At 42.4% G+C, this 288358-nt stretch overlaps 5 protein-coding genes, 4 long non-coding RNA genes and 2 other non-coding genes across 19 annotated transcripts; 7 read left to right on the plus strand and 4 right to left on the minus strand.

Annotated features, from left to right (window-relative positions):
• Nucleotides 1-9301: 9301 nt before the first annotated feature.
• B3GLCT (beta 3-glucosyltransferase) lies at nt 9302-72723 on the minus strand. Of its 2 annotated transcripts, XM_048055305.2 has the most exons (15): nt 72237-72723; nt 63456-63517; nt 62033-62072; nt 53934-54043; nt 42013-42089; nt 38447-38558; nt 34371-34507; nt 32976-33039; nt 26426-26557; nt 25398-25467; nt 20952-21065; nt 18626-18725; nt 17514-17633; nt 15101-15245; nt 9302-12014 (listed from the first exon to the last, which is right to left on the minus strand). In XM_048055305.2, exons 1-15 carry the CDS (start codon nt 72706-72708, stop codon nt 11847-11849), a joined length of 1923 nt encoding a protein of 640 aa, XP_047911262.2. In that variant the 5' UTR covers nt 72709-72723; the 3' UTR covers nt 9302-11846. The 2 variants fall into 2 exon arrangements, with proteins under 2 accessions (XP_047911262.2, XP_066845820.1); XM_066989719.1 differs by lacking the exons at nt 32976-33039; nt 34371-34507.
• Nucleotides 72724-82678: 9955 nt separating this feature from the next.
• LOC106041167 (uncharacterized) lies at nt 82679-90507 on the minus strand. Of its 2 annotated transcripts, none has more exons than XR_010828301.1 (3): nt 88633-90507; nt 84836-87866; nt 82679-84409 (listed from the first exon to the last, which is right to left on the minus strand). It is a non-coding gene; the product is annotated as an uncharacterized lncRNA (long non-coding RNA). The 2 variants fall into 2 exon arrangements; XR_010828302.1 differs by lacking the exon at nt 88633-90507 and having other exon boundaries at nt 84836-85001; nt 85295-88251.
• Nucleotides 90508-92044: 1537 nt separating this feature from the next.
• HSPH1 (heat shock protein family H (Hsp110) member 1) lies at nt 92045-114327 on the plus strand. 2 transcript variants are annotated; one of them, XM_066989717.1, is made up of 18 exons: nt 92047-92261; nt 92527-92584; nt 95715-95855; nt 97597-97719; nt 98795-98894; nt 102133-102266; nt 102716-102960; nt 103868-104096; nt 105034-105140; nt 106479-106612; nt 108273-108478; nt 109243-109374; nt 110120-110257; nt 110674-110799; nt 111306-111413; nt 111515-111634; nt 112757-112918; nt 113463-114327. In XM_066989717.1, the coding sequence occupies exons 1-18, from the start codon at nt 92155-92157 to the stop codon at nt 113661-113663; spliced, it is 2571 nt and encodes an 856-aa protein (XP_066845818.1). In that variant the 5' UTR covers nt 92047-92154; the 3' UTR covers nt 113664-114327. The 2 variants fall into 2 exon arrangements, with proteins under 2 accessions (XP_066845819.1, XP_066845818.1); XM_066989718.1 differs by lacking the exon at nt 109243-109374 and having other exon boundaries at nt 92045-92261.
• Nucleotides 114328-119108: 4781 nt separating this feature from the next.
• Nucleotides 119109-124079, plus strand: LOC125181187 (uncharacterized). The gene is made up of 3 exons (XR_007160247.2): nt 119109-119864; nt 122075-122582; nt 123144-124079. It is a non-coding gene; the product is annotated as an uncharacterized lncRNA (long non-coding RNA).
• A 21332-nt stretch (nt 124080-145411) lies between these two features.
• Nucleotides 145412-154512, plus strand: LOC136789599 (uncharacterized). Its single transcript, XR_010828303.1, has 2 exons — nt 145412-149931; nt 151298-154512. It is a non-coding gene; the product is annotated as an uncharacterized lncRNA (long non-coding RNA).
• A 38135-nt stretch (nt 154513-192647) lies between these two features.
• Nucleotides 192648-205188, minus strand: ALOX5AP (arachidonate 5-lipoxygenase activating protein). 2 transcript variants are annotated; one of them, XM_048072828.2, is made up of 6 exons: nt 205062-205188; nt 201379-201500; nt 196163-196262; nt 194970-195040; nt 194257-194338; nt 192648-193504 (listed from the first exon to the last, which is right to left on the minus strand). In XM_048072828.2, the coding sequence occupies exons 2-6, from the start codon at nt 201446-201448 to the stop codon at nt 193342-193344; spliced, it is 486 nt and encodes a 161-aa protein (XP_047928785.1). In that variant the 5' UTR covers nt 201449-201500; nt 205062-205188; the 3' UTR covers nt 192648-193341. The 2 variants fall into 2 exon arrangements, with proteins under 2 accessions (XP_047928785.1, XP_047928783.1); XM_048072826.2 differs by lacking the exon at nt 205062-205188 and adding an exon at nt 204827-204956.
• Nucleotides 204954-205027, plus strand: TRNAN-GUU (transfer RNA asparagine (anticodon GUU)). Its single transcript has one exon. It is a non-coding gene; the product is annotated as a tRNA-Asn (tRNA).
• A 56-nt stretch (nt 205189-205244) lies between the features above and the next one.
• On the plus strand, nt 205245-205317 carry TRNAV-AAC (transfer RNA valine (anticodon AAC)). The gene has a single exon. It is a non-coding gene; the product is annotated as a tRNA-Val (tRNA).
• A 2211-nt stretch (nt 205318-207528) lies between these two features.
• Nucleotides 207529-222971, minus strand: USPL1 (ubiquitin specific peptidase like 1). Of its 3 annotated transcripts, XM_048072818.2 has the most exons (9): nt 222830-222965; nt 218713-218880; nt 218017-218145; nt 216815-217466; nt 214494-214580; nt 213952-214081; nt 212583-212708; nt 212170-212330; nt 207529-210978 (listed from the first exon to the last, which is right to left on the minus strand). In XM_048072818.2, exons 2-9 carry the CDS (start codon nt 218806-218808, stop codon nt 209096-209098), a joined length of 3264 nt encoding a protein of 1087 aa, XP_047928775.2. In that variant the 5' UTR covers nt 218809-218880; nt 222830-222965; the 3' UTR covers nt 207529-209095. The 3 variants fall into 3 exon arrangements, with proteins under 3 accessions (XP_047928775.2, XP_047928776.2, XP_013044872.3); XM_048072819.2 differs by having other exon boundaries at nt 218784-222971; XM_013189418.3 differs by having other exon boundaries at nt 218713-222971.
• A 115-nt stretch (nt 222972-223086) lies between these two features.
• On the plus strand, nt 223087-261817 carry LOC136789600 (uncharacterized). Of its 3 annotated transcripts, none has more exons than XR_010828306.1 (9): nt 223087-226829; nt 229133-233808; nt 234437-234611; nt 236540-236635; nt 236941-237011; nt 242466-242633; nt 243606-243749; nt 256986-257162; nt 261057-261817. It is a non-coding gene; the product is annotated as an uncharacterized lncRNA (long non-coding RNA). The 3 variants fall into 3 exon arrangements; XR_010828305.1 differs by lacking the exon at nt 261057-261817 and adding an exon at nt 259099-260162; XR_010828304.1 differs by lacking the exon at nt 261057-261817 and having other exon boundaries at nt 256986-258650.
• A 7854-nt stretch (nt 261818-269671) lies between these two features.
• HMGB1 (high mobility group box 1) lies at nt 269672-278140 on the plus strand. The gene is made up of 5 exons (XM_048072825.2): nt 269672-269862; nt 272513-272675; nt 272937-273082; nt 274039-274213; nt 276176-278140. The coding sequence occupies exons 2-5, from the start codon at nt 272526-272528 to the stop codon at nt 276350-276352; spliced, it is 648 nt and encodes a 215-aa protein (XP_047928782.1). The 5' UTR covers nt 269672-269862; nt 272513-272525; the 3' UTR covers nt 276353-278140.
• Nucleotides 278141-288358: the final 10218 nt, after the last annotated feature.

A 288358-nucleotide genomic window follows, 5' to 3' on the forward strand; every position in this document is an offset into this window, starting at 1 on the left:
ACACCCCCAAACAAACAATGAGAGAAACAAAAAATATATACTCTACCCTGTGAGTAAATCTTTTCTTTATTATTATTATTATTTTATTTTATTTCCCATATTCATAAATAAAATGACCCAAGACACTTACACAGCAAAGATTATAACGTTTGTTGTTCAATAGCTTGCAGTTTAAAAGTCCTGCTTCCCACTGCTAGGGGCGCAGGACAGCAGTGAGGACAGACAGCCCAGTGCTGCCAAGGAAGGATGCTGTCACTCAGGAGCAGAGGCTGCAGGGAGAGGTTGGAAGCACGAAACTTGCTCGGGAAAGGGTGGTGAGGCAGGGCAAGCCAGGGAATCCACACATCCCGCTGTAACCATCGGTGATCTCCAATCTCTTTGAACCTATCTTGAAAATACTTGGAAGTTTATAAAGGTATTTCAAGCTATTTGTCACACCCTTCATAGATTTTTAAACATTTTTGATAGTTTATCAAGGAAAAGAGCTCTTATGCCACATGGATGTGTATTTCTTGAATAATTAATATTATCCTCCAGGGGATGACTCAGTCAACTCAAATGTGATTTGTATGTGTAATGTGGACTATTTCTGCTTGTGCAGTTCCGTGAGATGTATGAGATGTAAGAGTGCATTTTAAGATACATTCAAGGAAGACAGAATTAAGATAGTCCTGCAACATTACTCCCTGTGCCTGAGATGTAGAAGCCCAATATCCACTCACAGTTATCACACTTTCTTTATTTTGGTCTTGCAGTTACTCTGAGGGGATGCGAATGACTCTGTGCTGCAGAGATGCTCTGTGTCCACAACAATCTGGCTGTAACTTTGCTGAACACTGCTCAGTAGAAAGCTGGGTAAGCTCAGCCTTGCCATCTGTGTGGCACCTCATACCTTTCTTTCTGCCAGCAGATCTGGCAGCCGCTCAGCCAGTGGAGAGGAAGACCTGGGATTTACACACTGCTCCTCCGGGTGTACTCTGTGCAAAGCGGAACACCTTCAGCAGCAGCCCGTCCACCACTGCTGCTCCGTGGAGTCCAGTGGCTCCAGGTAGTACAGGGGGGTCCTGCTTAAAGCCTAGAGATGGGCGTTCAGGTTCCATTTCAGATGACATCCCACCTTGTAGGTGATGCTCTCACCACCGTCTGCTTGGGTAGTGAAAGGCCTTGTGCTCTGGGTGGGGTTCATAAACACAGCCTATCACCAGCAGTAGATGCAGAAATGTCTCGTCTGTAAATCCCAGTGAAGGCTCAACATCAGTGCACGCTCACAACTGAGGACAATCTGCCTGTTCTCACTAATAGGTACTCGGGTGTCTGAACAGCTTAGACAGAAATGGTTGCAGCTGTGAAGTCTAAGCCTTAAATGCTTGGATACCTTTGGGGAACTTCAGCCTGTGGAATGCAGGCACGTCAGGAAGGGTTTTAGCCAACAAAGGCATTATCCTAATCCAAAACATAGCACCCTACCAGCTACTATGAGGAAAATTAACTCTGTCCTAACTGGAACCAGGACACACACCTGAAAAAAAATAATGCACAGGACAGGATAAATCATTAGCTGTATGCTCATGGATATTGTACCATTTCCCAGTTCAGATGTAAATAAAGGTACTTATTGGTGGCCACTAGGTAAAATGAGTTCCCCAAAGCTGTTGAACACTGTGGTTTAACAGAAACAGGTGTCTTTGAAATGGGTCTTATACATGTACAAATGTGTTAAAGAAACACTTCTATATATTGTCTTTGAGCACCTGCTCCATTGAGATTGTCACTGAAATGCGGGGTTTTCTTTATTTGCAGATGGGAGAGGAGAATATGGCTTGGACATCTGGAAATCTGCAATTAATTACTACATTTTTCTCTATTCAGGGGGACTTAATGGAGAATAGGACAATTTTTCTGAGGGTTAGAGTCATTACAGAAAACCGTATTCATATCTTAAAAGATGAAACAGCTTTAAAATTGTCTTCTCTAAGCTACGACCCACAGGTCATGTACCTGAGAGCTGTCTAAAAGACAGGCATAATTACATTATATTTTTAAGTGATTTGAGTGAGAAACTTTGTTCTTCACAGCCCAGCCTGCAAATGCCTGTCCCTTCAACCAGCAATCAGTAATTCCTCTGAAGGCTGACACGGGGCTGCAGAAAGCCAACACCAGAGAGCAGCTCCTTGGAAGAGAGCAGTAATTCGGAGCTCCCTTGCCAGTCCTGGTGTGCCCTGCACTTAGCAGTGGGGCTGCCAATTAGGTAGCTGGCTGCTCTTGACGTGCTTTGAAGATACAAATTGGTTCTTCGGTTCCATCAGGGCAACGAATGAAGCACTGCAATTTTTTTTTTTTCACAGTGGAAGCAATTGCATGTGAATATTAAAGGAGATATCTGCCTGCACCAGTCTGTATTCTGATTCCCCTTAGGTGCTTTGATGCTCAGCCTCAGCAGCGAGCACTTCTCTTCTTGCACCCATGCAGAAGCCGTGGTAGGGAGAAACCTCAATCCAACCAGCGAATAACCAAAGTGTGCACTCTTAAAAGCAGCCCACCTGTGAGCTGGTGTGAGCAAGGTACGTCCACGCAGGATGCGACGGCAGCCACAGACCCAGCGGGGAGCTGGAGCAGGTCACCAAGCCTCCCCAGCCCCTCCGTGTCACAGCTCCACCTTCCAGGCAGCACAGTCCCTAGGAACCCTCATGCCAGATACTGGTAATGAGCCCTGTAAGGGGGCAGAGTTGTAATTGAAAACAGCCTCTCCTTCATGAGCAGAAGATTTAAAACCTGCACATCACTGCGGTAATTGGCCAATCAATTTCCCACAGGATGAAAGCAGTGGGAGGACCACAGGCAAAAGGGAGAGGGAAAAAAAAGGGAGGCAAAATCAAGGTAACAGGAGAGACGAGCTGAGCTGTGACTTGAAGTAAGTGATACAGACAGGCTGAGCTGCTTCCTATGGGGCCACAAGCTGCAGATAACCCCTCCTGTGGAAAGCTCCTGGGGCACCACTGGCCAAGCAGGGGGAAGGAATGGGCACTTGAGTGGGGGGCTTGCCCTGAACAGATGTGTAGGGTGCATGGATCCAGGGTCGGGGCCCTGCAGAGGTCCTGTGCTGCTACCGAAAAAAAAGTGGGAGTATTTTTGTATAAATGTTACGTTTGAATCTCTCTGACATTTTCCCCTCAGTGCTAATTATTCCCAGCAGCTTCCCATCATGCAGCAAATGCCTGGCACTGTGACAATAGCTAAAAATGTGTAAATAGACTCTAGAGGAAAGTGCCCGGAGTCACCTTGCAAAGTTAAAGAGAACCTGTCAACTGAGTAAAAATAAGTCAGATCTCAATCCATATTCAGCAGCTTCAAAGACCTCTCAGAGGCAGAGGCTCAGGGAGGATCTTATCAATGTGTGTAAGTATCTGGTGGGAAAGTATAGATTAGGTGGAGCCAAAGTCTTCTCAGTGCTGCCCAGTGCCAGGACAGGAGGCCATGGGCACAGCCGGGCACCCAGGAGGCTCCCTCTGAGCACCAGGCAGCACTTCTGTGCTGGGCGGGTGACGGAGCCCTGGCACAGGCTGCCCAGGGAGGCTGTGGGGTCTCCTCCTTGGGGATCTCCAAAAGCCGCCTGGACGTGGTCCTGGGCAGCCTGCTCTGGGTGTCCCTGCTTGGGGCAGGGGTGGCACCAGGGGCCTCCAGGGGTGCCTGGACTACTCTGTGATTCTGAGTTTGTGTAAACGCTGTTCTCAGGGAAGTAGATGTGACAGGTACTCTTAGAGGTAACTAAAACATGGAGGGTCTGCTCACCCAGAAGCAGCTAGTACAGCATTGCCTCCAGTCCTGTCAGCAGTGTGATTAATACTGACTGGAGTCAATGAAATACCAGGAGCTGAGCTCCGTCTTCTTCACCTTCTCACACCAGGATAAATGGCCTGGCTCTGTTCACAGCTCCAGCATTAAAAAGACTTTGCAGGATTTAAAAAGCTAGAGTTCCTGTCATGTACAAGTGGAAATTACAGACAAAGCCAAGCAACTTCACTGCTTGGAGCTTCAGCTTTCAGGAAGCAAGTGCCTCAGAGCAGGGTCTGGACAATGGTGGCACTGTACAGGCCCAAGGCTGTATCTCCACCCAGCTCCCTCCCTCATCTCTCTGCCAGTTTCCTGTGGTTTTAGCAATAAATTACCATCTTTAGAGACAAATTGTGGCAGGAACTGCAGTGTGTCAGAGGATACCACAAGCCCTGGGGAGAAGATCTCACTCCTGAATTACCAGAGTTTTCTGAATGCTAGTTCTCATGTAAATTCAGGCCTGATGGGCCTGTGGGCTGTGCAGACCCGGAGCCAGTGGCAGTACTGCTCCATGGCTTGTCATGGTTCCCCTCATGCCTGTTTGTCAGAGCTGTGCCAAAGGAGCTGCTTGCACAGAGGTGTTCAAGAACATTTGGTCTCAGCTGGACACGTAGTCAAAAGTGTGCCTTGTGTCCATTCCTTTCAACCTGTGAAGCCAGAAAGTCAGGGTGTGGCAAAGCACACGAGAGTGGGATGTATCTTCAGATGGCCATCCAAACTACTCCAAATGAGGCCAGGCAGCGCCTACCAGAGTGTCAGCAACCTAAAAGGAGGCTTTGCAGTCCTTTTGGTGAAGTTCAGGACAGTTTTGCCAAGCCAAACCCCATTCCTGGATACTAGTGGACTTGAGGGAGCAGCAGTTCCAAGGACATCTGGAAGGAAGCTGTGGCCTCACAGGGCTGTCAAAGTGAATGCTGGAGCGTGTCCAAGAAGTTTGGTCCAAGATCCATCAGAATGGACAGAGCTTTCTTAGGATCTGGGGCATGCAGCACCTATGGTGTGATGTCAAGGGAAACAAAACAGGTCAGCTGAACACCTAGTTTGAAGGAAACCGTCATAAGCATAGGAAAAGCTTCAGATATCTGAAGGTGCATCCTACTGATGAAGAAGATTTCTAGGGATAATCTGTCATTGTTTTTAATAACTTTTAACATATGTCCAGCAGAAACAGTGGCTATCAGATCACCTTCATGAATAGCTGTGACAGTTAGTAGGATGTCCAGAAACCTAAAGGAAGCTGCTGTGACAGATGTCAGGCCTGCAGAGGTGGGGCATCCTTCATGAAAAACATTAACTGGGCCCCACCAAAATATAAGAACTGTGAGATGTGGAAACCTTTAAAGAGTTTTTATTGGAGGGTGATCAGTGGAAATGACCCACAAAGAACTGAGTCCCTCAGCCCCAGCAGGCAGCACAAAAAAATGGAAATGTAAGTCCCTTAAAGGAGACCTGGAGTTTCTTAGCACTCGGAAGAGAAGGCAGGGTCTGCTAGGTAGCCATGGGTGGCCACCAGGCCAAAAGATTTCACCCAACATCTTAGCTGTGAGGGATGCATAGCAGCTCCCCCAGGCACTGTGTGAGCAAATGTGGCAGGAAGGGGAAGGGGCCTTGGGTTTCTCTTTGCCACATTAGGAAAGCTGGTGAAGAGAATTTTTTCACGCAGGAGGAATTTTATCGAGTTATGATGCCTTGTCTGGTGAAACTGGAAGTCAGCCAAATGAAGGAGAGACATAAATTATTCCTACGAAACACGGGATTTAGAAAGAACACAGGTTCAGCCCTGCCTTGCAGCAGACTGTCATTTCTAGTTAGACTTTGGTGCAGATTGACCTCAAAGCACTTTGTATTCAAATATAGTCCCTAGGAGATCAAACCGTAACTAGCCCATGTGATAAAAAGACTACCGACAGATGGGTCTGATGCTGTTGACGTATCAGCTCCAAAGCTTGTTCACTTCCTGGCATGAAAAGTTGCTCAGTTTCTCTGGGATCCTAAAACCACATTCAGCAAGGAGAGCTTGGCTGACTGCCCTGCAGAGCCTGGGCTTTGGGATCCTTGTCTTCAGCATGTTCCTTAAGTTATGGTGAATCATCACTTAAGTTTGAATGTAAGGTCCATCATGGTCCATCATCCAAGCCTCGGCAAGAGTTTTCTTGTCTGGGCTCCTCAGGCACTGACAGAGCAGAGGAAAGCAGGGATTTGACAGATGCTCCGTTTTGACTCTTCAGCTCAGAGGTGGCTCCGGTCTTACACAACCACAGGATGCTCTGATGCTCTGTGTACACAGGGACTGAAGCACTACCCATAACCACCATCAGAAGAAACCAAAAACCCAAAGTCTCGACTTTGAACTAAACTGTATGCATACAAGTATTACATGGAAAGAGTCACAGTGAGGACAAAGGTCTATTAGCCTGGTGTATCTGCCCGGTTTTAAGTATTGGTAGTTTAGAGCCTTAGCTTGAAGTTGTTTTTTGTTTGTTTTTTTTTTTGAAACCATTGTGTTTATAAGTTATTTATGGACCTTTGTTCTGTGATTTTTTACAAGTCCTTTTCAAGTCCTTTTGCAGTTTTCAGCCTCTGCCACAGCCTGTGCTGTCAGGTCCTGCAGTTTAGTTTTATGCTGTGGGAAGAGTCCTTGCCTGTCTTGAAACTACTCCGACAAGTTCACTATCAGAGTGTGACGAATCATTCCCTACTCACCCTTGCTGTATCACTCATAATTAAGGGGACCTCTGCTCCACTCGTGCCTTTTCAAATGGATAATTCTTGGCTGTTTAGTCTTCCCCTGTACAACTTCCCCGTGTTCTTACAGATCCCTATCACCCTTTGCATTGTTTCTCGCTGTCTTTAAAAACAAAAATGAGCAATGGAATACGTTACTTTTTAATCCAAAAGTATGTTTCCTACTTAAGTGAGTGTTGACAAGTAAACAGCTCAAGGGGCCATAAGAATCTGACTCATCTCGTTGCATTTAAAGTTTCTGTTCAGTCTCTCTTCACATCTCATACAGGCAATGACAATTCAACAAGCCTGGCCACAACGTCACTTATTGGGATCTATTCAGTCCCTCAGCTGGATGGTTCTGCAGTACAATCTTGTGTTTTTCAGTGCATCCAGTAGAGTGCTGTGGTGCTTGAATAATGCTTGCCAAGACGAACAGCGTTGTTGTTACATTTGCCGATAGAGCTGTAAGCTGCATTAGCTGTGGTGTTTAAAATTGGCTGTAACTTCTGCTATTTTGGGACCTTGCCCGTGGGCAGGTGGATGTAAAGGCAGGAGTTAACCCACCTCCACTTGGAGCCAACCCACCTCCACTTGGAGCCTGAGCGCTGCAGAGGCTGGGGAATGGTGCTAGATTTACACACAAGGAACCAAAGCAATGGAGTGCAGCAGGAAGCTAACCATAATGAAGGTAAATCCACAATCCTTCAAGCTGGCAGTGACACAAGTGATAAAACTCCTCACAAAGGCTTGGTAAGACCAACCGTAACATGACCTAAAACCTACGAGCATACACGTGCATGCACCAATGTGAAGACATAAAAGCTGCACAGACTGTGGGACTGTGGTATGTTCTTACAGCTTCACCTCAGTGTATCTTTACTTTCTGCATTTCTACAACCTCTACCCCGTTCGTTGCAACCCATCTGACATTCCAGGACACTCTTGCGAGAAACCAGAAATATCTTAAGAATGCAGTGGCTGAATTGCTAGCAAAGGTCACGAGAGCACTCATAGGCAGCGGCTATGAGGATGCTGGAAGAGCAGCAGATGTTTTATCAGATTTTGAAAGACTGTCAGGACAATTACAGGCTTCTAAGAGGAGCATTTGTTGAAGCGTTAATTATACCACTTAGATGAACAAGTGGCAAGACTTGATGGAGGCGAGCCAGCTCTTGTAAAACAAAATCATGTCTTATTCTGATACGACTTTTAATCTTTTTTCAGACATTCAAACTGCACTTGACAGAGTTCTTCACAAGGAGATAATAACTTGGTAATTATGGGATGATTGTCCACATTTTATTGAGTTAAAAATGTATTTCAGTGTTTATTAAGCATCAAGTAATTCCACAGCTAGTATTTGTAAGATCAGAAGCATTTTAGTTCTTATAATCCATTAACAGGAAAGTTCCAGTATAAACAAACCATAATGGCAAGAGAAAGAAAAAATGATTAACTTGGTTTGTCAGGACAAAAGTCCCACCAAGAACTTCTCAGCAGAGCTACATGAATGGGCAGAAGGAGGCCACAGGGCTGCTGTGCTGGCTGAACCGAAGCTCATGACCTGCTCCATGTGAGAAGGTCCCTCAAGGAAGTATCCCTGATAACCACAGCCACACTTGTTTCCAAACACAAGTTGTGTTTTCCAAACACAAAGGAGGGTTTGGTGGGGAAAGGGAAGGTCAAAGGTGCAGCCTTGGCTGCAGTGACCGTGAAATAGTGGAGTTCAGGATCCTGAGGGCAGCAAGGAGGGTGCACAGCAAGCTCACGACATGAGACATCGGGAGAGCAGACTTTGGCTTCTTCAGGGATCTGCTTGGTAGAGTACCATGGGACAAGGCCCCGTGGGGAGGATGGGCCCAAGAAGACCGGTTAATATTCAAGAGTCAGCTCCTCCAAGTTCAAGAGCCATCCAAGCCAACGAAGAGGAAGTCAGGCAACAATGCTAGGAGGCCTGCATGGAGGAGCAAGGAGCTCCTGGCCAAACTCAACTTCTCCTCCAGTCAACATTAGTAAAGCTGCACTTGGAATACTGCATCCAGTTCTGGGCCTCCCAGTACAAAAAAGACAAAGACATACTGGAAAAAGCCCATCAAAGGGTCAACCAAGATGATCAGGAGCCTGGAGAACCTCTTCTGTGAGGAAAGGCTGGGAGAGCTGGGGCTGCTCAGCCTGGAGAAGAGGAGGCTCAGGGGGATCTCATCCATGTCCCTAAATCCCTGAAGGGAGGGTGCAGAGAGGACAGAGCCAGGATGTACTCAGTGATGCCCAGTGCCAGGACAGGAGGCCATGGGCACAGCCGGGCACCCAGGAGGCTCCCTCTGAGCACCAGGCAGCACTTCTGTGCTGGGCGGGTGACGGAGCCCTGGCACAGGCTGCCCAGAGAGGCTGTGGGGTCTCCTCCTTGGGGATCTCCAAAAGCCGCCTGGACGTGGTCCTGGGCAGCCTGCTCTGGGTGTCCCTGCTTGGGCAGGGGTTGGCACCAGGGGCCAAGCAGACTCAGCCCTTCTGTGATTATGTGAAACATTGGATTCATAGCCCTCATTCTCACATTCAATCAAGTGTGAGACTCAAACATTTCATCACTCACCACTTATGTGTCCTGCTACATTAAAGACATCAGTATTTCAAGATTGTTTTTGTCTCCTAAATGCAAAGAGAATTCCATGAAAGAAACAGCTTAATACATGTGAATAAACATGTTATAAACACATTAAAAGGAATCAGTCAATAAGGATCCCCATGTGGTTTTTTTGTTTATTTCACAATACAGTTCTGGAACTTCTCAGAAAAGGGAACTTCATACAACTTTACAATCCCATTCTAATTTGCTTGCTACAGAAGTGATTTGTGAATTTCCTTCTCTTGCTTTGCTTTAACATTACACCATTTATAATCCCCTTGTTTTTCTTCAAAAATCCTTGCACTGCTCAAGCTTATTACAGACCAATTTTGTCCAGATTTCAGATAGTAACTGCCTTGCTGAGTCTTCTAAAACTAACTATAGAAGGCTTCAAATTTTGAGAGTTTTTTTCAGAAACTTTGTTTGAAAAAAAAAATCTTGCATTTTTCAGTTCATGGAGTAAAACATCACTTTTGCCATGCTGCTGCTACGGATGCATATCATTAATTATGTCTAAAAATTTAGAATGACTTTTTGGGACAGGATACTTGAGTAAATTACTCCTTCATTGTTTTCAAAACTATGAGGACTGGAATCAGAAGTCTTATACTTACTAATACCTCCAGAATTCTTGCAGTAAAGCCCAGAGGAAACGGCAAGAGAAAAGGTGGACTTTAAAAGCTACTACTACCTTAGTCACATCCGAAGAAAATGTTTAAGTAAGTAACCAAGCAATGAGTGAGTTGATGTCTTCCAGTTAAGACAGAAGCACAGAAGTGCAACACAGTATGGATCCAAAGCTTATCAGCTTTGCCTGACCTATTCTGCCTCCACGAGGCCCAAGGAGATGTGAAATGTCACCAGTTTGAAGTTGGAAGTGAATGGACTATGTGATTAGACCTTTGAAGAATGTGATAATGATAGCATCATTATAGATGGAATTTTGTGATAGCATCAAGACTGCCAATCACATGAAGAGTCCACTGCAAAAGCATTTTTCATTTGTACAAAAATAGAGGCTTGAAAATTAACCTCATCTGGGGAAGTATGTAAGAACAGAATATGACATCAAACAAAAATCTTTAAACACTCTTTTAGTACAACTGACCATCAAATATTATTCAGCTGATAAAATTACGATGCAGTTGCTTAAAGAATCCTGTATTCTCTCTGCAAAAAGGAAGAAGGCACAAAAGGTTAAACAAGAATGCTTTTATTCAGCTCTCACAGTTCTAAACAGTAAACATAATTAACGATACATCCATGGTACCAGACAGCATACTCCTGGTATCAGTAAAATGTCTACTGTTTAAGGCACTGATAGTGGGAAGGAAAAAAATACGTAACATGGATTGCTCCTATTTAATCAGTACTTGAATCTATTATGAATATGTGCTTGCTATTCAAATGCTTCTAATTCCACAAGCTACATTCACAAACAAGTGTTTATACAACTTCAGTAATTACTGAAACAGGAATCAGTGGCTCCCCTGTTTAGGCGTAAGAACAAGTATTGCATTACTCTGAATGGAATCAATTTCTAACCTACCAAAAAATAAAATAAATCCAGAAACAACCCCACAAATGACTTCAGCAGTATGGCTTTAAGACCCTGTATTTGGTTACAATATAGCAAGCAAAGTTAAATAACAGCATACAAGTGCCATAGTCTGTTCTTGAGAAGTAACAGTTTTACAGTATAAAAATTAGTTCAAAACATACTAATGCCGGTTTTTGTACAAACATTTTTACAAAACTGAATTGCTCGAAGAAAAAAAAATCAAGAACATTTAAATATGAATCACTTTTTACATGTTTTAAGCATAAAATTACTTATCTTGGTGATATAAATTAGAAATCCTACAAACTTTTTAAAGCTGGCATTCACATACTACTGAAATGCACACGTCAGAAATACTGAAGCGTTAGTTCGTCAAAAATCCTTAAGAGTCACATTTATACTTGCCAAATAGATACACAGCAATTTAGATTTCTAAAGGAGCCACAGTGACCTCCCGTGGCCACTTAAGAAATCCCAGTCCTTAACCTTTTCGTCTATTTTGAACATGACATTCCTCAGAAATGCTAATCAACTTTAAGGTAAAATAGTAGTTCACACTTGGTCCGCCTACCTAAGGGAACTGCAATATTTCTGTTTGAAACGAGTATCAAGGAACACGACCTTCACAGAATCCAGCTCCTGGCCACAGAAACAAAGTCATGTCTCCCCTCTATCAGGAACCTGTTCCAGAACGGTTTAGAGAACTGTTTTCTGCAGGTCAAGCAGACACGAAGTTCAATAGATGTTTAACACATGTTCAGTATTAGGCTCCCAAATAAAGAACTTCAGTTTTTGCAAGAACAAAGGAAGGAAATGTGAACTGATGCTGACTCAAAGTCCAAAACAGAACACAGATGAAGTTGTAGGAGACATTTTAAATGTGTGGCAAGTTCATTGGTATGTAAAGCCCTAGAAGAGAAACCAAACTAACAGAAGAATCCAAATGTCAACTACATGCCTTCTTCCATTGCTCTGAAGGAATGTAGCAACCAGGAACAAAACAACAACATCTATATTACAAACAGATGATCAATGTAAGAAAAGCACAAAAATCACAGTAGTGTCAGCCTCTCATCTGCAGTACATTCATCAACAACCTGCTGCTTATAAATCCTCCCTGTTGTAACCAACTTTCTTTCCATTGAGTACCTCTTCTGCGTTTGGTGCCAGCCATGTAAAATATACCTTCACTGGATCAATATTCCAATGCTTGTGAAATGATACTGGAATCTGGTGAGAAAGGTAGTCCTTTGGGTAGTCCATTGGCCGTGCCTAAGAAGGAAGAACAAAGCAAAAGCACCAGTAATCAGTTACGAAGGATAATTTTAGAATCAGAAAGTATCACCACTCAGTGGCCTCCGTTTCATAACAAAGCAATGTGGCATTGACAAACTACATAGGATGACAACAAAGGTTATTTGACATCATCCTGTTAAATTACAGGCAATATTTTAGATCTTAAACTCATGCTGCAGTCATCATGCTATGAAGTACACTGACAATAACTCTGCCCTGTTTCTTGAAATTAAATGGCTGCTATCTGTGAATGCAAGCAGCATTGTTTGTGTCACATCTGTTTAAACATTCAGTTTGGATTCAATAACGAGAAAATGATTTTACCTAACGTTCTCTCTGTTTCTCCTCTTACTGAGAGATGTCAGCACTGCCAGTGTGATTGTAGGATCCTAAATATAGCAACTGAAATGTATGAAGTTTTATGATGGCAAAAGATCACCAAACGCAGGTGATACTGTGGTGCCAGGAAACCGCATCATTTTTCTTGATCACATCACAGAAGAAGAGACAGAATTACAACAAATGCACATAATGCAGCTGACTTCCTAATGTGCCAAGCATGTTTTATTTTCTCTGACAATTTGATGGCAGGTAAATGCATCATTATATAAACAAGCCTAATCTGTAGTGGTCTCTGTAAACTATTTTTTTTTTCCTAAATAAAAATGTTGTATAGAGAAACGCAAGAAAGGCATGCAAAAACTTACTCAGAGGGAACTCTGTTTCAACATTTTAAAAATGATTTATTAAAATGCATTAATTTTTTTAGAAGTAAAAGAAAATTGAATCAATGAGTTGATGCTGAAGCTCGTAACTGATTTAGTTCTGTACATTTCACCCACTTATGGTCGCATTAATGAATTCTACATGCTGCATTCTTCATGCTCTTTCATGTACACCCACTCATAAAACCAGACAAGGGAATTTGACATTACAAAATCTGAGCTGTTTTTTTTTTTTTTTCCCCTTTTATGCTTAGACCATGGACTACTTATTTAAAGAATTAAAATAAAATAATTCAGTGCAATCAAGAGGGAGCCCCAAAATAACTTTTATGGTTTACAGAAAATCCAATTTTCGTTTCTTGATTTTAAAAATATTTGTTTAGTAATAGTGAAATTCAGAGAATAAGCACACTCCATTTTTATTCAGTAGTCTTCCCCCTCAGGCTTAGCTTTTGTTTAAGGTATGCTAAATTAGAATTTGTTATAAGTGACAGTAAAGGTGTATTACAATTCAACTGTAATTTTCTACATGGAAAATCAAACTGCTAGGATTTAGCTTTCAAACTGATTCTGTATCAAATGTATGCTATTAAGGATTACAAAGAAGTGCTTTGTTTTGTTGTGTAAGTGCCACTCCTACAAATCTGTAAAATGAGTTCTATTCTTTCCAGCACTCATTTAAAAAACAAAAACAACAAAACCACCACCCCCAGCTTCTACAAGCAAATTATTCAATAATTCTGTTGATGAAGATGCATTACTTGCTTTCTTTCATGCTTATACTGAAAGAAGCGATAATAAACCAGGAAAGAAAAATCAATACGATTTTTTTTTATATGCACAAAGAATTAAAATTCTGAATGGTGTGTTCTCAGTCATCCCATCCCTAATAGTAAAAGTAATCAGAAAGAAAAGCTGATAATTTAATTAGCAAACTTCTTCCTCCCTCCCTGACAGCTGCTTTGAATTACTTAATTTTTCAAGCAGCCTATTATCTTAATTTCAGTTTATATTCAGCCACAGATCTTCCCATTTTTTTAAACTAGATTAACATCTGAAAAACATCCAACATTTTACTGATTTAAATGCTGATTTTTTTAAAAAAGTTTTGCCCTGTTTGGAAAAATCACAAGTGCTTCTTCTCTTTACTACCATGGGAGGAAGGCAAAGTGTTTATTTGGTTCACGATGCAACAAATCTCTCCGGGACTCAGTGCATCATGTTTTCCACTATGATATCACAGATTATGAAAAATTCTGGAAAACAGAAAAAAAAGATTCAAATCTATTCCAATCCTCTTCTCCCAGACTGGAGAATATGCTCACAAGAAAATTATGTTTTGTGACCTTCTTCTCTTGTGCTAGCACAGGCCAATTTATTGAAAGATATTTCTATGATTCTTCAGAACCCACCATCAAAACAACAGTTACAGAACACTTTAACATTATATTCATATACACTCAGTAATAAGATGTTTCAGAATACTAAATTCTGAATCACTAGAAAAATTGGCTAAGTAGATGTACCGGGTTTACATAGCAAGGGTTTGGTGGCAGGGGGCTGCAGGGGTGAGGAACTGCCCCATGTTAAGTAAGAGCCAGCTCCAGCTGATGGCCAGAGCCAATTCAGGGAGCAACACTGGTTGTGCCTCTGGGAGAACAGATTGAAGGAAGCTAAGATCTTCTGCACAACAGCAGCTGAGAGAGAGATGAGTGAGAAATGAGAGACAATCAGCCCTGTAGCCCCCCCAAGGTCAGTGCAGCAGGAGTGCAGGAGGTGCTCCAGGCAGGCAGCAGCAGTTCCCCTGCGGCCCGTGGAGAGGCCCCTGGTGGAGCAGGCTGTCCCCCTGCAGCCCACGGGTCCCACACGGAGCAGATCTCCACGCTGCAGCCCGTGGAGGAGCCCCCGGTGGAGCAGGTGGATGTGGCCTGGAGGAGGCTGCGGCCCATGGAGAGCCCCCGCAGGAGCAGGCCCCGGGCCGGAGCTGCAGCCCGTGGAGAGGAGCCCACGCAGGAGCAGGGGGTCTGGGGGGAGCTGCCGCCCGTGGGGGACCCGTGCTGGAGCAGTTTGCTCCTGGGGGATGGACCCTGTGGTACAGAGCCGTGTGGGAGCAGTTCTTGAAGAGCTGCTGCCTGTGGGAAGCCCACGTAGGATCAGTTTGGGAAGGATGGCATCCCGTGGGAGGAGATGTTCTGGAGAGAAGTAAGCTACAGCAATAGCATCTTGGTTATAGTTATTACACATCGGTCTGCTTTGTAATATTTATGAGTCACATTTTATGTGTATACTTAAAAGAACAAAATGTATTATAAATGCTAGTAAAAATAACTCTCTGACCTGATGGAAGAGTGGACTATGTGTTATAGGGATTCCTAAGCCACTGAAACACATCCCAAGAACCATATCATCAGGCGCATCCATGCTGTAACACCGGCATTTACTAGCAAGTAGTTTCTGAACAGCTGTTCTGCTGAAAACCATCCTGAGTTTAAAAGAAAAAAAAAGAGTATTATACAATAAGTACTAGAGAAGCCAAACGACTGTAAATGATTAAATATTAATTATAAATATTATTCATACATATTATAAAATTGAAAGACAACAAGTAGCCCTCTGGTGCAGCTTATCAGAAATTTCAGAATGTGAGAAGTCAGTACTGACAAGTAATGCAAGAGGCATTGTCTGAAAGATAATTACTTCACATAAAGAAAATGAATTATGCTGTTATTCCAACAGTTACTTATCAGCAGTAAAAACAGTGGCTAGCTAATTACTCTTGAATTTCGCCAGAACTTTCTCTTCTATCTTACTCAAATATATTGTCTAGTTACTTCTCATGTAACCATTAAAAGGAAAAGAACTCAATCTGAATTGTCATTCCTTGAATCCTCTGCTGTACAGAATTCTCCTTATAAGTGAGAAATGTTCCTTGAAGCTATTTAAAAGGCTTTTCTGCTCTCCCTCTCTTGCTCATCTAAATACGAAGAAGAGCCCCACAGCTGTTAGATTGTTATCACTAAAATAAGCCTCCAGTAGACCAGAAACATGACAATGTCTTAAATTCAACAGCTGAGGGAAGATACTCTTGTCTAGTATTCCATAGCTGTCTTTTCTGAAGTTACATCATCCACACAGTTCAATACATGGTACTCCAGCTACTAGAAATTACACTAATTAGATTCACACTCCAAAATTACTACACAGCTTCATGAGTTCGTTCACAACATGACAATCCTTTGGTTGATACAGGGAAATGGCAAAACTTGTAGAAATACTGAGGCTAAGGCAAAAAGCCTGGCATGAGAATATTGTCAGACTGGAGTTGTAGAGTATTTCACATTAGCATTGCAACTTTGAAGACAGGTCAACTGCTTGTATCATGAAAAGACAAAAAATGGCGAGCACAATAGGAAGTTGTATTTCAGTATTCAGATCAGAGAAAGAAAAGTCAGCTAAAGCCTCGAAAAAAAGAATCAGGACTTGTGACCAGCACGTGTTGCTATGCAGAAGGTGTGGTGTACATTGCCCACATCTGGGGAAGATACTTGCTAGTTGATTATCTGGATCATGTCCCTTCATTTATATAGAATTCTTCACTTTAGACAAACCTCAAAATTAGAGTATGGAGCAAGACGCGTGATCTGTGCCTTCATCTGCTCAAATCCAAGAATAAAAATAATCCCCAAAATTATATATCTAGATGACAGAACAGAAACACTAAAGATGCAGAGGTATAGGACTGGTAACTAACGAACAGCAAGATCTTTCTCAACTCTAGCATAAACCCTACTTGAGCAAGATCTTCTGCAACTATGCAAAACAATGAGAACGTGAGTCAGCAGATCTTTATTTACTCATGGATGGATAAGGAAACTGGTAAGTTATTATAGTCATTACTTTTCACACAGAACAACGCTAAGGCTATTTGGATGTCCACACTACTTGCTTTAGACACAGATGGACAGATCAGAATCTTAAGATGGTTCTCATTGTAATAGGAGCCAAACCAAAAGATCACGCACACATTAATTTAAACCAAATTCTATATACAATCACAGCAGCCCATCTCTCTCATGCATGAGACCAATCCACAATGTTCTCTTTCTGTGAGAAACTGTTTTCCAAGACATAAATATCAAGCTCCTTGCCCAGCTACCTCTCCATAAATCATTGCATAAAGTTCAGAAACAGAAACTGAATCATCATTTTTATCCATGCTTGGACACAGAAAAAAAAAAAGGAAACGGGAAGGAATGTTTTCATTGCAGCAATTTGTATCACTAAGTGTGCTTCTTTAGGTTCTCCTGTGAACTCCACCACAGTTCAGTTCAGGAGTGTATTTTTTTAGGCAAGTATCCCAATTGTCTCTGCTCACAACACTTTGAATCACATTGTGAGGTGGTCTGAGTGTGCAGAAAGAATTCTATCAAATGAAACCGAGCTGTATGATCTGCTTCAAGAGAACATGTGGTGCTGATAACTGGTAACTGTTCACAGGAACGCTCAAGCTAAAATGAACTCCCTTAAACACATGGTGCTCAGCACCAACTGCTTTGCTCTACAAACCTGTTCCTACTGGGCTGCACAGCTTCTTGCTAGTTGCGATATTTAGGTCTTTGAGCATCACTACGTTTTAGTTGTACTGAGCAACATCACAGTTCCTGTTGCAACTGATTTGTATTATAATTCAAAACATTTGCATTCAAACTAGGAACTGATGTAGTTCTCAACAGGAATTTAAATACATTACCCTCCTCCTCCAGTGATGTAACTATATCCTCCTGTTCCCAAGCCGTAACCGTAACGCTCTCCAAGAAATACTGGTTCATTTGGGTCATAGCAGCTGAGCAATTTTCGGAGCCTGAATATACTGTAAGAGGAAAATCCATTGAAAAGAGAAAATAAACCATATAGATACTTATTTTGGAAAAGACATTGCTAGCCTAGGTGGCATTCTAGTAAATAGCACAAAACTGACGAGAGAAATCCAGAAGTTCTACAGAAAGCAGAGATACCAACATTTTAACAGAAATTTATGATGGACTATTTACTGAGATATGATTGTTTGATTTGCTCAAATGATGAATCAATTAGCTTAGAAATATTTTTTCTGAAGAAGGAGGCCACATTTCTCAGCAGAACAGTCTGATATCAGAGAAAATAGAAAATTATTTTTTCCAAACAACGGTAAGAACTTTGCAAATGATCACTGGCTCAGGAATTGAAAGACAAAAAGCTAGCTTTAATTATATGAATACTGCTTTATCTACATTTACAGCTTCTTCCAAATTCTTCTGGCATAATTTGATGTAAAGTATTATCTTGAACCACATATTCTCATGTTTATGACTATGTGACCTGATGGCTGATTACTGTGCCTTATTTTTCTTATACTGCAGTGTCGGTTTTCATGCAAATGGGATCTGATTTTCTACAAAGGCAAGTCCCTAAATATAGTTCTAGGTGGCTCTGACAATTGACTACATAATCTTTCTTGCGTATCATTTATGCAAGCAACGCAAGTTAAAAACCACATTATCAGCATTATTAGCATTAGCAAATTACTAAAACCAATCAGCTTGTACATGCCTACACTAAAGAATCACGCTGTGCAACCTCCAAATTTTGAGACTATAGGATTACGTAGTAATACTATGCACATAGGTTTTTTTTTCAAGTTAGAAGACTACATTGTTTTTAATATCAGTGAAGGAAAAGGGACAATTTTCTTCCTTGAAGGAATACGAAGGTACATAACTAAAAATACAGTTGTATATCTTAAATACAGAAGAAGAGATGAATACTGCTAAAAACTGCAACCAACACGAACATTGGTGATTTCTGAAATATTGCAACATATACCTTATCAGTGTGTCATCATCCACTATGACTAACCAAGGAGTTCTGGGAGAGCTATGATTCAAAAACCTTTCCAAAATGGCAAAAGTTTTCCCACAGTGACCTAAAGGAAAAGGAATAACAGAAAATATGATTTAAATATGATGAGATTTTGTAATAAACAATTATTCATGAATTAAAAGAATATTTTACAGCACTATGCAAAACATTTTGGAAATGACAGGCAAAATATTCAAGATGCAAGTTTAATTTATATCCTTCGTTATGCTGAATGGTATTTGTACAAATAGTTCCAACACAGTCATTGCTTTCTACACAGGAACATACTTATGAAGGATGCTAAAGTATAAAAGTTCTTTGATTATAAAAAACTAGAAAATAAACTATATTTGAGCTATCCTATTGAACTGTTGGACAGTTTGGGGCAAACTACTACTCTTAATTTCTGAGAAAATAAAATGAGGAGATTATGACAGAAATATCTTCTGCAAAGTACTCCAAGATATTTTCGTAGTATTTCATGATGCATCTGGTCCATTGCTTGTACATAAATATTTCACAGAATCATAGAATCGTAGAATGGTTTGGGTTGGTAGGGACCATAAAGACCATTAAGTTCCACGCCCCCTGCCATGGGCAGGAACACCTCCCACTAGACCAGGCTGCCCAAAGGTTTGCAGAGGCCCACCTCTTGAGCCCATCAGGGTCCCTCTGGATGGCATCCCTTCCCTGCAGCATGCTGACTGCACCACACAGCTCGGTGCCATCAGCAAACTCCCTGAGGTTGCACTTGATCCCACTGCCCATGTCTCTGACAGTTAAACAGTGCTGGTCCTGGTACTCAGTTCCCTGAGGAACACCGCTCATTACTCATCTCCACCTGGACATTGAGCCGACAACTCTTTGAATGCGACCATCCAGCCAATTCCTTACCCACAGAGCAGTCCATCCATCAAATCCATGTCTCTCAGATTTGGAGACAAGGTTGTCATGGGGACAGTGTCAAATGCTTTGCACAAGTCCAGGTAGATGATGTCAGTTGCTCTTCCCCTATCCACCAATGCTGTAAACCCATCACAGAAGGCCACCAGATTTGTCAGGCATGATCTGTCCTTAGCAAAGCCATGTTCACTTAGGTCTACATTTATCTACTGTACTTATAACCAGCAACTCAGGTCCCCGTAAACTCCTCCAAGGAGAGGTCTTAACATTTAAGATCAGACTACAGTGAAACCGAGAGGTAAAACACCCTTTACTAGGAGTTGAAAGGTGAGACATCCTGCTTTAGAACGAGCAGGACAATAAAAACATGAATCTCCAGACTTCTACAGAATCCTTCTTAGATCTTGGAAAAGTCTAACTGCAAACAGCCTTTATTTATCTAGACTACAAATGACAGTGTAAAGCAATCATTGCTATCAATATTACAATTACTAAACAAGAATTAAAAAATAAGGATGGAATGCTGTATTCGAAGTTACACCCAGTTAGAGTATTTTGAACAAATGCACTAACTCTCTGCTTAGGAAATAAAATAAGCCTTAGCTCTGCTGATTTTGTGAAACCACAAACATACTTTATTTTAATTACTATTCTCTGTCTGCCTCTGATAAGCTGTATGGAAAAAAGGACAGCTGGAAATAATCCAGAGATCAGAACAACTGAATTAGTGGGTCAGATAAAGCTAACGGGCCACAGCTTGGACACTTCTAATTGAGAAGGTAATAGCCTGTAGCAGAGACCGTAAGCCTAACAACAATAGAACATTAAACCCTAAAATGAACAAATTCATTGAAGCCATCATATCCACAGCTTTTTTTCCTATTCAAAGCAAATGAGCACTTTAAAAATCACATCATTTATCATAAAAAAAACCTTCCAATATCAACATTTAGCTTTTGAATCTAAATTGAGGCATACTAGACACAAGCATACAATACTTGAATAGCATATGGGAAGTAAGTTATGTTCAGAAAGCAGTTGGCACTGTCTGAGGCCTTTGGTCATAAATCCAAAGTGAGCCCAGGTTAATTACACCATTTTTTGTTTCTTCGAGTATGTCAGCACACCCTCCTTTCAAACTCACAGTAGGTTTCTACTCAAAAAAAAATACAATATTCTATCTAGATGGGTGAACTTTACTCTCCATCCATTTTCTGTGTGACAAAAGCATTCTTTTAGTTTTAGCTGCAGGAATGTGCTATGGAAACACACAATTTCTAGATGTCATCTTATGCATATCATCCTATGAAATATGCATATCATCCTGAAACATGCCATCTTTACACAGTCAGTCGTGCAAAAGTGAGAACAACAGCCACTGGCTCACCTCTTTCAGTATTAGGTACGCCTAAATCTATAGTAGGAATGGAGATGTCTGCGTAATCACTGTAGTATTCAATAAGTGCAGCTTCTCTTTCCCAAGTCTGCTTTACAACTGGTACTGCAAAACAATTGTTGACATTGAAATGTAAGTAACTGCTAGATTAAAATGTTGACATCCTTGTTAACTGTCATATTCCTTCACACTGTAAATAATATTTCCAATACAACAATTTCCAGAAAATAGTATTTCCAGTAGAGCATCAAGGTTGTAAACATTCATTCTTTTTTCCTTCCTACAATATTTAGGGAAACATTTTTACATTTTTATGTCATCTAGCCAGGACAGTTTTATTTACACCATAATGAATTTCCTCTAAGAATACAACTATAGTTTCATTCATATTACACTGAAAATGGTGATGTTTACATTTGTGCAAGCCCAACTATGGAATTCATTACTTTTACACTTGCTGTGTTAGACTTTATAGCATATATAAGCAAGAACACTATTAGAGACCAATCATTCTTCCAGTATTGAAATTGTCACATCATAAAACACAGCATATCCAACTGTACAGCATATAAAATACTCTGAAGCATAAGCAGACCAAATGCATCTTTTGAAACACTATGTATCTTTTGAAACACTATATACCTAATATTTGACAGCAACACCATGTTAATTTCAGAAGCACCTATCTCTGGAGACACACTCGCAAAAGAACATTTATAAATAGACAACCAATTTTTATCCCCTGCAGATTCTACTCAAAGGACTGTTTAACGCTCATCTACAAGAACAACTCTTTCCTTATTAGTTTGCCATTTGACTTAAACATTTAAAATTCATCACACCAAATTCTAGTAATGATGCTACAAGTGTTTAAATTATTGTCAGCCCCAAAGCAGTCTGACAGTGGGACTTGATGATCTTTGTACCTCCCTTCCAGATGGAACTATTCTGTTCTATATCCTCAAGTGAATGAATTATGATTAACACACACAAAACAAAAACAACACAGAATGGTAGCAAAACCTCTAGGACGTTTGGAGGAGAGTGATCAGCTTAACATCAATGATCTTGCTTATATTTTAAAAATTAAGAGGTCAGGACTTAGATGAGCAACTACTCTGAAACATCGTGCTTCTGCTCTCATTGTTTGCCTGCTCTACGTTCCGTTAAGTCTTATTAGGAGTTGCTAGTTATTTAATTGGTCACCAAAGCCCTAAATCCCAAGCATTTTACCTGTGTATAATTTCAGTAATTTTCTACGCTAGAAAAACTACTTTCCTACTAGGAGGAAATATTTATGTAAATTCCCTTTGCCACTATTTAACTGTGATGCTTGTGAGTAACTGATTTCAGCCCCTTGCTGGAACCATCCTTCACTTAAATGTTTGCTGGCTACTTACATGCTTGCTTCCCTCTATTCATAAGGATTAATTGTAGGATTAATTATTGATTGACCAACAGTCAGTTTGATAAGATTAAAATGAATTAGAAGGGGACTGTTAGGATAGAGTAGTAAGAACTCAATCCACTAACAGAAAAGGCAGTAGTATATGCAAAAAAATGCAATTCCACTTCTGTAGCAATGTGCAATAGAAAATATTGCTTTAAAAAGTTTTAGACACTTAAAACTGCCCACAATTTTTGCATTAAAACCTAAAAGGAATTGTGTACAAAAAAATAAGTTCATACAACATTATGGTGAAGTTCTGAAATGCAAAGTCAGAAATTTCACAATACATTAACTTTACCTCCTAAATAGTAGTGCTAAATAATATTACTATATAGTAATATTATTATATATATAATAAATATAGTATGTATATAGCATATAGATCATATAACTGCATAACCATGCACTAATTGGCAGAGAATACCATGTAAAACTTATTTCATCCAGAATAAAAAAGAACAAGTAGAGAGGAAATGATTTTCTTATTTCGTCAAAGCATTCCACTTCAAAGAAATTTCTCAGAAGAACAAAACCAGAAAGCTTTCAGAAACTAAGGCCCGAAAATAGAAATGTCTCAGATATACAAAACTCTTCTAACCTTCACGTGGTAGCAGAGGCACACCTCTAAAGGTTTTTTTTTCCACTCTTCTCCAAGTAAGGACCTAAACCTCAGTACAGTGCTTTAACATATAGAACTATTTGCTGTTACGGACTAAGCCCCTCAGTTTCTTTGGTGAAGTCCCCTTTGTACAAACAAACAAACAAAAAAGTTCACTGAAGTGGGGACCTGCATGTCACCTTAGTTAAATGTTCTAATAAGGGAGCTACTAGCTAAAGCATCTCTTTTCCTTGCTTGTTTTGATGGAAGTGTCACCATCCAGACTAATGACTATTGTAAATTAAATTCCACAAAAATTTCCAATTTTTAACAACATGTTTTCCAGAGAAAAAAAAGCTATTTGAAAATTTCTGACCAACCACTGCTTCAAATATTTATCAATATGTATTAGTACTAGTGATCACAAGGAACTTTAATACCACACCGCAGAGATACTTACAGAAGGTCAGCTCTAAGCAATTAATTTCATTTTTGTTGTGCAATCTCTAGAACCCTGATATATGTTTGCAGTCTTGAAATCTTCTTATATTACCTTATACAGTATGTGTATGGAGAGTTATATTTGAATTAAATACTTAAATTTAGCTACTTTTGTACATCAAGCTCCAAGCCTTACTGTTGTATTTATGTAGATTTTGGTATACAATAAAAAAATGACTTACCAGGTAAAAGGAGCTCTCTGAAGCTGGCATCCATTAATCATTCAAAATCTTGAGTAAGATTATCCTCTATTGCATAACACTGGAAACTGTGAGGAAAGTTCAAGAATTTTCCTCAGTCTTCAACAGGTGTTTCTTGAAGGATATTTATTTATGCTACCTTTTTGAAGTCATATGTTTCTTTTTGACTTTCTAGAAGGTGTTTGTTTTTTTTTTTTTAATTTTGATTCAAGAAATTAAACATGGATCCAGAAAGGAGAACTCTTCAGTGAACTCCAGTTACAGGACAGTCAATTTTGTTTTGTCAAAAGCTATTTGCTAAAAATATCCAAATGACTATCACAAAACAGTGGAAAGAGGCATTCATCAAGTGTGGTAACAACATCAACAAAATTATTAAAATATTTTCAAAGAAAAAAAAAGCACCCGGTAAATAATCTAAATTTAAAAGTGACAGAACCTACAGTTTTAGATGCATCAGTATATGGGGACTTAGTTAAGAAAAGAGCTTTTATCTTCATCTTGTCCTCTGACAATAGGTGTGGCAAACACCCCACAAAATACTAGCCCTTACTTCATTTTTTTCCCCAACAATAATCACTTTAAGCTTATGAACAAAGTATGCTGACACTACTACATACCTGGAGTATTCAAGGGCATACAAAATTCAAATAAATCCATAAATAAATAATAAATAATAAAACCCGAATTTCTTTATTAACAGAATGTCTAAAAAGTAAAATAGAATGTGGCATCAAGTAGGTAGAATGTCTACTGTTAATTTGGAATTTTTCCTTCCAAATTTTGTATACGCTGTATCTACCTCAACTTAGCTAAGCCTTACTGTTTATTAGCTGAAGCTGACTGTCTCTGTGTCTTTATTTTCCTGGTGTCTGAGACAGAAGTTAATACCCACTGTACATATTTGTTTGGGCTGTGCTACATTTTTTTTTTAAACCATGGAAATCATGGTCATATTTTCATGGTGACTATCATTACTTGTAGAACACCACAATTTCCAGATGAAATACTACAGTGTTGTACACTTGAGAGATTCTTGATCTGGACCATGGCTTCAACAAAGTCCTACAGCTGACAGATTTCTACAAGAGATAGAATTTCCCATTTCAAGCATTATAAAACACCTGCGCACAACCAATTGCTTAGGGTGACAACAGGTAGAAGCGGTATGACAGCGTAAGCCACTCAATCTCCTTTTTATCCTGCTCTCCAGTCCAATAAAAGAACAAGCGGAGAGAGCTTTCATCTTACTCAAATTCCTGAAGCAGTCACCATTGAGTTGCACAAGTGTCATTGCTAGCACAAAGAACCAGAACTGCATCAACTAGCAGGGGAACACACTGAAGGATATAAAAAGTAGCAGTATTAATATCACAATAGCACCAAGTTACATCAATATAATTATGCATATCTGTAATACAGGTATTCAATTTTAATATTGTCAACCAATATCTAGCTATGAAATACCAAACTACTGTAACTTTGTCTTAAACATTTTGCAGCCTTCCTGAAGAACTCTGAATAGAAAAACAAAAAACTACCTAAAGAATAATCCAGGAAGACTTCTGAAGCTTTCATGCTTCCCAATGAATTTTGCAACACGGACAGCATGTATCAGCTTGTTTTTATATATTAATTTCATAAACTATATTGTACAGACCTACTACCTTGACTAACCAACAACTTACTTCTGTCTCCATGAAATTTCCGACATGTTTTTACGGCAACAAAGACATCTTCCTTTTTCACTGGCTCTTTCTATTTGGACAGAACAAAAATGCATTTTGTAATTGCAGGCTCTGCCTTTAACATTTTATAGGATATGTATGTCCATACATATAGTAAAACAGAAGATACCTTTTCATTGTACAGCGTATCAAGTCAAATAGTGTATTAGTAATAAAGTAGTACTGAAATTTTTGTCTCTTGAAAAAGGATCGTTAACAGTTTAAAATTCCTAGAATAACATTATTGAAATACTTTTTCTGTTGATGTAGTATTCTAACATGAACTAAAATATCTATCATTAAGAAAAGAAAATGAGTGGTGAAACTTGTTGCACTAAGAATGATTTGTCTGAAAAAAAGTTTTTTGTTTTTTTTTTTTAACTTCTTTGTGAACTATATGATGATCCTAAAAAGAAGCTTAAACACTACACACGAGAAATGTGAATTTCCTCAACTCTACAAAAGACAAAAAAAATCATTTAACCACCTTTATTTTCCTTTTTGGCACCTAGAATTTTGCTCTCCTGGAATCATGGAACACTTTTATACCTCTAGCAACAGCTAATGCATAACATCATAAATGTATTCTCCCAGAGGTAGAAGAGATGGATTGTACATTAATGTACCAAATACTGTGTTACATTTTATCTTTAGCCTAAACAAGTTTTAGATTTCCATCTGTGGGGAAAAAAAAAAAAAAAATATCTGTACTTTAGTATCTCACAGAAACACACAGAATTACTTTAAAGATCATAGGCTGCTAAAGCATTGTGGTAAAAAGACCCATTAAAGCATATGTGATAATTGTTTGCCAGGAAATATCCTGTGCCACGGAAGGCTGAAAACAAAGACAAATGCCACAACAAACTTTTTTTTTTTAATTGAAAAATATTTTCTTAAGCTTTGAAATTTTTTAAAGTAAAATATTAAGCATTTTAGTAAGAGTTTTACCTTAACTAAGCAAGTGGTATTTAAAGTTTGGGACTTACACAAAGTGGCAGAAAATTACTGAATGTTGTAGCACACTGATCAACCTTATACGAGTTCACGTCATCTGTGCAGAACTCAGGCACTGGTGTAAGATGGGGTCCATCCCCTTTCTGCCAAATATACAGGGCAATCTATCGAAACAGAAAGCATTTACATCAGTAAGAAAAACTCGATAAACATATTCAGGGCTTACAAAAAAAAACACATTACAAGTTAAGCTTAACAAAGGAAATGGAAAATATGAGATGCCAGAGAGGATCTGCCTTTATTGATTTACAGCCCGTTCCAATGCTTAATAACCCTTTCGGTAAAGAAGTACTTCCTAACATCCAACCTAAAACTCCCCTGTCGCAACTTTAGCCCATTCCCCCTCGTCCTGTCACTAGGCACGTGGGAGAATAGACCAACCCCCACCTCTCTACAGCCTCCTTTCAGGTAACTGTAGAGAGCGATGAGGTCGCCCCTGAGCCTCCTCTTCTCCAGGCTGAACAAGCCCAGCTCCCTCAGCCGCTCCTCGTAAGACTTGTTCTCCAGACCCCTCACCAGCTTGGTCGCCCTTCTCTGGACTCGCTCGAGCACGTCCATGTCCTTTCTGTAGCGAGGGGCCCAAAACTGAACACAGTACTCGAGGTGCGGCCTCACCAGAGCCGAGTACAGGGGCACAATCACTTCCCTCGACCTGCTGGCCACACTGCTTCTTATACAGGCCAGGATGCCGTTGGCCTTCTTGGCCACCTGAGCACACTGCTGGCTCATATTCAGCCGACTATCCACCAATACTCCCAGGTCCTTCTCGGCCAGGCAGCTTTCCAGCCACTCATCTCCCAGCCTGTAGCTCTGCTTGGGGTTGTTGCAGCCCAGGTGCAGGACCCGGCACTTGGCCTTGTTGAACTTCATGCAGTTGACCTCAGCCCATCGCTCCAGCCTATCCAGATCCTCCTGCAGAGCCTTCCTGCCCTCGAGCAGATCGACACACGCACTTAGCTTGGTGTCATCTGCAAACTTACTGAGGGTGCACTGGACGCCCTCATCCAGATCATCGATAAAGATATTAAAGAGGACCGGCCCCAGTACCGAGCCCTGGGGGACTCCACTAGTGACCGGCCTCCAACCAGATTTGACTCCATTCACCACAACTCTCTGGGCCCGGCCATCCAGCCAGTTTCTAACCCAGCGAAGCGTACGCCAGTCCAAGCCACGAGCAGCCAGTTTCTTGAGGAGAATGTTGTGGGGAACGGTGTCAAAAGCCTTACTGAGGTCAAGGTAGACCACGTCCACTAGCTGGATACCTCTTGCTCACACTTACCTCTTGCTTACATTACTAGAGCCAACATCTATTTTTTTTGCTATAACAAATTATATACATACTCAAGCTTTAAAGGACTAAATTAGTTTAATATATTCAAGCACATCAAAACAACTGATCTCTAACTTTTGTAAGAAGAGGTGGAATGAATATTTGCACCGTCCTTTAAATTAAACACAAGTTCTTATTTTGTTGCTTTTTGGAAATTATTTTGATAATTTGGAATAGGTAGGGCTACTTCTTCCTATGTAGAAGTTTTCAGCTTTTCAAAAGAGATACATTCTCTAGTGACAATTTGAAATTAAATTTAAAATTTAAAATCAGCGATGACATTGAGAAGTTGTAAAATGCACTGAACGAAAATGTAGTAAATATTCTAAACTATAGTAGATCCTTGTCTATTTTAAACGGAACAACAACCAAGAAAGGCAGCAAAAATTTACAGAAAAAAGAGGAAGAGGCAAACCAGTGATGCCTGAAGCTGACAAAGAAAATACCCTTTGAGTTTATGTTACTAATTTTATTACAAAGTAAATGATTACTTCAATCTGTATTTTCTTAAACATCAAGAACACCCAGACTTGCCCAAAATTTGTATTGCAAACCTTTTACACTGCTTATAATGCCAGACTAAATATTCATGCAGAAGAATTCTATGCTGGGTGCCTTCCTCAGACCAGTTAAAAGATTAACTCTAGTTCATCTAAAATTGTTCAAAAATTTGCTAGAACAAAGTGAAGTTTCTCAAAATCTAGAAGGCAGAAAAGAGCATCTCATTAAGTACGTGAATTCAGAGCTTCCCAGCTGCACTGACATACATTTTGAATGCTTAAACTCTCTCAAGGACAGCTCAAAGATGTGAAAGCATCTTCCACTTTGTACAAGAGCTCTTTGAGCATAGACTGAAGATGTAGGAATCCCCGGGTTGCTTCCGCCTAACTGTCAGAAATTACAGTTTCTACTTTTGAAGAGGTTGCTATGCCAACAAACCATGGACATTCTGGGAAAAGACTCTCCATGCTACCTCATGAAACAGAGTCAGTGTGCAAAAATTAAGAGTCAAGGAACCAACACAGTGTAGCAAAGAGGAGTCTGACTCTACCATACAGGGTGAGTGGGACTCCTCCATGCAAAGAAAATCAGTCTTGGGTTTTCAAATGTTCCCAGCAACCACTGCATGAAGAATAAGCGTGTGTTTCACTGGAATATGGGACTAGACCCAGCACATACCAAAGGCAATGAAATTGAGTCTCCTTCTCTCTGTTTCATGCCTGCTTGGGAAGTAGGAACCATTAGTTTAAAATTCCCTCAGGTTATGCAGGGTCAGAATACAAATCCTCTTTTAGGGGTAATTCACCATTAATCTATTATTAAGAGAGCAAAATATTTTCTCCTCACCAGTGTTTGAGAAGAACTCAGTGCAAACCAAGAGCATTAAGTATGGTCTGGACATACCCAGGTCATCACAAATTAGAGACTTCTAATATCAGCCCTATCAACAGACTGAGTCACAGAATCACAGAGGGGTGAGGCTGGCAGGGAGCTCTGGTGGTCATTTTGTCCCGCCCCCTGCCCCAAGCAGGGACACCCAGAGCAGGCTGCCCAGGACCACGTCCAGGCAGCTTCTGGAGATCCCCAAGGAGGAGACCCCACAGCCTCTCTGGGCAGCCTGTGCCAGGGCTCCGTCACCCACCCAGCACAGAAGTGCTGCCTGGTGCTCAGAGGGAGCCTCCTGGGTGCCCGGCTGTGCCCATGGCCTCCTGTCCTGGCACTGGGCACCGCTGAGCAGAGCCTGGCTCCGTCCTCTCTGCACCCTCCCTTCAGGGATTTAGGGACACGGATGGGATCCCCCTGAGCCTCCTCTTCTCCAGGCTGAGCAGTCCCAGCCCTCTCAGACTCTCCTCATAGAAAAGGTGCTCCAGTCCCTGCATCATCTTTGTGGCCCTATGTTGGTCCATTTCCAGTATGTCCATTTACCTCTTGCACAGGGGAGATCCCAAACTGGACACCACGTGGACCTTCATCAATGCTGAGTAGAGTGGAAGAAGGACTATTTCTCTTTAGCTGCTGGCAGTATTTTGCCTAATGCAGTCAAAAACACTGCTAGCTTTCTTAGTGGCAAGGACACATTGCTGACTTGTTGAAGAATTTCAGCATCCTCAGAAAAATCCAGTAACCTATGCACAGCCAATTCTGGAACTCAGGGGGAATAAAAGAGAAGGACTGCTAGGACTGGAGGCAGGCTTGAGAACAGAACTGCATTCTTGAAACTTAAGCTTAGAGATTTGAAAGTTTTTAAACAGCAAACAACTAGTGTGCAGTCACATACTAAAACAATTAACTGACAAGATTTTAAAATGTTGCTGGTTATAAGTGCGCTGTCATAACTACACATGCACTCAGACCACTTCAATTGCACAGTACTCTTCAGTTTAATCGCACTGAAAAGAGTTTAAATTACTGCATTTTAATTTGTACCTGATGGGATACAGACAACAGCTGTGAGTGCAGACACAGTTGCCACCAATGCTCAGATGGCAGTGACTAGTTAAGGCACTGTAATTAAGTTGCAGGTTCTTCATACACAAGGAGAAGTTCTGTAGTTTGTAAATTCTGATTTCTTAAAGCCTCACCATTGTTAAGTGGTCTGTTTCTTTGCTGTTTTAGCAATATTTTGGAAACACACATGATCTTAGCATTAAAAGTGAGTTCAACAAGGTACTAAAGAGAAGGGCCTCTCTGTATTGAAGAAAATGGAGAAGCATGAGTAGCAGTTCAGCTTAATACCATTAATAGTGGTTGGAATAGAGGAAGAATATGGAGAAGACATGGAACATATACACGCTTCTGGTAAGGAGCAGGCAATGAACACATCCGTCTCCAAAGTTCTCTCTTTGCCTTGCTACTATAATCATGTTACAGAATATAAGTGGTTTCTGAACCTGTCTTGTAGCTGGGAGAGTACGTAACTTCATAGCCTCCAGTACATTTTAAGATTGTATTAGTTCAAAATTCAGCTATTCAGAATGAACATTTACCACGTGAACCAAAAAAAAAAAAAAAAAGCAATGTTTGTGCTGCACAAATAACATTTAAGAACTGTAAATTAACATTAATTATTTATGAAGGTTTGTGATGCGCTATGATTTCCCACTAAATAATGAATCTTGAATAAAAACCCTTAGACTAGTGTCAAACTCTTCAATTTCAGGGGCAAGGATAGACTGCCCTTTTGGTTATAGAACAGGATGACACTGTCCTTAAAATAACGGAAATAGATTTACAATACAAGATGAAAGATAGCCTTAATCCTAGTTTAAATCTAATATTAGATATATTATATATACTATATACTAATATATAAACTATATATATATATATATACTGTTCACTTCCAGTACAGAATAGCAGGACTTATGCTGTATCAAGCAATTACAAAAAGTCTAAAAAACCATCTAAAAATGAACAACAGCATGACCGTATTTAAAGATAGGCATTCCAGATGGGAAGGGAGATAAATGTTATGGATGTAAGTAAGAACTTGGGGAAAAAAGAAGGTTAAAAAAAGCTGATACAGAGCACAGTAAAACACCAAGGACTAGAGGAGCACGTTATTAGGACTCTGTCAAACTAAAACATTTCTTAAAACATTTATCATCTTTCATAAACTTAAACATTACGTGCAATCATTAAAGATCACAGATTATATCCTTTCATGTGTTGTCAATCTTGATTCACACACGAAGGCTGTAGGAAGACAGAAATGATTTAAGAAGACAGTGATTTATAAAATAAATGAGGAGGAATGGATCTGTCTCCAGGGAGCTGTGAGACTGTGCAGAAAGAATAACCACAGAGCTGAAGCAGGTTATCAATGGCAATAAATTTGAAATGAAACATATGCAAAGAATTGCTAACAGAATAAGGAGATGGAAATAATTTTTCCAGACAAGTGATCAATTGCTTTTCATTTATCAGCATGTGGCACACAGAAGAAAAATCTGCTAATGATTTATTCTGATGACACTGTGTTTAGAGGCTTTGTCAGTGCTGAGGTAGACTAGAATATTGTGAATATCCAAATGACTTTGAGGTAAGTTACAAACACAAGATTAACACTGTGAAGCACAAGGTCTTGAATTCAGGAAAATTAACAAGTGGAAAGAAACAGCTTGTTGGCATGTTTCATGTAGGAAAATGGAGGCTGAGGGGGTCTAATTGCTTTGGAGAAATACATCAGTCAAGGAGGGAAAACCATGTGAAAGAACAGCACTGGCACAAAATCAAACTCAATTAAATATGCTACCAATGCATACTCTATAAATACACTATAGATTTATGTTGGAAATGAGGAGCTTTCTAACCATTACGGCAAAAAGATCTGGAACCGCAGCAATAGCTTTAAGATATTTTTTTTGTGTTTTTTTTTTCTTTTTTTTTCTCTCGTTTCCATCTGGGCCAGAACCACAATTTATGGCTGACTTTTAGGAGAGTTTTTGGTTTTTTAAATTCAACATCACTCATTATTTCAGGCCCAAATCAGCAAGCTTACTCCATATTCATCTCCCCATTGCCCCACCATTCAGTTCACCTTTGGCGACAATACAAAATCCCGGGCTGTATAAACATTTCGAAGGAAAAAAAAATACAAAAACATCAGAAAAAGGCAGTGATCTTCTTTCAGATCCCCACTCCTTTCTTCTCATGCTCCTTTCAGTCAACTCACCTATTCTCTGAAGACCTAGTAGCTAGGCTTTAAAACTGTTGGCAGCCAGAGGCAAAGAAATTTCCAAACTGCCCCACTGCAAGTTGATCACACTGACACAAGTTTCCATTCCTCAAGCTATTTCATCTGAAGTTCAACATATCTAGCTGTGAGAGTCCAATTTAGAAAGTAAATGAGGCTTGCCAGTGTCTGAGACGCTATTTGCGCCAGCGTACGTTTCATTAATTAGAAGACTCCCTCTCTATAGAGCAAGCCTCAGAAGATACCTCACTGTACACAATCATGCATATTAATATGAATGCAATTTTATTTATGAATTCTTCCGTGCTTGAAATGCAGTTTTAAAGTGTTACGTTATAATATTCTAAAGCAAGGGAAAGAAATTAAACATGCTATCGCATTCAGAATTTTTAGCAACCTCAGAAAATACATCATTGCCATTGTAAGTTTATCAATATTCAAACATGAGACTTTTTTTTTTTTTTAACTTAATTCACAGGTATAGCACACTGCTTACCTCATGTTTTAGATCTATAGTAAAGTCTGACTTGAGTGGTTCACTTTTCAACTTGATTGCAAGCCTATACAAATAAAGATGAAGTTTACTCACTTTAGAAAGCATATTAGAAAAATAAACATTCACTATTGTACGCAGTAAAGTGGCTGGTGTTTTAGACCATCTTATAAAAAAATCCCACTTCCATATTTATTGCCACCCAAATCAACTTGTATTTCTTTTTTGTATCTTTTTTTTTTTTTTGTCTGCACGCAGTGTGATGATGTTAATACTGGTTTTCAGCACACACATTTTGACATTTTCTTCCTGCCCAGGAAGAAAGCTCTCATCTGGAGAAGACAGGAACAGTCTGGCATAACATTTTCAATAGATTTAAAGCAGCAGTGTCTTTGAAGCTCCATACTGATCAGCATCTCAAACTTCAGACACTATTCTCTTTTTTTGTGTTTTACAAATTACAATATTTAGGCACCTTCAATTTACGGAAAGATCTTGCTACGGCATGATGCATTCAACTTCTGAAATCTATGAACTTTTAAGTATCTAAGCTGAGCTAACCATCCAGGCTCTCTCTACAGCATGAGAAAAACATTTCTAGAGGGCAGTGCAGTCACTGGAAGATCCAGGAATAAAACTACTGTCTGGAGGTGCCTACATTTTTAAAATGACAGAGATGGTACTGAAAACTAGCTGACGTGATGTTCACTTTTAGATAGGCAGGATTCAGCAGAACAGATCACACGCACAGGCACAACAATGATACTGTACATATGTTTCAATGTTATTTCTGTACATATGTCTATTTAAAAATTCTTAAGTGTTCATCTATAATAGCTACGCATGAATGTACAGAATAAGGAAGAAATGGAATTTTGTCAAAGGAGTATTTTCAGGGTACGTTTATAGTAGGAGTACAAATCTGTGCATGCATACCCTGAGCTAGTTGTACATTACCATGACTAGCTGGGTATCCTTCTTTGTACCTTAGATCCTCAAACCAAAGTAGACTTGCAGGTGTTAGCATGGATGCTGATAATAAAAGTAACAACAGCAAGAGCCCAATGTAGGCTAGAAAACCAATGCATGACGTCCAATAAACAGCTATGTCATCAGCCTGCAGTGACAGAGTATATCCCAAGCTGTCTGCCCTAGCTAAGCTGCAATCAGTATTCAAAGACAGCTCAGAATGAAAATTTGACTTTGGATATTTACATGATCTGTAGATGCTCAAGTATACTGCAGGCACGTGTTCAACTTTTATAGAAAATATTAATCCATATGAAATCATAACTTGTTAAAATAATATTGATTAGCAGCTAGAAAAAAAAAGTAGAAATTTAAAACTTAATTGCTATCAATAAACAATTAAGAAGTGATTAAAAATCCAATTCTTACTTGTTAACAAGTGGAATACTAAGTGCCCATCCAGCAGCAAAATCTGGAAATTTAAAGACTGTCGGATTTTCAGCAAAGGCATAGTGGTGAATTATTGTAGATTCTTCATCATATAATGCTTTACCTAAAAACCACTCCTGTAAAGGAATATAGGAAACAATTTTGTTCATCTACAGCATCCTTTTAGTGAAGATGATGACTGCATTCATGCTGAATAAAGCAAACCTGAAAACAAAAACAAGGGAAGCATATTGTTCACAATAATTCAGACAAAAATTGTCTGTACAAATGATGAAACAGAATTCCCAACTACCCTAATGGTTATATTAAATCACTCAGGTGTGGAGTTGTCAGCAAAATGACAGAAACTCAGACTGTCCTTTTTCTTTTTCCTGACAATTTACTAGTTCATCACTAAAATGGATTCAAATTAGGGCAATTTTTTTTCACTAAAGATACTCCTTCTCCATACTCCCTACCATATTTCATTTTTCTCCTCCTTTAAAGGGGCAGCTGTCAGCAAAAATGAAAAATACCATGCATTAGAATAGTTCACACACTTAAGGTAAATAAATAATTTACACAAAATTTGAGAGAAAAGGAAAAATATTCAAGTAAAAGTACTGTTAAAGCATCCACCTCCAAAAAATGTCTGACCCCAAGAGCATCCTCCTCAGTAGCCACCTTCCTACCTCCAAGCACATGTAGCTATATAGTTTGTGCTAAATTTTATACCTGCCTCGAGTAAACGAGGAAGAATGTGTGAGATTTGGCCAAAGCAGGGAAAGTCAGCAAATAGGAGAAGTGAGCTCTGCGTGCACAGGACACACCTCCAGCCAAAACCGACTGGCTGAGCCTGGCAGGAGCATGAAAACATGACTGCCCCATAGGACATTCAGCCTGGCAAGCACCCAGCTGCCCAGAAGGCAATAAAAGGACACCAGGAGCTGCTGGTGATATGTGTTTTCCCACACACACTTGAGTCAAAGCTATGGGATGCTGCCTGCTTCGAGGGCCTCACCTCTGTAAGGATCCCTTTGGTGTGGCCAGCTCATGGCTAGGACCCATATATAAGCAACTCAAGTTGAAGCAAATGGATGCCACCCACTCCTGCCCAGAATCCTGATGCTACAAGGGACTGATGCAGGTGTAACCTGCCTTGCATACGAACGCGTGTGTGAGGTGTTGAGTGCTTTAACCCTGAATTCTGATTTTTCTCCTCGCTTTGATCAGCTACTATCAATAAAACTAAATTGAATGAAGCTTGTATTTGACTAGTTACTTCTTCAGGTAACAAAGGCTGAAAAGTTGTTTGCTCCGAAAATCCCCACGTGCCTCCTGAGGCTGAGTGCTGTTCAGGAATCTGTTGAGGAAACAGCCAAAGTTAAACTGACACTATCCATTACGTGAAAAATATAAGGATGAGGAATTTATTCACCATTTTTTTTTAAAATCAATTTCACAGGAGTTGCTACCAGGTACCTACTTACTCAGCCCTCAATTTACATCTTCAACCTTAACAGACCCTGTTTTCTCCTTCCTTTATTGGAACAATTCAAGAGTGTTCAGTTAAACAAAATATTGGGAGGTGAAAGAAAATGGACAAACATACTAATTTTTAAGTACAGAGGTGACTGCGTTGAAAAAAATCCAAGTAATTCTTTAGGACCATTTCCGCAAAATGTTTTTTAACACTTGTAAGGCCTCCAAGATTTCAGAGTGTTCAAAACACAAGTACTCTATTCAGTTTCAGAAACAGATAATAAATACTAACATTTTCATCTGACAGCAATATTATTATCCTAGTTACCTTAATTCTGGATGCTAACTTTTACATCAAAACAATCTATTAACTACAAAACTTTTTTTTTTTAATTTCTCTATAAAATACATAAAATTAAATCCATCCATACACCCTTCTCTGGCTTTCACAGAGTATTGTCTCTGGCATTATTAAGCCACAAATCAACACAGTGAAGGCATTCCAGTTTACAGCTGATACTCTGCAAGCTGGTTTGTTCGTAACATCGCTTATTTACTACACTGATATGTAGGATGAGTTGTTTTGTGCAGGCTGGTTTTACAAGATGAAATCAGTTATGTACTAAGGAACTTACAAAGTACTTTGCATATAGGTATTAACAGCTATTAAGTCATTACTGCCCACCAGCTTGGTTTGCTCATTCTGCATGTCTCTGGAGCTACAGTCTGTCATCCTATTAGGATGATAGGAAGAGGAGTGGCACATACAATTTGGTTTAACCTTGCTGTCTCTCATTATGAAAGCACAGGTTGAATCAATTGGCTGTTAAATCATAGTATCACAGAGGGGTTGAGGGACACCCAGAGCAGGCTGCTCAGGACCACGTCCAGGTGGCTTTTGAAGATCCCCAAGGAGGGAGACTCCACAGCCTCTCTGGGCAGCCTGTGCCAGGGCTTGGTCATCCTCACACTAAAAAAAAAAACTGTGTTTCCTTATGTTTGGACACAACTCATCATCTGAGTGCTGGCCTTGTCATCTTTATGTAAATCAGATATTCCTCACTGTTTATTAGTTTTACTGCAGTCAGTAATATCCTTGGTTAACAACACAGGTCATTCTCTTAACATTCCTCTATGGTCTCTTATGGTGCTTCAACACATCTGTTTTCACTCATATTGCATTCGCATCACTCTCTATAGCTCTGTTACTAACCTCTACATATTGAGATTGAAAAGCTGCAGATTCATCAGCTATTCACATGCCCCTTGTAGACCTTTTATTATGATTAATGTATACCAGCTTTTTATTATGCAGACTGCTGACATGATAGAATGAATTATGAATGAGCTCATTCTGGTCTAGCTCATCTTAAATTATGTAAATGATGGACTACTACTTTATATAAGGAATCGGTTATGGACTGTTACACTAAGATGACTATCACTCTATAAAAGCAAAATATTTTATTTTCCTTTTAAAGCAGGTCAGAACATAATTTGTCGCCGTAATAGGATTTACACACCTGCAAAGGAGAGATTTAAAACTGGCATGCAAGCAGCATCTACAAGAAATGTTATGTTTCTGTTCAGGAAACATCAAGTAGAAGGAGGTGTTTCTGAAACAGAAATAATTGGATATCCCAAAGGCTTGGAAATATTCAATAGGCCGTTTTGAAGACAGTGTGTTTAAAAAATGTACAATGTCTAAATAATTATTGTTATCATTTTAGAAAAGAATTGTGTGAAAATGCAACAAGGCCATGTGCCTGCAACAGAAGTAAATACACTACAATGAGATCTGAAGCAGAGTTCAATATTCAGTCAAGGTAACAATAACGAGGCAAAGCATATTTCTCACAGGAGATTCTGGCTTCTTTTACTGCAGGCCAAAGAAGGACATCAAGCTGAGGCATTTTTTTCTGAACACTGAGAACTCTAAATATTAGCAGATTTCTTATTAGTTGCACTGCCAAATTCAACTGTGTTCCTTGGTGACTGCTTTTTTCTTTAGTTCTGCAAGTCTTTTGGTGTTCTTTCTTTTCCAGCAGGTGAAGATTTTACTTCTGTCTTATCACCAAGACAGTTCAGAAAGAGAATGCAAATAAAACACCCTAACATATTAGATCAGAAACAGTTTGCCTAGTATTAGTCATTCTGTCTGATAATAATCAGAATAGAGAACAGACAAGAAAAAGGGGAGGGGAAGACACAGCAGATTACGTCCATCTTTTTACTGCTGATACATCATTTTTGGGATATCCACAGAAGGACTTCTTTTCTGCTCAATTTTAACAGTTATTCAACAGCTAGACGTGTTCTCATGGTAGTTAAATACCTTGCTCACTCTCAGCATCAAAAATCTATTCCTCTATTTTAAGCTGTTTGAAGATATCATTTCCAATGCTTAAACTATAAGCCATACAAACAGTGATATAAAATTGAATTCTTGACAATAGAAACACTTCTATAACATGAAATCCTAAAATTCTGTGTTTACACTTCTGTACTTAAAAACAAAATGATTCCCCCATTTAATCTAAAAACCTATTCAAGCACATTCAAAATAAAATGAAATATCTAAATTTTTACTTCACCTTAGAAGCATCAAATCTTCCAAGAGTTTCTAGCAGCTTTACAACTTGTATTCTTGTATCTTCTTCACAGAAGAAAATCCATGAGGAATTCCTACCATAGGCAACAGAGAAGCTAACAAAAGAAATTATCGTTTTACTACTAAACTGGCTTACAAACAGAAGGATAGATTCAACATCCCACTCCCCAAATATGAGTACTTGGCAATTAATTATTAATTTACACAAACTTTTACTATTAACGTAGTATTACATAATCAGAGCATAACAGTGAATGGATAGCAGCCTCTGCTGCTATCTACTTATATAGCACTAATTAGCCCAGAAAGAAAGGAACAGACAAACATAAAGAATGTCCACTCAAAAATGTCTATGTCCTACAGGTGTAGTCATCGATCAATTCAAAGTTTATAGGCGGCAGTTTAAGTTACCATCCTCTCTGTACCTCAACTTTCTTCCAACTAGCCTCATTATTGGGCACCTAACACTGCAATTATCCTGGAACTGCCTGAAGAGATGTTTCATGACGGCTGTTTGACACTGATCACATCGTTGTCCCCAACTTAAAAACTTCATTAGCTCTTTCAATACGGTTAAACTATGTAGACTGAAGAGACTCCCCACCTTCCTCAAAGATAACACTAATCCTGATGCAGATTTCCTGACTCCTTCATGAAACTGTCATCTTTAATTTCTCCACTCTTCCCAAATGATTTTTCCACAACTTAACAAAGAAAAAAAAAAGCCTTAAAAATTCATGACATTGTAATGCTAGGAAAAAAAAATCTTTAATTGTCCTTCTCATAGCTTTTATGCTGGTTTAATTAAAGAAATCATCTGAGGAGAGGGATAAGAAATTAGATTCTGTAGACATCACAGCCTTCTTCCTCTGCAGCACTGTTTACTGATAAAATCAGCAGTGAAAATAAACAACAGAAATGTAAGTCAGCAAAAATAAGTAAAATAGGGTGATAGGATTATTTATGTTCTAGGGAACTATATTTTCTTTTAAAAACTACACAAAAAAAACAACCAAACAAAAAACAGAACAACACATAACATTGTCTGAAGGATATTTCTGCTAGACCATGAGACATCTGCATCTACAGGTCTTCAAATAATGTGCTAGAAGCACCAGATGGTTGCCTGGTACTAAACTAGTTTATTTTTTTTATTCTGGCATAAGTCGCATATTCCTGTAAAGCTACCTTTTCTCTGTGTCTTGCAATGGTATTTGATCACTCACTGCTTTCTGCTTTTGATATTTGATTTGCTGAACTATAATAGCTGGAAGAACTCACACTTCATTCATCCTTTCAGTTTGTAAAAACATGTACTTGTCTTCTCAACACTGAAACCTAGTCACTTCTGTCATTCGGGCAACAAACAAAATGCAGTCAGCTAGGAAAAACCTATTTGACATAACACTTCCTAGCTGTTCCTTCTAAAACCTGCCAAATAAGTACCTGAATTGGTATCAGATAACTTCATGTTTTTAAGTATGTACAGTATTCAGTGCCCTAAGTAGGCTGAAGGCTTTTCTCTCATGTTTTAGTGAACAGCTAGAACTTTAGGAGAGAAACATCTGGATTTATGTGAAAGCAGGTGGGTGAAGGACAAGGAGAAAACTATAATAATACACAAAACAATAATTAATGTATCTTGTGAATATAGCACATAAAATTTCACTAAAGGAATGACCTGTTCATCTAGCTGCTGATGGACAAATAATGATTTTCAGGGCTATGGACTTACACAGAGTTCATACCATACAAATTTGGAATTCAGAGTGCAAGGAACTATTGGAGAAACTCAGGGAAGACGCAGTTTTAGGGTAAGGGTGCTGTATGTCAGTAGATGTCTTATGACTGCATCTTCAGAAAGCAAACCTTTTTCCAAGTTAAACCCTGCCCAAGAACTAAAAATTAAGAATTTTTGTAACTGTTTAGAGGCCTCCTTAAAATTGCTGTCAACTATGAAATTGAGGGAAGCCATTCTCGTGAAAGCAGTTTTCAGGTAGGAATGCATCTGACATCACAATTCCTACCATTGTCAGCTCCTGCAGAATGGGACAATCCCTTGAATCTTTCTCTCTTCCTCCTCTTCTTTACATTGAAAAAAACTAAATAGTACAAGCCCCACAGCATGAACTTATTTCTAAATTACTCTAAGTGTTTATTCTGCCAAAATGATAAAAGAAACAGGCACAAGGAACTTGATATTCCAGAATTCACTTCAAGATGGAAATCCAGAAAGCGATTTTTCTTTATTGATTCCTGAAAAAAATCTTCTACTTTATCACACAAATGAATATCTGTATTTTTTCATCTACGTTTTGCTACCTTGTAGGAGCTGTATCTGTAAGCCTTGTCATTGAGACATAAATAATTCAGAAGAGAAGCCATGAGGTTACTGAAAGGGGAGCTAAGAAGAAAAAACAAAGATGACATAGCTGGAACATCATCTTCCAGTTTTTCATTTTATTTCAATTCTCCTTGTGCATCTTTTTCACATGCATCTTAAAAGATAACCACCATATAAGCACCATTTTCATGTTTCTGCTCATACAGAAAGCAATGGAAAGCAGAAGAGAGAATAGTAAGAAAATCCTGTCCTGTAATCAGTCTGATGCAAAACTCCCAAACCAAGCCAAAAAATATCTTGAGTACCTCTATGCATCTTGAGCACCTCTGATGCAAAACCCCCAAACCAAACCAAAAAATATTTTGAGTACCTCTAGTAATATCATTGTTCTTCTGATGTGCCATTAGCTAAACTAAACCTCAAGAGGCTGCACAGCGTCTGGCATCAATTTCAAAGGCAAGTTTGAGGTGAAAGACAGCCATTGGTACCCTGGAGCTTTAGGTCTTTCTCAAACAGGAATTGTTACTTCCTAACAGTTTGTAACATACTACCAAGTAAATGCTGCAAGACTTCCTCAGAGCAATCTGCATAAGTTAAAATGAAAAGGTATTTGAAATTCCCTGTGTCCTCTGACCATGGTAAGATAAAAATTGGCCATAAAAACTTCTAAAAAGATGCCAAAACCTCCACCTTTCCTCTGTGGAGGAGTATTACCTCCTAGGAACACTGTGAGCAATGGAAGATGGAAACCCAATACAGGTATTATTTACTACTTTTCTTTTTTTTTTTTTTTATGACTTATCCTCTTCAGACGAGTAATCTGACAAGTCAAAGATTCTGAAATACCTCACTCTTTACCCTGTGAGCAAATGGAGAATATACCTTTAAAAATGGTATTTCTTTTGACTAGTTTACTTTCCTAATAATTTTAAGACCCATAACTTTTTGAGGCAGGCAGTTGTTCGTTTATATTATCACTTCCGTAATTGTTCTTAAATTTAGAATATCCTTCTCTGATTTAATTAAATTTAACAGAAAACTGCTTTAGAAAGATTAAAAAAAAAAGAGCAAGAATGTAAAAAGATAAGGTAACAACTCTGATCCAAAAGTTGTTGCTTCTGTGAAAAAAAAGTCTGAGCAATCCATATTTATATCCTTTGTTAAAAATAAATAATCTGAAAATAATTAGCATTTATTACACTTACTCTCTCATTAATGGTAATATGGTCCATGCACCTTCATGCCTGTCCATCTGATGAATAAGCAGGACTATAGGTAATTCCTTTAAGAAAAATAAATACACTCTTATTAAACATAAACAATATACACTTTTTTCCCCCTAAACACCAACTAATCTTAAAAAAAAAAAAATTTTACTCTGGAATGACTACTTGGTTCTTCATTGCTCTTACTGGTATGTAGCCCTGCAGAATAGATGACTTAAAATGTTACAAAATAAGGTGACCTACAGTTTAGAGAAAGTGCTTCTTACAGCTCATGATTCCTTCTTCTGTATTAGATATAAAGCTAATATACTTTGAGATAAATATTTTGCATAAATCCTATGTAATCAATGAAGCAATATATCATACTCACTTCTTTATCTTACCGTAAAAATCTCATACTGCACAGAAAGACAAATAATGTGGGGTATTTTACAAAGGCTTCCATTGACAGTGTTATTACAGAGTTTACAAGATTTTTTTATACTCTTAACTTTGCTAAATTCAGCTTTAAACGATCACAGTAACATCCTGACAGAAACTCACAGGTTTAAACAAAAATCAAGACGAAGGGTTAACATTTTTTTGTACTGAAAAATTGAAAAAACACCCTACAAACCAAAATCTTCCTATAATTTTTTTTTTTGCTCTTTTGCTACTTGAAATCTCTTTAGTTTGGCATTTCAAGACATTTAGCAAAAAAAGCCTGGAGGAAGTTCCAAAGAAAACACCCTTTAAAGATCGCCCATTGATAAACCAAACAGGGTAATTTACTCAGTTGTTCATACATGTAAAAAGTGGGAAATATATAATGCATGATATATAGGCAGCTTCTTACTCCATTGATTTACTCCCTGTTCATTCACAAGTACAGTTCTCTATTGCAGCACCATTAGGGTTACAACAGCCTCACAAATGACCAAAACCTTTGTGCTAAGCGACTGCAGTAGTAGTAAAGCAAAAATCTTCCTACCAGACATGCCTAACCTCCCAAACAGTTCATCTAAACTTTGCCACCAGCCAAGTATATTCCATTGCAAAAACTAACCTAACAAAGAGCTGGTGGTGTTAACGCATTTCAACACAAGTGACTTACTACCTGCAGGCACATGATCCCAGCTTTCCATTACGCAAACTGTTAGGTAATGTGATTAAAGACTCGTCTCCATAAACACAAAGAAACACAGAGCAATAGTGACAAGGGAGGAACCCTACAAACCTTACCAGAGAAAAGTGAGCACCCTGCTGCAGCTCTGCCCAGGGCTGTCAGAGGGGAGCCGCCAGGCACACTGCCCAGGTACGGCACCCACCAGGTCACTGCAGGGAAAGGCTCCCACTCGCCTTACAGCCTGATGGGGGTCACTGCCTACAGGGGTATAGGGGGGACGTTACAGGATTCAGGGGGGGAGCATTATAGGATGGTACAAAACTTACTATGAGATGCTTAGAGGAAGAATCAAAGGTTGTGAAAAAGATGGACGGAGTAGTCTGAGGAGGAATGAATGTGGGTTAACACAGGGAAGAAGGGAAAAAAGGGGTTGGTTGATTGAAACAGGTTGCTTGTCAGGATGCTTATCAGGCCATGCCCTGTACTGATCACCACAGCTTGTCCTGGCTTCTCATTACACTCCATTTCTAGCTATCTCCTTGGGCACAGGGTATCTGTGTGCATGGGCGTGCTTGGAGGCGAGACCCCAAGTCACAGGGGTCCACGCGTCCGTGTAGGAACTGGGCAGAGTGGGGTGCACATCAGTGCCACGACCATCAAGCTGGGCTAGGAGGAGAGAAGAGAAAGAGGAGGTGGAGAGGCTTGGGAGCCAAGTACTAGAGCAGCCGTGAACAGGGGCAGACACTGAGGAGACCAAGGAGCCTGAGAGCTGGTTACTGGAGGGACCGGGAGGTCCCAGCTACTGGAGAGCCTCTTGGGTGCAGGGGTCAGCTACTGGTAGGGCTGCCAGTCTGCACCAGCTCCTGGAAAGACCCACGTGCAAGTACATGGCTGGGAGGCTGGGGAGGGAAGGGGTCGACTACTGGATAGCCCGAGCATCCAAAGCTTCTGGGAGGATCCACAGAGGATCCCCAGCATGTGTGTGCAAGCAGTGCTGTGGTTTGTGTCCGTGCTGATCCATGACTGAGCACGTACTGCACGGAGGTGTGCACATACCTTTTGGGAACGCATGCTTGGCCTTGCTACTGGCTGCTCCTGGAGACACGGGGCTGCAGCAGCATCGCCTTGGCCAGGCTAGCAAAGTCTGCAGCTCCCACCACGAGGTGCCTTCACCTCCCAATGGTTTAATTCCTTTCCACTTACACCACGCACATGCCAGTCATTTTTGGCTTGATTAATGCTTCTCATGAATGTAAGCTGATGCCATTGGCATAAAATTCACATTTAAGCACAAAAATATTTTATTCTCTAAGTAACGCTGTAAGATAAAGTTTACGCTTGTTGCTATGTCAGGTTTACATTAAAACCTTTTTAAGGGCAGTTAAACCATAGCAACTAGGCGTACATAAAACCTCCTAGTTTCATACACTAAAGAAGACATCTCTATCACTCTAGAGAATAACTGTGTCTTTCAAGATTGCATTAACCATCAAAAAATAACTACCTACTTCTTTTTTATTATTATTATGTTATCGTGAATGACACAAATTGAAAATGAATTTAAATGAACTATGCCAAAACCTTAATTTGGACCAGGATATTTAGCTGCATCTAGAACATGAGCTGTTCTGATTTATGGTTCTAGTTCAAGCCAATCTATCAAATTGCTTCTGGCTACAGTTTCGATTTATTGCAAAACCACAAAGTCCAGAGCTTTTTCGTGGATGTGGCAAATCTTAGTATGATCAACATCTGGTGTTTCATCACAACAATCTAAATACACTTTATGGAGAAACAATAAAAATGTTCTCTTTTGGGATTGCAGATAAGAAGGTAAAAGGACAAACCTCTGTCTTTACATGAACGGCTGTTTTTACATGCATACAAACCCTACAGTTGTGCTAGGATTTGTATATGGCCACGGATCTTATTTCATGTGCAATAGGACAGACAAGAGATACAGACAGTTAATATCAACATATTCAGTGTCTATACTACATTAAAGGCTGAAGTTGTATTCTTTTAAGTTAAATTTCCCATGCAAAAGGTATGAAATTATGTGATTTAGAGAAGCTCTATCACTTACTCAACTATCTCCACTTTAACAGAAAAACTCTTTCCTTTATGCAGATCAAAGGTGTAATGATACAGAAAAGGTACTCTTTCTTGAGCTGATCTGATACTTTTAAAAGCTATCTCTTCTCTCTGACATTTTCATAAGCCTGCTCTCTTTCTGTCCCTACCCAACTCCCTCTAAAACATGAAAATACATCTCTGGCATATATCACTCTTTCAACTCATCTCTAACAATGCATCAATTCTGATTTAGTAAGTGAGATGTTTAAAAGAACTGTACAGATAGAATAGCCTCCTCCTCTCCCCCCTCAATAAAAAAATTAAAAAAAAACTACTAACCAGGATGACCTTCGTCGCTTTTCCTTTCTTATTTTATGCATTTTCACTCTGAACCTGTTCATTTTACTTATTCTCCTTTGGTACAAATATAGAAAAAAGGCAAAAAGTAAGTGATAGCAGCTTTGGGAAGCAAAAGGGCATATACAGATTGGCTTACAGAGGATGGCTAGATAGTCAAAGTAGTGATAAGCTTACAGTAAGCTAGATACGGTTTCTGCGCATCTCAAAAACTCTCCTCCAAATGCTCAAGTCCTTACAACATCTATACCCTGTACTGTATTCATTAGTTTTCTTCACCTTGAAATTATTATGCTTCCCCAATTACAGAGCCCATATGCCTACAGGGATTAACACTTTAAATTTTACTTACACCATGTGTAATCTAAATAAGATAATGTAATCACTTTTAATGACCAAGAAACCATCCTCTCCACTTCCACAATCAAGCTGGCTTTAAAAAGGCAAAAACCAGAAAATGGAATCTCTTGTGGCCTGAAATAAAGCGTAAAACACTTTAGCTCCAAATGTCACCTGCTGTATCAGCACGCTGAGTGCAGCAATACCTGCCACACGCTACAGCTGTAAATTCTGCACACAAAATAAGCCCTAAGCAATGTGTGACTAAAGGAGTCATATCCACATCTTTAAACCAATTCAGAAACACTGACACAGCCTCTTATCTTTAAAATTCTGTATGACATAGAAATGTAAATAAGTGGAAAATGTATCTTTAAAATCAGTTAGTATTACTTTTACCAGTTGAAGTACAAGGATGCTAGTGACATGCTCAGTTTCACAGTAAATCAGCAGCAGAACTGAATTGTAAACTCTGGCTCTTGAATCCAAATATTAAAAGTCATCCCCAACTCTGTTCTACTCTCAGATGCCTAGTTATCATTTTGAAAATGTACCAAGTTTCCTGAAAATATTATATGCAGTTTCAAAGGGTTCAGGGAAAGGCCACAGCAGTACACTGCCTCCATAAATCAAGAGAAAGGTGCCGTGTATACATCTGGCTTCAGCTGATCTTACATTAAAAGAAAGATGGAAGCATTTACCCAATCACACTGAGGCAATAACTGCAACTTAAGAAAGTGATTTCGAGTGTTCCTGACTATAACTTGAGGTAAGAGGCAAAAAGAAGGAATAGATGTAACGGAGCAGAAGAATTTTAATTCATTTTCCTACTGTACATTATATTGAGATCCTCAGCACACAACTTCGCAAAGTACACGTGAATGCATACCCAAAGCACTGACTGCTGAGTGCCCACACGCTAGATCCAACAATTCAACGCCTGGCAAAATAGCTGCAATAAGTATTTCTATTTGAAAGCACATTTTAGGCAGTTAGTTTATTGCATAAGGATTGATTTTACAACTATTTCATCATGAAAATAAAGCTTTCTGCAACAATATATTCCATCTCAAAACCCAACAATTATCATTGCTCTATCTTTTTCATGTCGGTAAGATGCTGGTAGCCATTGATTTTTTGATTTTACCAGGCTGCTCCTCAGCAATAGCTGGAGTAAATTTCAGCATGCTTATTACAACGCTGTCAATTGCTAACGCGCTGCCTAGAGTTCCCACAATTAGAAAATCAGTAAAAAAAAAATATCCGGTAAGGTTTTTGTTATCCAGAAAGGATTATTTGTTTCAGTAGTCATCAGTGTTCATTTGGTTTGCATTATGTTCATGGCTCCACAGGATTTTCCTCAAATACTGGTACAATCAGGTCTCCTGCAGCAAACTGAGAAATAGTCATTCACCTAGGAATTTTTAAGTGTGTCTGTTTTCCACTACCAGGAGCAGAAAATGTGTTGACATCAACACACTTGCCTCCAATCTTGTAGATGAAAATGTGAACACATCATCATTCAGGTGACAAGGACATGAGAAGACTCAAGAAACCACTAAAATGAAATATATATATATATTCAAAATATATGTTCATCAACAGATTAATTACACACACACACACCAAAAGGTCTAAAAATATAAAATAGTTCTAATTCAATCTATTTTTAATCTAGACTGGCTACATGTTTCAAAGACCAAAATGAATCTGGAGTCTTCAATTAGTACTTCCTAACGGAGTTGTCAACTCCTGACTTTTTGAACTGAACGACATAAAAAGCTGATTAATTTAATTCTTATAATTACTGAGATGTGAACAGCATTCAGAAGTCTTGCCCCACTTCTAAATGATTATCATAATTGTTAATACTTACCAAAAAAAGATATATTTACTAACTGAAGTTCAAACCTAATGAGAAGATTGAGACCTAGACCAAAACCAACCCCTACTGTTTGCTAACACTGCTCTGTATATTCAGACTAGGCTAGTCCAGCATGCATTTTCGTGCATTTTTTTTTCTACTCACTGCATCTTCTTGCATCATAGAGTGCACAAATTATATTCCTTTGGGATGAAACTAAACCAAAAGATGTGCTCCATCTGCAAACAGATGTCCAGTTCACAGAAACAAGTCATAGCTAGTCCAGAGTAAAACCCCTGGAAACATGGTGTAACATGGGTGCTAGCTCCTCAGCAACGACTGCACTGGGCTGTGCATTTGTCCCTGTTACAACACACTAGTTATTAATGTAGAAATAGCCTAAATAAACTAGTGGGGGACATTTACTATAGTTTCAGTTAACTGGGATTTAATAATAAAATTATATGAATTTTAAGTCAGTCTAACTTGAGCAGCAGTCAGAATTCTAAGAACTAAGACAAGCATGTGAACTTGCTAATTATAAAGTGTAGCTTTGGATGAAGACACTTAATAAAGATAAAAACAGATCTCACCAGTTTATTCTGCACCTTATTTTCCTTTTCCTTCCCTAGAATTATCCAACATCTTCCCTGTTCTGTTCTTCTGAGAGATAATTATCATCAACATCCCAAAGTAAGTTTTATTTTGTAACAAGACAAAAAAGATGTGGAAAAATACAGAAGAGATTCAAATGTTTATTACAATAAATGCTACCAGACATGTATGTAATGTGACAGTAGCCTAGAATGACAATAAATTGCACTGAAGCACCATTTGCTTGCTCATCACTTGTCTGGATAAAAACCAGTCTCAAATAGTGTCTGCACAGCTCACAGTTTGCAAGAATCCCATATAAAATTGATCATATAGAAGACAGACACACGACATATAGTACGCAGCTCTTATTCATGAAAGCAAGTATCAATGATGAACCGTAATAATTATATTGCTAACTGATCTGAATAAAATTCTCAATTTACAAAGTCTGTTGATGATAGATTTTGCTTTCAAGCAAAAACCCTAATATTATCAGCCACAATATTAAAATCCTTTCTCATCCAAAACTAATGCATAAAGACGTTGCAAACATTGAAATTTGGCTATTTATAGGGTTTTGTTGCTCTTTTTTTTATTAGAAAAATTGACCTTTCAAAACCTATGAAGTCTATTCTAATGTCGGCCGTTTTGCAAAATCCACATGTACATAGAAATGGAGGGCAGTTTACTTCTGCTCTTTGCCTTTAATTAAGTCTTTAAATCACTCTTATTCACTCTTCACTAAGAAAGACATACCTTGGCAAAATTGTTTCAGTCAAATTTCATGATTTATGTAGAGATTATTGTAGAAGAGCCTGAGAGGCATCAGTGCTTAAATCACTTAAACTGGGCAATTTCATGGATACATTTTGTCCTGACATGATTTAGTCACCTCTGAGGAGACGTGGAGATTCGAGGAAGCCACTGATAAAAGGCTGTAACTTCTTCCTTCCTCCCTTCTGCTGCAATATCATTCCTCCAATTTTTATTTTTTTATTTTTTTTAAAAGTTCATGAGGGACCCCTTTGAGGGACTTCAATTCTGGAGGAAGTATGAGTGTCAATTGCTCCACGTACCCATCAGCATCTCTGCCCTCAGCACAGAAGCTCAGGCCTTGTCGTCTCAGTGAGATACCTTCACACAATCTATTGCCAGGCATGTGTCACATTCATCATTTTCCTGTGGAAAGGGTCCCACTGATCAGCCAAAAATCAAACAAGAATCAGGCCAACCAGAGTGGAATGCAAGATCCTGTCATGACATCTACGATACTAATCTTCACAATGAATTTCAGTACAGACTGCCGTCTGAGCTTTGTTTTACCTAGAGGGGAAAGCAAAGGAAAGCTAATGCAGAAGGTGTGCTGAAGAACCTTGTTTTTCATAAATGAAGTCAATAAAAACTGTCCACCACCAGGCAAGATAAACTGACATCTTAAGGGATAAACACTTAAAGAACTAAAGGTGACAGAAGCAATTTGTGAGACTGCAGAATTTATTTGGCCTGAATAAATCCTTGCAGCTGAAAAGAAAGTTGCTTGGAGGAAGGAAGCAGACCTGTACACTAACATGGTAACAAAAAATGATATTTGATCTAATAACACTGGGAAATAAAACAGTGATGTGTAAAACAGCTCTGTTCTAACAAAAAAAAAAAGCGGGGGGGGTCATAAAGATGAATTATTCTACACATGGAGATGGATGGGCAGGACTGAATGCAGCCCAACACTTTACTTAAATAATTCATTAAACTTTGTTAAAACTGCAAGATGCAGAAGTGAAGCATCTGACCAGTATCAGATGGAATCGGCTTCCATGGTGTGGGAAGCTGTTCTAGAATCTAGAATTTGAGGAAGAAATCTGTGATTTGAAGCCTCAGATACATTATGGATTGCGCTGCACTGATGGTACTAATTTTAAAAGGCTTCCAGAAAATTAAGTCTATGAATAGCTCTTCTAAATATACAGATTAAACAAATCAGTCACAGCGAATAAGTTCTTCCACTAAATTTTATACGCAAAGCTTTATTAACATGCATGTAAGCTTTACAGCCACAGTAAAACACGGATCAGTTCAGACCTAGTTCAATACTCAAAATCATCGGAAAAATCTAGCTACAGAGTTTGTTGGAAAAGTATGCCTGTTCCTTTGTGGAATACGTCTAATAAGGAACAAAATACAGAAACTACTACTACAGCCCACGGAAAATATAGATGAATTTTTCAGAGTTATTTCCACCACAGCCTGATACAGCATTTTGAAATTTCTTTCAGGTGAGATATGGACACCAGAACTCACAGTGGGAACCATGGACGTCAGAACTCAGAGGGGGAATAGTATCAAACAAGAACAAAACTATTTAATGAAGCTTTTGGACAACAGAACTTCACCTAGAACCCTCCAAAGAATCTGAGAACAGACATGGAAGTTGAGCTGGGAAAAACTTTAGAAAACATTAATTCACCCAGAAAAGGAATGCATGTCCCACTGGCAAATTAAGAAACAAAGAAAATATACTCTAGAAATCCCCCAAAAGCAGTCTTTCACAGATGGTCAAAACATGAGCAGGAACAATTTGGAGATCATTTCAGACAGGAATATGGTGAATATATACATTAAAATTCAAGCAAGTTCTTTAGACTTTTTTTCCTCTCAACGCTTTAACAAGGAAATCTGACACTTCGTTGAAACAGTGCAATGCTGCTGCCAGTACAGCCTAGGTAATTAAAAGTAGCAGATTTTTAAAGCACATAATGCCATACTCAACAGCAACTGGCACATGAACAATAGATATCGAGGCCATGACTCTAATGGCATAATAAAACAAAGCTGAGACAGGCACCAAGAGGCTTTTCCAGGTTACAGAGGACACGAAGCAGCAAGGACACTGAGTTATGGTCACTGGGTGTTGGAGGCAAAAAAACGACAGCCTTCCGTAAGCACGAACCTGCCAGACAAGAGGCCGAACTTCTGAGGCACAGACCAACAGCCAGCTGGATTTCTGATCGTATTTGTTCCCGCTTCACTTCAGGACACGTGGATTTTGCAAAATTTTTTAAATAAACAAACAACAGCACAACTACAGGATGCACCTAACATTTGTCACCTAATTTTAAAATATATATAGGATACCATTCGATCTCTAGCCTTTTCAGAAAAAAATAAAAGGTTTGTGAATATGATAAATTGTTTGAGAGTGTTCAACATAAGAACCTTCAAGAAAAGGAAATAAAAAGTAATCTACTATACCTGTTTTCATAAAGAAATACACAGTCCTTTGTCTTCAAAACAGTATCATGACCCCAGGCAATTAAATAGCATTAACTGCATCAAGAACAGTATTTCAGACAAAATCCATCATTTTTAATAACAGTATTTACCTGTGTTTTAGTCTTAAATGTAATAATCAAAAGAAGTAATATTGTTGCTAAATTTTTAAAGAAGATGGAAGGACAGTCCCAAATATTAGAATTTCATAAACTAGCAGCTTGTTTCTTCTTATGCTTTTTTTTCTTAGGAAGGTCTGGTTTACAGAACTTCTTAGAACAGAAATCTCAGAAAATTAAGAAAATTGGTGAAAATCTTCACAAATTTTCATCATTATGTCCTAGACCTTGTTTAATATATTTCAGAGTTTTGGTTAATATCTAATAAATAGTGATTAATTATGTTATAAGGAATGAAAACAATACTGACATCTACTGGTGACCAAAATTATAGATTAAATTTACTTTTTTTAAACGCACAATGAAAGAAATGGACAAATTACTTGTAAAGATGTAAAGTAAATATGAATGTGAGTGATACAATCCATTTTAAAGCAATGCAGATATGCTAGTGCCATTAAAAAAAATAATAAAAAATAAATAAATAAAGCAACTTGTTTCTACTTCTCGTTTTAAAATAGTGAAAATAACTAATGAATTCTTAGGGACTAAGTATCTACTGTTTGGTACTGTGAAACAGGTAAGTGAACCTGATATAGATGATCTCTTTTGTTTTTATACTGCCATTGTTCTTCAAATACAAGGATTTAGCTCCAAGTAACAATTTCATATATACTCTTATTAATGAAAAACGCAAACTTGAAATGCTGATGGGAAGGGTTCTGGTGACCTTCTGTCTCTTCTCCATAATTAGTATTATTAGGTTATGCCTCTCCATGGCCTACAGTGGAATTGAGAGTTTACAAAAAACAGGCAACACACCCCAAGTACATGCCGGCTATACTCATTTTTTCCTGTATATTAATGGCTTTCCCCTTTTCCCAGATTTCAGGTATGAAATTTTTGCTGGGATATAATTCCATCGCTGCTTCTCTAAAATTCCATAAATGCTGTTTAACAGGTAGCGCTTACCGTTGGAAAAGCATTACTATTTCAGCATCCCCACAAAGGAATCTCCTTAACAACAAAATAAACTTTCCTAAAACCAATTCAGTTTGCTAAAGGCTGAGGGACTCACAGGTATAACTCTTGATTACAAAGAAAATTTTACCTCTCTCACATAAAACATGCTTATGCTCCTGCCTCACAGAAACTATTTACATTTCCACTTATTGACCTTTTAATCATTCATATTCTGCGCTATCAATTAAGAGAATTCACCTGAAATCCTTGTTTTTAACAACTAGACTCATAATCCTCTCCGCACACTTACCCCAACCCCAAGGAGGACTCTGCAGAGCAAAGGCTGTTTGCATGACTGATTTCATTAAGAGATTAAAAAGTACATTTAGAATTAATTTAATTGCAATAGTTTTGATAAGCTTGGATAAACAAAGCCTAAAGCAACCAGGAACATAACTTAGGCGCTCCAGCTCAGGGCCAAGATATACCAGACACAACCTAAATCAAACTTATTTTTCCTTTACGCCAAAGATCCTGGAGCTGAAAAGTAGGTCCAATAACCTCACAGCAGGCTGTATCAGGGTATGTAACCCCCTCCTACTTTTTTAAAAATTTTTATTAAAGAAAAAAAAATAAAGCATTGTTTATGTACATCTTAACTTTCAATGCAAGGCTCTTAAAAAAAACTCTTCTCTCCAGGCTAAAGCTTTACAAGTAAAATTTCATATCAGAGTATGTCAAAATCAGACCTGAACAGCATGCTACAGTTGTGCAATGAAATTCTGACAAAATCTATATCACAGCATTTTCATCGACACTAATAAAACAATGTACTGACCTAAAAATTATTCTAAGTATTACTAGAGAGATTATGTTGTTTACCTCATAAAGAAAGCACCTTTTTTTTTTTTTAATAAAAAAACCACTTTACAGTAGCATGGGAAAACTACTCTTCACAGTTTTTGCTTTTATCACTTCTATATCAAATGCCATCCAGAGAGTTCAAATTAAAATCATTTGGTGATAAATTATGGTGAACAATCAGTGAATAACCACTGAAACAGTTTTCTTATACACACACAGAAGACAATTAACAAAGGCAATACAATGGAACAGAAAAAGGGCGTAATAGAAAACTATTTTTATTTTTTTTTTAGTAAAATGCAGACATAAAAGACATACATAAAGTACAATCTGTATTATTTAAACATACCTTTCCAAGATCTGCAGCCTGTTTCAAAATATCTCTTTTTAGATCTTCTGCTCTCTTGGAATGAAATGAATTACTTTGACTCTGGATGACAAATACAATTTCTTTTAATTCTGTGAACCAAAAAAATAAACAGATTTAAAAGACAAAAGAATTATTTTCAGTTTTGTTCCCAAGCTGCTGAGAACCCAGACATGGGTGTTAATTATTACATAACAAGCTATTTCTTTAGTTGTACAAACATCTCCAGAAAATAGTAAAAAGGCGTAATTTAACACAAAAATAAATCCAAGACAATCCTTTTAAGGATTAACATATAAAAACCGTGTCTTGAGGATGAGATCTGCAGCAACAAAGAGAATTATGCATATAGAAATAGTAGCCACGTTCATGAAATTGCCTTTTCTCCAATAGCCCTGCACTCCCAGTTACCACTGAGTTAAACATTACAGCCAGAGACCAGCATCCACCTCACTAGTCGGTAGATGAACATAAATTGGAAAAGATGCTTCCTCAATAAAGAACTGAAAACCTTAGCTGGAAACAAACATTAGATGGAGGGAGACACACATGAGAACACTGAGGTATTACTCTTTTATATGATAGGGCAGTATCAATACCTCACGCGTTTCTTCACAGTGTTCAGAGCCATCACAACTAAGAACTTCCAATGGGAAAGGAGACCGAGAAATTTGAAAGAAAGTAATTAAGTGGCTTTGCCACTTAACGGCACTTATGGACAGAAAAAAAAAAGTGCTTATTGAAAAGTACAAGTAGATGATTAAGATGATACCATGGGGAAACTGTAGATAGTCAAAGTTTTGTTGATGATAGTAGATAACTTTGGAACTGTGAAGGGATTATTTTGAGAAAAACTGACAAATTTTACCCAGATCAGGAGCAGAAGACAGCAGAGGATAAGAAGGTAAAAGGAAGAGAATAGGTACCCTTTCCAAAATTCTTAGCTAGTTTGGCCTGTATCCACTCAAGATCCTAACCAAATAGCAATCAAGATATGAGATGAAGAAACATAGTGCTGTATCTGGTTGGTTGGCCAGATAAGGTGGAACTTTGCAGATACCATGCAGAAAGTGTGCAGATGAGAGAAGGCGGAGTATAAAAGCTTAGAGGTCCAAGTCAACAGCCGACCAATGACTGGATAAGGAAAAAAATAAAAGGACAGTAACAATCTTTTTCAGAGCTCAAGTAGATAAATAGAGGACTAGTGAGGAGGGGAAGGATTGAAAACTGCATTTAAATTCTGTCAAGATGACAGTCATATCAAGCATGAGAGAGAAGAGATTCTAGTTAACTCAAGGAAAAGACAGCACAGAAACGGGAGCTGAATTGATGCTTACAGGTGACTTCAGTCCAAGATGAGACAGAAGGAAAGAAATCAATGATGAAGTCTAATGGAAATTGTGCAGAATGTTAAAGAAACAAAGAGCACACCTATATATATATATATTTATTTTTTGTAACATACATATATATATATATATGTACGTATATATGTTACAAAAAAGATGTAGGAGTCAAACTCCACAAAAGCAAAACTTCAAGACCACTCTCGTTAGGAACATTATGAAATCTGGCAGGAAAAAAAAATAAGATAAACCCCGTAGGAGAGTTTTTAAGATCAGTTACTGGCATTCCATTGAAACAAAGCTTTTACTGGGATATAGGAGATACCGAGTTGAAGATAGTCCAGAAGTGAAAGTTCAGTAGAAAAAATCCATAGTCGTAGTTGCCTGAAAACAGCCAGATTTGACTACAGGCAATGTCTGTGTGAAGACAAATCTCCCAAGGGCAGAGCACTCAGAGGAGGCAGATGAAGCTTCTTGTCAGGCAGCAGAGCACTTCAGCACTTTTAATCTGCAGCGCCACTGCAGCAGAAATTCAAATTTTACATCATGCAATATTTATTTTCAAAGCGTGTACTTCTGCATTGTAGATCGAGTCAATCTAAAAAGTCCTAGTGTCACACTGAGATTTTGACCTCTAAGATAAAAATGTTACCTTGGCAAATAGAGTAGAAGGAATGAACAGTGGAACAACAAAGACGGAGAGAATAAATGCTCAAAGAAAGAAAGAAATAGTCTCAAAGAAATGTGAAACTGAGCACATGAAGAAGGATCACAAAAAACAGTGACGATAAAAAGAATACTAACCCCAAATAATCGTCACTAAGTTTACAAGAACATTGCAGCGTCCAACATCTGACCATTGGTTACACTCCTTTGTCCTTCTACAATTACTTGCTTGTTAATTTAGACCTATGACAGCTCAGAGCTGCCAGCTAAATGTTTTTCTGCCTTTCCTGATATCCTTTTCCCTCAGTTTATTAGCTTATTCACCAAGACAAACCCTGAAAATGTCGAATTGTGCAAGGTTTCTGGTGATAAAGCTGGGGATATGGCCTAAGTATTGACATAGATCTAAGCTCCGATTTCACATTTTTCCCAAACAACACCCCTGCCTGTTCTACCCCAACCCTACGAACTGCTTAAAAACACCCTGAGCAATAAAATTTTATGAATAGTAACTATTTGCTATCTAGCACAGAATTTGCTAATTTTCCTGTGCAGAAATGAAAATTGGTGCAAAATTTAAAACTACACTTCACTGATGCTAGCAGGAGTCAAAAGGCTAAATCTATATGCACAATGCTGAAAATATCCCCAGAGATAAGAAGTAAAAACTAGACTGCCTTATCTAATTGCTGTTTTACTATCAGTAATCTACAAACATCTGAATTACAGCCAGTTTCACTTACGGTACATTTAACAACAGCTGTGATATCCCCCAACGAAATACTTTCGAGGAGTAATCTAACAGCCAGTTTGGTGTTACTGCTTTAATCCAGTGGAAATCGTTTCCTCCAGCACAGGCACTTCAAAATAGTTCATAAAAGGAAATATTCTCAGTATTGAAATGCCAACAGAAAGCACGTAGAATTTTCACCTTTTTATTGCACACCTGAACTGTTTCTCAAGTTGAGAAATAGCCAACCAAGCAAGACAAAGAAGAGAGTCTTTTGGAAGATTAATAAGCAGAAGAGCTACTAATACACTGATTTTCTTTCTCATTTTGTCTTCTTTTCTCTTTTATTTCCCAAAGGCATTTCTATATCTGGAAAATATCCTCAACAATCCCAAATGCTCACTGATTGGAAAGGTGCTCCAAGTTCACAATGATAAAACAAGAACTGGGAAACAGGAAGACTGAAATTTCCTGAGTGTTAACATAACTCTGTTTCATTGCTAAGCAGAATGGAGAGGTAATGAACTTTTAACGAGCCATTACCAGCAGTGTGTGTTTTAGAGAGTATACAGAGACTATGCAAAATACATCTCTTTTGGAATTATCACTAAATTAACTGAGAGGTGAAAGTGGGGAAATACTGCAATTTGGAAGACTAGCATTGAAGTATGAGGACCAGCACAAGAAAATGACCTGCATGATATCATGATATTTTTTTTTTTTTGGCAAAGTTTCACCATAAAAGGTTGTTTGAGACGATTCAGAACTACTGAAAACATTAAAACAGACATTTCAGGGGAAAAAAAATAATAATAAATAAAACAGAAAAAGAGGACAAAAGCTCCAAATACTGGAAGAACGTATGACGATGCTATTGCTTGCTAGCCTTTTTCTTCTAGCCAGAGGATAAAGCATTTAGTCAGGATGCAAGAAACCCAAATTCTCATCTGTGAGGCAGTTTGGGCTTGAATCTCTGCCTTGAATGTCTTGGGTTTCTGGTGTTCCAAGTCAGACCCTTAATTACCAGGCTGCAGGTGGGTCTCACCATTCCCTCCTATTGGTCTAGAAATGGAGAAGAATGAAAACAACTCTTGAGCTTCCTAATTTCATAACTCTCCTTAAACAGTGGGAATCTCAAACCATTTCTCAAACTTACTGAATGTTAAAACACATCATTAGAAAGGTAGAATAGGCATCAACAGAAAAGAGAGCATTACATTATGATTTATATACTTCCCTGGAGAATGGGTGACATGGTCCAAATCATTTCTGGCAAAGAAGCCAATGATACCTACATCTTTAAAACAGCTATCATGCCCTCTAAGCACTGGTCTATTAGGTAAATGAATGCTGCTGACATCTTTGCAGCTCAGTCAATGGTGCTTAAATCTAGCTCTTCTTTTCTTTGTTTTTTTCTTTCCAAAAAAACGATGGAAATAAAACCAACTTGTTTAAGTCTAAATGGAATATCTGCACAATGAAAAACGAGTTTTTATTCCAGTGAGAAAGGACAAAACGTCTCTTAATTTTCGTCTGACTAAATAATAAACTGCAGAAGCACTGTGGTGCTTTAACTCACAAACTGGAGACTCTAGTATGTGTACCAAAAAACGGCGCTTCCAATGTCAGTATCTTAATTAGGCCACTTGCATATTCTGTAGGCTTCCGTGGTATGGCAACTCTAAAAGCAACTTGAAACTCCAGATCAGGATCTTGTACTTCAAGAATCTTATTGCAGCATAGTATAAAGTTAAATCCACAGTTAAACTCAAAGATAAATCTTTTCTCACACTAAGAACGATAATTTGCAAATGTGTTTAGAGGAAATTATTCGGATCTCTCTGGATTAAAAGCAGTGTATCTTTATATATAGATAAACGTGTACATACATACATAAACACGCAATCTCAAACGTATGTGCTTATTTATTTATAATCTATTCAATACGCATTGTAATGACTGGTGGTCTGTTTATGGCCTGCAGCATGAGAACTGAAAGTCATCCTAACTTCAAACACCAACTCTCAACAGTTTGAATATTTGTGGTACTTCTGCTTTCTGATTTTACTAAACCATTTGCCTTATTAGCATCTAAAAAAAAAAACAACTTTAAAATCAGTTCCAATCAGCCATATTTTTGAGAACACTTCTTAAAATTGGAAATATAATAGTACCCAGTTGTTCTTCAACAAACTGCATACCCTTTTACAGTTTTGTGATACATGAAGTATGTTGCTTACCACTTCAGAACTCATGATTTGTGCTAACACTTACTTAGAAAGAAAAGTCCATCACCTATGCATTTGCTCTGATACTAAAGAAATCCTTATTGATGAATAGCAGTTCCCTACCTTACGCCTTTGCAGGCAGAGTGATTTTCAAGATGATTTTTCCATGTGTCTCATGCTCATAATATCATATACTTAACCAGCAGGATTTAAACCTTGCAAGTTGTTCCCACCTTTCCACCCAGGCTTCCCATACTAATTCTCAGAGAGCCTGGGTAACAGGCAACGCTCAGCCAGGCAGGATATTAAAAGGACATTACTGAGAAAAACCCCTTTGATCCTTTCCCAGTACTGCGGGTGTTTGCAGATCAGAGGGGTATAATATCACCACATTCGCAAGAATCAAATCCAAGAAAAGAAGCCTGCACCCTTTTCACTTAACGCATAAGAAAACAAAAAATAAACAAAGATTTCACCTCCAAAACAAATAGCCCCAACCCCAGAGCCAAAAGCTGGTAGCCATCCTTGTGGTGAAAGGAATAGCTCCGGAGAGGAAGACTCAACCTACCTCGGATCTCAATCACCCTCAGGAAGTTGCCCTCTCATTCCACACAAGGAATCTAACATAAGCGCTTCCTTGAGTTTCCAAAGAAGGTGGAATCACTGTACCTTAGCTCCAGTCAACACAGTGCTCAACCAGTGACCCTCTGCAACCTCTGTCTTTAGGTTTCCTAGCACACTGAATTAAGCAGATGCGAAAGGATAAGCTTAATCATCACTGGCAAGAGAACAGCCAATACTACAGACAGGATCGATGCCAATTAGTTCTTCAACACCTGTGCTGAGGCTGGACTGCTGCCTGCAAAGTTTGTAAACTGCAACCTTTGGAAGCTGCCAAATCCTGCCTAGAGCTTCAAGCTATAAATAACTCCACAGATCTTCAATGCCAATGTCATCTACTTCATTGAAGCAATGATAAATATTCAATAAACTTTCTCAATTATCTACTCTGTCTAAACTCACCCACAAAGATTTATCCTACGTTCTCAGAAATCACAACATACACTAAACTCACGCAAAGTTTTCAGCAGAAGTGTTACTCCCGGAGCCCAACCTTCACACGTTTAAACATATGGAAGATGAGTAATTGCTACACTTATCTGAAACAGCCAGTGCCTCACTTCAAGAAGAGATCGGCTTTTGTTATTCAAAAATGCTAAAAGCTGAAAATACTGTTGGTCAGCAATAGCCTACCTTCTGGGGACAAATGCACCTACCATTAAAGTACCTACATGCCCATCTGAAGGGCAAGGCTTTTTGGCACGGTGTGTCAATGATGGCCCAACATCAGCACTGGTCTTGTGTCTGGACTGTAACATCCACGCAAGAAAATCCAGAAAGCCACACCACATTCTGGGTGGACAAAGGGATAAAAGTTTGATAAAGATGATTGAAAAAAATCACAAGAACTAAGAACCATCAAGAATTTCACTCTGTTTCATGTCCTTTGATTCTACCCTCCTAAAAGAAATGCTTGAAAACATGCATATTAGAAAAACTTTTTTTTTTTTTAATTTGTTTCTTAGGGAGAGGTAGGGTCTCCATTAAAAAAGATAGAGAACACAAGAAATGATGTATTGGATCCACCTAGTCCAGTTTATAGTCTTTAATAACAGCAACAAGAAACGCTATGTAGGGACACCACACTTCACTTTATCCAGTACTCCTCACACTCTACCAGCATCTGCAACTAATGGATTAGGAAATGCTAGAGAATAAATCACTGCTTATTTCTCTTCCCATACATTTATGGACTTGATCCTCTTGAAAAATGCCAGTACTGTCGGCTTCCTGCAGTAATAAGTTCCTAAATTTTGCTACCTACTGTATAAAATACTTTCATTTGTCTGCTTTTAAGGGAAAAAATTGCAGATGGTAGCTACATCAGTAATGTACCATCGTAATATTCCTATAAATAGCTTTCTTAAGTAATGAGATTTTATAGAAAGTTGTGAAAACAGAGCATTGGCAAAAGCCAAAAGAAGTCTGTCGATGCCTCTCTGGATGGTTTATGAAGTGAGACACAACAGGTCTGCAGAGAGTGATAAAAGCAGCAACCAGAACCTGACTGCGCTAAGAGATTCAACAGAAAGAGATGAAAGAACACAGACAAAGAGGAAAATGACTTCGTTTGACACCACATAAGGAAAGGTGATCAAGAAAGGAGAGTAATAAAACTTCTATAAAAAGGTCCTGACCTTTCAGTGGTAAAATGGGAGGTAAGTGGGACAACGGGAGAATAGTTATCTGTACTAGGGACAGAGCTTACAACTAGGTTCAAAAAAGTCCAACAACACAAAAAAAAACAACAGATCTTCTCAGAACCATTAAGAGTTCTGTTAGCAACTCCAGTAAAAGCATGATAACGTTCCTGGCATTCAGCTTTGAAGTCAGAATGAACTCTCAACTTCTGAGAAATATGGTCAACATGTCTCTTTTTAGAAGCGGATCTAGGTGCTCAGGGTTTAGAAGAATGAGAAATACCATAACAGTCCAAATTTGTTTTACCACTTAGTATACCATTAATGTTTAAGAAAGGTGTCAGATACTTGTTCCTAGTTATTACAAAGTTATTACCAGTAATTTATAGTAATTCCAGTTATTACAATTATAATCAGAGCCTGGCAGACTGGTAGCGTTCAGTTTCATGTTACATTTTTACAGGAACTGCTACTAAGTATCATGAAATTTGATTTAAAATTCTGTGTATGACAAAAAGCAATGCGTCAATTTCATAGTGCAAGTGCACATTTTCAGAAAAAAGCTTAACTACAAGGATTGCAAATAAAAATGAAGATCAAGAGGCTTATGTCTGATGAGACTACATGAGCGAGAAAAAAAAGTATTTGGGAATCAGCAATTAATTAGCAATGCTGTTGAGCATTTAGACGCTGTTCAGAGACTCGCTTTTCGAAGCATAACCATGTTATATTTATACAAAAAAGACAGCCACAATTAAAAAACAAACTAGCTGGACTCAAAACAAACTTGGAATGCAGAATCTTCAATACAAGATTAGTAGAAGTTTGCACAAAACAATTCTGTACTTACCTCTGCTTCTTTTACTCACTGTTCCGCTTTTTTCAGACTTCTGGAAGGGGAAAAAGGAAAATTAGGATGCAGGCAAAAACTCAAGTATTTCTACAGAGTGGTAAACAAGATGATGAAAAAACATTTTACAATTACCTTTATTAAAGAGCAAAACAAATTGTTTACATTTTTTTCCTGTTATACTCCTGCTCTAAAAGAATAATCCTGAAGAGTTCTAGGAGTCACCTCAGACTTCATGTGAGAAACGGTTTTGAAGCTAAAACAGCGCAAAAACTTTCATAAATTATATCCTATGTAAAAATGATAAAACTTAACATTTATGCTGGATTGAGGTGGTTCTGGCATTTCACAAAGAGTAACGAAACCATGATGACGCTATCTTGTCTGCCATATACATGACAGCATATCAGCAGTTTGCAATTAATTTACTACAGATTCAGCAATCATCATCAAGAGCAAAAGCTATTTAGAAACACACATCTCTGACCATTCTTTTATTGCATCTGATGTGAGATCACTAGATTTAAATGGCTTGTTATAGATTCTAACTCCTGATTAGTTCCAGGATTTTTATTTGATTTTTCTCCATTAAATCTTCTATGTAAACACACACTTCTGTTACAAATGTATACACGTGCACGTATGTGTACATATATATATAAATTTGCATGTAGAGGTCTATTAAAAGACATGCATGCACACACACATTACGCTCTTTAATTGAACGGCAGGGCTAGCTCTGACCATTTGTTCTTCTAATCTGTTAATTTGAAATTTCATAAGCGAGCATTACCTGAGATGTGATCTGGGTAGCAATAAAGCTAATCTGACAGGAAGGCAGCCATTTCCCTCTCAATGTATAGTACAGTTAACAAAATGGAGAAGAAAGGATGACACATCTCTAACCAGTAAGAGAGATGCTCAAAAACTATTCTGGACAGCATGTAATAACACTATCAACCTGTAGAAGCTAAGCCAAACAGCAGGGGTTTTTATTATAAGTTTCTAATGTACTCCTCAGGTTCTCTTGGAAAAAGAAAATAAATCTTCTCAATTATAATTTTGTTCCACATTAAAACTTTTAAAAACTAATTCTCTTAATAAAAATATCAACAATTAGAAAATCCAATGTAAGAAAGAATCAAAGGTGGCAAGTATAAGTTTATTCCAGTCATTCTAAGAATCCAGGGGATAAGTTAAGATGCTAACAATACCAGAAGAGTAGTATTGTAGTAGTATTACATGTACAGTGTGTCCCGGGAAAGACATCTTACTTGCTTGACAGACCAGGACAACAAGTGACAATGAGCACCACTGAAGTCCTAACAATGTCACAGATGTTAAGACTTTTTCCTCTGGTCTCTTCTAGATGATTTTATAACGGCTGTAAAATGTTTCTGCTCTGGCAATTAAAATTTATTACCTGCAGCACTGGTAGTTCAGTCTTATCTTCTGCATCTTCAAGAACTACACTTACGGCAAAAGCTGAAAGAAAGAGCAGATGTTTTTAAATATTATAGGAGCTCATTTTCACACTTGACAAAGCTCCACAGAAAAAGAAAAAAAAATGTGCAATTTTTCACATTATATGATACTATATTGATAATCTTACAGGAACTAAGGCAGTCCTTTCTGACAAAATCTATACTTTTCATGCCTGACAATTCTATTCCTGCACATTTTTAAAAAAACCAAAATCACTCTGATGTGAAGCCAATTTACCTTGGCTTCAAGGCAAGAAAATCCCATTAAAAAAATACACACACATCTGTTCGGTACAGTAGTTCACCTGACAAGAGCATAATGTGCTATCACATGGGGACCTGTATTCCACTCTGCCTTTAGGTGAAGGCTTGGATTATCAAAGCTTCAGTCAGAACCACAGGAATGACATCACTGATGTAAATCTGAGTCCAACTTGAAGACGGTTAATATAAATCTTGAATGCAGTCTTTGGACAACAGTCTAAATTGCTGATGTTTTAGAGACCCAAATAAGTGTTTTAAAAAAGAAGAGACCCAGCAGAGCAGATTTGCACAAACTTAGTATCCTAAGTCTTTTACACTGACACCTCCCTAAGCATATCCTTTGGTTTGCATTAGGGAAAAAAAAAAAAAAACTAAGAAAGGGTTCTATAATTTTTTTGATTGCCTTCCTGTTGATGTACTCTAATCGATTTGTCTCAGTTTGCTCATTTGTAAAACTGTAATCCTATTAACATAAGAAAGCTTTGCTAAGGTTCTTCATAACGACTCTTTTTCTTGAATGTACTGAAGATACGCAAATTAAAGCTAATTGCTATGACTTGGAAGGAACTAAAGGTACAACTCGTCACAGTCAAGTAGATGATTTTCTTAAAAACTGAGAAAAAACAACAGATTCAAGTGGAGTGTCTCACTGCAATTTTAAATTATTTACCATCTGAAACTGATTTCAAAGTGAATTACCAGCAACTCTCAGTTCCTTAGGCTGGAAATCTGGAATGTAGGAGAAGGAGAAGACAAGATTGTGCAAAGCCTGTGATGCTCCACCTCTGATTGCCTCTAATCCTATGCTGTTTCAACTGGAGACCAAATTTGACGAAATATCCAGGAGCTGTGTTTCACACTGACCCCTTAGGTCATCTCAAACCACACCACTAGATGTAGACATCCCCAAACTTATTTTACCACGGTAGACTCATGTTGGCCATAGCCACATTTCAATAAGACATCAAGCCACGAAGAAGAACGCAGGGTACAAATAGGGGTCACCCCCCCCCCCCCTTCCACCCCAAAAGTCAGGCTGAGGAAACGTTTCGCACTTCTCTTTCAAAAGGGCACAGCAAGTATCTCGATCTGACTATTAAATCCCTTTCTCACTGCGTGTTCTGATCATTTTCATCCTCTTCTTCCAGCCTAACACTCCCTAGGACACCAGATAAGGGATATCTTCCCTTACCCAAACCAGACCCACACATTCTACTAGACACGATCCAAATTACAAGATAAACACCAACACCCTTATTCTGAGAAACGTCTTCATTGCACAGCATTAACAAGAAGAATCACCACGTACATTTGGCTTACTTGCAAAAGTGAACGCGAGCCGAAATTTCATGGGTTTATGGGTTTGTTTTCATTCTGCACAGGAGGAATGGCATACAGAGACCTGAAACAGCTGTGACTGACAGGCGGCGCTGCCTGTCTCACCGTAACATTGAATAACTCGTGTCACACAGCTCCTAGGATTTATAAAATTTTAGTGTGTGTGACGCTTGAAACAAAACAAACAAGACTCGGATAAACTGGAAAAAAAAGACCTGCTCCATACTGTGTTTTCTGAGAACACATGTAAAGCTCCTCAAGGAATTATTTTAACAGCCTATTTCATCTGTGTATCACAGAACCACACAACACTTAAGGTTGCAAAGGACTTCTGCAGACCATTTACTACAACCACACCAATCAAGGCATCTTCTTTACTCCCCCGCCTGCCCTGTACAGGTGTTTACTCACGTTAGAAAGACATTCCCTGAGCCTTCTCCTCTGCAGGCTGAGCAGCCCCAGTTCTCTCAGCCTTTCCTCGTATGTCAGGCCCATTAACAACCTTCGCGGTCCTTTGCTGGCCTCACTCCAGTACATTCATGTCTCTCTTATACTGGGAAGCCCAAGACTGGACACTGCACTCAAGGTGAGCCTCACCAGCACTGAGCAGATGGGAAGAATCACCTCCCTTGGCCTGCTAACCACCCTTGTCATAGTCACAGAATCATTAGGGTTGGACAAGACCTCCAAGATCATCTGGTCCAACCATCCCCCTACCACCAATGTCACCCACTAAACCATGTCCCCAGGCACCACGTCCAACCTTTCCTTGAACACCCCCAGGGACGGTGACTCCACCACCTCCCTGGGCAACCCGTCCCAATGCCTGACTGCTCTTTCTGAGAAGAAATGTCTCCTCATTTCCAACCTAAACCTCCCCTAGAGCAACTTGAGGCCATTCCCTCTAGTCCTATCACTAGTTATCTGTGAGAAGAGGCTGACCCCCAGCTCCCCACACCTTCCTTTCAGGTAGTTGCAGAGAGCGATGAGGTCTCCCCTGAGCCTCCTCTTCTCCAGACACAACAACCCCAGTGCCCTCAGCCGCTCCTCACAGGACTTGTGTTCCAGGCCCTTCACCAGCTTTGTAGCCCTTCTCTGGACACCTTCCAGGGCCTCGATGTCCTTCTTGTACTGAGGGGCCCAAAACTGAACACAGTACATGGCACAGTGCAGGTTCCTGGTCAGCTTTGTCCACCAGGAGCCCCGGCTCCTTGCTGCAGAGCTGCTGGCCAGACAGCAAGCTCCCCGTGTGCACTGGTGGGGGGGGCAGTTCCTCCCCAGGGGAAGGACATGACATCCCCTTTGAACTGAAGTTAATGGGATTCCTGTCATCCCACTTCTCCAGCCTGTTGAGGTCCCTCTGAATGGCAGCACAGGCAGCCGGTACCTCCTCTTCATTCGCAACATATGCAGACCTGCTGGGGGTGCGCTCTGCACCGCTGTCCAGGCAGGAGGACATTACGGCAGGCGGTGCTGAACTCCTGGCTAAAGCTGAGATAAACAGCACCTACTGCTTTCCCCACATCCACCACTGCAGTCATTTCATTGCAGAAGTCCGTGGGGTTGCTCAAGCATCATTTCCCCTTCATAAAAACATGCTGACATTTCCTGATCAACTTCTTGTCCTTCACATGTCTGGAAAGGGCTTCCAGGCCTATTTGCTCCACCACCTTCACAGGGATTGAAGCGACACGGCACTGTGCTTTAAGCTGGCAGGCAGCTGATCATCAGAGTCCACCGTGGGATGGGGCAGAGAATCAGAAAAAAGGCAGACCTCTTGGGTTGAGATAAAGACAGTACAGCAGGGCAGAAAAGCAAGGGAAAATAATGATAGAATACATGAACCAAGTGACGCACAATGGAATTGCTCACCACCCGCTGACCGATGCCCAGCCAGACCCCAAGCAATGGTCACCCCCTGGCCAACTTCCCCCCAGTTTTACTGCTCGGCATGGTGCCATGTGGCATGGAATACGTTAGGGTCCTGGCTGCATCCTCTCTCAGCTCCTCGTGCACCCCCAGGTACCTCACTGCCAGGGCAGCGCGAGGAGCTGAACAGTCCTTGGCTCTGTGTGTGCGCTGCTCTGCAGCAACTAAAACATCCCTGTGTTATCAACACGGTTTTCATCAAAAGTCCAAAGGACAGCACCACTTGAGCCTCTACAAAGGAAATTAGCTCTATCCCAGCCCAAACCAGGACACAAGGATTCTCCTTCTTGCCCTTCTTGAAGACAAGTGTGATATTTGCTCTCATAGTCAAGAGTGGCCTTGCAACGACGCTGCCAAGCTCCATCAGCGCTCCCATGGGCTTCTGGATGTCCTGTTTGTTTAAGTGTTCCCTAAACTGGCCCTACTCCAGTAAGGCTGAGTCTTCTTGGTTCGGGCTTTCTGATGCGTCTTATGGCCCTGGGATTGCTGAAGTAGTACTGGCCTTACCAGTAGAGATGAGGAACTCAAAACCTTCTTTGCCTTGGTCTTCTACATCCTGTCTTGCTGGTTCACTTCCCCCATTCAGCAGCAAGCCCACATTTTTCCCAGCCTCCCTTTTGCTGCCAGTGCAGCTGTAGAAGCCCTTCTTGCCTTCCACGTCCCTCACCAGATTCAACTGCGGGTGGGCTTTTGCTTTCCTAACCCCACACTCAGCATCTCTGTGTTACTCCCAGGGTGACCTGACCTTGCCTCTACATTTTGTGTCTGAGTTTTATCAGGAACTTTTTCATACATGTGGGCTTCTTGCCATCTTCGCTTGCCTTCCTGCACGTGGGGATGGACCGTTCTTAACCTTCCAAGAGGTGAACTTTCAAAATCAGCCAGCTGTCCTGGACCATCTCCCACACCAATCGTTCTGTACTGTTGAGGAGGGCGGTCAACTGAATATGCCTGGCTGAAAATGATTTTTGTTGCAGCTGACCTTAATAAAGCACAAGTTCAACACCGACACGTACCATTTATTAAACAAACTGAACTCTGACAGTGATGAATGTTAAGTCTCTCTCTATACTTTTACCATTACAGAGATTTCAAACATGCTGCCTCCCCATCTTTTCCAAGAATTAAACTTATTTAAATGATTCTGTATCTTTTACTTTAAATATTATAGGAAGATTTTTTTTTCCAGCTAATTCATTTTAAGGATGAGATAAGCACTGTTCTGATTATTTTTAAACTACTGAAGCTCAACTGACCCCCAAAGACACTCCAAAGAAGCCTCAAGAGTCTCCACCCAACAGCATCTGAGCTTTTCGCTCAGGCAGAGCATATGAGTTTATTTTAGTGATGATTATGCCACGGTCCCTGTACAACATTGTAAGCAAATCCATTATGATCACACAATGTAATTTGGTATGAGTAAAGCAGCTTCAGGATTACACAGGTATGTACTTGTGGGGTAACAAGTCTTACTAACATACGGCCAAGACGAACTGCTCTGGCTAAGCAACCTGATCTCTCAGCCTGGACACAAATATCCTCTTTTAGGGATTTATCAGGAAAAGGGTGGAGTGAGGAGAACGTGCTAAGTCCAGCTGGTGTAACACTCACCAACAAAGGGGTCACAGGGTTGAAGGGAAATACAGTGCCTGAAAGCCAGTGGTCATCTCTAAGGCGAATTCATCCACCCACAATTAATTCCCCATAAGTTTCTGAAAAGGGTATGCCCAGAAGCAGAGAAAAATTCTAAGAAAAGAAAAAACAGACAGAAAAACTCTAACTACAGACACAGGTCATGAGCACTCAGTTGCACAACACAGGTAGAAACTATAAGCTCTGTGGAAAGAATATCTTTTTGTTGTGTGTATGGTACACAAACTGAGAGGGATGACCAATGTCTGGGAACTTACAGATGCTACTGTTAAAAAAAAAAAGTAACTTTTCATGCCCAAATACCATTACTAATTCAGAAAACTGCAGCAGATTTATTTCAGTAGAGAATTCCCTAGGAAAGGCACCAATCTCTGCGAGTTAAAGGTACCTCTGCCAAAGCCAGGATTTGCCCCTCTCCCTTTGATTCTGTTGAGGAAATACAAACCTCAAGTGGGCCACTGACTTATCGAGGGGCACAGAGAAAATATATTAACACAAAGAAACTAATTACCTGGTAATAGTTCAAACTCTCTAGGCACCACCATGATCAAAAAGGTTAGGATGATAAACCGTACAATTTCTCACAAACAAAGCTATCTAAAGCAGAAAAACATAAAACAAACAAACAAAAACCCACCAGCACCGTGTTAAATGCAAGCTGTAATTTTGTTTTGTCACTTCATTACTTAATGCATTGTGTTCACTGACATTTGTTAGCACAGGCAGCTATTTACTAGCTCTGGCACATGCAGCCAGAAGCTGAACATGTCAATTGCTAGTCCTCACCTCCTTCTGCTAGCTGCTCGAGGACTGAGGCTAAGAAAGGAAAGCAAAGAAACTTCAGACAGATTTTAAAGCTCTTTCTCTTCATCAAGCTTATCTTTATTTCCTTTGAAAGTAGGACCAAAATCAACTGAAATGCCAGACAACATTTCTGAATCAATTTCCACAAAAATTGGAAATTTAATCAGAGAATGGAATACAAGCAGTTTCAATTGCTAATTAGTTTTCTCAATCATTCCATTATTTCAACCAAAATTTTGGTGAGCAAGGAGATTTGCTTATGGCACTATAAAATAAAATAAATTAAAAATCCACAACCATTTATTTTCATTATTCAGCAGCTGAACTGCATGAATATGTACCAACAAACTGCTAGGGAAGTGGAAATAAATACTGCAGCATTAAAGTACAACATACTGTATAATGTAATAAAACCATGTTATAAAACTAGAAACAATTCTCTTTTTTAGAATTACCCTTTCAAGTATAAACAATGATTATGTGTCCTTTAAGTGCAAAAGATGTTGTTAACTGAAGAGTTACTTCTTTTGCCTTCGTAGACAAAACCATTCCAGGCAACGCTTCCGGTGCTCTTCTCTCCGATGGTCTGATTCAAGGCTGCCTGAACCACTTCACCAAGCCGTGGGTTGACTTAAATGAGCTACAGAAAAGTTGTGATTCTATGGCTTACGTACTGCAAAACCACAATCAATAATCACTTCAAATAACAAAAGCTGTGCACAACAGACAAAACATTTAAAACAATTTCCTTATACTTCTAAATATAACTTAATGAAAGGCCTATTTTTGCTTTGGTTGGAGGCTGCTTGTTTTTCTTCCCCCCATATTTTCAAAGAACATAAGAGTCTACAGATTGACGTGATTCCAGAGAAAATCTGCACTGCCACTGTCAGTCAAAGGGATAGGATCTTCCATAATGAGACAGCGTGAGAGCACTAGCAGGCAAAATAAATTAGTTTTTTTATGTATTTACATCCATGTTTTTATGACATTTCTTTATTGTTGCTACCCTATAAGCATCAAAGACCCTGATCTAGCCAGGTAAGGCTGAAGACTGGGGAGAAAGCAGGGGGAAGGGGGAATGCAAGCAAATTTCCAACATCTGAAGCTTTTTGTAAAATAAAAGCAACTCTTTTTTTTTTTTTTTTTACTATATTTCTCTAAGCTGATAGCACATATACAAAGAAGTCAGCTAAAATCACCACTTGTAAAGCACTGAAATGTCTGTGCGAGCGTTGTATACACCAGTATCTTTATAAAAGGTGACCAAAGGAAAACCATGGAAGAAAAAGCATCATCACTATTCCTTCTGATCGTCTGAAAGCTAGACCAAACAAAATCACCTGAATACATCTTCCCATTCTGCAAGTTGTCACCTGCAAGCTGGAATTTATAAAATAACTACTAACAGACATGCTGTTTCCTCCTCTGAAATGAAATCCAAATGATTTCCAATTTGCAAACTTGTTATCCTTGCCATCTCAAAAGTCTACAATACTTACAAAAGAAAGGATTTTAAAATAAAAGGATATTTAAAAAATGGAAGAAAGCCCTGATACTGCAAAAAGCTTCAGGTAAGCAAATTTTATAGCAATATCTACCAAGCAAGAGATAACTGCGCAAGCAAGAACACAAGCTTTTCCACTTCTATCTACAAAATATATTTATATACACTTATACACACAGGGAAATTGAAGCTGCTATCCTCAGAGCGTTATCACACTCCTCTTAGAAGTTATGAGTGCAATAGCATCTTGCTGAACCACTGGAGGAAAAATTACTTATTCTTAGAGGCATGGAATACAGCTTCAGGAAAAGCAGTAGGGTATCACGACTGCAAAGCCCAAGCTGTATGGGTAAAAGGAAAAATGTTTTATGAGGCAAAAATCTAAATATCACCCTTTTGCTTTGCTAAAAACTAGATTTATTTGCATGAGGTTTCTCCGGCAGGATTTTGATCCACGAGCCAACCTACAGCAGAAGGCAATCACACCCAAAGATCCAGAATAAAGTGATGAGCCTATGCTGACAGAGCCTGGATGCATTTGGGAACACAAATAACGAGAAACAGAGCAGCTGTAAACATTTATTTCTGCTTTCCGCACTTCAGGCAACAGCTCCTAACTCCAAGAGCCCGTGGCGAGCTGACTGCTGACATACCCTCCTCTTGCAATCTTCCCCCACCTGCCTAGACAGATTAAAAAGGTCTCTAGAAATCAAGCCACATCAAGAAATGAGATTTTATTTTTCCCTTCGCGCTGACATTTTAACCGGGCGGCGTTCCCCCCCCCCTCAGAAACACCCGCTCTCGGTCCGGTGCTCTTCCACATAGGGCTCCGGGGGGAGTTTCCACACGCTGTTGAGGGAAGGGTTGTTGAAAGAAGGGTTGATGAGGGCAGGGGTTGTTGAGGGAAGGGTTGTTGAGGGAAGGGGTTCTCTGAGGGCCGCCCAGGGCTGCCCCCTGCCCGCTCCTCGCCGCGGAGCCGCGGCCGCCTCCCCTCAGGCGGCCCCGGGGCGGGAAGCGGCGCCGGCACCGGCCCTCAGAGGCACCACAGCGCCGGGGCCGCTGAGGGGAGCCCGAGCGGCCGGGCCCCGCTGCCCGCCCTCCAACAAAGTTGAGGGGAAGGGTTAAGGGACGGGGTGTCCCCCCCTTCCCGTCCCAGCCCCAGGGGCTCCGTCCCGTGCCCTCCTCCCTTCACTTCGCCATGGCGTCCCGGCCCCCGGTCACTCACCGCGGGTACGGGGCGGCGGGAGGAGGACGAAGACGTGGGCGCAAGCGGCGATGAGGAGCCAGCGCTCGCAGCCGGGCTGCCGAGGCATCGCGGCGGGGGAAGGAGAGGAGCGGGGGGCACGGCGCTGCCCGCCTCTGCCGAGCGGCCTCCGGCTGGTGGCGGTGCCGCCGCCTGCCCGCCCTCCTCCCCTCCCTCCCCCGCCAGGGCCCGGCAGGACCGGGCGCCAGCGCCGGGAGGAGGAGGAGGAGGACGAGGAGGAGGAGGAGGAAGGGAGGGAGGGAGGGAGGCGGCGTGGGGCCGCGGCGCCCTCTGGCGGGCGGCAGCGGCCGCTCCTCCCCGCCGGCTCCGGCCTCTCGCTGCCGGGGCCCGCAGGAGGCCCCGCGCCCCTCTGGTTGGTGCCTGCCTGAGGGGCGGCTCCGGCCGAAGGGTACGGCTTAATTTTAAAACCGTTAGTTATGACACATACCCCCATTTATCGTTATGGACTGTATGGTTACGGACTGTAAAGTTACGGACCATATAGTTACGGATTAAGTTCGCAATATTAGAACACCAAATCATCCTGATAAGCACAGCTCTCCATAACCAGTATCAAACATCAAGCAGCCATTACCAAAACCAATTAAGATGTCTTTAATTCTCAATGCTCAATTACAAACTCCACAGGAGGTCCTCCAACAAGGTTTCTACATTGTTCAATTTAAAGAAGTTTTTTTTTATTCTTCATTTCTCATGAGCAAACTTAAATATTGTCAAACAAATGATATCCAGCACTCTTACAGGAACAGGGTCCAAATTAACAAGTGGCCTAGTACATCTCTAAATGCCTCACAAAGCGTTGCCCCAGAGTATGCTAAGCCTCCAGGCAGCCATCTCATAACTCCGTGTAACCACATAGCCCTTGTACTGCCATGAGCAGGCCGTCAGTTTTGTAGTGAATTTGCAAGGCCTCGGGGCTGCAGCCAGTCTGAACTTTCTTGACCTGCCCGCACCTTTATTTCACTTTGTTAAGCTGTGACAGCTTGCTCTCTAATCGACCAGGTGTCCAAGACTACATGTACAATTGTCTGTCTTTCTTCAGCTGCAAATCATTGAAGAAAGATCACTAATACGAAAGCTTGTTCACAAACAAAAAGTGACCCCACATGTATTCTGGAGTGAGGATGAAGCAGCCACCAACACGAACATCATATTCTTCCCAGTGAAAGACTCCTCAGGCTGACAACTTGCTGTGATGTCCCCAGCACCAGAATGAAACTGCCAGCCTTCAGACCCAGAGGAGCAGCAGAACAGTGAGCATAACACCAGGAAAAGGAATAGAAACCAGGCGGTGTATGTACAATGTTAACTAAACTGTCATTTTTTCACCATTCACTATCATTCTTTTCATTTGTACCAACTAGGTCTGCATTAATAATGATGAGATCCTTTACCTTTTATTTAACAAAAAATTCTTGGTTTTACTTACACGTAAGGTGTGTTTCCTCTGTGCCCTTAAACACAATTTAGAGTGTGACACCTGGCATGCCGAGGTAACAATTGCTTACACACTGGGTACTCATAGCCATGAATTCCACCCAACTCTGTATGTACACGTTTTTTCACATTAAATACAAATTTCCATCACAGACACTCCCCTCCTACCAACCCAATCACTCAGTACCCACTGATCTCACTGGACACATCTGGTTCAACCTCCAGGTAAACCATAAACTTCCTATGTTTTTAATTCAGTAAGGCCAACAGCATGGTACCCGACCTAGACCCTTCATAAATACTCTGCAGCTTTTAGATATACTGCCTTCTTTTCCTGACAGATCAAGCATTCAGTAGGGTACCTTAAGTATGCCAGAGAGGTGATTTTGAAGATGAATGGAAAACTTTTCATAGTGATAAATGTTCACTCTCACTGCAAGTTCAGGCAAGCACATCTATATCACCGTAACTTGGTAGCAGACTTCACACTTCCCTTTAAAACTACCTCAATAGAAATATATTAGCCAGACTTCCCTAGGGAATAAGACTTGCTAAATCTATTTGCATAGATCCATCTTATATTACTGGTGGTTGAAGAGAAAGGGAAAATTGGACATGAGAGTGAGCAACCAGTTTGTTATTTCCCTTACAGAACAATCTCTTGTAGCTGACATTCTGATTCACTAAATACGTTACTGGCCTCGAGAACAATTCTTATACAAAAGAAGTAGAAACTTTCATACTATGTTTCTCTAATTCTAATTTTCGAAATTCTGATTTAGAGAATTCTCTAAATTCTCTAATTCTCTAAAAGTTATGAATCCTTCTGCATATCTGCATATGTATATCTGCATTTGATTGTTTTTCCCTGTAGGTTTCAGGCACGTTTCCTGCCTTTTCTCCTATTTCTCTGTTCTGTGCTGGTTTCTGTAAGTGTGCATGTCACAAAGATCGTGCCCTCAACATTTGGGATAAACACGATACTTCTCACTTTCAAGATGGTTAAGAAACACCCATATTCGAATGTTTCCCTGCTCAGCAATCAATAAGAAAAAAAGAAAAAGAAAGAAGGAAAGAAAGGAAAGGAAAGGAAAGGAAAGGAAAGGGAAGGGAAGGGGAAGGGAAGGGAAGGGAAGGGAAGGGAAGGGAAGGGAAGGGAAGGGAAGGGAAGGGAAGGGAAGGGAAGGGAAGGGAAGGGAAGGGAAGGGAAGGGAAGGGAAGGGAAGGGAAGGGAAGGGAAGGGAAGGGAAGGGAAGGGAAGGGAAGGGAAGGGAAGGGAAGGGAAGGGAAGGGAAGGGAAGGGAAGGGAAGGGAAGGGAAGGGAAGGGAAGGGAAGGGAAGGGAAGGGAAGGGAAGGGAAGGGAAGGGAAGGGAAGGGAAGGGAAGGGAAGGGAAGGGAAGGGAAGGGAAGGGAAGGGAAGGGAAGGGAAGGGAAGGGAAGGGAAGGGAAGGGAAGGGAAGGGAAGGGAAGGGAAGGGAAGGGAAGGGAAGGAAGGAAGGAAGGAAGGAAGGAAGGAAGGAAGGAAGGAAGGAAGGAAGGAAGGAAGGAAGGAAGGAAGGAAGGAAGGAAGGAAGGAAGGAAGGAAGGAAGGAAGGAAGGAAGGAAGGAAGGAAGGAAGGAAGGAAGGAAGGAAGGAAGAGAAAAAAGATGGGACGTAGCCAATGTTTTGGTTTCTTTCAAGTATAACAGAAATTTCACTGTAACAACCTTACCCAAAATATGGAACTCTTACATGAATCATAATGTTCTCCAACTGTTAAGAAAAATACCACTTAAATGTTTTATATTCAAGGCTGGGAAGGGGAAGAAATAAATCCTTTTCTTCGATTCTACTGTACGTACAAACTCAGATTATGGATGTCTGTTGTTCTAACTACTCCACTGGGAGTTTCCATTTCAGGAAGGATGAAAATAAGGAACTTTCTGGTAAGGAATACAGAAGTTCAGAGCAACACTAAACATCCTTTCCTGATAATATTACATTATATTATAATCATACATTAATAACTAATTCAAATGTAGCACTGATGCTGTCCCATGTTTTAGATTAATTAGGGGGACTACAAATCCCAAAGAAATACTGTCAAATATATATGCGTAGAGTTATGCACATCGAATTTACTTTGTCCTTATAGGATGTCTTTTCCAGATATTAAATACAAATTAAGCATTTCAGATAAATTATTCTTCACAATGACATTTTTAGAAGAAAACAAAGCAAAAAAAAGGCATGTTTTCCAGAACTAAAAGTAAATTAGGACTTTCTGGAAAAAGAGTAATGAAAAAAGTAAATGACTGTGTCTTCTGAAAATTTGCAATAGCATGTGTGTTACAGAAATTTTACATCCAATTTACTATATTTTAGTCAATAAAATTTAGTATTGTAGTGTAAACTGTGTGATTACGAGGCCTGTAGAATTTCTGAGATTTTTTACTTACCACTTTGTGGAAGATTTGCTGCTTTACTTCAGCTTGACAGTTTGATCCAAAAGACAGAGCAATATTTCACCAATTAAAAATTGTCCATGATTTGAATGGGGACAACTTTTCACCTGTTATTTCGGTCCTAAAACCACTTTATGGGCCTAAACAGTTAGAGATCAACAGGACCCTGCACATGGTAAATTTCAGTCTTTACACCTTTTAATAGATTCAGTGTTACTATTTTAATCTTTTTCATGTATCAAGTGGCTGCAAGAAGATAGAGAATCCAGAGTCCCAATGGAGAAAGAAGCTTGTAGTAGTTATAGCAAGTGTTTATTATTATACAAAGCATAAGGATAAGCTTTCACAATATAAACTTGTATTCCAACTGTGCCATTTAGGCTAATGTTTTATTCAGTCCTTCCTTTACATAAACCAAAGAACAGATAATGTTTCTAGCCCAGAACAAAATGCTCAGATAGTCGTGTTAGAAAAAATGCAACAGTGGGAGAAGTTCCAAGGTAGAAGATGACAACCAAGTCCACTTGAGACCAGCTGGGCTGGCATGCGGTGCAAGGGTGGTTTGACTTTGAGCACAGGCAGCCCAACAGCGATTCAGGATACTCAAATGGCTTCGTCATCTATTCCTGCAGGGCTATAATATGGAAAAAGCAAAGGGAAATAATGAACCAGAAACAAGAACAATTACTGAGGTGGAGAACTTGACTGAAACTAATTTGTTATATCATCCATTTGAAATATGTTGAACTAATCCAGGAATGACAGTGCACTTGCGTGGTTTCTTGCAATGGATGGGGCAGGAAGGCCTTTTCAGCAGTGGGACATGCCTGTTAGTCACACAAGTTGCGCTCCGTTCCAGCTCTTCCTCAGGCTGCTGCAGTTTCACCCCTTTGTCCAGCTCAGCAAGTGATATAAGCAGGGTCCAAACCTGAGGCTGTGAATAATCCTGTAGGAATCAGCAAAAACAACCAAATGAGTCCAAAACTGCACAATTAATTTGAATCACAAGATGCATCTAGAAACTGAATTTCTCAGTTTTCAGCTAGTGGAGACCAAAATTCATTGATAGTTTTCTATTAACGTCATGATATCCAGCTGAACCCTTAGGAGTACATCTACATTTGTTAAATGCTAGGCAGTGAGCTTGATCATGGGTGCTCTGATAGTCTACGCTGCTCAGCCCTTAACTTCACTCCCTCATCCCATTTGGATCACTCAAAATAGCTCTCCCCAGGAGAAGTCTGCAGTAGTGTGGAAAGCCCTGTGTGGTGTGGATGTGGCTCGGGTCAGTGTGTCTTGGGCTGGGCTTTGCCCCATCTTGTTCAGAAGGATTGGTCTAATTGCAGTATTGGAGCACGTGTGTGCTGCAAGCCTGACAAGCAAAATGCTGAGGGAGATCAGCACTACAGTCAACCCTGGGGCAGCCCGCAGTGCAGTCTGAATTCCTTAGTCTCTCTCCTTCTGGGGTTAATTTGGGAAGCACCTGCTCTTTATTAAAAACTGAGGACTCCACCTTGAGGTAAGCCTTAGGGTATTCAATCCAACCTTTATGGAGAATGACCTGGGACTTGGGATGGAAGAAGGGAACATGACAATACAGGTATTTCAGCATCTTTGAATCATAAAGACTAAGCCATGGGTGAGAATCAGGAGTTCTGTCAATTCATGACACAGATCCCCAGCATCTTGAGAAAGCTGCTTTAGGCATCAGTGCTTCAATCTACCTTTTTAGTCCCCACCTTGAAATTTCTGATCGGATCATTCTTGCAAGCATCGCTGAACATCTTTTGCCTCTGGACTGCCAGATTCCAGATGTGAGTTACCTTCTGAAATGCATAATCTCAGAGAAACAAATGATCATGCTTATTATTCAGGTAGCGTAAAGAATATAACCTTGTAGCTGCAGTTTGTCAAGTTTAACGTTTCCTAAATTTGTGGTTTAAAATGTGCAATAGCAGTAAAACAACAGGTCTGTGTAGGAGAGATGCAACCTTGGATACTGCAATACTTTGGAAGGTGAAGCTAGAAACTAAATTTCCTCCCTTTCCCCAGGCCCCCAAAGCCTTCATTCCCTCGTTCCCACAGGATCATAGCTTAGTTGCAGAATCTGATCCTTTATTGTTCTTGCCATATTGTTTCGGCCCTTAAATTTCACTGACTGTAATTTAGAACATCCACAGATGTGCAAAGTCCGAATGTTGACTTTAGTCATTCTGCACCCCTGAATTTCTACCTCCTCTTTGGCTTTGTTCTAACTACTACAGTATTTCTAATCTATCCAAAAAAAAATCTACCAAAAAAAAATATATCAAACTGTCAGTGTCCTGTGGACAGCACATAAAGCACATTATCCCTAAGATAGTGTTAACATTTTGTAACATTCAACAATGTACAATTATCTTTTTTTTTTTTTTTTTTTGCTTTTCTACTATTCGAAACTCAGTGTTTTGTCCAGTTTTATTTGATAATACCTTTAAAAGCAAATAATTTGATTAGAAATGTATCTAGGTTCAGAACTGTTTTAAGTGATTTAATCCCATGTGATATTGATAGGATGGTTCAGTTATAAATTATTTTAGTCCTAGATTTTTGGAAAACTCTTTCAAAATTGGTATCTGCAGACAAATAGCTGTCAGGCTAAAATTATGGGGGGAAAAGCATTATTTTAATTTCTTGAGACTCTTGGGTGATGAGAAGATGATTTTTGCATCTGTCTTTGTATCGCACACAGTCAAGGAGAAACAAGGGTAATGCTTCTAGAGGCAAATGTAGAGGAACGAAGCTTTTCAGCCTTGATTATAAACCATGGGCATATTGCCGACTCCGTTGGTCAAATGAACAGCCTGCCTAAAAGAACTGTCAGACTTGATACTCTTTCCTGTTTTGTCTCCTGCTGCTTCCATCTGACACAAAATTGCCTCTACCAAGCGTATCTGAGCTCTTTGTATTTTCCGTGCTGAGTGCAGCTATCTGAAAATAACGAACATCAGTCCTAAAGTACTTGATAGTCTCTTTTTATCAATATATGAAAATACCACCTTTTCAACGGAGAGAGTCACAGTATAGTTGAACAGCAAGGGCTTTAAGTGAGCAAAATGACATAGGAACCAAATGTTTCCATATATTATAAAGAGCTTAGTGGACATACTGACTACTTTCCTCTTCTTCTGTTCCTACAGGAAAAGAAAGAGTGGTATAGAGAATTGCCTTCCCTTCTCCGCTGTGTGCTAAGTCATAGTGGCAGGGAGAAGAACAGGTGAACTGCTCAAGGAACACTGCAGTGGATAGGCAAATAGTGTTCTCTGATTTTGTCTCAGCAATTTTTCTGCTGTTTTGATGCTGTTTGAGATGTGTCTCTCAAGGGTTCCATCAGCTGCTGAGTTTACTGCCTCAACATTACAATTCTCACAAGTGGCTTCCACATATTTTATAGTTTTATTACATCTGCACTGTAAACTATGACGGTTTGGGAACCAAGTCAAGAGTTGTTATGCCATCCCAACATGGCAGAAGAAAAAAAAATCCCTGAGAGTAGGACAGACAAGTAGGCATTCAGAGATGTCCAAAGAGTGTGCAACATCCGAAGTAGGTTTCAAACCAAGGAAAAATCCATCCTGCAAGATGGCAATACCAAAGACTTTGAGGTATGTCTGTCTTACAACTTTTAATGCCAATAATCCCAAGAAATTCAGGGGGTTATACTCTCATCAGAACACTGTAAGCAATGGCTGGAATATAAGAGCTAGATTCTTTAGCTGAAGTAGTTCTCCTGTGATCCAGCTTGGGTGTGCACAATAATCACGCCGTGGAACAAGTAAGGTTGGAAAATCCTCACTAGCTGGTAAGTCTCCACATTTTATTTTGATGTAACTAGATTAGGTGTAGTTTTCTTATTTAGTCATGTGTTTCCATAGCTTTGTAGCTACATCGTTTCATAAATACTCTGCTCTTATCTTAATGACACTTGAGAGAAATCTCATCTCTAGTTGAGTAGCTAATGCCAACGCTATTTCTATAGGAGTGGGCTTCAAACCAGGAAACATGGATACTCTCACAGCATCCTGGCACATAGGGTTTTAAAAAGCTAGTGAGTTGCATGGACTGATACAGAGGACCAGCATGTAGAAGAGCCCTCTTTTCATAGAATCATGATCATTATCAGTCAGGAACGTTTTCTGGTGTAGAGCAAAATAACAGGAGGGAGTCCAAACCTCAGATCCAAATAAAGCTTTGACAATGACATCAGTGCTAGGTTGTGTCCTGATATCTGAAGACGTTTAGCACAGAGTGATAAACCACAGCAGCTGCTTTCACGCTGACAGCTCTGGGTTATACAGGCAGCTGGTGGCCTTATTTGATCACTGTCCTAAACAGTTCCTGAGGGGATGCACCTTCAGCATGCTTGCAGATGGCTCCAAGCCGGGGGATCAGTCAAAATCCTGGAGGGCAAGGCTGCCATTCAAAAGGCCTCAGAGGGGAAGCTAGAGATTTTTCTCAAAAAGAGCACAAGAAGAGTAAGTGGTCACAGGTTAGAGTGAGGGAAATTCTAAGGGGATGTAATGAAAAAAGTCACAGTGAGACAGGTTTGCCCAAAGAGGCTGAAAAGTCTCCATCCTTGGAGACATTCAGAACTTACTGGACAGGAGGCTGGGCAACCTCATCTAGGTACAGAGGTAGCCCTGCTCTGAGCGAGGGGTTGGACCAGATGACCTCCTGAGGTCCTTCCCAACTTAAATTATTATTCTATGATAGTAGGGAAAAGAACAGAAAATGACACAACACCTTTAAGGCACATACCTGCAGACATAATCAACCTATAATTCTGGGGTTTTAAACCATCTCATAGCACCGAAGTTGGTATTTTCTGCCTGAGGCCCCCACTTTGGCAAAACAGTGGTTTAAAATGATTATTTGGCAGAAGCATCAGTCATTATTAAAGGTAAACTGGTTCAACTCTGAGCTTGCCAGCCATTCTTGCCCATGAGTAGTCACTTAACAACTATCCCTTGACATGAACAAAATCATCCTCTTTGCTACAAAAATAGTTTTAATTATGACTGCATCTTGATCTTCTTTGCTTAAAGGTGGGCATCTGCATCATCCTGCTGAGTGGGGTTAGGGGAAACAAGGGCTGGGATAGTTAATCAGGTGAGGACATTCTTGAGCAAAACTGACAGAGGCAACCAGAGCACTCCTCGTTCCAGAAATCTTCAGTTATGAAATGGGCCTTAGGAGCCACTACAGTCTGGTGTCACTTCAGAGCACCTGCACTTACTGCAGCCTGTATTAGCCTCAAGATGTTTTAGATTATGTCCGCCAGCAACTGCTCCCTTAGGACTACTTCTGCTTTTGATACAGAAATTCAACTGGAACTGGATCACAAAAAACAAAGAATGTCACATGTGGTGCAGAGCCACTCACATACAACAACATCAAATGAACATGATGCATGAAAAAAGTCAAAGATGTTTAGGACATTAATGTCAAAGCCATAAAGAAAAAAAAATACTGAAGCAAAATATACAGTTCTAAATCAAAAATGCTGTTAAGACTCTTTGGAAAAAAATGCTTTTCAGACATGCCCAGTATGCTGTACTGCTTAACAGCAGTAACAAAACTGTATGTAGCTCTACAAAAACACCACTAACCCTGAGAAAATGCCTAAGAGATGCACAGTAAGCCCCAGAAACTGGAGCCTTGTGTAAACAGCGTGGAAAACAACCGAAGTGTTGAATTTTGCCTCAAAAGCTGTACAGACTTGGTGTGCTGGGTCTGGCCAGGATGGAGTTAACTTTCTTCACAACAGCCCTTGTGCAGCTATCCTTCCACCCCATCCCATCCACTGAGCAAGAAGCTGGGAGGGGAATAAGCTGGAAACCCTGACCTGAACTGGCCAAAGGGATGCTTCACACCATGTAACCCCATGCTCAGCAAGAAAAACTGGGTTAGAGGAAGAAGGGGGGTTGAACTCCAGTACGGCTGTTGCTTGGAGACTGGCTAACACTGCACTGCTTGTGAGAGGTGATGACTTACTGCCTTTGTGTCACTTCATGTTTTTTCTTCCTTATCCTCTTTCCTTTATTTATTAAACTGTCTTTTTTCTCAACCCACACGTTTTCTCCCTTTTGCTCTTCCTTTCTCCCCTGTTCTGCTGGGCAAAGGTGAGAGCGAGTGAGCAGCTGTGGGTGTTCACCTGCTGGCCAGGGTCAACCTACGACACTCAGCAATGATGTTCTCTAAATCAGTAACAATTTTGTCTTTTCATCACCATTATTTGGCAGAGAATGTACTTGGAAGGACCTTGATCTGATAAGTAGGTTTGAAAGACAAATTATTGTTTCCAACAGATTCTACTACAGAATGTACAATATTAAAATTATGTGGTGGGGAGGGATGGGACAGAACTTATGAGTTAGATGACCTCTTGAGGTTTCTTCTGTGTACTCACAGCTACAGGACACATGCTGCCTGTCAAAGCATGGAGACACCACAAATCAAAACCATTTTCCAGTTATGCAAGAGTCCCATGCCCTGGCTGACACCAAGCACCAAATTCAGGGATCCAAATGAACCCCCATGAAAGGAAAAATACAATCCAGGACATCACTTCTTCAGCCACAGTCCCTAGTCCTCCTCTGCCCCTTTTCCAGTTCTAGTCAGAAGGCACAAGGAACTGGGTCTAAACCCTTTTGACAGTTTGAAACACCCATCAACAGAAGCTGCTGTGCAAAAATAAGCCAGTGATCTACCTCAGTATTTGCCTCTACTCTTGTTTAGAATAATTTTTTTTTTATTTATCTTTCCCTCTGATGTCAGACTTAAATCTTACCTATTTCAGTTTTAGGACTTTACATCTTGTTTTATCATTTATGGGCCTAGGAAAAAAAAAATCCTTACCTAGTTTTTCAGTAATATTACCAGAATTCAGGCATAGTATCAAGCTTCTTCTCAATTTCTTTTTCCACTAAGGAATAGAGGAGTGGGATTCTTCTTATGTTGAGCCACTGATCCTCACTGGTTCTCTCACTGTGTATTTAAAGCTTCTGTCCACTTTTCAGGTCTGAAAGTGGATTGTCTGTTACTCCAAGTTTACTTGTGAGCCTTTAAGTATTTGGAGAAGGAAAGATCTTGAACTTGCAAAACTGCACTGTGATCAGTTTTGGAGCAGTATAAACAGGTATAGGTGGTCAGATAATGCATTACAAATAGAAAATCCAGTAAATTTATTTTAATAATCTGTTTGTGAGTTTTGTATTTGGGTCAGATTCTACCGAACACATTTCTTACAAGGCTTGAACTAACACTGCAAACTTCTATAGGTTCACAAACAGTTTATAGCAGATACTATGGATATTTGATTTGTTATTGTTTCTGATATCTCATTTGATGGCAACATTTTCAAAAAAATAAGCAATATTTTTATGCTGATTTCTATTTAGCCCAAAATTTAGGATCAACAGCCAACAATCATTCAGTTAGCCTTTAGCCAAAAGCTGTTGTATATCCAAATACTGTATTCCTTTTTACTTGTCTGTCCTGCAGTAGTAAGCACTGTATAACTGGTCAGTCAATTTTCAAAATGAAGCCTCTGTCAATTGACTTAATCTAATGGTAAAATGTTTTTAGTTATCTACTATTTCAATATTTTTGTTCTGTACAATAAATTTAATTAACCTCAGAAAAAAAATAAACACAAACATATATATATATATAAATACACACACACACACCAGCAGCTAAAAGAACTATTTGTCATATGCTTTATACCACTAATACATTAATTTTGAAAGTGGCATACATATAAGCGTTTCCTGATCTAAAACAAACTTTGTACCTGCCAGCAAGAAGATTAAGATCCAATTAAAAAGACCTACATACATTGTAAAAGTAAGCTGCTTAGAGGAGATGTGGCATTTGCAGAAGCATATAACAATATCCAGTATGTCAGCTATGTCACCAATGCAAAGCAGCTTTTAATTCAGAAATCATTTTAAACTGAAGGAGATGAGAATAAACCACCCAAGAGCGATTCCTGCTTTTTGCATTACAGCACAGCTTCACTGTAGGTTGGCTGGGGCACACGCGCACGAAAGCAGATGGGATGAAAAGCACATCTTCCTGTTTTCAGCAAAAAGCTTCACAGATGATCTGCAGATCAGCACTTGAAACAAGAGTTCCTTAAATTAAGCAACATCAGTTCTTAGTCAGAAATCCTTTACCATTTAGAGCAAGATGATTACTTAAAAGCAAGCTAAAAAAAAAATAAAATAGGCAGTTATTAGTTCTGCTTTTTGACTTGCCTAATATAGTTATGCTAGAAGAAAAAAAGAAGCTGAGCCAACATAGTACAACCTAAGATAGGAGGTTTACGTGAGGCTATAGTGCCCCCCAATGTCCACGTTATAGATAAGCTTGTTTTTCTTTACTGAGCAAACAAGCAAAACAAAAAAAACCAACAACTATGAAATGCTTATTAATAATCATTCCCATATGCCAAAGCTTGGCTTAGAAATAAGATTAAAGAGTGTGATAAGTTTCAAAACATGTAAATATTTCTTATTTCATTTGCTTTGGCTTGAATTCCCTGTAAAACGGATATTAGCACAGGTAAATTCAGAAAAGCTGTCAAAGTTCCTGAGTTCCTTGTTATTTTAGTTTCCCCACCTTTTGGGCCCACCTGGTTAGAGTCTCTCATAGGGCTTAGTCTTCGGCATGTTCCAAATAGTGCTGTGACACCATGAAAATCAAATCTCTTGCATGACAATCGAGTTCCATCCATCGAGCCTTGAATCTAGCCCATGTTCAAAGGTCAAACTTTTTTTTAGAAAGACAGCCATCCATAACTGTAAAGAATTCAAATGACTTTACCATATTGGAAAAGTCTACCAGGAGTTCATTAATGACAGTCACTGGTAAATGTGTACATCTCTTTTTTATTTTGAATTTTGCTCTCATCCTTATAAGAGAGGAACATTAGATGACTATGTCTAAACTTAAAAAAAAAAAAAAAGTCCTCCACTAAGAATACTTTTGTGCTGCAAGTAAATTGAAGTCTCTAAGTAAATCTAAGTAATGGATTACTTATACCACTTTACAGAGTATGCTATTCGTACTACACACAATAAATCATACTTACACAAGTGTCCAGATCACATGAAGTAGTCTTGTGCTAAGAGCTATATCTCTGTAGTGGAATGCTCTGATGAAGTTTTTCTGATAGCGCTTCCTTCATGCTTACTAGTCCTTTCTACAGCCAAGGATTTATGTTACCTTATTTTCACCACAAATTCATAACTGAATCTTATGTCCACCTAACAAATAAACAAGCACCCTTCATAGTCCCTCAATTTCCAGAATACACTTTATATTGCTTAGTCACGCATATCACATTTTTTTTCTTTTAAAGATTCATTTTTATAAGCCTTGGATGTACCACCTTTCAGACATTTCTGATGGAGAAGAAAGCAATCAGACCTTTTAGAGCACTTAGCCTGCTGATTTTTAACTTTCAATATCTGATATTGTATTCAATGTTTGTAGCTTTCATATGAAGACAATCTGAAGTTTTAAATTCTCAAAATATATTTTATTAAGTGTTCTGTGACAGCATGCTTAAGATGGTTGTGTATTTATAATAGCTAATTTATTCTAAGTATAGCCATGCACATGCTATAAATGCTAAAAGAAAACCCTCTTGCAGTACTCCATTTGTTTGTGGCAATTGTTTACCTTGTGACTATGCAAGCAGGCAAATAACAAACCTAGCAGCCTATTCTTAGGAAATAATATATTAAAATGTTGGACTTCTTGTAAGCACAGACACACACCATACCATGCACAGACGCTTTAAAAGATTATTACAAAAAGATTAACTACAGATGTAATAAAGGCTGGCTCTTTCAAAGCATGCTTTCAGTAAAGTGCAATGTAGCTATATCTAGTTCTCTACCTTTTCATGCGGTTCAGGCCTAACTGCTTAGTCAGTATAAGTTCAGCAAGCTGCTGAAAAAGAAAAATTAATTTCTTAGTACAGAGGATACTGATATTTGACTGTTGATTGGCTTTTTTTAGTTCACATAAAAATCAAAGTTTGGATGGTCTTTGAAGTGCTTGGGGTATTTTCTAATGAAAAAAAAAAAGTTTGGATTGCTGTCAGAAATTCATAGCAAGTACATGTCATACTAATATTGCAAGTGTTATTTTTAAAACATTCTACCAATGTTGAAAGCACAAGAAGTCTGCATAATCCCTGCACATCTCATTAGCACTGAGTCATACGAAGGATACATAATGATTTGGCAGCATATTGCCAGATGGTTTGCTATCAGATCAAGGAGTAATAACTCAGCTTCTTCTCCATTACACCCTCCCCCCAGTTTTTTCATTTATATCCATTTTCATTTTCTCTATTTAAAAATAAGTTCCAGTTTCTTTGATTTGATATACGCAAACCAGTCAACAGCACATTTTTTTTAATCCACACTGCCTCTTTACAGTCTTTTTACATTTACAAATGTATTTATTTTATTAATTGCACTTAGGCACCAGACAGTTTATGCAATCAAATTCTGTATTTATTTAAAAACTGTTCAACTCTTCTCTTCTTCCAATTAGTGATGTGCAGCTGGTCACCTACATGAAATTTGTTTTGCACCATAATCAGATTGTCTTTTCTCTTGCTCAAAACACTTCTTGTGTCCAAGCAACAGGAAAAAAAAAAAGTTATGAGGGAATTGCAAACAGATAATCACTCATGTTAAAGTATTTGAGATTCATGAATACTTAAGGCTTAGTATTATTTAGTGCTCCTGAACACCTTGTAACATTAATTTTGTAATTTAAGTCGTTCATGGTACACGTACCATACTGTAGCAAGTTTATTAAGTACAAAACAAATAGTTTTAGTGTTCCTTTTCCTAGTCTTCACATTTTCCAGTAGCACAATCCAGCTGATTAAGTGAAGGCATTAAAACATCTGTATACGTAAGTGATTAAGACTGCAATGTTTACAGTAACCTCAGCACTATAATTTTTAATTTACCTTCTCCAGCATTGCATTCTTTAGTTTCATTGTTTGTTTTGAAATCCAAAGAACGCTTAACCAACATGAGACAGTAATGGTAGTTTCCCAGCAATCAAAGCAAACATTTATAATACTTAATTTTTGAGTAATTCTTGCTAACCTCAAAAGCAACACCTGCTCCATTTTAATCCATGTTCTATAAGCACACTGCTTAGATCTGTTATTCAGTGTGAAAATTAAGTGTGGAAAAAAAAAAAAAGAGATCACAGTAAAAAGGACACCCTTGTACGCAGATTAAAAAGCCATTCTTGTGTTAAGAATCTTATTCAGAGTGTCAGGAAGATAAAGTGTCACCCCCTCAGTTACAATGGGCTTTGGATCCATGCTATGCTGGGTGTTAAAATATTCTGATACATGGACAGAGCCATGAAGACTCACGTTAGAGTTTGCAGACTGCTGAGACTTACCAAGAGGCATGCAAAATCTACGAAGTGAATGCTTACCTTACTCAAGAGGCTGCACTTTTTTTTTTTTTTCAGTGGATTTTCCCCACACTAGGATGCTCTTAACAACGCAGCTCAGATGTCAGCCTTGGGAAAGTAGTGCCCACTGGTTGCTGTGCTTCAAACTGCTTACACTACCACCTTGGCACATATCCCCTTCATTCCTTCTTTCCTTCTCCAGGCTAAGTATGTGGATCAAAGTATTAACAAGGATAATGCTATAAACCCTCATCATTAATGCTTTCTATACAGAAAAGACAAAAGGCCAAATGAAAACACTTAGTTATTTACAAGCATAATGTGACTTATTGCTTCATATAGTTGAACAAACATTTGGCATTTCATATTATATATGGATGTAGAAATGTATATGCCTGCAAATCCCCATGGCATTTTACTTATTACTGTCATCTGTTTCACTCAAGTTGCGAAGTGTTTATGTGTATTAAAATAAATATCATACGGTGTTAACACAGTGACGTGAAAATCTGTGTCAAAAAAAAATAACTGTAGTGCAGCATTGTATAGCAAGGAACTACTGGAGCTATGCTGCAAATTTATTCATAGTTCTCGAGAACCATGACTTGATAGGAACATCAGTCTGTCCTTGGGATAAGCAATGATCTTAGATGCCCTTTATCCTTTGAAACTTAGTGTCCTACACAAGATCAAAAGAACCCTAATCTCCTCAGGTTTGCATTAAAGGCCTTCTCAAATGAGGAGAGGCAGAAATGATGCGGAACCTCAGACTGACCAGCATGTCCATTGGTACTATCATAGGAGCCAACTGCTTACAGTTACGGAACGCCAGCTGCAGTAAAGCTGGGACAGGCAGCCTCCAAATAGATCAGAATGATACAGCATGGGCTGGAATGCAAGCTCAGTCCACAAATGGAAAGTGAGTACACACATGAAACCCCCAAATAAATGATACAGAGGTCTATTTACTTTTAATGCAATGTATAGATGTTGCCTGCCTGTGCTGGGGTGGGCCTTCCTGTTTTCTGTTTTGAATAAAACATGAAGATTATGTACAGGAGGTCTGCTGGAACAGTAGAGGCAGCATTCTTTGTACTTCTCAATATCTGGGCCCCTGAAACACAGCAGAAATCCTCAGAACTCAGTAGATTCTTATGTTGTGTTCTGTGACACTTTGGCCTTCCACCAGGTCATTAGCTAGTCTCCTTTAGTTCACCTGGGTCATGTTTTACAATGGTAATATTCACTGTGTATACACTAATGTCATTATGACTCTACCCCACAAGACAGTTTACAAACATTAGGTTTGGTGTAAGAGATGAGATCACCCTTGTCCTAGTTTCAAATTCAGTTTCTCAACACACATTAATGCCTCTAGTTCTGGTAGAGGCCACAACATAGAACATCCAGTACCAAATAAAAATAATTCCTTAAAGGCCTGATCAACTACTATTTTAAAGCATTGCTTGGGCTGATGAAGACCAGATTGCACTTTTTTCCAAGTCAGAGTGTCGACATAATTAAAGAAGCCTTTAACTGCCACAGACAGCAGGAGAACCTACATAGCTCCACATGCTGAGGAACAAAGGAAAATTCACAATATATACCACGGCCACCGAACCATCTCCTTATTTACCATAAGCTAAGCACCTACGTAGATACGATGAGTGTAGCTCAGTTTACCCAAATATTCTAACTGTGCAAGCCAGCTTTAAAAAGCTGAAAAACATTGGTCAACCATTATATATTCTGGTAATGAGCTGCAGTGGGACAAATGAAGGGAAGGGCAGCACACCAGTTATTCTCTAAACTCACAAGCATTGCAACAAAACTAATCCCCACAGGAAGTTAGTTAGTGTTCTCCCCCAAGCCAAGACATTTAAGCTGTCCTTATGTGACCCATAGTATCTCTAGTTCAGAAAGGAGAGACACACACAATCTCCACATCATCAGAAGAAATTTTCAGCACTTTTGACTTTTTATTTATTTATTTATTTTTTCCTCCTAGATTTTATAAAAGGTGTATTACCTTGTCTCTAAAACCTTTGGTAACTCACAGTTGTAATGATTCCAGTCCTGCTGGCTATATACAGAGCATCACAGTCTAGCCAGACAGACACAAATCTCACCATCAGGCCTAACCAGTGTGTCAACCTTAGCCAATCAACGTCGTACCATTTCTTGATAGCTCTTTGATCTGATTATTTGTTGGCTTCCGCCAGCAATGAAAACCACAGGTTTGTTATGCATGATACAACAGTCAAATGACTCCTTCAACAGAGCTCTCTCCTGGCGGTACATGGGCTGCATTCATCACCACAGCTCTGCAGGCTGCGGCGTGCAGACCCTGCAGGGCAGCCCGGGCTGCTGCCCTCTCCGATTGACCCTCACCACTGCCTTGGCTACCCAGGCCCAGCCTTAGGGAACATCCTGAGCAGGCACCTTAGCACTAGTGCTTTCCTCCCCTCCACACCGCTCCGTAGCGGCGATTCGCCTCACAGACAGCAAGTCACCGTCAGTACGGGCTTCAGCTCCAGGCCAAGAAAAACTCTGCTCCTCTGCTGGGTTCCCAGGTCAGTGAAGCTGCAGCCTAGCGACTGCACTGCACAACACCGTACTAAACCATCGGATAGATGATGCCAGCAGAGTAACTTCCAAATTCACTGTTTGAGCTTAACATTTTTCTCCCTTTAGAGACCAGCTGCAAATCTGGGCAAACAGTCAAGTTTTCCGTATTTCTATTCAAGGATAAACAATTTACAGCAAAGAATGAAAAAGCAAGGGGAATGTTTGGTATCTACTTTAATCATCTATGGTGACGCTTAAACTAGCAGTTACGCAGTATGTTTATCACATACACAACAGGATTTTCTAAACAACCACTGAAAATACAAGGCACTGAGCTTCTTGTTAGATAGGGCTAAGGCTGATGTACAGATGAGCTGGTAATAAAGAGACTGGGTTTTCACCTGCACACTCTATACAAGTACTATCCAGGATTCAAGGATGGTTCTGATTCAAGGAATTAATACATTTGTACAGAAGATGGAAGCATTTTGAGCATATCCGCATCACCCAAGAAAAATTGGGATATTTAAGCACCTTAAATAATTTGAAGAAATCGACCTCCTCATTGAAAATTGGAAGTGCAGTATCAGGAACATTTCCTGTGTCAAGCAGGGATGGAAAACCTCATCAACAGGCACACAGGCCTTAATGTTTGGCTATTTAAGTTATAAATTACATCCTCAGCTACAGCCACAGAACAGTCTCAGTGGATTTTCAGCTATCTGCCTCCTCTAAAATAAGCAAGCATTATTTTAGGGTGCCAATTCCTTCCCATATATACTCAAGGGTGAAGATCTGACAGAGAACTGAATGTTAATCTGTTGTGAAGTGAAGCTTTAGAGGTAGGTTTGTACAGCATAGTGTCTAGAAAAGGAGTAGGGGCAAAATACTGGTGTTTTTACAACTACTTGAAAGGAAGTTGTGGGGAGCTGGGGGTTGACCTCTTCTCATAGATAACTAGTGATAGGATTAGAGGGAATGGCCTCAAGTTGTGCCAGGGGAGGTTCAGGTTGGAAATGAGGAGACATTTCTTCTCAGAAAGAGCAGTCAGGCACTGGGACGGGTTGCCCAGGGAGGTGGTGGAGTCACCGTCCCTGGGGGTGTTCAAGGAAAGGTTGGACGTGGTGCTTGGGGACATGGTTTAGTGGGTGACATTGGTGGTAGGGGGATGGTTGGACCAGATGATCTTGGAGGTCTTGTCCAACCCTAATGATTCTATGATTCCACACAGAGACACACAGGGCCATGAAATGCAACCCTCTCTCCCTGCCCTTCGGATCAGGCAGGACCAGAAGGCAGCAGATGAGGGATGTACCCCTGACAACAGAAACGAAATCCCTGTGCCCAGCGTGCTTCCGCATGGAACACTGTCGGCTGGGACCTGCTTCTGGCAGGGGATGGGGTCCTGAACGCGCATACGTGGGACATTTACACAGCAGTGGGTTGTAGCACTGGACACACAGTGAGGCAAAGTCCTCTTAAAAGAGAGCCAGCGGTCTCTAGCCCTACTTTATTTAACCCTGCCGGTTAACGCAGCCCCTTCTGAGAGGGAGAGGGCAGAGCTGCTCACCCCTCCCCCCTCGGGCCGGCCGTTAACGGCCCGCCCCGCGCGCGCTTCCCGCCCCGCATCCTCTCCCCCCCAAACCCCTCCCCTTCCCGCCTGACCCCGCCCCCTCCCCTCAGAGCCGGCGGCGTCCGCGGTCTCCATGGCAACACGTGACGTCACGGCTCCCCCGGCGGCGCTGATTGGCGGGCATCGTTCGAGAAGGCGGCCGAAGGCGGAAGCGGAAGCCGCACGTGGAGCCGGCGAGCGGCCGCCGCAGCTTCTGGAAACTTCGCCCCGTTGTCGTATTTAAAGCGGCGCCGCCGCCCGCCCGCCCCCCTCCCTCCGCGCCCGCGCAGCGCCGGCACCGCGGCTCGGCCATGGCCGTGGTGGGCTTCGACCTGGGCTTCCAGAGCTGCTACATCGCCGTGGCGCGGGCCGGCGGCATCGAGACGGTGGCCAACGAGTTCAGCGACCGCTGCACGCCGTGAGTACGGGGGGGGGAGGGGGGTGGGAGCGGGAGGGGGCGCAGCGCGGGGCCCCCCTCACGGCTGGAAGGGTCCCCCTCACGGCTGGAAGGTGCTGGAAGCTTCCCGGGGGTGCCCCCGGGCGGGCTGCGCTGCGAGCGGGGCAGATTCCCTCGCCTTCTCTCCCCTGGTTTCATAAATCCTCACCGAAAGCCTGGTAGTTTAAGTTGAAAGCTATCCCAGCGGGTCCGGGTGCCGAGTTAAGCAGCCTCTTGTCCTTTGCAGCTCCGTGGTTTCCTTCGGGTCCAAAAACAGAGCTATCGGCGTCTCGGCTAAAAACCAGGTAGGTCCTTTCCAGGCACTTGTAACTATAAAACAGCCGCGGCAAGCTGCTCAAGTACTGCTGGGTGTAAGAAGAGTCCCTGCCCTGTAGTTCAGATCAAGTAACTTAATTTCCATTGTCAAATCCTGTGCTATGTGCCGTGCTTCCTTCAGAGAAATGCAGGGTGGCTTTGCTAGAACTTCCCTGTCTTCTCTTTCATTACTAGTAATATTTGCCAACTGAACGCGCTATTTTTCTGACAGCTTAGGCATCATGTTTTTGTTCTAAATGCCTGTATGTACCCTTTTCCTTGCATTTAAAGTAAAACCTTTGAATTGCTGCGTAGAGCTGCTTAAAATTATATGGAACAAGAAAGTGTTGCCTAAGATTCCTAAAGTAATTAAGGTTCCTTACTACCTTTCCTTTCACTAGAAGGTAAATGCCTGTGTGGTTTTTTGAAAGTATAAATCATTAGGTTTAATTGGTTAAGCTGCTCTGAATAGGATTTGAAGAAATACCAAACGTTTTCTTCATTAAAATAATATTTTCATGTTAAAGGGAGAGGCGAATTCTCTCACAACTCCTAATAACTAAATGTAGTGGTTAAATAAATTCTCAGGTATTCTCAAGCCCCGTATTGGAGGCTTGTTGCGTAACTACTGCTGGTAGAGACCAAGCTTGCAGCCTCTGCTGGCCTGTGCAGATCTCTGCTGTAGTAGAAGGACTGCAGTGGGTTTCCATGGAGAGAGAACAAAAGGAGACTTTTTTTCCCCTGTAATAACTTCTTTATTTTGAATGGCCACTGAAATGTGAATGGCTTACATGTTCACATGTATGTATGCCCTTTTAGTTACAGGTTAATGTTTGGAGTAATACAGTGAATATATAAGTATGTGTTTTTTCTTCAGAGAAACTTGATTTTAGCATTGCTTTTGCTTATTTGACTGTGATTCCACTGATTCAGATCAGGAGCTAACAATCTGCGTGCAAAAATGAGTTGTTATTCAAAACAGCAAGTGATATATATCTTATGTAGATGCTCTTGAGAGTGTTTCAGTGTTCTGTTAAGTGCAGCTGAAGACTTGAAGTAAGCTGAAAGCGAAGTAGATTCTGTCTCTAAAACTGCATTTAAAGGAATGCACTCCCAGTGATGAATGCCTGTGAGTTCAGTTGACTTCAGACTAACCTTTAGTGTATATTAATGTGTTGTCTATGTGCTTGGTGAGCATCTGTTTTTCTTGCTGTAAGTGTTCAGTCTGTCAGGTATATTGTTTCTTTTGTAAATGTGGGAGTTTTCTTCACATGAGCAACTGAGTTACATTTTCTATGTCTTAGAGTATATTACCTTCTTAAATTGAGGAGTAAGATGGTCCCTTTCATTTTGTTGTTTCGTGTTTTAAAAATGAAAAAAGTTCTTGACTAATGACTTCAACAATGTGACTATATGAGAGCTTATAATGCTCAGAGGTGATCGCTTTAACACTTCAGGAGCTGCTGTTGGAATGTATTTTCTGAGAACTGGTTTCCTCTTAAATAAGTCAGATAGCACTGCAGATGAGAGCAGTATCTTAGTTAACAGGCCATAATTCTCTTTCTTAATTGTGACTAAGCAGGGAGATATTGAAACATGCTACAGATCTAATGGCATACAATTACTCTAAAAATATCTTAAGATTGTTCTCTTGGAAAAGGCTGTGAGCGTAATTCTAAATTAGGCTGTAAAAGCCATCAGAGTGTTTGTGCTGCTCTGCCCACTACATAAAAATTATTTTTGCTTCCATGTTCTTCAACAATACAGCTATGGATTACGTAGCATTCAAGTACGCTGGAGTTATGGCTATACAAATAAATGAAGCCATGCCAGGAAATGGTCTTGGACACAGGAACTTAAATAATTCTATTGCATTACAGTGTTGGAATAGTTCCTGGCATGATTTCAGCCTGTACTAACTAGTGTTCTTCCTAATAACTGTTGAGTACTGTTGGGTGACTAGAATAAGCCAGGGACGACAACTTGCAGTAGGAAATTTGGGTGTGACATCTTTCACCCCACCCACAGCTTTTTGAAGGTTTGTCTTTAATAATACAGATACAGCTGGATTCTGTGTCAGAGCTGTTCTGTTGGAGAACTGTCATAGTTTTATAGCTTTCTAATGTAAGATGTAGCTTGAGTTCTTTAATTCCATGATGGATATTTTTTATGCAATAGGAAAATAATACTTCTCTTTGAGGGTAGTGAAAGCTAGAAGTCTTCCTCAGAATGTTCGTCATTTGACTCACGCAGTCTGTTGGTGCCTGCCTAAGGCTATTCTAGAGAAGAACACGCTTTTAGTTTCTCTCCAAAAGAACAGGATTCATTCCACTTTGAGATACGTGCTGTATCTCTTTTAGGACAGTCTAGCTGTATACTTTCAGTTCTGCACTGTATTCCTGATAAAGAATGCTTCTCTTGGTCAGTTGGTTCTGTGGGCAGCTCACGCTGTAGTTCAGTGTGTACTTTAAACTGACATTGGTACCAAAATAGTGTCTCATGCTTCTCACTGTGTCTATGAACTGTGTCCTTTTATGGTCTGGTGCAAGAATTTAAGGAACTGCTAGGTGAATGTGAACAGGGAGCTCACCTGGTTTAAGAACAGCTGAAGGAAAAAAAAGTATCAAAATGAATGAGGAGATCGGCTTGAAGCTAATAATGGAACAAACAGTTGTGTGCTTAATGTAGTGGCGATTCGACTGAATAGCTGGAGGTGAGGTGGCTGGCATTGGAGTACCAGTTGACAGACATGGCAAATACTTGGGAAACTGGCTCCTCTCTTCATTTGCTTTAACTGCTTCTAAAGTAGATGACTAAAGAATAGGCGCTATAAAAACTGTGCTATTGCTCACCTGATTGCTTTGAGGTCTTAGGGATACTTCTATAATACTTATAGTATATAATATATGATGGTCTTTAACTGTGTAGCCCTCTGAGTCATTTTTTTGTAGTAATGAGCTAGTATGAAGTACCAGATAGTAATTACAGGTGCTATAGAAACTGATGTGGTAAGCAAAAGTTTTCTTAAAACATGGCTGATGCTGGGGGGTACATAGAGCAGCACTGAATGTTGCAGGTTGATGAAGAATAGATTTCTAAATGTCCTGTGTTTCCTTGCAGCAAATCACTCATGCCCACAACACGGTATCTAACTTCAAGAGGTTCCATGGCCGTGCATTTAATGATCCTTTTGTTCAAAAGGAAAAAGAAAAGTTGAGTTATGATTTAGTTCCTATGAAGAATGGTGGAGTCGGAGTAAAGGTATGCTTGCGGTATAGCTCTTCTTGGTTTTATATCTACATGGAAAAGTTTACATTTCAACACCTAGTCAGCAAAACACAAGCTTCCTTTCATTACCCTAAAGGTTTTCTTTAACCTTTCTCTTGAAGAGGAGCTCTTGTATGAATAGCCAGTTTCATCTTTAAGTAGTGCATGTTAAGTATCAAATTAAGGTTCATTTGCAAGTAATTGCTGAAATACAAGCTTCCCTGTCGGCAAATCGTACATCCAGCTCAAACATTACAGCGGAGGAACTGCTAAGATAATTACGAGGTTGCATGGCTTTACTTTGAAGTATTAACCTTTCTGTCACTCCTGTGTGAATGCACTGTTAGTCTAATTACATGGTTACATATGCCTTATAAAGTAGTGTGAAACTTGATTTAGAATTGTTATGAGTGATTGCCTTTAGAGGACTATCTGGTATCCTGTAAGTTACATGAATTGTAACTGACCAGCTTGTACAACTCAGTCTGGGTCTGAGCCTTGCTTATGCTACAAGGAGTTCACTGCTAGTATGTCAGCTTTTCCTAGGATAGGTGCCATCAACACTGGATTCATTTACAGAAGTGTACAAAAATACTGATAAAGTCTTGTAACTTCACGTGTAATGCTGCTTCACTAATGAAGACCAGAGCTTATTTAAGGCTGTGCATTTTATTTGCTCTTTTTCTCCATACCTTGAACTAATGCCTCAAAACTTCAGCACAGATCCAGCCTTGGTAATGAACAGATTGCATAAGAGATTATGCTTTTAAAAAAAAAAAAACTGTCTGGAAGGATAGTTGAGCTTTTCAAAAAGAGGAGGTACCTTTTCTTATACTGATTGTGACTTGTGATGTTAACATGCATTGCAGACAGAAATTAATGTTTTCCTTTAATTAAAGTGCATGTAGGAGTCTTTTATGTAAGTGAAGGCATAGTGTAGTAAAAGAACAGTGCTACTTGGTATCTTTTCTTTTTTCCTCAGTCTTTGCAGAACAAATCAGTAGGTTTTTTGCAATTTTTTCATTCTAACTGTGCAAAACAAGTTTTAAGAATTGATTCAGTATGTCATACTTGGTAAGGCTGGGACGTTTTTCTGCTGAAAGTGAAATGCTTTATTTTTTCCCCATTGGAATGCTGTGGATGAAAGGCAAGCGCTGCTTTCAAGAATCAATTGTAATGTTCCCTCGCTTGATCATTGGCATAATTACCCAGAAGACTGATTCAGGAATACTTTTGTACTGTTCCCTTACCAATAAATTAAACTTTTTGCTGAGCTTCATCTTAAGTTTTTAGTTGGTTTACGTGAACTGTTGTGTAGCTCTTCTTTTAGAGGCTCCTCAAGTCTTGAGCAGACATACAAAAGTGTTAAGAGGAAAGAGCAGGTAGTTTGGGACTTTTCTGTAGTTGGCAGCAGTTACAAAATTAATAACTTTACTGTGTTTGGCATAATACATGACCTAGCCTTATTCATGTTCTAGACTCAATCAATTCTAAAATCATTATAAACTCCTAGTCATTTCCTTCATCTATAGTATTGGTACTGTTTTCAGTGTTTTAAATCTGAAAATGAAATTACTGCTTCTGTAGACACTTAAATGGTAAATCAAATTGTAAATTGCAGTTCTATAATGAACTAATTAAGCATGTCAAGGTTAAAATTATTAGTCAGTCTAGCAAAAATAATTTTTCTTCCTATTGAAACTATGGTATTACTTTCCCTATTTCTTCTTTTCAGGTCATGTACATGGATGAGGAGCATATCTTCAGTGTGGAGCAGATTTCAGCTATGTTGTTGACTAAATTAAAGGAGACTGCAGAGAGTAACCTGAAAAAGCCAGTAACAGACTGTGTTATTTCTGTAAGTAATTGTAGTGCACAGGAACATTATGTCTTTTTAACTTCAACTATTGAGGACATTTTGTTTCTGTTAGTGTATACTGAAAAAGAACTTGAGATAAGCACTTACAAAGGGATTAATCCTAACTAGCTTTAGAGCTTCTGACTTAAAGAAGTCCCAGGGCTACTTCCATGTTCCAGTCCCTGAACTCATTCCTTTGGGAATGTGTGAATTTTGGGACAAAGAATGCCCCTGATCCAGGTGTTTACCCTTCTGCAACTTCATTCTATGACTAAACACACTCAGTAAAGATACCTTTGTTTACCAAAGTTAACCCTCTGGCAGCTGAAATTAATTAACTTCATTTTTTTCAATTTATGACTGTACAAGAAAACTATCTCAGACCAAGAACAGTCCATTCTGAAGTATAAAATGCCATCTGCTTCTGTGTTCACTGACTGAACAAGTCTGTCTCCAGTTGCATCTACAAGTATTTGAGTCTGTTGAGAAGAGTTTGCCTACTTGATATTTGAGGAGTTAATGTCCTCTGATACAGTTTCAGTCTCTGAGGACATCACAGGTCACTGTCCAAAGTGGATGCAAGAGATCTGTAGTAAATTTTCAATGTATTCCTTCAGAATCTTACCACTTGTCCAAAGTCGTTTTGGCCAAAGCAGATTCTCTTTATTTGTGACCACTTTTTGACATCTCTCATCTGTAATGCTGTACTGCATTTTTCTGCTTTCTTGGACAGCAATTCATCTGCTAATTCTGATAGATTATTCTGTCTCTCTCCATAACACCTTTTTATATTTTGCACTAGTATTTAAGGTCCCTAGTATTTGTATACAAACAATTCAATTACTTCTTGCTAATATATACTCATGTAAAATAGTGGATGCTTATTTAATTTCATCTCAGCTTGACTGAGTAGAATGCTTGAAGTCTTAATTCAGCAAACTAGTTACATGTTAAAAATTTGCAGTGAGCCTCATTCTTAAGAATGAGGAATGGATACAATTTTTATGAATGCTTTCAAATAAACAGTGTCTCATGTTCTGGTATTACTAACTTCTTTCTCACCTGCTTTCTTCAGGTTCCATCATTTTTCACAGATGCTGAAAGGAGGTCTGTTCTGGATGCAGCTCAGATTGTTGGATTAAACTGTCTTAGGTTAATGAATGACATGACAGCTGGTAAGTATGGTAAAATAGCAGGTCCTTCAAATTGTGTGTATGGTAGCAGGTGCATTTTAGTTACTCTAGGAAACAGCACTGGCTTTAAAATCAGACATGAAACACAAGCACTCTAAACACTTGTTTCTCTTCTCTTTATTTTGCGTCTTCCATCTTAATGTCTTATGTGAAGGGGTAGAAGAGATGAAGCTTTAGTGGTGGTAATGTCCCTGAGTATGTACTCCAGAGTTGCCCCATGTGCTTGGACTACTACTTGTCTGTTTAGTGTCCACATTTCCTGGAGGAAAACTTACGGTGCACAGTTGTGGGTTCTAGGCACTCTTAAAATAAATTATTAACATTAACTTCCAAAGTATTTGTCAGTATAACTGTGGTTTTAAAACAAAAAAAATAGCAATTGATTTCCTCTTGCTAATGTGTTCAGGACTCTACAAACACACTGGCACAACCAAGAGCTTGTCTGGTCTTTTCTTAAAACAAGTGTTCTTATCCTAAGTTTTCCTGCATTTCCTGTTTGTGTTTGTGGACAGAGCACTGTTCCATGTTTTTAAATGTTGTAATGATTAGCACTTGTTTCCTCTAGCCCTTTGGTTATTTTCATGGCCTTCCTCTGGACTTGCTCTAGCAGGTCCATGTCCTTCTTGTGCTGGGGACCTCAGAGCTGAACGCGGGGCTCCAGGTGGGGCCTCAGAAGAGCAGAGGGGAAGAATCACTTCCCTCACCCTGCTGGCCATGCTGCTTTTGATGCAGCTCAGGATACAGGTGGCTTTCTGGGCTGCAGGCGCATGTTGCCAGCTCATGTTGAGCTTTTCTACAACCGGCATCCCCAGGTCCTTCTCCTCAGGGCTGCTCTCAATCCGTTCTCCCTGTAGCCTGTATTTTTGCTTGGGATTGCCCTGGCCCAAATGCAGGACCTTGGCACCTGGCCTTGTTGAACTTCATGAGTTTTGCACAGGGCCTGCCTCTTGGGTCTGTCAGAGTCCCTCTGGATGACATCCCTTCCCTCCAGCATGTTGATCACACCACGCAGCTTGGTGTCATCAACAAACTTGCTGAGGGTGCCCTAGATCCCACTGCCCATGTCACTGACAAAGATGTTAAACGGTGTTGGTGCCAATACTGACCCCCGGAGGAACACCACTTGTCACTGGTCTTCACCTGAACATTGAGCCATTGACCACAACTCTTTGAATGCAACCATCCAGCCAATTCCTTACTTGCTGTGTGGTCCACCCATCAAATTCATGTCTCCAATTTAGAGACAAGGATATCATGGGGGGGACAGTGTCAAATGCTTTGCACAGGTCTGGGTAGATGTCAGTTGCTCTTCCCCTAAGGAAGATAATTTTAAGGGTTTAAGTAACTTAATGTACATTGATGGAGTGGTATCTTAAAAGTTTTTCTATAATAATTTTCAGCTGGATATCTGGCAAAGCATAAGATTCCTAATAAACATACGTGCTTGGTCAGTATGATGTTTATGTTGAATGCTAGGTATTTTCACCTAATGAAGAGCGAATCTGACAGTATCATTACAGAAGCCATATATACGTGTTCCCATCATCTAGTTTTAGCTTAATTCTTTGTTTATATAGCAAAGAGTGCTCTAGAAAATGTGGTAACGTGAATTCTTGAGCTGGGCAAGTGTGGAGCCCACATCAGGTATACTTTTTAGTAAGGATCTTCAGAAGCTTTGGTATTGGAATGAACAAATCACAAAAATTTAGATCTTTCATCTCCGTAGTAGAACCAGAAGCTTTCCTTTATTGTGTAATACAGCATTTCTCATTTTGTTTTCCTTACCTTGTAGGGCTACTGAGTACTGTCCAACTTTTTCTAATTTTAAGTGTTACAATCTTTTTATAGTATCTGTGGGAAGGGGTACTTGATTATAGTAGAGCAGAAAATAAAAATAGTTGTGTGTTTTTTTCTAATGAGACAAATTCTGCTGTGACATATTTTTCATAAAACTTGACTTGGGAACAAGGGTAATGTATTTTTTGAGCATGCTGAACACAAACGCGTGTTGGTCTGTTCATTCACATTTCAATCAAATCTAGATCTCAAGGATATATCACTTGGATGTATTCCATGCAGTATAGTTTGGTTTTAGTTAAACACCTGTTCATGACTGGCTGTGGGAGGGATTGATGTGGGGGGGGGGCTAGGATTTATAGACTGCCAAAGAATCCACATAGATGAGAATGAGTGTACCAAGTGCAGGGGAACTTTACTAGACACCAGAATCCCTAAGTCTCAAGCCACTGATTGATGGGAAATGAGGCTGAACTTGTTCCAGATAGTCACATCAAAATCTGTAGCTCCAGACTAAGGAAGCCAGTGAGCCAGTGTCCCTTCCTCTTATGTGAGAAGGTGTCAGAAGGTGTCAATGTGATAATAAAACATTGTTCTTCAGAGCATGTGTTCTCTGCCTTCATTACCACCTTTGCTAATGTTCTAATTCTCTTGCCTGATAATCTGGCTGGGAGCCTGGCCTATTATCTTCAGTTTGGGTTTCTTCATCCTAGAAAATGAGAGAATGTGCACTTATATATGCCAAAATCTGAGCCTTTCCTACATAACTGTGTAGGTGAAACTCTCTAGGCCTTTGTTTTTCTTTAATTACTGCATCAGCCTCCTACCTTGCTGTGACATTGCTATATATCCAAAATGCTGTGGCAAAACTGTTACTGTTCTGTCCTTTGTATCACCCTGCGTTTACATGCCAAACTGGCTTCTGTTCCACACTTTTGCAGTACTTCACAAATCCTCTGTCTGATACGATGCATAGACTGAGAATATTCCCTTTTGCAGCCTCTCCTGACCATTCATAGCATTCTCAGACATAGCCTTCATGCCTGTGAGATATTTTTTAAACTCAAAACTAGGTTTTTCTTACAACGCTCTGCATCTTTGATTACTGTGAGACACTAAAAACTGAGCTGTTAGTAAACAGATCGAAGATTAACCCTTCAAACAGGGTTATTGATTCTTAGTTTTGCATGCTTAAACATTTAGGGATAGAGCATGCACATGACTGAGGAAGGATTTGCTTCTCGGGTCCTACAACATCCATGTTAATGGAATAAAGCTTTCATGTAGGAAAGACCTTGCATAGGTGAATCTTTTTTTTTCTGGTTGTTCTTTATTCTGTAGCTTAATGTTCACAGGGATGTGATGGCATACAATTGGAGACCAACCAGAGGTTACACTGATATATCTGATGTTGTTTTTGCAGTGGCTTTGAATTATGGAATTTATAAACAAGACCTTCCAGCACCTGAAGAGAAGCCACGAATAGTTGTGTTTGTTGATATGGGACATTCTGCATTTCAAGTATCAGCCTGTGCATTCAACAAGAGTAAACTAAAGGTAGTAAGATTAAATGAAGATAAAAGGCTTCGAGACATTAGAATCAGCTGTATAAACCTGTTTTTAAAAAAACTCTGAAGTAATTTAGGCATGTAAGGTGCAAAGAGAAGATTTTGTCAGTATTCTTCATTAGGATGACTTTAAATGGAGGCTGCAAATTGCTCTGTAATATACCACTGTGAGATACACAGTGTAACTGCTACCACTTAAACTAAGTGGATGGATTAAAATTGTAAATACTTACAGTTGTCACCTACTAAGGTTTACTTCCCCTGTAAAGTTGAAAAGCAATTTTTACAGATGTGGTTGATATAAATACTTAAGCCTGAGCACAGGCTGACTTGCCCCTCACTTTTTTTGGGAACAAATGCTTGTTGGTATTGGAAGACTGCTGTTCTATTTGATTTCTGTTGAGTGTTAGACTAAATAATTGTGTTCTTTCAAACCAGGTACTTGGCACAGCATTTGACCCTTTCCTAGGTGGAAGGAACTTTGATGCAAAGTTGGTAGATTACTTTTGTGCAGAAATAAAAGCAAAGTACAAACTGGATCCAAAATCAAAAGTTCGAGCTCTTCTTCGTCTGTATCAGGAGTGTGAGAAGCTGAAGAAACTGATGAGTTCTAATAGCACAGACATTCCCCTAAACATTGAGTGCTTCATGAATGATACAGATGTATCTGGAAAAATGAACAGGTGAGCTCTATTGGACATGGTTAGGTTGTTGCTTTGGTGGCTGCATTTCTTGAGTGTTTGTTCCCATATCTGAAAGAAGCTTGCTGTGGTAAAATAAAGGGCAAGTGTTGAATAGTTGTGGAGTTTAAGTGTTAGAAAAACTAAGCTCTGATAGGTGAGCGCTACATTTCAGCCTGTGTTTTCAGTGTAATAAGTGCGTAAGAAGCTTGTTCTTTCTGTGAAATGGCACACTTTTAAAACCATGGGTTGGTGCATGCAAACCAGGGCGGGGGGGTTGGCTACGTGTTTAGGTCTGCAGTATATTTTAGGTAACCTAAATCCCATACTGCTCTTAAGATAGGAACAATTCAAGCTCTCCTTTTTATCTGCTCTTACTGAACTGTGGATATTGGGAGAGAAATGGAGGACAGGAATGGTACTTCTGGGGGTGACTCGATTATGCCCAGAGTGTAAATAGTCTTTCCCTGTGCATCTCTCCTGCGTGCACTCACAGGCACAACTTCATTTGTAGTCACTGCACTGCTAGTCTTCTAACTGCTGTCAAGTGAGTATTTTTTCTCCAGTATTTAGGAAACAGATTTTCTTTGTAAAGGAAGTATGAGTGTTTTCTGTATTCTTATCTGTAACCTCTGCTTAGAGGCAAACATACAGTGCCTGCCCAAACAATACCTTCATCTTACTGCATTAGCTACATTGATAGCAGCATAGGAAAATCTGTAGGCAGCTGTTCATGTACTGCCTTGTTGCTGGCTGTCACTTCAGCCTGCTCACGGGGGCTTGGCTTTTCAAGTCTTTTTGCAGTGTAGTTAATAAACCTGATCAGAAATCAGAATCAGTTTAGAAACAAATACCAGAAAATCTTAAGGGGAGGGGACAGGCATGGTGTGGTTGACATTTCTTTCCTTAGGTCTCAGTTTGAAGAATTGTGTGCTGACCTGCTGCAGAGGATAGAGATGCCTCTGCTTTCATTAATGGAACAAACACAGCTCAAAGTGGAAGATGTGACTGCTGTAGAGATTGTGGGAGGAGCAACGCGCATTCCTGCTGTCAAAGAGAGGATTGCTAAATTCTTTGGCAAAGATGTCAGTACAACGCTGAATGCAGATGAAGCCATAGCTAGAGGCTGTGCTCTGCAGGTATGGTACCGGCAGCATGTGAGAAACTGAAAAGCTGAATTTCCTGAGAGTGCTGTCTGGAGAGGTGGCCAAGCACTTGTGAGAAACGGCTAAGTGTGCATACATTGCTCACTGAGTCTTTTAATGGGATTATGCTGTTAAAGAATTCAGAGTACTCTTCTGTGGTGCAACACTTTATTTAAAGTACTGATGTTGGATGTATTCTGTAAGTAGCCCGCTCTTCTCTTCAGATGAATGGGCCTAGGAATCTTCTTTAATGAGTGGAATTTAAGAGTCACTGTCAAGCCGAGAGGTGTTTTTATCAATAAAGTGTACAAGATTTATCTACGTAGAACGTAAAATGTTGCAGCTCTGCATTTTCTGGTATCAAGCTTCCCATCAATGCCAAACTGACTTTTATTCTATTTTCCCTGTCACCTCCAAATTATTTATAGATTCTAATCAATGAACTATGTTTTACAGGCAAATCACTCATTGTCTTCTTCCTTTCCTGCTTTACCTGTTCTCTTATTTCACTTCTTTTTCTGACTTGTTTCTTTACCCCATCTCACTAATTGCTTTCTATCACTAGTAATCATTGTCTGTGGGGAGAGAAGTAGAACCTGTAAAATACACACCTGTTATTCTTTATTTTTTTTAAATCTTAGACCTAAGTAATGCAGCACTTCTGTTCTTTACAGTCCTGCCGTTCCTTTAGACTGCTTCCCTTTTCACAAGCTGCAGTAAGAACAAGGTTGAAAGTGTTGCTAACTCAAAAATATGAACATACCTGTATATCTCTGTTCTCTGATCAGACTTCATTGAAATTGAGCAACTCACCTAGCTCTGTTTTAGTGAAGTCACCACAGTTCTTTCTCTTGTTTAAATATGTTAAAAGGTTGGGGGCAGGAGCTAGAGCAGTTAACCAACTGTAATGTAATGCATCTCTTTCTTTTAGTGTGCAATTCTTTCTCCAGCTTTTAAAGTGAGAGAATTCTCTGTGACAGATGCTACACCATTCCCAATATCTCTGTTGTGGAACACAGAAGCAGAGGACACTGAAGGGTAGGTAGCTCAAACTACATTTCTGTGAAACTTTTAGCCTTCACTGTTGAAGGATAGTTTTCTTGTTTGCATTTAAACAAGGTTCTTGGCATTCTGGTGCAGAAAGCCTTGTATGTCATATACCGCAGATGGTTCATGGTGGAGATTCTGTTGTAAAGGCACAAATTAAAGTTTTAGCCATGACTATCCTCATATGTTAAAGATCTAAAAAAAAACTTGAATGAACTGACAAGCAATATACTCGTGTTACCTGTATCTGTTTGTTATGTTTTGAAATATAAAATGAACTACAAAAGCTGTTGTATACTGAGACCATTTTTCTTTATGGCTTTTTTATCCAAGGTGTTTCTAACACCCATCAAGATTCTAGTTTCTGTAGTAACATTATGCACTATGTGAACATTGTGAACTTACATGGCTACTATTTGGCTGGAAACAGAAGCAAAATTTTTCATAAGACAAATTTCTTGCAATTGCTGTGTCTGAAACTCTGACCTATGTTATTAACTGTGCCATGCCTGTGGGAAATAGTTCTTGCTGTCTAAGATGTTGAAAGTTCTGAGATTAACTTTTGGGGAGCTTTAAGTGCTAGAGCAGCTGTTGATACTCTTTTGCCTTTTTTTCCCTCCAAGTTCTTTGCAACTCAGCTTTCTTTTGTATTCCTTCCTGTGGAGACACAGTATCTAACATTTCTTCTGTCACAGGCTTCTGAGAGCAAACTCTAGATCTATATTCTAGGTGGAGCTCTTATTTTCTCACACTTAGGTTGTTAGATGATCTCGTTTGATAGTTCGGAGATAAAAATTGGTTGGAAAACAGAATCAGGCAGGCATAATGGCAGACAGAATCTAGAAGAAGAATATAAAATAAAGCTGGTTGTCTTTCTGTCATATCAGGGAATGAATAATAATCTGGTGTCAGTGTTCTCAAATGAGCCATAGAAGGTAAGTGAGAAAGGAATTAATGGGACTATAATTAGCCTTTTGAGACTTAAGTGAGGAACAGTGCAAATTATGATTTAAATTATGCTATTCCAAACTCAGAATGTCTTTGGGAGAAACAAATTTTGGAGGTCTGCTGATGGTCCGTTGCTAAACTGCCACCTACATCCAACCTTAATTCTGAGTCTCAAAATTAGAACAGGATACTTTCTGATTACGATACACAACGATATTTTTTTTTCCTTGCAGTATGGTGTTTAAGTATCTTTCTTGGAGTTGTTCAGAAGGGTAAATGTGTCAAAGCATAGTGGTGTTTCTGTGAAGAGTTCTGATGCTAAATCTAAGTCTTTCAGCTCAAAGTTTGTGCTAAAAGTGATTTTTTTCCTCCTAATCATAGGGTTCATGAAGTGTTCAGCAGAAATCATGCAGCGCCTTTCTCCAAAGTTCTTACCTTCTACAGGAAAGGTCCATTTGAGTTAGAAGCATTTTATTCTGATCCTAATGGAGTCCCGTATCCAGAGACAAAAATTGGTGAGTAACTGTCTTAGAACTGTTGCTGTCTTACATTGTTTGATATCAATGCTGGTGTTAAATCAGCTCTTTAACAGTGTGCTGTGCTGTGTTGCGGTAAAGCTGTATGATGTATATATTTACGTTTTGGTCTCTTGAGAACTCAGTTATCGACTGTCCTGTTCCATAGGTAAACAAATTTGGATTTTGCCTGGCTTCAAAAGTTGTTTCCTTCTTATGATGAAATAAAGGGGAACTATAACAGAATGCTCATGACTAGAATGAGAATTGCAAGATCTTACTGTCTTATTTACCCCTGAGCTATCAATTGGTTAGGTATTTCATAATACAGCTGTTCTGTTTGTTAACAATAGACTTACAGTTTCACCAGAATCATAGTGCTAAAGATAAACTTCATAAATCTTGATGTGGTTGGGAGAATGCATAGGGCAGAAACAGTCTGATTTACCAATACTTCACCTGCTACCTAATGCACTACAAAGTCACCTATAACTTTCCCAGTGGGAAAAATCAGTTATTTTCCCTACACTGAACTAAATTCTCTGGTTGGTTCACTGAGAGTCACAAAGTTCAAACACCATGTCTTAGAAGCTAGTTCGATATTTCGTAGTCACAGAAATGACAGGCTTTGTTTCATGTTAGCTATTTCTGTAAAGACCAGTAGTGGGATTTCAAGTTATATGGATTTAACAAATGAGATGTTTAACTGCTGTGTGGCAACTGAGCATGGATTTTGAAAAATCAGATTGGTTTCAGCTTATTCACCAATTAATTTTGCTCAGAACAGAGTTAGTAGCCCTAATGGGTGAGTCAGTAGCTCTGATGAGACTACCAAAAGAGGACAGGTCACAACTGCGGCATTATTGGATTTACAAGAGAGGGGATTACATTTTTTTGGTCTGTAAAGTAAGCTGATAAAAGCTGATATGCATAAGGATCAGATCTGCTGATGAGGAAATGATGCATGTGGATCCAGCCAGTGAGGATATCAGTAAAGCATCATCGTCTCCAGGTCACTGTTTTTGTGATATACATATAATAGGCAGGAAAAACAAGTGTGTTCTTTTGAGTATCAGATCCTGCTTTTTGTATATTGTTAACCTAGCTGTCTGTTTCCTAGTTTAAAATTTCAAATGTTGCAGGAGCTACAAAACAATTTCACACTTTCCCTAGAGTAAAAGATGATGACAGACCTATATGGATGAAAAGCTAAAAACTCATTTTTCATTATACTTCTAGAAATCTAGAAATACTGTTGCTCTGTTGACCTACAAAAGATACACCACAACATTGGCATTAGATTAAATCCTTATAGCTTTTGTTCGTCCCATTATAGCATCACAGATAACACAAGCAAGGGGAGTAAGCTTTTACTTTCTGTATTCTATATTTCTCTATAACTAGTGACAGGGGAACCTACCCTGGGTGATGAAAATAAATGTTATGCCTTTTTATTTGTAAGGTAAAACTGATAGAACAATAATATTCTTTTTGTGTTTAATAGTACTCATTTCATTTGGGGACCATGTGATTAGCACAGTTATTAGTGGTGTGGTCAAATATTTAAAGTCTCTTGTGTGAAAGAGTGAAGTATTTTTCTAGCTCTGTAATGTTGCCTATTTTGTTCCACTGTGTGAATTCTGATTCTTTTGATTTTTAGGTAGGTATGTTATCCAGAATGTGGCAGCCCAGAAAGATGGAGAGAAGTCTAAAGTCAAAGTGAAAGTCCGTGTCAATACTCACGGCATTTTCAGTGTGTCCACTGCATCCATGGTAGAACCAGTTAAAAGTGAAGATAGTGAAGATGTTGGTGTTGAGACTGAAGTGGAAACCCAGGACCAGAGGCCTCCTGAAAATTCAGATGATGTGAGTTGACCCTTCCTTGTGTGTGAATGTCCTGACTGATCAAAGTGTGTTCTGCTGGTACATACTTGGGAAGAGAAAAACATCTAAGAATGCGAAATGAGGCTAACTTTGAGATGTGCATAGCTGTTAGAAAAAAATGTATTTATAAGAAAAGGAGAAAATTATTGCCATCTTGAAAATTATGTGGATTTTAAATTCACTTTTCAGGGAAAATGCCAAATGGCAGGAAGTGGGTTGCTTACAGCTGACATAGTTATCAGAGTGTTCCAGATAGGAAGACTTGGTTTGGGTTGTTAGTCATCCATGTTCTCTGTGTCAAAAGGATTTGTGTATAATCCTCTGTATTAGTGAAGTTTTGGAACTTCTTGTGAAAGGGAAAATCGGACCATCTTGTACAGCATTGAAGGGAAGGGGAACAGTGGGGAATAATGTGGTGGACTTGATGTTTTAATATTTTTCTGAGGGGGGGAAAACCTTAAGCTATGACTCAATAAATTAAAAGCCACTTTTTTAAAAAGAAAGTGGTAGAGTGCACACACGCAAGTATTGTAGTGCCAGACTGGCACTAGTAGGTAGCATTTTCACCAGGTCCTTCTGATCTTATACCTAGTCTGTATCAGTTAAAGCGTGTGTGTCTGCGTGTGCACAGAATGTTTTGTAGGGCACTTGGTATAGTATGTGCATCAGAAGTGGTGCCCTATAACTTTGATTAAATTCAAGTGCACATGCCTTCTACATCCTTTGTGCCTGGGCTTTCATTTCAGAAAAATATCCAGCAAGAGAACAGTGAGGCTGGAACACAGTCCCAGGTACAAACTGATGGTCAGCAAACGTCACAGTCTCCCCCTTCATCAGAACCTCCCTCTGAAGAAAACAAAATCCCAGATGTCAAGAAAGTGAGTGACCCTTTAACTCTGTTGAAAATGTTATACTGTATAATGGTGGCATTTAAAATTGTAATGTTCCAGGAAAAAAAGTAAGGAACTTGGTACTCAAAACCTTTTTCACTTCTAAACCTTTTATTAATTATGAAAAATAATCTGTATATCTTGTGATGATTTTTCATAAAGAGTTTGTAAAAGAAATCCTGCAAGAAGTCCCTCTCTACCACTTCCCTGTCTTTATGCAGTGTTCTATAGCGAATTTGTTTGAGGTGCAGACACTTCAATTTAACAGCTGTCAAGAGGCCAACTGACTAGGTCTGCTGAGAGAAGCTGGAATTAGGAACTCATAAACCAAAGGGGAGATAATCAATGTGAAACATGTGCCTGCATGATACTGCTAGTAGTTTCCTTTCATCTGTGTAAGATGAAAAATGTTTTGGATTAAAATCTTGCCACTGTCAGCACCACTAGTGAAATGCTAAGCTATAGAGGGGTACTTCTGGAAAAACCTGCAAATAGATGATAGATCTGGGAAGTGTCCTTGCTGTTGTTCAGTACTTGTTGTGAAATAGACTGGAAACAGGCTAGGATGAGAGGTGGGCTGCCTGAAGGGAAAGTGCCTTGCAAGTACTTTTCGAAGATTTTCAAAGAAAACAATCTCTGCATGTTCTTCCCCATGAATGCTTCTATCATCATCGTGTTAATTCATCAGAAGGAAGTCAGGAATATTATCTTATTTTTCTTCTCTCCAACTCAGACAAATGAGAAGAAAGGTGACCAGCCTCCAGAAGCTAAAAAACCCAAGATAAAGGTGAAGAATGTGGAACTGCCCATTGAAGCTAACTTGGTTTGGCAGTTAGGAAAAGATCTTCTCAATATGTATATTGAAACAGAGGTGAGTTAGTGTGGCTTAGACTGCTTTCATGGTTGCAGTTATTAACCGTTTGTCTGCTCTTCAAGGCAGTGTCTGATCTTTTACTGTAACCCTAGAGTGTAAATTCAGCTAATTTACAGTGAGCTAATAACACTGTCCAACTTTAACACAACTGAGAAATGTTAACAAAATATCGGAGTGTTGTTTATAACAATAGTATCAGAGCACTGGTGCATGGAATGAAATCACAGATTGGTTCAAGCTATTGTAACCTAGAAAAGGACATTCCATTTCTTCAGGTGAGTCTACTTGGTAGTTATGAGAATTCCAGAAGTTAATGTGAGCTAAGGAGATTTGGGTGTTTTACACCAGCCATGCTTGTTAGAAATCTGTTTGAATATAGGTATTTTTTAATGAAATTTTTTGTGATTACACAGGGAAAGATGATCATGCAAGACAAGCTGGAAAAAGAAAGAAATGATGCAAAGAATGCGGTGGAGGAATATGTGTATGAGTTCAGGGACAAATTGTCTGGACCATATGAGAAGTTTGTTTGTGAAAAGGTAGGTTATAGTTTAAGCAGCTTCTCTGTAAATGCTGACACTAAATATCTATTCTGTAGTCCTTGGTCAAGCTTTCTCATCCACCTATCATGGAAATACTAATTCCATTGAATAATGGCTGGGGCTGATCCAGAATTAAGGCCAGGCTTAGCAAATAGCGCACATCCCTGACAACTTCACTCCCTTTGCAACAAAACTTATTTTGCTTCCAAGTAAAGTCCTCGACTAGAAAGGGAAGCTGCATTGTATTCACAGCGAAAACCATGAATGAAAACCACAGCCCAATTGTTGGCCAAGTCCAAGGCAAGTGGCTATAGATGTTGGCTGTGTTGCAGGTGTTTCTCAGTTCAAAAGCTGGTGTGGTTTATAGGACTTAATTAGACAAAAGAAATTAACTTATGCAGGAGGCCGAGAATTAATGTTTACACTTAGTGTACTGTTACTACAAGCATAGTCAATTGGTGCGTATTTTGGTGTTTGACATGTTGATTTATATTGATACGTAGGATCTTCAAGGCTTCTCTGCGCTCCTAACAGAGACAGAAGGCTGGCTGTATGAAGAGGGTGAGGATGAAGCTAAGCAGGTGTACGTAGACAAACTAGAGGATTTAAAGGTAGGTCTGTTACTATGCCCAAAGCAAAATGCAGAGTTCCCAAAATACCCCAGGAAACAATGCTAATGAAATACGTAATGCATGGGAATTGCTTTTTCTAGAAATTAGGTACTCCAATTGAAATGCGCTATCAAGAAGCAGAAGAACGACCGAAGGTGTTAGAAGAACTGGGACACAGGCTCCAGTATTATGCCACAATAGCTGGGGAATTCAGGAATAAGGTATGTGGCCTCGAAGTACCTTTCTTTTACCACATAGGGTTTCATTGAGGCTCACCAGCTGGCAGAGGTTTCAAATTCTCTCAGATTAGCTGCAGTCTCTGGTTATGTAGGTCACAAATTTAACACCACAAGTGTTTCCTAGTACTCAACAAAACCTCGCACAGTGTGTCGTTTTCAGTTGCTTGATACTTCTGGATGTTTTCAGGCTAAAAAGTACATTCCTTAAAAGAGGAAGAGGGATTAGACTGTGTTCTGATTCTTGACCCTTTAAAGGCTAATTTGACTACTTTAGAGCTGTGCTCTTCTTTACGTTCTTTTGGGAACAAGAATGGGTATGGCACTGTGCTGAGAAGCATTAATATAAAAGCTACGTAGGAGAAACTAAAACACCTAGCATGTTTACGTACATACTACTTTTGCCACTGCCATTTGGAGATACTTTCTTGATAAGCATGCCTGCCTCTGAATATTTAGTCCTCGGGTTTTAATGGGGCAGTCCACAACACCCAAAGTAACATTGAGATTTGCAGCAAATAACTGTTCACAGCTGTAACTACAAAATTAGCATTAAGTGAAATTATTCAGTAGTTTTACAGTCTTGAAATTAATATTACTGAATATAGTACACTTAAGTATATCAAATCCATCTTTTGAATTCCCAGCCAAAGTCAAAGGTGATGCTGCGGAATAGGTCAGGAGAAATCATGATATCAGTTAATTGTGTGACTGTCTCTGGGGCTCAAAGTTGAGCAACTCTGATTGTAACCCCTTCTACATACAGCAGAATGGCATGTTCTTAACTGCTGGGGGTCTGTGTAAGATCCTCAAGAGGGAGAGGAGGGTGTACTTAGCAAAAAGCGTTAATATTGTGTTACTTTGTTGTGCAACTTCTTTGTAAAAATCTGTATTCCCTCTGAACTAACTTTCCTATTTGAATCTTGGACAAAGGAAACTTTATGGTTGTCTGTATTTCTTGTCTCTTTTTGTAACATATCTAACTTGTTGCTGACTTCATTTTTTTGAAAATCAATGAAGATAATCTGTAAATAACTGGGATATTCTTGTAACTTGATGCCACTAAACTTGACATTTTTAACTAATACAAAATGTGTATTTGTGCAGGATGAAAAATATATCCATATTGATGAAATGGAAATGATGAAAGTAGAGAAGTGTGTTAGTGAAGTGGTAGAGTGGATGAACAATGCTGTGAGTGCACAGGCGAAGAAGAGCTTAGATCAGGATCCAGCTGTGCGGTCAAGTGAAATTAAGGCAAAGCTACAAGTAAGTACCACAAGAAACTAAGTTTAGAGGCTGTTACTAAAGATAGGATAGCATAAAAAGCTAGACTGATTCTTGCCTCTTCCCTCCACCCCTTCCTTTCTTATTTTACCTTACTGCTCCAGTACTCTTAAAGGGTGGTTAGAAGCGTGGACAAAATGAGATTCAGAAGAAGGCAGAGGAACTGTGCTATACCGTTAATAATTTTGTGGAGCTATTCACATTTTGTCTTTCATTCACGTTAAAAACTCAGATTTTTCAGAATGATAGAAAGGTACAAAATCTTCTCTTTAAAAAAAGGCAAAACCAAGAAAGAAAACAATCACATGTGACATTGAAAATGTGAACTGAAGAACTTTGCCCAGAACTTTGAAAAGTAAATCTGTTACTTTATTTCAGGGTACAATATGTGCTTGTCAGTTTGGACTTGGGAAAAAAATAAGCAAGTTTAAAATAGCCTTTTAGGCACAGGATTCTTCACACTAGTGAAGCTGATGTGTCCTTAATGCATATTTTGACCGTATTTTTTTCCCCTCACTCTTTTCAGGAGTTGAACAATGTCTGTGAGCCTATTGTGACCCAACCAAAACCAAAAGTTGACTCTCCTAAGGAGGAAAACCCCTTAAATGAACGGAGCGATTATAAAACTGAAGACATGGGAGAAGATGACAAAAATTCAGAAATGCCTCAACAAAATGGCGAATGTCATCCAAGTGATCAAAGCACTGTTAGCATGGACTTGGACTAAACCACAGCACTTGCAGCAAGTTATTTCATCCCATGACAGAAGATATTTTTGCTGTCGTCTGTGATTGGGGGGGGTGGGAATGCATTGTTTTGGGAACTATTTATATTTTTTCTTAACTTGTCTGGAATATGTTGTGTTATGGGAGGAAAGAATAGTAATAGTGTTGGTCATGACTATCCTAAAAGGAAAATTGCCTTGGTAACTTTCAGATTCCTGTGGAATTGTGAGTTCATACTAAGCTTCTGTGCAGTATTTAACCATTTGCATCACTAAAGATGAAAAGAAGCCCTTGCTCTGAAATATACTGCTCCTTCAAAAGGTTGTAATCGAAACCTTCGTAGGCATTTGTGGATGCCAAGGTAGTTTTCTTTCATCTGGACATCTGATTGGGTATGTCAGTAAAAAGCCAGTGTCTGTCCCGTTCATAAGGACTTTCCAGAATAAATTCTTCTGTTCTAAGGCTTTTGGTTATTGCAGTCCAAAGCATTTATCAGACAATAAGATGGTGAAATGTGTTAGTAGCATGCAGAAACGCTTACGTTTCGTCTCTTGCTAAACAATACATTTTTCATGTGGGGTATATAAAATGAAGGAAATGCTAATTCTGTTAGTGTTATTGTGAAGCCTTTTAATGAGCTTTAAAATAAAGTTCATTTTACTGGTATCTCCTGACTTGATTTTTTTTCTGGTTTTGGTACGTCTGGTGTAAGTATTGACCGTCCCACTGTTGGCGACAGATAAACAAGGCTGTTCTGTTCTTCCACAAGAGTAAAAAAAAAAACTCAACATTTAGCATAGAAGATAGAAGGGACATAGTTTAGTCACGGGACTCAACAGGTCAGCTTGACAGTTGGACTTGATCTTTGAAGGTCATTTCCAACCTAAATGATTGTCTTAGAAGAAAGAGTTGTGCAGTGAGTTGAAAGCATTGTCATAAATGTACAGAATCCTGTACCTTAGAGACAAGGATCTGCAGTTTGGAATAAGATGCTAAAAATGGCTAAATACTTAAGCTAGGCTCTACTGCATTTTGTTGCAGACCAAACTGAAAAATTAAAATTCTTTCATCCCATTCTGAGTAAATGGCTCTGGTTAGACCTTGGTAGCAATTTTAAAAATTAAGAATTCCTCTAAACTCTGTCTGCTGGAGCTTAGTTTTTAGGTACATGTAGCAGAGGATGCTGAAAAAGATCAGCTGCGTTCTGAGAGCCATCAAACTACGGTATGGAGTTAGGCACCTGAAGTCAGGAGGGAAGGATTTTTGTTCTCGGAAGCGTATTCTGAAAGGTGTTATCTCTAGTGATGCATGGGAGCATAGAGTGCATGTGTAATTCTGTGACACTGGATGCTGGAAGAAGCTACGGAAGACTCATCAGATTTCGAAATCCTGTTTGAAGTGTGGAAGGTGGAGTACATTGACACCAGTATAATGGTAGCATCAAGGGTTAACAGATGACTGCTTGCTAGTTTATTACTTGCTGAAATGGAAAGTATTGCTCTGGCACTATAAAAGACACTAGAACTTACATTGCAATATCAGTAGGATGCCATAGCAGGAAACAGCTTGATCAGAGAGAGGCTTTGTGGGGACGTTTTATTTTAAGTAGGATTCTTCCAGAACATCTAGTCCTGGATCTACAGAAAGAAGCTTTGCTGGCCCCGGAGTGATGAATTATGTCTTCAGTTACCTTGAGAGAAGGTACTGCTCTATTTTTCCTCTAATGAACTTTCATAAAAGAAGTCTGTACTGAGAACAGATGAGTCTGTTTTTTCACAGGTTTCTGGAACACTTACATAGCAGCTAATAGTGTGGTAAATGCTTGATCCCTAATGATTAAGTGGCTTATTTAAATACTTAGAGTGCTTAGGCTTCAGTCTGAGGTTAAAAAAAAAAAATGAAGGCAGAAATCAGTGATTCAATTTTTTTTCTCTTCTCCCTTCCCCCTAATTCAATGAACTTCTTGCTTTATAATTTCTTTTACCAGACACACGTGAAAGTCACTTGTTTGTTTCCTTTTTCATCTCATCAGTAACAGAGAGGTGAGGATGTTCGGGATGGCAGTTCCCTTCATGCTGCAGCATACTGAAGCAATGCTCGGCAGTGCAAGGAATAGGTGGTCAGGTTAATCTTATTGGCATGGTGATTTACTAGTCTCTTACCGTGTTACTGATTAATTACTGCACAAAGGTCTGAGTCTTTCTTTTTTTCTAAAGGAAGAAAACTTAATTGTTCTACAAAAAGGTTTTGAAAGCCTTTTGATGGAGTAACTTGGATAGTGTGAGCTAAGTCATTTACTTACAATGCTTGTCTCCTAAATTCCCTACAAAATCTTTACAACTCTTTTTTGCTCTTGCAGCATTACTAATAAGGAGAATATCCATCAGTATTCAATGTATTCTTACTGAGATAATGGTTTTCTCAAGCTGTATTCTGGATTCTTCGGACTTCTTTCAAAGATCATTGAAAAGTCTAAGGAATACAGTCACATTTCTAGAAATGTGTGATGTATACAAGGAGGTTAAATCCCCTCTAAAAATGTTAAAGGACATACATGGAAAATACTCAAGAGCACTTACTCTTTCTGCCTTACTGGGTCATTATTAACCCTAGCTCAGAGTAGAAATATGCCTCAATTGCCATTATCTTGTCCAACATAAGACTTGTGAATTAACTTTGTCTTTAAAGTGACTCTTATAAGCTCATACCACATGAATTGCCTGAAATTTGATCTTCCTGTAATTCTGGATTTCATGTGATTCAAAGTTGTGCAAAACACCTGAGATTTACCAGATTTGTTATATTTTACTTTTCCATTACATTTTTTTCAAAGACTTGGTGGAACAAAAATTTTGAAATGATGCACTGATTAAGTATTCTAAGCCACTAAGAACTGAGATGCACAGAAGGTTAAGGACAAAAGAAAGTTAAACCTTATTCTTTTATCTACTGTATATCCACTCTTGAAGGATCGATCTAGCATATTTTTATGGGCTAACAGTGCATAGATTATTATTAAAGTTTGGCTGATGCATTTTAACACTTGATTGTATTGTCCCTCAGTGAAATGTTCCTTTTATTTACTGCTTCTCACATTTTTGCAATAGATCTTGCTTGCTTTGTGGATGTACATGATCCAAATGATGGAGCCATAAGATAAACTCTCTGGACTATGGAGTATACTTCCTGCAAACAAAGAAGTTTTGGTTTACCATATAGTAGTCTACTTAGTGCATCTCAGGTTGCATTTCATTCTTTTTGTTTCTTAACCAGCTGTACAGAGCTCAATGGCATGCACTGCTGCCTGTGCACAAACCTTAGGCACAGGTTCCCCCAGATTTGGGGCCTCTGATCTGAGTAGATGACTTGTAGAACCAAATTGCTCCTAGCACCAGGTGAACGGGCAGATTTTGGGGCTCTGTCAGCACTCTACAGCCTGGAATGGTTCAGCCTGGCTGGCTAAAGCCTCCTGGTGGGGGTGAGAAACAAAACCAAAAAGACAAAAAAAAAAAAAAAAAAGACAACCCTGGGGAGAGGCAGGCATGCTGACTGTGCCCAGGAAGGACTCCTGTCAAAGCTCGGGGTGGTGCTGGCTAAAGGCGGTAGGAAGTCTTCCAGGAAAACTTCTTTTGGGGAGAGGAGGAGCAAAAGCAGGATCACAGTACACACGCGACAGAAGGCTCAAAGAGAGGAAATTGTCACCCTTTAAAACAATATATAAAAGAAGGAGGGACTTGAAGCATTGCTATGAGTGATCTTTGGGTCCTGGCTCTTCATTATGTGAACCAGGGGTACTGGTTGTCTTAACTCTACAAATAAAGACATTGGGCTGCCAGGTGAGTGTTGGGATGTGGTGGAGGGGAGGTATTAACTTCCCCATTACAGCTGAGCACCTGATTACCAGGGTCTCTACCGCTCTGGTAGAGATGTGTATGGGGCCTTTGAATATATCTGTATTTTTTGTTTTGTCTCCCTGTAATTAAGCCACAGTGCACCTCTTTGAATAATGTTCCAAAAATAAATAGATTCATGTTTATGTAATAGTCCAAGTCAGGCGCTACTTATTCCACGAACCTTGATCAATCCCCCAAGTCGGTGTTGATTTCAGAGGATGGTAATTGTACTCGTTTTGGCTGGTAAAAAGTTTGTTTTCTTCATAGAGGCTTGTGTGATGCTGTGCTTTGGGTTTTTAACGAAAAGAGTGTTGATAACACACCAATGTTTTAGTTATTGCAGAGCAGTGCTCACACAGAGCCAAGGACTTTGCAGCTTCTGGTGCTCTGCCAGGGTGAAGGCTGCGGTTGCATGAGGCGCTGGGAGGGATTAGTTTGCTTGCTTTAAAAAAAAAAAAAAAGGCATAACAAAACCTTTCAACATCTGCATTTTTAGCGTTTGAGATACCTTAAATTTGGGTCTCTAGCCTTTCTGCCTGAGGGAAGTCAATTTCAAATGTGGATAGACCATATTCTTGCTTCTCGGAACGTAGGATGCACATGGGAAAGTAGGAAAAAAAGTTCCCTGTGGAATTGACAAAACCCATCCTGGAGGACGAGAGGACTGTCTTCACGTACCACCTCTCATCTACCGAAAGAGGGGCAGAGCGGCATGCAGGTGCACAGGCTCCAGAGGCTGTCCCATGCTGCCAGCAGTGATGGGTGGCTTTAAAGGCAGACCCCTACATACGATGCTCATCCCTCTTGGGATCACCCTGCAAGGAACGGGATGGAGAGGGATGCTCCAAGGAGAGGTTCAGAAGGAGAACCTCCTCCCTCTCGGACTGTGGAGTGGCCGGGGGCTCTGTGCTGATGCTGTAACCCACGGCGTGTTTCCAGCAGCTGCATCTCCAGATCAGATGTATCTGAATGACTCCAAAATAAAGCCGGAATCACAAATGTCACTTCGTGTGGTCTGGGAAGTGATTGCCACCAGCGACCTCTGGACGATGGCAGAGAGCAGAGCTGAGGTCTCCCGTGGTGCTGCTGGTGTGATAATGAGGTAACCCAACTGCGTTGCCATTGCAAAGCAGCTGTCTGTAACAGGCCTGTGCACTTGGTGGATATTCACACAGCTCTTATACAACTGGGTTTGTGTGTGCTAGCCAGTGATTCATAGCTGCAGTAAAATAAAGGATAAATCTATACTATTTCATCTGATTTGCAGTAGCACATAAATGCATGCCAATATCAACGTTTCAGTGAATGACATTGCAAAGAGGCAATGTTTTGTGCCAGGTCAGACACAAAGGCCAGCAAATAGAAACTAAGAAGTGTCCCTGCCTCAGGAATGTTTTCATACAACAAGGCATTAAAACAGTTTTCAGGCAGAGCGGGAGGCAGACCCACGTCGGTAAATAGCTTCCACTAGACCGCAAGGATTCGTGTGGCATGGGGGGATATGCCAAAGCCCTCACTGAGATTTTACTCAGTCCTTACCTCCTGCTGAATTCCAAGTAGGTTTGTCAGCATTTAGCCAATGGGCCATTAAATTGTTTGACTTGAAATGCTACACGGGGACAAATGTAGCTGTGCTGACAACAAGCCACCGCATAACCAAGGGCGGACTTATGAGAACGTGCAAGAGGAGAAAAGAGATTACCATGGGGGAGGAGGAGGGAGGTTGATTTGTTTGGTTTTCATATGTAGCCACAGATCTTAGGAGGGTCTTTGCTCGTTTAAATCCTTATTTTCCCTTATGATGTTTGCCCAGATGCACGCGCATACGTACACCCAGCACCTCGAACTGTGTTCTGGCCTGAGCCAGACAGACGCACCGTTTGTACGATTACCTGGTAATTTAAGGTCTGAGGTAATGCAGCACAGGCTGTTTTAATGGACATAAATTGCATCATACGGGTGTCTGTAACAAATCTGAGGTGGGGATGCACAGCTACAGCTGCTCTTCAGAGAAAATATGCTTTTCCTCCCTCCTCATATGCGTGCCACCGATGTGTACTACCTCTGTGTGCCGCCAGCATGTGCCAGTGCCAGCAGGCAAACCGACTGGTAGGGCTCCAGAAGCAGTCAGAACCTGCCAGAAACCAAATCGTGACGCCAAAATACTTCTTGGTAGCAGTGGGAGGAGCCCACAGCTGATGAAATCACGGCTAATCAGAGAAAATCAGACTTTACCAACTCGCAGCAGGGCCAGAGGTCCAGCGGATGTGAGCACACAGGAGAGGCATGTTGCACGGCCACCAATTTAAGGTAAATGTTCTAAAATGATGAAAATCAACAATCTGCAGTATACGTCCTTATGGATTAAAAGCAGAGGGAGAGGGGAGATTAGTTATGACTGCAACCTGAAAAGCAACTAATTCACAGCATTCTAAAAAAAACATAAGCATAATCCTTTTTTTTTTTTTGAAAAACTGTTTCACAGACCATTTTAAAGAAATACCTATATAGCACAGAGCTGTGATGTTCTGGGATATACGCCATGTCTCAGGGTTAACTCCTGCCTTGAGGCCCCCTGGAAATGAGAGCGGCTGCTTCAGATTCGAGCCCAGCCATGCGAGTCCATAGAGATACCACTTGGGTAACACTTGTGTCTGCAGCTTGGAAAGCAAAAGGAAGAAATAAATCTGTACCTTCCCTGTAAGCCTGCTTAAATATGGGAGAGTTGAGAATTGCTTTCGTGTAAAGAATGGTGTTCAGTGAATAAAACGCATCTTGTTGACACAGCAAGATGCTCCCCCTTTTGCCGTACTGAAATTACAGTGAAGAAGTCCCCTGCCCTTGATTTTTTCTAAGCAATGCATTGATTCATTGGAGCTGTCCCTTCAAAGCCTCACAAGACCCCTACTGATGTCAGACATCAGCCCTGGCAGCTTTCATCAGGGCTGGTCAAGGAATGATGAAAACACCGGAAAACTTGAGTCTATTGAAACGGAAAGCAATCTGCCAAACCACGGCTTTCAGCACCATTTCACTGTGGGGTTAACAGAAGGAAAAGCCTGACTGTCTCTAAAAAGGCTGTTTTAGCATGTTTAGCGTAAAAATCATTTTATTTTCCTTTAGAAAACACTTCAAATGAGGTTTTCAGTCTGTTCAATAAATATACGACAGGAGTAACCTCATAAAAGTCAAAGCCAACCACTTCGATCTATCTTAAATATGTTCCCGATGTTCCTCTCGTGAAGACTTTGGAAAGCTGAGCTGTGTTCCCCGTAGGCACCTTCCTCCTCCGCCAGCACAGCTGGCGGGAAGCAGACAAAGCTGGAGCATGTCCACCAAGCCAGGCTGCAGGTGGGTCCTCCTGCCAAGAGGGCTGAGGCTTCAGAACATGATGGAGCTCACCCGCCCAGTCCTGGACCAAAGAGACGGACAAGGTGGGGTTGGTGTGGCCATGGCCACAGGAGGTTTGTCCTCCCTGGCCCCAGACATGCGTCCCCTGCTCAGGGGTGGGAAGGTCAGTGCTGCACAGGCTTCATGGCCCTGCCAGCAAAAAGGGCTGGTCAGAAAGTCAGAAATACACTTCACAGGCAGTAAAGAGTCTTCTTTCTTTTTTTTTTTTTTTTTTTCTTTCCAATTTTTGGATAAAATAAACGACTTTTTATTTTAAAGAGAAAACAAGCAGGAGAAATGTCCTATTGCAAGCTTTTTCTTTTCTATTCCATCCCTTTCTCAACATTGTCCAGTTTGTTGAAGCTAACATGTTTGTTTCTAACAAATTAACTTTTTTTCGATGAAAACCCCCTCTGTGGAAAGATGCCTGAGCCTAGGAGGGAAACATTTTTGGTCTCAAGCCCAAACAGCATGTTCTTGTGGTGGTAAAATTACTTTTGTTCCATTTTTTACCAGCATTAAAACACTGAATTCAGGTTTTCATTGAAAGCAATCTCATATTATTTGATGTGAAAAAAACACCTCTTTTCAAAGCAGCCTGTCTACTCACAAATTACATGTTTATTCTTCTGTCCCACCCAATAGCCAGAATAAACCAGAACATTCAGGGCTGCTCAGGATGTATTTGATTTATCAGCACACTTCTCCAAAATTAGACAGAGATGTGCTATTCACACATGGCTAGTTCAAATATCCCGGCATGGCCACTTTTCTCTAGAAGGATGAAATGGAGATAATTTTCTGCTCTGGGATGACTTTTCCTCTTGGAACCTACAGCACTTTTCACTGATGTACCTGCTCCTATGCTTAGTGCAATAGGCTCTGACCTATAGGCTCAACCTGGGGTTGCTACGAAGGCTGGGGACCTCCCCGGCCATCCTGGCCTTTGCAGGTGACCAGGGGATGTGAATGAACACAAGGAACCCTGTGGCCAGACCCTTCCTCATCCAGCCTCTTCCACCAGGCAGCTCCTGCAGGTGTGCAGGCCCCTGGTCCTCACGGGCAGCTCCCCTGGCTTGTGCCACTGCTCTGCTTGGCTTTATTTTTCTTATTCTTTTTTTTTTTTCCAGAAGCTGCAGCACATGTTTCTTTCTGAGGCATGCGAAGCTGACTAATCCTTCAGGAATGTCTCAGGGGAGGAACTTCCCACAGAAAAGCACGGTGACTTGCAGCAACTCCCACTGGGTGCATCTGGCTCTGGGGCAAGGCTCACGCAGTGCTGGGGAAGACCTAACTCGCTCCTCTTCACCTCCGCAGAGGCGCAGTCACAGACCTTAGCACAATTTCCTCCTGCAGGGGAAAGAAAAAAAGCAATCCACTCCCATTTATATTCTTTAAACCTTTTCCAGTCTTTCTTCCAGAAATCAGCAGACTGCTTACCTGCCTTTAGAGCATGCAGACATTGCCTGTTGTTGTGACCCCGTATCTTCAGGCATCTGTCCCAGCCTCATGTAACCAGCCTAGCACAGGACTTGGTATCAGTGCTCTTTGCCGCATGCACCAGCAATAATGCCTGCAGAGATGTAACAGATCTACACAGAAATGCACCTTCTTCCACTGCTATCAGAAGTCAAAGAGGTGATTGCTGCTTCTCCATGAGCATTGGTGAACTCAGATAACTGCTTTCCTATTTCAAAATCCCACAATTTAATTGCCCTTTAAAAGGGAGATACAAGGCAAAGGAAATTTGGAGTCTGAAAAGAAACTTAAACCTTTTCAATTCCCACCCCTCATGCCCACCTTCACACCCCAGCTTTCTTTTCTGCTGAAGAACAGTGAAAAGGCATGTCCTTTGGTCACCATTAGTAAGGTCTCAGATGTCTCATCAGTGCTGTAATGGGGGCCAGAGGACAAATTTGAGTGGGCCTTAGTACGTAAAGGCCCTTTGAACGAAACTGGATCTGGGTGCCTAGCACCTGTGTGTAAGTGGCCATGGCTAGGTAAGCACAGAGCTGCTTGGATCACCCTGGGCACTGGTGGGATCCATGACATAGGCCAACCACCACCTCATTTGCAGGACCTGCCCCATGACTGTGCTCAGAGCACATCCCACCTCCTTCAAAGGACAGGTGGAGATGGTAATGTTGCCAGCCCTGTTTTAAGCCAATATCCAGTGGTTACCTGCAGTTCCTCCCACAGGAGCTGCTCCCATTTGTGCAGGAGATGCTCAGATGCTCCAGTGGAAGGCTGCAAGTCCAGTGGTTCCAGGGCAAGGGACTGATGCCACCCTGCAGGGACACCAGAGCCCAAAGAGTGGAGAGTCAAAGTCCAGGACCAGTCTGCCTACTGGCTGTCCCACCGGAATTGCTCTGGAGGAACCCAGCATCCAGCACAGCCGCTGGGCTTCATTGCTGCTGGAGTCACTCATGCACCCAAGGGAAAGCCCAGGGCAGGCTCTGGATGGACACTGTCTGATTGGCACGGGAGCAGGAAAATGAGCAGCATAAATAATAAAATTGTGTTCTTGGGAGCAGCTGCCTGGAAGATGCCTAGTGACATGCAGCTCAATACCTGGCAGAGAGCGGGGCATTGAAATGCCACAGGAGGGAATAAATGATGTTCCTGTGGGTACATTAGAAGTGAAAAATAAAGCCCTGCACAGCTCCGTTCCTGCTTACAGATGCTTGCAAGCTGCTCAACACCTGCAGCACAGGATGGGTGCCATGTGAGGAACCTCTCTGCTTTGTCATGGAAACCACTTGGTTGACACACAGAGTGCCCAGCATGCCCCAGTGATGTGCACAGCATGCCCCAGTGATGTGCACAGCATGCCCCAGTGATGGCCACCCCACATCCCCCTGGCTCCCAAGGGAAACACCCAGCTCCCTCAGCCGCTCCTCATAAGGCTTGTTCTCTAGTTTCTATTTAGATAGAAAGAACCAGCATATGGTATCAGTGGCCTCTACAGACATTAAAATGTTCTCTGTGGACACAGAAAATATTATAACATCTTCAGATTGGCAGAGGTAAAAGATTGGTGCTTTATGGCTTTGGCTTCTGAGCTTGCCTGTGTATCACCTGAAATTTAGATGAGAACAGTTCAGCGTTAAGCAGTCTCAGACTGAGTTTCTCATTAAGTCACATCACATGTAATGGACCTAAATCTATTACTACCTGTGTTTTGGAGAGCAAAGCTGTGCAAAATTTCTTGTGAAGGTTTAGCCAGCAAGAGCAGCTCTTCACTGAAATGACAGCCGAGATGCTACAAGCATTTGCCTGAGGAAAGCAGCTTTTCCTGATAGTTGGCATTGTTTCATTGCTTTCCTGTGTGCCTAATCCTTTTCTGCTGCCATCTCCCCTGCAGGCTGTAAGTGAGCTCTGCTCCTGATATCTGCATCTTCCCTTCAGGGACTTATGGACATGGATGAGATCCCCCTGAGCCTCCTCCTCTCCATGCTGAGCAGTCCCAGCTCTCCCAGCCTCTGCTTACAGGAGATGCTCCAGCCCCTTCTTCGTCTTCACGGTCCTTCACTGGGTTCTTCTCAGCTGAAAGCCATGGGGCATCTGCTTGGGCAGAAACCACCGAGTGGTGGTTTTACCAAGCTGGGCAGCTGAGCTCCACCACAACCCGTCTCTTCACTCCCCCTCCACAAAGGGAAAGTGGTAGAAAATAGGATAAAAAGTGCTCAGGGGTTGAGATAAGGACAGGGAGATCACTCAACAAACAGTTATCATCATGAGCAAAACAGACTTAGCATGGGGAGATTTATGTAATTTATTGCCTATTACTAGCAAGCAGTGAGAAATAAAAAATAATAATAAAAAAAAAAAAAAAAACAAAGTAAAGACACCTTCCCCCAATCTACCCTTTTCCACCTCCTCCCCCTGAGCAGCACAGGGGAATGGGGTATGGGGGCTGCGGTCAGTCTGTAGCACTTCATCTCCGCCGCTCCCTCACGGTCCCTCCCTGCCCCTGCTCCCCATGGGGTCCCTCCCACGGGATGCCGTCCTTCCCGAACTGAGCCTGGGGGGCTGCCCACAGGCTGCAGCTCTTCCAGCACTGCTCCCACACGGCTCCGTACCACGGGGTCCATCCCCCAGGAGCAAACTGCTCCAGCACGGGTCCCCCACGGGCGGCAGCTCCCCCCAGACCCCCTGCTCCTGCGTGGGCTCCTCTCCACGGGCTGCAGCTCCGGCCCGGGGCCTGCTCCTGCGGGGGCTCTCCATGGGCCGCAGCCTCCTCCAGGCCACATCCACCTGCTCCACCGGGGGCTCCTCCACGGGCTGCAGCGTGGAGATCTGCTCCGTGTGGGACCCGTGGGCTGCAGGGGGACAGCCTGCTCCACCAGGGGCCTCTCCACGGGCCGCAGGGGAGCCCTGGAGTCAGCAGATACTGGCCCTTATCTAACACGGGACTTTTCTCACAGAGGCCAACCCCCAATACCAAAACCTTGCCATGTAAACCCAGTACGTGCGGGGAGCTGGGGGAAGAGGACCAGCTCCAGCCAAGCTCCCAGTGAGAACAGTTTGCCTTCTTGCAAAGCATTTATGGCAGTGGGTTATTCGCTGGGGTTTGTACAGGCCGGCGGTATGCAGTGTGGGGAGCAGTGAGCTGCAGTGCTGTGCTCTGGGATGTCTGCCATGTCCAAAGCAAGGCAACAGAGCTGCGGTCCTGAGCTCACATCTCAGCAAAGCCACCAGCAACTCGCTTCCCACACCCAACGGCAGGTTGCTTTTCTTACTGAGCACAAACACTTTCACTCCTCTGTGGACTCTGAACACACCTGATCCCCTCCAGCTCTCCTTGGAGCTGCCACCGCTGTGGTGCCAGCACAAGGCACCAGGGCCAGCTCTGGGCAAGGGGGAAACATTGGAGGGACCAAGTGATGGTTTCTAGCACAGGTTAGAAATGAAGAGAGAAACAAACCATTCTGTCATCTTGCAAACCCAACTTTGTTTTCCTAATGCAGGGGTAGAACAAAGAGAAAAGCCCAGGGCAGCCAGAAGCCAGCACCGCAGGTGGAGTCCAGGTCCTTTCTTCCCCTTGCGGGGTCCATCTACCTTTTTAAGCAGGCTGGAGTTGCACGAAGTTACAAGTGTGGCTGCATCTGCTGCTGCCTAGGATTCCAGAAATCCTGCCCCGGAGTTTCAGAGCTGAGCAATTATCTGTTGCTAATTTTATAACCTTGAATTAAACACATTCTCCATTTATGATCTACCCAGGAAAAATGAGCTTTGCGAGACTGAAAAGCAACGGGTGTTTATAGTCGGATGATGAAGTAAGAGGGTTATTGTCATTGTGCCAGTGTCAGCTATTTCAGATAACTTTATGTCTGCCTGCTGTCTGCTGAATGAAACCATAGACAACGTGATATCAGCTTTGTCTGCAATTGCGACTTTTAGGCTGGAAAAAAAATAACCTTCTTGACATCTCTTGGGTCTGCAGTGTAGATGGGCCATTAACTTTGTGCACACTCTTCACACCATGCAGACAATAATATTTGACTAACTCGCAGTGTTGCTGCTAAGTGATGACTGTGCTCTGCGTTGAGGTTACTGGAAGGAAGGCTCTGTTCTTGCATACTGTCACGAGAAAGATACAGAGGAACAAAATATCACCATTTGCTTGTTCTTCTGAGTGCCTGGGGACGGAGTGACATGAGGCCCTGAGCTAGGAAGGGAAAGACTGAACTCCTCAGGTTTCAGGTTTTCATATTCCTCATGAAAATGATGATTTTTAAGATGTGTTGCTTTTGCAGTTATGCAGCAAAGAGGACCTTTGAGTAACTGGAGCAAAAGGACAATAGCCTCATCACAAGGGTTGTTCTGGATGACAGTATAGGATAGCTAAAGGGGAAAAAATGTAAGAAACATCGCACCAGCAGTTAATTTGCACTATTTCCAACAATTCAGCTAAGACCAGAGAAAACAAATATATGGGTTTAAAGACGGTTGCTATAGAAACCAGAAGAGATTTTATAGTTGCTTATGAAAGTAACGGAGGTTCTGATTGATAAGACAATCGCATTCACAGAGTCACTATGGAAACCCAAGGTGACCCGGAGGAGACGTGACTCCTCTCGCTCTGCTCCTGGGGGCAGATGGAGGCAGCGTGGATGGGGGAAGGTCTGGGCTGGGCGATGAAGCATGCTCGCTGTCAGGCTAGAGATGCTCAGCATTTCACATTTCAAAGCTGTGAGAGTGCTGATCGCTGTAGTGGTGAGCTATATTTATTTACTTACCCTTGGAAGGGTTTTTCTCTCATTGAAATCGATAGGAGCTCTGCAATTGACTTCCTTGGTAGCAAAGCAGGTTTTAGAGACCTTTCTGTGTCTTCAATCCATCAAAGCAAGGAAGCAAATTTGCATGTCTCCCGCCGAGCTCAATGTTTAGCAACTGCTTGTGCTTTGTTGAAACGGGGCCACGGAGCTGCTGAGCACTTTTCACCTTCTGTGATGGGAGCTGTGCATGCACCATGGTCCCAGACACAGGAAAGAAAGTGAGCTGAATATGAAAGTCCTTTTTCTTGCAGACTGGGTATTAGAGGAACCTCTCAGTTCCTCTGCTCAAGCCTAGACATAATCTAGACACATCTAAATAATTTAGAAAAATGTTTGATTCACACTACCCACATACGAACAGATCACACAGTTTTTAGTCAGTCAGAGATTTTTATTTTGCATAATTTCCAGCAAGGTAAAAAGAACCAGTGGACAATCTCAGCAAACCACCGATATTTCTGAGATTTCACCAAGTGCTAACCTGCAGTCAAGAAGAAATTATATATTTTGAGAAAACCTGAGAATGAAGGTCTGACTGTCAGGAGCAGGCACCAAGCAGCACAGGTTCCTGGCTACCCTTGGTCAGCTGCCAAAGTTGGTAAGAGTAGTCAGGAAACCAGTCCAGCCCAACCACAAGACCAGTGCCTTTTCTAACCAGCCTTGATGTGTTTCTAAATTGCCCTCCCATGTAGAAAACCTAGCTGGGCTTTTACAATAGGTAATCCTTCAAACAGAAAAAAAAAATGCAAAAAAAAAAAGATAATACTGCTTCTGCTTCCATCATCAAAGGAGACATTGAAACTTCAGGCTACTACTGGAAATGGAGGCATCACCACCGCTGTGGTGGGGCCACAGTAACCCGGAATGGCTGCAGGCCTGGAAGCAGGGAGAGCGGATCGGATGCACATTACCTTGAATGAAGTTCCTGCTGGTTTTAGAGATAAGCAAAATTGTTACCTATTACTAAAGCTGTCGACTCATGGCTGGAGGTAGAAATCACTGCTTTAATGGAGTCCTAATGATCCTGCTACAAAGAATGAGAGAAAGAGAGTAATATTTAATAAAAGATGTGCTCACGGGAAGGTGCAGTCTGCCGGGCTATTTTCTGTTCTGTTTGTGTGTCTGTTGAAAGGAAACACATCGATGAATAAAGAAGGACAAGTTAAGGTCTTTGAATGGGTATGAATGGTGTAAACATTCAACAGAGCTTTTCATCCTCAGCACTCTTGTGCTTGCACTCTTGCTCAACAAATGACAGCATAGCTCTCTATATATAAACACTGAACAGCCTGCCGGGAGCCCTGATGTGCTTCTCCACAGGTACTCCCCCAGCCTCCCAAAGCACAGGTGGGCATCCAACAGCTTTCTCCCCTTGGCAGGAAGGACCTGCAGTGTGCCCAGGTGGCCAAGGAGGCCAACGGCATCCTGGCCTGTGTCAGAACTGGTGTGACCAGCAGGACCAGGGAAGTGATTGTCCCCTTGTACTTGGCACTGGTGAGCTGGCACCTTGAATATCGTCGTGTTCAGTTTTGGGTCCCTCACTTCAAGAAGGACATCGAGGTGCTGGAGTGTGTGCAGAGAGGGGCTACGAAGCTGGTGAAGGGCCTGGCACACAAGTCCTGTGAGGAGCGGCTGAGGGAATTGGGGTTGTTTAGCCTGGAGAAGGGGAGGCTGAGGGGAGACCTTATTGCTCTCTACAGCTACCTGAAAGGAGGTTGCAGCAAGGTGGGTGTGGGTCTCTTTTCTAACAAGTGATGGGATGTGAGGAAATGGCTTCAAGTTTGTCCAGGAGAGGTTTAGGTTGGACATCAGGAAGAATTTCTTGATGGAAAGGGTGGCCAAGCATTGGAATGGGCTGTCCAGGGAATGGTGGGGGTCCCCATCGCTGGAGGTATTTAAGAGATGTGTGGACGTGGCACTAAGGGACATGGTTTAGTGATGGGAATTGGTAGATCAAGTTAATGGCTGGACTTGATGATCTTGAAGTCCTTTCCAACCCAGTCAATTACATGATTCTATGATGGGTAGCACTTCTTCACCGGTGCAGGGAATGTCTCAGGAAGGTACTTTTCTGAGACATTTTTCACTCTTTTCTTTCAGGCTGAAGAGGTCTCAGAGCACCCCTCCTGTAAGCACACGCTGATCAATATTCCCTGTGAATTATCCCGGCTTGCACAGGCTCCCCCGGGCCTCAGCAACCTCATACAAGAGCAAAAGCTGTCTCGTACAGACTGCTCCTGCGAGCTACATTTTGAAAACCTGTCCAAGGAGATGATAAAACTCCCTCTCCTCCTCCCACCTTCCAATTCTAAAGAAGAAAAAACAAATGATTATGGTGGCAGCAAAGCAGCATTTTGAGAAAACAGCCCGTGAAAACAGCCCAAATCAGAGGGGTTTCAAATCCTAAAGCTCTGAACACCGTAGGATGTGTTTTGCTTCAGTGTCCAATCCTTCAGCCCTCTGAAAAGTGACAAGTAGCTGTGAGCCTCATCGCTCTCCCCGGGTGACTTCCATAAATAAGCGAGTGGGTAGCAGAGGAACAAGCTGAGCCGGACAGGAGCTCTCAGAGGCTTTCTCCGAGCATCGTGCACAGACAGTAAGCACCATCTGCTGGCTTCCTCCTGAAAAAGGAAAAGAGAATTTTTTTTGTCTGGTTGCACATCTCTGCAGCTGTTCTGCCCCCAGTTTCAGGGCAAACATAAAGAAACGGGTGCAACAACGACAGAATGGGTGATCCTCACCAGAGCAGGGCTGTCTGGGGAGCATCACTGACCCTGCTGGCAGATCGAGATAATGTAGGATAAAGAGAAGAAAGCTAAACTCAGTGAAAAATCACATGAATTTTATTAGCATTCAAACTGAGCAACACTAAAGACCTTTTCACCTGTTTTTGCACTGTATTCAAAACGTAAATGCTTACCTTGGGAGTTCTCCCACCAAGGGCATGAGCCAAATATCAACACAGCCCTAAAAAAAAAAGAAAAAGAAAGAAAGAAACAGCCAAGAAACATTTTGCAGAGAAATTCATTTTTCCTCCTCAAAGGCAGGTTTGCCCAAATAAGGATGTGGGGATTTGGCACACGTAGAGCAGGGCAGTATTTAGCAGATGGCTAATTCATGTTGTAGATACTCATTACCAAAGGACCAGCGATTAAGGCAGCGAGAGCTGAAGGCACACATCAGCTTCACAAAGCTGCTCAGCAATTTGCAAAGAGCAAGCCCAGAGTACCAATAAAAGCAATGAATACGTGAGAGTTGCCAGCTTCCAAACAACCAGCAGAGCCAGCCCCAGCCTGCAGAGCAAGACACAAAATGCCCTGAGGACAGATAATTCACGGGGAAGTCCAGATCCTGCTGGTCGTTGGGAGTTACAGACCTCTGGCCATTCAAGTGTGGCCCCACGGCATGGGAAGGGACAGGAACTGAGCTGCCCAAGACCCTGGGGATGAGCTGGGGGAGAGGAGAGCAGCAGGGGAGCCTCCAGGTGCTATCTGTCAAGAAGGGCTCCATCAGCACCAGGTGGGGAAATAAAAAGAGTTTGTCATGGCCTGAGTGCTGGAAACCCCACTTGTTCTGCCAGACAGGGAGAAAAGGGGAAGGATGCCCATCTTGCTAGCTCTATCCAAGGGATAGCTCTTCCTGAGAAGATGCTTTAATGCAATTTTGGAGCTGTCTCCTCAGACTATGTCTGCAATATGAAAATTGTGAGGTTTAGCTGTCTTGAGCCTACCATTGCTGTACTGATGGCAAGACAAAGTCCATTTGGTAACTTCTTCCTGATCAGGTTTGTCCTCCTAGGCAGTGGTGGGAAATGATGGCAGCAGAAATGAGAGACAGCTTAACACTCGGCATGTCTGGGGTCGAGTTGGTGGACTCATAGCACGAGATCTCTCACAGCTCCTTACATTCACAGTCTCTGGCTTATCCAGAACAAGATGAATGGCAAGTGCTGGAGGAAAACAGCTCATCCCAAACCTCTCAAACTTCTTCTTTCAGTCTCTAATCAGCCAATTAGACAACTTAATGGCAAATGCTAGCTATGTTCGTGTAGTCATAATGCACTGAGGATGCCTTACTCGGAACACGAATCAGTATTTCAGTGTCAATGCCAACATTCAGGTCACCTAATGTATCTTTAAGTACAACTTGACCCAACACGTATCTTTAAACATTATCTGTCAACAAACCCCAGCTTCATTAAAGTCTCTGCTAAAACATCCCCATCCCTTCATCGGTGTAGCTTCACAATAACATGTTCGATCATTGCAAGGCTGATGGCTTTATCATCCCACTAACCCAATCTTTTGTTTGGCAAAGGTCTCGCTTTTATTCCTGTTTGCAAATGAGTAATACTAAGCTTCCCAAGAGCTTAATTGCTTTTGTGTGCAATACTACAGCTTAATATGGGCAGTTGTTTGTAGGTACTTACTATATATCCTTGTAGTACCTGGTAATAAACATCATGTGCAAAATTAACTGCAACATGTCTTGTTAATTATAAAAGGTGCACTAAAGTGTATGTTTCATTTAACAAAATGATTAGTTATAAATATTTTAGTGCAACAGCGGGCTGTTCTGTACACTGCACAGTGGTAAACAGGGACATTTTACTGCAGTGGGTCCAGCCCTGCTTTTTGTCACCTGAAAGGGAGCAGGATTAAAGCTGTCCCTAATCGGCTTCCCCAGGATGGCCTGGCTCTTCCCAGGGACCGGGGTCAAGCCACTTCACCAGCTTGCATGGCTAGAAATTAAGCTCAAGGGGCTTGCACAAGTCCACACAGCATGTAAATGCATACGTATATAGCTATGCCTGAGTTGAAAGAAGACCATTTAATGTTTCTATAATATTTTGGAATCAAAACAAAAAGCCTCTCTCTGGGAGACGCAGCACTTTCCCCCCAGTAACCGCCCACAGGAAAAAGGAGCGAGTGGCTAGGTGTGAGGAAGTTTGGGGGCCAGCTGGCCAAGCTGTGTAGTCAATCAGTGTCATCTCTCATTTGCACTGAGCGTTTCTGGGTACCAAATACTTTGGAGGCAGGCTCTCCACAAGCATTAGTTGCCTTTCGTGTTCACTCACCGTCAAGGCCAGGATGCATCCCCATGCTACCATTTATGTCCGACTTCAAGCTGAGTAAACACCCAAGCATATCATAGGATCACAGAATCATTTAGGTTGGAAAAGACCTTCAAGATCACCAAGTCCAACCATCAACCCAGCCTACCAAGTCCCATCCCTTAGTGCCACGTCCACACATCTCCTGAATGCTTTCAGGGATGAGGACTCCACCACCACCCTGGGCAGCCCATTCCAATGCTTGACCACCCTCTCCATAAAGAAATTCTTCCTAATGTGCAATCTAAACCTCCCCTGGCACAACTTGAGACCATTTCCTTGTGTCCTATCACTTGTTGCCTAAGAAAAGTGGCCCACACCCACCTTGTTACAACCTCCTTTTGGTAGCTGCAGAGAGCAATGAGGTCTCCCCTCAGCCTCATCTTCTCCAGACTAAAGTGGCTAGAGCCATAAAATTAAGATTATAGCAAACAACCTTTTTAATGATACAGCTTTCTGCATCTAATGAGAGATTGTAGAAGAAGTATGTCATGGGACTATAACTGCTGTCAGAGCCAGAGATTTGCAACGGTGTGAATGGTGACACAGAAACAGGGGAGGAAGGTGTGCTGATGCAGAAGTGGGACTGGCAGCAGCAGCAGCCGTGCTCACCCGTCTTCTCCTAAATGGCAAGAGAAGACGTTGCCATCCCCACACTCCAAGGGACGACAAGGTGCTGCTGCCAAACCTGGGCTGTGGGAGTGGCTGCCCTCTGACACCTCCATGGACCTCAAACACCTTGCTGAGATCATAGGCAAGCGTTATGGGACCTTCCCCAGGCTGAGCACGGTGTAGACTGCATCCTATTAAATATATGGAGAATGAAGAGCCATTGTGCCCCACTGAGGACAAGACCTTTACTTGTTACCTGTAGCACTGACAGATCAATTATTCCACAATATCTTTTCTTATTGGTGGGGCTGACCTTTGTCTCCTGCCTTCATAAAGTCTCACTACTGCAATCAAGTGTAAGAAGATGGACCTGTGCAACTTTCCCTTGGGTACTTGTCTGAATTAGAGTTTATGCACCTCATTGTTTGCCTTAATGTGCTTTTTATTACTTCAGGGAAACCTTTTGCCTTTGCTAAAGTTTTGGTGTTCCTCACGTCCTCCTAGAGGTAAGACTTTCCAGATGCCGAAGGAGTACAACTCTTCTCCCAACCAATAAATGCCATTTTTTAAACCACCAGCAGCTCCCCATTACAGAACATCAGCAGCTACCATCCAAACATGATGTGCCCATGAACTGTGGCGGCAATGGATGCTTTTCTGCAAGGACCACTTTCCAGATGGGAGATGCTGGAGGAAATGAAAAGGGTAGGCATTTTCAGCAACATGAAGTGCCTCAGGGATTTCAGGTCCTCATGCAAGCAAGAGCAGCTACTGGGAACTGGGGATCTCAGATTGCATTTCCAGCAGCACCATGCTGCATGTGCACATACATTGCATGTACGCTACCGTGTACTTGCTGCATAGGAAGGATGATACCGTTCTGCAGATAGTTTTCTACTGTGATTTTATTGTAATTTAGATTCCCTCTGCAGCGTAACATATCACAGGTAGTGGGAAGAAACGCTCTTTTCTCATTATTAAAGTGATCAGTAATTTTTATAGCTTGTATAAGCTGATGTTTAGCTACCTAAAGGTTCACAGTATGAGATTGCCTGGATCAGGATACTGCTGCATTTGGAAGAAAAAAACGTACCTTTTTTGTGCTGGTCCCCCATCTGCAAAAAAATGGCATAAAACCTGGATTTTTGAAGTCTGTCTGGTGCAGAGGCATGCAAGCTCCCAACCATGCAGGGGGACACCAGACTGTGGGGCTGGGGATGTTGCTTGATCACTTTTCCCAAGGCTGTGGGGGCAAAGGCATTAGGATGGAGGGGTTCTTCCTAAATAAACCCACCTGATGAAGCACCTCATAGGAAGGGCTGAATCTAATCAAATTTGGGAGTGGTATGCTGAGGCTCAGGTGGTTGTTGGAAGACTGTCCATCCAGCATGTCCTGGTTGCAGTGCAGGGATAGGAGCAGGGACACTGGTGTGCATTATGCCTTTGGGTAGTTTGCGCCCAACTGGGGTTTCAGGATCATCTTCCTAAATTCTTGTTCAATTTGTACAAAACCCAGAAAGAAGCTAGGATCCTCTACCAAGCAAACTGTGAAATAGAATAAGAAGTGCATTTTACAGAAAAATTTTCATAAGAAAATTTGAATCCCATTTAACACTTTCTCTGTCTAATATACCATAAGCCATGACTTACATCCTACTAATGAGTTTCTGAGGCTGAGGTTCTCACTCCTGTTTTTGGATGGCTAAAAGATTTGTTCTCCAAGTTAGAGAAAAAGAAATTAAAAGAGCCCCAAAGCTGTTCCACATACACCCTCACCCACTGAATTCCCCCTGTCATAGCATGGTCTGTTTTCATGAAATGCCTTTCAACTCGCTCGTGACTCTGAAAAGTTTGGCTGATAGGACTTTGAGACAAATAAGCGAAGAGGAACTGTATTAGCATGCATTTTTTTCACAACAGATTTCTAGTCAGCTGGAAATAATGGGGTTTTCCAGTCTCAGTTTCAATATTGGTTTCTGGATGAGTACCAGAATTTCAGAAATGTGTCTTTTTTTTTTTTCTTCCTTTTTCCCTAACATGCATCAGATTAATCCAGCTAAGGGTTCGTTTTACATAAAAGTGCCGAACCCTTCATGACAGAGCAAAATGTGGCCCAAACACTGTTCTGTTCAGTTTTCAGAGTTATCCTACAATCCTGTTGTTTTCACTCAAGGCAAACAACCTTCCTTCCATCTTTCCACAACAAACAAGTAACCACTCTGGATACAAGCACAAATGATACATTTAAAATATATCATGAATTTGTTTCACTATTCCATATTTTTTGAATGCCTAATAATCTGTATTTCTGGAGAAATTCAGTGACTGGCCGCACAGAAGCTGTTGAATTATTTCTCCTGCCTGCAGGATTAGGTCCACGGAGCAGAGCCAGGTTTTAACAAACTGCTGTCTTGCTTCTCAAGCATTTTAAAATTGTATTTCACTTACTGTGCTATGTGGACTCATGCACTTCTTCATTATCTGCTTAAGCTTCTCTACACCCAATGATTTATTGTTCTTATTTTCCAGCTCCTGGCAGTAAAAGGACACATTGCTGAAAAAGATTGCATTTGGTTTGCTTAAAAATCATTCATTAGTAAGTGTGTTAATGTGACCCTACACTTCTGAAAAAAAAAGAATTGTCTAGAAATACAATAATTTTCTTAAATCCATGCTGAGTTCATTATTCTAGTAGGCAAGAAAATACAGCTTTGTATTAGCACCTTGGGATGGATCCTGTCACCTGACTCGGAGAAATTGTGACAACTGGGTTTAATCTCTCATGCTGCTTGCAGCCTGACTATACCATTTAATAAAATGCAAATCTGCTTGGCTACTGTTCAGTCATCTGGATACAGTGGTATCATTGCTGTTAAATAATGAAGGAAAACAAAAGCCAGGAAATATACCCAGGGCTTTCTCTGTGCTGGGAAACAAATTACGGTAATTTCAGGCTCCTTAGAAATACAGCTATTGTTGAGAAAAACATATTTTGCAGCTGGTGAGAAGTCTATATACGTATGTCAAATGGCTTTAAAAATCCCACGGACCAGGTTAAGTTATGGCTCTTGTGTGTACCAAGTATAACTGTGGGGCAATTTTTAATGGCTACCAAAAGGGGCCCTCTTGCCACCTCCAGGATCATAGAATCATTAAGGTTGGAAAAGCCCTCCAAGATCGTCTGGTCCAACCACCCCCCTACCACCAATGTCACCCACTAAACCATGTCCCCAGGCACCACGTCCAACCTTTCCTTGAACACCCCCAAGGACGGTGACCCCACCACCTCCCTGGGCAACCCGTCCCAGTGCCTGACTGCTCTTTCTGAGAAGAAATGTCTCCTCATTTCCAACCCGAACCTCCCCTGGCACAACTTGAGGCCATTCCCTCTAGTCCTGTCACTAGCTACCGTAATGGAGACCTCCATCACACCTCTCTGACAGAGAGGCCCCTCTGATAGAGCAGGTGTCTCCAAAAGGCACTCAGACCTGGAGGATCAAGATTTTGGCTGTAGAGTTGGATTAAGATTGCTGATAATCCACTTCTGGTCTTGAGAGAGGGGTAATGTGTTTGTGAGCCTATCTGAACAGAGGAGGCTGGCAAAGGGGGCCAGGATGGAGTGGCTGGTGCTGTTTGTCACCTGCCCGGGCAATGGATGGTGTGGGAAGGAAGGCAGCAATTCCCCTGAAGCCACTGTAGAGATGGATGTCCCCCGTGTCCTCCTGGGGCTTGTCAGGTGGAGGTGCAGAGCAACTTTCGCTCAGTGGCCAGCAGGTTAGCCACCTCCCTGTCTGAGCCCTGAGGGCCCTGAGGCATGATCACATCAGGTGGCCTAGAAAACAGTGCTGCCCGTGTATTATTTAAAGGGCCTCGCACTTGAATGCAGCCAGCGGGGAACTTTTGCTGCCCTGCCAGTGCTGGCAGCATCTGCAGAGCTGTCAGGGTGCTGCTGGGGGGGGGGGCTTCATCTGCACAGCCCCACTCATCTGCAGCCGGACCCATGCCTCCATGGCAAGCAATTTGCAGAGCCGTGAGCAGAGGAAGAGACCTCATCACCTCTCCTGCCCTCACCCACAGCCCCACCAAGCACCCCTCTGCACGACTCCGGCCCCTGGTCCCATGAACTGCAGCAGGAGAAAGGACGTGTTTTACAGTACTTTTGCAGCTTGGAGGGTGAGCAAAGGAATAGTGCTGCTTGTTCTACAGTGCCACATGCCCCCCTGTGCAGGCTGCCCAGCCTGCATCTGCCTCTCCTTCTCCGTGGGTGCCAGCTTTCCTCCTCCAGCAGAGATATTTCCTTCTGACAGCACTTGGCTCCTTCCCTGTTAGAGAAGCAGCTGTGACTCCGATCCCAGAGCACAGCTGCCATTTCTTTTCCGAAGCTTTTTCTTCATCCCGACAGCAGGAATCATACTGATGAAGAGTAAATCTATCAGCAGCAAAGAGCACACACCACCAGCATCTGTAGGCTGGATAACCACTGTAAGAAGGCTTCCCTCCCTCCACCTCCACCCGGACCAGCTAAGGGAACCCCTCTGGCACAGGGAGGCTGCAGCAGTGCAGGCATCACTTGCAGTGCTTGGCCCAGTCCCACCCAGTGCACCCAGTCACTGGGATTTACGGGTTTTGCTCTCTCTGGGCATTTGTTCTGATGCTTGTGTCTGGGGAGACCCAGACCAACCTTCCTGGTTGATTATAAGGCACTGGGCAGGGGAACATCTGGGTAACCACTTGGAAATGAGCTGCCTGTGTACAGAACATGCTCTGAAGACACTGCCAGGTCAAGCCATCAATAAAACATGCACATTTCAGAGACAGCGAATGACCGATGTCATATACTTCATAAATTCCAAGTTTTCCAATCCCAAAGATGATCAGATGTGATGATCGCAGTGAAGAATGTGCTGATTAGTAGCATTAAATAGAAATAAAATACACAACACATACAAAATGCTATCCCTGCTCCAGTCAACATGTGGTTCTGGCCATTTTTGTGTGTGATCCAAGCATGCATCTTTTTGATCAGTGCCACAATGAGAGAGAAAAATTTCCCTGACAACCATACCTGAAATGGAGAATTCAGTCTCTGAAGATCTTCTTTTGTTGCTCAGTTTTGCAAAGTAACAAAAGAAAGCAGGTGTCAAAAAAAAAAAAAAAAAAAAGCATCACCCACAGTGCTATTAGTCACACGCAGTAATGCTGTGCAATGAATTATTTAGGTGCCTGGAGTGCAGGCTTCTAGAAGGGGCAGATCTGAATTAATTAGCAGATACTTTTTGCCTTTTCCTGTCAGATTATTTTCTTAAACAAATTTACTGTACCTATGCAAAGAAGGTCCCATCTATCCAAGTCCCCTAAATAAAATCTTTCCTACACCTATTGAAAATAAATGAGGATTCAACACTATGAAGGGAGCAGTGCCTTCTCATTGCAAACTAAGGGTCTTCTCCTGATAGCTGCTGGGAGCTCTCTACAGCCTTTATTTTGCATGTAATTCCGAGTAAAATCAAGTGTGGATCTTGAGAAGCGAAATATTTTCTCTGCCTTTGAAGTCATCAAGGGAAAGTGCATGTGTCTATTTTTCCCCTCCTTTTGTTTGGATCAGGGAGACACGATGTTTGCTGCAAGTGCTCCAAATACCATTATTTATTCAGCAGAATGACAGACAACAGTTTTGAATTTCCAGAGAGCTGCATTTGTCAATAATTTACTGCATGGATAATGTTCCTTGAGCAGTAATAACCAAGAAGGTACTGCGATGGTAAGCAATGGAACAAGCAGCACTTCACTTCGTTATCAGTGTACTTACTCCGGGTGGTACTATTGGCACTAGAGCTGGGGTCTGACTGGGTGAACTGGACTCTGGGCACATCCTAAAAGAGAGGTGGGGGTGTGAGAGCAGCAAATGGACCAGCCACACATTTATATTAAGCACAGAAAAACTTTGGGAAGGGAATCGAGGAGGTGTAGATGCAAGTCTGCTTCGAACCCTTCCTCCTCCAGAGGCAGTCCAAAGAGTTGTGTGGACATCTCTGAGTGACCAGAGAGCCCAGCTCCCCCAGATCCAACCACGGCTTCTGCTGGTGAGACCTCCAGCTGGCTTCCCCATCAGCTCTTCCCAGCCCTTTTTGTCCCCACCACCACGCGAGAGGGGACAAAAGGTTCCTTTTTTCCAGAGCATGGGAAGGGAGAGGCTTCCCCTGCACTGGGAGCTCTCAGCCAGACTTGCCTTTAGCTCTGTTTCAAGCCCATTTTATAGCCGTCCCAGCACTGGCTGTTTGTCTTGCTGGTGCAGTCACAGGCTGGCTCCCTGACAGCTCTCTCTTGCACGTCCGGACTGTGACAAAGCACAAGGACAATCAGACAGACTCCACATGCCAGCAGAGACAATGCATATTCATGCAGTCATCATCATAAGAGCATGCAATGCTTAGCATTTATATTGAGGATTTTGCCTCCTGACTAGCAGGCATACATTAAAATCCTCATTCAGCTCCTGAATACCAATATCGGCCGCCAGTCTCCTTTTCTCTCCCCGTCCTGCTTTCCTGAAAGTGAATAAATAACAACAGGCTGATGAGAGAGAAGGCGTTTCTTTATTCAGAGTGCTCAGACATGTGGAAATCTGTTATTCACACCATACATGCCCAGGTCCTGCTTGCAGCCCCAAGTATTGCCATTCCCCTGTGTTCATGTTGCCGTGTCCTCACGGACACCCAGCCCTGCTCAGAAGACAAATCAGCCTACATTCACGGACAGAAATTTCCTCCGGTTAACTCAATCCTGTGTTTATCCTACACCTGTCTATCTGCTGCCAGAGCTTGCTCATCCTATTAGCTTTTCTTCGCTTCAGGCAATCCTGTACTCTCCAGCATCCCAATTCTCCTTCTGAAAGTGTTACCTGCCACCCACACATTCTTGTATTTTCTCCTCCATCCCTTGGAGGCTTAGTTCAGTCAGGAGAAAGAGAGTTTTCTCTCAGCTCCACACGTGATGGGTTCACTGTTGGCTTGTGGCCTGGCTGACACAGGCAGGAGCCTGGAAATGACTTGCCTGGGCAGCAGGCTTTGGTTTGGGCAGCTCATGGGATGAAGACGGAAGGTGTGAGCTCTCTGCCAGCTCAGATCTGCCTGTTGCAGAGCCAGGAGCTAGGACTGTTTGAAGTTTGACTTGGAAAGCCACTCAGATATGCTTTGGGCCAGCTCATACTCTACCTTCCACCTGAACAGCTACGTCTGTAATCCAGCAAGTCATAAACAGTTTGTTTTTCCCTACACTGTTGTGTAATTAAGTTATCCCAAACTGCTACTGACAGGGCCAAAGCGATGCTGAACGCTTGCACTTGCGTCTGTGTTTCCCCGAACCCAAGGCAGGTACTCCTCCACCACCCTCTCCACACCTCCTGCACCAGACTTTTGGGATAGGAGAGCCGTCCTCCCTCCTGCCATACCCGGAGCACGTCGCCTGCCTCCTGGGCTGGTTCCCAGCCTGCCTCCCTCAGCAGCCTGGGGAGGTGTCACTGGCAGTGCCAATAGTAGTGGTAGGAGTCCAACGTCTTAACTGCAGATGGGTGAAGAAATACACTTAGGGCACGTTTAAAATACTGCACCTCTCTGGAAGGGCAGAGGGAGCTCCAGCATGAAAAGCTCTCTGATGGCCCCTCTGCTCCACTGCTGTCTCCTGGCTCTGATCTGGGCCACTACAGCCTGCTCTTTTCCAGATGATGCCCGGGGACAGTCCAAAAGAGGACCTTTTCCAAAAGGGAACACGGACATCCTGCTTTCCTTTACAAACCCTACGTCAGCAGCCGGTGCTACTGCAGTGTTCATGTTTCCTCAGCAAAGTTACTTGAAGCTCTAGGTGCAAGAAGGACATGGCTGCAGCTAAGGATATGTTGGCTGGTAGGGACCTCTGGAGGGCTGTAGTCCAACGTCCTGCTCAAAGCAGGACTGTTACCACAGCTAGGCCATGCCAGCCTTGGCGTTATCTAGCCAAGTCTTGCAAATCTCCAAGGATGGGGATTCCCCTCTCTGCATAAGTGCTCCAGTAGCGTTGCACTGCTCTCCTGGTAAACATCTTATGTCCTACCTAAAAGTCCCATGCCACAAGTCATGGCTGTATATTATCCTGCAGGCTTTACTCAGATACCAGCTCTCTTCATCTGACTATCCCCTCTTTGCCAGGGTAAAATTCCCTGTTAATGCCCGCAGAGAGACTTTCTTGCTCTTCTTTTGAATGTTTAGCATTCGTGACTACACAGCACGGGCACAAAAAAGGTCATTATGTCCAAAGAGCTCACGTCTTGTTGCAAACCAATACTACCTTTACAAACCAGTATTACCTTCCCCCTACAACCTTAACCAGTTGAAAAAAAGCAGACTAAAACGTTAGGCTGCTGATGTGCCAAGAACACTCTCTGTGGTGTTCACTAGAATTGCCTTATTTATATTTCCTCCTTTACCACATTACATATACTTGCTTGTATTCATGTGTTTCATATATACCTATTACCTATTCTTCAGCTGTACACTCCCATGGTGTAGCTCATCACTTTCTGGGTTCGTGGAGTCACTGTCTCAGTGGGAACCTGGTTCAGAGTCAGGGCTCCCGCATGTCACAGCAGTTCCTGTTAACAGGAACATACTTAATACTGCGAACAACAGACCGATGCCCTGGTTGGGGCTTTCCAGCATGCGCCTTAGCTGAATCTGTGAAAAACACAGATAAAAGCAGATTTAAGGGAAGGAGAAAACTGTGCTATAAAATTCAATCCTGGAAAAGTCATTTTCAGACGACAATGATGCTCATGCTGCGAGATTACAGAAAATAATTGGTTTTGCCAGAAGAAAAGTCTGTGATTTTCAGGATGTTAGTAATCAAACACATTGTGTAACGGAGAATAATATGCATGTAGCTCAGATCCCTATAATCAGAAAACCACTTGTTTCTTCCAGGCTTCAGCATGCAGAAAAAAAAAGAAAAAAAATCCGTCACTGATACACACTTGAGTAGAGATTACGACTGGCAGAGCACTAACGATCCCTGCCTCCTGTAAATCCTGCCTGTGAGCATCCTTACGAAATGGTGCGACGGAGCAGTGATCCATATGGCAGGTGGTATTGCAGGTCACCCGTGAGACCATCCTGCAGCACAATGTCGTGGCTTGTCAGCATATGTGGGCTTGAAATGGTGAGGAGGTGCTTGGTTCATGCATTCCTGAGATTTTTTGTGTTATCTTTTGCAGCCACAGAGTGAGAATTATTTCTCCTAACACAGCAGCAGCGGGGGAGGAGATGGGGGAAGGCTGTACGTGACTGCCACGTTGAGCTGGTAGCGTGAAATACATGCACAAAGCTACAAGCAGGCCAAAAATTCTTGAGTCCCAAGCACTTTTCACTTCAAACTGGAATTTGTGTCGCATCCAGGGAGAAGCCAGTTACCAGAGACTGCCATAGCCAAGACAGAGCGGTAGCAGGTGCTTGTAATTTGTCTTTAGTTGGATGCTTTACTCCACTGTCTTAAGTGCCACAAAAAGCATGCAAGATAAAACAAGGCAGGAGAGCAAGGATGAGTGAACTTCTCTGCTTCTTTATTGCTGTGGACAGGGAAGTTAAAAGCAGAAAAGTGGAGGGGAAACATCTGCTGACAGCAGCTAAGGACACGTTGGCTACACAGTTCAGCCTTTGTGGGATGGTAAATCTGCTGAGCCTCAGAAATGGGCAGAAAGGGACCAGATTCAGCTCCAGATGTGGACACCTTGGGGTGTCATGACCTAAGGGTTACCCAGCCTGCAGGTATACAACAGGGTTTGCAAGATGCTGTAATATGCAAGGGCACAGAAGCTCTATTTCCTAAATTTCTCTATCACAGGTTACTACAAATTCCAACTATCAAGTAAGTATACCTATTATTGACAAAGCAAGTAGATATCAAACTATTCTGAATTATTACTAGGAATGAAAATATATATCTATATTATCAATAATGGCAGCAATCTGTAACATAGTAGCAAGTATATATATATACACAAATATTACAGGTTGCTGCAAACTTATCACTAGTGAGGTAGCAAAAATATTTATGATGGATTACTTATATGCATACGTATGTATATATATATATTATATATTTTTTTCAAAGTGCTACAGGTGCCAAGTACTATCAAAAAGATCCCAGAAGTGAGGTCAAACTGACCTCAGAAAAAGGTCAATGAGGACTGACCCCAGAAGTGGGCCCAGGAAGGGGACCAATAAAATAACGAAGTCTCACTTTGAAGATGATGCACATCATGGAATTCAGATCAGCCAGGTGAAAGTTCAATTTGTGTAGGGAAACCTGTAGTAAAAATAAAAAAAAAAAAAGTGTAGCGGAGGAAGTTCTAGAGAGGCTCCATTTTGGATAGAAAATGAGTCATTTTTATGTCACCGAGACATAAGACAGCATAGGACACCATCGCTTATAGCAGCCAATGGACACAGTTAGTTTCTGTTTTTCTCCTGAGGTAACTAATAGATGATGTTTCCTATTCTCTCACACAAAACTGTACTTTTCCCAGATTATTTCCTTTCTTTTCAGGCAGAACATTGAAGATCAGCTGATGTTTCCTGCTTTCTGAGGATGCTTTCCTTTTTCCAAACTATTTTCACCCATTCCAACAATAAGTTCCTTGGTTTTTCCCTTACCGATGGTACCTCCAGGGAGTCTCTGGTTCTCAGGCACCCAGCTGCACTTTGAGGAAGCCTTTATGGGTCACATTTATGGCTGCCAGAAGACTCCCATCAGGGGGTGTACCAACAAGGTGGTTGTCTGATGTCCTCCTACAGTCTGGTCAATGTGGCCACTCCCTGCACCCAGTGCACTACTCCTCTACAAGCCTTTCACAGCTTGCTTTCTTGGTCAAGCTCCATTAAACGCAGAGGTACTGGGGACGCACAGCAACATGTTGCCCATGGATGAGGTTTGGGATGAGGACACAGTTTTCTAAGTGATTCTGATCACTGAGGATGACTGGAGTCTGTAATTATGACCCATAAAGCACTGCTCCGTCACTTGAACGTTACTATCATAAACTATTAACATTTAGTCATGTTTCTGAATTTGTAAAATTGGGTAAGTCTTCTACAGGGAACTGATACCACAGAAGACAAATGGGTCACAAGGACCAGTGCCAGCTCTGTAAACTACCTGCCATCACTTACCCGTGCCAAGAGTTTATTCCTTCCTTTACAGCCTCCCCCCTCACCCATGAGCAATGTGCAGCTTTTCAGCATTTTTTCTTAGAAACTAGAGCAAGCATTCTTGCGGCAACCGATGCTCTAGAGAGAAGTTATCTGTGAGAATAGGAGCTCCGAAGCAGCAGCTGGTCTAACAAAACCATTCCAAAAACGTCATTTGCTGCAGAACCTGCATTTATATGCAAAAATGCACATGCAGAGAAGTGAATGTGCAAAGCTCCTCAACAGAGCATCTTCATGGGAGAGGGAAATTTCAGTTTCTGGAGAGCAAGAGTGGTGGCTTTGATTCCTTGACAGCCATAAACAGCTGCTGAGCAATGACGATCCCTGCCAACAAACGAGGAACTCCAGGGCTGAATCTGCACCCATTTGTGAACCAAATAAGAGAGATGGGAGAGGCTGAAATAAATGTGGGTATGTGGGGGGAATGGGAGGGAAGAACCATCTCTCTTACCTGTCAGGGTCAAACATTTCTAATCTGAGTATCTCTCTCATCTCTCAGGTTTCTGTGGGTTTACGTGGCAAGGTTTTGGTAGCAGGGGGCCATAGGGGTGGCTTCTGTGAGAAGGATCTAGAAGCTGCCCCATGTTTGGTAAGGGCCCCACTGCTGACCAGAGCCGAGCCAATAAGTGATGTTGTTTTTCACCTCTGTGAGAGCATATTTAAGACAGGGAAAAAAAAATCGCTGCGCCACACAGCAGCTGGGAGAGTGAGAGGAGTGAGGAACAGCCTGGCAGGCGCCAAGGTCAGTGAAGAAGGAGGGGGAGAGGTGCTCCAGGCGCCGGAGCAGAAGTCCCCTGCGGCCTGTGGTGAGGACCATGGTGAAGCAGGCTGTCCCCCTGCAGCCCATGGAGTACCACGGTGGAGCAGGGTTCCACGCTGCAGCCCGTGGAGGAGACCACGGCGGAGCAGGTGGACCTGCACCGACGGAGGCTGCGGCCTGTGGAAGACCCCTGCCAGAGCAGATCCCGGGCCAGACCTGTAGCCCGTGGAGAGGAGACCAGGCAGGAGCAGGTGACCTGGCAGGAGCTGCTGCCCGGGGGGGATCCAGGTTGGAGCAGTTCGCTCCTGAGGGATGGACCCTGTGGTACGGACCCGTATCTGGAGCAGTTCTTGAAGAGCTGCTGCCTGTGGGCAGCCCACGCCGGATCAGTTCGGCAAGGACGGCATCCCGTGGGAGGGACCCCACAGCACAGGGGATGAGAGTGACCGAGAAGGAGCGGCGGAGAAGAAGTGCCATAGACTGACCATAACCCCCGTTCCCCCATTCCCCTGCGCCGCTCGGGGGGAGGAGGTGGAAGAGGGCAGATGGGAGGGAAGGTGCTTTGGTTTCTTTCCTTTGTTTCTCACTTCTCTAGCTTGTTAGTAATAGGCAATAAATCTTACGATCTCCCTATGCTGAGTCTGTTTTGCCCGTCACGATAATTACTGTGCGATCTCCTCATCCTTATCTCAACCCTTGAGCCCTTTTCATCGTATTTTCTCCCCATTCCTCTTTGAGGAGGGGGAGTGAGAGAGCGGTTGTGGTGGAGCTCGGCCGCCTGCCCGAGTAAAACTGTTAGTAATAGAAGAAGAAATAATACAATATTGTTTAGTATGTTACATTTGCGATGTACTGTTCCGAGGCTGCGCTTGGAAGATACAAAATATATGTGCAAGGGTAACATGAGAATGCACCAATTCATGATGAGGAGTAAGGAGGATTAAAAGAATGCTCAATTTGCAAGACATCTAGATAACTGGGGCTTCTTGGACTCTGGGAACTGGGTCAAACCAACCTTGCGGTTTGGACTGAGACCAAGGGCTCAGAGAGCATGCGTGAGAAGGAAAGGTTAAAAAGTTCAACTGTGATGAAGACATCTTACTTCATCCCGACGACCACCCGGACGACCACCAGAGAGTGATACGCAAGCGCAGAAGGACTGATAAGATAATTAGCATACGAAGCGAGGCTAGGTGGAGCTAGGAAATGAATATGCATAGATGAGTTGTGAAACCTAATGCATATGTAGTATCTTAGGAGATAAAAGAGAACTAAGAAAACAAATCAGACGAAGTTAGATTTGGGCAGGCATGCCCCTAACTTCCGGCGCCTAATAAAGCACCTTCATATAATCACTTTGTGGATTATGTGTCTTCATGAACGCTAACATTTTGGCGACCCAGGTGGGACCTCGTGGGCACTGCTGAGGCGGCTCGCGAACTGATCACGCTCCAGCCGGCACCGAGGAGTTTCTCGGGGAGCCATCGGCCGCGACCGACCCCCGCTGCTCACAACGTACCTCTGAAAGGGTAAGAAAAAGGTGCTTTCTGGTAATCGGTACCGATCTGGTCTGGGAGCCTGCCGGTCAGACGCGGCGAAAGCCACGCACGGTTGGGCTAGGGAATTCCCGTGGTAAGCCTAGGCGCCGTCCGTCAGACAGTCGCGAAAGCGCTGCAGGTTCGGCATCAGTGGTCTGGTTTTGCTGCAGGCTCAGCATCTGGTTCGGTTCGGTAAAAGCTATAGCTGATAATGGAAAAACTTAAAAGTATTCTGGGCGGTAATGCTTCGGTACCGCGATCCTCCCCTTTGGGCTGTTTACTAGCACACTGGAAGGAGGGGTGTTTCGGGCAGGAGTTACGAAAGGGTAAACTGGTTGATTACTGTAATGTTTGGTGGCCACAGTATGAACTAGAAGATCAAGAAAGTTGGCCAGAAAACGGAACCTTACAGTACAATACTATCTTACAATTAATGTTATTTTGAGAGCGAGAGTGCAAGGGGCCTCTCTGTGTGATTGCGTGATTGTGTTGTGAGTGAGACGCAGCATCGCTGCGAAGCGAGTGCGGAGTTCCGATCCGCGGTTCCGTATTCTCCGCGAGGGGAGCGGCCGGAGACGAACGAAGCGCATGACAGACCGAAAAGAAGTGCTGCTTTATCCAAATGTTGATTGGTGGTGCCCAATACACGGGCCCGGCGGTGCATCTTGCAATCCTGTTTCGTTCTTAAATGTTTTGAGTGTGACAAGGAGGAAGGTGGGAGCATTATCTAAGTAACAGTTTAAAAGTTTCGGTATATTTGCGGTGGTGTTTGGTCGGTTTCCCAAGTATCGGGGGAGGGGGGCTGACTGATTATCAAAGTGGTAGAACGGAGAGTCACTTCTTTGGTGGTTCGGGCCTGAGCCCTGGGAATTTGGTAAGAAGGGGGAGAGCGAATTTATTTAGGCCTCAATACCTTTTAAACCCCCGTCTTGATGGATACACAGGAGTGATTCCTTGTTTTGTGTAGGCTTACTAACAAAGTGCATGAGAAAAATTAGCATTCGGCTTGAAATTCGGCCTTGTTGAAATGTAAATTTTGTGGAAAAGGTGGTATTGTTTGTCTAGAAGACGGAAGGCTGAGTGCTTCAGGTGTTTTTCCGAAGTCCTGTGGATTTACGATTGGAACGGGGCTCATTAATAATCTGAAATAGTGAAGTTTGTATGTGGAGTTTAATCCCAGAGAACTGGGACATTTGAGAAGACTAGGAAAACATAGTAAAAACCTGCAATAAAAAGGTTTGCGTGGAAATTGAAACAAGGGACAGTAATTAATATAAATAAATAAAAGGGAATGGGAAATCAAGGAAATGGGTAATATCCAAAACAAAGACGTTTTAAAGAAAGCCTCCTTGGGTGTATATTGGCACATTGCAAGGATATTGTCGGAAGGGGGAGTGGGGGGGCGCGGAAAGCAAGAGGATTTCCACTAAGTATTGCAATCAATTGTGGCCACTGTATAAACTAAATGGCCACTTTATGGATCAATCGACTATAACAGTGTCTTGCAATTAATGTTGTTTTTGAGGAGAGAAGGAAAATAGGATGAAATGTTGTATACTGATATGTTGTTTCAGCATCTTGGAGGGAAAAGGTATGGAATTAAGTTGGTCCCTGACTGAGCCTTTGGTGTTGGCATTAGAAAAGTACAGGCTGGAGGAAGATAAAGGAAGTGTTAAAAGGGTTGTTGAAGGTGTTAAAGGCTGTGTGGCATGTAGTATTTAACAGAGCTGTTTGAAGTTGAATGAGCAGGGGAAGAGGATGTAGGAATGTTAATAGTTCCGCCTCAACCCGAGGCTGAGATCTCAAAATCGAGGTGTGAGCCCTCTGGGGCGGAGGGACCATGATGGGTCCGGGAGAGAGTTGTCATGGAAACAGAAAAGCAGCTAACTCTTGAAACAACCTGAGTTCATGTGTGAGCTCAGATTGCCAATGGGACCGCTCAGGGAACTTTCAACCATTGCATTCCCCTGACCGACCCCCCCCCCCCGAGACCCTTACCACCCCGGAAATTATGTAAATACCAAAATCTGGTTAAATTGGGAATTGAGAATCTGTTCCAACAAGGTCCAAAAGAAAACCCTATGGAATTTTTGAATTTTTGGACCAACTTTGAAATGCAATGGAAAAAAAAAAAAAAGAAAAAAAAAAAGACAGAAAATTTGGACCTGGCTTCAGAAAACAAACAGAGGCAATTGGCTAGCCTCTTTCTAGGGCAATCAGCCCCTGATATCAGAAAGAATTTGTCTTAGGCTGCAGGATAAACTTACAACAGTCAGAAATGACGGGGACCTGGGGCATCTACCCTAGCAGGTCCACTAGTTGAAATAAAGCTAGGAAACGAAGAGAGAGGCTTGAATTTTTTGTTGTTGTTGGTTACAGGAGCTTCTTTCTCTGTGTTAATTAGTCTGTAAATGTAATAGGAGCAACATATTCAGTGTTAAATAGTTTAAAAGGACGACTGGGAACTAAGACAACTACAATAATTGGAGCCACAGGGAAGGAGGAGGAACGGCCATTCTTACAACCCCTTGATTTGCGTTTTGGGGGTAAGGAACTAACCCATGAATTTTTGTATGTACCAGAATGCCCGATTCCACTCTTGGGACGGGATCTATTAGCTAAATTAGATGCAACAATAACCTTTGAGGATGGAGAATTAATAATGAAGGTACCTGAGTCCAAAGTAGGCCAAATCCTAATGATCAAAGATAAACCCTTTGTTAATATTCCAAGAGAAGTAGAAAATGCAGTTATACCAACAGTATGGGAAACAGATGTACCAAGGAAGTCGAAACTGGCACAACTGGTAAAGGTGGAATTAAAGGAAGGAGCCAAACCTGTTCGAATCAAACAATATCCACTTAAGATAGAAGCTAGGCAGGGGACAGTGAAAATTATTGACAAATTTCTCAAACATCAGATTCTGGAAGAATGTAAATCGGAATATAATACTCCAATTTTTCCAGTAAAGAAGCCGAATGGTGAGTATAGATTGGTAAAAGATCTTAGAGCAACAAATGAAATAACAAAGGACATTCACCCGGTAGTGGCTAATCCTTACACATTGTTAACATCTGTGAGAGAGATATATAAATGGTTTACTGTGATAGATTTAAAGGATGCTTTCTTTTGCATACCTCTTGATAAAGATAGTAGAAAATTATTTGCCTTCAAATGGGAAAACATATTGAAGTTTTTGTACCACATATGGTAACAACTGTTTTAGAACAAAAGGGGGGCCACTGGTTATCACCCAGCCGAATGATGAAATATCAGACAATACTAACTGAACAAGATGACGTAACCTTGAAAACAACTAACCTGTTAAATTCAGCAGTATTTCTAGGAACTGTTCCAGAAGAAGGACCGTTGGAACACAATTGTGTGGAAATAATTGAACATACCCATGCCAGCTGCGAGGATTTGAAGGATGTACCCCTTGAAAGGTATGACTGGGAACTTTTTACTGATGGTAGTAGTTTTGTGGAGAATGGAACACGATATGCAGGGTATGCAGTAACAACCCTGAAGACAGTGATCGAAGCAAAACCTTTACCACCTGAAACATTAACACAGCGAGCAGAACTGATAGCCCTACCTCGAGCACTGGAACTGAGTGAAGGAAAGATGGTAAATATTTGGACAGATTCAAAGTATGCTTTTGGAGTAGTCCGTGTTCATGGAGCATTATGGAAAGAAAGAGGGCTGTTGTCCTCACAAGGAGCCAATATAAGATATCAAGAGGAGGTGTTAAATTTGATAAATGCGGTGCAAAAACCAAAACAAGTGGCTATTATGCACTGTAAAGCTCATCAAGGAGGAACCTTGAAAATATCAGAAGGGAGTCGGCTGGCAGATTGAGCAGCTCGACAAATTGCTCGGGAGGTGTGGAATGTAATGGCTTTGGTACCACTCAAGGTAGGCCCCACTTGTCTTAATCTTCCCAAGGAACCAAGATATTCACCAGAGGATGAGAAATTAGCAAATCTCCTAAAGGCCCGAAAGAACTCTGATGGACGGTATGTAACTGCTATGGGCCAGGTAGTAATACCCCCCTTGGTGATGCGAGAAATACTTCAGACAAGACATAATGAGTGTCACTGGGGTGCAGAAGCAATGGTAACATTTTAAAACGTAGCATTATCTCTACACATATGTTAACAATGGCAAAATCAGTAATGTCAAAGTGTGAGATTTGTCTGAAAAATAATCCAGTAGCAAGAAAACATGCTGAAATGGGAAGAGTTAGAGTAGGAATAGAACCAGGAGATTACTGGCAAGTTGATTTTGTAGAGTTACCTAGGACTAGGGGATGTAGGTATTTGTTAGTAGGGGTTGACACCTTTTTCAGATGGCCAGAAGCCCTTCCCTGTCACACCAATCAAGCTAAAGAGACAGTAAAATGGTTACTGCGGGAAATCATTCCGAGGTTTGGGGTACCATTAGGAATATCCTCGGATAGGGGGCCGCGCTTTGTTTCATCTGTGGTTAAAGACGTAAGTCGGCTATTAGGAATTTCTTGGAATTTACATACTGCATGGAGACTCCAATCTAGTGGACAGGTAGAAAGGATGAACCAAACTCTAAAGGGACAGATCAGTAAAATCTGCCAGGAAGCCAAAATACAATGGCCACAAGCTTTGCCTATAGCTTTACTGAGAATAAGGATAAAGCCAAGGAGTGGAATGTCAGTAAGCCCATACAAGATTACGTATGGAAAGCCTTATGAATCCCCAGAATCAAATCCTAATATGCATATAACAGGGAACCAGGATGTTTATAATTATGTATTGTCTCTTGGTAAAACTTTAGCTCAACTTCGAAGTGTTCTGGTGTGGAACCGACCGTTGGCACTGGAAAATCCTGTCCACGACATTCAGCCAGGTGACCAAGTGTACATTAAAAACTGGAATGAAGAACCCCTGAGAGAACAGTGGGCCGGACCTTATCAAGTATTATTGACTACTTTTACAGCTGTAAAGGTAGAAGGGGTGGATGCTTGGATTCATTATACTCGGGTGAAAAAGGTTCCCGAATTTTGGTCAGTGCGAGCAATCGGAGATACAAAACTACAGATGAAGCGCGTATAACCATACAATGTTGGGGTTCTTAACAACAGTAACGATAACAGTAATTGTTTTGTGTAAATACCTTGTAATTGGGTTCCTAGAAATACCAGAAAAATATAAGAAAGAGGAAATATTCAGAGGAGAAAATGTTACTTTGGAATGTGGAATGCACAACGATAAACCAATAACAATTAGCTCTCTACAGGTGGTCTGGGAAAAAATAAGTGACTCCGGACAGAGCCAGGAAATATACGTAGACACAACCAGGGACAATACAGGATTGAAGGCTGGATGGAAGGGGAAGGCGTACGTAAGTATAACCATAGAATTGGGCCAACAACTGAGAGGAGCTACCACCTTAACCCTGTTTAGTGTTACTAAAGTCAACAAAGGAAACTACCGGTGCATGGTAACACATGAAAATAGCACAGATTACGGGATAAGAGAAATATTGGTATATCCGAAATTGGATAAAGGAATATTGGTAGCCCACTGAAAAGGATCTAGAAGAAAAAGAGAGGGCCAGGTACCATGGACACAAGTGGTACAGATCCCACACAGGCAACCATCAGAGAAGTTACTGGTAGGATTGATTAAAGATTTTGCCATAATGAAAGGAACTGATAGAATTACTGCTTGTTTGCCCATTCCAAAAGCAACAGGGGACCCGCTTGAGTGGGGTATAACCACCTGCCACTGCCCCAAGTAAAAGGAAATGAAACAATTCAATGTAAAGAAGTGAAAGTTCTAGAGAGGATAAATGTTACACAATACTATAGGAAACTGAGCCCCCCAACATCAAGGTCTGAATGTGAAAAGAAGAAGAACTACCATTTCATAATGATAGGCAGATTTAAGAATGTGGGACAGTGTTATTACGACGAACTACGTGTAGTAGAAGGAGTTAGAGAAAAGATTGTTTGGGAATGTCAAGAGAAAAATGAGCCAAAAGGAATGAAAGGGTGGGATAGTGATTGGACAGTAAGTTTATTGCAGAAATTCCAGTATGGAGGGAATACATCATGGTGTATTAAATGGCAGGGGAAGCAGAATGGAACTGATCAGTTTTATACAGTAAGCCGGGTTGACAGTAGTGGTAGACAAGAGTCAACAAAGGTAGCTTGGTGGACTTGTGAGAAGAAATATACTTGCGATAGTAATAATGAAGATATCAAGCACTTACTTCCGGTATTGATAGCTCTTAGGGCAGGATGTGCTTGCCGAGGAATTAAGTACAATTCGGAAAGAAATAGCCAGGGTAGTCAAGTCGCAGTGGATTGTAGCTATAGTACCATAAAAAGTCCAGGACAATTTGTATGGGCAGCCAGTAATGGAACTTGGACTACACACCCGCCGATAGATGGGGAAGTAAAAGAAATAACTCTAGTACTCCCTCCCCACACTGCGTCCAATATGGAAAAAGTCTCCTTTTAAGGGAAAGTTGGAAACCCTACAAATTAGTAGGGCAAAAAGAAGTTTAGAAGAAGGGGAAGATGAAGATACATGGCATGAACCCTCGGATGGAGTAAAATTCAGTTGGGCGTTAGAATCTCTATTTGCACAGGTAGCTACTTATCGAAATAGGGAAATGATTTATAAACTTACAGGACAAGTGAGTAGGCTTGCGAGAGCCACAAAAGAAGGTTTTAGAGACCTTAATATCCAACTACAAGCTACAACTAAAATGGTGCTACAGAATCGATTAGCATTAGATACACTGTTATTAAAGGAACATGGAATATGTGGATTTCTAAAAGATCGTATTGATCATTGCTGCATCCACATTCCAAATGTGACTATTGATGTAGAACATGTCATAGAACAACTGGCTTGAGTGGAACAAGATGCAGAACAGGAAGAGAAAGATATGACAACAAGCTGGTTGGATAAAATTTTTAGTGGATGGAATATTAGTAATTGGGTTAAGTCCTTACTGGAGACAATAATTATATTGGTGATTGTAGGGGTACTAATTTGGTTAACATTTATAATGCTGAAAAGTCTGATTCTAAGGAAGACAACCTGGAACCTGACAGTGATGCAAACTATTGCTCAGCAAATGGAACCACATCCTCAATATCCTCCACCGGCATCTAACAACTTTGGATTTCAGAGAAAGAATCTGAGGAACCCAGGAGGTGAAATGGAATGAAAACCGAATAGACAAGATCAGTTTCAGATCAAGTGAACCCAACCAGAAGGGTGAACGTAACATAAAGCAGAAGTGGTGGACTTATGAAATGTTGTGATAATCCTAATCTTTGTAATTTCCTTGATTCTTAATGATGTAATTTTCCATGATTATATTATTGGTGAGCACTGAGTGTAAAATATTTTAGTTAGTTAGTGAAAGCATTTGCCCTCCTCGAAAGGAGTGAAATGCTTTCAAAGGGGGGAAATGTTAGTAATAGAAGAAGAAATAATACAATATTGTTTAGTATGTTACATTTGCGATGTACTGTTCCGAGGCTGCGCTTGGAAGATACAAAATATATGTGCAAGGGTAACATGAGAATGCACCAATTCATGATGAGGAGTAAGGAGGATTAAAAGAATGCTCAATTTGCAAGACATCTAGATAACTGGGGCTTCTTGGACTCTGGGAACTGGGTCAAACCAACCTTGCGGTTTGGACTGAGACCAAGGGCTCAGAGAGCATGCGTGAGAAGGAAAGGTTAAAAAGTTCAACTGTGATGAAGACATCTTACTTCATCCCGACGACCACCCGGACGACCACCAGAGAGTGATACGCAAGCGCAGAAGGACTGATAAGATAATTAGCATACGAAGCGAGGCTAGGTGGAGCTAGGAAATGAATATGCATAGATGAGTTGTGAAACCTAATGCATATGTAGTATCTTAGGAGATAAAAGAGAACTAAGAAAACAAATCAGACGAAGTTAGATTTGGGCAGGCATGCCCCTAACTTCCGGCGCCTAATAAAGCACCTTCATATAATCACTTTGTGGATTATGTGTCTTCATGAACGCTAACAAAACCACCACAATCACTCAGGAAGGGGGGGGGATTGCATGGCCCCACACCATGGCCACCTCTCTGCCCCTGGCATGGCACGCAAATCCTGCATTAAATTCACTGGTAAATCTCTAAGAGAGACATCTTGTGCTGTTAGGGTACTCCATAGCTACTTCTCCGTGCATCCAGTATATATGGAGCAGGAGTGCAAATGCTCTGGAGGATTACCTGTATATTTGTGTTGGTTTATTTATTTATTTAGATGAATATGTATTTATTTCCTTGAATCCTGCAACTTTAACAGAATTACTATGAATTCAGAATTTTATGCCTTGATAAACCTCTAGCCTGAGCTTGCAAGCCCATTTACTCCTATGGTTAAACAATCTTCTTTGTAAAGAAAACTAACTACAAAAATCTTCAAAACAGATTCATTACCTTTTACTTAACAGCTGTTATAAGACGTACTGTCATCAGTCATTTACTAACGGTTAGCAGACACTTCACTGCTTTAATGCATGACATATCTTGCTAAAAACATTATACCTGCTGCGTCATTTTGCTACTAAACTATAAAAATTCAAAATGAGCTCTAAGGCCAAATCTGTGGCCCGTGGATTTCAACTGATAGCCCTTGCTTTGCTCTACCTCAATTGACAAAAACACTAAATTTCTGTTGTACCAAGTGGAATTTTCAGGGGACACAAAGAAGGTCAACAAGATGAGAAACTCTTATTCCACATTCATTGAGCAAATAGTTGCAGTGAATTAAGATGTTAACCACAAACCTGCTGTGCTATTTACTTGCTTATCAACACCATGCAGTGGAGAATCATCACGCAATGGACATGTGCTCATGCCTCACTCATCAGTGGTTTAGGATACTTCTCCAGGGTGGGTAGAGCATGGGGCATGTCCCTGTCTTCTGACACTGGTGTATGGCAGAAGAGTCCAACAGAAGTGAAGTGAGGGTTGGGTATGTCTTCGTCTATCAGAGCTCATGTGCCTGGACTTCTCTGCCGCAGTCTGAAACAAAACACCTATATTATATATAGATATAGCGCATGTAAAAAAAATCCCACTGAAAGCTACCTCTTATCTGGCAGGATGGGAGGGAAAGGATCCATTTTGCCCTTGAAACCATTATTATAAGAATAAGGAAACCTTCCAGACAGCTGCCTTCAAATCTAGTTCTGTCATGATTTGAAACCCCTTGTTTCAATGTTTTTTATATATTAAAAATTGGCACCTTCCAAGAGAGATCTGTTGCCTTGTTTATCCACTTTCATTTATGTATAATACTGCAAAAAACTCACTGTGGTGTTTAATTCATGGCATTAAGCCTAGTTCTTAAGAAATAATAGAAAATATTTTTGTAAGTATCCAAAAGAGAGGCATTAATCCCTGCTTCAGAGCAGACTAATTAAACTCAAGAGCAGGAGGTGCAAAAAAACGTGATCATTATTTATTGTCAGGTTAAAAAAAACATCATTCTGACCTTGGCTCTGAAATATCACTCCAGTTAGTAGATTTAAATATCTGTATGTGTACCTTTGTGGAGTCACTTTAATATCAAAGTAAGAGAGCAGAAATTTGGTCGAATATTAAACTTCTTAGTGTCACGAAGTGAACTGAATACCATAAAACCCCAGAAGCATCCACTAGGAGCTGTATTTGTCTGTCGCTACAATGCTGGTGATGAGAGTGCACAATGGTGATGAGAGTGCTCTGTTTCAAGCAAAGCACCCAAAAGCAATTTCTTTTCCTGAAAATATCAGAAATCCTTGCAGATTTGGTGTTCTGAGAGAAAGAGAAGTCCAGTTACAAAGCCTCTTATGCACGCTTTCCTTCAGTCCCAGTGCAGCACTCTTCATTTTCCAACTCTTCAGTGTGATCATATGCATTATAATGTTTCTACCTGAATAATTTACAAGCTAAAAGCACTCAAAGAATGTGTGAAAACATTTGCAAAGATCCTAGATGGTTTTCACTAGGCCATTGCAAGGCACATTTTTGTTGAAGCCTATTTCCATAGGAAAGCGCATCATCCAACAAATAGCCACTTGGAATATAAATCAGGTAAGTGAAATATGAAGTGTATTTTTGCATTTTATTTGGATTTCAAAGGGATTGAATTACTGTTTGCTTAAATCATAAGAAGATGTGGAAGATATCTGGCAAAAAAATGTGTGAAATAACTTCAGGTCAAGTAGTCAGCATTTATGACAACTACAGGTAAATGCAAGTAGCATTACCGTAGCCAAATGATCAACACGGCACATTCCTACTGGGGCAGTTCACACCAATTGAGCTCTTCATTTTCACTTGGAAGAGTTTAAATACAAGTAGAAAATAGTCGGAATAGAAAATACATAGTTTCTAAGGAGTCATTTTTCATTGTGATGTTTGCAGAGAATGCCAGTGGGCTGCTTAGGATGGTTTCTCCATAGTCTTCATACTCACCATGGCTGGTGAGTATTACATCCCTATTAAACAGAGCACCATTATCTACTACTATCAGCTATTATTTTGGAACTGATTTTTTTTTTTCTTTCTGGTTTTAAGTAGGGTTTTTGTTGTCATTGTTTTTTTAACATGGAGAGAACATTTTCTGAAAGAGAAAACAACACATAATTAAGTTTCTCTTATATAAGTCTCCCCTCGTTTAAACTCACACAGAAATGGAGACACTTAGGAAATCACTTAAGGATACATTTCTCTGCAAATTATCATTACAAGAGCTACATGGCTAAATAAAAGGCATTTGATGAGGTCCAGTTTTATCCACCTGCCTCTGAAAATCTAGATAACATTGTTAATTTGTATTCCCAAATCTCAGGACTTACTGTAGGTATTCATTCCCTAGAGATAAAGGAAAACAGAAAAAAAAATCTATTAGAACTCAAGTTCCTTGTGCATGTAGTTATGAGGAAAAATCTGAAAGCATGATCCAAATAGTGTAAGAAGAAATAGATCTTTTGATTAAATGATCTAGAATGAATTATTTTTGATCCAATATTATGATTTCGGGGAGCTAATTTGTATTGTGTAACAGCTGACCCTGTCAATAGCAGATTCATTTTTATCTAATCCCACCGCTCATTGGGGGGGGGAAAAAAAAAAGGGAAGCAAAAGGAAAGGGAAGGGAAAGGGAAGGGAAAGGGAAGGGAAAGGGAAGGGAAAGGGAAGGGAAAGGGAAGGGAAAGGGAAGGGAAGGGAAGGGAAGGGAAGGGAAGGGAAGGGAAGGGAAGGGAAGGGAAGGGAAGGGAAGGGAAGGGAAGGGAAGGGAAGGGAAGGGAAGGGAAGGGAAGGGGAAGGGGAAGGGGAAGGGAAGGGAAGGGAAGGGGGGAAGGGAAGGGGAAGGGAAGGGAAGGGAAGGGAAGGGGAAGGGAAGGGAAGGGAAGGGAAGGGAAGGGAAGGGAAGGGAAGGGAAGGGAAGGGAAGGGAAGGGAAGGGAAGGGAAGGGAAGGGAAGGGAAGGGAAGGGAAGGGAAGGGAAGGGAAGGGAAGGGAAGGGAAGGGAAGGGAAGGGAAGGGAAGGGGAAGGGAAGGGAAGGGAAGGGAAGGGAAGGAAGGGAAAGGAAAGGAAAGGAAAGGAAAGGAAAGGAAAGGAAAGGAAAGGAAAGGAAAGGAAAGGAAAGGAAAGGAAAGGAAAGGAAAGGAAAGGAAAGGAAAGGAAAGGAAAGGAAAGGAAAGGAAAGGAAAGGAAAGGAAAGGAAAGGAAAGGAAAGGAAAGGAAAGGAAAGGAAAGGAAAGGAAAGGAAAGGAAAGGAAAGGAAAGGAAAGGAAAGGAAAGGAAAGGAAAGGAAAGGAAAGGAAAGGAAAGGAAAGGAAAGGAAAGGAAAGGAAAAAGGAAAGCTTTCCTTTTTTTCTCCTTAAAAAAAAAAAAACAAGAAGCAAAAATGAATCAAAGAAGCAATCCTGTCACCATAAAAGATAACAATGAGAAGAAAATGTTTGATGGCTGAGTCAATTTAATATAATCCTACCTGTTGCATTTTACTTGCATAGTCCACTCTGAAAAACGCTTGTGACAATTTCTCTCTATCCCTCCTGCAAAGGCTGGTATTAAAAAACAACAGAACAAAAACAGAGAAAGCTTATAGAAATGCACATTTTAAAATAATCTTTTGTATATTCTGACTTCAAAACAAATGATACTGATAATTTAATGTCCTGTGTCATTTGCTCTGCATTTTTCTAGCCAAGTATGAAATTTTCATGACAAGCAATGATTATGTTAATGATGTAGTTTATATGAAAGAAGAAAAATAAAGATTGGTACCTATGAAATAAAGATGTGGTGCTACACCTATGTCTTCTCCTGATGAGCATATAAGAATGCAATTGAAAAAATACACATTTCCTGTGCAACACTTTCAGGCTCACTCATTTTCATTCCTCTGTAAGACCAGTTTTTCAATGCAAGAAAACTTTTCAATGGTGAGTCTAAACCCCCATGTGACCTCAATTCTTGGAAAAATCGGCTTTGCCTATTGATCTCATCTGAGCAATCATAACCCTGTTAATGAGATACATTTTTTAATGGCTTTTGGTAATAGAGTATTAACTCCTTCAAGAGGAAGGCCATGTTAATAGACGCAGGGCTACTCAGAAAAAAAGTAATCTGTGAAAACTCCGCTAATTCATACTTTGTTGTTACTGAATGCTGTAACCCAGTGGTTAAGTGGACTTAAAATATAATCTTCTGCATTTGCTTATGCAGACCATGGGTGATATTTTTGGGTTGATTCCAGGCCATGGAATCAACCTACTCTCAGCCATGAGATCCAAGAAAGCTCTTCAGGCCCAGGTGCACATCCCAGTCACATCTTGCTCCGTGCTGGTACCTGTACCGTTGCCTCCCAAAAAGTCCTGGCCAATGGCAACACCTCACCCCACCGCAAGTCCCTGGCTTTGGTGATGGGAGACCCAGACCTCAGTGCATTTCCTCCCCATGGCATAATTTTAGGAAATGAAGTTCATTAAAAAAATAACTTACTACTCATTGTTAACAATTGTTAACAGGTCTGGTATCATTCTGTATATCTGCTGGACAAATAAAGGAGATTTAAAACAGTTTGCTGGCTTTCCTTCTTTGCCACTGCGAACAGGAGTCAATTTTTTTGGGATGTGATGGTGGCACTGCAGAAAGTGGGATAGATAACAGAAAGCTGGGATTGTGTGCAGAGGTCTCACACACATTTGCATGAACAGAAAATCTCCCTGATCATGTAATTCGCTCTCCAGCTTCCAAATGCAGGATCCATCCCTGGGAAAGCAAGGATTTATATATATATATATATTTGATTTGATTTTTCTTTGAAAATTTACGGTCTTATTGCTTTCAATGAATTGTTATTCTATTTGTACCATACAAAATACAGACACACAGTCTTTTTTTTTTTCTAAGTGTGTATGCCACAGTCATAACTCTGAGATAGGCAGTCTGAAAACTGAAAAAAATATACCATTTATAATATGCCTATAAAAGTAATTAGATATTTCTTAATGGAATTAGAAAAACAAATCAACCCCCCCAAAACAACTCCACCCCTCCAGCCAGAATTCTACTGCCAAATGCAAGTGCTGAAGGACATCTGCAGGGGCCTGATTTTCAGAAGTGCTAAGAAGTCACAAATTCCATTAAGTCAGAGGCATGGAACAGCTTTGAAGACTGAGTGACTTGTGAGTAAAAGCTTTAATGAAGATTTAGCAACCTAACTTCATGAAACAGACTGTGCAGTTTTCATTTGTATACCAAGGACAAACACTACCCCATTTTTGGGAAGAGAGAAGCTGGGACAGCAATAAGCTGAAGGTGCCCTGAGATGGAGTAGGTGGGGTGACCCATTGCCAGGACCTCACCACCTCCTGGGCAAGGGGCTACCTGCACTCGGTGTAGGGCTGCAGGAAGCAAGGGCTCAACCTGCGAGACCACCAGAAGAAGAGGCAGGAGAAGGGAAACTCGGGATCGTCATCAGAGAAAAGGGAAACTGAAGATGCCACAACCCTGCCTCTCTGAGCAGGTTGTAGCCAAGGTGCTCTGTTTCCCTCTACTGGTAAAACTTCAGGATTTTATTTTTTTTTTTTTAAGTGTAAATTTGCTTTCTGCTGAAGGTTTTCTTCTGGAGGTGTCCCAGTGTCATTGTGTGCCTGTGAGCACTGCTCAGGTCTCTTATTTTCTTCCCAAATCTCCCCCTCAGCTCTATTCTTCCTAGCTGAACTCTGCCATACAGCCAGCCCTGTTTAATGCTGTTGACTTCAGCAGAGCTGGGCATGAATCGAAATTATTAAGAAATATTTCAAGATGATTTATGTGTGTTTGGAAAGACTTCATTGATTTCTCAGTGTGAAAGCAATGGCACAACACTGAAGCTGTTCTAGGCAACCTAATGTGCCTTTTGAAGAATTGTTGCTATTTGGTTGTGTTCAAAAGCCAGAACAGAGATTCTGTTGTAGGAAAGTCTCAAGATTACGAGCTGGTAAGAAGATGAGGTAATTGTACACATTGCACTGAATGCACTATCTAGGTATTTTAATAGCTCGGTTAGACCACACAGCCCACAGCCAGCTCCAGTAAGACTTCACGCATGATCCATTTCTTGCCATTGCCAAAGTAAACATCAGTGTTCACATCCATCAGCGGCCTTTAGAAGTATGCAAAATTAATTTGGGAAGGAGCTTTCTGAGCTTTCACAGAGCACCTTAAAGAGACAGGGGTCCCCCAGCTTACAAATTTCTCCTATTTTGGAGTCTTTCAGATTTTTTCTTCCCTTCCACATGACATCCTGACATCTCAGTGAGTGCAATTTTGATCTGTGGTGGCAGTAGTAGGGGTGTAGTAGGGAAAACTCAGAATGCATTTGAGTTTTTCCACATGTAGTTAAGACAAATGGAGAATTTTAACTCCAGAAGAACCAGGTTATGGTTATACTGCTCATATATGAAGTGCTCTTCTTGGGACATCCAGTCATTCATGCTCAGGTACATCAGTTTAACATGACTGATAGATTAATTGAGCTACTGATCACGTCTTGGTACAAAGTATATTGTAACTAACTTTGGAAAGCCCTGAGCAGACTGACGGGTCCCTTGGGTGTAGCCAGAGATATTGCCATACAAACTGCAGGGTCTTACAGTGAGGAGGCATTGAAATGAATTTACATTTAAAGAAAGCAAGGAGATCAGAGGAAACTGAAAGCTTCTGGTCAAATTAATCTGCAGATGCCTGAATACCAAGCTGACAACCAATACAACGTTCTTGATCGCTTGTGAGTGAGTTTTTCTCTGTTATAGCAGCAATTAGAGATTTGTAGAGATACTTTAGTACCTTTTGTGTACGTGCAGAAATGTTAAAATAGATTTCATACTTTTTAGGTTCTGCTAATCAGACTCTTTTTGTTTTCACATCAGTTGTAGTTACTTTAGTTTTCCTTTTCCAACTTAATTGGAAACCACATTCTAGGAGTACAAATTAATAGCCCAGATGAAACATCACTTTAATAACAAAAGAAGAATATTTAGCAAAGAGCAGCTCTAAGGATGTTCCAGGAGCCCAGGCTGAGAGGTGCAGGCAGGTGGTGGGGAGGCAGGAAGCATGCAGTCTCTTCTGTGTATGCAGATGCTTGTGGAGGCATCCTTTGTATCTGGAGTCACTTCCAGAGGTTGTCCATTGCTGGGCAGACTGGAACACACTGCTCTTGTGGCCCTCACAAAGGACCAGGGTTACATTTCAGCTACTCTGACTTTAATACCTGATATTCCTAGAAGAAAACTGTTCCAGGGCCTCATTGTTCTGATGGTTAGAGTTCATTTTCTGGACATGTTCATGGTTAGTTTTTATCTGTTTGGTGCTCGTTTATATATACCATTTTTAAACTGAATAGTCCTGTACTGCGAAAGTTTGATGTGGATTAAATTTGCCTCCTTCTGTTGCCCTCAGCATCTCACTTTTTGACTGCACATGTACTCTGTAACTGTAGTCAAGAAAATGCATTGTTCGTTGAAACCCTAAAACTGGGCTGTGTTGGAAAGCTTTTAATACTATGTATTAGTTCCGCAAATTCAGTAATTTTAGAGGCGGAGCTTGATTCAATTCTATATCACTGGTGGAAAATAGCTGCTTAATTCAGCCTAATCTCTACTACTCAAGATAATGGGATTCCAGGGACATTACTCTCAGATTAGCTGGAAGACCATGACTGCCTGCAATAACTGTGGGCATAATTTAGCTTCCTTCTGCACTGTTGTTAATGTGCGAGAAAGCGTGAGCTCAGATAGATGAGCCAATCTCTGTTTGATTTGCAAGATAAACCGTTAAGAAGAAAAAACCAATCATTTCATAGTAAACTGTGCACAATTAACAGGCATCTGGGGAAAGCAGACATTTTTCCAGGGACATTTCTGAAAGCAGAGAAGGACCACAATAGCAAAACCACGTGAATTAGAAATAAATTCTCTAGGGAGCACAGTGTGAGAGAGAATGGATCTTTTTGTTAACCCTCAGCAAATAATGTGAAAGTGGGCAATTTTCAGATCTCACTGCCATTTGGAAGTGAGAAAGCTGGGTGATGCTGGATCATACATCACATGACTTACGATTTCTCAGTACTCTATGATATATTTTGCTTGGCTGGAAGCCTCTACTTTTTGTATTTTTGCCCCACCATGATCGTAACTAACATGAGTGCTTTAACCGTGACAGTAAGGCTGGTCTCTTCTTTCCTCATTCTGGTCCTTCTGGGGGTCACACAATGTGATCAGACCTTATGTAATGAAAGAGGGAAAGGAGGCACCAAGGCTTTTCCATTTCACATTATGGAATCCCAAACATTTTGTGAGTAAAGTGCCTAGAGCTAGGATCCCTGAGGAGAAGTGCAAGACAGCAGTGACACTTTGAATAGTTATTCAGCAGGTTAACACCTCTCCTCTTCCTGCATCTTTTATTTATTTATTGCTTCTGGGTTTCGGTGCACAGCATATTAATGTAGATGTCAATTAGATCAGCAAAAAGTGTAGCTTGCGGTTAAAATGTATCACAGGTCAGCAAGACTTGACGAGTGGATATGCTGAGAATTTTGTGGTCTTGTTCTCAGTTTTGCACAGATATTCCATGTACCTGGGAATGTGTCCTGGTGTCTCTGTTTCTGGGACTGAAGAAAGGCAAGATTATCTATCCCTGTCTGTATAGTGCTTAGAGGTAATGGGGGAAAAATCTTAACAGAAGCTAGTATTTCCCATCTGTCAATAGTAGTAGAGCCATAAAATGAAGCCAAAGAAGGAGCACTGTACCCAAGACCAGCTTCTTCCAGCTTGCTCCCTGCAAAGGGTAGGACAAAACTATTTTTATCTTTAATGGTTTGATATTTGACTTTTAGAAATGAACGTCTGACGAAAATTCTATGAAAAGTAGCTGAAGTGGGATTCATCTGCTTACTGAAGACAACAGTCAGGATCTTTGTCGACTTGGTAAACTTACTACCATCAAGATAGTCCAGAGAGTGATTCAAATGATCAAGTGAAGGTGCCTGCAAGGCTCCCCTGGCTAAAAATAGTCATCCAGTTCTATTTGAGATGCCCAGGGCACCCCAGTTAGTGTCTGAGCAAATTCTTAAAGACTTCTTAAATTAATTCTTCAAAATAAGTCTTTAAGACTGATGATACCTGCCTTCATGTTCACGTGTCTTATATAATAACAGTAAAATGTTAGAAGCCCATTTAAGACATCTTCTTGTACTTAAGGGAGAGCTTTAAAGCACGTTAAGCAATTCATGTGTTTTGCAGTGGCTCTTCAGCGATAATAAATTTTAATCATCATGGAAATTAAATAATCTCAGTATGGCAGGCTGGAGAAATGAGCTGACAGGACCATCGTGCAGTTCGACAAAAGCAAATGCTGAGACCTGTACCTGGAGAGGAGAAATCTTTTGTACTAGTAGATGCTGGAAGCCAGATGGCTGGAAGTCATATTTGCAGAAAAGGTGTTGGGGATCATGGTAGACACCGTCCCTGGGGTTGTTCAAGGAAAGGTTGGACATGGTGCTTAGGGACGTGGTTTAGTGGGTGACATTGGTGGTAGGGTGATGGCTGGACCAGATGATCTTGGAAGTCTTTTCCAACCTGAATGATTCTGTGATTCTGTGTTACACCGATGAGAGGCTAGAGCCTGAGCTGGAAAACGTCATGTGGAGCGTGTGGAACAAGGTAGGTAAGGCTGCAATTTGCAAGGTCCTGCAGTTTTGCCACCTAACCTAGCCCATAAAAGTGGCCTAAAAGAAAGCTGGAGAGGGACTCTATCAGGGAGTGTAGCCATGGAACAAGGAATAATGGCTTTGAACAAATGGAGGGGAGATTTAGATGTGATGTGATGTGAGGAAGAAATTTTTCACTCAGAGCACAAAGCGCACATGGGAATTAGGGCTGAAGATGCACCTTGCTTCTGTTCTTTTCTGTTAATTTTTTTATTACCTAAAAAATGGTGTTAAAAATATACCCAGGGCACAGGATGGGAGGTGGAGAGCAGTCCCAGTGGCTGAGGGGCAGCCTTTCTCTCTGGCAAGCCAAATGGCCCGGGGAAGCCAGCCCCAGAAAATGGGCCCTCAGCCCCCCCAACTCTTCTCCTTCTTCCACGTGAGGGCATCTTCCAGGCCGCTCCCAACACAGCCGCCTCTGGCCACGCGTGGGCCACTCCATCACAGAGGCTTGCTGAGGTCACAGTGGCCACCACTGCCCCGCCTTTGCTGCGGGCCCTATAAAACAGGACCCCTGCAGCTGGTCCACCACTCGCTGAGCTTCCAGGCACTCTGACAGCCGGTTTGTGCGGCAGGAAGAAGAGCCGAAGCAGCAAGGCGAGCGGCAGGGCTCCTCGGTGTGAGGGCAGCAATGCAGTCCAAGGAAGCACCGAGCAGGAGTGCACCTAACGAGAAGTGTCGTGGGCAGAGGGATCACGCCTGCAGCACAACTGACACCAGTGCCCGAAGGGGACCTCTGGCACGAAGCCCACAGACACACAGGCGGTACCACTGGCACCACAACGATGCGGGAAACAGGCCGCCACCTTAGCCATACAGCGACAGGGGGCCTGGGCCTAACCAGTGGCACAATGGTGGCATGGAGCGAAGGCAGGAGCGTCAGGCAGAGAGCCGTGGGGAGCAGAAGCGTGCCCATAATCCGGAACACAGTGTGAGACCCAGCCATGGCCGTAAAACAGACGGCAGCATCAAACCCATGCGTGAAAATCAACCAGACAGTGGCATGGGGCCTAGGGGTGGAACTGGACGAGCCCCTGGTGCAGCACCCTGGCCCGAAAACATTCCAGATGGGAGGCATCCCGTTTGGGCAGTCCCAGGCAAGGACTGGCTTATCCTTGTGCCAAACACCGTGGAGCCCATGGAGCTGAATCCAACAGAATATGTGGAGGAAGCAATGGAAGTGGATCCACCTCGGCCAGATCAGACCTGGGACTACCCCGGCATGTCTTTGCTACCTGCCATCAGGGCGCACCAACAGCATCGCAGCAGGGCCCGGCGAGCTCCCTACTCGTCGCTCAGGCTCCATCGCAAGCATTAGCTTGGAGCTGCCAAACACCACGGACATCCCGCAGGCTCACCTGCAAGATGTCCCGGCAATAAAGAACTCTGTTGCCGATTCTCAGGGGTTGCGTGAGTGCTTCTTTCCCATCCCCCAGCCCTTGTGCCAGAGGTGGCATCCCTTCTGCACAGAGCCTCGAGGAAGAGCACAAAAGAGGACCCATCTCCCTTCAGGCTGCTGCGCTGGGGTGACAGGAGGAGTCCCCGAGGGCCACCATGCACCTTTAACATTTGTGAAAATAGACTGAGGGGTGAAAATAGGAGTGTGTAAGCAATTACAGGTGGCTAATTTCTTATATTAGGAGTGAGTTTCTGTATCTGAGTAATTGGTAATGACAGACATGGAGAAGGCTGAGGTACTCAGCAACTTCTTTGCCTCCGTCTGCACTGGTCGACGGGCTTCCCAAGTCTTTCATTTCCCTGAACCCGTAGATGGAGGCTGGGGGATCAAAGTCCCACCCACTGTAAGTGAAGAGCAGGTTTGAGACCACCTGATGAATCTAAACAGGTACAAGTCTGTGGGACCTGATGACATGAATCCCAGGGTCCTGAGAGAACTGGCTGATGGAGATGCCAAGTCTCACTCTATCATAGTTGAAAAGTCCTGGCATTCAGGCAATATCCCTGGTGAGTTGAAAAATGGAAATGTCATGCCCTTACTCTTCAACAATTAAAACAAAGAATTGAACAAAGAACACTACTCTTCAACAATTAGGAGACATTTCTTCTCAGAAAGAGCAGTCAGGCATTGGAACGGGTTGCCCAGGGAAGTGGTTGAGTCGCCGTCCCTGGTGGTGTTCAAGGAGAGGTTGGACGTGGTGCTTAGGGACATGGTTTAGTGGGTGACATTGGTGGTAGGGGGATGGTTGGACCAGATGATCTTGAAGGTCTTTTCCAACCTTAATTTTTCTAAGATTCTATGACTTCAGTTTCTCATGTGTGCTGTGCATCCTCTGCCAACCCCACACACCCTCTGAACCCTGCATGTAGACCACTGAGTTGAGCACAGGATCTCCACTAGCACTGGCGACAAGAGCAGTGCAGTATCACTCCCCTTGAAGTCATTGGCAGCTGTAGGCCTGACGGACTCCAGAATCTTTATACTATTGCTGAGAGCAAAGAACTGACAGAGTCAATGCTCATTGCTGAAAAGAGAAGCATCCAGGAAAGAACCATTGGAAACAGGTGAGCCAAGCTACCTGAGAGCCCATCCCCAGCCCCAGGAGTGTAGAATCAGCAGTGCTAGTGCCATGTCTGGCAGGCACTTTATCAAGCTACAAAAGCTGCAACCTGCAGTCTAAAACCTCAGCATGAAACTTGTCTGTTTTCATCAAACCAGGACGTTGTTGATGCACCTGAATCTTGGGATCCACTATAACCCTGAGATACTTTCCAGAAGAACTGCCATCGAACCAGCTTTCCCCTCTATTTTCCTCTATTTTCCCAAAGGGGTATTTCTGGCCTCAGCTCTGTACCTCAGCACGGGTACCCAGGAAATTCTGCTGATTTCTTTTAGACCATCACTCCGCTCTCCAGAGCTGGTTCAGGCTGCAGATCTACCTCTGCTCTGCTTCTCCTTTTGTCACACGTGGGTCCACCAGGCCTCCCCACCCTTCTCTGGGGTGGCCAACAACACCTCAGGCAGGCGGATGAAGTACTCCACTCAATACAGACACTCGTTTGATGGGTTAATCTTTGACATTCACCGTCTGGTACACGATCTAATTAGTTTTGCACCTTGTAGTCATAATTTCATTTGCCGCGTGTGTCCCTCCTTTGCCAATGAAAACATCATGCGAGACAGCCGAAAGCTTACTAACTTCCAGATGCATAACTTCTATTTCTCTCCCCCTACTCACGAGGCCTATCACCCAGAAGAGATGTGGGTTAATTTGACAGATTGTCCTTGACAAATGGATTTTATCTGTTACTCATTTTCACACTCACAACGTGTTTATTCATTCCAGATTTTTTTTCCCCCAAAACTGAAGTTTAAAAAAGAAAAAATCCTATAATTCATTGGCTTTTTTTTTTTTTTCCTCTTCACAGGAATCCGTTATAAATCAGGAGCTACCCCATTGAATAAATACAAATATTTTGTTATAAAGCCTGTGTAAGATTAGGGACTATTTTCTTAGGGAACTTGTTGTGCAACCCTAATTACAGAGACTAAAAAAATAATTAAAATAAATTACTCAGAAAAAAAAAAAAAAAAACATGATCTGGAGTAGATACAAGAAGCTGTAATAAAAGTTGGTTTGATGTTAGACTTGTTGGGAGTAATAAAAAATTATATAAGCTGAGCTAGCTGCTGTCCTGCAGGGGCTCTGAAAGTCCTAGAGCATTTTTAAGACATCGGTGTGAGTACAGCCACTGGAAGAGCAAAATCCAACTGGAGATTCTCTGCCAAATATTTTGCATCATATCATCCTCCAGTTAAAAACTCAAGTCATTTTATTCACACAGACTATATGACGTACTGAAAGCAGAGCAGCTGCTAGAATTACTTTGCGTATATAATGAAGTTGAATCTACAGAAAGCACAGTTGCAGTTGGTGGTATTTTTGAGACAGATCAGTTCTGAGCCTGTGTGAAGTATGAGAGGGCATTTTTTCTCCCTAACTTGAATGGATATTCTGTCTTTTACAATTTCTAGTGATCTGGGGAGAGTGGCTCAGATTTCATCACCAACCATGAATGGGAGGCCCATGGGAGAAACAGTCCATCTCCTCTGATGGCTCTACAGACCTTTTCATGGTGGATTCTCATGTGGGCATTACTGGACTCCTGCCGGGGGGCTGTGGGGCTTTCCAACCCCCTGTTTGCTCAGAGCAGCCTTATAGCCATCATTCATCAGTGGAAGGGTACTTTCACCCAGCAAAGTAATTCAGTCATGTGAATTTATTCCTGAGCATACACACATGCCATTGGACACGAGGGGTGGTGATTTGGGACAGGCATAAATACCCCCCTTGTGGTTATGGCCATTGTAGCAGCAGGGAGAGGGGCTTGGAGAGAAGAGGAATGGGTAGCAGAGGGAAGGATGGCTCACACACTGCATCACTGGAGCTGCTGGCAGGACAACAGCGTGTTGTTGGTGTGTTCAACAGTCCTTTGGGGTCACCAGCAGACCAGAAGTGGATACTTTCATATTGGCACTTACCTGATGATTTTACGGCAAAAATAAGGCTATATAAACACATAACGTGCTGCAAAATCCACCTTGGTAGGGTATATGAGAGACATTTCTGTGTTAATTTTTCATAAGGGAGGGCTAAGGAAATCATGTTCTCCAGCTCTGGTAGTCCTCGTGTGGGTGAGTCTGCAGCAGTTTGTGTCAAGAAACCCATCCGAGACAGTTTTCACTACATGGGGACATGTTAGTAACTTTTTTCAGATGTACATAAGAGAAGATAATTTCTTTGCACATTCAGGAAGATTTTTTTTGTACTGAATATCAACTTTTACATGTTTATCATTGTAAACTCAGCTTTGGAAAAAAAATCATCAAACAAAAACATTAGGAGATAGAGAAAATGTCACATTTTTTCAGACCACAGGAGTTTGTCACCATGGAGACCCTCCTGTTTTCTGTGAGAATGACTGAAATCTTATGGATGGAGCATATGTGATAGAAGCAAAACAATATCACCATGAATTCACATTAAACATTTTAGAAAGACATTTCTGAGCACCAACCAATGTTGCCAGACTATTCATGAAGCAAAAATATGCTTCCACTTTTTTCCTTAAGAGCTTTTTCTTTCTAACGTAAAGCAACTAAAGATTTTATTTCCAAAGCTGGCTGATTTTTAAGGAACTTCTGATACAGAAGGCTGAAGGACTTCACTATTATACTGTGGTTATATACAATGAAGTACTCTTCCTAAAGAGCAGCAGTACTTCATTTGGGTCCCATGCTGCATTCTTTAGAGTAGCAGAGCAGCTCTAAGAGATGTAATTTCTTTAGAAGGGTTTAGAAGGGTTTTAGAAGGCCTAGTAATGAATCAGAACTCCTATGGCCATATGGCACAAGGTACAGAAACAGTGCCCACTCACCTTTGCAAATGTGCCCACTTCACACTGAATAGGTTTTGTAGTCAGCCATTATAATTGTGCACTGGAAAAGGCACTGCTTGTCCTTCCACAACATGTAAGAAGATGGGATGAAGCATAAAGTCAGAATAAATATCCTGATGTGCTTAAGCTAATCTAACAGAAGGGAAATTGAGTATTTACCCTTAATCAGGATCAGATTTGTCCTGCTGGGCCATGTGGTATTAATCCGTGTGGAGCCACATTTAGCAAGGATGGCTGTAAGAGCTGTTGTCCCTGGCTCAGGAGAAGACAACTGCATTCCTGGCTCTGGTGCCCACACAGCCCAAGGAGCTTGTCCATGGTCCAGGGAGCTAGGCAGCCTCATGGAGAACAAGAAGCACAAGGCATGTTTCGAGTGGGACAGGCTGTTCTGCAGTGCCTTTGCACCAGGAATATGCAGGATACAGCCCAGGTGCTGAGACAAAGCACTGCTTGTGGTGTTCTTTTCTTCCTCAGTTATACGGGTAATAAGTAACGCAAAGGAAAGGTACAAGGCATTTCCTCCATCAGTGAACAAAGGAACTAGCTGGAGAAACTAAATGGCTTCAACTTCACAGTATTGCAAATACTCTACTGAGAACAATTCAGGAAACTTGAGTTGAAAACATAGCAAAATTGGTACTTAGCATATGTGGATGTTGGAAAAATATAAACTCAAAAATTACTGCAGCGAAGAGTTGTGCTATGAAATTCATTAAACCAAAGCAATGCTTTTTGTCATTTCAAGAGGTGTTTTTTATGACAGTTGGTAATCAGGTTGTACTCAGCATGGTGAACGACTCCACTTACATCGCTTTCACAGGTCCAATATTTTTTGTGTTCTACCCACTGGACTGAAATATTTGAATACAAAATTTGTCAACACAGTAGTTCTATCTGACATGGAGTGAAAATGTTTAAGAGATAATATCGTCTGTTTCTTTTATTGGAGCCGAACCTTCTTACAGTGTGTGTAAGTTTATTTGCATTGATGATAACATCTGGGCTGTTGCAGCTGGTGCTCTGGATTTTCAGGCAGCAAAAATATGCTTTCTATAGCAATGTCTTCTTCAGGAGTATTTTGAAAAGATTTGTAGGAGTTGGTCCTCTGTTGTTGTCAACTCTTCTCTGTGTCTTTGCAGAGTGCTCTGATATAGCAGTGATTATCCCATGTGAAGATAACTGTTAATAAATGAACGACCACAGAATTCTCTTAAACTTCTCTGGGTTTAGAGGCATGAATCTGAACTGCCTAACCCAAAGCAGCACACAGAATTACCCCCTGTCCATGAAGAACTTGGGCGAGGGATGACATTTTCATGTGGTTGGTAAGATCTTCTCGGGCAGATTGTCCTGTTTTACATCACCCATACCTTGGCATTGCCTTTCCTGTTCCACACTAACACGTCTGTGTCTGCTGAAATACTCACACAGCGCAGCATCACCCATCAGACCTCAGAGTGATGTTTTCTGTGCCTAATAAATCCAGCTAAGGAAACAGTGACCAGATACTGAGTGTTTTGGGGGAGCTGAGAGCACTGCACCTCAATTTCTGGCCAACCTGAATACACCCAACCTGATCCATAAGAAACTCATCTTTTTGCTAGTTCCTTACAAATGTGTCACTCTGACCAAACAGATTGTCAGGTTTGGGAACTAAAAAGGACTTCATGTTTTGCTGTGGCCAGCTTTTAAATGACTTAACCTATTTGTTCTTGCTACTTTTCCTGAAAATCTATTACAGAGCCTCTCTCTCTAAGAGCTAGAAACTGTCTTCTCATTTCCAGCCAAGACTCATCTGCAGCCAATTTCCCATTTAGAATAGCTCTTTTCTCTCCCTGACATTTATACGCTGTATTTGTTCCACTTCAGATGTTCCCTGAAGATGATCTATGGGAATAGTACACTGTATTCCAAATAACGTCTCAGCATGGGTTTGTAAAGAGGTGTTAGTTTCAGGGGCCATACCTACGTAATCTCTAATCTTTACTCTGCGCTGATTGCAAGCAGCCCCCTTTGCTCAAAGAGTCTTTTGCCATGATCTTCTTATTTTGCTGTTCACTTTCTAATTCAGCTTGAAGTTTGGCAATGCTTTCTTCTTTCCAGTACTACTTAATCGACAAGAAATGACCCACTCTGTTCATCATATCATCATTTCACTCTAAGTAGCCTCTGTCCTTGTTCCCCATTACTATTTTAAATGATAATTTTTCATCCAGTTGATCATTGTGACCTTTCCCCTTTGCTTAGAGCACAGACTTAGCAGAGTTAATGTATATAGTTTGTATATCTTTACAGTACAGATATTCTCAGCCAGAATTGTAAGAGGTGATGATTTCAGCTGTCCTGTTGTGATTTGGAGCAGAAACCTGTGCTATGTGGCATCAAAAATTAATTGGCTGCAATACCCCATTCCCTTCTAAGCCCTAGTATAATTGCCTGTGTGAATATTTAAATCCTTTCTCAGAAACCTGGAGCAGTCTGGGCTCTTTCAGTTTGCTTGGCATCTTGCAGAAGGTGCTGTGACTATAGAGGGGGTAAATATGTAAGCTGGTCCCTCAGTTCAGACCTCAGTCACTGTAATGGCGTCTTTGACTTGCTTTCATGGTTCCCACCACAACCTGCCAAGTGAGGGGGTTGTCCATGAGACCCAGACAGCCTGAGGGTGGGGAAACGCAGGCACAGACACATCAGGGATTGTCTTCAGCTTTCCAGATCATGCCCCCAGAGGCTCCAAGGAAGCACCCGGCACAACTCGGAGCCCAGCTGACAGACTAACAGTTTTGTTTTCTTTTGTGTTTAATTGCTAGACAGGTAAATGGGCCTGGGGGAGGAGAAGCAGAAGTTCCCCAGCCTGCAGGTTGCTTTAGGCTGCAGAAATGCTGGAGCGGCCTGGGCCCTGCAGAACCTGAGCCCGTAGGTGGGTCTGGGCTGAGGGAAGGTGTAAGGCCCCAGGCTTCTGTCCTTCAGCTCATCAGGGGCTGTTTCCCCTCAGGGCAGCTGTGAGTAGGGAAGCAGTGGCTTTGGGAAGGCCTACGTGGTTCCCTTCCCCATCCAAATGACATCCCCATGGCCAGCTTCTCAGCCCAGTGATGACCAGACTGCCCCAAGGGTGGCGTCACCTGCAGCTGGGGCCCATGGGTGGCAGCCTCACGGCGAGCCCATGGATGTGGCACACCACGGGCACGACTGCCCGCTCCCTAAGGGCTCTGCTTCTAGGACAAGCTGCGGGCTTGCTTTCCATCACCACGGCTCTCGGTTCCTTAGGTAGGCGGCAGTGACAGCTGTGTCTGCGTGAGTCATCTCTGTGGGCACCGACGCGGCTCCGTGGGCTTGGTGGCGCTTGCTAGCTCACTGCATGGGCTGCTGGCAGTCCTGGTGAAGGGACCTCAAAGCTGGGGTGTCTGGAGGACAAAGCGGGGTGTCTGCGGGGCCTGCTGCCATCCTGAGAAGAGAAGAGAGAGGCCATCCCACGAGCAGACGCGCAGGAGCAGCGGTGGCTGTGCGAGGTGTGTGGTGAACATGTCTGCTCCCAGATGACAGATGTAGCCATGGGTAACGTGGCTCGGCTATTACCAGAGTTACCATTTCATGGCTTGAAATATTGACAGACTTCACAACACAGACTGCTCAACGTATCCGCCGATAATCAAGCCAAATACTTGGAGGTAGATGTCAAAGAAAAGACACAAGGTGCCATTAGGAGGAAACAGTGAACCAGTTCATCAGTGTAGGGAGAGTCTCCCAGTGACATTTTCATAACATGCAGAGACTTCTAAAAATGCAGGAGAATTAAATCATCATTTGAAGCTGCCCTCCTGAGGCTTTATTTGAATATAATATATTTCAATTACTGTGTATTCAAAATTCCCATGCTAATATACAATCTGCAGAGACTTATAATGTGTGTTGGTTGAAATCTGAGCTAAATTAATGTAATCTTTTCTCTCTCTCTTCTTTTTTTTTTTTTAGAGAAATAATTTACTTGGCTGCAAGTGCCTCAGTGAATGATGAGCAGAAAAGAGACAAAATAACTGAAGAATGATTTTAGAAGCAACACTTGCAGGCCAATTGCTCAGAGGCAGTGCCAGAAAATAAGGCAAGACTTCTTTTATTAAACATGATTGCTGTGACCTTCTCTGGTTAACCTACAGAAGGAAAAATGAGCTATGCACTGCGTATGATTTGTTGTTATTACAGCTGGGCTGTTTTTCAGTGAACCCATAAAAGCTGGAATGTTTATATTGATTTATTTTTACTTTTTTTTTTTTTTTTTTTTTTTTCTCAAAAGAGCAAAAGCAAATGATATGTCTTCTAGGACCCTTTTCTCTTTGAAAACTGTGTCTGCGAGCCCCTGCTCTCACCTCCTTTCTCTCCGTGAACATCACAGCCATGCCTGTCCCTCCCTCTCTCCTTCCAGGGGTACCAGGTGTTATCCTCCTCTAAGTGCAGGGGTTGCAGCCGTACCTGACCCGTCGACAAGGCTAGTAGGGTAAGCTTTCTCTTCTCTATCCTCTCCTGAGGCAACCACCAATAAAGCTCCCTGGAGAACTCATAAATGAGATGGAGGACAGCAATTCAACGTATTTATGCGCAGCAGAGTCAAGAGGGCTGCACTGTGCCTGGGACACACACCAGCATAGTTCCGGGCGTACCACAGGGACACAGATCAGCGGTAAGACTGGAGGGACAAGGACAGTACATTCACATGTGTGCTTGTGTATTCTTGTCAGTCTCTGAGGTGCTTTGCAGTGGTACAGTAATGTATGCAGCATAATCAAGAGTGTAAGAAAATCCCCTTAGAAGCCAGACCTTGTGAGCTAATTGTGGCTTAGGTCATTTTCTATATGCTTTCCAAGATGTCTGCCTATACTTAATTAAGATGCCTAATATGTTTCGTTTAGCCCAAAGGGTGATGGAAGAGGCAGGTTATTAGTCTGGTGTCTGGGGTATTGGCAATGTTGATTTTTACGTGGATTGAAATTCAGCAGGCTTTCCATTTCTGAGGAATAAAGTCACCGATAAGACTTACTCACACAATTACTTTAAGGAACAGACAAATCACTAAAAAAAAAAATCTAAAATCATAAGATCTCACTGATTCATCTTTCTGTGTCATTTCTTGGCCTCAGCTCTCACTTCAGGAAAAGTATGCTTTTACCTTATGTTGAAAACAAGGTTATTCAAAGAATATTAGTTGGAGGGAACTTCTAGAAATCATCTCTTTCAACCCATTTGCTAAAGTGGGGTCTGCCAGTGCTGTGCTATGCCCATACCCAGGACCTTGTCCAGTTGGATTTTGAATATCTTGAAGGATGGAGACTTCACAACCTCTCTAGGCAACCCATTTCAGTATTCTATCACTCTTAGAGAAAAAAAAAATAAAATAAAATAAAAAATTCTTATGTTAAAGGGAATTTCCTGTATTTCAGTTTTTGCCCATTGCCCTTCCTTTGGGTACCGCAGGGAAGAGTCTGAAACCCCTTAGTACTTGTGGGTGGTTCCCATCAGGTCCCACAGACTTCTATATGTCCAATTTATTTAAATCTTCACTAAACTGGTCCTTCTCACTGAGAGTAAGTTTTTCTTGCTTCACACTTTCCCATGAATCTCAGGAACCTGGGATTTCTGATTTCTGGTCTTATTGGAAAGACCAGAACAAAGAAGGTACTGAGCACCTCAGGCTTCTCCATGCCATTTTTCACCAGATCCCCTCCCCACTTCAGCAGCAGGCCCACTGTTTGACTTTTACAGCTGTTATAGCCATAGCTTTTCTTTCTGTTCATGTCCCTCACCATGCTCTCCAGGTGACCTTTGGCTTTCCTATCACAGAATCACAGAATCATCTAGGTTGGAAGAGACCTCCAAGATCACCTAGTCCAACCTCAGCCCTAACACTAACAAGTCCTCCACGAAACCATGTCACTAAGGGCTACATCTAAACGTCTTTTAAAGACCTCCAGGGATGGTGACTCAACCACTTCGCTGGGCAGCCCATTCCAGTGCCTAACAACCCTTTCGGTAAAGAAGTTCTTCCTAACATCCAACCTAAACCTCCCCTGGCGCAACTTTAGCCCATTCCCCCTCGTCCTGTCACCAGGCACGTAGGAGAACAGACCAACCCCCACCTCGCTACAGCCTCCTTTAAGGTACCTGTAGAGGGTGATAAGGTCGCCCCTGAGCCTCCTCTTCTCCAGGCTGAACAATCCCAGCTCCCTCAGCCGCTCCTCGTAAGACTTGTTCTCCAGACCCCTCACCAGCTTCATTGCCCTTCTCTGGACTCTCTCGAGCACCTCCATGTCCTTCTTGTAGCGAGGGGCCCAAAACTGAACACAGTACTCGAGGTGCGGCCTCACCAGAGCCGAGTACAGGGGGAAACTGTACTCCTTCCTAACCCCATCCTAACTCCATCCTAACTTCCTAACTCCATCCTAACTTCCTAACCCCATCCCTGCACACTCCAACAGTGTCTCTGTATTTCTCATGGGTCCCTGCCCCTGCTTCCACCTCTTTTGCATTTCTTTTTTATGTTTGGCCTTTTTCAAGAGCTCTTTGTTTGTCCATGCAGGCCTCCTGCTGCCTTTGCTTGATATCCTGCACACGGTGATGGACTATTCTTGAGCTTGCAGGAGGTGAGCATTGAAAATCAATCATTGAAAATCGCCTTCTTTTCAGGGCCGTGTCCCGTGGGATTCTTCCAAGCAGCAATCCAAACAGGTTGAAGCCTGCTCTCCTGAAGTCCAGGGCTGTGGTCCTTCTCTGTGCCCTGCTCCCTCCTCTCAGGATCCATCATCTGGTTGTCATCATAGCCAAGGCTGCCTCTGACCTTCACATGCCTGCCCTTGTCTTCCTTGTTTGTGATTCTGAGGTCCAGCAGCGAGTCTCCCTTCACCATCTCCTCAATCATCGGTGTACTCCAGAAACCTCCTGCATTGCTGGAGCCCTGCTGTGTTGCCCATCCAGCAGACATTGGCAATTTCCCTGATCTTTCATCTTTAATATCGAAGTTGTCCAGGAAGGAAGGGGGTTGCAAAATGTGAATAAACTTGGGTTAGTCAGCACTTAAGAATGGAGAGCACACATCTCCCCCATCAGAAAAGATTTATTCAAACCTTTCCCTGAGGCGTCTTACAGCAGAAAGGAGAGGCAACTGAGATTTGGCAAGGAAATGCATCAGCCATAGAAGATGCATCTTTCAGTACTCCAGCAAGAGCTGGACTCGGCACTACTCAGTTGTGTGCCCACCAACAGGCCCCAGCCTTATCTGGATGGATTTGTTCTTGCAGCACCTTTCACGCTAAGGAAACACATACGGTACGGGTGACAGATGCAGAGCACCATCTCCCTCAAGGCTTTTGCTTCCTCTCCTTACTGGAACAGCTGCTTGTTTGCTCCAGGCCTTGGTTCAAATTTGGAGCACACTGATGAGCGGCGAGGTAACTCCAGCCTAACTTGGCCTCTTTTCCTGCCCCTGCTCTCTGAGGTCTTCTGTCTTCTTCTGCCACAGTACGGGGCCTTGCACAGAGCCCAGACCTCATCGCCTCTCCTCAGCACTAGTCTCAAAGGAGCTGCTAAGCACCTCACAGATAGGTTTTCCCTATCCTTCCCCTTGCACCACAAGCCGTGCAGCACCCAAAAACCTGTGTATGATGATTACTGGCCGAGCGCCACGAAGATTTTGGCTCTCCCCATCCACTCCATGCTTGGCCACGGTCAGGGAAATTGCATAATTTCCTTCTCCAATGCAGTGTGGTAGGCCAAGGAAAAATTTGGCAGGCCCCGTCCAGCCCTTGGGCTGTGTGTTGCATATACAGTAAAATATATATGAGATCTGTGGGGTGTCTATTGGATGTCAGCAGAAAAATGAATTTTATACCACTGATCCTCATGGTCAACTTCACCGTACATTTGAAATATAGAGCGGGTGTGAAATGTAAGTGCTGGCTGAGGAAGAAAACTTTTATGTGAGGAGATTGAGTTTCAAGTGGTTTTGAGGAGGGAAAAGACTGTGGCTGTCTGTGAACGGCCACATGCCTTTAGAGGACAAGTGGCAAAGAGCCAGGAGAAGGGAGCAGTGCCTGTGGTGTTTCACCACGAGGACCACCTATGTGTGAGTGGTGCCAAGCGCTGTTTGGCAAACAGAATGGATGCAGTGTGTAAATAACGGAGTTACATAAAACACCCAGGGTTCACATACTGAAAAAAAAAAATGAGTATGAGGGTCCTGGCAATGCTGAAAGTCAGCTGCCTCGCAGCCAGCGGGGCTGTGGAGTTTGCTGTCTCTGGTAGGACTCAGCCACCCTTTCTATTTGTCTGTCTGTTTGTTTGTTTTCTTCTTTTTTTTTTTTTTCCTTTTTTTTTCTTTTTTTTTGCAGCCTCATTTAAGCCACCCTGTCCCCAAGAACACAATGAAGAGTGCAGCTGGACTACTTCAAATGGAGACACTTTGTGTTTCATGGCCACTTGCTGTTACAGGGACATTTCTGGTGCCTTTTTGACCGTAGGCTCATTGGTGAGGCCTGAAGCATCATGCAGCTGGGCAGCCATGTGCCTCGATGGGAATAAAAATCGCAGCTGTGATGCCATTAGCAATAGGGTTGCTGCCATCTGTTGGTTGGAATCACATGGGGAACAGGAAGAGTCCTCGAAGGGACAGTGCCATGTAAGATGCAGATCTGCTGAATCAAGGATATTTTGATTGCAATGACAAGTCCGATGCGATCATGCTTTGGAAATGGGGAGGGGGGCACCAAGTGATTAGTCTGCATTGTTGTATTGCATCCTTGCCGCCCTGCATATCAGCTCAAAACCTTTGCTGAAGTGCTGGGTAAAGTTTTGTATTTTCAGAAAGTGTGAAAATAATTTAAACTTCACGGTTAAAATTTGTAAAATTTTGAATAACTATTGGATAATAAGTTCCAATATACTTCAGAGACTGCATTACTATGCAGTAAAGGAAATCCTTCACTTTGTAGCCATTGCATCTTTAAAGGTGATGCTTTACCTTAACACATTTCAGCACACACCTCTGAATCCACTTTTCCCCATATTTAAATATGTGCTTTCCTTCCACAGTGATGGTCACTTGTGTTCTGCAGACCTGACCTGGGCTCTGCTGAATGATGCCTTTGGGGACTTTCCCAGGCCCCCAAGAACCTGACCAGCCACTCACCTGGGGTCTTGGGTCTTGCCATCCCACCTCTGGGGTACAAAAATGCAGGCTGTGGGTCTACAAATATTTCCCTTTGCAGCAGTGCCAGCTCCAGCAGTTTGTGCTGCTGATTGCTCGTGGCCACCCCACAGCTATGCCCTTGCTAACTACTGTTCCTGGGATGGCACCGTAGGCCAAACAAGCAAACTCACATGGACTGGAAATAACCACTCCCCTTTATTTTTTAAAAAAAATATATATTTTTTTTAAAGCTGCATGAATTTCCCGGACCCGTCTGTATGTCCTCCCACAAACACAGCACAGCTGATGGAGGAGAGCACCTGGAGAACTGCTGAATGCTACTGCTGTGACACATGCATGCCCGTGTCAGCAGGGCTGTCAGCATAGCCCAAACTTGTAAAAGTTTTCGACCAGCCTATCAAATAAGTTTCATAGGCTTGTCCAAAGGCTGTAACTAACCAGGTTTTAGCATCTCTGCCCTCCAAACGCAGATCAGCTCAAAACTCACATTCACTACCTGTAGCTCTGGCTGTTTTCCGGCTGTGTCCCACTCCAAAACATGATAAATGCTGTGCCTTCAGCTTTCTCCACAGGTCAGTTGAGCAAATCTACATGCACCAAATGTTCCCAGAATGAAGGGCTTCCACGGTAAGTTAAAAGGAACCTTCCATCTCCTGTGTCCCAGATGATACAGGTATTAGGTGTTAAATATTGAGCAGCCCCAGCATTAAATATCTCAGCTGTACAGCAGTGCACTGTTGTGTACACTGGGCTCTCTCCATGATCGTGTTCCTTTGCCCTGCGTTCTGCCAGGCTCCACTTTTGGAGATCAGCTGCTCGGTTGCTCACCCCCCACAAAATTTCATACAAGGTTCAGAAATAGCTACTGAGCATATTGAAAAGGCATGAGACGTACTTTGGGATGCTTCTGGGCCCTTTCGCTGGAAATGCGCATGGCCTGAGGTACTGAAATTTCTAGTTAAAAACATGTCTCCTGTAGGATTGCCAAAGTTTGGATCTGATCTAGAGATCGGGGCGTTGCGGTTTCCAGATTTCTTTCCATGTGGCTTGAATGGAAAATGAATTCCCCAAACCTCTCCTCATGGCTCCCATTGACTCAGACTGAGGGATTCTTAGTCATAAGTGACCTGGGAGTCATCGCTCCTAACAGTACTCCAGTCCCGCTGCAGCTGAAGGTCAAGATCCTTCTGCCGTGCCACAGTTTGTTGGTTATCACACTAGTGTTTCCCACCCATTTCCAGTGGCTGCAGCACATGTTGAAATTTTAGGAAATGCTTTTCAATTTTTTGTGGGATCTTTGCAGAATGGGTGGAAACCAGATGGAGGAGTGCCAATTTCCCCTAGCAATCTCTAACTCCAAATGAACTCTTGTTCAAATTGTAGGAAATGCTGAAGAAAGACTCACATGCTGGAAGCCTGCCTGTGGCTTTCAGCAGAGATTTAAAGGAAAATTAGCTGGCTAGGTTAAACACTAGCTTACTCATTCTTGTAAATCACAGCTTTTCATACCTAATTCTTATTTTACTTTTTGTGCAAAAATTATAGGTTGAGGATGTGTTCTTATAATAAGCCAAATAGATGAGCACCTACATGGCTTTTTGCAAAATTGTCAGTGAGTGCAGGCTAGAGACATGCACAATGGATATGATGAGAGTGATATGTAAAAGAGGGGATATTGGACCCTGATCATCCTTGACCGACCCATTGCTTAACTTCTGGCCCGTATCTTCATTCAGTTTTGCATGTGGTCCAGGTAGCTCTCTCCAAGAAAAAGACCAGTTAGGGCTCTGGGGACAGCTCAGAGGGAACGAACAGGATCACATCAGGTCGGACTCCCTCTAGACACTCTTTAAACACTATTCCAGAAGATTTTAATTTCATTGCCCCCTTCCTAAGCCATTGTGACTTAGCCCTTTCTTTCCCTTTGTTTGGACCAGAATCAGTTCCTGCACAGAAGCATATGGGATACATTTTCCATCTGAGTCATTTTTAAACATCAGTGAGAAATGTTTTTTTCTTTTTTTTTTTCTTTTCTTGTTTTTTTTTTTTTTCTTTTTTTTTTTTTTCTTTTTTTTTCCCCAACATGTTTCTCTCTAAGAACACAAGAAATGTCCTGGATGTTCAGACTAATGTTTCTTCTAGCCAAGGACCCCGTCTCTGACCATGGCATTAAGAAATGCTTCTTAGGGAGCACACATGAGACCAGAGATTTTCTGCAGCCCTTCTCCCCTGTACTCCCCCAGCAGCTACAATTGGTGTATTAGGGCTGGTAGATGGTACATCCCTCTGTATTTCATTTGCCATCTGTTACAAACCTGTTGTCCATAAGAGTGTTTAGTCCCCTTTTGTCCCATCCCCTTTCCCTTCATGTTCAAATTTCAGAGGTTACTCTGCTATTTAAAGAAGCCCTTTTATCTACCTTAACCCAATCTAGTACAAGTTTCATCATGCCCCCTCCAAGTTCTAGTACGTGGGATATGACAAATAACAGTTCTGGATTCACCTCATCTACTGTCTTTATGATTTTGCAAATGTCAGTCATACCCCCTGCCCCTGCCCTGCTGCCTTCTCTCCAAAGCCTTTTTAGCCTCTCCTTACTTCAAAATGTTTCGTCATTTTATTTGTCTCTCTCTGCCTTTTCTCCAACTCCATCCCACCCAGGAGAGAACATGGCATAGCATCACTCGGGAATGTTTTCCATGTAGGTTATGCAGTGTAATTCCCTAATGCCGGACACAGTAGCCCTGTACAAAGTGTGCTCCAGCCTCTAGGTCCCACAGTTCACCTCATTAGAGAAGATCTTGGCTGCTCTCCCCACACTGCTCTGACTACATCTGGCTGCTCAGGCCTCTGGAGGACAGCACAGACCCTGGTCAGAAAGTCCTAATTATGTGAAAACTTATGATAAACATAGGTCAGCGTGATCCCTCTCACTTTTGTCTACACACAGAGGGAAACGACCCGCGAGGTCAACTAATGGCTGAAAAAGTACTTTGATTTTTTATCAGTATGGCACGAAACTGCTGTTCTGAGAGGCAAGACGAGTGCAAGGGATGTGACTGCAGTGTCCGGGCACTCCTTGAGCGATGCTGCACCACGGCTCAGCTTTGGGAAGGCTTTGCAGCAGCAGAGCATCCCTCTGCAGGGCGCTGGGGCCACCTGCCCGCTCTGAGAGGCGGTGACAGGTTCGGCTGCTAAGGGCAGGAGTTCTCCAGGGCTTTTCACAAGGTAATATCAAAAATAAAACCCAACACACCAGGGAAATGAAAAGAAAACCCCTCAGGGCTGTGAAAGCACTTGGTGGTTACTGAAGAGTTTTCTGGGAAGTGGCATGACTGATATCTTTCCTGAAACTCTCCTGGACCCCGTCCAGCAGCCGGCCACCTACCATCACCCTGCCATGGCTGTCGGGGAGCGCACAGCTCACTGCTGCCCTTCAGCAAAAGGCAAAGGCACCTCCAACAAAAACACAACGTTAAAGGAGAGTTCTGAGAAGTCCTTGGGGCTCTGCTCAGCCCTTCCACTTCTGGTGGTGTTCCTGCAGAGTTGCCTCGTGGGTTTGTCTAAAAAGCATTTCTTTGACTCCTGTTGCAAGGCCTGGGCCCAAGGGGGAAAATCAGAAAGTGGTTACGGGGAATTAGTAAGATCCTGTAGATTGTTTTTTCTTGACTCAACCCATCAGGGTTTGCTTTTTATAGCTGCATGATGCAAACTTTGTCCATCCTTGGAATAAAAATGGAAAAAGCAATGTTTATCTACTTCTCTGCTGCTGCCACTTGCTGGTGTTGTGCCAGAAGCTCCCAGGTGGACAAAAGGCAATTGCTGTCACTAAGAAATACTTCTTGCACATAAACTCTCACCCTCTGAGGCACAAGATGCTGGGCCCAAAGCCAGTGCCTTTACTTTTATTGTATCCCCACATAGCCATGAAATCAAGTTGATCAGCACAAAAACAAGCCCAGTTTTCACTGATGAGCTCAGGTGGTCCATGTTGGCTACACCCAGGCTTTGCAGTGAGGTTGAAATGCGAGCAATGGTCGCAGGTCTTCCTGCCCCCCTTGCTGCATCACCGTCGGCTTTGGCTCACCACAGCACCCAGCTGGCTTGAAATGCAAAGTGATTCAAGTGCAGAGAAAACCCAGGCTCTGGCTCCAGCATCTTCTGGGTCTTCAGAGTTTACATTTCATTTTTTGGTAAGAGGCAGTCTACTGCTAGACAGCTTTTGCCTTGCTTTCTCACTACCAGCACATCCCCCAAGGAGATGGTAATGCTGCACCCCTCCTAGCCCCCACATCCTCCCTCCAACATACGTGCCTCCAGTTGCCATAAGGTGATGTGATCATCTCTTCTCAGCGCTGAGGGTCCCTGTCCTTTCATAAATCTAACCCAATGCCTATTCTGTCCTTGACTTCAAGTAGTTGTGCAGCTGCTTTGGGGCGCACCAAGAATGGATGTATTAGGGATGTTTAAGGCATATCTGATAACCCTAGGTTCCACGAGAGCTCGGCGTTGCAGTACTTTTCTCTGCCTTATAAATTGTCCCTTCTCACAAGGACCTCCTGAAAATACCCTCTTGAGTTATTTCCAGACATCATCCAAGAGTTCTTCGGTGCAGTTGGAGGGACACTGTGTGTCCCCCTTCGAGGGACAATGTGGCTGCCACATCTCAGCTGGCTCTGCGCCATGTCTCCACCGTATCTTGACACTCACTTGGAGATCAGGCTTAATGTAAAATGGCTCCACCATTTCCTGGTGGGTTTCTGCCTTGCACTGACCCGCTTCTCTGTAACCTTCTCTGAGTGCGTGTTTGTGTATGTGAATTATCTCCAGTATATCCCTATGGACACTCATACACACCTATACACACACAGCAGATGTATTTCTGACAGAAGATAGGCCTGATAATTGCATGAATAAAATATTACGGATAATGGAAATAAAATCAATGTACCCAGGCAGGAAATAAGCAAGTCACCAATATGAAGGGCCCATTATACTACTGACAGGTGTTTTAATATAGCTTGTGAATAAGGGATTTATTTATCAGAAAAAAAGCTAAGACAAAACCTCAGAGTCTAATTATTTATCCAGCTATGCAATTATTAGTTATAAATCTCTAAAATGGCTGAGAAAGTGTTTGGGCAGATGCCAAGTCTGGCTGTGTGAAATGCTATTGCTAGAAGCGGTGTTATTCCTGCCGATATATTATGACCAAAGACACAAGAGAATTTCCATTTTCTGGGAGCGCTGCCTTTTTGCAGCAAGAAATGTGCTTTCGGTGATGGCTTTAATATCATGTTTCAGGCTCCGGCCACACAGGGGAGAAGGAATGGAGGTAGCTGGGCCTTTCTGGATTAAATGTCTATTATATGGTTGCCAGGGACGACAGGGAACGGGGTTTAATGACCCAGGTGTTCCCTTCATATTCTGCACTCATATCCTCCACTATCCAAATGGTTCCTCGGGGATCTGCCTGATCAAATACGAACGGCACTAAATCCTGAGACCTGTTGGAAGAGCGTTGGCCTAAGTGATATAAGATGTGCTGAGGCAGAAAAAGAGCATGCAAGGCAGCCGCTCACAGCTTACCCTACCCCAGCCCCAAGGCTGCCTCTGCACGCAGCAAGGCAATAACCTCTGTGGGGTTTCCTGGCATGGCAATCAAGGTACCAGTGTAAGAGGTTTGGACACATGTCATAAGCTGGCCTGGCTCTGCCTGCCATCAATTCAGTTTTAACCATACTGACGGTGAACATAAAGAGGGAGTTATGTACCCCTGCGTGGCTCCCGCAGGGCTATACCACAAATGGACACTTACGGTAGGGGTATCTTTAGCATACCTCCCACAGATTTCTACCGCTGTACATAATGAAAGCCCAAGAAACCGGATCGGTAAGGAACCTTAGAGCCCTTGTTAGGATAAAGCATGTTGCAATAGTCACCCATAGCAAAAAGCCAATTAGCATTTGCCATCTGGGTTAGAAAACTCCAGACAGCAAGGATAAAGAACGCTGTCATGAAGGGGACAAAACTTTTATGAAATCTTGAGCACCTGACACTTGCCAAGGACCATTGCAAGCTGGTTTGTAGTTGGTTTCTGAGGCTGTCCACACTCAGATGCTTCCTGGGATGCATCACTTTTCCAGGCTTGTTACACCCCCACTACAAAACAAAGAGCTGCAGCACTGACTGTGCTGGAGAAACAACTGCTGTATCACCCTCTGTGCTTCCTCAGCCCAGGAGGGATGCAGGGAGGAGGCAGCGAGCAGCCTGCCAAGTGCTGCCATGAGCCATGCTTCTACATTTGCTGGTGCTGAATTTGTGCTGGCTCTTAGAGAGGCATCTGCCTCAAGGTGTGCCCTGAGCCTGTGTTCAGACATTTTTGCTGAATGAGGCTGATCATGGGATGCAGGGGGTGCAATGGTGTAGGTGTGCTGTATGTGCACAGCGGGGCATTCAGCTTGTCGTGCATGTCTTCTGCACGGCTCCCTGCTGGGCTGCTCCTGTCATACTTGCTTGAAAGATGCCTGGGTGAAGGTAGCATGACAACCTCAGGGTGCCACTTCTTTCAAAAATGAGCCTGCCCAGCCCCAGCACCACTAAGTGTCTTGTGCAAGCTGCAGAAGGTCCAGCGGTGTGGGTTCACAGGTGCCACCAGTCCTACGAGCGGCAGATTGGAGACAATTTGGCTCCGACTCACTCCAGACCCCCTGAAAGAAAACAGGATCAGATTGGAGCTGTTGCCACTGGCTGCATTGTTAAATTTCTTGTTGGTGACAAAGATTCAGAGGGCAGCACCATGTGCCACGGGGTCTAGGTCCGACCAAAGGATGCTGAGCACCAGCAGTGCATGCAGCAGCAGTGGAGGGAGGACCCCAGGATGGGGTGATGTTTTTGAGCACCCGTGTGGGATCCCTTTTCAGTGGAGAATGCAGCAATGAGAGGATGTCACTGGGAGCAGGGGACATCTGTCCACCACCTCATGTTTGAGGTGTATGTGTGGCAGGTGGTCATCTGCTGGTGAAGGGAGAGAGCAAGCCCTGCCCAGCTGCGGTCTAGAGGGACCGTGGACTAATCTTTCTTTCATTAGCAGTCTGATTTTTTTTTTTTTTTCACGCTATGCTGATAAAACCCATTTGTACCATCCCATAGTTGCTTGCTGAATCATTTGACAAAGGAACAAATTTGGCAGGGTGTCTCTTAATTGATTTCCAGCATGTGTCACTGCGCTGTTCCCCTCACCTTGGTGGAGAGCCATGGTGTGCTTTGCAAAATAAGTGAGGAGAAGAAATGCATAAAAACATAAGATCAGCTTTACTGAGTCAAACCAGAAATGCTTGCAGGCAGGATCCTGCCTCTGACAGCAGATGAGAGCAGATAGTTCCCTGTGAATGGGTGCAAGCCCAGGGTAAACACAGCAATACTCCCCAGGCCTCCTATAATCTCCAGCTGTATTTAAAAGGAGCATTTAACCGGCTCAGAGTGACTCCACTAATTTCATCTCCAGCACTGTAACTATCCAGCCACAGGCAGAGGCTGCACTCTGCGCCTCCTCCTCCTGCAATTTATCTTGCAACAGCTCTGGCCTCTGTCAGACGCTTTCCGCAGGCTGCTGCAGCCCGCAGAAATGGGCAGACCTCTGCCATTTGAGAGAGAGGCCATCAGATCTCATCCGTGTCTATGTAAAGGTGGGGGTGAGAAAACCCCTTCCCCAGAGCTGGAGGGGGTTCAGGAAAGCACGGGGAGCTGAGAGCCATCTCCTTCCAGTGCCTGCAAGCTACCACAATGCTCTCTGTGAAGCTGCTGCCTCTCCATGTGAGGCGTAACCTCACACCTCACCCATCAACTCCTTACTCATCACTTGCATGGTGGCTGCACGTGGAAGTCCCAACCAGACCCCTCATGGCCTCCTTTGGGTTACCCCATGTACACCGGTGCATGATGCAGTGCCTACAGTGGGCCCACCATGTGGGTGGCCATCTCCGCCTTGCGCCCAGCACCTGATAAATACTAGGAACATGGCTGGGGTGGGTTTGTGCTGTTTCCAGTTAGGACATGGCACACACGACCGGCTGGCAGCTTGAGAGACCACACATGGCTTGGGGAAAACAGGAGCTGCCTCACGGGGCCTGGGAGGCGAGCAGCGGCCTGGCCTGCTGGAGGAGCCCGCCATGGGGCAAGGCATGATGCAGGGCCCCCGACACCACAGGGGACAGGGCAGTCTCTTGGAAACGGGTTTTAGAGAGAAATGCCGGAGCTGGGCACCCCGGGGTGCAGCCCTGGTGAGGCTTGTGCTCAGGGTCAGCAGCAGCCAAGCGAGGCCTGGTTCAGGGATGTCCCACAGGGAAGTGGGACAGGGTTTTGGTGGCACCTCGTGAGAAGAAGAGGTGAAGAGGACTTGGTGGACGTGTGAAACAATCCTACATAAGGTGTTTCTCTACTAAAAAGGCATCGCTGTTTATCTACCTTCCTGCTTTTCAGTTCTCCCTTTCAATAAAACACTGTTTCACAGGCAGTCTGACGTGTGTGGGGCCAGGAAAAGCTCAGCTGGTATTTGCCAGGGAACTCGAGTTTCATTAGCAACCTCTGCAAACTTGAACCGTGACATTGCTGCTGCCAGCCAAGTCCCATCAGAAGGGCTACATCCTGCTACTTCAGTAAAAAAAAAAATATATATATTAAAAAAAAATAATCGATCTTAAGTCCCTGCTTTGGAAAAGAAGGTACTGTTCTGCAATACAGCAAGCAGTCCAGGAGCCATTAAACCAACAGTGGGTGGGACAAGCAATGACTCACAGGGCTTTTGGTGCCCATAACATGCCCGGACAGTTTCGTGCTGCTATTTTCCATTTGTTAGCTGTGTCGCTACCATGCCTTGTGTGGGGTTGGTGCTGCTGGAGATCTGGCACAGCAGCAGGGAAAGGCTAGCAGAAACCAGGCACAATCATATTTTCTGTGATGGACTGTGTGAATCCTGTGGACTAGGTGAGGTGTGAGAAGTGGGGTTTTGGCTTGGCCACTCTCCGTGTGAGTCAGGGAAAGGAAATTTCTCCCACACAGGAGTGCCTCAAGACAAAAACAGGACAGAATTTACACTGGATAGAGACTAAAACATCAGGACAGCATTTACACTGGATGGAGGAGAAACCCCACAAGTATTTTTGTGGGGTCCCCATCTGCCCAGGCACCTTGGTTGTGCCACTGTGTCTGTGACAGATCAGGGAGCTTAGCTGGGTTAAAGATAACTTAGTAAAGGGGAAAAAAAAAAGTTGTTTTCAGCCAGATCAGCTCCTGCACTGGCTCACCAGGCAGCTCTACCAAGAGACCTGTCCGTACCCATCAGACAGACGGGAGGGGAAATCAAATGTGGGAGAGGGATGGAAAAGTAGGGCTGGCATAAAAGTGGATGGTTGGGAAGCATGATGGGAGCAGGGACAGGGGCATGGGAGATTTGGGGAATGAGGTTGGAGTGGGGCTGAGTGATGGAGTCATGCCACAAAAACTGTATTCAGCACCAGTGTCTGCTGAAGGCATGTGGAGCGAGACATGCTTCAAGAATCCTCAGTATCACAAAACATAGCTCAAGACTAAGCTCTAACCTAAACTTTGATGAATGATGGAGTATTTTGTTTTATGGAAGGAAGTAAATCTGTCCACGACAAGGACTCGGGGCCTCCTTGCAGGTGGGAGACCACAGGGACATGGCAGCTGGTGGAACCACAGCATCACAGCTGCTGGTGAAGACAGGCACCAACCCTCCCATCTGCTGAGGGCTGCTGCTGCCTTTGGAAAAGAAATTCCTGTGCTGTGACACAGGAGGAGCATGAAGCAGGTGGCCAGGAGACACTGTGCTGCCCTGCTTCATCCCAGAGCAGGAGTATGTCCTCCCCTCAAGGACTAAGCTGGTGCCAAAAATGCAGAATAACATTGTTTGGTGATGGGGGCTGTGGTGCTCTTGAGAAAACACAAGGACAACAAATCAACCACAGCTCATACAAGTGGTGGCCAGCAGCACCACAGCAGGCATCAGTCCTTCTCCTAAGCCTCCTGGAGCATCCTCTGGCCTTATGAGGGGTCACAGTGTGCAGACAGGCCCCGTGGTGGACATGGCATTGTTACAACACAGATTTCAACCCCCCACTGTGATACCACCAGTCCTTTATTTATTTATGTATTCGTGTATTTGTTTATTTATTTAGGTGAAAAAAAAAAATCCATGCTTGCTCCCCGTGCATCACAGTGTAGGTGGCCAATTGGTGTCCAGTCCCCTGCACTTGGGGACAAGTGGGATGTCCCCAGTGGGTGGCATCTAAGCAGCTCCATAAAAAGCCAGCAAGGAGCCCCAGAAGCTCATCTGCCTGATTAAATCATCTCACAGCGAGAAGATCCTTGCAGGTGGGACTGAAAAGTCATTTATTGCTTCTCTGAGGAGCAAAAGGAGCTCACTGTGGAGGCTGCTTGTCCTTTGGTGTCCTGCACCTCGCTGATGGGCCTAGGAACAGGAGCTGTCACCCAAAGGGATGGTGAAGCCCATGCACATCCCCTGGGTGTCCCAAAGGGAGGTCCTTCCCCCTCCTGGGTGCCAGCATGTCCTCTAAGGGCTCTGCCAGGTTCTACAGGATCTGCAGCTTCTCCATGTGAATGCTCATCCCGTTCGCTCCAGCTGGAGCATGAGATCAATTTAGAACAACCCAGGGAATGGTTTTACCACTAGCCTCATTCTGTGCTACCCTTTCATTTATCAAGGATGGACTATTGCCAAACATTCCCTGCATGGCCTAATCCTGCTCCCACTGTGGTCTACAAAATGCACACCACTGATGTGGGCAGGGCAAAGCCAGGCCAGTGCTAAATGCTTGGCAGCATCCCACCTCGACAAGGCATTGGGTTGCTTTTTGAAAGGTGTCTGTGGATGCTAAACCAGCTTCTCTGCTAGAAAAATGCAATCTCAGGGCTAAAGATGCTGCCCAGGGTCAGTCTTTGCTCCATGCCAGCAGAATTTCTCTCCCAACCCTCACCTGGTGCAGACACAACACAGACTGAAAGGGTGCTTGCTGGGAAGCTGGGAAGCTGGCAGATGCTCCAGGAAACTCTTGTGGGTGGCATGCATAGATTTCAAATCCTACCTGCTTTTTTTGGTCTCAGTGCTGAGCAGGACTGCTTGCTTTGCGATGGGCGGGCTGAGGTCCTGCTTCAAGACTGGGGTTCCGATGTGGCAGAATAATGAAACAGCATTCAGTAGTAGAAATGCATCTGTTCACAGATGTAAGGTGCTGTTACATCACTGTCAGGCTGGAAATCTCAGAGGAATAGCTCCGAAGCACCTGCGTGCCGATAGGAGAGAGTTTCCACTAGAGGGTTGTAGTGCTGTACGGAAAGGGATGCGCTGCTGTGGCAGGAATACTGCGTGCGCTCCGGCGCTTTGTCAGCAGATGGAAAGCATCTTGCCATAGCCCAGCTTCCCGCAGCCTCCGCAGTCCATGATGTACACAGCCCGCAAGCTGTGAGAGGAGGGCTGCTGCCCGAGCGACCCGCTTCCCTGCCTTTCCCGAAAACCTAGCATTCCCGTGACTCAGCAGCTCCTATATATGTCCGTACGGATATAGTAAGTAAACACACCGTGCCTGTGCATATAGACACATCACATACAGCCAGCACAGGGCTCTGTCACCAGCCATGCCCCCATGTCCCACACAGAAGGTCCTTGTAGGTCCACGTCTCTATGACCCCCGTATGCACCCGCATGTCTTTTGTGGTCATATATTTATTTTTGTGCGTGGATGTATGCTTGCAGCTTTCTGGTGTGCTGGTGTGCAAAGTGCTGGCGGCTGCACCACCGAGAACGGGGTGGTTTTGCCTGCAGAAAGCAAAAACTGGAGTTGTGCAGCACGGCAGGGAAAGCCCAAATAAACTGGAGCGGCCTTTCCTCATAGAAAGAGCAAAAAGGCAAATGCAACCACAAGCCTTGCCTGCAGCATAGAAAACAGAGTGTGACATTCATGGAGAATTTGCATAGCGCTCCGTTCGTGCACCACCTGTTTGTGTGTCTGGGACTCTCATCGTTTCCATTTATAGAGAGATGGAAAATAGATTTTGCCTACATTTTCATTTCTTTTGTTATCAGAAAGGCTTTGAGGAAGTAAGTAGGTGACATTCTTGCAAAATAAGTGATTACGGCAGAAGATGGGCCTGACTTAGTTCCCTCTGAAAATGACGTAGACCCGAAATGATTTCACCTACATACAGGTGTGTAGAAGATAGCCACTGAGTTGACAGAGAACCCTAAGAGTACTGGGATTGCTTTTCTGACCCCAAAGAGACATTTGGTTCATCCTTTGCCCTTTATAGCTGACAGAATCAGGAGGCTGGAAGGGCTTCTCTTCTCATGCTAGCGGGAGTTGTCATAAGGAGCTCAAGTGGGCTGCAGAGGACAAAAAGGACACCAGGGGAGCCTCACCCGGCTGCTGAGACCCACAGGGCGGACACATAGGGTTGGGAGAGCCACCTCCAACAAGCAATGGCCTCCATAACCAGTACTCAGACCTCAGGGAGAGCAGGCAGGCCGGAGAGCAAGGCCCGTGGTGCCGGTGGAGCCCCCGAGAGCATCTCCTCCTCTAAACCGAGTGACGGTACCGGCAGCGTGAGCGTTGCCGCAGCGCTGGCTCCAGGCAACGAGGAGCTGCCCTTTCTCTCCGGGGGTGCTGCTGTCCCTTGGTGCCTGGTACCCTCTGCTCGGGCTGGCCCCATGGAGGGGTGGTGGGCCACCACCGAGGATGGGTGGCTGCTGAGGAGGTACGGAGAGGGAAGCGTGGCACAAAGCCGCAGCACGCAGGCAGGCTGCTCTCTTTGGCACGCAGCTCTGCAAACCCTCTTCTCACGTAGCCACGACTCCGTCCCTCCCAAAGGAGTCATAAAATGCAGCTTTACCCGTCCTGCGTGTGGTAATCAGACGGGCTTAAGAGCTTAAGCGCTGTTATGGCAGCAGTGCCTACAAAGGTTGCGCCGGGCTCCTTGCCCGCCTCGGTCTGCTTCTCTCATCAGGCTGCTGCTTGGCATGGGCGTGCAGGGGCACATCGTTAGTGACGGAGGCGGCCAATTGAGCTTGCTAATAGGGAGGGAGGTGAGAAAGACACGTCCCTCAGGGCTGCTCACGGCCACCAGCAGCTCCTGCAAGAGCCCGGGGCTGCGCCGCTTGCCCGCGTCCTGCCGGGCCTCTGGGTACCGGGATGGTCCACAAAGCGAAGAGACGGCAGTGAATGGGTTTCATCCTTTTAGGCTGCTTTATTAAGCAAAGCAAAACAAACCCAACCCCCTCAATATACCTGGTGCTCATTGACCCAAGACCCCTGTCCACAGCTCTGGGGGAAGGCCCGGGCCGAGGCGTGGATGAGGTCAGTGCTGGGAGCATTGCACACATGTATATTGACCAAGGAAGACCAGACAGGGGCCAGCTTGCTGTCCTCCTGTACTCAGTCACCAACAAATGCGAAGGAAAGGGTGCCCTGTGCATTTTTGTGTGGGCAGCTGGGTGCAGGACGATGGCGAAAACCTGCATGCATGTGGGAGATGGTCGTGGCTGCACAATCCTTCAGAGGTGAGGCTGAGAGGCTCCTACTTTTCATGACAGGAGCTAAGGACAACACAGTTACGATGGAAGCATAAAATACCCCTTACAGTCATGCAATCAGCTTTCAAGCTTCAGTTTATGGAAAAAAAAAAACCTCTGAAGAATTAACTGGAAGTTGTTACCGTTCCTTGGGCATGCTGAGCGCTCACAATAAATCTTTTTCCTGAAGGAAAAAGCAAGGTTAAATCAAACTACAAAGCCCACTGAGCATTAGATTTACAGCAATCTGAAAGGGTTATAGGTTCATTTCTTAAACATCTGAATTATAGCTGCTTCTGGGTGTCGATACGTGAAGCAGGCTGACCCCCTCAGTTCTGCAGGGAGCTAGGGAATGAGCAGCAGTGGTGAGATGGCGCTGGTTATCGTCTTGATGTGCATTTCGAAGTCACTTCCAAAGAAGTAGATGAGATAGTAGTTGAGTATCCCAGCCATGGACATGAGGAACAGGAACAAAATGATGCGCTTCCCAAACAGGTAGCCAGGAGTGCTGGGGAGACAGGAAGGGAGGGAAGCAACTCATTATCATGGGTCACCTACCTCAAGGAGGCCTCGGCCTCCAGCCTCTGTGGCTGAGACCAGCTGGTGCACCCAGGGGTTGTGACAGAGCTGGGCAGTTCCTGCTCTGGCTTGTGCTTTTGCCACGTCCACCTGCAAGCTCTTAGATGTCAGTGGAAACACCTAAGAGGCCATTCAGAAGGATCTGGTCCATCTTCACAGCCATCAATGGCTGTGGGACAGTTTTATTCCTCATGTGCATAATTAGCTTTATTAAGATGAGAAGACATTGTGCAAATGCTGGCACAAACACGCATGCATTTGCACAGGTAGTGAGGGGCTGGAGCATCCCATCCATGTCCCTAAATCCCTGAAGGGAGAGTGCAGAGGGGACAGAGACAGGATGTACTCAGTGGTTCCCAGTGCCAGGACAGGAGGCCGTGGGCACAGCCAGGGCACCCAGGAGGCTCCCTCTGAGCACCAGGCAGCACTTCTGTGCTGGGCGGGTGACGGAGCCCTGGCACAGGCTGCCCAGAGAGGCTGTGGGGTCTCCTCCTTGGGGATCTCCAGAAGCCGCCTGGACGTGGTCCTGGGCAGCCTGCTCTGGGTGTCCCTGCTTGGGCAGGGGTGGGAACAGGGGCCTCCAGGGGGCCCTGCCAGCCTCAGCCAGCCTGTGGTTCTGTGATTCTGAGTAGGAGCTGCTGAAGCACCCTGGGTTTTGTGAAGGGCTCTGCACAGTCTTACCTCTGCGTTCTCTCCCCCAGGTAGCCCACGAAGTACTTCTGCCTCACGAACAAGTACATCAGGCCAGCAAAAGCAGCAGGAGCTGCATAAAGCACAGAAGAACACATTACAAACACCAGCTTGGGTCCCTCTGCATGTACTGTCCACACTATCCCTTTCCTGAGGACTTTCTGGGTGTAATTCTGCCCTCAGCCACGCAAAAGATGCACCCGGTCCCATCAGAAACCCAGAAAGGAACGTAACGGCTTTCCCCACACCTCCTCCCCTGGCCATGAAGCTCCTCTCTTCCAGAAAGAACAGCCACTGACCCTAGGAAATTAACTAAGCATGCTCCTGGCCCTAACTTTAGGAAAACTCCCATTGCATTGCAGGGGATATCATCTAGGAGAGCAGGTAAAAGCTCAGTGCGTGGCATTGGCCCCAGGTAGGTGGCAATGCCACCTTCACACACCCACATTCCCTGGCCCCAGGCACCTTCTCCCCAGCAGGGCCTAAAGTCACAGCCCCCTCCAGGGCGGCTCTGGCAATTTAATCAAATGAGCCCATTTCCAGCTCTGAGGGTGAATAGCATGGCATGCCCAGCAGGCAGCACCAAACCCTCCACCCTGAGCAGAGGGTAATGACCCCATGGGAATAGTCCAAAGCACCAAAGTGCTCTCCATCCCTTGCTGAAAGTCACTCCAGGTTGAAGGGGGAATAAAAATAAGTGTTACCTTGGCTGCAGAGAAGCCCGGCGCACCAAAGCACGGCAAGGAACGTAGGGTACGCGTGCCCACAGTTTTGGCTAGGAAGGAATTTGTGAGCAAGAAAAATCAGAACAGAAGGAAAATGGAAAGAAAATAATTTTGTTTCACCCACGAGTGACGGTGGGGTGGGTTTGGGCTGTGCGAGCTCCACGATGGCCACATGCAGGCATGGGGATGCTGCAGGCAGCTGGGGGCAGAGCAGGCGTGTGAGCAGAAGCTGGGAAGCGGCTCCTCAAGTGCCCGTGCCCCAGCACCATCGCCGCCTCGCCCATGGATTTGCTTACCTGCCACCTCCTCGTGCAGAGAATGGACACCTTTGTTCTGCCTGCTCAGGGAAACAAACCGCCCCGCGAACATGCCTGGCAGCTGGGAAATGTGTTTGCCTCCTCTAGCATGTGTAACAGACAATGTGTGCTTTGTCAGCTCGGGAAATCCTTGTGCTTAAGTCGTATTACTCAAGTTAAGGGCATTGAGAGCCGAGTGAAAACAACAAGAGGAAAACTGCGCAGCAGAAAGGAGCGTCTGACAAAGTTAATGTGTCTCCTTGCATGTGCACAGGAGTTACTTCCAACTCCCTCCGTCAGCTGGGAACACTCTTCCAGAGGGAGGCATTCTCCTCTTGCAGAGGTCACACACCTGTGAAGGGCAGCATTTTGATGTCCCGTGCCTTTTCAAGCGCAATGCCACCACTTCACGGGTAATAAAAAATACTTTATGTTCTTTTCTCCTCTGGTTTGGAATTAATTTCCCCCCCCTGCTCCCTCTGAAGGGGTGTCAAAGACAAGATGCTCTGGGAAGTGGAGAGCGGAGAGGAGCGGGGCTTTGTTAGGAGCTCTGCCACCCCCCTGCTCCTCGAGCCAGCATCTCTTCCCTTTTGAGCTTTTTGGGACACCGGCTGCGCTTGTGGCACACGTCCAGCTTTAGGTGTTTCCTGGGGGAACTGGTTCCCAAATGACAGGGCATCCTACACGCCAGGGCTGCAAGTCCTGGGTTCACCAGCAAACACAACTGAAAGCCGTGGGTCTGAACGCTGCCGCAGTGCACCCAGCGATGGGATTGCAGAGCAAAGCCTGAAGCTGAGGGCATTGGGAACCCACCTGTGGACCCCAAAAGGGTTTGGATTAAGCCCTAAGGAAGAGGGAGATGAGCTTGTTACTCACTTGGCAGTGTAGACGCGGTCAAAGGCAGAGGACCCCGGCCGCTGGATCCCTTTGCCGTTGCAGTGTTTACTCTCATGCTCCACTTTGCTGGCAAAAAAAGCTGTTAAGAAAAAAGAAAAAAAAAAAGCACACAAGCTGTTTGATCTGAGATGTAATTTGGAGATAGTTCTGAAGCTGGTCCCTGTGGGCTCAGTTCTGCTGTCGTGAGCATCCCCATGTGTGCCCGGACATCAGGAGAGTGCACAGGTGTGTGGCGGTGCAGGATGTGGCCGGCACGCTCGCTTCACCATGGTGAAACCCCACCCTCTGTGCAAGTGTTTCATGTTGTGTCACCTCAGGCGTCCCCATGCTCTCACATGTGACCAGCAGCCCTGAGCCCTGTTTAATCCCCACACCTGCAGAGGTGCGACTCAGGCATTTGTGCCCCCAGGGGGAAAAAACTTCCTAGTCAGAGCCGCCAAACTCCATCCTCACTCTCTAACGGAGCAGGGAGAAAGGAGATTCCTTTCTCTTTTAGCGGCACCCATTTGCCAAAACAAGGCCATCCTACAGGACGCATTCATTTCCCTGAAAGGCTCATTGAAAACCTTGTCTGGATGACAGATCTCTGTGTATCCATGTCGTGTTTCCCACTTTTAAGCAACAGTGTGGTGTCAGGATGTTAGCCGCTGCAAAAATGCGGTACCTCAAGAGATAACGTATCGTGTGCTTGACAAACATGCTTTATCTAACGACACTAAAACAGAGACCATCCATCATGCGTCTAAATATACCAGGCAGCGCTGTGGCAGGCTACAAGCTACAAGCTGCAAGCGTTGTGTTATCACGCACCCAATCTCAGCGCACCCAAGGCACCCTGTGGTTTAGAATATTAGCTGAAGATGTATATAGAAGAGAACACATCACAAAAAATGAATAAATAAATATCGTAACAATAGAAGGATGATTTGATAAGCTGTAGGACTTCTTCCCTGGAATCTAAAGAGCTACTTCTTTTTCCCCCTCACGGATGCTGGAGGCGTGTCTTTTGTACTGATATTGCCTTCAGTAAAAACTGAAGATTTTTGCTTTCCAGTATAGAGTAATTCCCTCTACGCACAGCCTTTCTTCAGAAAAACCCACAGGGCTTTAAGCCAGCATCCACTAAGAGCCACCAGCATGGTGTCTTGGAGGACCTGGCCCTGGAGAGCCCAGAGCTGACCCCATCAAGCAGCACAGCCACCAAGAGCTCCTGGTGTCCCCCTCCGCCCGCTGACCCAACCTTTGGGTTATTAACCTTCTTATGGGGTCTAAGAGGACATGGTCAAAGACAAACAGCATATTTTTTTTTTGTCCAGTGCAGAGCTCCTGTGATGGGAAACCACTCCCAGCCTCCAGCATCAGGGCTGGACAGGCCTGGGGGTGCTGGGTCTCCTGGGCAAGGCCCTGGCTGTGGAAATGCAGGCATCTGTCCTGGAAGCTCTCAACAGCTCTGATGTGGTGTACAGGTCCTTGGTCAAAGGACCGGGCATTCAGGCAAAGGACAGAGGTGGGTTTATCGTAACACCCACATCGTGGGTGAGACACTGAGAAGTACTGGGGGGATGGGTGTTTTGCTTCTCTAATCAGTGGGTTACAGAGGGAAACAGAGGAAAGGCACCTACAGAGTGCCTGTAGGCCAATCCATCCCTCAGAGAGGTACCAGCATGAGAGGAACCACCCCACCAAAGTGCTGACCTTTCTCCACTGAACCCAGAAAGAGCTTAGACAACCAGCTCACATGAGGTGACCTCCTCTTGGCTCACAAAAATGCACCTCCAAACCACTACAGCTGCCTCATGGGCTCCCCAAGCTGAGGGCAGTGAATCTGGGGGGAACCTGGTGTCTGGAGATTTCACCTCTCTGTCCTAACACATCTCCTGAAGCTCTGCAGAGGAGCAGGGCAGCACTGGCAGGTCCTACTCAGAGGTAGCCCTTGCCACGGCTTTGGGCTGGCAGCACCAAAACGAAAACACCGAACAGCAGCATCATGCTCCTGTTAGGCTGGGGAAATGGGAGACTCTGCGGTGTGAAGCAGCTTGCAGCACCGTAGTTGTATTTCCTGCTCTTCTCTGACCGTCGAGGTGAGAAGGTGCTTTCTCACAACCCAAGACCAGTGAGGACAGCAGGAAGGTGTGAGGAGAGAGGAGGCCGAAGGGTTTAATTTGGCTCGTCTGCATGATGCCCTGAGGCTCCAGGGCTGCATCGGCTGCTCTGAGCCTGAACCACCGCAGTCCAGCACTCGGGCACACACCGCGAGGGAGCTGGGGAGATGACCCAGCCGGCAATAACACACTTTTGATTTCAGGTTTGTTTTCAGTGCCTCATTCCCATGAACCAGCTCCTGGTGTGGCCGTGTGAGGGGAGGAGGCCTGGTTGTTTCACAAGTCCACACAAACAGAGCCAGTGCGATGCTACTCCAGCCGAGCAGAAACTGGCGAGCGTACAAGGCTGCCCCTTCCTTCCACTTCACATCGCTTCCTCTGCCCTGATCTGCTGGGCAATGAGCACTGCTTTGCCCTAAGAGCTGCTCGATTGCAACATTGCAGTGACGCAAGAACAAAACCAAAGCTACACGGGTGACTCAGAGACGTCCGGCCACTCGAGTCATTCTGCAGGATGCGGAGATTCCTGACATGAGCAAGGTGATGGCAAACGGGTGGGGAGCAGCACCACAGCCTGCATCTGGATTTGGAACAGCAGCATTCACTAGAACGGCTTTTCCTTCTGCTGTGCTGAACTGGAACCACAGCAAGAGTTTAGCACAACTGCAATCCCTTGACAAGCATTTCTACTGCCCTAATTACTGTATACATAATATACAGCATCCACATCAGTCAGGTCTTTCTAGTCAGAAAGCTTGGGAGGAGGAAATGAAGTGAATGCAAGCTCTGAAACCATAGCTCGGGGCTGCGTGCCACCCTTGAGTGGCACGTGGAGCCCTCTGCAATGCAGCCAGTCCACAGCAGTCAGGTCAGTAGTCTCACAGACGGATTTCCAGGAAACCAAAGTGCGTGTCAGTCTGCAAGGCAAGGGCCTGAGTTTCAGAGTGTATTTGGTTTATGTGGCAAGGGTTCGGTAGCGGGGGGAGTGAGGAAGAGCCCAGGAGCTGTGTCAGATCAGAGCCAGCTCCAGCTGGCTCCTAAAGGGATCCATGAACGACACTGGGTGGGCCTCTGTGAGAGCAGGTTGAAGAAAGAGATAAAAACCGCTGTACAACAGCAGCTGGGAGAGTGAGGAATGAGAAGCAGCCCTGCAGCCCCCAGGTCAGTGCAGCAGGAGGGCAGGAGGTGCTCCAGGCACGCAGCACAAGTTCCCCTGCGGCCCGTGGAGAGGCCCCTGGTGGAGCAGGCTGTCCCCCTGCAGCCCGTGGGTCCCACACGGAGCAGATCTCCACGCTGCAGCCTGTGGAGGAGCCCCCGGTGGAGCAGGTGGATGTGGCCTGGAGGAGGCTGCGGCCCATGGAGAGCCCCCGCAGGAGCAGGCCCCGGGCCGGAGCTGCAGCCCGTGGAGAGGAGCCCACGCAGGAGCAGGGGGTCTGGGGGGAGCTGCCGCCCGTGGGGGACCCGTGCTGGAGCAGTTTGCTCCTGGGGGATGGACCCCGTGGTACGGAGCCGTGTGGGAGCAGTTCTGGAAGAGCTGCTGCCTGTGGGCAGCCCCCCAGGCTCAGTTCGGGAAGGACGGCATCCCGTGGGAGGGACCCCACAGGGAGCAGGGGCAGAGAGGGACCGTGAGGGAGCGGCGGAGACAAAGTGCTGTAGATTGACCACAGCCCCCATTCCCCCATTCTCGTGCACTGCTCAGGGGGAAGAGGTAGGAGAGGGCATGTGGGGGGGTAAAGGTTTCTTTACTTTGCTTTTGGTTCTCACTGCTCTAGTCCGTTATCAATAGCCAATAAATTACATTAGTCTCCATTAGGTTGAGTCTGTTTTGCCCATGACGGGAACTGGTGAGCAATCTCCCAACGCTTACCCCACCCCATGAGCTGTTTCACTGCATTTTCTCCCCCTTTCCCTTTGAGGAGGGGAGTGAGAGCGGCTGGGTGGGTGTCTGGCAGCCAGATAAGGTTAAGCCACCACAGAGAGGGAGAGGGCAAACCAGCATTTAAGGTCAGGCATCTGGTCAGACGTACATCTGGAACATCTTTCTATTCGTGGCGTGTGCTCTGATGCCCTATTCTGCCACCCTTGACATTGCATACTGGGCATTTACCAGAAAAGAAGATTGGGTCGAATGATGCAGCATTTAGTGCCTATGTCAAAACTTTACCGATCCTCACTCTTTTTCCGCCCTGTGGCAGCCAGGCTCGTGCTGAGCTCCCACCACTTCCCCTCCCTGCAGCACAGCCCATTTCCTAGGTCCGATCATGAAGTTTGCCCTCAGTGATAATCTCCTATTCATACCAAGAAGCCTCAGCAGAAGATTTCAAGCATTTGCATCAGGTCCCCACCATGCTTCTGGTTCGCATTGAACTCGGACAATCTCAGTGTACCCAGGGCAAAACCCACTCCCTTATCTGGCTGCTCAGCACCATTTTCTGCTAAAATGATTAAGTATTTGTAAAGAATGATGATCAGGCTAAAAACACATTTGCACAGGAGAGAAGCTTGCAGTTTGATTTAAAAAGCCCTGAAGAATAGCACTGAGTGTAGGGGTCTGAATAAGATCTAAAAAAGGAAACTTCCCCATTCTAGGAAATGCACAGTGTTCTAGGGAGGGACTGCGGGCAGTTGAAATTAGCTGAGCTGCAGCACTAGGACAGCTGGGTGCCCCAAAAATCATCCAAGCAGGTTTCTCAGAGGGGTTGGTCCAGTTTTGCTGCCTTCACCCAGCTCTGTGCAAAGCTCTGAGCCCTGCAGCCCATCAGGCTCCAGCCAAAGAGCAGCGCTGGGGCTTTATCCAGAGAAAGAGGTCCCAGTCATCAAATATAAGTTCACATTGTCACCGGCAGCCCCAGCACGGCATCCCTTTCGTTAGCTGACATACATAGGACCAACACACAGAGCAGGACTGACAAGCTGTTGAAATGATGATACGCAAGACGATCCCTGAAAAGGGAAAAAGACCATCCCTAAAGCCAAAGCGATGCCTGCACCCACACGCACTTAGAGCTAGAGGTTATTTGCCCAGCGATCAGCTCAGCGTACATCACACTGGATTTTTCTCAGCCCTTCCACAAATGCTGATTTGTGTCTCACCGTTCTGGACGACGCTGATCAGGGTGACGATGGCGAGCAGGACCACGCTTCCCAGGGTCTCCTGGTCCATTTTGCGAGCAGGCTGTCAGGGTGGACGCTGCAGCCGTGGTGGCAGCTCAGCCCTGCGAGCACAGAAGGAGGAAGTGATGATCTCTCTTATCTTGAATCGTGAAACACTTCCTATGGCCTCACAGGAGAGCAGTAGCACCCCGCACTCGGATGCCTGCCAGCGCAGCACAGCCACAGCCCACAGGCTCCGTCATCACACCCTTTTTCATCCTCATCTCTCACTCTTTTACAGATGAAGCGCAGAGAAACAAGTCAGCGAGTGCCTGACCACTGCCCAGCTAGGAGGAGAAAGGACGTTGGCCAGTCTCGGTAACCCTGCTGCTCCCAGACACAGAACCCCCCTGGTCACAGCCCCACCAGTGATGAGACCCTCAGGTCACAGGCAGAAGCTCCCCGTGCATGCAGCGTGTTGGAACAGGTAGGTTGACCAAGGAGAACACAAATGCTGTGAGCATCATGAGTGGGCGCAAAATATATGTCATCACCAGGGATGGATCCTGCATCCTTCCCTCTGGAAGATGGTGACAGCTGCCAGCATTCAGCTTTACTGGCTCAGCCTTTGCAGGTGCACCCCAGTTTCACTAGGCTGAGCCCATTATGGCTGAATAAAGTTGTTGCAGCATGTTTTCTGCCCCAGCTCTGATCCCATGGAAGATGGGATTCCATGTGGCAGGGAAGCACAGGCTGTGGGAGTGGAAGCTGTGGAAAGGCTTCTGTGAAGTTTACAGCATCTTCAGTGAGGTGAGGCAGTGGCACAGGCTGCCCAAAGAAGCTGTGGGTGCCCCATCCCTGGAGGTGCTCAAGGCCAGGCTGGATGGGGCTTTGGGCAACCTGGTGTGGTGGGAGGTGTCCCTGCCCATGGCAGGGGGGTGGAACTGGGTGGGCTGTAAGGTCCCTTCCAACCCAAACCATCCTGTGATTCTGTCAGATGGCTGGAAAGCATCCTCATCCAAAGTGCACACCACTAGCTGGCCAGAACCATTCTGCTCCCTTTTGCCCATATTTGCATGGGGAAAAGCCTTGTTGAAAACATTAACTTTTACTCCACCACGCGCTACCCCGGAGGCCTGAGAGCTGCCCTCAGACAACTGCTCACATCTCCCTGCGACTCACCCAGGCGCAGGATTCCAGTGGGTGCACGTTGCAAGATCCGCCTTGTTCCGTGGGGACAAATTTACCTACAGCTGTGTTTTTACCCAGCCTCTCTATCATGCAAATTGTTATCACCTAAATTCATAGATAAGGAGAGCTATCGGGTAACTTGGGTACAAGCAAACATACAGAAACACGCCGCCAGCGAGGGGGTGGCTAACACCGCCTGTGAGCTGTGACCTGCTGTTAGCTTACCAGGAGGAGGCTGCACTTCTGGGAGACCTTCACCACCATCCGCACACTACTGTACGAGTGGCGAGGCCATAAGCAGTAATTAGATATAGATTTGGGCTGTGTTTTTTTTTTTTCCCCCCAGATTTTCAATTCTTGGTAAATTTGCTGGAGGAAGAAAAAAGGAAGAACAAAAAGAGAAGCACAGTTGCGCTTTGAGAACGCTTGTATTTGGCCTGAAGTTCTTATTCTCCCCACAAAAACTGTCTTTTCTTACTTGAGCATCAAAATTTTGTCGTCTACCAAGCACGGGATCATAGCTGGTATTTAAGGATGGCTCTTCATGTTAAGTTTGGAGTTGCCCTAATGCAAAAAATAAATATATATAGTGGGAGCCAGTGGGTTTTCAAGCTATCCCACCCAAACTTATGCTACGTGTGCTAGCCAGGTGGTGAGGGCTGGGGTGCCACCGATGCCTTCGCTTACTCCTCATCCCCACCAGCTTGTCTCCCCCTTGATATCGCTGCTTTTCCTCCCTGCTTTGTGCTTCCCCTGGGTCCCATCCGGCTCCGTCTGTCCGCTGGTACCGCTCGGCGCCAGCGCCGGCGCCTGCTGCTTCCTCCTGCCGGGGCTCGCACCGAAGCCATCCATCAGGCAGCGCCTGCATCCCCTCCTAGTTCCATTTGGTGCTGAGAGCCCCCTGTGGCTCCGTGTCCCCAGTCCTCCTCCGTGCCGCCTCTGTCACCAAAATGAAGCGCCATCACATCGAGTCCAGAGCCTCTTAAGCTAATTTCTGCGTGTGCAGGAGGAAAAGGCTTTGGTAGTGCGAATGCATTACGTGTGACTGCCTTAACATAAGAATTACAGGTCTGGTGTCTTTTTTCTTTTTTTTTTTTTAGGTGTAACATCAGGCTGGACATTGCCAAGAAATGTTAAGGAGAAGCAGAGGGTATAAGGGATGCTGAAGAAAAGGACCTGTCCCATCACCATGGCAGAGCAACACTGCCGAGGTCAGAGGGAGAAGACACCCCAGGCAGGGTTATCTTTCATACCTGCTGGCATTGCAGTGGCTGCAGGATAGAAGGGGGCTCTGGTGATCTTTGTACAATTTAGAGAAATGGCCTTGGAGGGGGAAAAGGTGCCTGCATCTGCTGCAAGCCCCAGTCTGTGCTGTGCAGGCAGGGCAATGCTGTGTTTCCCCTGCTGCTGCTGGATCCCAGCCCTTCTGCTTGCCATATCGCCGTTTGAAATCCTCGTCTTCCTGCCAGAGGAAGATAAACTTGACGCGGAGAGCTATGAAGCCCGTGAAAACGTGCAAAGCTAGCAAGTTTTTCCAGTTGCACTGTACGGCTTCCAGCACGCTAATCTCTTTCTCTGAAAATCTTGAGCAGCCAGCCAAAATAATCCTTTCATGGAAATACTCTCATACGGAACAGGAAAGGACTGTGAACACAGATCTATAAATCTCGTGGGGGGGTCGTCTTGTCTCTCCTCCCTTGCTCCCTGTTCAGCTCTTGGCTGCAAGGGCTCTGGTGAAAGCGTGTGTCCCGGTAGAATAAAACCTGGGGAGCTCCTGTATGCAGATGCCAGAGGACACAGGCTGTTTGGCGGCTCACTCATGGCTTTTTTAGAGACCGCCCGAGGCCCCCTGGGCGGCAGCTTCCTGGGTCTGCCCCGCTGCTCCCCTTCCAGATGCTGTTTGTGCCCTGACACATTTCTGGAAGCACCTCAACTTCCCATTAGCTCTCGCGGATAATTATTGAATTATAATTATTAATTATAAGTATTAATTATAACTATTATATATTATTATATACTGTTATATATTATTATATAGTGTGTAATTAATTATTAATTATTGTTATATTATATATTATTATAATTGTAAATAATTGAAGCCCTCTGTGGCTTCAGCAGGGTCCTTAAATACTGGGGGATGGAAAGGGAAGGGGAAGGGGAAGGGGAAGGGGAAGGGGAAGGGGAAGGAAGGGAAGGGGGACGAATATTCTTATATCCTTTAGATTAAGAACCGAACAGACAAAAAAAACACAGCAACCTCCCAAAACACGAGCAGCAGCAGCAGCAGCAGCAGCAGCAGCAGCAGCAGCAGCAGCAGGACTCCCCACCACCTCCCGCTGTGCCGCTGGGTTCAGAAGCGCCCCGGCGGGGCTGGTACCCAGCGCGTCTCTGTGGCGCAATCGGTTAGCGCGTTCGGCTGTTAACCGAAAGGTTGGTGGTTCGAGCCCACCCAGGGACGGGGTGCTCTGTTTTGGGTCACGGCGATCTTTTACCTCCCTGCGGCCGCTCCCGGCGGCCCAGCCCCGCTCTTATGCCGGGGGGGAGCCGCCGCAGGGCCCCGGGGCGCCCCCTTAACCGGCAGGGGCCTGCCCCGGGGCTGAAGGAGGTCGGGGTCGCCACAACGCCTCTCAGGGCTGCCGCCAAGGCGGCCTCCGGGAGAACTGTTTCCAACGGCGGTTTCCGTAGTGTAGTGGTTATCACGTTCGCCTAACACGCGAAAGGTCCCCGGTTCGAAACCGGGCGGAAACACCATGTTTTTCTTCCTCTCATCGTTCCTTTTCCCGGATCCTTCCACAGAACTGCCGCCGAGCGAGGACAGGGCTGGGTGCTTCACTATTTCAGATGTGGTTCCTCCGGAAAAATCGTATTTCACTTCTCCGCCTCGAAGGATAGCCTAAAGGAGGAGAAATGGGCCTGGCCTCATCAGAAAACGTGGAACGAGGAGGGGGAAAGGCATCGCTGCTTAGAAAATCCCAACGCCCACCTTTTCTCATATCCAAAATACGGATGTAGAAAAACAAAGCAGCCAACCCCAAAGGCAGAGATACAGCGCGAAACACTTCTTGAACGCTCAAACGCAAATTACCGCCAGAAAACTCCCTCCCTCCTGTAAGCCAAAAGGGCTGGGCACCCAGCCTGTGGATGGAGGGCCACTGGTGCCACCAGGGCCAAAGGTTTCTGTCATGGTGCCAGGCCCCAGGACCCTGGGCTTGTGGCTCTAAAGAGGGACGAGGATGTCCCTCCTCGCCAGGTACTTCTGTGGCAGGAGGCCCAGGGCCTTGCCAACCCGTACAGCTCACAGGCTATTTTAACGTTAACCTCCTTGCCCCATTTCTAAACTGGGACAGGATTACAATCAGCCCAAATCCCATACTGGGCATTCCAGAAAGCCCTTAGATAGCCATTTACATAAAGAGGAATATAAACCCATGTCCAGGGAAAATTTCCTCCTAAGGCTTTCTTCAGCCTGTCTCCAGAAGATGGAAGCTGGAGGCCTCCAGACCTCCAGGCCCCACCAGGTTAGTCTTCCAGCTTAAACAAAGCCTTCATGGCCTCGGACTGCAACTTGCGTCCATCAGATCCGCCAAACGGAGGCACAGAGTTTTTCTCCCTGGCCTTCAGAACCGAAGGCCTGCTTCTTTGCACCCCTCCCCACCACCTTCAGGTGCCCCCGGGCCTCGTGTTGTGCTCCCTCCAACAACCGCGCCGCGCTTGTGCCCAGCGATGCCGAGCTCAGCACGCCGCCAACTTCACCAGCCTTATAATCCTGTTAACCTCGCTCTGCCTTTCTCTGCTGTCTTACATCTATACTTAGACCGTAAGCTCTTCCGCTCCGAGACGGGATCCGGGTGGGCTTTAAAGCAGAGCAGACACTCAGGGAGCTGTGCATGGAGTAAGCTGCTCAGGAAGTAACATGCTTCGCTCTGGGCGTGGAGCTGCTCATGAAAGGAGCAGCAGCTATTTATTAGTGTTGCAAAAGGAACACACAGAAGACACGGTTGATCTCCGTTGAGACATCACCAGGAAGGCAATAACTATTTAAGTCAAAAAGCAATGCTGGAAGAATAAATGGCAATAGCCAGCCATGAAAAACATCACCATCAGATTAGCGATCAGCATCACAACAGTGCTCAAGCAAGTATACTGCTTGGGTTGGTGGCAGCGAGGCTAAAAATCCAGCCAGGCAGCTCCTGGGCACTTAGGCTGTTTTGGTTTGGTTTTAAATACTATTGAAGGCCCTTTCTTCTTCCTATACTCTGAAATGAAAGTGTTTGAATATATCGTGATGCAGTAAGATCCGATTCGGTCTTACCTCTGCTGTAGAGCTGACTTTGAACTCAGAACCTTTAAATAGGTAAGTGCCGTGATTGTGCCTTTCCCAAATCGGAAGACACAAAATAACAAGTAGGTGATGCAAGAGGTGAAGAAACATGTAAATGACAATCCCTTCAAGTGCACAAAGCCATCAGACTTTTAGAAATTTACCCTTAACACTGATAAATCTCCAAAACAGTGTTAATTGTATTTGCTATATGCCCACCTAGTAGTTATAATCAACAGAAAACGAATACTTTTTATTTTCTTTATGGCAAATAAAAAGCTGATCATGCACCCTGCATTTTAGAACTAGTCCGGAACAAAAAGTTCAGTAGCCAAGAAATTCCAAATTCTTCCTTTGGTCCAGGAATTTTCATTCAATCACAGCTGAATGTGATTCTCACCTGCACAGGACCAGCAGCAGTAAAACCCTGCGTCTGTGTTGTGCCCTGAGCCAGTGGTGAACGAGTTTCTCCTTCACCGCTGCACGGAGCTGCAATCAACTCATCCCCGATGGCATCTCCGCTGGAAGGCAGCTCCCCACTGCTTAGGGAAACCCCTGCGTGAAAAACTCCCCAGGAAAATCCTATTACCCACCCAAGTGCAGAGGCACTGTTTTTATATAGTAAGTCAAACTCTAGATTTGCTCAACAATTCATTATTTTTTAATAAGGGAATAGACAAACATCTCACCAGCTGTACACTGGCATTTCACATTCAGAACCTGTTGATTTATTTTTTATTGTAATGTATCAGTTACAACATCTAAAACGCAGAGGAGCTCCCATTCTTTACAAAGAATGGTATTTCAAGAATTAAAATATTCATTGTCTTAAATGCCAGTTTGATAAACACATCCGGAATCACAACCGAAATAGCTTGTCGAGGTGCATTCAGTGTCACTGACGGTTTTACAACCACTTTTTGCACTTGTTTCAGGCTATCAAGGAGCATTTCTATCTGTAGCCATACTCTGTATTGACAATGATGTTCAAATAGATCTATTTGAAGAGTTAAGATGGAAGACTTGATTTGAATTTGGGGTCTAAGTGAAAAAATGCAGAGTATCCCTAAAAATGGCCAAAACAAAGATTCGCTGATAAAATCCTCGGTATTTCCAAGTACAAGAAAAATGTACAGTTAATCCAATTTAGCATATAATACCCTCAGCTCTGTGTCTACGATTTCCAAAGACTCCCACCTAGCAAAATGACAGCTATAAGCAGATCCAGAAACAACCAGCGTGTGCACGTTCTTCCCTTTGCCTACTCAGTGCAATCTTGCCATGAACTTCATTACCTTCTGCCAATCAACCTGGTCTCTCCTTGGCGTTCTCTCACACACAGACAGAGCTACGCTGCTCTAGCCACAAAAAACTCCTACAGACAACAGTAAAGGGTGCTAACTTACAGTTCACTTCGATTCTCAGAAATATTATTGGTTTTTTTTTGCAGCAACGCATAAATAAAAGTTACATTTGGTATCCCTTCTTAGCACGGCAAACTCTGGCCCAAATCTTACTCATTTTACTTAAAAAAACGAGCTAGCTCGGAAGAATATTCTGACAAATTATATTCCAGATACCCAGGATAACAGCTCAGCATGTGCCATAACTTTAAATAGAACTACTATTTTGTATCAGTCCTTCCTTGGATCCAAGGAAGGGAGAGCTTATAGAACAGTAACTCTGAGAAGAGTTCCTAACAGAACACCACCTCTGAGTTTAGTGTTGAAAATTGTGCCGAAGGGTACAAACATCTCTTATTACAGAAGGTTTGTTTCTGTGTGCAATTTTTTTTAAAAGTTAGACAAAAAGACATCAGGAGTTGGGTAATCCTGAAAAATAGATTAGTACTGCCTAGGGATTTCTTACACCATCGAGGATACTGAAATTATTTTTCAAACTCATTAAAATATGGGTAAGTTTTCCATATTAAAAGAAGCAAAAATTAACACTCATTGGAGCTTTAATTAAAAACATAATTACATTTGACAGCTAAAATAACTGTTTTTTGGAAAAATAAAACACATTAAAACCTTACTTGTACACTACAATAAAATTTTACCAAAAAAAAAAAACACCTCAAATGCAAATTGTTCAAGTACAGCCAGTGTACAACTAAACTAGTTAGAAAATATAACTTAATAGTGATTTGTTTCAAAATATATACATCATGTTGGAAAAAAATAAAACCAAGAAACCAAGTAATTACCAAGTTTCAAACAGAGTTTCATCAAAATGAGGTAAATCTATGTCACCAGCCATCGAGCTTGGTGCTGAAATGGAGAACAGATCTTCAAGGATATCTTCCCTGGTGGGGCTTTCAAAAGCGAGTTTTTTCACACCGGGTTTGCTCACGGTATGAAGTTCGTAATTACTGTCCTTTACAGGACTGTAGTAATTGTGGTCCTCGCTTGTCATTGCTGCTTGCGACACAGCGCTCTCCTCAGCAGGCAGCGCTGCTGGGCCGCTGCTGTCCACCATTTCCATGTACATGCACTCATCCTCGCTTCTCGGAACCTCCGAGGAAGCAACAGTGGAAGTAGGGGACAGCAATTCCGCTAGTATTTCATCGTTGCTATTACGGCTAGCGCACCCCGAGTTCACGCTGAATTCAGAAGGATTACCTGCAGCATCAATCTGATCCTGCAGTTCCCTCAAGAAGCTCTGCAGCAACTCACTGTCACTGTGAGATTCGGTCTGTGACGGGGTGCTCACCTCCCCCGTCACGGGTTTTCCACGTTTCATCTGTTCCACCGCCAGTCTATCCAGCGAAGCCAACTTCTTCTTCTTAGCATTAAGTTTTTTTAACAGTTTTAGGCGAAGCTTTCTTGTTTTGTCACTATCTGACTCTTCCACCTTCCCAGCATTATAGCTCGGTGAATGGAACTGAGTCGTTTTACCAGAGGTACTCAGCGTATTTCCCGACTTATTCCAAGTTGGGCCTTCAAGAGCAGCATGATTTTTCGTAGGAAGACAAGTGCCTTGAGAAAATCCTTTGAAATTTGATAAAAAATTAGTACCTTTGCTCCAAGGAAGCGATGACTTTGGGGCCTCAGTTGTTTTGTTCACGCCTCTGCCTTGAAATCCCCCGAAGTTACTCGCTCTTTTAACTGGCAACGGCATGTCATCTAATTTTTGCACTGAGGGAGTTTTGCAACTTCTCTCAATCTTTGGAGCTGAGGCACTTGAAGGCATAAAAGAAGTATTCTTGCTTAACAGTTTTTTTACCCAGCTTCCAACAAATCCTCTTTTTTGGTCTTTGTGTGAAGGCTGAAAGGAATTATTATCAGCAGAAGAATTTGCAACCTTAGAATGAACTACAGTTTTGCCTGCACCTTTCAAGTCAGGTGATTTTTGTCCGATATTCCCTACTGGTGGCAATTTATGGTTTATCTCTACTTCTGAATTTAAACCCTGTTCTCTGTTAAGTAAATTAGCTCTCTCATCTGTGCTTTGAGCAAGCGATGAGTCAAGTGGGTTGGGGTTGTGATTTTGGGGCACAGGAGGAGTGATATTTGCTGGGTTCGACTCTTGTAGAGGTAAGCAAACGCTGGAATTTTCAGGTAGTGTGCGTGCGTTGTTCATAGCTAGACCAGCTGCAGCAATCTCACATGGAGTGTTAGGTGAAAGAGCTGATTCCTGCTGTTCCACTGTGCCCATTTCAACAAGGTTATTTCCCACCATCTGTCCGTTCGACAGTGATTTACATTCTGAGTCAACCTGAAGCTCTTCGAGCACCAGAGTTACAAGATCATCGTGTGCCAGATTTTCTAAGCCATGATGAGTTTCAACCTCAGCTACCTGCTGCTGTTTCTTATCTGGAATTCTCACGGAATCCACTTTGTGATGTTCTGCAAGTATTTTGTCTACGGCGTTATTAAAACCACAGTGCAACCCTGTGGAACTCGACTGTGCGTTATTAAGAGGCGAATCTTCAACATTTTTCCTCTGAGCCTCGGAATTCTGTTCTGGCACATGGGATGTTTTCTTTTCCCAGATACCAATATGAATCTCTCCTGGAGGAACTTCAAATCTTTTATGTCTCCTGCAATATGGACCCTTTAAATCATCGCATTCAAGCCAAGTTCCTGAAAAATAAATAGCAACCAGTGTAAAGACTCAGAGACTTTTAAAATTGAAGTCACTATCCTCTGACACTTGTCAAACATTTTTATTAACCCATTCCCCTGACAGGCAGAAAAAAATCTTTTTTTTCTCCATTCTTTATTACATCAGAGGAAAACCAGGAGGTTTCCACTGCGAAAAGATCACCCACAAGCAGAATTTGCAGCAGTATTATTACAGGTCAGACTAGGTCAACCAAAAAACAAAGCTACGTTTTTTTGTCTTTGCTAACGATGTTGGCATCTTGACTGAAAATACCTGCACGCGTCTGAGAGAAGAACTACCTCTAAAATTAAGTTTCTCAGTAGAACTTTTCATTGCCTGAGTGGGAAGCAGTGGGGGGCTTAGGAGAAACTGATCATGTTAAGAATCTGCCTCGTCACGGGCAAATTATTCACAGATCATGAACAAATATTTTATAGCTTTAAAAATTAATAAATAGATTTACAGAGCATATACATGATGTATAGGATGTTCATAACCAGGTGCTTTCCAGCTGTTTCCCCTTTTTATTTCTTCTTAAATTCAGGCAGTAAACAATCTTCATACTGTCAGAACACTTCATAAGACAGCACCTCACTTCCTCTGCACCAGCATGACAATCAGTATGCCAGCTTTTGGCCTTCTGTGATTATGGTTTTCTGCTCAGGCGAAGCTCTGCTGCTGCCAATCGTATGGCCATCATGCTATTAGCAATGTTTGCAACATGGATTTCTGCCTCTCACCCCTCAGGTGCAGCAAAGTTCAGAAATGAAGAGATACGTCATTAATGCTGATAGTTCCATAGGTTTCCCCATTTCCAATCAAGAAAGTATTAATAACTCGCTTCAAAATAACCAAGACTATTTGTTCAACAGCCATGCTTAGACAGGATTTTTTTAACTTTTACAAAGTTATGAAAGGAAATGACTCTACCCAAGTAATTTTTAACAGTGAGGACAGAACACTGCTGAACAAGTCAATTAAACCAAAATGAAACCTTCACCCTGACCAACAAAGTTCGTACAGTTATTCACAAAATCCTAACACGAAGTTTAGGATACAGACAAAGAAATCCTTGTTATTGTATATGGACAGCTGAGATTATTCAATAACCCATAAAACACTATTCAATGTAGAACTCAAAGTATTATACCAGAATTTATGGTTCTTACCATCAGGATTCAAAGACCAGGTTATGAAATGCTTCTTATTTGTTTGATACTGAATAACAGATGTTATTTCGTAGAAATCTTCTTCAAACTGAAATGAATAATTCCTCAGGCTGTTATGTGGCAAGCCTTCCACAAAATGTATCATTAATATTGAGGGTATTCTAATAAAGAGACAATAAAGAAACAGTTTATTACAACAAAAGAGTGGCAAAAATCCCCCCTGGAAAATTACAGTGTTCATCCTCTTTAAATGCTATTTGTGATTTCGGCATTTAAGTATTTATCAGAGTTTAAAGTTCTGCACCTCTTTAAACCTAAGGTAACAGTTTGTTTTTGAAAGCGATACTATGTTCAGTAAATGAGGTCCCAGAATTTTATCCATTTTATTTTCAAGTTCACATATTCAAACTTACTTTTCCAAAATCATCCGTCTTCTTTGAGATCTGTCACTGCAATTATTACAGGGAGCAACGTGAACAGCATTAAGTGGATGCCAATCGGGGATTATATTTGTGAATGTTGTTAGTGTTTTCCTACATCTGGAAACACACACACACACAAAAAAAAAAGAGTAAGATGACTTGCTGATCAGAAAACAATGAATATACGCACTTTACAAGGGGAAAAAGTCACAAAAATGTTGTGACAAAGACAAATTCTATTCAGATGCATGCCATTTGTGTGAATTCCACTGTGACTGCATCACATCCAAGTGAGCGCTGGATTCAGTTCTGCCAAACACTATCAGTCCCCGTTTGTTCTCAGCAGCTCCGTGACCTTCAGTTGCGCATTATTTGCTCTTTGTCCCTTAGCATGTTATCTCTGATCCCTGTTCAGTGCAAGACAGAGCTTCCACCAGGATCTGCATAATTCACTAGCTAATACAAAGTGTCAAGGAGAGAATGAAGTGGTAACAAACTACCTCACAATACATGTTAAACAAGGAGTTATTTTCAAAGGACAGTACATTCAGAGCAAAGATTGCACAGAGGTTATATTGTACAAAAACACAAAGTACGGGATACGAAGTAAGGTAGCCTCTTCATTCACTAGCCACAGGAAGGATTTCCTCTACATTCAACCTACCCCAGATTTTTCAACCTTTTAAAAAACAAAGTATTTAACAAAAGATCTCGAACACATCTTATTAACCAGAACTACACATTAGCTGGCTGTCTAACAGATATAATTAGTCTCTTCGCACTTGTGGATCTAGATTATTGTATAAACTTTAAATAATGGATAGAAACAAGTATTTTTCAAGTAAAATGAGCTGTCTTCTGAAGGTGCCTCTTCTGTTGACTCTTAAAAGGAGCCAAAATGACCAGCTGGCACCTGCAGCTACACGAACTAAATCAATTCTCAAGAAATTACTTCCCTGTAATACTATTTTAAAATATATAAATTATGTTTGCAAATCTCTGATTCTTCGTAATCCAAGTGAACGTTACAGATATCCTTCAACAGCAAACGTGTGCCAGGCACACATTCTTTAGAACAGCAACAATCTGTACACCATCACTAAAAGATGAGAGTGGGCATGGCCAGGGACTTGCGGTTACCTAATATTTCTTTCTTAATGAAGAGATGACTCATGAGATAAGACATGACACAATTAAACCAGTTGCAAACGCAAGCCTAAAGAATCACATAAAACTTCACCAACAAGCTTAAGCTGTTCCTAACCCAGAGATGTGAATAAAAATCACCTAACAGATGCAGATTTTAAAAGGTACGGTACAACAGTTACACAGAAGCTATCTATATATCTATAAGGCTCACCGGTCCTGGTGTTTGTAGCCACAGCATATGCATTCAAACTTCCACGAAAATGAATGCAAAAATAGTTTCTCAGCTTGTTGATCCTGTTTTAAGAGCAGAGGGAGTGCAAACACTGGACTTTCCTCCTCACCTTGAAAGATGGGGCAGAAAAAAGAGTCACTGAGTTTGAAATGGGAAAACAGTACTTCAAAAAGGAAGATAAGCTTACTGCTACGATTCTAATTCAAGCTATCCCTCTAAGGCTGTACTTCTAGTGCTCACAAGCAAAGGGATTTATCTGTGTTACCAGGTTGTTCTCAAAGGCAGTTTCATGAATGCAGCATAGTTACAAAGACATGGATACACTCTCTAAACTTCACAAACAGTAAATAACAAAACACCTAATCACACGGTAAATTACGTGTGTCACAAATTGCAAAATGTATTTGCAAGCTGTCTTGCAGGCGTATGTACGTACATATTTTTATGTGCTGACATGCTAACAGGCTTTACCTGTAAAGTTTTCTGAAAATAAATACTGAGCTGCCGCACTGACTACTTACCCAATCCACATTTAAGCAGAGGCTGAAGCTGCGTAAAAATTCTGCTTCTGATTTCATTGAGATGCAATTCTGCTTTTGGAAGAACATCTATAGAAAAAAATACATACGCTTTCATGTACTTATGTGCGACACCTCTACCCTTTCCCACACATATGTGAACACGTACTCATGTTCACATGCACTCATTCTCTGCAAACAGATACCTTTCACATTGACCAACAACTGCCTAAAACTGTTGGTAAAAATAGACAGTGCTTGGTATTAACTGATTTGAAACTTACAAAAGAATTTACAGAAGTCAAATGTTTTACTGCAGTCTGCTAACCCAAAACAACTCAACCTGACTTAAATTATGGCTAAGAGTGCATACCGATAGCTAGATGGTAAAGACATGTAAGATTAATGTAGGCAGACATTACAAACCCTAGGGATTTGGAGATTACGAGTAGATTTTAAAGCCTAAACGTTAAGATCAAAAGCACAAAAATTTGCTTACATGCTTTGGAATGACACCAATACAATTTGTAATAAAGCATTTAAATGTTAAATACTAAGTTCCTAAGACAGCCTTTTCAATATTAAAAGCTTATTTTAAAATTTGTATACATATATAAAAAGTATGTATTTTAAATTTGCAAGTTATAGTACTTATGCATGTACATTCTATAAGCACAAGCAAGAACATAACTTCCACCACACAGTCGAGACCATGACTTGCACAAATTAAAGGACGTAGAATAGCTGTGGGAACCATTTCTTACTTATAAAATTTATGTATATAAAAAAAGGTAAAAAGTTTCTTGCAGCTCTATTGTTTTTGTTTGTTTCAGAAAAGAGCCATATGTAAAAGATGCTGAAAAATTAGATAGAAGGGCAAAATCAGTACAACGCCTAATCTCCATAATAACACTCTTCTTCCAGTCCCCTCTCCACTGGTGCCCAAATAAACTAACTCGTTTTGCAGCAATTCCTGGAAATGAAAAGGTTTAAGCTTTTCAAACACTACCATATCAGAGCGCCCTTCCTAAGGGAAGCAAGCTAACATCCCCACTTCCCCACAAAGGGCTCTTCCATACCAGAGCTCCTTTGCAAACATAGCAGCAGCGCATCAGAGGGGAAGGAAAAACCTCTCAGGTGGTGTGACAGTAGAGGGCTTCCAGGTAACATCTGAAAACCTAAAAACCAACCTTTCTGGTAAATAGCATATATGAACTACTACAGGATTTCTTTGGAATTTTTTTTTTTGCCTCTTCAAAGTACTTTTTTCTCTGCCACAAGGTGGATTAAACCATTTTTGATATGCCCACTGTCTTCCCAGGAAAGATACGATATTCTTTAAGTTATCTCATGCTGTTCTAGTACTATAGTCTATATATTCCAGCATACATTTTTCCTGGAATGCCTACTGAAAAAAAAATCATAAAAGGTACTCGTTAGCCAAAGATCTGCAGTAATTCTGTAACGGCTGATCTCTTAGAAGTTCAGACTTACGACTCCAACGGGTCCAATCAAAAGGACTAGGAAAAATAAATCTTAATTTAAGAGCCTTAAACTGGATTGACAGTACAGAAAATGATCAAAGGCCATACTAATAGATTACAGTGACACATCCTCCTCTAATTCCAGCTGTGCTGCATAAGAGGTTGCCCTCAGCTGCTCATTGTGGCCCCTGTACTTGGAGGTTACAGCCCTTGAATCTGTTAAGCTGCACATGTGAGTATTTACTAAAACTTTCCAGACAACATAAACCAGGTTAATACATTTGACTAATTCTGACTGAAACAGGTTAGGAAGCGTTATCATCCACAGCACAGCTTGCAGACCCCAGGGGAAGCATTCCTCAGCGAACACAGCTGGAGCCAGAGAAGAACGTAATTTCTCAGTGTGAATAAATTTAGTGCTATAAGGCAACTGCCCATTACACAAGGATATAAACCACAACCAAAATGATCCAAAATGAAGATTAAGACGTAAACAGCATTGCAATAGTTAACCAACATAAGGGGAAGGAAAAAAAGTATGTCTTAACTACTCGATTCGCAAATTCTCTACTTGTTATCACAAAAAATTGTCATGGATACTTAGTATTTGATGTCTGCTTTCAAAGGGTGCACCTTTACCCCAAGAAAAGCAACTGCAGAGGTTACTGGGAATCTGCTAGATAAAGCACACAACTCTGCAAATTCATGGTACCGAGCTGTAACTCATTCTTTTGTGATCTTGAAATAGAAAGGAGGCATATTTAAGTGCACCGTACTAAATTCCAAATATATACATCAGATCAGTTTCCATATGAAAAAACAGCATCTGAATTTACTCACCTTTTAATTTACTCCTTTTACAGGTATTCAGAAGCACAGTTGCTTGATTATATTTTGTTAAGAGTCTCTGGAGTAAACATTTTTCATCATCACATTTTTCCGTTAGAGCAAATTTTAATGTCTCTAAGTGTACCAACGCTGACAAAATGCAATCCAACCAACAAAGATTATGCCTGTTTCTCCACTGAAGACATAAATCTGTGTTATTCGTGGAACCTTTATCACCTCTGAGCAATATCTCAGACGTTGTGCAGTGCTCAGGATTTGGCAAGAGTTGTTTTCTGGGACTAGGAGTCTCAGGCAGATTTTCTTGATGGCTGTTGGTGTTGGTGGTCGTTTGGAAATCCACCTTCTGCTTGAAGGACTCCCCATTACTAGGTTTTTGCTGGTCATTTTGTAACACATCACGTGCACTTAACTTGGGGATAGGTAAGCTATTCTCACAGCTTTTGACAACAGGGTCCGTATTAACAGTCTGCTCAACATTTACTGCCTTATTAGTCCTGGCTCGTTTTGGATTTGATTCAATGGCAGAAAAGTCACTGATATCACACAGTTTCCTTTTCTTATCAGTAGATGGAACTTGCTGATTTTCTGAATCGGCAGAAATAACGATGCTGTTAAACGGTTTATAACCAAGTGGGTAGATACACTAAAGGAAAGGGAGAAAGTTACAATGAGATCTACAATGCAATTTCAGGTGAACAAGAGCTAAAAAAGTACAAACATTCTCAAAATGGAATGTAGAACTTGTGTAAAATGATACTTTAATGAAATCAATTTGTAAATTCAACATATGTAAGATAATTTTATCCAACTACTGTCTTATAAGCAATTGTGAATTATATCAGTAGTAATAATCAACATTGCTTTTCCAGCAAAATCCAAACTCTCCACTTCCAGCCCCAGAAAGACACCCGAATTCTGCTAAGGAGAGCCCTCTTCTCTCATTCTGCAAAGTCCATTCCTCTAGGGTACAAAAATTTGGCATAATCACCTCTGGCTTGAAAGCTTACTGCTGCCAAAACTGGCAAGGTTATCTATCAGTTTATCCCGATGCACTAGACCACACGTTGGTAGGGTCTTACAAACGTGGCTGTTCTGCAACTGGGAGAATGCAGTCAAATCCCCCATTCCCCATCTCCAGAGGCGTAAATCCTTATGGCAAAGGCCTGGACACAAGCCAACAATCAGTGTAATACCTGAGGATTTTCACAAAGAAAAATGGACTCTTGAAAATTGATGCGGTAAGTGCGTAAAGCTTGGATCTGGCCCTTGGCTTTGCAGACTGGACAATACTCAGGAGAAGTTATCTCCACAGAATTACAGCTCTAAAAAAAAAATAAAAAAGAAAAAAAAACAGCTGAAAAACTTGTTTTTTATGTATTATCCCAAGTTAAGACATACATACACACCAAGATAGAAAAAGCAATGTGTAACTTCTAAGCATGTAACACCTAACATAGTATAAAAAAGTCAACTAGATTAGGTTTCGTCCTTATTCATAAGATATATATTCATAGGGTAGCATGATCTTTGTGAATTTATCTTTTTACTTAAGCATTCAAATTTTTAGTAAGTTATCTTTAACAACGCAATTATGCAACATTTCATTTTATTTATACTAAACCAAAGGACACTTATTGCCAGGGAATACAAGCTCAGATCTTTGAACTATGAATAAGTTTTCTTAGGAATGCACAGTCATAAAAATAGTGCCCATAAGAAGTTCATAGACACAGATCTGGTTATAATAATCTTTCGCCATTGTTATAGATTTCCGTGGAAAATAATTTTGAGATTTATTTATTTTTTGGTAAAATTAAGACCAATTAAAAATCTCTCAAAGCAGAGAAAAATATGAACTTTGCACACATGTAAAATAAGTTTCAACTGACTTTTCCCAAATACCCCACCATGTGGAGTGTCGATTTCCCTATACCAGTCCCTTGTCCAATCACTTGCAAACCATTTGTAGTCTTCTGGGTATCCATCACTCTGAGCCACTGGCTAATTTATGTCACTTGTAACAATGTCATGACCACTAAGGATTTTTTCAAAGACTCCTGAAAAATAAGAAGCGAATACAACAATTAAAGAAAAAATCAGTTAAATTTCGGAGAAAAAAATATACCAGCAATAATGCAGCCCATATTTTCTGTGAGAGTGAATTCAGAAGAGTATTTTCTCGATGGAAAATACTTACTTTCTACTGCATATAGAAGTTTAAATCAAGTCACATACCAGATTTAACAGCTTTAGGCCCTGAATTTGCAAACTTATCTATTCTTTTCACCCTCAAGGTCTCATTTATTTTCCAAGTGCACTATACTTGGCAGAAATGTAGATGTCTTGCCCAGGCATCTCATCTTACTGTATCTAACCCTCAGAATTAAGGAATTTCTTTAAAAATGGCAACGAGCTCTCACACAATTATAGGTAACTGCAGAGGAACAAAACAAAACCAAAAGCCCAAAAACCACTTCAGCAGCTTTCAAAACAGTGACTTTAATGCATAATAAACTATAAAAAGTTTATCCTGCAAATGTAGCCATTTCTAACTACAGAAGGACATCCTGCCGTTACTGTTGGGAAAATTCTCCTGTTATTTTAATGATGTTACAGACTTCCTAGCAAACTGAAGTTCTTCTGCAGTATCATTGCTACATAAATCTATTCCATGTTTTACAACTCACATCACAGAGTCCATTTCGTATGATTTCTGGAATTCAGAGCCAAATTTTGCCTTTCTCAGATGTCATACATACACACACACACACTTATGGTCGAAGACTTCAGTACAAACAAGCGAGACACATCAGAAAGCAGCTCCTTAAGCCCTTATAAACCCATTCCTTCGCTGGCACTGAAGCTAACTGCATCTTGAACCAGTCAGAAAAGGAGTTTAAAACTACAGGAACCAATTCTTCTGTTCCTGCTGACTTCAAACGGAAAAATAGCTAGAAGAAATATATATCTCTTTAAGATTCAGAAGGACGTCAAGGTAAATTGAATAGCAAATTCTTCAAGGTTAGTATCTTCCTTTGAGCCATGACTGTTTCTTGTTCATTACTTCCACTGACCAACATCCTTCCCCGCAGCATGATGCCCCTTCAACACTTCCTTACACTACAGAACTCAGATTGCAGTTCCTTTTCCTTGCAGAAAATGCCAGAAAAGGCATTCTCGGAGACCTGAGTAAATACCATTTCAACCCCAAAACATCCCTAATCCAGGGCAAAGGAGACCCTACAGAACCGGACAGATTGTTAAAAATCAACAGTATTACTACATTTTTAAAAGTGTAGTCTGCAAAACGTAACAACTCATTTCAAATCAATCCCCTACGACCACTTGAGAAGGTCAAAACGAGATGCTGGTGTGTCCTGCTGACACTTTCAAGGTGCTCGGCAGCACTTTTCAGAATTAACCAGGCTGCAGCATAGCATAAACTGACTTATAAAACTAACGGCTTTAACAAAAGGTGATGAAGTATCAAGCCATGTGTGCCTTAGAGATTATGTTTAGTTTTCAAAGTAGGGTGAAAGTGTACAAGCAACACGGTCCCAGACTCACTCAAGGTAAAACTTAGTAGATTAACTAAAAGTATAAAAGTCTATTGGACTATAAAGGAAAGCCAAGCTCTCCAACATCTGACATGGCAGCAATGGCACTATGACACCGTGCCTCAACTCTCTCTTACCATATATTTAATCTAGCCAGGAGTTTGATTATTTTTATAGAACTAATGAAGTTGTGCAGGTATCAATCGTACTAAAATACATAGCAACTTTATGCTCCGCACTATAGCTAAAAAGAGAATGTCTCTAACTTTTTCCAGAGGGCTTTCATACAACTCCTTGGCCTGAAGCAGTGTCAGGTCTCTAAAATAAACAAAATATGTAGATGACATGACTGGAACCCTAAGCAATTTCTCACCACATAAATACAAATCATCTTCACGCACTCAGAAAGGTCAGCAACACTAACAACCTATGGGTTATTCCTTTTTAATAATGCCTTGATTTTATAAACAATATTTGTTTCTTTGCAAGTCTCTGTTTACTTTTCTGTCCCCCTCTCAAAAGTTAATTTTTTTTTCCCCAGGCATTTCCCTCTGTATGTTCTGTTACTTCTGCTCTTCTTTTTTAAAGCAGAAACACTGTTTTGAGAGGTACAATGCCTCCTCGGGCGACACTGGTAGTAAGGTGACGGTTGGACCAGATGATCTTGAAGGTCTTTTCCAACCTTAATGATTCTAGCAGTAGCACTACAGCACAGGAGCCCATGCCATTTATTGCACTTATGAATATAATAAACATTAACAAAGTTATTAATTGATTTTTTTTCATACATAAACCGCCAGTGAATAAAATCGGTCTGCCAGTCCTAGATGCACAGAATGGGTCCAAGGGGCCCGTCTGTACATCAGTATGTGTAACGTCACAGCAAGCTACCGGCAACTGCTGCACGAAATACAAAAACTGCACATCAGATCTGCAGCTGCCACGAAAAACAGCCACCTAAAAGCCTGCTGGACGAAGGACTGACACAACCCATTGTAGTAACGCGTAATGTCTGCATTACAGATAGAAGTGTGCTTTCAAGCTTACTGGGTCGTGCTTTAAAACATTTCTGCTACTTTTCTTAATTTAAAAATGTAATGCACAATGTGTTGTGGACCTGATATAATTACTGGGTTGCTTATGGTTCCCTAGTTGATCTAATGGCTCACTGCTGCATGATAGGGATGTTTCTGTTCTCTTTTCTCCTCTTTCCCACTCCCACACCATCCCTGGCGGCTCACATCCTCACCAGCCTTTCCACAAGCTAACTGAACACACAAAACAGCAGGAAACTCAGTAAAACGCAACAGTTTTTTCTGCTATTTTTAATAAGTTAAATCGGCCTATGAAAAGGTCTGATGAGCTGTGGAGGAAAGAAGACAGAAAACAGGGAAAGTGTCAAGGACTTCTACACTAAAAGGGACCTTGGCTTTTTGATAAGAGGAGCTATGCCTTGTGACACAATAAAAACAAAAATCATTTACAAGCTGCAGGTGACAGAACAGTGATTACATTTCAGTGAAGAGAAAATCTCTCTGCTTAAAGGTGATAGGGACACCTATCCTTGTAAATCACCTTACAAGTCTTCATTCCTTCATGAAGGGAATGTTGAAGAGAAAGGATGAAAAGAAACAAACTAAGGTCTGAGGAAAAAAAAAGTCATACAAATTTATATTCCCTGTGTTACTTGTTATATATGTGTTCTTTACATCTTTTTTTTTAAAAAATCTGAAATTAACAACAAACTAAAGATAAAAAGAATGATGTTGCAAAGCAAGCCAGCTTGCAATGTGATTGCTCTGCTGTTCCAAAAGAGAGCTGGACCTCTCTGAAATGTCATGAGGTAAATGCTTTGATGAGCGTATAAGAAGGGGACAAGGATTAAGCATTTTATTGTCATGTCATTGAGCCCTTGTGATAAAATGGTGAGTTAGATGTCAAAAACGGAGCCTGAACTAGTGCAGTTTATTGCAGCTGCCAGTAAGAGATGCAAGATCTCAGGAAGGGGCTTGGTGCAGGCAGAGCCCCAGCCTGGGGGCCAGGGGGGTTAGGACTGCAGCTGGAGCTGGCTGCTGCCCTTCGACACCAAGAGGTGTCCAGGTGCTTCAGATAAAGCTACGGTTAAACAACCTCCTTAGTTTTTAGTCCACATCCAGTGTGATTCATACTACGGAACGGCTGTAGAAGGAAGAATACACGGTTAATCGTCAGAGCACCGGCAAAGAGCACATGGGGAACATGCGTGCGTAGACACACCGGTACCTCACCCTGCGGGTGTTTTATCGAGCAGTGCTTCTACCAAGCGCTCCCTGAGGGAACACGCGCCTTAAACCCACAACTACTGACAAGAAATACTCAGTCGGCATTCGGCACCGCGCAAGGCGCCCGCTCCACCGCCACCTCCCTCACAGCCCAACCGAGCCAGGGGGCTGGACGCCGCACTACTCACCCGCTGCCAGGCTCTCGGCGTCTCCCCTTGCCCCCCTTCGCTTCCCCGGGCTCCCCGGGCCCCCTCAGCGGGCTGCCCCACGCGTGCCAGGCGGGCAAGGGCCGACCCCCAGCGGCCCTTCCGTCCTCCACCGGGCTCCTGCCGCCCCACGCCTCCCGCCTCAGCCGCGCAGCTTCCGGCGCCTCCCCGCCGCCATGTCGGGAGCCTGCGCGCTGCGGGCTGGGGGGGCGAGGGGGCTGAGGCGTCTCCTCCTCCTCCTCCTCCTCCTCCTCCTCCTCCTCCTCCTCCTCCTCCTCGCTTCCCTCGGTGGCGAAGGGCTCTCCTCGCTGAGGTGGCCGAGAGGGCATCTCCTGGTCGGCCGTGGAGGTTGGGTGTGTAGGAGATGAGGCTGGAATCGCTGGGTGTGTGATGCTCGCTTGCCAGCGCATCCCCTCCTTAGGCTGCGAGGAGCTCGGTGCCGACAGCGTTAGGTGCCATCAAGGGGACCGGTGTTGGGCACCTGGGGCTGTGTCCCCTGGGCTGGGGAGAGCAATGAGCCTGGAAATCCTCCTGGTGATACCATGGCAAGTGCCTGCTCCCTGCCTCTGGCTTGCTGGCACCGCACCCTTGGTCAGGGTTTGAAAAAAAAACATTTGTCGTTGTATGCTGTACGTCGTGAAATAATAGTCTGTTGGCTCCGTTGTAACATCCGTGAGCTGGTTTTTGCTGTATGAGTTCTTCCTTCTCTTTGCATAGCGATGGTTTGAAGTTTGAATTGATGTGTTAGGGTGTCTTTACTGGAGGGTGTTGTTTGCCTGACTGGAGACAGATTGCAATGACATTTGGTAATAATTTTGTGAGGAGTACTTTTTAACCTTGGCTTTTGATCCGTTATTCTCATTGGTTTCATTGTGGAGGATCTACTTCTTTTCCCCAGGAGTGTAAAGCGCACTGGGGTACGTTTTGTAGGGGGGGAGCTGGCCCTACAGCCATCGAGGCCAGTGTTTCTGCACACATAGCACATCGGACACGGCGTGTGCGTTTCATCTCTTTTTCAGTCAGTTTAGCTGAATGTTAAAACTGGTCAAATAATGCAATACGTTGAATAATGTTGCGGTGTAACTTAACTAGAGTTGTATGCATGCAGTGATTTTCCTCGTGGCATTTTAGGACGACGTGCGTTGTGGTTTTAGCACTAGTAACGCTTACTTACGGTTAAAATACAGTGTTTGGGTGTATGAAAATTAATATATGCTCTGTATATTAATTTTAATAATAAATTTTTAGCTTCTTTTCACTGTAGCTCAAGTTTTTACTTTCCCCAGGGTGACTAGCACCCACTGATTTGTTTTGAGCTTCCATCAAACATAAGCATATACTGCCTAACATCATGGGGTAAAAGCTGTTTGCTTGTGTGTATTTGAACTCTAGAATGATTAAGCGGGCTTTTTCCCTGCTTGTTAGCGTGGACTGACTTTGAAAAAGCCCTTCTATAGATTGTAATTCTCTGATCAGTTGGAATTTGTGACTCAATGCTGTTAAGCTTTTAAGGTCAGCTAATGCCTCGTTTTTCTGTTTTGGTTTTGTTTGTTTGTTTTGGTTTTGTCCTCAGCTGTTTTGGTAAGTTAACTTAGGTCTCGGATATTTTCTGTATCCTGGGAAGTGCCACAGAATAATTTGCTGGTGTTCCTCCCTGACGTTCAGGTTGAATAAAGGCAAGCTTGGGCCAGAGAAAGAATCCAGACCTGAGTTTATGTATATGAAGAGGGAGTTTCCCATGTCCTTGAGGAAGAGCTTACGTGTTGGCAAAGAAAAGAAACAGCTCACAATGCAGTAAATCTTCATTCAGCCTGAACAAAGCAGTGTTAAAGTAATAGTTCTTACACGATGCAAACTCCAGAGTCACCAGGAATTGGTTTGGATGTTCCAGATGTGGGCTGGAAGGCGTTAGGATCTAGTCAGGCTTGCGATTTGTTCAAATGTTGTTTTCTCTGACATAGTTTGGTTTGACTAAATGTAGTTTAGTTTTAGTTAACTAACAGTGCATGAGCACATGACTTGTTTCTGGTTTCATTGACTTCTGTCTTCATCTTTTTAAACTGGATGTAGTTAACATGGGAAGAGTAGAAGGGGCTTCTGATATGATTTTTGAAGCTGCTTGGGTTCAGGCAAGTGTACTACCTATCTGATTTAACTTTTGTGTCAGTGTCCTCTTTTGGTAGTCTTTTCAAACATAATCTACCCATTTTGTAATTATATCTGCAGTAAAGACTTTAAAACAGTTAAGAATTAATTTTCAGTTATTTTATTTCTAAAAGGCTTATGTGGAATGAGCTCTTTCCATGACTGAAGCCTCTTCAATGTGGGAATTGAACATGCAATGTAACAGCAAAAAACTTCCCTTTCTTTTTTGTTAGTATATTCAGATATGGAGGAGAAAAACGAGTTGTATAGAGGCTTTTTTACACCCCCATCCCAAGGTGAGCTCAAAAAATGAGTGGTGCTAAGGCTTGATAGACATGTTGTTTTCAACGAGTAATGTGTCTGTACCAGGAATTATTATCTGGAAAATAATTACGAATGTTGGGGAAATAATATTCTGGGTATATAGATAGTGGATTGTACTCGGGCTGAGAACATATGCTGTTCATGTGTGTCTTCTAAAAATATTTTCACATGCAAATTACATACCCGTTGGCTGCTTGCTTCTAACCAGATTGTCACTGCATGGTTGATGGTTCCCGAGAAATCAAATATGGAGTGGGAGGTACCAACTGAAAATTTTTGCTTTGAACGTTTTGTTTTTCAGGGTTTATGTTTGCCTGGTGTTCTTTCTTCTTTTTCAAAAACTAACAAAATTAAAATTTAAATGTACAAAGTACCTTTTTGAAAATGTAAGAAGAATCCAATAACTAATTAACTTTATGTATACCTCTTTTTTTTTCCTGTTTAATCCTTACATACATCATTATTGTTATGTTAACATTATAACAGGAAAGCTTACGGTCATGATAATCTCAATTTTGATAGTTTTTGTGTATATAAAGTCAAGATTTCAGTGATTGTATTCTTCTTGCGTTTCATAACTAACTGTAAGTCCACAAACTGGATTATTTCATTACTACTAACGTTACTGATGCTGATATGTACTTGCAGTGTCCCTTGGCCATTGCATCCTAGTATCTTAACCAAAGAAGAGGAGCTCTTTTTTGAGACGAGGGTTATAAAATCACTAGCCAAAACATGCACTTGGTTCTTTTTTTAACTGCCGACCTATTTAAATCCTTTTTCTTTTTTTCTTTTTTTTTTCTGGAGTAAAAACCTCCTATAAGACGTTTTTATGGCTATTTTTCTCCTGAACTTTTGAAAATAAATGCTGCATTTACCCTACTATAGTATCTGTAGCCTTGACAAAGGAAGAGAAATCAATTCACTGCTCTGAGGTAAAGCTTTTGTTTGTTTGTTTCCCTGACTCTTAAGGGTGGTTCTTATTTTGTCATCCTTAACAGGAGCATCTTCTTGCTCTGTAACAGAGATGGAAACTGTTATAAACGGAACACTTTAAGCTTGATGCAGTGTTCTCTGTAATCATGGCAAAGATTTCCATTTGGGAATTGCAGATGCTCTTCAAACTATTTTTTCTTACATTTCATTCTGTTCTTTGAGTTATTTTACCCCCCTGTCCTACAGCCTGTAGCTTTCTGACTCCAATCCAACTGGGAACAATAGTCAAAACTTAGCAGGTTTTGGATTTTTAGAAATGAATTGCTTTCAGGAGTATTTCTAGTGGGAAAGCATCAGTGATGCAATGCAGCTTCGACAGTGTGAAACCAGGCTTGTTTTTTCTGATCGTGGTCGCTGTGTTTGTGTCCTTAGGATTCCTCCAGTACAGCTTGGGTATGTTCCTGTGGCATCACGGTGTTACGTTGCAAGTCAGCATAAATGTTAGTGCTGATGGGAGAGATTGACTTGGAACCAGCACGAGGTGATATAACAGCAGCCCAGCAAAATTCAGGGTTTTGTAAGTGCCAAGATCTTTCTTCGTTGGCTTGTTTGTAACAGCAAGGACTCTAAAAAGTCATCTGAAAGTCTGGAGGTGCGTTGGTTAAAAGACAGTCAAAATAAAAAAGATTAGGGCAAGCAAAGTGTTTTGAAATTAAGTAAAAAAAAAAAAAAATCATGGTTAATACTTCATGCCCAGATAAGATGTGCTGGTTTCTGGTCTCATTATATTTTCTTGTGTGTGTTTTTGTTTGTTTTACTGATGTTGCTCTCTAAAGGCAGGTTTTACTTGAGTCTCCCTTTTCCCTTTGTTTCGGCTTTGTACTGGTTTTCTGTTTTGCTGCGTGGAAGTCTGAGATTTCTAAGGTGTGATTTCTTTTTTCTTAGTTGTGATTGTAGTTTGAAATGATCGACTCGTGGCGGAATTCAAAGCCATTTATCAGTAAGGTGACTTACGAGTTTTGAGAACAACAAGTTTCAGCAGTAGCATCTGAAGGTGGTGTTTTACAGGACTCAGGAAAATCAGGATGCTGCTGATCTGTGCTGCTTTTCTTTTCCGTGTTTTTTATAAAAGGAAAATCAAATTATACCTATGCAAACATACAATGTTGAATCTAACACATGACACTTTAAAAAAGGATCTAGTTACTTCATTCGTTTTCAAAGTTACTTTGAAAGTTGCCTGTTTCATTTTCTTGAAAACAAGCAATAATCAAACACGTTAATAAAAGATGAACCCCTATGAGTTTTGGAAAGTTTCTACATATCCTGCCTGCAGAACTTGGTTTAGATGTTAGTGGAATGAAGAATATTAAATAATGTGCTGGCTAAGAGGTGAACCAGATCTTATTACAGTTTGTAACTTGCTCCAAGACACTTTTTTGTGTATTCTAGTTTCTGTTACTTTCAAGCTTTCAAAATTTTCAGCTTCTGATGCTTGGAGGAGTCTCTTCCAGTAAACTGATTCTGTGTTGGTAGGATGGCAGTCTGCACTAGGAAAAGGAGAGGAGCAATGATACATTTCATTAACATTTTAAAAGTGAGAAGTCATTCATTCTTGCTTATCTAGTTAAACGTATCCTGACATATTGTTACCAGTCCATCACAGACTTTTCCCTCCAGTCTCTTATATACTCGAGCTGAAATTTAGGACAGTGCCAACCCCATGATCTTGTGGTCCTTCTCTTAATTAAACTCAGATTTTTTTGCCCTCTACGAATAATTTAGGAAAACATCCTGTGTAAGGATGCTTGTACTCTTATAGTTACTGACATGCATGTGCAGAGGATTATTTGCATCTCTTTCTAGTAAGTACTGTATAAATGCAAAGAAAAAATTATTCTCAGCAGTTTGAAAATACTTGTCCCGTCTCATCTGTCTTGAAGTGTCAACATACTGCGTGCTTTCCTGATTTTTCACAGATTTGCACGAGTCTAGATAGTTTGTTAAATTTGCCGGGACTAGTTGTGTGTGGACTTAAAATATACCTGTAAGCAAAGCCTTTCCTGTTTTTGAATTGCCCTCTGGTTTGGGGGTTGTGGGTTTTTTGTTTTCTATTGTTTTGTTTGCGTTTAAGTCTAAAAAAGTAGCACTGGGCTTAGTGTTAATGTGTTTTTGTGAAACAGCTAAGAAGTCTGAATTAATTCCTTCAGGTGGGGTTGGAAAAACAGAGAAAACAATCTGTCTTTGTGAAGTGCAGGACGTAAAACCGGACATACGAACTATCTATTTTATGGTGGTGCTTAAAGGCCACATCAAGACTGAATTTGCTGTGCTGGTTGCTGTAGGAATATGTGTGGTTCTTCTCCCTCAAAACCCAAACGTTGGGCCTGAAGACCAGTATCCTTCCCAAATAAATAAACAAACACAAATTTCCCGAACTGTTTGTAAAGCGTTTTCCTATAACTTAGATCCTCCGTTGCTTGGGGGTGGAGGGGAGGTGGTCAGAGGAGGAAACAAACCCAAATCTGTTACTCTCAATATTTTATTTTTTCCCCTTGGTGCCCAAAATATCAACAGTTCAGCTTCTAGCTGAAACCACAAGTTACCACCTCTTGTTTGCTGCTGTAAACTTATCACCCCTCTGATTCTCATGTGCTGCAGCCTGCTGGCCTGTTAAATGGATCTAATTATATGTCCTCTTCCCTGTCAATCCCTCAACCTTTCTTTCTGCTTTACAATTAGAAATAATATGTTCCAGAGCCGTGATAATGTTCAGTAATTGTTCCGCATAAAGCGTAATTTCCACCTTTGCCTTTAAAAACAGAAGGGGATGGCTGTAATTGTCCTTTTCAGCCTGACAGTGCTTTTTCCTTCTGCCAGAGATGGTATTAACTGGCCACACGGCTAATTTTCACCCAGCCTGCAGTGTGTTAATGGAGAAGGTTTTGAGGTGTGCTGTCACATCACCTGGATACTCGGGTAGTCCTCTGTACGCAATGCAGTGTAAGTGACATTCAGAACTATCGTTTTGTCGTGTTTTCTAGTCCGAGTTGTCAAGAAAGTGGTTTTGCACTTTGACAAAAACTCGATCAACATCTACTAAGCTGCTTCTTATATGGCAGCAGCACCTGGCAAGGTTTGCACATATCTGTCTTCAGGCGATATCACAAAAGCATCCCCGCATAGCTTGTTCCTTTCTCCTTCAGACAAGGTGCCAGGACAGTCAGTTGTTCCGTGGTGTTCAGGTTTTAAGCTTTCTGTCTCAATTAGAATGTCAAATAATGTATGGAGTTACCATAACCGTGCAGATGCAGTTGCTTTTGTTACGAACAAGTTGTTTTCAGTGAATTTGGGCTTTCTAAAACAGAAAAGCAGTGTAGTTCGGTATTAGGACGGAACCTAAACAATTAGTGGAATCAATTATTCAGCTTTATTAAGCAGAAAAATATCAAATAATCAGTGTTTGTTAATCAGAAAATATTAAATATGTTTGCCAAAATTATAAAAATATCGAAGATGGAAATTTTGCTTTTGAAGATATTCTCTGTTTGTGAATGCATCTTATCTCTCATTTTCAGCTTCTTTTCTGCACTGGCACTCTCGAGCCAGGTGAGCGGTCGGTCAGATTTGTGTTCTGCTGCAAAAAGATTGTCACATTACCTGATGCTATGTGTACTCAGAGGTTTTTCAGTAGCATCCTACCTGCATTTTTTTCCAACGTGTCCCTTTCGTGATTGATGCACTGGTGGGAAAGTTTTTTTGGAAGGTGTAATTAACTTTTTTAGTGGCTAATTAAGAGTAAAATACACATCTTGGAGTATCCTGTAATTTAAGGACTAATATATCGGGTCAAATAGGGACAGGCCTTCTATGCAATCGAACAGACAGCAGTGGTTATTAATGAATGCTTTGGGAAGGCAGGTAAATAATGTCTTGAACAAGTTTAAGTTAAATTTAAGAATAATTTAGAAGGTTTTCTGTGTATTTCTTGAAATAGTGATGTTCAAAAATGCCTCTAAGGTAGGAGAGAGCAAGGTTATCAAAGCTGCTGAAGTGCACAGCCAGTCTTTTTGTACATCTTACTGCTCTTTTTCTTGTTACCATTTAAAGAACATTCTTATAGTTTTCAGTAGTCTGCAGTCAACAAAAATGACCATGAAATCCTAATGAATGAACCAAATAAAAATATTCTGTACTCTTTCCATTATATAAACTTAGTTTTAATTAAGTTGTTAATATCTGAAGTTATACATATTAGAAGGTAATAAATACCTAAATAAAATAACTCTTTAGAAGATGAGTTTTTCTTTTCTCTTTAATTAGTGTCCCAGAGTTCATGTATCACTGTACAGTGTAAATTGTTACTGTATTTCATGCTTCAGAACAGGGGGACGTTACTGAATTAGTGTAAGGCGAACTGCCTTTGTAATTCAGCTTGCGTTGTTGGGTAATCATGGTTTTATAAAATATTTCAGCTTTTTCTTCTTACATCTGGATTGTTTCTGTGATTTTAATTTTTTCTTCTATTTTTTACTGTCAGTGCTGTGCCATATTAAATCACTGCTTAATGCATGGAAAGAAAAGGTGTAAAACTGAATACAAACCTGAAATGGAGATCCTTATTAGAGTAAAACTAGAGGAACAAAATGAAACCAGTGTACTAAAGCAGAGATCCCCAAACTTATTTTACTGAAGTTCAGTCACCGGCATGGATGATGAGGGACTGCTGGTGCCAGTGCTGTTAATTTCTCTGTTTTATAGGTCTCTCTCAGACCAGGACCTCTGTCCTGTACTCATCAATCCGTGAGACGTAACGTGAAGCCAGGACCCACCTGTGTGCATCCTGCCTCACTAGTTCATCACCCCCTACTTCACTCCACCCCGTTCTTGTACACCAAAACCTACTCGTGTACGGCAGGCCCACTTCCGAAATTGCTCTCAAAACAGAACATGCTTAGCAGATGTTAAACGTGAAATGAAAGTGTATATACTCACATACTGTAAGTATATACACTATATATTGTGTATATATATATAACTGTATATAATGTATATACTTACATACTATAATGCACCGTGGTTATAAGTACTGTGTGGCAAATGACTGGTCCCACAAACCCTTCTGCGGACAACTAAAGCCCTCAAAGGCAGTTGAGTGCGTATGATTGAGGATTACACGTGATTAGTGGTCTGCAAGGTTAAGAGTACGACCTGTGTCATTAACGAGTACTCGTGTATTAACGCTGCTTTGAGCAGGGGGTTCAGCTAGGTGACCTCTGAGGTCTGTTCCAAGGAGAAGTTTATGATTATCACACTTGTGTTGTGCAAACAGATACTTCACTTAAAAAACAACATATCAATTGTATAAGCTGACCCTTGGCAAACTGTTGCAATTAATTTTACTTATTGCGTCATGGTGTAGCATGGAGATGCAAATTTTCCCACTTTTAAGGTTTAATACAGAAAAAGGAATACATCCATGCCTTTTGCATATCACATCCAATTCCTTGCATGCAGTTTTACATTAAACCATGAGTTCCTCGTATTCCTAGCATACAGTTGACTTGGTTGCAGTTCTGGAACTAATCCAGAGTATGTAGTGCCTGAAAATGCGATGCTTTACGTGCAGTTGAGCTGTGTGAGGGGACTTCAGCTTATTTGGACAATCTCAGATGTGGCTAGTGCTGAGGCTGTTGTAACAAAGCCATCAGTGCAGGTCAGCAGCCTGAGTAACAAAGACTTGAGGCCTAAAAACTAAAAAACCTAATAACTTTTCAAAGCAACGACTCAGAACGTGAGAGGAAATTCCTACGTTTAAAAACAAACAAAACAGTTTAAGATTATACTATGTAGATTCTGAATATATGTAGATGCTGCCACAACTGGTCGAGTTTAATAAGCAATACATGTCAAGTGAATTTGCCAGTGAATTTTCCATTATTTAAGGAATGTTATTTTGATTAACACTGGTGTGAACCTTCTCATAAAGATGTACGGGGAATTCAGGTGGATTTCCTTCCCTTGTTTGGATAAAATTCATACCTCTTGATACCTCTTTAGCTGTTTCCATTTAGTATTGCTAATTACTGACTTTTAAGCCAAAAGTTGGTGATGAGGGAGGAGATCTCGAAATTACTGGCTGTAAAAGGCCAATCACTTTCACGCATGTGACCAGAACTGGGTTTATGCAATGTTTTAACCCTTCCAAATATGTGTTATAGCCACTGTAACAGAATGGGGTGGTTGTGCTGTCTCATTGCAGTGTATTTCAGGGAAATACTTGGTTGCTTGTATGCTTTTATTAAAAAATAAAAGGTTGACAGTGCTGTAGCTGAAGTAAGTAGTGTGTTAAGAACTTGACAGGTCTTCTGGACTCTTTGGGACTGTAGAAAGCAATTAAAAGGAATAAAAGGTGCTAAGAGGGAGCCAAGTAATTCCTTTACGTTATTCTTTACCACAAAGAATGTTGTGGCCATTCTGTTCTTTTCAGACAATGTCGATGGGACATTATCTGATTATCAGATTAGGGAACCAAAAGCTTGAATGCTCAAATAAAGTGCTCAAGACCCCGAAATCATGAGGACTGGATGCAACTCAGCCACTCAGTGGTGCTAAAGGATGAAGTGGCTGACCTGCTAAGACGACTGTATCTCGTTAGGATGAGGCACTGTGCCAGAAGACCTGGAGCTGTCAAATGTTGTAGGTACCGTACCTTTACACTGAGCACGAGGAATGGATCTGGAATCTGCAGACCAAAGACTCGTGTTTTAATGCCAAGCAAACAGATTTGAATACTACATGGGTAGTCAAGTAGTTCTGTAAGTGTAAGATGTAACAGAGACTGATTTCCTACGCAGTTGTATCATAGAGGTGCCAGCTGCTGCTGGGGTGTTCGTGAGTTGTCTCCTATGCACGTGTTTGTCCCCTGATAGTGTGGGTATATGCTGCAGCCTTTCCTTGGGATTGTGGCTCTGAAGAAGAATAGGTCTTTTCTGTTCACCTATCTGGTTCTTGAATTTCTGAACCCCCTGAGTGCTTATTAACCTGTGAAGCTGTCTGAACAGCGGTCATCGTGTTGGAGTTGCTTCTGTTATTGAGAAGAGACGTGTGTACCCACCTGCCATGTGTAGCTCAGCCTACTCTCTTAAATTTAGTCCACGGCCTCTGGTGTAAAACTGTCTGTGTAACCTGAGCAATTCTGGTGTGGCCCTACAAGCATGGGAATACCCCGTACTGCTTACGGTGGCAACGCTGATCTACCTTGTCAGTTACGCTTAGGTGACAACAGTTGCTTCTGAAGTGCTCCTGTTTGTAGCTGTGATTAGTTGACATGTTCTTGTTTCCTCATTTTCCCTCCTGTCATATCGGCATAGCCATTTGTGTTGTGATTCAGCGACTTGGATCGGAAACTTGATCCTGACTTCAAGAGGAGTCTTGTGAGAAGTGTTAATTTTTAACCCAAGTTAGTTCATCAACACGGTGTAGCGAGTCGCTCCTCAAGCAGATACATCCGCACACACTGAGGACATGGCACAAGGATGAGAATAAGAATGCGAGTAAGCAGCAGTGGGGTCTTACCTGTTTGAGTTAGCACTTCAACCAAAATAGAGGTTTGTCAAATTATGCCACAGGAGTCTACCTTAGAAGTCATTAATCTTGTCCTCAAATAAGTGTCCAAAGTAAAATACTATGTACATTTGGTAAAATTAGAGAAAGTTGAGGGCAGTCATCTAAAATTGGACACACTAGCATAATAATGGTAGGTGTCATTCAGTATTTGCAGATAAAAATAACCCACAGTGGAAGGAATAACTTTGAACTACTTGAAGATATTTCTAAATTATAAGTAAATATTGCAAAAATACACATACCATTATAGGTACCCTGGTGAAAATTTCTTCTCAGTGTGCCCACTATCAAAGAAAATCCCTTAAAATTTATTGTAGCAGTGCTCCTCAGTAGCTTTAAATAAAAATTCTTTACCTGGTCATCTCTGCTCAAGTGAACTGCCCATCTGGTCTAATTGCAGGTCATTTATACTTTATTGATCGGTGACATACACATATCCTCTGCGTCTTTTATTTTTAAATGTTACTGATAAATAACAAGTTCTTGACGACTAAGTAAAGTCTTTGCAGAAAGTTTACATAAATGAGATAAAGCAGTTGTATTTCTTGCTTTCAGTTTGTTTTCTTCAGACTACCTCTAAATTTCCAATAATGGCAATACATTCATTCTGCCATTTGGAGGAGCCTGTGCCACAGAATAATGATGTGAAGAAATCTAACTTATTTGCAAGGAAGAGTCTTCATTTGTGAACTAGTACCCATGCAGCGAAGAGGTGCTTTGTTAAGTTCAGGTAAGTGCTTTCTCTTTGTTATTTTTTAATTATTTGGCTTTTGTTATGCTGGCGTTTCGCTCAGATTAGCATACGTGCAGTGTCATGTCAGAGCCTGTCAGTCTTTGTGTTGGTCATTTGGCACACAAAGTATCCTGGAATTAAAAGGCACATGCTGTAGCACGCATACTTACAAGATGTATGGATGGAAATTATTGTCTTGGAAAATCATTTTAGCATAATTTCTAATCTCTGGATTAGAATTTATAGCTGGTAGCTGGTGAGGATGGAGATTATGATGATCGTAACGACCTGATTCCCTTTTGCTGTATCTTTTTCAGAGTTTTCTTATGTGTTTCTTTATATTCTGAATTAAATATTTTGCAAATCCATTGTTGTGGTTAAGGCTGTGAGTATTCATAATTAGGTCTTGAATCATTTGGGGGAAATAAAAAGGAAGTCATGATCACATTTCCATAACTTGGAATGTCTTCACGTTTTTATTATAAAAAATCAGCTTTTGACTTTTCTGAAATAATTTTTTCTTTCCTAAAGTGGATCCTTAATTTCGTGATAACATTGGCTCAGGGTTTATTCCAGATGAATGGTTGCTGTATATTCTGGGAGTTTTCTGTTTGTTTTTTTTTTTTTTTTTGCTTTGCTTGTTTGTTTTTTCTAGACATCCAGTTATTTTTATGACATAATAATGACTTCACAGTATAAATTATTTTGTAGTCATATTCTGTATGGAAAATGTTTGCAACATACCTTCAATAAAAAGAAGTTAGAAGTAGAATAATAAAAATAATTATGAATATTTAAGGACTTACTGGAATTTCTTTACCTATGTTCTCATTGCAAACTGCAGGGGTTCTCTAACTGGCTATGGGTTTAGTCTTCCAACCAGTAGTCAAAAAAGGGATAATTTGCAAAGAAAAACAAGTTGCTTCTTATCAAAAAGGCAGAGTACAGTTTGTCCAACTTCTCAGTGGTGCAACCAAATCTAGAACCTTTTTATGACACCTGTCTTTGTTGGTATATTACCAGATCCCTTGCATATATAAAAATATATATACATATATAATACACACGCATTATCTGATAATTCTAAAAATACCCTTTGTCTAATAACTCCAAAAATCCCGTTTGTCTTGCTAGAAGTCCTACCGACTGAGAAGTACTAGATTTTTAAAATTTATTACTGTCCTTTTGGGTCCAAAACCAGAGGCTGCTATCCTGCATGTTTATGTGCATGTGCTTAACTGTACATCAGTGTCATCCTGGTACAGTGCTGATTCCTAAGAACTTCAATGACATAAAAAGAGCAATACTTTTTACTGTAAGTCTTTACTTTAGTCTTCTTATACATGGAGACAATGGGAGGATATTGTTTCAAATAAATGTAATGGATAACTAAAAAACAGAATCTAGTTAAGAAAAGCCTTTGAACTCTTAGTAGGGTACTCCAAATACAGACAGCTCCAGTGAAAATGAGAATTTTGCTTCAGCAAAGTTATAAAAGTTAAAATGCATTTATTTCAATGAAATAGTCACAAAAAAAAAGAACTCATTTTAGAGGCAATTCTTAAATTTTCTGTTTTCGCTTTGTACTTGGGTGGACACCACTCATTACACTCATACATCATTTTCAAAATGCTTTTTTATGTACGCTGCAGAATTATAAAAAGTGGGGAAATGATGCTTGAGAGTTCATTTCTTTTATATATGTAAAGAACAGTATTCTTGAGCTTATTAGGTTTTCCTGGTCGTGAGAATGCATTCTGGCTGTACATGAAGCCAAACTGTTATTGAACACAGTACTGCAGAAAGCAGAGTGGGACAAAAATAAATCATAAATGAAGTTCAGTATTATTCTATACCCATGCCTATGATGTCTAAAACAAACATATTGAGAGAACTGAGTGAATTTTTCCTCCTGAATCTTTCAGCAGAACTATTATTGTTCCTAACACAGTCTCCTGTACATGGACAAAGTTGTTTTTTCTTCAAAAATAAACAGAATGCTGTCTCTGAAGAGTTAAAAGGTAAGGCATTTGAGATTGCTATTTCAGGAAGCAGTTAAAAGTAATTTCAATAACTTGTAATGCACACGAATACACAAAAATACGTGATTTATTATGCATCATGAAGTGTCAAATATTTTATATCAGTTTCTGTTGTTTTCTTCATCTCATGGGTGGAATTTCTGAATGTATTCAGCTCTGTGTTCTAAATGTGTTCCCAGAAATCAGTGAGCTGACCTGAGTGGGAATAAAGGTTGGTTTATCTTTAGTGAGACAAAGTTAAGTCACAGCTAAGTAATTTTGAAATCCCATCCTTGAAATACCAGGTCTTTGACATTCAGTGGGATGAGAATCTCAGAACAGACTGACTGCTGTGGACTCCCCAGCTACAGTTCAGGTAAATAACTTCTTTGGAGGAGGAACTTAAAGGTTTCTTCTCTTTTAAATTATGATAATTAGGTAGCAAAGGGTGCAACAAAACTAGAAATACTTTCCTCTTACATTTAAAGTAAATATCCCCATACCTGTTCCAGTTTGAACATCATGTAGTTATCTAATGTTTCAGAAGTACTGTTTCTGAAGAGGACTTCTTTACTGGCATAGAATATGAATGTCTTCTGCCATTCACAGCAATTTTAACTTTTTTTTTCTGATATGTAGACATGAGTGAGATTCTAATTCAGCTATGGCAATTTCCATTTTGCAAATACAGAGGTGTCTTTTGGCAACACATGCATAATTTAGAAGGAACAGCTTCTATATTGGAGTAAGCGTTAGGGACTCTGTTCAGATCATGGGATTAACGTGTTTCCTCTCCAGCTGGTCCCCACTTCCTCCAGGGAAAGGACAGCTTGTTTGATTTGTAACAGCCCGATGTAGTTTGTAACCTAGAGCCTTAAAGTCACATGGAATTAGTGCTGCTTTACTTTTATTTCCACTCTTGTAAGGTATAGTGGTGCAGCAGGTACTGCTACTGCTGTTGTGGAGGCAGGAAACTTGGAGAGGAGCAGAGTGCGCAATGGGAACATGAACTGTTATAGCCATCTCCAGTAATCTGTCCTACCTCATTATCCAGGGTCCTCTTTCACTCTGTTTTGGAGTGGTGAGGGGCGGGGGGGGGAAATGGGAAATAGTATTGTAGTTGGTAGAAAAAGAGTAAGGAATTTAAAAAAAAAAAAAAAAAAAAGTTTTCCTCCTGCATGATTATGTTTTTAAGAGAAAACATCAAGGCTTTGAGTTTTTTTTTTTTAAGACTTAACTAATTTCAGTTACTTATTTACTTTCTTGCTTTCTTCAAAAACAAAAAGATGCTATAAAAGATCAGTATTTTGAGATCAAGATCAAGAATAAAAAAGAATATTTTAAGAAAAAAGATTATAACAAACCAAAGTAATGCATCTGATACCTTTTAAAATATTAAACTTGAATAAATTGTTAGCATCAACAAGCTATTTAGGTTTTTCTATATTCAGTTCTATAGGCAATACAGACTGCAAGAAACAGATGCAGCTGAAGTAGATCATCTGGTTTAAGAAAGTAAGCAACTATTTCTGCTGAACAATCAGTTAGACAAAACTATTAAAATGCAAATGCTTTCATAGTAGCTTTGTAAGCAAGCAGAAGAAATATCACACGCTTGTAGTAAGTTACATGTTTCTTCAGGGGTGATGAAAAATATCTATGTTTATTTTGTCCCAGGTGATTCAGGAATCCCTGTAATTCTTGTCACAGGTATACTAAATAATTGGGAGCAGATTTGTAAATTGAAATTGTAAAATTCTATGAAATCTAAATAACAGTTACTACAAGCTCTTGATAATTAATAAAATGCTAGCGGGCAACAGATGTAATCTTAGAGAAGTGACATATTTTAAAGACACTCCGTATCACTGTAGTATGTACCATTAGCACTCTAAGTTAGAAGCATAATATCTGAGCAATATATAAGTTGTGCACATACCTCTTTTTGTGCCCAACACATTGATGTATTAATATTATAAAATATATTTGTTCCTTTCCTCTTTGGAACATAATGAGCTTCCTTTCTCCGTATATCTTAAGATACAAGGGGATCTTGAGATATATGGGGAAAGGAAGCTAATATGTCTTATATAAGACATATCTTACCTTGTTCCTGGGGCTTGTGATCCAAGAGCCCCTGAGTAGAGGTGTCGCTGTCTGTGAGATCTGATGTGAAGCCCTAAGGTAGGTGAGTTACACAATGATGGCAGCATTGGCTACCACACAATACACTATGAAAGTTTGGGTTCCCAATATTTTGACATTCTTTTGAGAGCAGGCCCAGAAGGGTGTCCTGACCATAAGCGTTCAGCTTAAATATCCTACTGTTGGATCTCACCATGTCAATGTTGTCATACTGAGCTGGATGGTTAAATTTTTGAAGGAGGAGACTGTTCTGCCTTACCAGCAGTTTGACTATGGGAGTTTCAGAGTTTCAGGGCCTTCAGAGAGAGGATATCTAATTCCTGGTGTTTGCCAAGAAGAGGTGATGAAGCTTGCATGGTGCTTTGAAGATGAGTTTTGTTATCCTGCTATGGCATGGGTAATTGTGTATGTTAGGCAGTACGGGTTCCTGGTTGCTTGGTTTAACAATAACCAGTGGCCAGAATTGTTAGTCTGAAGTACCACGTCTCTTCCAGAGACAGTAGGGGTTGGAAAACAGAAGAGGGAAAGAACTAGAGAGGAGTATTCTGTGGGTCAGGAAGAAGATGCGTTTTCTTGAGTTACTGTCTAAGTTATGGAATACCATGTTACAAGATACAAATACTGTAGCTGGTATCAAAGGAGAACTCCAATCAGCACCTCAGAGAGGGACAGTCGGTGACTGGAATTTTATTTTGTGCAGCACTGTGAATACAGCAGTCACTTTGAGACCTGGCACTGGGACTCCAGATGCCTCGAAAGGCCCTGTGGTTCAGATGGAGATGCTCTTAAATTCACAGGCAGAGTAAAGACCGTCTTTGGAGATGTATCTTTTTGCTAAATTCTACCAGTTGTTTTTACGAAGTGTTGCTGGAATTGGTTTATTCTCTAGCTTGTTGATGAAGATATTTGTGATTCTTTAAGCCAATCCCTGCCTTGGCACAGTAGCGTTTTTCTGAAATGCCATGTGAGGGTGTTCATTTCAGAGTCTGACTTTTTTCTGCTACTGATTTCTCTCTCATCCTCCATTTTTAGAGACAGAGTCTTTCGTGGCAGCTTGCTGTGGACTGAGTTCCTACTGTGCCACTTAATCGTGAAGGTGTTGGTCATATGTATTCACACCTTCCAGGCTTGTTTATCTTATTATGCTTCACCCAATGAAGGGTAATGAATAGTATCTTATGGCCACAGGGGCACAATATGGGGCCAGAGATAAGTGCGATGTGCAGGTGCTATGATTTCCTAATTGCATTTTATTTAGCAGAATATATGTATATTTATGTATATGTATATATTTACTTATGTATGTCTGGAAGGCTAATGTCAACTGAGTAATAAGCAAAAAAGGAACTCTGACGATTGGAAAGAGAATCTTGGCTGAAGGATTTGGGGGGAAAAAAGCTTTGGGATCTACAGAAAAAAAGAATGATTTTCTTCAATTTTTCCAGAAGTCTTTTGGAAACTTTTACCCATAGTGTAAAGAAATCTGCACATACCAAAATGAGCAGTGATGCTGATTTAAAAATAAAAACTTGCAATATTGCACCCTTCAAGGTGTTCTCAGTAAGTAAATATTTTAATGAAGTTGCTCTATTCAAAAACTTTATTGCATTGAGAAATTACAATTCCTGCGTACTATAGACTACTTTTACCAGTAGGTCCTTAAAGTGCTCTGTTAACTCTTTGTAATGAGCTAATCTATCTATATAGAAATGTTTAGCAAGCTTTTCTGGAGAAGAGTGCCCTTCCCATGTATTTATGATGGGATGTTACTTTTACAAGAATTATATTGTCGATTTTTATTTTCAATATTTTGTTCTTACTGAGGTCGGTCAACTAGCAAATAAAAATATTTTAATGACCCCTGTTTGCAACACAGATCCATCTCTAACATTAGAACAGGTTTCCATTATTAATAGATCAATATTTATGATTTTTTTTTTTATAACTGATATACCCATCAGTTATTTTCTCTGTACTAGCTAGGTTATGGTTGATAGGTTTCTCATTCTTAACTAAGCACGTGCAGCTCATCTTTGGTGAGCCAAGGTGGTGCTGTAGATAATTCACTGTATCCAAAGATTTTTGGGAGATAGGGTGTTTCTCTTTGGGGGAGAGGGAGATAGGGAGACAAAAACATGCCGTCACACTCCATGTGGCTTTCTGAGTCTACAGAAACATAAGAGGTAAATTTGCTGGAGTCAGACATTGGAACTTAAGCTTCAATACATTTCTGAATTTCTGTCCCATACATATGCATTTATCTTGGATCTGTTTTGGAAGATATTGTGATACAAATCATATGTCAGCAGGAAGATGCATCCTTGTTTTATTAGGTGATTTTGGTCTCTTAATTCAGTCATCTGGGACATCCAGTTCAAAGTGTCCTAAAGGGAATGTGCTAGTTAGAACAATACAAATAAATAAATAAATAAAAATCAGCTATTTTCTCCTTTAAGGAATACTTGAGGAAGTAACTAAACTTTGTTCCTTTTGAAGCAAAAAGGTTGATTTTTTTTTTTAACAGTGCCTGAGTTTGCAGATGCTGTTTAAAATGACCAAATAAAGTAGATAGCGCTGGGAGTACAATTGCGCAACTGAACTACAGGGATTTTGCTGGAGAACTACTTGCCTGTTATTGTCATTGACAAGGCAGAGATAAAGCAGTGGTCACTTCCAAAGCTGTGGTCTGGCTGGGGAGGAGTAATTGCTTTTATATGTATTTTTCAAGCCAGAACACACACACAGTCAGTATCCAGTGTTTTTACCAAGGTTCAAAATTATCACAGCATTGTTACTGAACGAAGTTATTTTTAAATGGAAAGGCATTCTGAAAAGAATAGTGCCACCTTAGTGGCACGCAGAAAACTTTTGTCAGCTGAACTCCTGACGGAGCCTGGCAGCAATTCAAAGTGTGGTTTGTCTCTAGTAATTCCATTAACATTTCAAAGGTTGACGGTGTTCTGGGAATTACCCAGCAGGGATTATTATTTTTTATGTTAAGAATTAGTACTCTAAAGCTTTGCCTGTGCGAGGAGTGTTGTAGCTATCTTGCAATAGATAAATGTACTATATCCAAGACGCTAAGTTCTCTATCAGACATTTTGCTACTTTATCTGTATTGGTATAATTAAAGTAGCAGTCCTCTCTCTCCCACAGTGTGAATAGAGCTGTATCAGTATAAAACTATATATATTGGTAGCTTATTTCCACATAGAAGGAAACAACCTAGGAGGGCTGGCCCAATTCCAGAAATTGCTTATTGTTTTTTTTAATTATATTGCAGTTGCTATGCCCTTCTAAACTATTTGCAGGAGACCTTATACCAGAAGAAAGTGAGTTCATTCTTGTTTATTTGCCCTTATCCATAGAGACCCATAAAAAGTTGCACCACCTCAGTTTTATAGGTTCAGTTTGTCTTTGTGGGCAAGCTTGTCTGTTACACACATCTGCATCTATGCTAGAGGATATAAATGATGAGTGTTTTGATAATAATAATGCATCTTCATCTCTCATATAACCCTAATCTACTCAGTTTATACTGGAACAAGTGCAGTTTAATAGAATATTTCCATCTGGTTGCTTACAGACCCGCTGCCCCCTCCAAATCCTAGCTTCACTCTCTGTTGTTCAGTATGGAACACAATGATTTACGCATTCTGATCGAACTTTCACGGCTGTTTTATAGATCAGTGTCTTGCCTCGCTTCTCTGATGTGCAAATGAAGCTCGTCCAGTATGTGTTACTCAAGAAAGAATTAAGAAAATTGAAGTCAGAATATCTGAACTTGGATCACTTGCAAATAAGGAAGATCTGCATGCACGTGTTCTTTAAAGATAATGTTGAACGGATCCAGGTAATTCCACTTTTATAGCTACAGAGAGTGATCTCGATTCCCATATTAAAAGGGGAGGAATTTTGTTGGTGAGACAACTGAATCTCTATAACCCTTCTGCTCTAAGACTGGAAGCAGTAAAGAAAGGACCTAGTCAGAGACTAACTAGCAGGAACAGAAAGAGCCAAAAGCCCAAGGGACCTTTGACCATTCAGAGAACATTCACTAGCTTTAATTAGCTGTTCTCTGTCCTATGCTCACTTGACTGTGTGTTCCACTCTTTCCTTCTATTCTGCCTCTTTACTTCTGCTTCAATCCTGTTTACATGTATGTTTTTTTTCCCTCAATCTGTCCTCCTTGCTCCGTATCCCCTTCTACCTTCTTTGCAAGCAAAAGCCACCGCCAAAATAGAATTACTCTTGCATTTACCACAGTCAAGCTGTTTGTGCTGTGTGTGAACTTTTCCCCCATGCTGTCTTATCTGTTTAGGCTGTAAAGTTGTTGGTTGAGTGTTTGGTTTTGTGGGTTTTTTTTTTTTTTTTTCCAATCGGGGATCTTTTACTCTTCTGTGTTTGTGTGCTGTCCATCATAATGGAACTTCAATGTTCATTAGTCCTTAACAGTCCTTAGATGTGATTAAGAATAATCTCCCTTTATTGTCCTCTTTTTTTTTTTTTTTTTTAAGAAATCACTTCTAGGCCAATGAGTACACTTAATGAGATGAGGTGTATTAGATGTAACAGGGTAAGGGAAACTTCACTTTTGCAGTCTTTCTGTAGGTGAACTGGTGATTTAAAAGTACAGGTGTCAAAATGTCTATGCTTTCTCCTATTCAGAAGAAAATTGTATTACTTGGTTCTATTACAGTCCAACATACAATGTTAGACATTACAGAATTCATTTTACATTGACTGTGTTTGCATTGCACTTGCAGTGGTTTGCAAATTCTTGGTTTGTTTTCCATGTTTCACAGCTTTTAAATTTGCTTTCTAGAAACTGTTTTGGTAGCTGCATTTTGCTTGTCTGAAATCCCTTCAGAAGCTTGAGTGCAAAGCAAGCACAGTACTAGCGATGGATGTGAATGGATATCTTAAGGATAACAGTGGATATGGTGTCTTCAGAAATGGTGGCATTAAGGTAAGAATCTGCATGTAATTTATGAAATAATACGTGATAGTTCTCCATAGAACGTGTTTGTATCTCTGAAGATTTATCCAGTCACTTAATGTTTTTCTAAAATGTTGAAGGTAAGAGGATTGCTCTATATCTTGCAGCATTTTAAAGTCTGAAACAGTGTACAACTTTAGTTTACTTAGCAGTGACTTTTTTTCACGTTAAAAAAAAGTAAATGTAACTTTTTAGGAAAATAAGCTATTTTAGAGTAGTAGTTCAATGCCATTTATGGCTCACTGCTTCTGAGTCTGTTTCTCTGAATACTTACAACTGAATATTTTCAAACTGAATTAAAACAAATGGTTTTGTTTGGTTTTTTTGCACTCACACTCAACACTCTAACCTTCAGTGACATATTTTACCACTGTGCATGTAACTATTCTAACAGGCATTATAAAAAACAACCAAACTTTGCAGAAGATACAAAACACATACGTATTTATTGATAAATTAATCATATCTGGAGGCTTTTAATCCTTGTATAGATTTTAAATATATATATATATATATAACAGTAACACATTAAATTAATGGTACTTCTTTGTTGGAAGTTGATCACACTATTTGAATAATGTACATGATTAGATAATCCAAGTAGAAACACCGGTGGAAATTTTACCGTAACTACAGTCCAGTCTAGTAAAAGTGGTTCCTTTTAATTTAGTCTTTGAAATAATTTAGGCCAGCAATTCCTCAGGCAAAAAATCTTGTTTCCACCAAACCCAGTTATGTTTTTATTTGTGTATATATTGATTTCTTGAAATCCACAAAGAATTTGTGCCTCTGTTTTTCTTCCTACTCTTTGAATCCCGGTAGTTGCTACCGCAATGGAACTGTTTTGCTAACAGCAGGCAGTTCTTAAAGGTTTTTCTTATGAATATTTTGAGGTCCTTGGGTATGTATACATGGTGTAGTAAAGAGGTGCAGAGACTCAACTTTCTTCTGATGAACTAGTTCCAGAACTGAGGCGGCCGTTCTAGCAGCATGCTACTTTCAGCAAAATTAGGGTTTTGAACTCCAAGAACTCTTAATTTTAACATGCCATGCTGAAAACTGCAGTGTTTCAGGAGTTGATTCACAAGCAGATTAGGTGTTAATTGAACGGACAACGTTAATGCCTGAGAGCGGTAACAGTGTTTGTTCTGCTGCATGTCTGTCAGCTCTTAGCCCCAGCTCGGGTGCACGCTCGTGCTGACATGGGTACCTTTATGGGCACCCGGTGAGATGTGCAAAGCTTTTCGTGTCCTGGTGAGGTGGGAGCACCAGCCTGGTTGATGCAATCTAGTTGCACTGTACTCATTTGCACAGTATAGTCATGCTCCAAAACTTAAAAGTTACCTAAGGTTGCGTTAATTAAAACACGAGTATCTTCACTAAGATAGTGGAAGAAGAAGCTCGGAGAATGCCTGGTAGATGAACTCCTGTGAGGTCTGTGACCAGACAGATGATACTTCAGAGGCCTGATACAAAATACACAAGTAAAACCTGCTTTAAGACAGTTTCTGGAAAGATTAAGGTGAGCCCTCTTCTCATTTGAAATTAGTTTGATATGAAAGTGACTAATAGTGACTTTATTTAATATCCATTTCTGCAACACTCAGCTTTTCATTTTTACTTTCTAGGAGGGTAGAAGAGATAATATGGCCCTCAATGTGCTGTGCACTCTTTCCAGTGCCAAAATACAAACCAACAGCTCTAATGTACATATTAGGTTCCTCAAGCTTCACTGAACTAGAGTGTGTGCTAGATAGATGAATGAAAGCTTATATACCTGCTTAGATATATTTATAGGTAATTTTTTAAATTGCCGTGATTCTATAGGTCATTGTAGTAACTTGGGATGAAGAAGTTAGGCTGCTCACGAGTTGTTTTTTCTTTTGCCCCATTGATCTTTCACTCTGGTTCATTGCATGGCAAATGCTTTCTTATTTATTTGATCTGTTTATGTTTTAAATCAGTTTCTAGGAGGAAACAAAAAAAAAAAAAGAGGTGTGCTCTTCTCAGTTTTAAAACCCTTCAGATTCTGAAGGATGGTATCAATCAAGAAAAACATAGTTTGCAGTTTCCATGTCATAAAGGTATCTTATCTGTAGTTGCAATAGTTGTAAAAATCAAGGCTGGAGTGTCACTTATCTTTTTCTGTTGATCTTTTCTAAGGTGACTGTACTGAATGGTATTGTTTCAAATAAAGGCAGTTAAAACAAGTGATTGACTTGTAAGAGTTGTTTGGCATTTAGTATTTAATTCCTCTTTTGCTAAATCATTTTTGTGATAATAACTTTATTTGTGACACTCCACTTCCACTGGTAGGTGGAAGCCTGAGGGGGAAAATGTTATACTTCTTTCACAATTCATTAGTTTGTGGATGTTTCTGTTATGTTGTTTCCACACTGAATGACTCATATGCTAAATGAACATACCAGCCTAAAGGCGTGCCCTCGCCATAGCAGCCCACAGTGAAACTTGATGCCATTATATATAAAAGTACGGAAGATGCTCGTGCCCATTTGAATCCTCGAAAAGTTATGTGCACGTTGGACATGTGTGCTATCAAATACATAATGTACTTTATTTCAAAAAGTTGTTTTACCCTGATTGCTCTTTTTCACACCGTTAATTTGCTGAGTTTGTAGGCAACATCTGTCTTGTGAGCATAAGTTGGAACCGAGAAACAGTGATTTTTTTATTGTTATTATTTTTGTAATGTGGTACAGTTTTGGTGCATTCATTTCTGGACTATTTGATGAGAGACTGTAGAAGTACTTGCATTGCCACATTGTATGGTTTTGTAATGAGTTAGACAGATTCAGAAATATTTTTGTTTGTCAAATTGATAGCACAGGTCTAATGATCTCCATATTGAGAAAACGCTAATTAGAGTGAACCAGTTGACCTCTGGTTATCTTAGCTCTCCTTGAATTGTGCATTTCTTACCAATTTAATTTTTTCTTGTTTAACAAAAATATTGAAGACAAATCAGGTTTACCTATTGAAAACGTGTCACAGAAATTCTCACTTATATTACAGAAGTTTCATACTGGAACACAGCAAGGAAGTCTAAAACTGGCCTGGGATTTCAGTCCTCCATTTATTATGCACCTCTTACCCTGCATGGTGTTACTTAAATCATAATATGGAGACATATGGAGTATTGAAAAGAACACGAAGTAATTTTTTTTTTTCAGATAGTTTTTAATCTTTAGGTGTTATTTTGTTCTTGGTGGCGGTGTGTTTGTTTTTATTCCCCAGGTATTATATAGCAGTATTAACTATAAGCTACCATTGATTTGAATATTGAAAATACATACACAGCTCCAGAAATCTTGTTCTCTGGATGACAGACTAATGGTTTTGATAATAGTAAGATAGTATAGAGTAAATAAAACATCATGAGTCAGGTCCTGTTCTACATTGCATGGTAGGCAGTGGAGGAGTTTATGCCAAAGGGAACAGATACGTTTATCTTAAAGCATAGTCTTGCCATAAATCTTTCACTTAACTCTTCTCACAGCCTTACACAGTGTGAAGTTTTTCTGTCAGTGTCCCTATTCATTTTCAGGAGGTTGTCTCTGCTTACCTAGCTCTAATTCCACTGGTACGGAGCTGGTCTGTCAGTCCTTTGTCTGGCTTGTGGTGCAGAACTGTAAGTGCGTTCTTGGAAACTACATGTAACTATTAACAAAATTGACCACAGTTTCCATAGAATATACTGGAAGGCAATAAAAATAGCAATTTCAGTGTTATTTCAATTTCCAGCATCCCAGACTGAGTCATCTCAAGTCACTTAATGTCTCACTGAGAGTATAAAAGGTATAAAACCATACCTGAATACTACCATTTGATCTTTGCGTAGTGTTGAACTGTAAGGAGAAAGTCTCGAAATCAGAAGTCTTCAGCAGTTTTGCAGAGGGCAGCATCTCTGTCTTCATGTCAGGCTGTATTCACCTTTCCAGAAACGTAAGCAGCAGCAGAATGGCAGGAGTTGGACACCCTGGTATATTCTGTACCCATCTGGGAATGTAAAAGGTGCCTCTCCCCAGCTGCTCTTCCTGCAGCTCTGCTTCTGAATCTTCTGCTTCTGAATCTTCTGCTTCTGAATCTTCTGCTTCTGAATCTTCTGCTTCTGAATCTTCTGCTTCTGAATCTTCTGCTTCTGAATCTTCTGCTTCTGAATCTTCTGCTTCTGAATCTTCTGCTTCTGAATCTTCTGCTTCTGAATCTTCTGCTTCTGAATCTTCTGCTTCTGAATCTTCTGCTTCTGAATCTTCTGCTTCTGAATCTTCTGCTTCTGAATCTTCTGCTTCTGAATCTTCTGCTTCTGAATCTTCTGCTTCTGAATCTTCTGCTTCTGAATCTTCTGCTTCTGAATCTTCTGCTTCTGAATCTTTGGCTTGTAATGGTTTAGACATGATTTTTAAGGATTTAGATCCCTCCTTTGTCAGGAGAGATCCTGGAATCTAACCAGCACATGCGGTTTTAGTCCTGTTCTCCCTTTTCCACCTGTTTCAGAGTATCTTTTTTTCTTTTCCTGTGCTGCATGATGAAGACGCAGAGCTCTCCGGTTAAGTTTAGGGCCTGAGAGCTGAGGCCGTAAACCTGGATTTCTTAGAAACACCGCCAGTTTTCATGGCAGGTGCTGAACATACTGATCTTCTCCTTTCTGTGTCGACCCATTAAGTGCCTTTATCCGCGGGCACCGCTTTCACCCGCGGCCCTACAGCCCTGCCAGTCACCCAGGGGCACCGCCAGTGGCCTACGGCTCTTCTCTCTCCAACCAAACACCGCCTCAGGGCAGCCAGCAGCTCCCTCACAACCTGCCAGGGCTGGGGTCGGGCCCTGCAGGGAAGGGGAGCTGCCTGCAGCTTCTGTGTGCCTTGAAAGCAGACACGTACATACTAACAGGTGAAAGCGTTTGAAACGATACGAAATGCTTTGTTTATTTCAGGAAAATAGTTGGCATAACACAGGGACCGAATGATGAGTACAGTCAGAGTTTACTGTGTGGATTGAGGCAATTTTATTGTTTTGTTAATGCCACTTTTTTCTTTTAGTGTAAACTTGGATCTTCCCTTGATATATATATACAGTGCCAGATGTTCGTGTTTAAAAACATGCTTTGGCTAACAGCAAAATATCTTCTGCTTAATGCCTACATGATACACGCTGTGAGATAGGTGCTCTACTCTGACAGCTACTACAGTGTATCCAGATGAACTTTTTACTTTAATATTTAAAACGAGATGTTAAGAATAAAAGTGTTCTGGTCATTAAATGAGAATTAACGTGGGAAAGCAGCTGATTTATAATCTGACACTTGGCTTCTCTAGTGCCTGTTGCAAAGAAATGGTTCTCTTAAACTGTACATTAATCATGAACAAGAAGTTCAGAAATGCCTCTTTCCATCCAAAAACTTTTATTACCAATGAAACAGCTTTCATAGTATTGGAATGAGCAAATAAATGTCTCAAACGAGAAATTCCTTCACATCCAAATGAAGTTAGCTTACACCTCTTTCCCAATGAGTTTATTTAATTGTAATTGTCTTCCTTCTCCTCAAAAGGGAAAAAGGGCCTGGGACAACTTTGCAGGTAAATGCACAGTGAAGTATAATTTGTATATTCAGTACATATTTTCAAGCATATAATAGCTTTAGCTAGAAAAGCAAAATGTCCATTTCATTTTAGAAAGTGGTTGCTGTTTGTCAGTGGGGTGTATTATTAAAATGATCACAGGCAAAAGCTGTAAATCTGGCAAAGAACCATTCTTTTGCTCCTAATTTCGCAGCCTGTGTGATTTGCAAAACAGAGCAAGTTAAACAAGGGGAATAAATCTTACGTTCTGATTTCCTGGTGTTGACTGGTCTGCTGCTTTTGGAACATAGATGAAAGGTATGTCGCCTTTGGGATTCAGAAATTGCATATTGCCTTTCTGCAGCCTGTTGGCTTGCTTTTATGCCTGACAACTTTTCTGTTGTTGTGGATGGTAAGGTCATTTCAGACCCACAGCTGTGCATCGACTGAAATCTCCTTCTCTAGTAGAACCAGTACCACTACCTGCGTTCAGGTATCACTGCACAAAGTTGACATTGCTATTCAAATTTCTCAGCTTCTGTCATCCTGATACCAGCTTCGTTCTCTCTCCAAGAAAAAGTTCCCAGGCTATCTTGCTGGTTCTCTGCACTGTCTATATTATTGACTTTTTGAGTCTTCATTTGTTCCCCCTATTGCACTGTGGTGTAGTTCAGCCGTTTATTCCTGCCCTGTTTACCTGACCCAGCCACTTCTTAAACCGTGAAGGCCCTCCCCTGTTCTGGCAGTGCTGGCAGCCTCTTCTTCCTATTCCTCTCTGTATCTTACCCCCAAACACTTTTATTTTTTTCACTTTCCCAGGCGCTGTGGAAAAAACTCACTAACAAAATACAGCACCATCCCTATGCTGTCTTTCATGTCTTTTTTCCTGTTGTGTCTTGTCTATCTTAATAAAATTAAAACTCTCTGCTCTTTGAGAAAGAATTATGATTTCCTATGTGTCTTTGTAATGTCACAGAATGGGGTAATGTGTTTTCTAGTATTTGCTGTGACAGTATGCATTTCAAACTAAAACAGGATGATCTAGTCAAGATGACCAAGCAGCATAGTGTTGACGTACTAAGGAGTTAGTGCTTGAGCTAGTTCTAGCTCTCTTGTTCAGAGGTGATTGGTAAGTAGTCATTTTTTTTGGGTGCTTTTTAACAAGATGTCATGGGAATTCTTTTTAAAACAGTATTTTTTTTTCCAATCATTGCAGTAAGGGGTAAAAGTTAAATTTCAGATCTTTGAAAACAATAGGCAAATTTCTAAAACTGTGACTGAAAATCAAGGAAAAATACATTTTATGTAAAACTAGCGGCAGAGAAGACGACTTATAATCATGCTGATTTTAATTTTTCATGTATTTGTCTTTACTGCTTAGATAAAAACTTCTATCTAAGCTTCATTTTTTTCCAAACATTTCCAGCTATGACTTTACAGTTGTTATTAAGCTGTTAATAATATTTAATGCAAACTGTAGAAAAACTTTGATATTGAGTAAAAATTAAACAATGGGAACAACTTGCTATTCCTTTTTTAATTAATATTTTTTACATAGGAATTCTGTTGGCTTAAGCCATAATACAGATTCCTGTTTCTCAGTAACTGTATCCCAATGCTTCAGTTGATGTTAACCCCAAATATGTTTTGTCCTGATTTCTTTACGTAGTAACTTGTTTAGTCTGTACTGTTGTTGATAGGGACGTTTTATTTACATTAATAACTCTGGATTTCCTTGTTAATCAACATGGATAAATTACATATGTGAGAAACATTTCTTCTGATCAGCTTTGAGTTTTCCATACTTTAGAAGCTTCTTGGTATTTTTCTTGTGTTACAAGATAGCAAGCGTAGCAATGCTCTTTATAGCATTTATTATTTTATGTGATGTCTGCTCATAACACTCTTGATTTTAAACGTGCCAGTTTCTCTTTGTATGATAATTCCAGTGTTTACTAATGTTCACCTTTGAACCCGTTCTGCTTTGGAGAAGGGGTGACCTGTGCGACATGTGGTTTTTCTGGTAAGGTCACAGGATTGATTTCTATAATCCTATTACACTGTTTTTCTACTCACTCTCTTCCATTGTCTAAGCAGGCTGTTTTGTTACTTTTATTTTGATTGTAGCAGCGTATTGAGCAGAGATTTTCACTAACTGCCGAAGTGCTGCCCTACTTCCTTCCTGAGGCCAAGGCATCTGGTGTTCTTTCACGTTACAGCTTAACTGATCGAGCGAACAACTCCCATTAAAAAGAGGCAGTCTTACCACCTCCCTTGCACCTGGCACTGGCATTCATCTGTCCCTGTGATCCAGTTCGTGGAACTATGCTGTTAAAGCAATCCTGATCTTACCAATAAAGGGTTGATTCTTCTGTGGGTTTTGCTCCCTGTGCAGGCTTACCAGAGATGGCTGCTGTTGTTGTTGCGAGGAAAATAGAGGAGCGCGTAGCAAAGGAAGGAGGAGATAGAAGTGTGGAACGTGTCCTTTCTGCAGTGATCTGCATCAGATCCATTTAACTAGCGTAAAACTATGCAGAGATTTGTAACAGAAGCATTAAGGTTGGTATGAATGTAGTATGGATGGAAACGCATGTGTAAGCATAGGGAGAAAGAGCAAAACAAAGGGTTAAAGAAGTGGCATATACTGATAACGAAGAACACCGTTTCCAGGACACCATCCTCAGCAGTATCTGTGTGCCACAGCACAGATGATTTGCCAGCGGAAGACCTTGCATCCTAAGATCGGGAGGATGGCAACAAGGTTGTAGTATATCACATATATCGTTCTTTTTCCTGTTAGCTGAACAGGAAAAGAGACTGCAGGCAGGCGTTTTAGGCCTATGTTCCAAACAAGGAAAACAGACAATGGGCAGCAACCTGGCCTAAGATTTATGGAAGTCGAGGTAAGCAAGATCCTGAGGCAAAGGACTGTCCTATCACAGCTGATCATTCCTGAAGGATATCCTAAAGGATCTGCTCAAAAAATCTAGCTTGTTACTGCTAAGAACAACTTCTGCAACGTGTTGAGGCCTTGATAGTTGACAGTTCTGGTTCTCTGTTGTGCACATAAGTTATCCTGACCAAACAGTTTGGAGACACACATCGTGGTGCTTATAAGTGAGCATGAGGGTATGAGTGAATTATATTTCCGGGAGAATAAATGTCAGTAGGTAGAATCAACTTCTTTGGAAATTTTGTAAGTAACTGTTGCTTTCCCCTTGTCTAATATGTTGAGTTTTATTACACTAAGGTCTCTTCAGTTAATTTGAAACCTCATAAAATACAGACAGTTTTCTCTTGCTTTTTGTGTTTCTTTTTAGCATGTGTTTGTTATCTATTGTCGTTCCAACTTGCTTTGGCATTTTTGTGGCCCATTTGTTCATTTTAGTTAGATTTTGCTTTCCATGATTCTAAGTAGCCGCAGTGACTGCAGCTTAGATGCCACAGTACACACCCGTACCACTTTCTAGTTGATTGGTCTTACGTTATGGTATATTTATCAAAACAATTATTTTGAGACTCTTTGCCATTAATGAAAATTATTGTAATGAAATAGAATATATAATCCAGTATTTTACCTTATTTCTTCTCATCTGCGGCTCTCTGTGCCTTAGGGGTGTTTTTGTTTGCTTGCCTGTTTGCTTTGTTAGGGAGGATACTTCGCTCACTTTTGGCTTTGGAAGAGCTTCTTTTCTGTTATCTGGATGAATAGATCCAAAACAAGAAGTAGATCATCATCAGTATTAGTTGTTCTATTCAATTTATTTTGTACATGATGTTTGGTATGACTCTTGCTTATTGTTTATACTAGGATCAGATTTCCAAATTTGTCTGAAAGGCTCCTATTTGATTCTAATAACTTCTTGAAGCTCATTGTTTCTTCATAATGTCTTATTATCTTTTTCCCAGCAATAAACATGCTTTTGGAGACACAGAGCATGTAAGATGTATCTAGGGTTTTTTCTTCCTTATTTTGGTCTTTAGGCCCTTCCTTAGGTTACTAAAAATCTCCTTTTTAATAGGGTGTATTTAAAAATCAGTAAGTTTAAGATGGAGAAGCATGCATTATGGGGCATGAACTCTTTGCGTATAAGAAGTAGCTCCTTATATTTCTTTATTTCACTACATTTTACCATTCTCTCATCAATTGTTTCAGAAAATAGCTTACGACATCTGTCTCACATGACAAGGGTTTCCACGGTCTGTTCCAATGACACCCTTTCCTCTGCCAAAAATTCTGCATGCATCCTGGATCCATGTATACCTTCCCATCTCCCATGTACGATACTCTCTTCTCTTTCACAGTGTTGAATTGTATTGGGGATTTGCCCGTCATTCAGAGTGGGGACCATCTGGTGCCAGCTGTGAACACATTCCAGCTCTTTGTTATAGTATGAAGGAATTTAGAAAATCACGCAGTTAAAGTTGATGCATGGCTGTGTGCCTTCTACGTGGCTTGTGTGCATACTTATACAATAATTACATGATCGGGTACTGTTTAATAAAACACTGTATAGGATTATAAGACTTGTTTTTTTGTAAAATAAAGGAGTATTGGGCATTGAAGTTCCTGTGATGCTAGACACTACACAAACTAGATCTGAAAAGAATACCTACGTTTCTAAAAGTTTGGAATGTAAATATAATACTGCAGAAAACAGAGGATATACACAGAGGAGAAGGGAAATGTTTGGAGTTGAGGGCATTCATGTACCTAAATCAAGAGGCTGATCTCTATAGGTTATTTCCAGGTTATAGGAAATTGCTAACTTATAGGTTATTTATGTAAAGAGACTTTGAAGGACAGTTTGGAACCAGTTGAGGCTTTCCTTCATCAACATTGGTCTTCGTAGGAGCCTCTCTGCATTTGCTGTAGAGATCTGTAGATCTGTCTCCTATATCAGATACTTGCCTACTTTAGATATTAAAATCAGGTGGGTGTATACACCTTCTTGTCAAACACTGCTCATAGGCAGTGATGGGACTGCTTGTTTGGGGGCAGAAAGGAAGGCATCTTAGTAAAGCAAATTTCAGAGAAGGCAATGAAGAAAAGCAGTGACATCTGTTTTCAGATATTTAAGGGAGTTTCCCTCAAGTGTGAGGTGTAAAACAGGAAAAGGCATAAGAGGTTCATTTGAAAATACAACACGTGTGATAGAGGAGCTGGAACCTGGACTCCTGATACTGAATGACAGAGGGGGAGATAAGTAGGGAAGAGATGCATGAAGCATCTGGGATTTATTTATTTTTTTCAGTAAAAGTGTGAGATTTTTGGGAAGTGTTTTAGACAAACAATATAAACAGTTGAAACGGTATAATCTTACATTTTTTTCCAGTTTTATGTCTTATGAAAACTGACATAGCTTGCAATACGAACAAACCACAGCTGACTTCCTGCTGGTGATTAAGGAACAATAGGTGCAGCGATGAAAAGTCAGGAAGGGCCTTGAAAGTGAAGACAAGAAACAGAAGCTGGGGATATAGTGACAGGTTCTCCAAGTGAGTGACTAGGAAAAGGGGCTTTGTAGAGTATTCTAAATGAATGCAAGTGAGATTAGGCTGCATTTCTCAAAAGCACGGAGAAAAATGTTGCCAAATCAGAACGTGGTGATGATGATAACCTGATTGAATGCTTTACTTGATTGGAAGAATTAAGAAAAGTATAATCCTAGAAACATTACACTGAGGGTATCTGCAAATTGTGGATATGGATGTTGGGATTTGGAGTAAATTTGGGGTCTAAGGTGATGCTAGCATTATGTGTCTGAGCAATAGGCAGGATGATGATGTAGCTATACAGCTACAAATACGTCAGAGGCAATTAAGTCATTCACGTGAAAACCTTAAAGAACTGTCCTCTGATATAATTGTATCATTAATTATTTGGAGTTCTTCACTCCTATGATTGCTTACAAAATAACGTAGTGTAGAATGTAGTCCACCTGCCAGGAAGGATTGGGTTTTAATTGTTTGGTTTGGTTTGTAATGTCGCAGCGGGATGACTAGCCTGAGAAGGTGTGTTCTGCATTTGTTGTGGAGGCACTGATCTTTTTATTCGTTTGTAGTAATAATGAACACCACGTACAGCAATTTCTTTACAATTGAATCCTTTAAGTCTTCTAATAACTACACTCCATAGTACTTCAGTAATATAATTAATTGGTTTGGTTCCTTATTCAGTTCCTGCCTGATTATGCAAGAATTTCTCACAGTAGGAGGAAGCTTTCGGTTTGCTGCAGGCCCTTGTAGCCAGGCCCTGTACCAACTGCAGTGATCCTTTCTCTTCCCCTTCAACGTGTCCTGAGATCACAGGTTGAGAAAGGGTACAGCCAAAAGGGCAGAGGAAATAACATCTGCACTTGGCTAATTTTCTGTTGCCTTGCAGTCTTGTGGGCATGGTAGCAAACAGGTGTGAATTAGAATTGTTTCTAGGCTTGCCTCACTTAAAACAAAGTTGAGGTGACTTTAGCATCAGGGAGGCATAACCTCAAAAAAAAGAAAAAAAAAAAGCCAAAAAACTTTTTTTTATTATTACTTTTCCTCGTTAGTTCTGAAGCAGATACCGTTCAGATCACTAGTTGTGGGTATATAAACTGATAATGCATTTTTGCAAGTGGAAGAAGAAATAGTGTGTTAAGTGTCTAGTTGTCAGCTGTCCGGATTAAAATACTAAAATGCGTAGTGTGCTCTAGGAAGTGAAATTAAAAAAAAAAAAAAAAGCCTTTCTCAGAAATAAGACCCTTTGAAAAGGAATTTGATATTAATAGCCCTTCGATAATTTCAGGGTATTCAGAGAAAGAGCAGTGCTGGGCAGGTAAGGCCGTCACATGCAAAATCCCGAGCGAGTGCACTTCATGCTGTTCCAGACATCTGCTGGCAAAAAGCACAGTGGGTATGGGTATGGGTATGGGTATGGGTATGTGCTGCCTGCCTGCGGGGTGCTGAAGCTGTGTGGGGAGGGACGAGGCTGGAGGTTAGGCTTCCTTCCCTCTGCACAGCCCGGCTGAGGTGCTGCTTCTCCCCCTGCCCCGGTGTGCTGACTGAGCCAGGTTATCAGCCATATCAGCTGTATGTGAGATAAAATAACCAGAATTTGACATAGTCTAAATGCGGGGTTATAGGTTCTTTATAATGTGCAAGCTTCTGACAGGTGTGTGGCATACAAGTGTTAATTCAGCATTACAGAGGAAATAAAGATTTTTCTATCTATTCCGAGCTAACACAAAAAATACAAAAGCATCATGTTTTTCCACAAATTCTGGAAATCACATCTCTTGCATGTGTATCAGTTTCCTTGTATGTAAGTGGTCCCATGTCAGATGTCAGCAAAATAGGTGTCCTAATGTCGATACACATAGTGAACAGAAACCTTTACATACAGTATTCTCATTTATTTTTTCCCCCAATAGAAATAATAACAACTTGAGTCCTTATCTCTCTGTCAGTGGTACAGACAAATAAACATCTCTTTCAGTTACTTTCAAATATTTATATCCTTGTGGAGTAATTTTTAAACTTGGTAATTTACTTGATAAAAAGGATCTTTCTGTGTCTTAAATCATGTAGAAGATGTAGAACTAGGAGTAGTTGATTCTCCTAAATGTGTTATTTTTGTTTGTTTTTTGGACAGAAGGTGTACTTATGTTGATTTGTCTGGCTACATGCTGATCTCAGAAGACACAACTCTGGTAGTAGGGGGAAGAACAGTATTGTACTCCTGGATAACAGCAAGAATGACAGCCCTGATGAACTGTGGATCAGACTGAAGACTGTTACGTCCTTCTGAGATGACACAGGAAAGTCACAGGTAGAGGGAAAGCACGGGGCCCTTCACCTTTTTCCCTGTAGGCTGGATGCAAGTGCTGTCGCTGAATTTAGGATATCATGATATTCCAGAGTGTAATCCCTGGTTCTGTGCTCGTGTTCCATTGTAAAACTCTGTAGTGTCTTTACTGCTGCTGTTACACATTCCTGTTACGTCGAAGCCTGCGTTTCAGTGCAGGAAAATCTTACAAAGTAGACATTTTTCTGAAACACCACCTTTTCTTTTTGGTGATTGTATATTATTTTAGGTATATGCTACTGTAAGTTGTTATTAGTATGGTAGGGAGAAACGTCAGCATAAGAAGTGACTTCATCTAACGCGCTGCCAAGCTAGAACTTCTCACAACCTTCAGATGGGCACAAGAGCGAGTGTTTTTATAGCAGTAATATTACTTTCTGTCAGTTTTACAGAGTTTTAAAATACGGTAAGATTACCTCATTTTCGTTTTTGCCACCACATTACTAAGAGACTAAAAATCTACACGTCTAGAAATGAGGTGTTGGTGATTAAGATAAAAATATCCCCTTTATTGGTTTTACTCTCATTTCTTTAAAATAATAAAACAAATCATGTACAAATATGAAAAAACAGCAATATGCAGGAGGTGAGCAAATGCACACTGCAGGTACTCGTGTCTGCCTGAGGGGGAATCTACTGTGAGCAGTTAATGCCGTCCAAACCTCTTTATGCACAATATCATTGTAGCCTTTCCGTAGCTGCAGCATTTTGTGGTAAAAATGTAAATCTTTTAATAGTCTAGACGCTCAGATTATTTTTCTGGGACTAGTTTGGTGTCTCTTTAGTTGTGGGCTATGCTACTTGGTTCATCCTTGTTCTGTTTATAAGTTTATTTATATATTTTTAGTTCTGCCATTGGGTTTGTCCAAATACACCTTGCTAGCTGTGGGTCTGACTGAGTTAATGGGACTCCGAATGACTGGAAGTTTGTACTCTGAGGATCTGACTGTAGGCCTGAACCTGAATTTTCACTTTATTCCCCTGTGTATTTGCTTCTAATTCATGAAAAATGTCCTCTAAAGTGTCTTCAGGACCTAATGTACATCTGCTTTAGTACCATTCATATCCTGTGTTCTCTGGATATTGTCAGACACGGTGAAAATATTTCTGTTATGTCATGTGTCAAAAACTCTTGATGGATGTGATTACTGTGTTGTATGTTTACATTTAATGGCTTCACCTAAAACAGGAGAGAGAATCACCTGTGTTTTCAGTAGTTGTGGTATTTCTCTTAGCTCAGATTCTGAAGCCAGAGTAACTGCTTGAACTGTATTCAGGTAATTTTTGAAGATGTTGGTAGATTTGTTTTTTTATTCTTTGGGCACAAAGTACATTTATTTTATTTTGCACCGTGCTATTTTCTTAGTAGCCTATTATTACTAAACGCTTTCAATATGATGATACACTGTGATGCAGACCAATAAAATAAGCAGGAAAAGGCAATAACTTTTACTAGCTCTCCTGTTGTTTTTCTATTTCTGTGGATGCAGTTACATGACATACTGTACAGCTGGAAGGGAAGATATTTTTATTTTTGTGAATCGCGTAATGTCTTCTGCTTACACGGAATGCTGTTCCCTGTCCTATTCCATATGACTGTTACACTTTCATTGAGTACTAAAGGTAAATAGCCCCGATGCAAACTGTAAAGGACTTTGGAAATCACATTAACAATAGAGGGGAAAAATGGATATGCTCCATCTCTACCTGTGTTAGTATTTGTATTGCATAGACTTTTTAAAGCAAGCACGTATCAATATAGGAAAACTAATGAATGAAAAGATCCAAAACTTTCTCTGTATTCAGCAAGTCAGGAATAGCTTCTTTTTTTTCTTTCTAGGTTTATTAAAATAATATCTAAAAGCTTTGCAGTGTTTAATGGCTTTTTGCATATTCCCAGAACAACAGGAAAGCATCGTTGTCCTGCTGTACAATCGAGAGAACAGCCACTCAGAAGCAAAGCCACGGTTGTTATTTGGGTCCTCCTGCATTTTAACCTCGTGCCTCCAGCTCCCTTTCTCCCGCAAAAACCCAAAGCCTCCGTTATAATCAGATGCTTCGTATTTCTGCGCACAAGGCCTAAGGTGTTTCAGTTTGGGCTCCCAAATGAGGAACACAGCGTCGGTGGCCATCTGCCAAGGTGTTTGGTCTGACTCGCTCCTTCTTCGCAGAAAGCCTATGGCAAAGGCAGAGGCAGAACTGAATGTTCCTGTGTGGCGTTCAACTGCCTTAACCACATGCCCATTGCTCTCTTCCTGCAGTTGTCTGTCTGCTTCTCTGCACAACTTCGAGAGCAAACACATATAGGAACCTATAAATAATCTAATTCGATGCACAACCCTGATTCATTTCCTGAGCAGCGTGTGTCCCGCACACGCAGGGCGGCCGCGGTCCTGTGGAAAACTTGAGCAGAATGGATGAGGCCAAGTTAATACCATTAAGCATTTAAACTTTGCAATGAAATATTATTCTAATGGAGCTTATTATAGCTGTAGCTTGGAGTATTTTTAACAGGGGATGAGGAAAAAAAAAACGCTTTTATTTATAGTCGTAACTGTTTTCCTGTCTAACATTTGAATGTGAATATTCAGCTCGGTGAAATGCAGAGCATCAACCAGGAGGAGGAGGCAGCTGGTCTCCTTAGGGAGGAAGGGGAGAAAGAGTTCTGGGTCGCAAACACCATGGGCAGTAACTCTATTTTGCCCTTGAGTCTCGGGGCCAGGCTGTGGAGAGTTTACCGTAACTTTTGGTTTTTCTTTAGCATTCCCAGCACAAGAAATGATCTCTTCTGGAGTTTCTTGGTGCAGTATATGTTGGGGGTGTTTAGTGTGTTGCTATAATCCATCTGTTATTAGCATAAAATAAATTTTTTAAAAAGGTGATTTTTCTATCCATTTTTTTTTGCTAGAAAATAAGAGAATGTACTCCTCAACTCCCAGTTTTCTTAAAATAAAATAAAATAAATCCCAGTTGCTCTTAAAAATATGTAGCAAAACCTGTTATAATAGAAAATTATAAAACTGGTCTCAGCTTCCCCCTTTAATCTTCCCAGTCAAACAGCAGTTGTGCTTGTAAACTACCCAAGGTGGGCTGTAGGCTCTGGTGACAGAGCAAGGGTACCGGGAATCACAAACTAGTCTTTATGTTTTATGCTGGAATTGATTAGGATGATACGATTTTTTCATTATTATTATTTTCCCCGCAGAAGTCTTGCTGAGCCATGGGCTAGGTTTCAGTTTTTGTTGATGTTCTGCCTTACCCGTGGACGATGCCTGAGATCTAGTGACTGGGCTAGTGATTTTCTATGAGGAAAATGAAACCCTCGTGCTTGGCTTTTGCATATTTTTCTCTGGGTTATACAGTCTTTACCCACAGGCAATGCAGCAAATTTGAATCTCCTGTAAACAGCACTGTAGTTAATCCTGAGATAAACCGGGAGGTGAGAAAATTTTTTGGTCAAGCCATTCATTGAAATTCATTAAAATCAAAACACTTGCAAAATTAAATCAGTTCCGCTGGCATTTTCTTGCAAAGAAAAAATGAAAACCCTGCTTTTAACACCTCTTTTTAATGGATCAGTTTGCAAAGTTTCACATCTGTAGAGAAGTTGGAGCAGGAAGAATCGGTCTCGGCAGGGCAGAACACCTTAAGCCAGTATCTCAACGCAGCACTTTGCATCTTGAATCCGTAGCCTGAAAATGCTGCATGCCCTATCGGATAACGTTGCGTCATTGATTTATTGTTATTCCATCCTATGCGTTGATGGTAACCTTTTGGCTGGGATTGTTTTCTTTTTGTGGTGTTTCTTTTCTTTCTTTTTCTTTTTTTTCTTTTTTTTCTTTTTTTTTTTTTTAACAGCGCCTACTACGAGGGAGCCCTAATCCATGACTTGGCTTCCAGGTACTAGGATAATACAAGTAGTAATTATGCCTGCTGCTAAAAATTTTCTACCTTATTTCCATTTGCATTTGTTTGCCTTCAGCTTCCAGTCATTGATTCTTGTTATTCCTTTCTCTGATAGATTAAAGAGCTCTTTAGTACTCACTATTTTCTCCCTGGGAAGGTGCTCCTACCCTGTAATCAAGTTACTTCTCAATCTTCTTTTTTCCTTTTTTTTTTTCTTAAGCAGATTGAGCTTTTTATGGATTTCATTGTATTTTTTTTTCACATTCTTGGATGATTTTTGTCTCTTTTCTATTCCTTCTCTAATTTTTCTATTAAAAAGCAGAGATATAAAACTGTATTTTACTAGTCACATACACAGAAGTAAAATTACTTCACTAGTTACTCCTGTGTTTTTATGGTCAGAAATTGATGATGATGAAGGTTGAGTAAAATAAACATGCATTTAGTATGACTTCAATACATCTGGATGTGTAATTATCGGAGAACAGAAAAGGATAGATCATTTTAAAAACATGGAAATGCTTCATAAACTTCTGAAAGGCTACTGATTCACAAAAAGTGGATGAGCAGAAGACGCTGCAAAAGTATTTGTGTTTTTGCTGAGGTTTTTGAGGAGATAAAAGTGAAATTAAATCTCTTTAAAAAAAGAAAGGGTAATACATCAAAAGTGTAGGTACTGTAGCTTACACGATAATACGTATTTTTCTTGCCAAAATTTTGTAGGATTGAATGCAAACCCTTTGTGAGTGACAGAGTGCCTGGGCCACAGGAAATAAATGAGTGGATGTGAATATATGCCTCCTTTACAGCCAATTGATTCCGTGAGTAGTCAGTTGCTTCTATTTGGAAATCCTAGAACAGTTACATGATCTAAATGATATGCTGCAATAGAAGAATGAAGATAGTATCAATAATTTCTTTTGTTGTAAAAGTAATCACCATTATGCCCTATAACAGTTCAAACAAAATCCACAGCTTCAAAGAGATTCTTGAAAGTTCTACTACTGCTATTCTTTTTCATTTTTATTCATACTTCAGGAAAAGGATGAATTAAATTTACCTTACAGAGACTCACCAGATGCCTGTGTGGTCAAAGCATTCTTGATCTACCCGATGGCTTTCATGCATATCATGCTATCAGCATCTGAATGGAATCCACACTCCCAGATCCATGCTTATCCATCATGGAAACCATCATATTTTCATGAAATTGAGCCAGGGACTATTTAAACTGTCAGTGCTGCAGGTCAGTTAAATGCAAATTTCTTTATGTTTTGTCTTACACAAATGTGAGGTCACCACATTCGCCTTCAGTCCAAACTGACTTGCTTTTTGACTTCTAAAAGAGTGCCTTTACTTTGTGGCAGTGAAAGTCGAGGCATGTTCAATAAAAGATCTTTAGTTTTGTTGAAACAAATCAGTTCATGGAAACATGATAAGAAAAATTAAAATAATGTACAAGATTTAAGCTGAAGCTCCTGAAAAGAGAGCAAAGGTGACTAAGGACAGAAGGGAAAGCCAAATGGTCTAAGAACGTACTAATATAAATAGATGCTACAATTTTGTGTTAACCAAAAAGTTACCTACCAAAGCTACCAAAATGTTATTTGGTAGATTTTGATAGTGCAGGATGATTTAAGGTAGAATTGTCCCCCTGCAATTATGAGCCCCCAGAGCCATTTTCAAAACAGCTATCTGTTCCTGGACAGAGATGAGAGAAGTGGGCATTCCCTTGAATGCTTTTGGGTACCCCAGGATTAGTCAGTATAAAGGATGTCATTTCTTACATCCTAGATTGCCTCAGTTTCTTCTCCCACGTCCTGGACTAGGACCCTTAAATAAAGGGAGATGGTGGATCTGTGGAAAAAAAAAAATCATAGAACCAGAATAATTATGATAGAAAGTGGAGACGGTCTCCATAAGCATGCTAACATGACTTCATTTACTTGAAACAACCATGTAAGAGATTGATCCTCCTTCCTGAACTAATAACACTGGGACAGCATATTGTGGTAGATGTTTGAAAAATGCAGCTCCCACTGGAGTATAATACATACTGGATAACTATTCTGGAAGTTGGGAGGAGAGGAATAGTGTCAAGAAAGTTATTTTCTCTGTAAACAATGCTAATGGTGAGGGTTTGTTGAGCAGGTACAGCTGCCACAGTGCATTTTCCAGCTTATCTCTGCATAGGAGTGTGTGGGAAAGGAGAGAAAGGGGAACAGAAAGAAGAGAGGTGGAGAAAGGATAACAGTTTTTTGAGGCTTCTTGTGCTCTTTCAGGATATGTTCTTTGCCTTCCTTAAGCGATTCGCTCTCTGGTTTTAAAACTGCTAACTGAGGACTGTCCCACTGCTGTGAGCCCTGATGCTGTGTGGAGCTCGGAGACATCTTTAGGCTGCATGCCATACGCTCTCTACAATGCATATTGCAGCCCAGGTTGGTGGATGGAAATGCCTCCTTAAAGACTTCATTCCGAAAAGCCTGTCATCTGTGTAAGAGAACCTGTGTGGTATTGCTTTCCTCTTATACGTTTTTGTCATGTTTGAAGACGCTTTCAAGATCCTTTTCTCTGTCAAGACAGCTGCAGCTTGAGAAAAGTTGTAGGGAGGGGGGTAGGAAATGTTATTCTCTAAGTAGAGCCCACAGGTGACTTTCATAGCAGTCCTAACAGTCGTAGTAGAGCATGCCATAGGTGTTTGATCACTGCGAGTCCTAGAGTGCCAGTAAAACAGTAACCAAACACTTGTGGTTTTTTTTCTTTTTTTTTTTCTGTCTATAAGGGTGGCTTTTGATATTTTGCATGCAGTGTAGACATCGCTGTGGATCCTGTATAGTTACCAGGAAGAGTAATGCGTGATGCATCCCCTATTTCTTTGGATATCAGCATCCCATAAAGTCACATTATTTTTCCGCCTTGCAGAGGTGATGCTGTGCTAGGATTTCTAATATCGGGAACGGTGCTCGTGTTAAGGTGTTTGCTACATGTTCAGAAGTGGATGGTTTAGCCTGCACTGCAGATGTGGATAGAGTCCTGTATGAAGGATCAGAGTAAAGGTCAGAGCGATGTTTGCATATTTTGTGTTTTCACAAAGCATACACACGAGATAATAGTAACTCTGTCCCAGTGCTGTACCTGGCTCAAGGAATCTTCACAAGGTAACATCCCAAATGTGATGGAACGGGTCTTTTTGAATGTTCTGGACTGGATAAAACAGGAAGGAAAAAAATATATTTTTCACCTGAGGCCTGCTTGAATTCTGCCTGTTCAGGTGTTGAAGTCTAATGGTAGTGTCAGCATCAGGGGCTTACCTGCCTCTGCACTGGACTGAGGGAGACTGAGTACTACTACCTTTAAAGGAGATTGTCCATGAACGTGGGCAGCAGCATCTTGGGCTCATTACAAGGAAACACTGCAGCTGATAATTTTTACCTTGGTGGCGGACTTGAGTGTACAGTCACATAAGTGGCCAGGAGATTTTGGAGAGGAATTGAATATTTGATGCAATGGTTGCAGAAAGTTGAAGAGATAAGTGGATGTTGCAGTGCAAGTTTTGCTCTCAGCAAAGCAAATATCTTAACAGGTCAGCAATTTCAGAGACAGTGCAGTCCTGGAAGAACATTTCTTGAACTCCTTTTTGCTGTTGGAGCCGAACACAGTTCCCATCTGTCTGAAACTGCATTGTGAGCTTCACAGAAGCACTTAAAGAAGTTACGTACTTATACATAAGGAGTAAGATGCTAAAGGAATCACATCATAATGGTAAATAATTTCCATTACTGTTACCATGAAATTGTTGCTATCTGTACACATTTTCACTGTGAAAAAATGTGTGTGGTGTAATGATCATCAGAAGAAAAGTTCATAATTAATGTGTCTTCATCAGTTTTGCCCACTTTGTGAGCTCAACAGTGGGCATAGACCTGGCCTATGAAATATGTTTTCTTGGATACTTAATGTACCTGTTAATTCCTCAGAAAACTTACGGATATAAATGTTGTTCATGGTACGGAAAAGAACACCGTGTAAGTACTGGCCGTGATTTGAGATCAGCTCTAGAAATGATGGAATTGTCTGCAGGGCTCACATGTCAACAAAAATCAGCTGGTTTGCAAATGAAGCACGGTAAGGAAATTACTGCAGCAGCAGCAGTCCCATCGCTGCTCCTAGCTGCCTCTCCCAGAGAGGAGACTTCATTTAGTTATCTGAGGTTACCTTGTTTGTCTGCTCCTTCTCCTCAGTTACCACTTACTCACACATCTAGAACAGCCAGCTGCCCGTCGGCATTGAAAGGACACGTGGCCTTCTGGAACCCTGTTCTCTAGGTAATGCTCGCTAATAAAAGGGAGCCAGCGATATATGCAGATTACTTTACGCACTCTGAACAAATCCTGCTGGAAAGGTAAAGCAGAGCACATTCCATGCATCGTGACTGTTTGCAGACATGCTCCGTCTCCTTGCTTTGAATGGAAGTCTCCTTCAGAAATAGGGAAATATTTAAAGTATCTCTTGTAGATTTCAAATAAGACGTTGGAGGGGGGAAAAATGGTTATAAAAGTCTGCATCTGATAAGTAGCTGGGAATTGTGTTCATATGGGCTGTAGAGAGGCTGGCACTGCAGCTTCAGAAGAAAGGGAAAATATGGGCTGTGCTTTTTCAGAGTGCACTGCGAACAGCCTAACCCTCTGTATAACTGGAAGTGCTCTCAAAGAATGACAGCCTAAATCCCCAGCAGCTCCATCATAAGTACATGTGGCCAGGTGCCCTGTCTCTGCAGATGTTTTGCTCACATTTTGAGCTGAAAATGTAACATTTTTTGTCGAGAAAGGCTTTCAGATCTCATTAAAAATAGCCTAGTGGTGGCTTTGGATTTGGCTGACAAGCTAGTTGTTGTGGTGCCAATTTAGATATAATACACTCTTAATTTTGATCTGAAGAAACAAGGCTCTTTTTGCTCAGTAGGGAGGACAGAGTGACAAAATCCGGAGTTCCAGTGACGACACTGAATCTCTTTATTGTCAGAGCAAGCTAGGAAATCATCTGCCTGCCAGCCAAAAATGCTGGGGAGTAGGCAGTGTTCCTGACAGAAAGCAAAAACTGCGTAAGAAGGTGGTGGCATGGCCCAGTAAGTTTCTTCTTACCCCAGGGGGAAGTGTGCTTCCCCATCCTGTGGTGTTCCTGTGTCTTATATGGAGTTGATGCAAGTTCCTTCTCTCACCTCTGTCAGCAACCACAGAGCTTCGAGCAAGACTTTCGGAGGCCTCACTTGTCACATAGTTCGGCTTCCTTGAAAATTCTGTTGGGCAAAGAGGAATCTCACCAGGGTGTTTCACAAAGTCATTCTGGGAGCTGGGAGGGAAGCAGATGCCCCCTCTGTCTCTCTCTCTGGATTAGTGTCAGTCAGATGGTTGCTGTAGTCTGCTCCATTGTTGCCTGGCTTTGCTGGAAGTCTTCAGTTATGAACTACACAGAGGATGTTCTGAAGTGGGAGCGTAATTTTAAGTAAATAAAATAAAAATCTATTTTCATCTTCATTTAATTGGAACTTTTCTGTTATTACTTGAAACACACTGTTTAGAAGAACAGTTCTCTCGCTGGAGAAGCCTTTTTCTCGATTCTGTGCCTTATCTCTAAAGAAGATGGAAAACAAAAGGATGTTTTCAAAACCAGTTATGAATATATGGTATATATTTCCAAGTACAGGTTGCCTTGCACGGAATAGTATTTGAGTCAATAAACTCCTTACGAACATTTCTACTAGTTTTCAATAACTAGCTACAAGGGATGTTGTAAAAATTGAAGTATGTGAAAACATATATATAGTAGAAAACATGATCTTACTCTTTCTTTGCAGTACAGCATCCAATCCATGTGACTTTTCCCAAAGTATGCTGTAGTTTGCAAAACATCAAAATTACTAAATCGGGATTTTGAAACTTCCTGTGCAGCTACTTACTTTTTTTTCCAGAGCAATCATGTTGTGATGTTATGACACGAATGTTCTGGGGACAAAGCCTCTTTGCGTGAAGTCTGAGGTGGCTCGTGTTATCCAAGTGATCGTGATGACTGCACCTGTCATATGGATTGTAATTTGAAGCAGATTTTGACTTCAATAGCTTGCAGAAGAAGGCATGTTTGTAAAGGATTGAAAGGGATGTGGCACAGCATGAACAAGAGAAGAAACGTGTACTGCTTCCGTAAAAAATGCTAGAGTCTGCAGCTGATGAGTAAATTCTTTTTTATTTCTGTAGTCAAGGGCAGCAGAAGAAAGCCACCGGAGTATGGAAACCTGTACAGGCCTCGCGATAAAAATAGTGGAAATGAGGGAAAACCTGTACCAAAATGTCGTGCCATTAAAATCTCCTCATTGCTCACCTTCTTCTAAATTGTTGGCTCTAGACAACAGCTGGAAATAAATGTTTCTAATTCCTTCCAGGTTTTCACAGAAGAAACTTTAAAGAAGTTCAGTATGTGTAAAGTTATCGGCTGCTGCGCACTAGGCCAAGTACATGTTTATGCTTTTTACAGTTTTTCTCTGTACTCTATTCTGTGTAAAGGCAAGGTTTAAACTTCAAGACGTAAAACAGACAAAAAAGAAAAGGACCTTCCTTGAGACAGAAAGTGCCAAGTGCCTTCTGGAAGGTGGTTTACATCTTGTGAGGCTGAACGGCTTAGCTTGCTGTATTTTAACGTGTGTTGCCAGCCTCCTAAACTAGAACCTATTGTGGCCTGTACAGAACCTATATATCCTTCCGTGGGACGTAATGGTGCTGTGTGTAAAAGTATATTGAAAGAAGTAAGGCAGTAAAGAAAAGAATTGCAGTTTGTTTCACATCAGCTAATATAACGCAAAGGTCAGTGTGGTGCTGGGACCAGTCATCGACGGGTAGCACGCTGGTGCCTGACTTTGTGTGGAGTTAAGGCTGTCACCACACTCCATCCTACGTGGTAACTCCTCCTCATGGAGCAGCATCTGAGGCCTCAGCTAAGGGATTTGCTCGTTTTAGACGTCCGTTGGTTGTAACAGCGTCCCACAAACATTTTAGAAATGCTGCCCCATTTAAAGAAGGAAGAGCGAGGACCAAGGTTTGTCCGAGGATCATCAAACTGTAAGTCTGTGTGAAAATCAATCTCTTGCGGTCTCTTCTGGAGCTTAATTCCTTGAGATGAACTGTGCCAGGTGACTGCTTGGCTGAGTTGTCACAGGGTTTTATAGTGATTCTTCCACTGATGCAACTAAAATGATTCAATCCACCTGACACAGATGCAAAAGAGTAGAGAATTGAGCCATCCTCCCACCCCAGAAACGTGGCTGCAGTGAGCTAGGACCAGCATAATTAGCATCTTTTAAATCACATTTGTATCTAAAGAAAGAGGAAGCAGAGGATGCTAAGTTATTGACCTTAGACCTGGCTGCCCTGGTAACTGGTACAATTATGACTTTAAGATGTGGGTTTGTGGCTTTTTTTATTTTATTTTTAGAGATTCTCAGTATTTGTACAGCTTTCCATTTGTGTAGGCCTAACATTAACAGACTACCATTCTCTTAAGTTTCTCTCTCGCTAAGAATTAAGCAAGCAGTGCGGGGCTAAACGAAAAAGGGACGTTGTATTATGTATTATCCTTCTTGGGTTTGAGGGGTTGCTTTTGGTTGGGATTTGAAACAGGTCTTGCTAGGATTCCCTTTTCCACTGTGGCTCATTCTGTTGAATGCCATTAGCCATGGTCCTACTGGGGTTAAAGTAGTGACTTTATCAATTAGTTTATTTTGTTAGATGATGATATAGGTTAATAGCTAAATTTGGATGTTGGTCACAAACATGTAAATAGTTAAATTTGACAGTGTGCTTCATTACTGCGTTCTCTTAAAGCCTTCTATCAAGTTTTGGAAGGGTTTGCAGCCTGGAACACTAGGGTTTGAAATATTTTCACGTTTAGGTGACCTACAAAACTCTAAGGACAGTGTGGATCATCTCTTGATGTTGCCTGCAGCTTGTATTACCAGCTGAAGTGGGAGTTGTGAGGTAAGAAGAGTTTTCAGTGCGTGTTTTGTTCTGTTCCTTTGGTAAGCGTGCTGGTGCCACCCTTCCGGAAGGGTTAGCGGTTTGGGATTTGTCGTGACATGGGAAGAGCGGGGTTATCTGTAGCAGCGAAGAAGACTTGAGCAGGAATCGCTTTCCTTTTGCCAGCCCTCCGTGGCTGTAACCACCGTGCGGGACTGAACGCCGCCTGTCACCACCCGGCAGCCTCGCTGGCGGCTGCCCAAAGCGGTGCCCGGCACGGCCGAGCCGCGAGCCCCCCGCCTCCCCGCAGCCCCCCCGGGCAGGGCGGTGCGGGCGGGCGCAGCCCCGGGGGCTCGCTGCGGGCCGGCGGCGCCTCAGCGCCCGTCAGGCTCCCGCGCCCCGCCGGCGGCCGGCTCCCTCCGCTCACTTTTATATTTGCGCGCCCTTTCGCTCCTCAGTGACGTGTCCCGCGCCGCGCCCAATCGGCTCGGCTCTCTGGTCAGGACAATGGAAGGGCCGCGGCCAATGGGCGAGGCGGCTGGCTTGGCGGCAGCCAATGGGCGCGGGGCTGTGTTGAGAGTAATGTTACCAGCGCCGAGAGTGTGAGGAGGCTGCGTATCGATCCCGCTCTCACAGCCATTGCGGTGCATTGGGCTACACAGGGACCCAGGCAGCGCTGGGGCCGGGGCGAGCGGCCGGGCGGGCGTCTCTGGGGCTGGGGGCCGAGCGAGGGCTGCGTGCCGACTCTCACACGGGTGAGTACGCGACGGGGGGCCGCCGGGCCGGCCGGGCGCGCTCGCAGCGGGCCGGGCAGCCGGCTCTGCCCGCCGCCGCCGCCGCCACACCGCCGCTGCTGCCCGGCTGCGGGGCACCGCACACAAAGGCGAGGCGGCGGGCTGCGCGCCCACCCCCCCCTCCCCACCACCCCCCCCCCCCGGGGGAGCCCGGCCCTCGGCGAGGAGGACGGCGGGCGAGGGGCTGGCAGTGCCCGGCCGCCGCCGCGGGGGCGAGGCGGGGCGGCGAGGCGCCGTGCCCTGGCCGGGAGAGGCTCCCGGAGCAGCGGCGGGGCCGTCGCTGCGGCGGGCGGGCGGGAGGGCAAGGGGGGAGGCGGCGGGGAAGCCGAGCCGGCGGCCGGGCCGCGGAGCCGCTCGCCCCGAGCCGCCTGGCTGTAACATGGCTGACGGGAGCCGCGAGCGAGAAAACAAGGCGAGCGGCGGCTGAGCAGAGAGGAGCTCGGGCGGGCGGGGGCGCAGTTCGGGGGAACTTTTTTTTTTTTTTTTTTTCCTCTCTTCCCTTCCAGCCGCCGCGGGGGCTGCGGCCGTGAGGAGGAGAGGAGGAGGAGGAGGAGGAGGTCGGTCGTGAGGAAAAGGGGGGGCTTTAAAAGTCGCCGGAGCTGCCGCCCGCCCGGGAGCAGGGGGGTCCCCTCCGGGGCTCTGCCCGCTCCGCCGGGGCTCGGGCACGGCGCTGGAAGCGCGCCGGCCCCTTCTCCCCCTTCCCCTGCTCCCCCCTCCGCGCCCACCCGCTCCCCACCTCCCCCCTCAGCCTCCCGCCCTGCCTCCCTCCTTCCCTCCCTCCCTCCCCCGGCTGCAATGGCTGAGCCCGTGCGCCAGGGTAGCGGGCGCCCTCACACAAAGGGAAGGGAAGGGAGGAAGGAGCCATGTTCTGTAGACGCCAGCGCAGCGGCCATTCCGCGCCTCGCCCGCCGCCGCCTCCTCCTCCTCCTCCTCCGCCCTTTCTCCGGGGGGGGTCCCGCGGCCTCCCCGCCGCGCCGCTGGCTGCGGTGAAGGCGAGGGGGCGCTGGGGGTGCCCCGCTCTTGCTCAGCGCACAAAATGGAAGCAGCCCGGGCGGCGGGTCACCTCCTCCTCGTCCTCCTCCTCCTCCTCCGCCAGGAGCCTGCGCCATGCCCGGGCGGCCCGGCCTCATGGCGGGGGGGGCGCTTTGTCTCCTCACGGCCGGGCACGGGGGGCTGAGGGGTGTGTGTGGTTGGGGGGGGGGGCAACGGCGGTCGCCCCCCCCCCCCCCCCCCCCCTTCGCGCTGAGAAATTCGGCGAATAAACTTTGAGGGCGCTCCCGTAATAGCGGCGTTTTACTATTTCTGGCCATTTTTAGCCCCGTCCCCCCCCACAAGCTCGCCGCCCCCAGCAGAGCCCTGAGGGGACCCGCGACGCCCTCACCGCCCCCCCGCCGGGGCCGCGTCCCAAAATGGCGGGAAGGCGGCTTTTAAACGGCCTCACAGGGCCTCGTCTCCTCACAGGGCCTCCCCGAAGCACCCCCGGGCACCCCACGCTCCTCCCCGGGGCTCTTCAGACACATTTCTCCCCCCCCCCCTTCTCTTTCCCCCAGGGCCCGCTCTGGGAACGATCTCCGTGGCGAGGCAGGAGCTGCTCCCGGTGCTTCAGCCCCCTTCTTGTTTACTTGACAGAAACTTCAAACCGGACGTGTTTAGTCACGGAGCAGAAATCTGTTTCTGTCTATCCGCCAAACCGATAGGAAACGCTGCCGCTGTGGCAATACGGGCAGGCGGCAGGGTGTTTTTTTTCTGTGTTTTTTTTTTTCTTTTTCTTTTTAATTCCCGCTGAAGGGCAGAGTTCGTCAGGGCGCGAGTGGCTTTTTCCAGGGAGCTGTGAAGAAATGCTCCGAATGTCTGGCTGGGGTGTGAAAGCTCCAGGAGGGTGTTTTTTAATTCCTTCTCCGGCCCTGAGAAGCAGCTAGTTCTCTCGCTGAGCACAGCCTTACTAGGCATATGTAAATGTCATACTTCTCACGTCCCCGGCTTGGTTATAACATGTTTGACTGAGCGCAGTGGCTCATTCCTGTATTTCTAGGTATACGTATAAAGAGTAGGTTTTTTTCGTAGCGTACTTAAAGGAGAATGATAATATATGGCATATAAAATAATGAATATTTTTTGCAAATAAGCCCCAAAGGTCTACAGGGCACGGTGATAGAAAGACAGGCTATTTGAAGAAAGAATTTAGTAACTGAGAAGGCCAGCTGAGACAGGATATTCAGGTACTTTTCCCCCCATTTCTTTCAATATAAGGTATTTCTTTCAAGCCTATGATTGTTACACTAGGAATAGGAGTACCATCTCCCTCGTGTTGATGCCAGTGCTTGCCTACAGATTGCTTGGAAGCAACATTTTTGTTTGTAGGAGACCAGAAATACAAGTTTTGAAGGCCCTTTGAGATTTCAGGTTAGTTATATGTGCCAGGTTACCTCAGACAGTCATGGTAGAGATCTCTGGTAAATACTCCAGAAGAGAAACTTTCTTCAGACTATGATTTTGGAATACTGCTCTGACAGGTCTCGTTCAGCATAGTTGTTCTTCGTGGCTTACTTCCTTCCTGCCTTGGCTTGTAGAAAGTAAAAGTTGTAAAAGTGTCTTTCTTGCTTTGCTACAGAAAATCATCAAAAATGGGCAAAGGCGATCCTAAGAAGCCGAGAGGTAAAATGTCTTCATACGCCTTCTTTGTGCAAACCTGCCGGGAGGAGCACAAGAAGAAACATCCAGATGCTTCAGTGAACTTTTCAGAGTTCTCAAAAAAATGCTCAGAACGATGGAAGGTAGGAATAACTGCTTAAAAAAAGCTAGGCAAACAAACAAAACCAAAAAAAACCCACAAAACCTTAACTGCCTTCTGTGAAATGTTCAAGATTGTCAATTATTTATTTAAAAGTTCAGCTTTTAGATAAGTAGGAAGTACAGTTGTAAGGTGAGTGATAACTATCCATCGTTCTCGCCTTAACTTTAGCTCCCTCAACTGATTTTAGAATGGACCTGGGTGTGCTTTTCAATCTTAGAATATTGTTTTAATTGCCTTACAGACTATGTCTTCTAAGGAGAAAGGGAAGTTTGAAGATATGGCAAAGGCTGACAAGCTTCGTTATGAAAAAGAAATGAAAAACTATGTACCACCTAAGGGGGAAACAAAAAAGAAGTTCAAGGATCCAAATGCACCGAAGAGGCCTCCGTAAGTAGATTTTTAGTCAGGTTATATGGTTCAGGACCATCGCTCTAAACTGTATCATCTATAAAGTGATCATTTTGTCCAGGTTTGGGAGCTTCAGAAGAAGTACAAGATTATACCACTGGTCAGGAAAATCAAGATAGGTTGAAATTTTAATTATGACTACTAGGTTTTTGTCTTTAGGTTGTCCCGCTTTAGTAAAGGTGGAATAATGTCAGCTTTTAAAAGCAGGTGCAAAAATCTATGACCCGCAGTTGTGCCTGATGTATCCAGATTTTGTGAAGAGGGTTATTCTCAAACAGAATGGTGATAAAATGTTTCAGGCCCTGTTCTTACCACCTGTTGGCTTGAGCAGGAATTTTAGTTGGCAGCCCGTTTGATGTTCGAGGCTTGTGCACAAAGCAGGCCAGAGGGATGATCTTGCACAAAAACAGCTTGGAAGATTTCGGCCATTGCATAAAGACTACTGACTCTGGATTCACACAAAATACATTTTGTGTATGTGATTTAAATGAAGCTAATGCTGAAACAGGGAAGTTCCTGTACAAAAGACTCTGTATTTGGGCTGATGCTGTCATTTGGAAATCCTAATCTTCACAAGAAGTTATTGCTGTTTCCCTGCCTTCAACAGTTCTGACATAATATTTGCTCTCCTGTTGCCATTCAGTCATTCTCTTAAGAGTTTCCTCTGCATATGGTGTATAAAATTAGTCCCTCTGGGGGTCCTGCCAAAAATGGGACCAGATGTGCGGCATTACTCGGAGACGAGGATGTGTTAAGTTTTCGTGGTAGTTTGTTTTATTCTATTATCTTCCACTGTAATTAATCTTCGCTTCGCTTTTAGGTGATGTTCCAAAGCGCTCTTCAGAAACAGTAACAAAGGTCACAAAACTTTCTGTTACAGTAGGTTAAAGTCTAAAATTAAAATACTTTTTTGGTTTGTTTTCTTTTGTCTGTAGTTCGGCTTTTTTCTTGTTTTGCTCTGAGTTTCGTCCAAAAATCAAAGGAGAACATCCTGGTCTGTCCATTGGGGACGTCGCAAAGAAACTGGGAGAGATGTGGAACAACACCGCCGCAGATGATAAACAGCCTTATGAAAAAAAGGCTGCTAAACTGAAGGAGAAGTATGAGAAGGTAACGCTGACGTTTATGGAGGTGGTGTGGGGAGAGCAAACCTCAAATTAGACACTTTCCCATTCTCGTGTACTCTTAATATTTGAAAGTTGCGTTGCAAATTATCATATACAGATGACAAATGTCATATTTGCAGGACCATGTCACTCAAAGGGGCATCCGGTTCATTCTTGTAGCGCTGAGTTGCAGTCCTCTGTGTTGAGTGTTCTTCATTCATCTGTAATTCAGGACCATCAGTGATGCCGTCATGTCTGTATTGTTACTAAAACAATAGGTCACAGCAGTATCTGCCTTAATTTGGTAGTATTAAGTAACATCAGTAAAGAATAAAGTGGGTCTCTTGTTCTGGAGGTGTTAGGCGTTGATGAATGTCCCCAAATGTTAGAATAAGTAAAACAACATGGATGCTGGTTTTAGTTTATTCTTGGGTTAATATCAGGACGCTTACAAGAAGCTAGTTTTAAGACACATTTTTTCCTGTACTTGTTTTGTGTCTAGCTCCTTTCTAGTAATTAACATAGTTAATAATACATATGAAGCAATATATCATATAGTTCCTTGAATTATTAAAGCTTAACCCCGCCATAATAACGGCAACTGTAGTCGCACGTTGTGCACACAGTAGTGCTGGGGGTGTTTTTATTTCCAGAGGCAGATTCCCATCCCAGGATGAGGAAACCACAGGGGGAGGGGATGTGTGTCAGCTTGTACTCTGATTCTGCTTTATAGTGGTCAGCATCCGCCTATAGCTAATACATGCCACGGATATCGATACATTTACGTGCCGTGACCTTTCTCTGGCCGTTCCTCCTGCTGACAAACAAAACCACCTTAAAGCTGTAGCATTACAGTGAGCAAAGTGGCCCCTTTTGGACCTAATTATGTGCTGGAGAGGAATTAGAGGTCTAGGTTTCCTATGTTGTCCTTCTGATGCAACTAAAAGCTCTCCAGTATGGTGACTGCTTATACCTACAGCTGCGGCAACACATCAGAAACTTTTTACATGGTTAAATCACTGATCTTTAGTCTGAGATACCTTCATCTTCATTTCTTACACTTCAAGACGAGTTTTTAGGCGCAGTAATCTCAGTATTTCACTGATTGGCATTTGACGTAGTAGATGCTGTCTTCTGAAAATCTAACACTAAGCTTTAAGAGAGTGTGAGGAAACTGAGGTGAGGGGCGTAATGTTTACAGGGTGGGGAATATTGGAAGACTTGGACCATCTGTGTAAAGGTGTTCACGTTTCTTTGTAGCTGATAAGTGTAAGAGTCCTGTAGATCGATTCTGTAACGTAATTGTTTTCATGATTTTGGCATAAAGCTGGGAAGTCTCACTGTTTTTCTGGCTTGGTCTCCCAAGTGCAGTTTTGACTTCCTATAACAGGAACTGAATTTTGTGCGTTATAAACCACTAGAATAAATTTATTGCATGCAGAAGGTGGCACTGTCTACCCTTTAATCAAAGTTGTTATACCTTTTATTTTGGAAACTTCAGCTAGGCAGAATTCTGTATAATTGCTCTTTGCTGAGGCATAACATTACAAATACTGTGCAATGTCATCCTGATTTGTTTCGGATGGCTAATCATGATTTTGTGTCTCCAGATAAGTATTTTTCTGTGCGTTTCTTCAGCCATCCTACAAGGTAGGGCTGGAAAGGGACCTTAAGAGGTCTCCCTTCGCTTTGTTTCCTTATGGGGAAGCGGGTTCAGCTGTGCCTCTCTTTCAACCCATTCCTAAAAGCCAGACAGTGGAGATTCCTCAGCAGCATTAAGCGGCGTGTTCCAGCACCTGAGTAGCATTTGTGAGTTAGAGGGTTCCCGTTCCCTTGTTCTCCTGGTGTTGGGCCTCGGTTCACTTTGTTGTAATTGGAGCTGCGACTCAAGTGTCATTTGGAAGTTGCTCGCAGCTCTTGACTGGTTAAACTTTAAGAGAGATTCTTCCTGCTTTTCTCCTCCAAGGATATCGCTGCATACCGGGCCAAAGGGAAGGTTGATGCAGGCAAAAAAGTAGTTGCCAAGGCCGAGAAGAGCAAGAAGAAGAAGGAGGAGGAGGAAGATGAGGATGAAGATGAGGAGGACGAAGATGACGAAGAAGAGGAAGAAGAGGAGGACGAAGATGATGATGATGATGAATAAGTCTCTTTTAGAGCAATTTCTTTCTTGTCTATAAAGCATTTAACCCCCCTGTACACAACTCACTCCTTTTAAAGAAAAAAAAAATTGAAATGTAAGGCTGTGTAAGATTTGTTTTTAAACTGTACAGTGTCTCTTTTTTTGTATAGTTAACACACTACCGAATGTGTCTTTAGATAGCCCTGTCCTTAGTGGTATTTCAATGGCCACTAACCTTGCCTGGTACAGTGTGGGGGTTGTAAATTGGCATGGGAGTTTTAAAGCAGGTTCTTGTTGGTGCACAGCACAAATTAGTTATATATGGGGATGTAGTTCAATTCTCATCTTCAGTTGTCTCTGATGCATCATAAAAAAAAAATAATTGTTGTTCTGTTAACTGAATACCACTCTGTAATTGCAAAAAGGAAAAAAAAAAGTTGCAGCTGTTTTGTTGACATTCTGAATGCTTCTAAGTAAATACAATTTTTTTTATTAGTATTGTTGTCCTTTTAATAGGTGCCCTTGAAAATCATACTTTTTCTTTTCTCTCTTTTTTTTTTTTTTTTGAGGGGAACTCATCTTTTGCTTTATTGAATGCCCGTTTGGGATCACGTGAATATTACAGTTTTCATCTTTCATATAACCAGCTGATAAACAAAGCTTTGATCTACATACCCTGCATAATCATGATAGGGTAAGAAAAGAAATATATAGGCATATGATGAAAGAATATTCTTCCGTAACTGGAAACAAAACAAACAAAAAAAAATTCAGTCTCATCAAACTGATACTTGTTCAGAATTTTGTGAAATGTAATATTCTATTGAGTTGCATGAGTTTACCAGTCTTGGAGAGTTGAGAAGTATAGAGTTCAATTTTACAGAAATGAAATACTTCGGGGGGGGGAGGGAGGGGGTGTTAAATTCTGTCCTAGAAGGACCCATAGGAAGAGGGTATGTCCATCCGGTGTGGAGAAATTTACAGGCGTGACTCCGTTACCATGTAATGGAAGTCGTGTTTGTAAATCTCTGAACACTAGCGAGAGATGAACATACCTAAAATGTGTAAAGTTAAAAGCATGAAATTACCATATTTTTTGGTGACAGGTCTGGCGACGGCCACGGGCTTTATACCATGAAACTCTCCTGGTAGCAAATGGCCCACGAGAAATGATTTTTCTTTCTAAGATTTCTATAAATGGTACCATTATTATTTGTTAAATCTATGTAAATTCATATTTGTATTCTTGAAATTCTAGTTTTAGCCCTTTAAACAAAGTTGTATATTGTCTCAAATTGAAAATGAGATAAGATGTATTTTTCCTGTTAGGTTTTATACCGCACTCTTGATGTTTGCCCATTTTTAAGTTAAATATAGCTGTATGGAAAAGTACATTTTATTAAATTTTGCATTAAAAAGTGAAATGTTTATGGTATACCAACAATGTCTAATTTGGTCAAATACAGTTCTCTTCCAAAACCAAAGCTAAGGGTTTTTTTGCATATTTAGTAAAACTTCAAGTGCTGGCAACTGTAACTATTTTCACATATACCTGCTTACCAGTTTGGGGGACAATTTGGCAATTTTGTGGTTACAAAATTATGGTTCTCTTAAGTGCCAGTGTTTAAAAGGAAAAAAAAAAAAAAGCATTCTTGTAATTTTACACGCTTTTGTGATGGAGTATTGTTTTGTTATACAATTTTGACTTTCAGATTCTTATTTCAATTTGCATTTATGTATAACTTCAGGAGAAATATTGAACATCTGAATCCTGGATGATACTAATAAACTAATAATTGCAGAGGTTTTAAATACTTAGTTAAATGGCTCACTTAATATCCTAAAGGGTTTTCTTTCTTTTTTTTCTTTTTTTTTCTTTTTTTTTGTGTTGGTGCTTTCAGATATGTTTACGTCCCTGCTTTCTGTTTCAAACAGAAGGAAGATGCCCTTCAGAAGATGGTGATACAGGCAACTTAGGACAGATGAGTTTTGTTTTCAATTGGGTGGTACCTGTTCAAATGATCCTAATTGATGACAAATTTTTGGTGATGAGGGTTTTTTTGTTGTTGTTGTTTGTTTCTTTAGGTCATCAGAGAAAAGTAGATGGAATTCTGGTTCTTGGAGCAAGCGTGCTTAATGAGATCCCTATAATCTTGTGCCTTTGTTCGCAGCGCTCGGTGTTGACAAATGTAACGTAGAGGATTCAGCTGATCTTGATGTGCTTACCCGCCAGCACGGCCTGCTTGCCTTTAGCTCAGGGGTTAACGGGTTGATAACAAACAGCGCGCTCAAGGCTGACGAGGGCAGCTAGCATTACAAATGCTGCTTTCTGAGGAAAGGAACCCCCAGCAATGTCCTGCAGAGGCTGATGATGGGTGAGAGGTGCTTGACAACCTCCAGAGCTCTCCTGAGTGGCCATGGTTTTCTTGTGAGCAGTTGGTAGGCGCCCGTAAATCAGTTGAGCTTGCACTTGTTTATCAGATGAGTTAGTGGTTGTTTCTCCTACAACACCTGAAGTGATGAAAGCATTGCTTTTGGGGGAAAAATACCATAGCTAGGTAGATGGATTCTCTGAAAATACAAGTTTCTGAGAGCTGTTGCTGGAGAGGACCCCCCTGCTCACTGCTTCTGGTCCCCCGGGAGCTCTGTCTGGCAGCTAGGTCATCCTGACAGTAGGTGCAGCCTGGTTCTCAGCAGGAGTAGGACAAACATGACTCCTACGAGATTACCTGAGCTGAGGTCGGTTAATGCTGACAAATGTCAAAACAAAAAGCATTTTCTAAGAGCTTTAACCCTCAAAGAAATGTTTGTTGTAGAGGAAAAAGAAATCTAACCAAAAAACGGGATTGGTTTGGTGATGTGAATAGTAATAAGGAATTATATCTTGAATGTCATTTAAATTCATACTGATTTCACAGCTGTTAATCTAAGTTAGCCTAGAGTCCTGGAAGGAGGTGCAGTTGCAGCCACTGGCTTTGTAGGTATTAGTTATAATTTTAAACTGGTTTAACTAGATGTAGAGAAAGTGTTCATCCCTTGTGCAGTACTGTCAGTGATCACGTTTTTTTGCTTTCTAGCAAAATCTTGAGCTTATTTAAGAAAATGTTTCCAGGTAGACAGGCCACTAGAAGTCTGAAATAACAGGTATCGGGTGGCTGAAAAGATTTCTGCAGCTTGGTTGGGATAATGCTGGCACTGCTGACGCTGGGCCCCTGTAAAGCTGCTTTCAGTAGCATAACAAGCCTGTCGTGATGGAGGGAAGGCCGAGTAATAGCTGTTGTAGGGTTGCTGGAAAGCGAGAAGAAGGGGTTGAGTAACTCCACCAGAAGAGGAGCTGGTCAGACTGCAGCAGCAGCGTCCGGTTATTTATGTAGGTGATGAGCAGAGCTTGAAAAAGCTTTATTAATTTTCACTAGCCTAAGGGTTAAAAGAGCTCATTAGAATAAACGTTCCTGTTTTGGCTTCCCAGCTATGCCTAGCAGAGGATGAACGGAATGAAGCTGACGAGCTGTGTTGGGTCACAATACGTTATTCAATACTGAATCCGTAACAGACATGGCAAAATACAAAGGTGGTTTTTAATACAAGGGGTAATTAATTAGCACCATTTCCAGGGTCTGCCTCTAGTAGCTGACCAGCTAGAGGCTTCTAGGACACAACCGTACCCATCGGTTATTGATAACGGTGAGGTTCCAAGTGCGTTCAAACAATGTTCCTTCCTTTGCTCTCTAGCTTACCCTCACACCGTACTTAACTCAGGACTACAAACCACATCTTTTTGGGTCTGCTTCAAGAGAAAATGGCCACGTGTGGCATTTTGCTAGGGCAGGCTGCGGCAGGCATCATTTTATCCCCCGAAATACGTTAAGGGATGTTGTACAAGTGAGTTAGTGCAATGCAATGCTGAAATGGAGGTGTTTATTAATAAAGCTTTTTTCCTGGACTTTGGTACTGGATTGCACCCTACATCTGAAAAAACACTTGGCGAGTTTTATTCATGTAATAAACTTTATTTAAAATTAACACCATCTCTTATTCCAAAATCACGTATTTGTAGACAAGCTTTCACGCTTTCTTTCATTGAGTAAAAAAACACGAGAAGTAAATCTCCAAGAGTTTTGTATACTTCTGTAGGAATTGTCTTCTATTTCGTATACATCGTGCTCCCCGACTTTCCTTTGACAGTACCTCAAGCAGAAAAACAAAGATGGATTTTTTTTTTTTCTCCCAATGGATTTGCTATTAAGAATGAAGGTCAGATTGCTCTTACGGCTGCTTTCTGCTATTGAAAAATACAGCACGGGTTCTGTTCCGAGAGTACCTCATTTTGAAATCCATCTTGCTGAAGTGATTGCTGTTAGAGGTGACCTGCGAGAGAGACAAGACTTCCCTTTTGCTACTTCACAACGGAATGAAAGACTTCGGCTATAAATGAGCTCAGTCTACTTGTTTTCTGCACCAGAAGCTCCTGCCCTTCAGGAGAAGTGCTCGGGATAAAGCTGCACAGCGAGACCACAGAGCAGCAAGGAGCGAGCGAGCAAGGGAAGTGTGGATTTTTAGTTACACCTTTTAAAATTTCACTTATATCATTAAAGCGCGTTTAACTTAAATGGCGAGCACTTGGCACAAAGGAAGTTCATCTTAATGATTCCAGCAGCCCTTCATCTATGAAAGTGGCAGAAGCTCAAATAACACGTTTCTGACCTCCCAAAAGTTCTTCAAGAAAAACAGGAAAGACCAAACTCGACGGCTTGAATGACTGGAAAAGACCCAGCTGCCTGCACGCCTTAAAGCAGCGAGAGGTCACGGTTCAACTGCTCCTTGAAGCCGCCTTCCAGAAAGTCACGCTTACTGAGGAGACACCGAGGGCTCGTGCTGCGACGTCTGGGGAGCGAGTTTGCTAGGGGGAGTAAAAATAACAGCTAAGAAACGTGTAGGAACACAATGCACACACACAAACCCCTTGCGTTGCTCTTGAAACCGAAGTGCATGAAGGAAATGGGACCGATGCCCATCTGCACTCCTGGAGAACAAGAAGCGAGAGCATCACCCTGCCCACTCGGGGTGAGAAGGGCAGCAAAACCTTGCTTTTTTTCCACCTTTTCCCTGCAGGAGCCAGCCACGTTTTCTGCAGCGTGGAATCGAGGGTGAGGGCTCAGGCTGGAGAGAGGCTCCTATGTGGGCTTGAACCAGACACGCAGAGGGAGCCAGGTGGCAGGCTGGAGATAAGGATCGCTGGCACCAGTGCTGCGAAGAATGAGTAAAAAGCTAGATCACGGTTCTCTAAAATAAAAATAAAAATCTAAAATTTACGCGGTGATGATTCCCAGAAGAGATAACTTGTAAAATGTGGGTTAGCAAATGATTGAACAACGGTGACTCATGTTTTATTATCAGACCTGACTAGCAGTGTTTACGCCCGTTTTAGTTTTGTTGACGCGTGTTTCGAGCGATACCTTCACGTAAGGATGATGCCACGTACAGGCATTGTGTTTGTAAAACCGATACTGGAAAATGGAGGTGAGGAGTTGGAGGACAGAAGGGTTGGGTTTAGCTCTGTGAGGGGGGGGCCGGGGGGGCGCGTGGGGCCGGGCTGCGTGTGTGCATGTGGTCGTGCAGTCCCCTGCCTCTGGGTGGGCAGGAGTGAGTCCAGTTGCTCCTGCCCCTGTGTTGACCAGGTTTGGGTCACAGAATCCTGAAACGACTGAGTTTGGAAGGGACCTCTGAAGGTCACGGCGTCCAACTCTTGCTCAGGCTGGGTACCTCTGAGCAGAGCCTGGCTCCGTCCTCTCTGCACCCTCCCTTCAGGGATTTATGGACAAGGATGGGATCCCCCTGAGCCTCCTCTTCTCCAGGCTGAGCAGCCCCAGCTCTCCCAGCCTCTCTTCACAGGAGATGCTTCAGTGCCTTCGTCAGCTTCATGGCCCTGCGTTAGACTCTCTCCAGTATGCCCGGGTCTCTCGTGCTCGGGAGGCCCACAACTGAGCCCAGTACTCTGGATATGGCCTCACCAGTGCTGAGGGTCCTTCTTGCTCTTCCTGAAGCTAGGAGTGATATTTGATTTCCTCCAGTCTTCAGGCACTTCTCCCAGTTGCTGTGATTGACCATAGGTTATAGAGTGGCCTCACAATCACGTCTGCCAGCTCCCTCAGTGCTCGTGGCTGCATCCCACCAGGGCCTGTGGACTTGTGAGTGTCCGGTTTGCTCAAGCATTCCCTGACCTGATCCTCTTCCACCTAAGTGTATCTTCCTCGCTCCAGCCTTTCAGCCTGGCCTCTTCCTTCCTGGTCAGTCCTGCTGGCAAAGATGAAGGCAAAGAAGGCATTCAGCAACTCATCCTTTCATCCTCATCATGTCCTGGGTAGCCAGGTCTCCTTTTTCCTTCAGCAGAGGGCCCACATTGTCCCTGGTCTTCCTGTTGTCTCTGATGTCCTTGTAGAAACCATTCTTGTTGTCCTTGTTGTCCTTTTGTAGAAACCATTCTTGTCATCCTTGATGACCTTGGCCAGATTCAGTTCCATTTGGGCTTTTGTAGCTCTACCCCTAGAAGCTCTGACAGTATCCCTGGGTTCCTCCCAGGTCACCCGTCCTCACTTCCACCCCCTGCAGGCTTCCTTTTTGTGCAGTTTGTCAGTTTGGCCAGGACCTCCTTGCTCCTCCGTGCATGCCTCGTGGCGTTGTTTCCTGACTTCCTCTCTGTTGGGAAGGATGGCTCCTGAGCTCGGAGGAGGTGACCCTTGAATATTAACCGGCTCTCTTGGGCCCCTCCTCCCCACAGGGCCTTATCACACAGGACCTTACCAGGCAGATCCTTGAAGAGGCCAAATTCTGCTCTCCCAAAGTTCAGGGCTGTGAGTTTTAATGCTGCTCCCTGCCCTCAGGATCCCAAACCCCCCATTTTGTGGTGACAGCAGCCAAGGCCGCCTTCAACCTCCACATCCCCACCAGCTCCTCATTGCTGGCGAGCATGGGGTCGGGCAGAGCCCCTCTCCTTGTTGGCTCCTTTATCCCTTGGAGAAGGAAACTATCACCAGTGCGCTCCAGGAACCTCCTGAATTGCTCGTGTCCTGCTTCACGGGACCCATGAAATGGGGAGAAACCCCTCATTTTGGTGCTGCTGTGCACCAAGTGGGAGTGCAGCATCCCAAGGCACCGGGTGGAGAGGCCGATGGCCTGGAGGTCCCTCCTCAGCCACTCTCACCGCTGTCCCCGAGTCCCTTGCTTCTACTCACATGCTATTTTTTTTTTTCCATCTGAATCATTTAACACGGCTCTGGGAGCACAATAGAGCTGTGATTTGCTTCGGAGCCGCCAGCCTGCAGGAAACAGAAGGTCCCTGAATAAAAGGGAGGCTCTGGTTACAACTTCCCTCTTATTTACTGTTCCCAGCAGCAGAGAAGTAAGGCTGCAGTGAATGAAACGGAGAATTAACCACGCGTAGCTCCGAAATATAAACACGGAGGCTACAGGTCCCAGGGCACCGCTCACGTCGGTGGCTCTCACCCGCTGCTTATAAAAACCTCCCGGCACCCAGACGTCCTGGCTTTAGTGAGCACATGCAAAGGGCAGAGGAAGCAAGACAGAGGTTTTTTCAAAGGAAAACGTGCAAAATGTGAATTTTACATGGATTTTTCTCTTTCTGTACAACTTGAGACCGAGTTGATATCCCCATGCTTAATCATCACCCTGCAGCTTTTGCAGAGGAAACTCCCTATTTTCCCTTTTCTCTGGTAACTTTAAAACTATAAAAGTTTGGGACAACTCAGCCATTCCATGGAAGGCTGCTTTACAAGTGCTTTAGAAAGAAATTTCCGTGCCACACGGTGTCCCAAGAGCATGGGCAGCTTTGCTCCCAAAGTGGGCTGCCCACATTAGACCCCCTCTTTTTCTCTTGCTTTTGGTTTTGGAAACCAAGCAGTGACCATTTGTGACCTTTATTTAAAAAATAATATATATATATACATATAAATTACACACCCGTATTTGCTTTATGGCTGTAGATTTGGAATATTCACACCAGTTTCTGCAGAGGTGTTGAGTACCTCGGGTTAATCGGTGATGAGTTAACTCCGGTGAAGGCTGTAGAAAAGCCAGGAGTCAGTCAGCCTGCTCGTGTGAGGCAGAGTTTTTCATACATGTTTTTATTATTTTTTTTTTTGAAGGACTTTGGTGAAGCAAAATGTAGAAAGTGTGGATGCATAATGTTATTCTCAAATGTGCTTTTTATAAGGAAAAGTTGTTCTGTGGGCTTGACTAGCTGGGCCTGCCATGTCCATCTTGTTTTCTGGGCACCCTGCACTTGATGAGTGGCTGATACAAAACGAGAACTGTAATTGTAAAGCAGATAGCAAAGTCGACGATGATTTTTATGTGAAATGCTCAAAACTCTAAAATATTCATTTAACAGCTCATATATATAAAAGAAACGTGAATAAAAAATATATATATAAAAGAAACCTGAACAAAAGCGAATGAAAGTTTATTTGGGCCACCTGCAACAATAAAACTGAAATGACCCGAGTCAGAAAATCCCGTGATAGGTCTGTAAGTGGACTTACAGAAATACTATCAGGGCAAGAAGCTGGCCCAGCCATGCTGGTGGCAGCCCCCGGGGGCCACAGGGACACCGGGAGCCACGGGGCTGTGGCTTTGCTTGGCCGGCTCACCCGGGCGGCTTCGTTTCGCTTTCTCTTTCTGCTCTGCTCGCTCAGGGCTGTGCTGGATGGGGCTGCGATTGCCTTGGTTGATTATTTACAGTTTGCACGGAAATCAGAAAAATAAAAGAAGTTTTTTAATAATGAAGTTTTCAATACTGCCTCTAAAGCCATGCTCGGGCTGCACGGTTAGCTAGTGATATATTCTAAATGCACTTTCCAGGTGTTTTGTTTGTAAGAGCACGCATTAAACTCAGCTCACATCCCTAAACACAGGAGCTCCTTCCTCCCGCAGTGAGGAAGAAGAGGCGGAGGAGCACTGCCCAGAGCCCTGGCTGCAGTATGACTGCTTCCCACAAGCATCCTTGGTTGCCTGCCTTGGACTGGATTCATTCTGAACTGTGATGGCTTAGTTGGCAAAATCCGCCCTCAGGGTCGGGGATCCACTCTGCCCGGCGTGTTCTCTGTCTGGCACAGGATGTCACCTCGTTAAGATTTTTAATTTTTAATGTAATTACTTTTTAATTTATAATGCCCGGCCATAAAGGCGTGCCAGGCTCCTGGAGCCTCTTCCCCATGGTGCAGCCCACGCACCTTCCTCCGGGCCCCTCTCCACTGACCCCTTTTCTAGGGGGTGATTTTTCTGGGGTGATAAGTACTGGGGAGCTCCTGAGCCAACCATCTTCGGGGTACAGGTAACAAAATTTGGGCAGAGCCTGGTTTCAAGCATCCCACTCCCTGCAGCAGACGGGGGGCTCGGGTAAGAGGAGCTGCCCCGTGCGCTCTGCAAGACGTGAGACCAGAGAGGGATGTGGGCAGGGACAGCACACGGACAGCTGCACGGGGATCTGCGCAATGGAAAGCGTGATGAAAATCCTGTTTTTATTTTTTAATTGAGCCTCCAGATTTAACGAGTTGCTTCTCCAAGGGTTGATGTAAACAGCAGCAGGATTCGTGTGTGCCAACCTGCAAAGAGGCGACTGTGCCATGAGATTGATGTGAGCTGTCCTCGCCCCTTGGGCCTTGGACCCTGCATCCCTGCTGTCCCCATCGTCCTCATTGTCCCCATTGTTCCCATCGTCTCCATCATCTCCATTGATTCATCCTCATTGACCCCATTGTCCCCTTGTCCCCATATGTGGCAGGCAGGTATGGGGGCTCCTGGCATCCACAGGGCTCCTTCTGAAACGCTGAAAAGCAAAGGATGGTGGATTGTTTTTTTCTTGCCCTTTTTTTTTTTTTTTCTTCCCTAATTTTCCAGTTCAGAATATCTTCAGCAGAAATTCAATGAACCTTCAGGAGCACTCCCAGAGTCTGTAGGGCTTTGCTTGGTTTTGGGCTGGGTTGTTACAGCTCCAGGAAGTCACCTGGAGGTTAATGCAATTGCCATAACACAATAGATACAAAAAAAATAGATTATACCTTGATATGAAGTCTGAGCTTCCGAATGGTGCAGCTCCCACTGGAAAATGGCCAGATTTTCAGAGCTGCTTCCAAAACACTTTTTTAAAAAAATCAGAAAAATGAAAATCACCAGCACCACCATTATGGCCAGAGCTGCAGGTTGGTGGGGAAGCCTCTCATGGTGGGGCTGGGAAGGAGGAAGGTGAACGAGGGGGCGCTTTCTGCCCCCGGCCACTCCTGGTACCTGTGTGGGGCACTTAGCGCATTGCCTGGGCCGTGCTGAGCAATCGGTGACAACTCCCCAGGATCCTGGGCTCTTGATCCGAGGAAATCGCCAGTGAGCCAGGAAATGTCAGGATGACATCACAGGCAGAAATTCTTTAAAGCCCTGCAAAGGAGCTTGTTAAAGCCCGTTTCTCAGCGGCGTGATCCCAGCTGCTTTCATTTTTGCTTTGAGCTTCGACTTTACCGGAGCAGGCAAGCGAAGCCTCCCCCAAAAATACCCCGTTGCTTTCCTCCCCCCCCGGCTCCCAGGGCTGCCACCAGCCTTGGCTCTCAGTGCTGCCCTTCTCTTTGGCCTTGGCCTCACACTGGGGCCATCGGGATGCTCCCTAGAGCCAGGCAAGAGCACAAAGGGGCAGGATGGAGGGGACACACCAGCCATGGGTCAGTGGGGACATGGGTGGTCGCCCCCTGAGGAGGGCACCCCAAGGAGATGCCAAAATTCACGGCAAAGTCTCGCCTCGTTGCCTCCTCTTTAAGTCACTGGTTTTGCAACGCTGTTAAGGGGCACCCAGCAGCGTATGCGACCCACACGTGTTTTAATTTCTTTTACGGTCTCTGTTTTGCTCTGCGCTGGATGTGTTTTTATAAAACAACGATTTATTGGAACCTGGGACTTCATGGCTTTAAGGTTCAATTGAGTCCAGATTGTGAGTTTCTCCTTTTGGAAGAGGATGGGGTTGTTTGAAAGAGCCCCAGATAGCCGCAGCCTGCCCGTGGCACTCGTGAAAGCCCAAGCCAAGGCTGACACCTTTTCGCTTAACTTACACGGTAATGTCAAAGCAAAAAATTTACCATCTCCTGTTATGCCTTCCATATGCCGTGCCCTGCTGCAGACAGAGGCTCGTTGCGGGAGATGTGCCGGCCTTGTTTCTTTGAAAAATTATTATCGGTGCCGTAATAGAGCCAGGACTCGGTGAAGAACGAGTCAGCAAAACCTCGGAGCATGGATAATTAACGAGGCCGTGCATTCTCTCACAAACCTGCACTTGCACCCTGGAGTTTTCTCGCGAAGGCACAGCCCTCGCTCCCCACGGCAGCCCCCTGAGCGCGGCGCATTTTCAATCCATGGAGCCGCGGGGGTATCTATGAAGTACACTCCACGTATTATATATTTCATAAGCACAACCCAAAGCGTTTTCCTGGGCACTGAACACAGCCCTGTTAAGAGCAGAGTCGGTCCGGAGCAAAATTCAGCTCGCAAAGCAGAAGAGGAGAACAGAAAATTACGCCGCGCGCTGTTAGCGCCCGGGCACCCGCGTCCCAAACCACCCCGAGCGCTCCGATGGGGAGCGAGCAGCATGAGAGGAAGCAGAGCCCCCGTCCGGCCCTCCGCTTGCCACGAAATAAGCAAACAAACACGTTTATCACCAGGCAGCGGGGCGTCGCGCCAGTCCCGGTTAAAATTAAACAACAGCGAGAAGAAGTTATTGCAGCGCGAGGAAGGTCCCGGACGAGAACGATTATTCACGCGAAGCCCCGGGAATATATCTTGTCACAGGGCCGGGCCTCCACATCTGTTTCGCCACCAGAGGATCCTTTACAAACAGCTCCTTTAATGCGAGCGAGCAGCCCGCGCGCAGACACGCAGCCCAAAAATACATCTCCTCTCCTCCTCGCGCTATCCCGCGCTTGGCAGGGAACCAAACATAAGGTTCGGCTCCTAGTTCAAAAAGCCCTTCTTCAGGAA

This window comes from Anser cygnoides, chromosome 1 (assembly GCF_040182565.1).
Source record: "Anser cygnoides isolate HZ-2024a breed goose chromosome 1, Taihu_goose_T2T_genome, whole genome shotgun sequence".
Lineage (NCBI taxonomy): Eukaryota > Metazoa > Chordata > Aves > Anseriformes > Anatidae > Anser > Anser cygnoides.

Excerpts from the sequence above, each read along its gene's own strand:
- B3GLCT (XM_048055305.2), bottom strand. The coding sequence starts at position 72,708 with ATGGGGGTATGTGTCATAACTAACGGTTTTAAAATTAAGCCGTACCCT. Across the intron at positions 54,044-62,032 it reads AGTGAGTAAAAGAAGCAGAG|AATTAAAAGAAATTGTATTT; the intron begins GTAAGTACAGAA and ends TTTGGTTCACAG. Across the intron at positions 38,559-42,012 it reads ATATTACCATTAATGAGAGA|CTTCTCTGTTGCCTATGGTA; the intron begins GTAAGTGTAATA and ends TTCTTTTGTTAG.
- ALOX5AP (XM_048072828.2), bottom strand. The coding sequence starts at position 201,448 with ATGGACCAGGAGACCCTGGGAAGCGTGGTCCTGCTCGCCATCGTCACC. Across the intron at positions 196,263-201,378 it reads GATCAGCGTCGTCCAGAACG|CTTTTTTTGCCAGCAAAGTG; the intron begins GTGAGACACAAA and ends TTTTCTTAACAG. Across the intron at positions 194,339-194,969 it reads CGGGCTTCTCTGCAGCCAAG|CTCCTGCTGCTTTTGCTGGC; the intron begins GTAACACTTATT and ends TGCTTTATGCAG.
- HSPH1 (XM_066989717.1), top strand. The coding sequence starts at position 92,155 with ATGGCCGTGGTGGGCTTCGACCTGGGCTTCCAGAGCTGCTACATCGCC. Across the intron at positions 104,097-105,033 it reads CTAGAGGCTGTGCTCTGCAG|TGTGCAATTCTTTCTCCAGC; the intron begins GTATGGTACCGG and ends TCTTTCTTTTAG. Across the intron at positions 111,635-112,756 it reads CTGGGGAATTCAGGAATAAG|GATGAAAAATATATCCATAT; the intron begins GTATGTGGCCTC and ends GTATTTGTGCAG.
- HMGB1 (XM_048072825.2), top strand. The coding sequence starts at position 272,526 with ATGGGCAAAGGCGATCCTAAGAAGCCGAGAGGTAAAATGTCTTCATAC. Across the intron at positions 273,083-274,038 it reads AATGCACCGAAGAGGCCTCC|TTCGGCTTTTTTCTTGTTTT; the intron begins GTAAGTAGATTT and ends TTTTGTCTGTAG. Across the intron at positions 274,214-276,175 it reads TGAAGGAGAAGTATGAGAAG|GATATCGCTGCATACCGGGC; the intron begins GTAACGCTGACG and ends TTCTCCTCCAAG.
- USPL1 (XM_013189418.3), bottom strand. The coding sequence starts at position 218,808 with ATGGATACCCAGAAGACTACAAATGGTTTGCAAGTGATTGGACAAGGG. Across the intron at positions 214,581-216,814 it reads TAAAAGGAGTAAATTAAAAG|ATGTTCTTCCAAAAGCAGAA; the intron begins GTGAGTAAATTC and ends TTTTTTCTATAG. Across the intron at positions 212,331-212,582 it reads AGACGGATGATTTTGGAAAA|AATACCCTCAATATTAATGA; the intron begins GTAAGTTTGAAT and ends TCTCTTTATTAG.